The sequence below is a fragment of the Maniola hyperantus genome, chromosome 13, assembly GCF_902806685.2.
Source record: "Maniola hyperantus chromosome 13, iAphHyp1.2, whole genome shotgun sequence".
NCBI lineage: Eukaryota > Metazoa > Arthropoda > Insecta > Lepidoptera > Nymphalidae > Maniola > Maniola hyperantus.
This window is the reverse complement of record NC_048548.1, coordinates 359,333-603,125: the sequence shown is the minus strand read 5'-3', so window position 1 is coordinate 603,125 and position 243,793 is coordinate 359,333. Positions and strand designations below refer to the sequence as shown.

Genomic DNA, 243,793 nt, shown 5'->3' with positions numbered 1-243,793 from the left:
TTCCCGGCAGAGGTTTGGAATTTTAAAATTTCTATAATATTTCTGGTCTGGTCTGAGTGGGAGGCTTCGGCCGTGGCATGTTACCACCCTACCGGCAAAGCCGTGCCGCCAAGCGATTTAGCGTTCTGGCACGATGTCGTGTACTGTAGAAGAAAAGATGGGTTAATAAAACTGGCATACCCCTTCCAGGTTAGTCCGCATCTATCTTAGATTGCATCATCACTTACCACCAAGTGAGATTGGGTTAACTTGTATCTGAATAATAAAAAGGTCATAATCTGCTACGTAAAGAACGCAACTAGGATTCAAATTTCCAAGTCAAAGTCATTTGTTGAAAATAGGCCTGTACCATTGTACACTCTTTAATTGTTAATTGTTTAATTTTTAAGATATTAATAGATGTAATCAAATAGTGATAAATAATTAGGTAAACTTAAAACTAAAACTACAAGGGTTCCAAACGCGCCCAAGTCTGATAAGAAGCCCACAACAAAATTCACTAAATAAGATTCAGTTAAACACGATTTAACAAACTTTATTCTTTAAAAACCTAAATTAATAACACATGGATGTACGAAGTAATTTAAAATAACAAGAGAAAAACAATAAATTAAAACTAGGCAATAACTAACTTTTGAAATTCGAAGTTCAAACTTTCACGTACAAATATGTACGCCGTCCATTATTTGCCTATTGGTGATCCACGTGCGCATTGCATTTCTATTGGTGCAATCTCTAACGGGTTTCCCGTTGCTACGTTCACTCGCGTCATCTCAAACGCTGGAACAGCGCTAAGTTCATTCCGCTCAGTCCGCCGCGGAAAGTCGTGGGGGTTGTACGTGACATCGTCGTTTGAAAATTAGAATTTGAAATTGCATCGGTCCCTACCCGACCCGTAGACTTATTTAAACTATTAAAAGACAATTAAAGACGTTTTAAATAAATAAAATAAGAGTCGAGTGCTAAGTTAATTTATGTTTGTGTAATTATAAGACCTTTTTTAGTCAGTGCAAGTGGTTTTTTCGCGATCTACGCGACTGCACTTTGGTTTGTGTGATTGGTCAAGAGTGAAGAGAGGTGAGTTTTTACGTGGTTTTTATAGTTGATGGTTGTTTTTATGGCGTGGTTGGTGCCGGGTGGTTGCCCCGGGCCCGGCGCGGCGGCAGGGGAGCTCGGGATCGATTGTCCCGGCGAACTCGACATCGACATAACTATAATGTCTACTTACACCCTCGCACTCGCACTGTCTACCTATTTCGTTTTGCAGGGCTTCAATTTGAACATTTGATTCCATTTAAAGTTATTTTATAGGTATGGAAAGGCATCTGCGGTAAGCCATCACCATCTCAGTCGGTGGCTTGGTCGGTGGATTTTTTTAAAGATATCTTTCCACGTAAAATTGTCTGTGGTCCTGTTTTTAGAATTCCTTAGTAGGTATTTCCTCTTAAAATAATATGGGTTATTGTGTAAAAATTAGCACAATGAGGTTTATTAGGTGGGGTACCCGCTATATAATTACTTAGGGACCCTCTTATTATACAATTTATCTTAAAGACTCAAACAAGAGATCTAAGTAGTTAAGTAGGTAGGCACTTGAATGCTCTAAGATAAGTCACGTTTACGAAGATCGTGATCGACCACATAATATGATCACACGAATCGCCTAACTAGTAACTACCTACTTAGGTATACAAAACTGTAAAATGCATTTCGATATTCGATAGGTAGGTGGGTACCTACGTGACCGTAGTTTATCTGACAATCCTACGTGACTTCTCGCATTACTTTAGCATTTTTAGCACAATAAATTTACTCATTTACTTACTTTACTTAGGTACTTATTTTAACTGCCTCACTATCTAGGTAGATTATCACCAAAACCTACAACCACCTACAAACATTCACAAATAAATAAACGTCAATAAATATGCCTATTCTTTTTACTTGGAGGGTATCGAAATATTTTATTGTAAGTACGGTCATTGATTTACAATTAGGGAGATGCGGCACATGACAAACTATTTAAGTATTTAAAAGTAACAAAATTCTGATTCGTATTTCTTTTAATTATGCTAAGTAAGCTAGATTTTTATTTACTTAATTAATTTTCTTATATACATGTTATTATAGAAAAAAATATTGCTAAGATGCTTTCTGAAAAAGTGCAAGTCTACAGATTTACTAAGGGATTTACCTAGCTGGTATTTATAGAAACCTATTTGTCCCTCTTCCACTTCAGTGTGGCGCCATTAGCTATCCTTCTCACGGGGTAGGTAGGACTAGGTAGGTATACGTCTGGAATGTTGGCATTTCGCGCTGGAGGCACGCAGGGGTCGCGGAATCCTGACTTAGAGACCTAACATTCCAACTGCTCACAATTAATGGCTTAAATGGTGTTTTATTGTAAATTGCACCCATTGTGTGATCAACTTGTCGTATTCAAATTCTAGGGCTATTTTTGGCATAACAAGAGGAGTCTTCTTGAGTGAGCCCCATACAAATGCAGTTTGATTCCTATTTGAATATTAATCAACTAAAGTAGGGTTGTAGACACATTTAAAAAACAGAAAGTAGTTTCAAAGTTACACGGAATGAAAGATGAATCAAAGAAGACATTTTAGGAAATCTGACAAATTAAAGACACTTAAATTTTAATTTGTAGTGTGTCTGCAAAACAGCATTGGACCCAACTTATCGACAGCTTGACGGGCTTCTAACTTCACTCTCATCTGTAACTTGTTGGTAACTTTACGAAATGGAGTGAATAAACTAACTTCTGGAATTAAAGTAGATTATATCCGCGACTTAGTTCATATGAATTTAACAATTAGATTTTTTAAACTCGTGGAAACTGGTATATAAGCTATACCGTGACCACAAAAATCACATGTGAATGTTTGCCAGGTCGTGTATGTGAAGAGTCTCATAACCTGTTTTGTTGACTTTGCGTTCGCACTGCAGAAAATCCTGTACATTTTTTACAGATTTCAAACAAAATGCGAAGTGGCAAATAAATGTCATCAACCTGTCTTAACAAGTTAATGTGTCAATTCGATAACGGTTCGATGCATTGCCAGAAAAGGGAGTTTTCAATGTTTTTAAGTAAAGGGCAAAAGATCCATGCCAAACACTTTCGTATTTCTTTTGTAGATCTAAGCGCTTAAAAAATACTTTGTTAAATTCGCAATTACATTAATCAGTCAGTAGCTTAACATGATTAACTACCTAATTCAATTTGCGACAATGAGGAAAACTATTTAGGTTAGAACGTAGAGTACAACTGAATCCGGTTACAATATGACGAACGCCGCATCGTTCCGGCCACGGCAGTTAACCACGATTTATCAAGCCAATGAGCTGAAATGGCCGATCCAGTCGTTAACTCGGATTTAGTGGCGGGTAGCACGCACTGGCTAAGCGATTGAGTTTTTATTTCGGCCCACCAACGTTGGCCAAAAACAGTTACTATTTAAAGCGGAAAAAATATCCCACCTTATTCCCCTCAATGGTTTGCAGGTCAGAGGCATAAAATCACTGCTTATCCTAGTTGAAATGGCCAATATCCATTTTTCTTTATTGCCTGCCATTCAATAGATACCTACCTAACTAATGCTTAGCCTGACTTAGAACTCTGTGCACGCCACACTCATTCCAGTGAGACTTTTAAACTTCGCAAAATCTGATGATGTTCATTGGAAATACAGTACACCTTAATATACAACAGCAAATCACTTGTTATCAGTGGAGTTCTCTCTTCCTCTGCGTCATATTCCTCATTACAGAGGGTCGTGACCCCTTTCCATTAATCAAAACATAATATACCTTACGGTAAATTGGTTGATATCCACTGTCAATCCTCAATCCTGGTTAGTTTTACAATACCTACAATAACTACATATCAATTAAATTGATTGATATTCACTGTCATTCCTCAATTTTATAATATATAGGTATCGATTTAGTTACCTATAAAGGGATAAAAAATTATTCTGATCTCAACTGGTATTACATTGTATTACTTACTTGTATGTATATTGTATTCTCAAGCATAAAAACTTGAATGAGAAATAAAATAAAAGACCCGTTAAGTTTAAAGTAATATAATGCTCAAACGATTAAAACTTGATGAGACAAAAAATATAAAGCGTTACAGTTATTTATATTCGCCCACGAGGCAGAATAATTAAAATATCACCAACGGATTATGATAATGGGATAAAAACAGTCCAGTTGAGACTGAAATAAGACGAAGCGTTCCACAGTGCGAGCTACCAAGCGGTAATTAGTTAAGTGTTAATAATTAAATGCCACTAACTCTTCACAGTTTTCTTATTATAACACAATGTGCGTGAAAGTTTACAGTTTCGGTGTCAAAAGACAAATATTTGTTAAGATATCTTGAGTCTTCCTAACAGTCGTGGCCATTATCTTTTTCTTTCTACCATACCTTTTTCTATTCTTTCTTCATATTCAAGCGAGGTTAAAACCTTTTATTTCGCCAACAATTTTCTCAGGCACTACAAATATATTTTTAAACTTTCTAACGGCCCTTAAGTCAAGGTCCACTTTCTCGCATTTATTTCTGTGCAGAAAGAATGAAAATACATTCATTATGTACTCTTAAACCTTGTGGTTATTTCGGTTTTAACACTATCTTCTCTACAAAAGTTTGGACTCATGATTGAGTATTTTAATTCTAAAAATTACTTGTCAAAACAAAATAAAACTAGAAAATTTCTCTCCACAAAGATCATAATATAAGCTGGTTCTTGAGACCAATACACCTACTATCCTGGGAAAAAACAGACACGATAAAACTTTTTGTGCAAACATTTAGGGCAATATAAGAGCCATCGTGATTCGGACGTGATAACTTATCGCTTGTTGAACTTATCGTCACGCTTATTAGCGTTTGAAGAGGGAATTCGGGATGCTGTTGACATTATAGCACTTATCTGGATGTTATCGCGATTCAATGCTGATAATCTCTCTCTCTGATCTGTGAATGTAATCGCGGTCATATCATTGGAAAGTTGGTATTGGGTGTAGTTATTTGTTTTCATTTTGACTCTTAACTGAATGCAGTTCGTCTTTTTTGGAACTCAACATCGATTAACTGATCTTCAATATGCCGCGCTTGATTTGATATTTGAATTTTTATTCACTTTGGATTAGTTCTGTCGTAAGTAATAGTCAATCTGTTAATATCAGACACTACACACCACCGTTTATGGAGGTTGATTATGAATTTCTGGAATGCAGCTACTGCACATACAATCAATTAAAAATTTACGGAGTAACTAAAACTGCACTTGGCATTGTCATATTATATGCACGAGAATTAAAAATTAATAATTGTTACGCATTTTGACCCAGTATGACGATGCACGTAGTTACTCTCAAATTTCAACCTTCAGTTTTCATTACAACTCTTCATTATCGTAAAAACATTTACTCATAATATTAAAGATACTTTCGTATACAATACTATTCACGCTGCTACAACCGTCTGGGTCTGCATAATATCTAAATAATTATATCACTGACAAATTGACAAAGCATTGAATCTTATCCTACAGACACAGGCGTCATTTTGGAACAGCAAAGCACTAAGTTCATGCATTATTGACACAGGTGATGGTAATGCCATGGTGTAAACAAGAGGGTTCAATAATTTATTAAGTGGAACAGTCAGATCTGTAAATGGAGTTGTATTTATAATTTAAATGTGCTTCACGGTGTGAAAGAACTAAACTGAATACATTACATTGGACAGGGATATGACAGTTTGGACATTTTCGATGTGACATCGTTCAAAAAAGGAATTTAAAATTTACTTCATTCAATTAGGGGTAAACCTAACATTTTGGAGTTACATAATATGTGTTTTTAAGCAATTGAATATCACTTTCTTTAACGGCGAAAGAAAACATTGTTAGGAAACCTGCAAGCCTGAAGGTTCTCCATAGTGTTCTCAAAGGTGTGTAAAGTTATCGCACCAATCATCAATCCACCCTTGGCCAGCGTGTTGGAACTACTATAGCTTAAATTCTTCTCGTTCCCAGAGGAGACCTGTGCTCAGTAGTGGGCTGGCGATGGGTTGGTTATGAGTAAATAGTATAGATAAAATATGCCCGTGAGACTGAATAAACCGTTTCTTCCGATTACATCCAACGTCACGTTGCTCGTGATGCGTACATGAAAATCACCACCACCGAAACTGTGATGTAAATTGTAAACAGTACGGGGGATTTAGATTTAGGATAAGAATATCTATCTTCAAAGATGCCAGATTAAAAAAATAGTCCATTCACCCTCCCGAATCATGAATTATGAATCATCAGCGTAGAATACTGTAGACTTTGCGGTAATGTCAGATTTCCGTATTTAGAAGGTACTGCCTCTGTCGCCGGACTTAATTAGCAATGCAGGAATGTCTTCGGTTTTCTTGAACAGTCCACTATTTGCTCGACAGGAGGTCCTTTGCATAATAACCGCCGGCCTTTGCTAAGCTCAGCTAAATTATGCAATGTTAATTTTCCATTACGCATAATTACTTCAAGTGCAAGCTAAATAAGGAGCGAAGAGTCAGTTTTTATTAGCCACATGCCTTTTAAGTTATGTACGCCTTGCTCATGAATATGAAGGCTTAAAATGCAATGTGTCAATACTATCAGGCAAGAAACTGAAGGAACTGACCTGTTCTTATAAAAAATCGATATTAAGACGATTACCTACACTATTTAAGAATCCTTCTTCTTTCCTTATGCTTATGATAATACAGAACCTAAACATTCTCACACAAGACAAGCACTGAATGGTCTTCCTTCCATACCATCAAAAATTGGTAATCCTTTAACTTTAGTATTGATTCTTGCATTGGTTTGAAATGTTGTAAATCTTGCGTTACCTGAAGAACGATATCATAAAATCAACGGTATAAACAGGTACCAACGGAACAATTTACCACAATTCTCAATAACTGGTAAAAATCTTCGTACCTACTTAGCTATGCAGTACGTAATGTATCTATTTGAGCAGCCTCAGTTGGGCTCAAGCCTAGCACAGCCTCAAATGGATAAGAAATTCTATAGGAATTCCTGTATTTTTATGCCGAAGGTATTCTATGCCTTAAAACTTAACCTTTGCCTCGCATCTTTGAAGTGGTAATAAAAAAAAAGATTTGTCTATGTCACATCCTTTGCGTTGAATGCGTTTCGTTTATTATGCTCACCGCGTCGAACTACACGGCTCCAGCTGCGTCCAGACAATGAAGTACTGAATTAATTACATTGTTGTAAACCATTTCTATTTCTATAGCCGCTTATTGTGTGAAAATCACTGGACGGCTGTGTTGAGAACCTGCGTTGAAAACATAAAGAATTCTGAACGCTATAACCCATCAAAACATGAGTCCAATTCTTTACAGGATATAATTCCATCATCAGACCTCCATTCGATATATTATAATATATGACATCTAAATATACAAAAGTAAAAGCTGACTGACTGATCTATCAACTCACAGCACGCAATTTGGCATACAGATAGCTATTATGACGTAGACATCCGCTAAGAAAGGATTTTTGAAACTTCAACCCCATGCACATGGGCTGATTACACCTACCGAGTAGTGAAGCGAGACAGTAAAATGTCACTCCGCCGAGACCGTGCTGTGCTGAGAATTTGTGGCGAAATTGCAGTCGTTAAAGTGTTTATACCAACCGAGTACTCGGCCGAGGACACTGACTCGCAACTGTACTCGTTAGGTGTAATCGTATCATAAGTACGGACGAAGTCGCGAGCATAAGCTAGTACTTCATATAACAAGACGAAGACATGATGAATGATCCTCATGCCACAAATAGGATGTACATCAAACATCTAATATTTTTGCATCAAGGGCTAGAAACCACTCAATATTTTTTTTTTTAAAAAGAATATTAGCCATATTAAATGACTAATATTCCCCTTTCCTCTCCAATTAAGCGTCAGGCTTGTGCTAGGAGTAGGTACGACAATAGTGCAACGGGCGGGATTTGAACCGTCGACCTTTCGGTTTTCAGTCCACTCCTTTACCGGTTGAGCTATTGAGGCTCTATATATATATGAAAGAACTCGTTACCTCAATTATTAAGCAAAATATGTATTAAAAAAATTCGAAGTTTTCAATTTTGAACGATAATGACGTATCTTTAAATTTGGATGAAGAATTAAAATTTTTGATCAGTATCATGACATGTGCTTGAACTTGGAAATGGAATTTACTTTCCGAGCTGCACGTTTAAATTTGGAAGTGGCTTTCCAGCCAAACATGGCGCGGGCGACAGTGTCAAGGTCACGGTGCAACGGCAGAGCGTTGACTGTTTTTGTTTTTGCTTTTTTCTTAAGCCCTTTTAAACTCAATTGCGTGCAGCTGCATGAGACATGAGTACGTTTTAACGTATGACTCATTAGATTTATTTCGTCGCAAAGCTTTTTATCTTTTCTTTAACGATTTGTTTTTGACTTAGATTGTCATTGACATTGATAAATGTGAGATGCAAGAATTTTAATTTGAGGAAGAGGTTAAAACTGTTTGCTTTTTCTTGAATAGTGGTATTAATGATACAAATCTTGATTTATTTGTTTATTTCACATAAGGAAGCTGTAGAGTGTAGAGGTAAAAGTAGCGGTACTAAACAGCTTTCAAATGTCATTTACATCGTCATACATTCCCTGTTGCCTTGAACAGCTTGTGTGGACATCTTACATCTAGATTCTAGGTATTGACTAATTAGGCATTAAAGTAAATACTTATTTACAAATATTTTAGAACGATAATATCATAAAAGGAAAAACAAATAATTTACCGTGTATTCAGCGGTCACATAAATGTCATGTTACCTTTGCAAATTAGGAGCGTTAATTAAACTTCATCTGACAACCATTGCTTTAATGCTGACAACACGTCAAATTCCACAATTAAACATTATTGGGCGATGCAAAAATCGGCTCTAAAACATTAAACCAAGATTTTATCATCATAAAGCTATCAAAAACATGTCTATCTGTATTTAAATTTACAATTAGTACTAGTTGGTAAATGTTTATCTCCTAGCCTGTCCCGGCGAGAGACGAGCAAGCTGGATAAATCCAAGAGCAAAACAAACAGCAGAGTGCGTTGAATCTCGATGATACCAAAATAGAACTCCGCCGCATAAGGCTAAGCTGTGAACAACTATGTAAAGTACGTGTTAGGCTTGAAACTAATTTGTCAACATAATAACCAACTATTACAAACTTAAAATAAACCATAACAGAACTGAGAAAAATAGCAAATAACATTGAGTGTTTCACAGTTTTTGTATAGGAAATACATCAACTTTATTCCTCAGAAGATAAAAGTTATTTGATGATGGAACAATCAGCCCGAAATCAGTCTTGTCACGATATAGTTTTTTCATTTAAGTAATTAGCCACACAAAACTGTTTTGTGTAAGTGACTTTTAATTATTTTAGTTTAGTTTTGGTTATTAAAGCTAACTACCTAATAATTAATTGAGTAAAATAAATTTAAAATTAAAACATTAGTTTATTTAGTTACTTGGTATCATGACATTTTAAAAGTTTCCTGACATCAAATTTTTTAATTGCCGCATCCATTTAATGTAACATCAACTTGAACATCAATGTCACAAGTACAAACAATTTGTCAAAGTATCTATTAGTAGCGGCGAAGGATTTCTAAGGGCCAGAGTTAAAATTAGATTAATTACTCTCCGTTCGGTTAGTTCAAATAGGGTTTTAATGATAATGGTAGTTATAAATAACGCTCAGATTTCGGTTTGTTTGTTTAGGATGGATGGTATCTGTTGATAAAGAACAGGGTTACTTTTTTGAGAGGCAAGAAGTAATCTTTATCAATGTAACACCAAGATTTTTAAGAAATTCATCATCATCAACCCATTGCCGGCTCACTATTGAGCACGGGTCTCTTCTCAAAATGAGAAGGGGTTGTCTATCACGCTGGCCAAGTGCGGATTGGCAGACTTCAGACACCCTAGGGGAAAATCTGAAAACCGTGAATTTGTGGTTACATCACAAAAAAATAATTAAAATGTTTTCATGAACAAATAATTAGTATTTTCCACTTTTAAAGAAAGATTAGATACTAGGTATACGAAGTTGGGTATCATATGAAAGGGCTTTACCTGTAGGTACATTGTAAAACAAATTTTTATTTATTTTTATGCATAATAGTTTTTGATTTATTTTGCAAAATGTCGAAAAAATACGTCTGTAGTACGGAACTCTCGGTGCGCGAGTCTGAAATATCACATAAATGGTGAGGAAACCTGCATGCCTGAGAGTTCTCGATAATGTTCTCAAAGGTGTGTGAAGTCTACCAATCCCGCACATGGCCAGCGTGGTAGACTATGGCCAAAACCCTTCTCACTCTGAGAGGAGACCCGTGCTCTGTAGTGAGCCGGCGATGGGTTGATCTTGATGATGATGACTGTAATGGTTTCCAATTTTCCATTCTGCAGGTGTGGTTTGCGTTTTAGTCTGTAGATAAGTAAATTGAGCCTCAATAGCTCAACCGGTATAGGAGTGGACTGAAAACCGAAAGGTCGACGGTTCAAACCCCGCCCGTTGCACTATTGTCGTACCTACTCCTAGCACAAGCCTGACGCTTAGTTGGAGAGGAAAGGGGAATATTAGTCATTTAACATGGCTAATATTCTTTTAAAAAAAAAAAAAAAATTATATGTATGTAGGTAGGTAGGTACAGTATGAACATCTGTCTGTGAGTCACGGTCGGCTACCTCCACAACTCTTCTAATGAGTTTTACTTGTTTTCTCGTCCGGCACAAAACCGTATTATATTTGGACGGTGATTGTTCGGCTTTCCGCAAAAAATATGTTGTTTCATTTTATTTTCGAGAAATAATTGCGTTTGTTTGACGCGGACCATGACAAATACGATTTATTATCCGAGATTTACTTACTTAAGTATATTTTTAAGATAATAAATTTATTACATAAAAGTGTTAACCTGCCTAATTAAGCACCTTCCTATTTCTTTTCTATTTTGGTGTGCTAGGCGCTAGCCTGTAGCCATGCGTGTTTTTGTCTAGTAACTGTGTAGTTAAAAACCGGCCAAGCGCGAGTGAGGCTAGCGCAATGAGGGTTCCGTACTACAGTCGTATTTTTTCGAAATTTTGCAGGATAATTCAAAAACTATGATTCCTACATAAAAATAAATCAAAATCTGTTTTAGAATGCACAGGTACACCTTTCATATTATGATACCCCACTTGATAGACTTATATTGCCTAGAAAATTGAAAACACTAATTATTAGTTCATGACCACAATTTAATTTTTTTTGCGTGATGTCACCACAAATTCACGGTTTTCAGATTTTTCCCCGAATGTCTGCTATAAGATCTACCTACCTGAAAAATTTCGTGATTCTAGGTCAACGGGAAGTTCCCTGTAGGTTTCTTGACTGACAGACAGACAGACAACAAAGTGATCCTATAAGGGTTCTGATTTTCCTTTTGAGGTACGGAACCCTAATAAAATGTCAAAATTGAACGAAATCCTAACCCATATTATAAAATGCGAAACTGTTTTTGTTTGTTGGTTTGTCCTTCAATCACGTCGCAACGGAGCAACAGATCGACGTTAGTTTTTGCATGGGTATAGTTAAAGACTTCGAGACTTCGTCCGCGTGAATTTAAATTTTTCAAAATCCCGCGGGAACTCTTTGATTTTCCGGGATAAAAAGTAGCCTATGTGTTAATCCAGGGTATAATCCATCTCCATTCCAAATTTCATCCAAATCCGTTCAGCCGTTTTTGCGTGATTAAACATCCAAATATCTAAACATATTATATTTAGCAACTGCAAATTCAAATTATTTTTTGTAATTTTGGTTTATCATAGGATTTTTTTGTCCAAAACTGGTCGGTCTCCTGTCAGCCTGATCCGCCCAGTAGTTTGAGCTCTGTGTTAACAGATCAGTCAGTCAGCTTTTCCACTTATAGTACCAAAGGTACCTATAATTTAGATAGGTTTAGATGTATAGATCGGCATAATATTTCGCTACTAATAGCAGAGTCAAATAGGTGTTAGATAATTCGCGACGCGGTCTGCGGGCGGTCGGCGGTCGGCGGTCGCGCGGTCCGGCGGTCGGTAGTCTGTGCGAGCAGTAATCCTCGGTCGTTGACCTGTAACGGCACGCCGCTGCCTCCCGCCGCCGCGCCGCAGCACGCGATGCCTCAGGCCTCACGCTGAAGCTCCAGATAACAGGCTAAAATCGTGCTAACTCGTGGGAATGATGGAAACTAGGAGCTTTTAGGACTAACCTGCTAGTAGCTAGTAGATCTTGACGACCTCCCTGGCGTCTAGTAGTGTGTGTGTGTGTGGCGTGTGGCGTGGCTCAGTGGTGAAAAGTAGAGTATTCAACGCAGGGGTAATGCCGACTTCGTCTTGGGTACCCCTAAACCCCGCGCTACACTACACTCTTCCTCGATATGTGTTTCCTACCAGGAGTCAGGCTCGAACAATGAGGGTTCCGTACTACAGTCGTATTTTTTCGACATTTTGCACGATAATTAAAACTATGATGCATAAAAATAAATAAAAATCTGTTTTAGAATGTACAGGTGAAGACCTTTCATATGATACCCCACTTGATATAGTCACTCACTTCGAAAGTTGAAAATACTAATTATTAGTTCATGACCACAATTTAATTTTTTTTGTGTGATCTAACCCTAAATTCGCGGTTTTCAGATTTTTCCCCAAATGTCAGCTACAAGATCTACCTACCTGCCAAATTTCATGATTCTAGGTCAACGGGAAGTACCCTGTAGGTTTCTTGACAGACAGACAGACAGGCAGACAACAAAGTGATCATCCTATAAGGATTCCGTTTTTCCTTTTGAGGTACGGAACCCTAAAAAACACTCCGTAGGTACTCTAGATGCAACACCCTCGCTAGTCGCTTTGCTTGGGAGTTACTTAAAATCCTTCGTAAGACCTTGCATTACCCTCATGCGGAGTAATCTACTCTTTACAAAGAACACATCCTCCAAATTTTATATCTCTAGGACTATATATAAGTCAGTCAGTTAGTCATTACTTTGAATTTTATACGCGATTGGAATACCGTACGATATTTCGGCATCCGGTCCGACTGGTTACCGTAACTCCAACTTTGTTATGGTGTCAGATCTCGACCGCAGATGGTTGTTGAGTGCACTCCATCCATGTCATTATACTGGTTGAGATCGATTACAGTTGAAAAACTCGCTCTGAACATCTCGCCGATTACTTCTTGTTAACATCAGCATTCGGTGGTTCTTAGTAGACCGTAGACTTAAATGCGCTTTGTAATCGGGTAAATATGTAGTAGGTAAACAACAGAATTAGATACAACAGCTAGGTTATTTAAAAGATTAAAACTCTTGATAAGCCTCTACGGGTTGTGATTTATTTCCCCGCGCAAGCTTTATATGAGAGGACATTTTAATAACTTATCAAAAAATTAGTTAAATTATACCTGCTTTTCTGACTTATGCAGTACGTGGCCGAAAGTAATGTACCTTCATTGACCTTTACAAGGAGATATCAGATTTGTAGAGCGTTGTCATTACCGATGTGCATTACTTTCTGTCGCGTACCACGATCTGACAATGAAACCATGATACGTGTGGAAAACCTAACTTCAGAAGGTCTAAAGCGCCGGTCACATCGAGTCGCTTGCGGGTTTCTCCGAGGTTTCTGCGATTTGTTTGTCTTTTAAGGAAACTAAAGAAAGTGCTGTGATGGCGTGCGTCGAACGACGGCAATTTGTTCGACATCATTACCAAGATGACGCGAAATGACGGGAAACTTCCGTCACAGCCGCCACTTAGCCTCTCGCCTCTCAATAATTGCATATAAACAACTTCTTGCCCCCCCCCCCCCCCCCCCCCCCCTGTCCCCCAACACAAATCATTATTCATTATCAGTCTATAGGCTGGACGTCCATAGACTACCTCTTGTATGAAGGTGTACTTAAGACCAGACGTTCAACATTTTGTCCAAAAACGATTTGTGTCTAGATTTTCTCGGGATAAAAAGTAGCTTATGTCACTCTCCAGGTCTTAAACTATACCCATGCAAAAATTCACATCGATCCGATGGACAAACCAACAAACAGACACACTTTCGCATTTATAATATGGGTAGTGATTTTTACTTTAGAGTGTGTATGACCGCGCGTGCGTGTTTAGGTGTGTGTGTGTGTCGTGTGAGTGTTTGAGTGCGTGTGTGTAAAGTGCGTATGCATGTGTGTAAATTTTTTACATGTTTTTCTAAATAATTACACATTATTTTGATTGTCCTAAGTGGCATAGGCCATGAAATTATTGTACGAGTAAATTATTATAATAAGTTGTTACAAATTACACATCCCTTCGCTTCGCACTTGCACTCCTCTGGTGCACAGGCAGCCTTATATTTACCGGTTTAGTGAGTGTTCGGTTCGACAGATACCGATCGGATCGGCGGTAATTAGGTAATTAGCCCTTATTGCTTTCAGTTGCTGAATTTACTGACAACATCTTTATCCCAGTCCGGTTATATCTTGCTTAAATTATTAAAAGTTGTATAGAAGCAGGCGTTACTTTGCGGAAGTCCATGATATACAACGAACCAAAAGCTTGATTTGCTGTAATCCGCTGAAACAAACCTAGTTTCAGCGGATTACAGCAAATTAAAACATAATCCGCTGAAACAAACCTAGTTTCAGCGGATTACAGCAAATTAAGCTTTTGGTTCATTGTATAAGTTACTAAATTAAAGATTTCGCTGGCAACTGTAATCTTATAAGGTCCAATTCAATTCAATTTCTTTATTTTGCAGAAACACATTAATTTACATAAGGTCTTACAGAGTCAGTACCTACTTAGATATGTTTCGCCTAGCAAATGGCATGCAAAAGTTACAAGTAAAAAGAACACAATTCCTAAACTAACTACTCTAGTAAGAATATTAAAGAACATTACAATAATAAATTATTAGAAGGTATAGATTTAAGAATACAGTAAGAAGAATCTAAAACAAGTCTGAAGAAAATTTGCAATTTAAAAAGTTTATTATTTTTATCAAAAAAAAAAAAATAAAAAAAAAATCATCAAAGTACTCGTTTATGGAATAGTAGCATTTTTTTACAAGAAATTCCTTAAGTTTGTGCTTCAACATAGTTTATACTAAGAGATCTATTTGCGAGTTCTCTTGGTAACTTACTATATTATATTCTAGGTGCCATATTTATTATACTTTTCCCAAATTTCGCGGATGAGTGCTGAGAGTGAGACTGCCGAGTGAAACAAATTTTGTTGTTCCTTCTTGCATTCTCATTCCCAGGTACGTATCTACATGATAAGTTAGGGGAAAGGTCACAAGTCAAATCGTCAAATAGTTTAATTTACCATTGGTTCGGAATGAAGTTCCTACCGAGAGAAACCAGCAAGAAACTATGGCTACAGATTCCCTGTGGCGCGCGCGCTAGCTCGGCACTAGGCTCGAGACCGCCTGTTTGTTTACGACCCTCGGCCTCGGCCCAAGAGATTACGCGTTCGAAGACCTTTGAACTGAACGAACCCTGTCTCGATACAATACACACGCGATACACGCTTCACAAGCTTTTATACTTACTCGATAGTCGATGCAATCAATACTTATAATAAAACTGTAACATATAAACTGGAAGATATTTTGAAAATTTTTTTTAGAGGGCACTCTATAATCGATACTGAACCCAAAACTGTAATTTTTTTCATTTTTGTCTGTCTGTCTGTCTGTCTGTCTGTCTGTCTGTCTGTCTGTATCACGGCCGCGCATCACGCTGAAACTACTGAATGGATTCCAATGAAACTTGGTACGATTTGAGGTCATACTATGAGGAAGAATATAGGATACTTTTTATCCCGAAATTCAGCATGGTTCCCGTAGGAGAGGGGATGAAAGTTAAAATGTATACTGAGTTGTAATTCATTAACGCGTAGTCCGATTTCATTCATTCTTTTTTTGTTAGAAAGGGGATATTTTAAAGATTGTTCCGTAAATATTTCAAGGTCATCGGTTTTTAACCGACTGTCAAAAAGGAGGTGGTTCTTTTTTCTACATCGATTTTTTCGAGGTTTCTGGACCGATTTGCAAATTTTTTTTAAATCAACAAAAAAAGTTTACGTCGTGGTCACATAAAAAATTCTGGATTCAACTCCTTAATCCTGATGCTGCAGGGTTACTGCCCGCCTGGGTTATCAAGATTCAGGAAGTGTTCATAGTGAATTCATATTGTAGGTACCAAGCAACGGCAACAATCCCGAAAAATCAAAGAGTTCCCGCGGGATTTTAAAAAACGTTAATCCACGCGGACGAAGTCGCAGGAATCAGCTATACTCAATATATGCGAGCTTTTAAACGGTCCAATAATCAATTGGTGGAGAATTTCAGACAATCGAAATTTCCTAAAAATTTGGCCAAAATTGCCAATACGCTGTTGACCAGCGTGGTAGACTATGGCCTCAAGCATCAAGAGCCATAGGTACAAACTAGCTTATGCTCGCGACTTCGTCCGCGTGGACTATACAAATTTTAAACCCCTATTTCACCCCGTTAGGGGTTTAATTTTCAAAAATCCTTTCTTAGCGGATGGCTTCGTTATAAAAGCTATCTGCATGCCAAATTTCAGCCCGATCCGTCTAGTAGTTTGAGCTATGCGTTGATAGATCAGTCAGTCAGTCACCTTTTCCTTTTATATAATTTAGATTGACAGAAAACGCTAAGTTCAGTGAACAAGTTTTCCAAGCTTTCATTCGAAGCTCTATACATATCAACCCAAACAAGGGTCTGAGTTCTTGACAGAGGTAGGCCTTTGATTCCAAGTTCCCAAGCACATCTAGTGGAACGTGATAAGGGTGTTTATTTATAAGTTATCAGCACCGGCGGACTCCGGCAACTGTGATTCATACATAGGGCTGCCATTATCAGTACCCTTATTATAAATGCGAAAGTGTGTGTGTTTGTTGGTTTTTTGATTTGTTGGTTTGTCCTTCGATCACGGCGCAACAGTGCAACGGATTTACGTGATTTTTGCATGGGTATGAATAAAGACCTGGAGTGTGACATAGGCATAAAAATTTGGTACAGTCGTAGCTTGCGTCCCGGAAATTGACAGAAGCAACTTTTTATCCCGGAAAAACAAAGTGTTCCCACGGGATTTAAAAAAAACCTAATTCCACGCGGACAAAGTCGCGGGCATCAGCTAGTGGTATTATATCCAAATTTGGGACAAGAGTAAAGACCTTCTTTTCCACAAATTCTGAAGATTGTTTTAAGTTATGCGAATCATTAACATTGGACCAAATTTCAGTAAGTATTTACAGCTGTTTTAGGCCGTTTTGCTTGGAAACTAATTTGTATTCAGAAACTTCCAGTGTAATCCACACCATTTTGTTCGCCAGCTTCTTCTCAATTAATCTTCTATATATATAAAAGGAAAAGGTGACTGAATGACTGACTGACTGACTGACTGATCTATCAACGCACAGCTCAAACTACTGGACGGATCGGGCTGAAATTTGGCATGCAGATAGCTATTATGACGTAGGCATCCGCTAAGAAAGGATTTTTGAAAATTCAACTCCTAAGGGGGTGAAATAGGGTTTTGAAATTGTGTAGTCCACGCGGACGAAGTCGCGAGCATAAGCTAGTCTAAATATATAAAAGGAAAAGGTGACTGACTGACTGACTTATCTATCAACGCACAGCTTAAACTACTGAACGGATCGGGCTGAAATTTGGCATGCAAATAGCTATTATGACGTAGGCATCCGCTAAGAAGGGATTTTTGAAAATTCAACCCCTAAGGGGTGAAATAGGGGTTTGAAATATGTATAGCCCACGCGGACGAAGTCGCGGGAATAAGCTAGTATAATAATATAGATATGTCCACCATTTTTTTTTAAATCCTCCTTTACTGCGAAATAGCACAAATCTAGATCAGATTCCATTTTAACTTTTCCGCCTGGCAACCCTGTTCATACGTCACATACAAGTAGATATAGCCATTGTATTGGTTACCTATTCATTGTAACTGGCTATCAATAGACCGTATCGACTATCGGGGTTTATTTGAATAGCTATCTAATGAAGCTATCCATTCCATTACCTACCCGCGGAAATTATAGCACTTTGACTTAGTAGTTAGTACTCAACTAGCTGACCCGCCCCGGCTTCGCTCGGGTGGAATTTAGAAAATCGAGGCGGGAGGTTGAATTTCCAAAAATCCTGAAACACGTACTTCTTCATTTGTGATCGAAACCTCAAATACAAATTTTTATTCAATGAAAAATGACGGACTTTCATACAAACTTTCATCCTCTATTTAACCCCCTCGGGAGTAGAATGTTCAAAAATCGTGAAACTGTATTTTTTATCCCTAACCGAAAGCCTAAATACCAATTTTCATAGATGTAACTTTAAAAATGACAAACTTTCAAACTTCCATACCTAACTAACTTCTTTACCTCCCGTGGGGTGGAATTTCGAAAAATCCTTTCTTAGTGGGATACCTACTCCTTACAAAGAACAGATCCTCCAAATTTCATGTCTCTACTCTAGGACCAGCGGTTTAGGCTGTGCGTTGATATATAAGTCAGTTAGTCAGTCAGGACTTTGAATTTTATACATATAGATTGAGAGGAAGGTATAATATAAGGCGCCTACTGGCACCGATTCCGTTGTCTTTCTCTAAACTAAATTTAGAGTATCTGCATCCTTTTCTTTTTAACAATGCTAAAAAGGGACAGAACATGAACTTTACATTTAAATACCCTAAATTTTAGTGCACGCTATAAATAGTAGGCTCGCGACTGTGCGCTAAAATCACGGGTTTTACCATCTAAAAATTAAATTTAAATTGTCAAACTGCGTCTGTCCTTTTCATATTACATTAGTAACAAGAGGATGCGAATTCTTTAAAATTAGGTTGTGCTCAGAATCAGTACCATGTCTATCCCATCCCGCGTTATCTCGATCGACATCTGCAATGCGCCACGAGTCCCACGACTCGATCCGCTAATTCGGGCGACGGGGAACGACCGCACGCGCGTCGCACTCCCTAGCTAGCCACAATTTATTGTTTTACTCAGAGTTGACAGATTACTAGAGCAAGAATTTTCCGCCAAATGGAAGTTTATTGTTCATCAAATCCATAGAGATATAAAGAGTTGCCTTAATGTCCTATAGAAAATAGCTGATCGGAAACTAGCTCAAGCTTATCGAAATTTTCATAAGTGTGTAAGAGACAACACTACATTTCAACATAACTATAAAACAGGGCTTCGGCATAATCCGCCATTTGCTGTGCCAGTGTAAGTACTTGTTTTTCTTGTAAATAAATAACCTAATCTTTTGTTATGACAGCTGATTAGCTGATACCACACTGATACTATGAACAAGCGCCGCCATTTTCTGTGCCAAAAATACACGGTAAAACCGTAGGTATTTTCTCTCTATTAGTTTAAATACTCTAATTTCAAATCAAATCAAACCAAACGTGTTTTTCTTCAACTGCAGACTTTCAAACTGCAGACGCTGGAAATGCTTTTCCATTCAATGAATCCAATACAATCCTGTTTGCGTCCACTGCTGGACATAGGCCTTTCCAAGAGCGCGCCACCAAACACGGTCCTCCGCCTTCCTCATCCATCCGCCCCCCACCACCTTCTTCAGGTCATCGGTCCAGCGTGCTGGAGGTCGTCCCACACTGCGCTTACCGGTACGCGGTCTCCACTCCAGAACACGTCTGCCCCATCGGCCGTCGGTTCTGCGACAGACATGACCTGCCCATTGCCACTTCAGCTTGCTAATCCTTTCAGCTATGTGGAATGTGACGTCACTACATAATGACGTACTTTTTTAAACGATAATTTAAAATGGTAATTAGTAATTACACTTAAAACTAACAAAGGACGTGGATTTTACGTATTTCAGAAGACCCTCTATTTAAGAATTACTGAGAAATAATTTATTATTGATTTAGTCAAAATACAAAATTAAGCTATGTTATTGCAAAAATGAAAATTTAAAAAAAACTAAATAATTACAAGTTCCGTGCCGCTCGATGGTCTGAACTCAGTGGTATACTTACTTTCAATTTTTGCAAGTAAAGACAGCGAGGATAAAAATACTTCGCGAATCGCGAACTTTAGGCGCCGGTCACTGACCCCAGCCCCCAGCCCCCAGCCCCCCGCCGCGGGTAACATAAACATCGATTTTGTTCAACACGTGCAAAAATAACATAAACAGTTCTGAAATATCGATGTACTTTAACTAACCGAATAAAAATCATCTTTACAACAGGCGTTGCTTCACAACACTTTGTAAATAGGTGTGTACTACAGAATTTTAAAAAAAAAAACCGGCCAAGTGCGAGTCAGGCTCGCGCAGCAAGAGTTCCGTATACAATCGAATTTTTTCGACATTTTGCACGATAATTAAAAAAACTATAATGCATAAAAATAAATAAAAATCTGCTTTATGATGCACAGATGAAGCCCTTTCATATGATGCCCCACTTGATATAGTTATCTATCTAATACTTCGAAAATTGAAAATACTAATTATTAGTTCATGACCACAATTTAATTTTTATTTGTGTGATGTAACTACAAATTCACGGTTTACAGATTCTTCCCCGAATGGCTGCTATAAGACCTATCCACCTGCCAAATTTCATGATTCTAGATTAACGGGAAGTACCCCGTAGGTTTCTTGACAGACAGACAGACAGACAGACAACAAAGTGATCCTATAAGGGTTCCGTTTTTCCTTTTGAGAGACGGAACCCTAAAAAGCTTCCAAAAGCAATCAAAATAATAATATAGTAAATGTGCCTGTATTATTTGCATGGGGTCTTAAAAATTAGGTAATCACATATTTTTTTATTATTTTTTTTTTTTTTTTTTAATAGATATAGCGAGCAAGCGAGCAGGCGGGTCACCTGATGTTAAGTGATTACCGCCGCCCATGAACATTTGCAGCACCAGAGGAGCCGCCGATGCGTTGCCGGCCTTTTAGGAATTTGTTGGTCCGCCCCTTGAATAACCCCATGTTATAATCTAGTGGGAACACCGCCGATGGGAGTTGGTTCCACAGTTTGCACGTGCGTGGAAAGAAGGATCTGGCGCAGCGGACGGTCGAAGTGCACCAGACACCCAGATGGTGAGGGTGAAATTCCTTACGGTGGCGCGCGGTGCGGTATCCTGCCAAGCATGGCGTGCAAAATTAATTGCACCCAGCATCTCATTTCACTTTCTTAAAATATTATTGTCATCATGTAAAAATGATTAATTATTGAAATATCTATGCATTATTTAAAATATTAAGATTTTGCATGTAGGGTTGACCTCAACTAACGAAGGATTTTAAGAAATTTCACCTGAGAAAGAGACTTACAAAAAGTTAAATACTCGTAGATATGGAATAGCTGAGTATTTAAAGTTAACCACTTCTAAACCGCAGATTAGAAGCTTTGCCTTGTAAATGTAAAACCGATCCGTCATCCTCAGTTGAGTTCGTAACGGGACAAGAAAATTACAGTTTACCACGAGACAATTAAGCTCTGGTCACACAAAACGCGTGTAGACATGACGTCACATTAAATACGACACGGCAGCGACCGAAACCGCTTGTTGTACTTGAATAAATTATTATTCTTATTGTCCTGATTTTCACACTTGTCACTAGCTGTTTTTTTTAAGTTTCGCATTCGCATTCAATAATTTTACCACGCTAATATTATAAAGACAACATTGTATGCGATGTGCATGTTTTTACTGTTTCACGCAAATTCTACTAGACGGATTTAGCTCTTTGGAATGGAGATAGATTATAACCTGGATTAACACACATATTATATACTACTTTTTATCCCGGAAAGTCAAAGAGTTCCCACTGGATTTAAAAAAAAAACCTATATCGATGCAAACGAAGTCGCGAACTTCAGCTAGTTATACTTTAGAAATAGGGTGTCAGAAGACCTTTTTGTTGCAAATTTCTTAGTGAAAACGGCGACAAATTACGATGGACGTGAAATTGAATGTAACTGTTGTTTTATCCCGCAGCGTAAAACGACTACTGTGCTAAGGAGGCTCAATAAAGTGCTTAAACCTAGTGCTTCAGAGCCTCAATAGCTCAACCGGTATAGGAGTGGACTGAAAACCGAAAGGTCGACGGTTCAAATCCCGCCCGTTGCACTATTTTCGTACCTACTCCTAGCACAAGCCTGACGCTTAATTGGAGAGGAAAGGGGAATATTAGTCATTTAAAAAATGGCTAATATTCTTTAAAAAAAAAAAAAACTTAACTATATGAAATGACACTGCAAAAATACGCTGTCGCGACTCATCGCTCCTGTGTATTGTTTAACCAGACTTTAATTAACTTTGACCGAAGATATTTTAACACCGCTAAAACGTTATAAAACTTAGCTTACAAAAATAATTAAAGCTTAAATAATTTATTTATTGATTATACTTACCTACTAAAATCCAAAATCATTTTCATAATGATGACATGATATCCTCATAACTAGACACATTTAGGTACAATAGAGTAAACTATTATCGGTTAGTTAACGTACGTAAACATCCTGCATTGTTGCAAGCTATCTGTTAATTTATTTATAACTGTCTGTTACTGCTACGAGCGTTCATTACGCGCTGATTGATAGCTCTCTGTGTTGTCTAAATATTGTGATTTATATACATTAAAGAGGCCTCTGTCTCTCATAACCAAATCTTGGACGATATCAGGCTTGGTTTTTAGGGTTCCGTACCTCAAAAGGAAAAAAGAGCGCTTATAGGATCACTTTGTTGTCTGTCTATCTGTCCGTCTGTCCTTCATGTCTGTCAAGAAACCCGTACTTTCCGTTGACCTAGAATCATGAAATTTGGTAGGTAGGTAGGAACAGATCTGTTCATGATTAGTATTTTTAATTTTCAAAGTTAGATAATTATACCAAGTGGTATCATATTATGAAAAAACTTTACTTGTACATTCTAAAACAATTTTTTATTTATTTTTATGTAAGATAGTTTTTTTTTTCGAAAATTTCGAAAAAGTACCACTGTAGTACGGAACTCTCGGTGCGCGAATCTGACTCGTACTAGGCCGGTTTTATATACAAATATAAGTACATAATATATATACCTAGCATATATTTTATGCTTGGAGATTTATATATCATATCTATGTTTAGAGATTACGTTTAGTTCGAAGGAAAATAATATTAGTCATTCTTATATTAAAAAATAAAAAAAAAGATTCCGACGAATTGAGAACCTCCTCCTTTTTTTGAAGTCGGTTAAAAATGTTCTTAATTAATATTACATTTATTTAGCCCATGTTTAGCATGTTTCGAACTAGATTACTTCCGAGGTAAGGTTAGTCATTCTATAAGGTCTATGCCCTAGAAACAGCGTGCTAAAGGCTAGGGTAGGTACCTATGTTTTGCATTGTAAATTCCTTATGTAGGTATATTAGAAGCAAATAACTGACTTAATTTAATTATGCATCTTTTATTACATTTACTTCTTAGGTCAGGATCTTTATGCGTCCTTTGCCCCTAGTAGGCCTTAATTGCTTTTTCAGTCTATTCCTGAGGTCACATATTTGTATCATCATCATCATCATCATCAGCCTGTGGACATCCACTGTTCGACATAGGCCTTCCCTAAAGAGCGCCACCACACCAGGTCCTCAGCCTTCCTCATCCAGCCACTTCCCGCCAGCCTCTTTATATCGTGCTGGAGGGCGTCCCACACTACGCTTGCTTAAACGCGGTCTCCACTCAAGGACTTTCCGGCTCCAACAGCCATCGCCTCTACGACAGGCATGACTTGCCCACTGCCACTTCAGCTTGCTAATAGTTTGGGCATTTTTGCATATTTAAGGTAATTTGGTTTGACTTAGCTACCACCCTAGTTGTTACATTATAGAGAACTCTCAGGCATGCAGCTTTCCTCACGATGTTTTCCTTCAATTTTTAAAGATAACCTTACACAAGGTAACCTTACACAAGTCTTTGATTGTCAGTTATTGTTGTTTAAATTTTTTTTTTCAATTATTTTACAAATACTTTTGAATCGTCAAATGTCTGGTGGGAGGCTTCGGCCGTGGCTAGTTACCACCCTACCGGCAAAGCTGTGTCGCCAAGCGATTTAGCGTTCCGGTACGATGCCGTGTAGAAACCAAAGGGGTATGGGTTTAATAAAAACTGTCATACCCCTTCCAGGTTAGCCCGCTATCATCTTAGACTGCATCATCACTTACCACCAGGTGAGATTGCAGTCAAGGGCTAACTTGTATCTGAATAAAAAAAAAAAAAAAGCTATCTATTTACATTCTACGTTGAATTTCTAAGATGATTGATGTAGTGCTCAGAAATAATTATGTAAACTTAAAACTAAAAGCTACGAGGATTCCAAACGCAGCTTGATCTGAAACCATTAGAGTTAAGACCAAATCAAAATCAAATCAAATGAAATAATTTATTCAAAATCCATACTAATATTATAAATGCGAAAGTGTCTGTCTGTCTGTCTGCCTGCTAGCTTTTCACTGCTCAACCGTTCAACCGATTTCAACGAAATTTGGTACAGAGATAGTTTGCATCCCGGGAAAGGACACATAGGCTACTTTTTATCCCGGAAAATTGAAGATTTCCCACAGGATTTTCAAAAACCTAAAACCACGCGGTCGTAAGTCGCGGGTTTCATCATAGTAAGTAATAAATTACACTTTTCGATTGTCAGTTGTTGGATTTGTAAAATATAGTGGTGGTTCCTAACGCGCCCAGGTAACATAATTTATCACCGAGACCAAGTTTGATCAAGGTTTGGTGGGTCCAGGCTCTGCCAGTTCCTACTTCACGGGCCGCGGCTCCAGGCAGCAGTGACGTAACCCACCTTCAGGCAACAATGGCAGGGCGGTGGCTTTGACCTCTGGCGCGACCTCGCGGCGGAGCGTGACGCTGCGCCCGCGCATTGTGCGCCACACGCTAATTACGAGTTACCTATAGGACATAGGTACTCCACTTATGTACGCACCTAGGGTTGCCAGGTCTTTAAACCGATCTCAGTCGCATCCGATATCCGGGATCCTGAGACGTCTTATACTTGACGTGGACGGCACCGCTGGGTTTTTTAGTGGGTATGCTGATGGCGGTTAAAAAAAAAAAACCGCGAGTGAGTCCCACATACCCGCCCTTGTGCGGCATGCCTAATAGCATTTTTACCAGCGGAAAAAAAAAATTAAACCGAAAAGCCGGGCCGACCAGCCAGTTTAGCCGGACATTTGGGTAAAAAGGCCGGAGAACCTTAATTTTTTAAGTCTTAGTAGGTACTTATATATCACTTAATACCTTCATACATAGGTATATCATCTACTTAAATTCTAAAAAAGAACAACAAAATTAAATGAATCAGTCTTCTTTTTCAATAATCATTGATTAATCCTACTATTGCAATTTGCAATGGAATACAAAATTAAACGAAACTCAAATGAATGAACCAGTCGTATTTTATTCATCGTTATTCTTTACTTTACTTACTGTTATTGTAAAATGTAAACAATTGTCAAATTTAAGCCTAACAAAAGCCGGACAGGCCGGACACAGACTAATTTGGCCGCACATGCAACAAAAAAGCCTGCTTGTGTCCGGCTTTATCCGGACGCCTGGCAACGCTATACGCACCTCGTTTGTGGTATGGGGAAAACAAACTGGTTTCCCAATGAGACATTATGACTAAATTATTCTATTTATGACGGAGAGGAAGATTTTTTGGGAATGCCCAAAAAGAGTGTACCTACCTACCTAATGTTTTCAGATAAATTCCTGAGCATATTTGGCTGTACATATCTGTATATATAAAATTCAAAGTCCTGACTGACTGACTGACATATATATCAACGCACAGCCTAAACCGCTGGTCCTAGATATATGGAATTTGGAGGGTGTGTTTTTTGTAAAGAGTAGGTATCCACTAAGAAAGGATTTTTCGAAATTCTACCCCTAAGTGGGTTAAATAGGGGATGAAAGTTTGTATGAAAGTCCGTCATTTTTCAAGTTATTTGCATGAAAATTGGTATTTGGGTTTTCGGTCACAAATGAAGAAATATGTGTACCAGGATTTTTGGAAATTCAACCCCCACCTCTATTTTCTAAATTCCACCCCAGCGAAGCCGGGGCGAGTCAGCTAGTCTAAATATATAAAAGGAAAAGGCGACTGACTGACTGACTGATCTATCAACGCACAGCTCAAACCACTGGACGGATCAGGCTGAAATTTGGCATGCAGATAGCTATTATGACGCATTAGCTAAATACCGTATTCGCCAGTTTGAAATGCCAGAACTGAGAACTTAGAACTTTTGACGTAATTCAAGAGCATGCAATGAAAAATATAACTGCTTCGCTGAATACGAGTATGAAGTATGTAATTAATTTGAGTCTAGTATGTAGCCTTTTTCATACCAATGCTGCAAACTGTCTCTTTTACCTCCAGTCAAAGGCTGCATGAAAGCACTACAAGTACGTTTCAACAAGTAATCAAGCATTAACGTGAATTGTATAACGAAATATGTCCCTCTTCAGTATAAAAGAGCCGTCTAGGATTAAAGGTTTGGCCATACATGACGCGCGGCGGCAGCGACGCACGACTGCAGTGTCCAATACAAATCTATTGGGGTAGTATATCTACTAACGCTAGGCATTCACGATCAAGTTTACCGCCAAGTTTGCGGCGGACTTGAAGAGGCGTCCAGTAGACTTGATGGTGTATGGTAATCAGTTTATGGCGTAACCAGGCACAAAAACGTTCTCCTAAGTTTCGGCGATGGCGGTGGTGGTCAATCTCAATGGAGATTAGTCATCCATGTACGAAATATTATACTGCATAATGACACATGTGTGTGCGCTAATATTGGTGCCTAACTATTCCTTCACTTTCATAGTGATAGGACGGCGATCCGACACTTCCGGCGAGAGTTCAGGTGCAGAACCAACTGTTTTATGTGCTCTTTGAGGCTCACGGTGCATCACCTCCAAACATACAAGGTTATTGTGTGAAGGCGTTTACACTGCGTAATGCAGTAGGCGTTGCGCAGGAGTCACTCGCAGTCGCCATTGTGGTCTGCAAACTGGAACGGCTACCACCATAGCCGTCATACTTTGCTATGTGACGGTGACTGACCTGCCGAGAATGTACGGGAGCGATGCTCGAACGTACCAAAGGGAAGATCCTCCACCGAGTGGTTGGTCTTGCTCGGTAGCGCTAGTTGGGCCAAAAGTTGTGTCATGAAACTTCTATATACTATAGCGCAGATTGCAGAAAACTCTGATAGTACGATTCAGATTTGCGTGTTCTACTTTCACTTCCGAAGATGGTATTCGTGCTGCCATCTAGTAAGAGCGACGTGAGACGTGTGTGACGTGCTTGGGTTCGTATCCAATTGATGTAGGTATGATTGCGGATCTATTTTCCTTGTACCTACGAGCTACGAGTGAGGAGCCCCATTGAGGCAACCGCCACAAGATATTCCTTATCATTGCACACACATACGCGCTGTTCAGTTTTAGTACATGTTGCGTGCAGCATCTGTCACGCGTTATGAGTGCCCAGGCCCTAACATCTCCCTCAAGTAAAAGAGCGGTCTGTGTGGAACTTGCAAAGTGCGCCGCCATTTGCTATGCAAAACGCATACTAACATGGCTTTCATGCTAAATGTGTGCGGCAAGTTTACACTGTACAAGACTGGATGGAGAATGGAACAGAATAATTTAAAACCTGGTGCTTGATTAAATTTACTTAGTATCAGTCCCGCAAATTGCTATTGCGCTGGAACCCCGTCTCATTAAAATTGAAATGACGTCATTTGACGTATATTTAAGTAAAAATACACCATCAGCTCGAAATTTAAGTCTAGTGCTGACGTCACTAAAATGGCGGCCACGCGCATTTTACTACGTTATTTGATTTTCTCTAAGTACTCATAACTACGTATTATATCGGTTTGTATTTTCATTAATATAAAACATTGAAAAAAATATTAATTTTAAAGTTACGAGTTTTTTAATATTCCTATTTTACTTGAAAATTAAAATGACAACTTTGGGCGTAAAATAAATAAAATTAGGAGTGTGCAAATTCTAAAACAATTTAACGTTAGACGTAGGTAGTTTATTTATTTATTACTCGAAATATCTTTACTAAAGTTTTAATTTCTAAGAAGAAAGACCCAGAATAATATGTTTAATAATTTTGTTATTTGTCCACAGCCACAATGAACGGTGTGAACGGTCACAGCAACGGTGACATGAACGGCGCCGGGGACATCATCACGCAGAACCAGCAGCGAGGCTGGTGGACCATCGGCCTCATCAACTCGCGCTACCGCTACCTCACCGCCGAGACCTTCGGCTTCAAGATCAACGCCAACGGCACCAGCCTCAAGAAGAAACAGATCTGGACCCTGGAGCCTGCCTCGGGGAACGCCAACGACAGTGAGTCACACTTTATACAACACTAGCTCATAGCTGTTGTCCGCGTTGACAACATGAATTTAAAACCCCTATTTCACCCCCTTATTTGAATTGATGTTGGGTTGAATTTCCAAATATCCTTTCTTAGCGGATGCCTACGTCATAATAGCTATCTGCATGCCAAATTTCAGCTCGATACGTCCAGTAGTTTGAGCTGTGCGTTGATAGATCAGTCAGTCAGTCAGTCAGTCACCTTTTCCTTTTATATATTTAGAAGACTAGCTGTTGTCCATATGCCATTTATAGCCTACTAGCTGATGCCCGCGAATTCGTCAGCGTGGATTTTCATTTTTAAAAATCCCGCGGGAACTCTTTGATTTTCCGGGATAAAAAGTAGCTTATGTCCTTTTCCAGCTCTTAACCTATACCCATGCAAAAAACACGTCGATCCGTTGCTCCATTGCGACGTGATTGAAGGACAAACCAATAAACACACTTTCACATTTATAATAGGGGTAGTGACTAGATGATGCCTGCAACTTCGTCCAGCTATCGGACAGACAGACACACTTCCGCATTTATAATATTAGTATGGATATGGATCACAGATATATGGATGGATTAGAAGTTAGAACCATTAAGATTTCAATCAGTCTCTACCTGTACCGTTAAATGACTGAGGCTGAGTACACTGAACTCATTATTCGTGACGTCACAATAGGTACAGGTTCCACCACCGTGATGATATTGCGGAATGATCAATTCACTGAGATTGGCATTCTGAGAAGGAAGCATTGTAATTTGTAATCAGTGCCCTTATTATAAATGCGAAAGTGTGTTTGTTTGTTGGTTTGTCCTTCAATCACGTCGCAACAGAGCAACGGATCGACGTGATTTTTTGCATGGTTATAGTTTAAGACCTGGAGAGTGACATAGGCTACTTTTTATCCCGGAAAATCAAAGAGTTGCCACGGGATTTTTAAAAACCTAATTCCACGCGTATGAAGTCGCGGGAATCAGCTAGTTTAAAATATTACTATGAATATTGATTAACTAGGTTAGTCAAGTCAAAGTCAAATGATTTATTCAAAAAAGGTAATAAATAACTCTTTTTGGTAGTCAAATGTTGGATTTGTAAGATATAGTGGTGATAATTATTACGCAAACTTAAAACTAAAGCTACGAGGGTTCCAAACGCGCCCAGGTCTGAGAAGAGCCCACAACAAACTCAGCCGGGTATTCTTTTTACTATCACCACTTTAAAAAATTATTTGAACTTGCGCAAATCATTCCCAAGCTTGCTTATCATTTAAATAATCCTTTTACATTCTTAAGATTAGGTTAGAATTTTCCGACAGCTGATTTGTCGGCATATCTGTACTGCGCTTAAATACGTGTGGAAAGTAAATTGGTTACCCCCACCCGGTAGTCTAATTGAGAGGCGAGGGTCGCACCCCATTGCCAAGGTCTCCAGCTGTTCGCCGCCCTCCCGCCCGCGATCGATAGCCCTGGTTCCGCCCGCCCTGCCAGCTAGGATCATTCATAAACGACATTATTGATAACTGTGATTTGCCTAGAATTTTGCTGAGGTGTATATCTACAATCTAAATATATACAAGGAAAAGGTGACTGACTGACTGACTGACTGATCTATCAACGCACAGCTCAAACTACTGGATGGGTCGGGCTGAAATTTGGCATGCAGATAGCTATTATGATGTAGGCATCCGCTAAGAAAGGATTTTTGAAAATTCAATCCCTAAGGGGGTAAAATACGGGTTTGAAATTTGTATGGTCCACGCGGACGAAGTCGCTAGCATAAGCTAGTAATATTTAAAAAAGGAAAGATTTGTATTTTTGTATGTTTGTAACGAATAAACTCAAAAACTACTGGACCGATTTCAAAAACTCTTTCACCATTGGTGGTTCCTCTGGTACTAGTAACTAGACATCGGTTATTTTATTATTCAGATTCTAAATTCCAATAGGTTAGGTCACGCGTGGTCCGAGAAAACCTAGTTTAATTTAGACCCTCAATAGCTCAACAGGTAAAGGAATGGACTGAAAACTGAAAGATCGACGGTTCAAACCCCGCCCGTTGCACTATTGTCGTACCTACTCCTAGCACAAGCTTGACGCTTAGTTGGAGAGTAAAGGGTAATATTAGTCATTTTACATGGTTAATATTCTTTAAAAAAAAAATTGTACCTGACATGAATAAAAGCCAACCGCAAAGTGTTTTAGAAACTATTCAGACACGCAAATTAATGGTTTATACATAAGCGTTATAAAATAAGATGAAATAAGATTTATAGATTTACTAGTCCAAGATAATTGCACCTGTCTAGAAGCTATGTTTTCTATGAAATGAATATAACAGTTAAAGTAATTGCTTGCAGTACGGTAAATAAAGTAAAATATTTTCTTCTCTAAATTGGTTCAGGTCTGGTTATTTTTGACTAGTGAAAAATTACAAAAGTTATAGAGCGGTTAGACATAAGTACCTACCTAACTTTTCATCAATCCTCCTACACCTTTCTACTATCGTACCGCAAGGCATCGCCAAGGTCTGCACCTGAACGTAGTCGAAATTCCACGGATACGTACGAAGCGATTTCCCTCCTCATTTCTAATTCGACCCGTAAAGTTTGGAACACCCTTCCAGCATCAGTTCTCCCCTCCAATTACACTATGTGTACATACCTTCAAGTACAGAGTGAATAGGCATCTTCTGTATAGGCATTAGGCAAGCGCGCTCCATCTTAGGCTGCATCATCACTTACCAGCAGGTCTGATTGTAGCCAAGCGCTGGCATATTAAAACAAGTGCGAGTCAGGCTCGCGCAATGAGGGTTCCGTACTACAGTCGTATTTTTTCGACATTTTGCACGATAATTCAAAAATTATGATGCATAAAGATAAATAAAAATCTGTTTTAGAATGTACAGGTGAAGACCTTTCATATGATACCCCACTTGATATAGTCACTCACTTCGAAAGTTGAAAATACTAATTATTAGTTCATGACTACAATTTTATTTTTTTGTGTGATCTAACTCTAAATTCACGGTTTTCAGATTTTTCCCCAAATGTCAGCTATAAGATCTACCTACCTGCCAAATTTCATGATTCTAGGTCAACGGGAAGTACCCTGTAAGTTTCTTGACAGACAGACAGACAACAAAGTGATCCTATAAGGGTTCCGTTTTTCCTTTTGAGGTACGGAACCCTAAAAAATCTAAGTATCGGAGTCCTAACTCACAAGCTACCTATAAAATCGACCAACGAGTCTTTTTTAACGTGATAAAAACTACCTCTACGAGCTAAATACCCGTGATACGTGGACAGACAGACAGACGGCAGAGTGACATTAATACAGCTCTGTTATTACCATTACGGAACCCTAAAAACGGCACAAAGCAATAACATAGTACATATTATTTATTAATACGAAACTCTTGCTATGATTTTATCCCGAAGTTTTCACGGAAAATCTACAACCGTGGACCCTTGTGGTTTTTTCCTTCTTTTGTAGATAATGTGTTGGTCAATAAAGATTTTATTATTATTATTTACTAACTAATTCCCGTGATTTCCCGTGATGGAGTCTGCGCGGACGGATAAATTTCAAACCTCTATTTTACCCTTTAGGGGTTGAATTTTCAAAAACCCTTTTTTACCGGTTGTGTACGTCATAATAGCTATCTGATGCATGCCAAATTTCAGCCCGATCCGTCCAGTAGTTTGAGCTGTGCGTTGATAGATTAGTCTGACTGTCACGTTACGTCGATCTGTTGCTCCGTTGAGACGTGATTGAAGGACAAACCAAAACAAACCCTTTTTCGCATTTATGTAACGCTAATTATTTAGATAACGCTAGTCAGCTTACAATGTTGCATGTGATTTTACATATTTCTATGTACATAAATGTCAGCAGTGCAAGCTAGAACAAAAACCTGTGTTCGAGTCAGCCCACATAACGCTTCGTATTGTTTACAAGCACTAGATTAGTATTCTCACGTGAAAGCAAACTGCACTGTTGTGGAATTGAAAAGAAACGTGTTGAGTTGTTTACTAAGAGTACTTACCTATTGGACCAAGAGCCCGCGAGGGCCAGACCTTCGTTATTTTATAAAAGTTGAAAGTTTTTAAATGTGTTGCCCCCAACACTGGGAGGAACGGGAGATAACGGGTAATAAAAGTTTAAAAATTTTTACGTCAAAGTATAAAGTCTAATTTTTTTCCTTCGTAGTATGAGAAATCACGTCATGCATTGGAAACCTTAGTTTTTTCGACATACAAATTATCACGTCGTCACCTGTAGGGCGATTGTCTAAATCCTGCATCAATCATTATTACAATCTCAATTGTTCTGATTGGCTGAATTTGTGCAATTTTTGTTGCAACAATGCATTGTAGCCAATAGTGAGCGAGCATTAACCAATCAGAGATGATTGCGATCGTGACATTGTAGCTGTCAAACAACCGCGGTAGGGCCACTGGTTGCCATTGATATCTTTGCGATCTTGAAATGTTCTTTAAAAGAAACCAACAGACTTTCGGCTTTATGTGAGGAATTACAATGTGTACCTATATAAAATGTATGGTAGTGCTGAGTGAACATACATATCACAAACGTCACTGGCAGCGAACTGTGGTCAGCGGTCAGAGCGTCGGGCGCGATCCCAGGAGACACAGGTTCGAATCCTGCCGGTAATTCAAAAATTTCCTTGAAGTGTAGATAAAAACACTACCATATTTTTTTTTTAAATGTATGGTTTTCATGCGACCATTTGTTCCAGGTATGATCTACCTGCGCTCACACTTGGACAAATACCTCGCCGTGGACTCCTTCGGCAACGTCACCTGCGAGTCCGAGGAGAAGGAGCCCGGCAGCAAGTTCCAGATCAGGTGATTATCTTCCTTATCGATAACAGCTCCCTTGACATGATCACCGAGAAACGGTCACTACCAAAGTATTCACTGAGATAAGTCTAAGAAGACCAATTTTAATGGACTTTATCTTCCGGCATCAGTTTTCCCCTCCTCTTTTAATATGGGTACCTTTAATTAAGAAGGAAAAGAAAAAAGAAAGAAGAAATAAAAAAGGTTTATTTTTGAAAGTTGTGCCACAGATTACTAGTTATAACTACCCGAGTCTGGATATCCCGGCGCCACTTATACTTGATTATTACCTAAAGACCTCAAGCAGAAATCAAGCCAGCTCAAGAGTAAATAGACATCTTCTAGGCAAGCGCGCTCCATCTTAGGCTGCATCATTACTTGTCTTATCGGTTTCGTTCACATTCTCCTTCGTTCGTTCGTTCTCAATCTCCGATTCAAATCTTGAAGATCTTCAATTCAAATGGGTTACTCTATATAATAGAAGGAGAAAATTATCACAATCGATATTACTCCGTTAAAATATTTGCGTGGTCCTACATTAGAAAGAGTTGAGACCTTCATACATAAGAAAGAGTTGAGAATTTTTGTCGTCTTTCAAAAATACATGTCTCTAAGCCTTACCTCTCACGGTGGGTGAAATTGCGAACGCACGTGGACCAGCCCGCACCGACGCACCATGGGAAGTTTACAGTCCATGATAGCGCAGACACGTCTGTCGGTAACTTCAAAATGGCTTCGAATCTCAGGACCTACAGGTTTCCTTAATGTAAGGCCAGGACCCACACAGACTGACACCCACAGTTGGAAGGGCCTTGTCAGCGGTTCGTGGATGTTGTTGTCGTCCGGCCGCGCGTGATAATCCGCAGAATCACTCAGTGTGGGAAGCCAGTGTAACTTTAATACCAGTGTAATAACGGTTCACACGTGCGAATCCCAAAATCGGTACCGGCGCTAAATATTCACCGTTGACCGTAAACAGTAAACCGCTTAGCGTTTCCCGTTGCACACAAATCGCCAGTTCTCGTGTCGTCCCCGGATACCAATAAATCTCAGCCGCGGCCCTCGAATACTAATCCGCGGCCCTGACTCACCGGAAACACGACTGGAGACTCCCCAGCTTTTGTGTACAAAGATATAAGATTCTTTGATTCCGCGCAAACCTGTTTCTGATCAAGGCAAGGTAAATATTTGCTTGTTTTGTTCTGACATGTACGCCATCTATCTTGATGAGATTTAAGTTGACAAAAAAAAAGCCTGCCAGGGCCATTGAACAAGCAAATTGGCACCAACTCAATGGTCCTAAAATGTTTATTCAGCACCAATGCAACCTCAGTGACGTCTGGATTTCAAACGAGTCGTTCATTTCGTATCTAAGACGTGGCGTAGTATTCGGTTCCAAAACCGTGAAAAATTTTGTTCGCTTGGGCATATCTTGTCATTTATATCGATACCTGCACAAGATTAATTAATAATCTTAAATTGCAGCGGCTGCAGTTTAAGATTAATAAATTCTACAGGATATATTTCGGAGAGTGTGGCCAAGAATTTTTGCCCTGGTTCCTCCTTCACCTTTCTATAACTATCGTATCGCAAGGTATCGTCCAAGTACACGAAATTCCACGAACACGTACGAAGCGATTTGCTTCCTCGTTTCTAATCCGCAGCCCTGACTCACCGGAAACGCGGCTCGAGACTCCCCAACTGTGTAAAAAGATATAAGATTCATTGATTTCGCGCAAACCTGTTTCAGATCAATGGCAAGGTAAATTTTTTGCTGTTTTTCTCTGACAGGTTTGCCATCTGTCTTTATGAGATTCCACTTGCTTGTAGCAGCTGCAATTTATGATTAGTAAATTCTACAGGATATAATATTTCGGACACATAGATTTTACGTATTTTGGAAAACCCTCTATTTAGTAATCACTGAGAAATAATTTATTTTTGACGAAGTCAAATACCCAATTAATCATGCTTATTAAGAAAGAATATGCAGCACACAGGTATGTCCATTCGAGGAAATTATGATTGCTATCATTAACACGAAGAGGCGATTTGTCGAGATCGCTGGAGGTGCGAAGGGGTACACACAATAATATTTTTTCGAAAGCACCCTCCAACCCTAAGGGCTTTCATTTAATAATCCAATGAGTTATCTGACACGTGCTCATTAAAATTCACCATTCAACCCTTGTTTAGAAAGGGGAACTTTCTAAACAAAATCATAAAGTTAAACTTAACTTTAAAACAATGGCCTACAATTGTTTTTATTTTATTTTTGCGGTTTCCCAAATTTTTATTTAATTTTTCCATTTTCACCGTCTAAATGACAGATTTATGTTACTGTGCTGTAGATTAGTAAAAATAATTCATTTTGATATTATTTCATGGTGTTTTTGTTCACGTGACTCCGTCGTGTAGCAATTTTCAGTATTTTATTTATCAGTATTTACCATCAGTTCATTATGTAAATTTGTTTTTACAGTTTTAAAACTAATTTTATGCGGTTACTTTTATGCGGTGCCATAAAGTGTGAATACATATAAAAACAATACATCAAGATTCAGGATCTAAGTAACAACCCCTGTTATATTTAACCCGTTTAACTAGACACATGAGAAAATGTCTTTAAAATAACATACAAATAACTTCTTTAACATACAAGAAAACACTCTAAACCAATTACATACTCTAAAAGAAAGCAAAGTGTTGTCAAAACACTTGTACAAACTGAGGGATGATTCAGTTAAAGCGTGAGTCACGTGGCTTATTTGTTTATCTTGGAGAAATGCTGTGAACTTGTGACTCACGACGCAGACGATCGATTGTGAAGGAAGCCTGTCGTACGCGGCGGAGTGTTCACTAACAGATTTGCTCATGCGAAGTAGCTTAACGCTTGTAAAAGCTTCCTTTCTCTCTGCGTCGTATTGCTCATTGCTGAGGATGCCTAACCTTTCCATAGTGGTTGAGTTACAAGAGGAGTGAGTTAAGCAACGCGTAGTAGAAGTGCTATAAACTTGTGAGCCAGAACTCGGCCTATCAATTTATTTTATTTTATTATTTTAATTTAATTTGTACCAAAAACATTTACAACAAAGAGCAAAAAGAGATTAAAATTGACATCTCTATGAGAGATCTCTACCAGTGACCCTTGACAGTGCGTATTTTATTTGATTGCGAAGCCTTTTGTACGGCTGGTAGACATTTTGGCCTGTTTACTATAAAAGCTCCCTTTCTCTCTGCATCGTATTGCTCATTGCTGAAGATCGTAACTTTTCCGTCAACCACAAAGTAGTAGTTTTCTTGGAAGAGGTACAAACAAAGAATTATGTCTCACTGAAAATGCGTGTAGCAGTATCAGCAAGATATTTTGGTCGTAGACAATGCAATGATCTATACTTAAAAATGCATAGTATATCAGTAAGATTCGTTTGCATTGGAGCATCGAAGAACGGCTATGAACTTGCGAGTCAGAACTCAAACTGTCGATTGCGAAGCTCGTTCTATGGCGGAGTGTGGAGATTTGCGTCAACATGACGAGATAGTGTTGATGAACAGTGCGAATTGATTTTCCAAACTGTTTGATTTCTTTAGATGATATGACTGTAAGAATATAGACGTTCCAGCGCTAGAGTAGCAAATTTACCAATAAATTAAAGCTAATTTTATTTTAGAGTTTTTAGAATGATAAGATAATGTTAAATCTTAATGGTTCCTCAAGTACAAAAGTGATTTGAAAATGAAGAGTCACTCGGTTCCCCTTCATCTTCACGCTCTTTGACGGCACTCGAAGCGCCTGCATTTTAATTAACTGCCAATCCCGTGTTGTGACGAGGCCTTTCATTTGTTATGACTAGAGACTATATGACGGAGATACGCTCAAGTCTACAGCTACACCATAACATTTAGGGCCGGTTGTTTCAAACCATTGGTCTTCGTAAGATACGTTCGTTAAAATTTAACAGACGTAGACGAATTTTAACATTTGTTAATTTAAGAGCGTTGTTTCATTGCACAAAAAACTGTTCGTCATTGTTATTCTGGTTACGAAACTAACCCTTAAAATTAACTTACTTTTCCGTAACCTTTTTTATTTCATTTTATATTAAATTATATAGTTATTGATATTGCTACTTCGCATTTTAAACACTTTTTCTTTTTTAAAAATTCTCTTTCATCTTCAAAAAAACTACCATTAAAAGCATTGAATTCAATTGATTCCATTATAATTTGTAAATAAAATATTCCGTTTGTAGGAAGTATGAAGTTACGAACTGATTTGACGATCACCAATGGTGTCAGCACTGGTTAACGTAAACGTAACTTTTTAACGAACGTTAGTGCTAATAGTTGCTGAATCAACGCTTTTTCTTTTCTTACGTTCGTTAGCGCCATATTTAAAGGTAACGTGTCCGTCAAAATTTGTTGAAACAACCGGCCCTTATTGTTTCTACAATGTGGGGGTAAAATAGGTGTTTGTTTGTGTAGTTCACGCGATCGAAGTCGCGAGCATAAGCTAGTTATGTCATAAAAGTTGTGCACAAGTTGAATTGTCCTATATTGTTGCAGTGTATCTGACGACGGCACCGGTCGGTGGGCGCTGCGCAACGTGGAGCGAGGCTACTTCCTCGGCTCCAGCTCCGACAAACTCACGTGCACTGCCAAGGTGCCAGGTGACGCGGAACTCTGGCATGTTCATCTCGCAGCACGACCACAGGTAAGACCTACTTCCTTCTTCTCCTTCTATTCCTGGAGAGAGATGGTGATGTCTGAGAAATATCATGCTGGATAGCCAAGGTAGGCTACGAGTTGGTCAGTAATTACTCATTAATTTTCTAGCTTGCTAATATCGTTACAAAAGTTTTCTTACCCAGACCACATTATTTTTTTTTTACAGAAAGAAAACATACAGCATAATCATAAAACTAAAGTTAAAACACAAGATTATTACATGGGCCAGTTAAGTTTTCAACGTTAAGTTACACATTTCTTAAGGTGGGAGTCCATTTCTAGTAGCAGACAATGAGGCGTGTGCCCACCAAGACGAGATGGGCCCAGTCCCTGCTATCAAACCTTGTTTTGTGTGCATTTCTTGATAGCAGAGACGAACCCACCGCACCTATATTGGAATAGGTCCACATTTTGATATTTTTTATTGTGCGTATCACAAGCACGTATTTGAATCTTTAGATTCAGAAAAAATGAGAAAAATTGTAAAAACTAAAAAGTAAGCCAAGTTCCTCTAATCCAATCCAATCCGTCAGCCTGTTTGCGTCCACTGCTGGACTTAGGCCTTTCCAAAAGCGCGCCACCAAACACGGTCCTCCGCCTTCCTCATCCATCTGCTCCCCACCCACCTTCTTCAGGTCATCGATCCAGGTGGGCGTCCCACACTGCGCTTACCGGTACGCGGTCTCCACTCCAGAACACGTCTGCCCCATCGGCCATCGGTTCTGCGATAGACATGACCTGCCCATTGCCACTTCAGCCCGCTAATCCTTTGAGCTATGTCGGTCGCTTTTGTTCTTCTACGAATTTCCTAGTTCCGGATTTTATCCCTGAGAGTGATAAAAAGTTTTCTTTCTTTCTTTCTTTGATACCCAACATAGCTCGCTCCATAGCGCGCTAGGCGACTTTTAGTTTGTGGACACGGCCAACTGTGTGTCCACGTTTCCGCTCCATACGTGATACGTCATCACAGGTAGTCCTACCTTACTGTCTTAAAATTAATAAGAACTAGCTGCCCCGGCGAACTTCGTACCGCCTAACAGTCGATTCATTTTCAGGCAATTTTTAATTTTTTCTCTCCGTAAGAACCATCCCCGTACTTCAAGGAATATTATAAAAAACGAATTAGCGAAGTCGGTTCAGCTGTTCTCGAGATTTGCGATCAGCAACACATTCAGCGATTCTTTTTTTTATATAGTAAAAGAAGATAAAACATCATTCTATGATTAATTAAACGTTTATTTTTAGGTTAACGACTAACATCGGATGGAAGTTAAAGTAATGAAACACTGAGTAATCACTTTCTAACTTGGAAAGTTTACCTATATCTTTATACTTACTAATATACATTTCAAAGCGAAATATTGTCGGTCACGTTTTAGCCAATAAATGTTTATTTTCAAGTGAAACGCTTCCTAATTCGAGAATGATTGCGCACTTATGTAAATGAAAGTCACGCTTGATTCAAACCCATCTCATCTATGTGCATCTTAGGGCTAGATTACACTCCATCCAATCCAATCCATCAGCCTGTTTGCGTCCACTGCTGGACATAGGCCTTTCCAAGAGTGCGCCACCAGGTCATCGGTCCAGCATGCTGGGGGGTCGTCCCCCTGCCCTGCCGTGACCGCGATCGCTACCGTAGTCGGGAATAGCAGGGTAGCAGGGCTGCCGGGAACTGAGGGCCTTTGTCTGTTGGCGCTGCTCATTAGAAGAGTGCCCATACTCCACTGCACTACTTTACAAAGATAGTGGAGTGCTGACGGTCCGCCAGCTATTTATTTTAAAAGCTGCCGTAATGAGACACCGTCAGCTACTTCAATCCTCAAATGTGGACAAAATCTTTAAAAAAAGAGTACTAAAAGTCGATCTTCAAGGAGCGAGAACAGCCTATGCCAGACGATTTTCACCATATGTTGAAGCTAAAATTTACAACTCTGTTGCGAAGTCTTGTCATCTTAAAAACCTTACGATAAAACAGACAACTGACATTATCACAAAATGGTTAAAATCTTTGACATACAAGGACACAGAAGTAATAATTTCGGCAAACAAGCTATAATATAATATGTTATTTAAAACTATACTACTTATGCTTTGTAACCTACCTAAATACCTGATGTGCAATAAATATATATGTATACATATAATATTTTAAATATTTATTTATTTATTTATTACTCCTTTCATTCATCATCATATTATATTTGTTTGTATCTTCGTAACTGTAATTAGTAATATTATATAAAATATTCTAACCGCTAAACTTTCCTAGTCCTCAGTAAAACCCACTAGGAACTCATATATGGCTCCACGTCACAGGTTTAACCTAGTGTGGAGACCACTAGTAACCGACGCCAAAATAACGTGTTTTTGTTAAATAAAGATTTTTTTTTTTTTTTACTGACCACGCTGACCAGGCGGGTTGGTCAGCGCTGGGCTGTAGGCCATTTCGCACCAGTGACGCTGCTGTCTCTGGTCTGTGTTATTTAAAGCCAAACCATACGGAATGGTTATCCCGCCATTCTTCGGTCGTCATATTCTCGTTCGCTGATTCGCAGGCGGCAGGGGGCACCACGTGTAGGTGAGGTTGACATTTGGGGTGCAAAGATGTTAGCGCACCCCCTTACCCCCCATTACACTCCATAGTTTTATCTATATAAGTCCTGCAAATTGCTAATGCGCGTGGCTGCTGTTTTAGTGACATCAGCACTAGACTGAAGTTTCGAGCTGATGGTATATTTTTACTTAAATATACGTCAAATGACGTTAAAATGACGTCATTTCGATGTTAATGAGACATGGTTCCAGCGCAACAGCAATTTGCGGGACTTATACCGCTGATGCTAAAGGATCGAGTGTACTAGTGCTTTTACGTCTCATTTGCGCTCAAGCCGCAATCTTCGAGGCATTAAAATGACGTATCATTTCTGTATATTATATCGTGTTTTCATTTCCGTAGAGGAAATTGAAACGACTAGCGTCTGGGAATTTCTTTACCGGATTCATAACGAAAATTACGTGGTTGAAGTTTATATTTTATATCGCTTTATTGCGATAAACAAACTTTCTACTAGTTAGCTTATGCTCGCGCCTTCGTCCGCGTGGACCACATAAATTTCAAACCCCTATTTCACCCCTTTAGGGGTTGAATTTTCAAAAATCCTTTCTTAGCGGATGCCTACGTCTTAATAGCTATCTGCATGCCAAATTTCAGCCCGATCCGTCCAGTAGTTTGAGCTGTGCGTTGATAGATCAGTTAGTCAGACACCTTTTCCTTTTATATATTTAGAAGATATCTTTAATTGATTAATATTATTATTCATCTATTCGTCTTCTTCTTCTTTTTCTTGTTAGATTAGTCTCAATATTTAGAGTATCCGTTTAGTATTATTATACCAATCAATCAATCACTGTTTGCATCCACTGCTGGACACAGGCCTTTGCGAAAACGTGCCACCACATACGGTCCTCCGCCTTTCTCATCCACCCACTTCCCGCTACCTGCTTAAGGTCGTCAGTCCAGCGGGCTGAGAGGTCGTCCCACACTGCGCTTGCTAGTACGTGGTCTCCACTCCGTTTATTATGCCAAGCTTGAATTCCGAGCACATAATATTTAACAAATTACAAGTTACATAAAGCAACAATTTATTATGGCAATTGATCATTAATATAAACCATTAATAATACAGGTCCCAAAATAGTTCCTTGTCCTAAAAACTAACACTAAAATGTATGTTCCCAGGTCAATCTCCGCTCGATCGGCCGCAAGCGTTTCGCCCACTTGTCCGAGTCCCTGGACGAGATCCACGTGGACGCCAACGTGCCCTGGGGCGAGGACACGCTCTTCACCCTCGAGTTCCGAGCTGACGAAGGAGGCAAATATGCCCTGCACACTTGCAACAACAAGTACCTCAGCGCTGGAGGCAAGGTTAGTAGTTTTAGGGTTTCGTATCTCCCAGAGAAAAAAGGCACACTTATAGGATCACTTCGTTGTCTGTCTGTCTGTCGTGTCTGTCAAGACCCGTCAAGGGATTCAAAACTTATAGGGCACTTTCCGTTGAATTTGGCAGATAGGAGTGTGAGTACAAGTAACGGGAAAAATTATAAAAACGTTATTTTGTGGTTACATCACAAAAAAAAATTATTACCACGCGACGGTACTTGAACCCTTCGTGTGCGAGACAGACTCACATTAGACCGGTTTTTTTTCTCGGTTTACTAAAGTTTTCAGCAATTTTTTACGTGCTTTATCATGTTGGTTACTCTGGTTTTCCTACGGATTTCCTCATTTCTGATTTGATCACGTAGAGAAACTCCAAGCATAGCTCCATCGCCCGCTGAGTGACAAGGCCATACACGACCAAGTATACCGGTCAAGTCTGCAACGGACTTGAAGCGGCGTCCAGTAGCTAGGGTAAACTTGATCGTGTATCGCCAGCGTTAACTCTGAGCTTTGTTATGAGGCCCATATACCTAATTAGCGACCATATTATCTCGGAAATTAACACAAGGTAACTTTCCCCCGCAGCTCCTCGACACGTGCACATCAGAATGTCTGTTCAGCGCGGAGTACCACGCGGGAGCCCTGGCGCTCCGCGACAGCGCTGGCGCCTACCTCGCACCCATCGGCTCCAAGGCCGTGCTGAAGACGCGGTCCACCGCCGTGACGCGCGACGAGCTGTTCTCGCTGGAGGACAGCTTGCCGCAGGCCGCCTTCATCGCCGCCCTGAACGAGAAATACGTCTCCGTCAAGCAAGGTCAGTGTAACTTATTACTAACACAAGTTTAAAAAACCTATTAAAAGTATGCTCCTGAAAAAACCATATTACACAATTGAAGATTATCTAAATGACAAAAGAGCGTGGATTTGACCCGCAGCTCGTTCCAGCAACGCGCGGGAAAAACATGTTACGAGTGTTTTGAAAAAAAAATAGATTAGCAAGAAGAAGCATCTTCACTGTTTACCTACCCATGTTCGCAATAAAGAAATTTGAATTCGGAGTACCACAAAAACTAATTTAGAATTACAACGAACGAGCTTCGTAACTTGAAACCGATTTAAATAGTAAACTCAGAATCTACAAGTAAGTAAAATTATTTCTATCATTATTTATTAACCGTAAAAAAATTGAACTTAAAATTAATACCTCTTCGGGAACACTGATACCTTAACAACCACTTTAAAATAACTACATAATAGAGTGTAATCAAGTCGAACACGCCCCTCCAAGTAGCTCGTATCTAGTATCTTTGATTAGTTACAATTACTATCTTTGATTAGTTACAATTGCTACGAAATAACACAAATGTTATTCAGCACAATCGCAATGAAAGAAGATTGCAGGCTCTCTGTAATTACGCGCCACAGTCGAGAGCAATGGGATCGACGGATGAGAGTTAATTGCTCTTCGAGATGCAGGGTTAGGGCTGGACTACACCGACTCTTGTCTACAGAAACAATTATTAGCGTCCGCTGTTCTTGATAAGGTGTTGACCAATCAGAAGACGTCTCGCACTCCATTGGATGACAAGTGATGTCATGTCATGAACTACCTTCATTTATTCATACCTTCTACCATGTCCAAATTTTACCGACTATCGATTACCGACGGTGGATTAGTATTAGCTTATTCCGTTAGTGCACCCTAAAACATCCACCCTAGGGTGTTTACTTAGAAAGATATATCCGTCTATACACCCTGGGATTCACAGAATTTGTATTATTTTGTAGTCCGGGATTAAAAAATCAGGCGCAAGTAGGACCGTCGCGTCGCTTGCAATTTATTCAGATTATTATTATTGAGTAAGTAAAATTTATTTAAACTAGTTCTATTTAAAGGTACAATAAGCGTTAGGCTGACATCAATGCATACGCCTTTAAATAAAAGAAAAAAAAAATTTTAAGCAAAAGAGAGTTGCTACCCGCAAAAATTTTTGTTCGAAGACTCATCGAATGCATATTACATAGAGACCATTGCTTTTCCCGGTTCTAGTGTCTTAAAGAAAATAGACAAACAGTTTTGAAACCAAAAGTCGCCAGTATGACCCGACTTTCCCATAATAATAGGCCTCAGTAACAATAGCAAAGAGTTTTGCATTCAAGGCTGGCGGCTAAAACAACGAGCTGTCTATGCCGACGCAGGCTCCGGCCAGACAGGAAGCCCTGTCTGCGGTTAGCTTAGGCTGTTTACGCACTTGGGATCATGTTACTTTAAGGGCTAAGTTTTAAGGGTGAAACAAACTATGGGACGCGTCCGTAAGCCGCGGCTGATAGGAGTGCACAGTCATTTGGAATGCGGCTTGCGAGATATCTGTCGGAGACGTCCGAGCGCTCAAGGTTACGTCCGTGACTTAGGTACGTGCGACAGTTTCCACAGTTCAGTGTATAGTCCGTAAAAAATGAGTTCTCACGCGCCATGTCATGTCAAAAGTACGGTTCACCTTTAAATTAAGGACTAAAATAGTACTTTTGACATGACAGTTGACACATAAAGTTAAAATGGCGCGTGAGAACTCATTTTGTGCAGTGCGACAAGGCTCTCTTGGCACTTGAATGACATTGACAGGGGGGCGCTGTTGGAGAACAAAGGCTTTAGAATATTCAAACAAGAACAAAGGGGACACTTGACGACAACGTTAGTTCCTATTTTTGCTACGCGCCAAGATAGACTTGTCGTTGGTACTGTACGCATTTTACTATGTATTATCCAGATATCTATAAGTCCGTCCGATAGCTGCGTCCTATAATTTGTTTCCGCCTTTACTTACAGATTTCAGTAGACATTGGGTATAGATTCGAAAAACTGCACCAAAAAAAATTTGTAAGATTTGAAACCTGCACGCCTAAGAGTTCTCCATAATGTTCTCATAGGTGTGCGAAGTCAGCCAATCCACACTTGGCATCTCTTCCACTCCAAATCCTTCTCATTCTGAGAGGAGAGGCGTTCTCAGTAGTGAGCCGGCGATGGGTTGATTATGACGGTGATAAAAAGGAAATTTCCTTCAAAATATTTTATAGGTATTTTATACGGTGGCGTGTGAAATGCGTGGTCAGATGCATTGTCACGTCCCGCAGTTCGTCTCGAGTCACGGCAACGACCGACCGAACTATAGTACGCGACAGCTCCACATGGCAATCGGGGTGGGGACGCCCCGCACACCCGCACAGCCCCCGCGCTAACCAGGCGCGGGCGAGCGCGGCTGACGTGCGGGTGTGCGGGGCGTCCCCCTGCCTCGTACCCCGATTGCCACCTCGACCTCGACTCGTGTACTTGTACATGGCCCATACTATGTCACGTAGCAGACACAATAAAACAGGCCGTACACCATACATGCTGGCAAATAAAATGAAAATGCATAGACTTTTGCTCGACATTTTATGTTAGCACATTACTTATCACTACCTACCTATTTAAAAAAAAACCGGCCAAGTGCGAGTCAGGCTTGCGCAACGGGGGTTCCGTACTACAGTCGTATTTTTTCGACATTTTGCAGGATAATTCAAAAACTATGATGCATAAAAATAAATAAAAATCTGTTTTAGAATGCACAGGTGAAGTCCTTTCATATGATACCCCACTGGTGGACGCGTGGACTACATACACTTCAAACCTCCATTTAACCCACTTAGGGGTGGAATTTCAAAAATCCTTTCTTAGTGGAAATCTACTCATTACAAAGAACACACCCTCTAAATTTCATGTCTCTAGGACCAGCAGTTCAGGCTGTGCGTTGATAATATATAGGTCACTCAATGAATCAGTCAGGACTTTGAATTTTATAGGTATACCTTTTCTTCATTCTGGGCTGGTTTCCGCACTTAAACGTTTCCGTCTGTTGTGCGTATAGGTATACCTATACAGATATCTGCTTTTCTGAGTGACTCTAGTGAGTATACTGTACAATGCAAGCGAAGTGTGCTAGCAGTCGACAACAGTCTCCGACAATACGTCAAACAATTTCCAAATTCCGTGAACGTGCTGATGGAGGAATTCTCTAGCGAAGCTATGTGTCGCAAAAACCGTCCATTGTGATGTGCGGCGCGCGGCGTGCGGACGCGGGCTTTCTACCGTTTCACTGCACGGATGCCTGCGCGGGCGCACGACGAGCGCCGACCACCACGCTCGCGCTGCCACGACGACTTATTAATTGATACTACAATAAAACTTAAAGCTAGCCTTATCTAATTACTATATAAATCATGACCGCGTGGAATGGTGCCAAGAATACTGGCTGCATTTCCGCGCTGGACAGCCAGGCTGATCCGTTGCGCAAAAAATGAGCCAGCCCTTCTGTCACCAGTTGAGGCTATTAATCGCGGTGAAATGTCTCGTAAAAAATTTTTAGCACTAAGACTCCATGGCCCCAGGGTCTCCACGGCAAACGGCACAAAAATGTAACTCTCTATAAGAGAGGCATACTTGCGCCGCTTGCCGTTGATTGATACTGAAAATTGATCTAAATCGATTAAAAATCCATTATGATCATTAATCGCTGGCTGATCGCTAAATCTTCTTTCTAAAAAACTGAAATGATTGACTAGAACGCAGGAAATGTAATTATCTAATTAATCAAAGAATAATCATGATCCAGGTTTGTCTAGGTAGGTAGTTGCGAATGCACTAAGCACACTTAAAAGCATTGGTCTTAGATTGCCATCATTGTGGTAGGTACGTTAGTACATAGTAGGTAATTCACTGTATTTCCATGGTATTTCCTTCAATGTATTTGTGAAGGAATTCAACCGGACCGACAAAACGTCATATAGAGAGTGACAGAGACAACGCTCTACAAAGAGTGCTAGTACTGTATGGCAATCGCATTATTCAATAATTAATTACCTGACGATCGAGAGAAGCCTTTGACAGTGTTTAAAAATAGACTTTACAAAATATTAATACATAAGAATTACTACGACATTAAGGACTATGATATTTTAAGTTATAAACAATAATTAATTTGGACTTCCATTATGTTGACATTTTATTCATTACTAATATTTTGTTTTGATTGTATGAAGTCTATTATGTTATGTATAACTTGTATTTTAATTCCTACTTATTTTTATGTTTTTAATTTAAGGTAATAATATTCAAACACCAGTTACGGTAAAATGTATAAGGCTCATCAGACATTGTTTCAACCTATTGTACCTGCATTTTATTGAATAAATAATTCATACATTCATTCAAAGCTGAAATGTCATTCAAAAGGCCGATGTACATTACTTTCGGGCGCGTACTGTACCTACCTAACCGCGCTGAAATAACTCTTGTTTTCTTATAAATATAATGAAAGTAAATGTTAAAATAATATTTTTTAATAATATGACTCTGATTTTCCCACAATTTCGCTCAAGGCAACCCGTCGGTGTGACTTGCCTTATCAATTAAAGATTATTCCGACATTAATCCGTGGTTCGTTTCGTTTTCACTTATATATTAAGACGTCGCGTTTTTTGTTAACGATTCGATGACAGTTTACGTTTAACGCGTAGCTGCAAAGCAAAAAAAACCGCGCGCATAGCACGCAGGTATGTATTGAACTGTTAAGAATAAGCTGTGATAGCCTAGTGGTTAGAACGTCCGCCTTCTAAACGGAGGTCGTGATCTCGAAATTTTCGGAGTTATGCGCGTTTCAAGTAATCAAATATCACTTACTTTAACGGTGAGGGAAAACATCGTGAGGAAACCTTGTACCGGGTGTTAAAAAAAATTATTTATGATAGAAATGAGTGAAATGAAACTGCGTAAATAGCACACGGTAGGATTTAATAATATAAAATGTTGGTACAGAAAACTACCGCGGCTTAGCTCGTAGGTCGGCACACAAAATTTGTAGGGTCGTGGTGTTACGTTGATTTCGGCCTTTGCCCTAGCGGCAGTAATGTGTACTCCCCTCGTGTTGTCGGCCTCGTAGATGGTGTGAGGCCGGGAGTTCGGTGTCAGCAGATGTTGCCGTGGGTACCCGACGGTGCTGACTAGATGATGGGGTTTAAACCCGCCTTTAAATCCAAACTTCGCCCCTGGAAATGATAACCAAGGTGGGTTATCCTCTGGCATATAAATTTCCATTCTGGAATCGAACCCGGGTCCGTGTCGAACACAGAAGGTAAGTACTTCGACATGACAGAATTGCCGGTGTGGCGATATCAGAACGGAGATTACAATGATTTGGCTAAATAAACGGCTGAAGGCCCAAAATATTGAAAATAATGAAATTATTCACAAAAATATAAAAAAGAGTGTTGTCAAAATAATTTTACAATGATGATGCAATCTAGATTGAAAATTACTAATGAATTGGCAAAAATAAACTACGCTAATCGATAATGCAATGGTTGAAATTAACTACTAAGGTTATGATTATTAAAATAAGCAAGTAGAATAATCGAAATTTGAAAAATAACTAAGTATGCAACGTGGTGAAAAATAATGACAATGAAACAATTACGATTTACATGTTTGAGTACCATCCAAAACTTACCCGTAAACGGGAGCGTAGGAGCACTGCATAATATATTATTTAAATTAAAGAAAACATTTCAAGAACGCACATTTTAAAGGCGTCGCGTCCACCATAAAAAAGGTGGACGCAACAAAAAAAACTTACACACCCAGCGTCAAGACGCGCCGGGTGCATAATGGCGGTCTGTCAATCAAACCAACTTCAAGTCGTTCTATTCGACCTGAAGTATAAAACAAGCAACAGCAAAGATTGCGTTTGGAAATGGGTGTTGCTATTTGCAACGCCTAAATTTAATAACACAGTGTATATGAATTTAAAAAAATACAAAATTACGTTTAAAAATATGATTTATAATAATAAATTAGATAAAATTATAATATAAATAATAAATTCATGTAACGCTTCGTTACAACCTGCATGCGTGAGAGTTCTCCGTAAGGTTCTCAAAGGTGTGTGAAGTCTACCAATCCGCACATGGCTAGCGTGAGCGTGGTAGACTATGGCCAAAACCCTTCTCACTCTGATAGGAGACCCGTGTTCTGTCGTGAGCCGGCGATAGGTCGATCATGATGATGATGGATGTACTGAACGTGTTCATGTCAGTCAGTCAGTTTCTCCTTTTACTCATATTGTGACTATGAGTATTGATAGGGTAACCAGCCATTACCAAAGCCTCTTGCCCAACCAAACAGTCCCTTAACCCATTAACTAACTACTAATCTCATCAAATGGGTAATCGAACTTGACGATTTCACGTTGTGTAGATTGAAGTGTTGAAATGCTTAGCTTGGTGTACTTATGTTTTTATTACCATAATATATTACTACGGAGGTAATAAGTAGGTAGGTACCGGATTGTGCCGCAAGATTTTGCTTTATAGCAGCAAAAAGTCGTTATAGGAAATGCCACCCGTACCTAATACCTAGGTTTCAACACATTGTGATGAGTTTTAGAATGTCAGTTATTTCAAGCGACCTTATAAGGGTTAATTAGGGTATTACTAATTAATTATTATTTATTAAATTTTCACTATACACACAATCTGAAAACTATAATGACAAGGCTATGTATATTGCTATCCGTTTCATAAGTCTTCTTGCGGATAAAGATAAGGGATGATTTATGCCAACACGTGGCGGACACGGGCCGTGCCTCGTACCTACTAAGCGCGGACGAGGCACGGATTCATAACATCACGAACATTTAATATAAAGCAGTTCATGCTTCATCGTGTTGCATCCAATGACGGCACAACGTGACACGGCACGGCACGCAAATTTTTAGTTAGCAAAATTTTTCAAAATAAAATATTCGTGATGTTTTGAATCCATGCCTCGTCCGCGCCTCGTACGTGGCATGGCTCGAGCCCGCCACGTGTTGGCATAAATCATCCCTAACACTGGATTTAGACTTCCCAATTTATTAAAAAAAAAAAAAAATCCTGAAAAACTGTAAACAGTCTTCGTACTTCTTTTAACCCAATGTTGGCAGTGTGTGGCACAACGTAGTATTGTGTGTAGGCAGCCTTACCACACTGCGCTCTCCTCGACAACTGAGAGGCTGAAAGCAAAAAGCCATTTCACAAATGTAAAAGGCGACAGACAATACTTTGTCTCTGTGTTTGCAGATGAATTTGCGACGACTCATGGCGCCACGAAATTCAGAACACTTATAGAAGTGGTATTACATCATCATGATTAATCTATCGCCCGGCGCACTGCTGATAACGGTTCAATTCAAGAACTGCCACGGGATTTAAAAAAATACAGCTTTACGTATCCACGGAAACGAAGTGTTGGGCATCATTTAGTAAGCTAATAAAGTCCGTCGTCGTTGCACAGATAATAATTATGGAATGAAACATCAGTAGTTATGCCCTTTATTGTAAAAACAAAGTTATGTTTGCATTGCTTTGGATGCTAGAGCCTAGAGGCGTGACTTTTGAATCATTTAGTTCTGTATGTGTTGTAGCTAAAATTTTGTGACACATATAAACACATTATGTATTACCAGATATACTATTTCTATTACCTCAATTATAATTCTGCGGTGCCTACTCTCGAATGCTAATAGAAAATTAGCGCACGTCGGCTATCTGACTGACTGTGTATAAACATGCTCTTTAGTCTTTACTTGAGTCAATACACCACAAAACTAATAAATCATTGCAATATTTGCTTTTATTCGAAGCGTCAATAACGCTCTAACGTTTCATAGAATCATCGATGTCCAGCGATGTGAATTGATGTCTTTGTGGGTGTCATAGAATATTCTAGTTAAAACTGAGGTACCTGTTAACCAACAGACCTACAGCTAAGCTCGTACACGCGGTACCCTGTATTTATTCGAAGGGTTATGGGCATAATCATTAATCATTAATTACCTGACGACATCAAATGTTGCATTTAATCTGTGCGGATATTATGATCGAAGTTTTCGCGCGTTTTGTTCCGCTATTTTGGCTTTTTTAATTGGCTTTGTATTTACAAAGATTCATGGAGATTTTTAGTAATTAAATAGCGTTATTCTGCATTGTTAAATTTTCTTAAAACTCTAAAGTTTTTAAGTCTAATTTGTGCTACATATACAAAATTTATTGTACGTACCCTGCCTTAAAAATTAACTTAAAGTTACTAGTAAACCATATCGTTCTCTACCCTCATTTACTTCTTTTTGTGTAAAATATCCATCCTATTGACTTAATTTCAACAAAATTAAAATGATTTCTTTCCTCGTTTTCAGGAGTGGACGTGACAGCGAACCAGGACGAGATCTCGTCGCATGAAACCTTCCAGCTGGAGTTCGACTGGGGCACCAAGCGCTGGTACATCCGCACCATGCAGGACCGCTACTGGACGCTGGAGACGGGCGGCGGCATCCAGGCCAGCGGGGACAACAAGTAAGCGCCTATAGAGTGTAGACTTACTTTTCTTTCCGAAGACTGTCGTATACTAGAAAGAACAATAGGTACCAGTTTTCCGGCAAAAGTTTCCACTAAATCTTTCCTAGAATGCGCTTGCCTAGAAGATGCCTAGTCACCCTCCCGCACCGCTCCACTACAGCAGGAGCCTCCTCGGTTATGCGCTTTACCTGTACGGGAGCGGTGTCTCTGTGCTCGGCCGTAGCAATAGGGAAATTTCCTTCCAAGCGGTGTTGTGCTCGGGGCGCCAGCTTGGCTGACGGTTGTATCTTGAAACTGCTTAATATAGTGCAGATTGCAGAAAACTCCGTTAGTGCGAGCACTGTCGGCGGTACATTTGTTCGGGACTACGTCATGAAACATTGTCGATTGAATAGCGCCATCTAGTTGCAACCGCCTATAACTTATAGCTTTATTTGTTGTGTGCAATAAAGTAACCCTGTGTTGTCTGTCGGCGCAGATCGTCCAACGCGCTGTTCGAGCTGGACTGGCAGGGCGACGGCGCCGTGGCGTTCCGCGCCAACAACGGCAAGTACCTGATGACCAAGCGCTCCGGACACCTGTACGCCAACGCCGACACCATCGACGACAACTGCAAATACTACTTCTATCTCATCAACAGGTAGCTTTCCATTCTAACAATAGGTATACCTACATATATATCTAGAAAACTTGAATTTTTACTTTAATGCTGAAGTGAATTTTTTAATTTGCTAGTTACCACCCTACCGGCCGCCAAGCGATTTAGCGTTCCGGTACGATGCCGTGTAGAAACCAAAGGAGTATAGGTTTAATAAAAACTGCCATACCGCTTCCAGGTTAGCCCGCTATCATCTTAGACTGCATCATCACTTACCATCAGGTGAGATTGCAGTCAAGGGCTAACTAACTAACTTGTATCTGAATAAAAAAAAAATCTGACATTTTGTAAGTGGCTTTTACAGATAATCTATATGCCAGCCCAAGGCCAGCCCCCTGAAGCGTTTTGACATGGTTTTGACGCTCGAATTCTGTCAATGTTGGTCTGACCCCTGGATTATATGCATATTATGTCCGTGGATGTACGAATTACGATTGTAATTTTTTGTGTCAGGCCGATCCTGGTGCTGAAGTGCGACCAGGGCTTCGTGGGGCCGAAGGGCGTGCGGCTAGAGTGCAACAAGGCCAACTACGAGACCATCCAGGTCATCCGCGGACCCAAGGGCGCCGTCTACTTCAAGGGTTAGTGTGTCTTTTACTCACAACTATCTCTCCATGTACGTTCACAAACACACGTAATATAGTAATATACACTCACGCACACGCACTCACATGATTGTTAATATCATCATCATCATCAACAATCCATCACTGGCTCGCTACTGAGAACAAGTCTCCTCTTAAAATGAGGAGGGTTTAGCCATAGTCTACCACGCTGCGCTGGCCAAATGCAGATCGGCAGACTTAACACACCTTTGAGAACATTATGAAAAACTCTCAGGCATGCCGGTGTCCTCACGATGTATTCCTTCACCGAAAGCAAGTGATATTTAATTGATTAAAACGCTCATATCTCCGAAAAGTTAGAGGTGCCCGGGATCTTTCCGAATAGGACGCGGACGTCCTTATTAGTATCACGGCTCTGAAATCTAGTGAATCATAAATCTTAATTTTTGTGTGTAATTAAGCAGGATACAATGACCCGTCCGTTTCCCTCCAGGTCAGAACGGCAAGTACTGGCACGCGGACAGCGAGAGCGTGACCTGCGACAGCGACAGCCCGCAGCCCTTCCACCTGGAGCTGCGCGAGCCCACGCGCCTCGCCATCCGCGCCGCCTCCCCCAAGCTGTACCTGGCCGCCGCCAAGAACGGCAACTTCCGCCTCGCCTCGCCCGACCTGGCCGGCGCCACGCACTGGGAGTACTAACCTGCCCAGTGTCCGTCGCCCTCAACAATCCCCAACTTTATTTATACAGATCAAAGTGTTTGGGGTCCCCCAAAAGTTTTCCCCAAATAACCCCAACAAATCCGAAATTCACAGCCCGAACTAGCTGGCGCCATAGACTGGGGTCTGAGAATACTTATTACTCCCCATCTCCTTGAACAATCCCCAATTTTACCTATGCCGCGTTCCAGAAAAAAATTTTGAGGCGCCCCAAAAGTTCAACCCAGTTAACTCCAAACCACAAAACTGAGTTATCTCCGCAAAAATTTCGCCGGTTTCCTAAAAACTCCGCAGACTTGGCCCGAACTGGCTAGTATTGCCACGCCCTGCGAGTAGTAATCACCGTGCCCCAAATCTGTTTCCTTTAATAATCTCGTTTTTTATGCCACCTTCCAGAAAAAAGTTAAATGTTGATATTTGACGATAAACTGTCCATTCTTATTGAGAAGATTCTTCTAATTTTTACTGAGCATTTTTCAAATAATAAAAAAAAAACTTTTAAACAATCGGGGACCCTTGTGTTATTTTTATAAAAAAGCTTGCAATTCATCTGGTATCGATTGTCTTTGTGCACTGCCACTTTGTGTTAATCGACACAAATATAACAATTAATTATTGCAATAAGTGCCAAACTTTAAGTTATTTTATTTAACAAAAAAAACTAACTTAAAATTTCATAACACATTAAAACTAGAATAAATGCATTCGATACTTACTGTTTTTGATACATCGATACCAGATTTTGATATTAATATTTAAGATTTACAAAAATCATTTGAGTGATCAGAGGTTGATTAATCTTGTTTTCTCTCATTTTGTAAAAAAGTACCAACTGGAAACTCAAATGAATCTTCACAATACTCTTCCACGTGCAAAGTGAGCCACATCTTCCGGCGAATAACTTAATTTGAATTTATTTTCTCGAATTGATACTTGCGTGCGCGCGTCTCCAGTTGACGCCATTTTAATTCACACAGCAGCCATTTTGAATAAAAAGATGGCGCCCGAACGACCCAAACAGCTGATTCCAGGTTGAATCCGCTGGAAATGGTACATAAATATAAATAAAACAGGAATGTTTGCAATGCAGGAAGCATTGTTTTACTACATTTCACTAAAAAAAAAAGCTACAGCGTGAACTGGAAGCGCGGCGCGATGCAGCATTTAGTATGGTTAAGGTTATTTATCGCGCGCGAGTGCGAATGTGATCGTATAAAATATCGCTTGTCTAATTAATTAGGTATTGTTGTAATCATAGATTATTTTCTTAATATCGGTAGATCTGCGGAAACGATTGCTTAATAACAATTATTTTTATATTTTTCTGTGACAATTTATCGCTTAAAATAATTTATTTTTTAACAGATATCGAAATTTAATTAAGGCATTATCGTAATATTGGAATTTTCGAAGAATATACTTATTTATTGGATATCGTAGCGTCTAGTCGAAGAATTTGTAACAGTTTTGTGTGAATCCGACGTATTATGAGTAGGTTATAGGTAGTGAATCAACACCGTGAGACTGAAACCTACGTAATTTAAATGAACAGTGAATCATTGTACCGTAATTTAAGTTTTTAACTGGGCTATTCGCAATACCAGACGTGCTTCCAAACTGTCTCATAATTTCCTCACAAATTACCATTTAATTCATTCCTTTCACCTAACGTGACGAGAAAATTTCTAAGTTACTGAATCATCCGAGCACGAAGTCTGGCTTAAATAATGAATAAGCTAATTAAGTTAATTGTAAGTAACATCGGTATAGGGTTAAGCTGAGTTTACACCGCTCCCAATAACGTCCATTCCAAGATTATACACTTAGACGAGATTTTTTACAATTTTTAAGACTTTATACACTATCTGGTGCATACCCAGGCTATGGGAGGTGTATACCCAAGCTATGGGAGGTGTATATGCTATCTGTACTTGTGTTTGGGAAGCGAGGTGTCGTAAGTTTAATGATAATGAACAAAACGAACAATGTACTGCGTATAATATAATGCTGATCCTAAATGTTTGTACGATAACGTCTTTGTAAACTATTAATGAATAAATTATAATCATATTGTAAAAACTAGCTGTTTTATTTGTACTCATCACTACCTTCATTAATAAATGCGAGTATTTGTTTGTTGGTTTGTCACAACGGCGCAACAGATCGACGTGAAGTTTTGCATGTGTAAGAGTCCCGGAAAATCTAGTCCCCATGAAATTTTAAAAAACCTCAAGCTACGCTGACGAAGTCACGGTCTGTCTGTCTATCACGTCTATGCAACACATCGTGTGGTTTCATTCTAAATCCGTTCGGCACGTGCAGTTTTTTAGTAGTACGTAGTAACAAGGAACCCTTATAGTTTCGCCATGTCTGTCCGTCCATCCTCGGTTAATCTCTGAGACTATTAGTGCTAGTGAAAAAATTCACAGCAGTAGTATATGTAATCAATTTTAAAGGAAAACTATAATGGCTAACTTGTGACTACGGAACCTTACACTTGGCCGGTTTTTTACTTTTCATAAAAGTTAATACCTATTTCCATTGACAATAGGAATTTAAAGGACGAAAATTAAATGAAAACTCAGTATTGAAAAACTTATATATTTTAATTAAATAGTTACATTAATCTTTACAGTTTCTCCTAGCTACGTGACGTTGGTTTAGCATCGACGCATTTTATTGGTCAAAAAAGTTAATATATTAAAAAATAATTTATCTACAAAATAATTGATAAACAAAATGAATAACCATTGAATCCGCTATGTTAAAATTATATAAAGCAAAAGAAAAACATAGTCGGACGCGTTCGCCAGTGTAAAAACAATCGCATGATTAAAAATTTGATTAAATATTAATATAATAATGATTTAGTGAATAGCGCACGTATATTAAAAAACGTAATTTTTTGCCCTGGCAACCCACCGACGTATAACTAACTTCGAATAGCAGCACTAAAATTTCTAAATCGCATTACTTATTGGCTTGATGAAAGCAAATAAAATGTTGATTTTTCACACATTAATTGCTTTGAGTTCAAGCTCTTTTTTTCAATTCTGGCTTTACAACTCTAGGTGCAGGCACTTTTGAGCCCAATCCAATTTGAAAAATTGTAGTGTTGCCATAACTTATCTTCAACTAACAATTGAGGGTATTTTTTAATTATATCAATACACCACATACACATATAAAATGGAATATTTTGTACGGAACACACACTCACACAAGTTATAAAGCGCGGACCTGTCATATGGACATGTTTAAAGCGTCTATAGACGGGCCAACAAGTTCTGCCGATAAATGTTTCATCCAACAAATAAACAATAAATAAAATTAAGTATTATGACGAAAGACATACGAATAGGCCCATTCACATGAATATGCATAGTACGAAGTTATTTTTTTTAAACCAGCGCGTCCCGGCGGGATGATTTGCTAACTCAGTGTTGAACACTGAACGATAATTTCATTCATTCATTTCATTTTAAATTGGTTAGTTCTACATACCTAGCAGCTTGTGATAAGGACTGGCAATTAATTAAAAATAAATGTCGAATGAGCTCGGTGACTATCATTCAGTGTTGAACACTGCAGAGTTAGCGAATCACCCCGCAAGGCCCATATTCTCATAGAATAGACTAAAGTTGACCGAACCGAGTTGAGGTCATAAGTTGGCGTGTCTATAGAAGCTATACATCAACAATTCGCCTGCGTATCACAAATTTGCATACACATAATTATTTACGATTTTTCAATCGATAAAAAATTCTAAAAAAGTTATACATTCATAATAGCTTTTGAACATTTTGATGTAACTAGTAGCCTCCAACTCAACGCAACTGAAAATCGTGCATCACATACATAATATAAACCAAATACTAGGTAATAATTTATACCTAATTACGATGACTTACTTGCCCAAAAGCAATGAATGGATTTTGAAAATTATGCTTCAGTTTTAAGTTTGCGTAATAATTATCACCACTATATCTTACAAATCCAACATTTGACTATCAAAAAGAGTAATTTATTACCTATTTTGAATAAATCATTTGACTTTGACTATGGCCCGAGAGGTGGTGTTTAGTTTTGTGGAAGCACTTAATAACTGTTAATTTATAATACTTTGTTACAATATGCTATAATATAAACTTTTCGAAATTCGTTTCGATGCGGTCAATGTAAATGGAACCTAACGTTAAAAAATATAGCTTCATAAAGTACCTCCTCAAAACTAAACTCCATAATTATAATGGTACTGATTCTGAGCACAACTTAATTTTAGAGTATTCGCATTCTCTTCTTACTAATGTAATATGAAAAGGATAGACATCGTTTGACAGTTTAAACTTTAATTTAGAGCTGTCAAACCCCGTGTCGTAATCTCGCGAGGCTATAATTTAGCGTTAGCATTTAAATTTAGAGTCTTAAATGTAAAATTCATGTTCTGTCCTTTTTTAGCAATACCTATTAAAAAGAAAAAGATGCACATACTCTAAATTTAGTTCATAGAAAAAAAATAGAATCGGCGCCAATGTCGGTCTATTTGTATGAATTTGATCATGAATACTGGGGCATTAACTATCGTACTATCTACTCAGTCACACGACAACCACACGTATTTGGAACGCCTTAAGGTTTATATTGCTTTGTTATATTGGTGTACACCGTTGAGGCGAGGCAAGTTCGTTTTGTATGGACCATTTGGTTACATTGTGGGCAGATCAAATACCTTCATATATACAGGTTGTAACCAGAACGCTAGCAAAAACTTAGCGTTATTGTTATACTACCTAAACACAGTCCTATACAAGAAACCTCATTTTGTAGTTTAAGTGATTTAGTATTTTTCATACCCGCAATGTATAGCGTGCCAAACTCGGGCCAATGCCCCACCTACGACGTGGTATTGACTCCGAGACGCCGAGTTGTAGTTCGTATTCCCCCGTCAGTCGCGCAACAGTCGCACGTCAGTCGCCACACTACACAAGTGTATCTAAGGCACGATTTGCATTCCTCACGCGCCGATGCCGGACTTGTGGACCGGACCCACTCTCGTGATGCAATTTATCCTAACAGTCCAGCAGCCGCCAAGGGATGCCTCTTCGTCTGTAGGTTCCGTTTCACGAGACGCCCAACTTTTGTTCTGTGAAAATTCTCTATACTGCGCAGGTGCTTAACTTGTCGATTTGGTGGGTAGTTGAAATTGTCTGAATAACAGTATTTTTTTGAACATTGAGATAATTGGATAATAAACTCGGAAAAACAATTGTCCTACAAAATAAATGTATGACTGAGGGTCCTCCACTCCGAATTTATGTCCAAATAACGAGGTCATAAAAATTATGAATAATCAGCTGATTTTTTGTATGCAGCTTAGTAAATATTTATTCAATGAAATGGCAACACAGTCCTACAAATTTAGTGGCATTTTCTCCCAGTCCTACGCTTAGAAGTTGTCCATTTTACGGTAGTAATTTTTTGGATCGGAAAAATCGTATGAGCGCGTAACCGCCGCAAGGGTCATCGCCGACGGCAACTTTTTGTAACGATTACTTATATTTGGAAACCTGTCATTAAATTACTGCATTAAGTGCAACTTGACATCCTGTCAAGAATTTTTTAGATTAGTACTTAAAATCTTTTTTATAGTCAGTTTTCAAGTCTAACAAAAAATAAATACCAAATATGCAGATGACAAAAGGTTTTTATATTGAATAAAAATAAACTTCTATACCAAAGAAAACTTTCTATATATGATTTTTTGCAAACTTTAGAATAAAGAAATCTAAAAGGTTTTTTTTTAAATAATTGCATCGCGAGAGTGTTTGAGTATAATCTAGTTAATTACTTAAACTGCCGACATAAACTCGACCGCTAGGGGGCAACCCTATCGTGTGAACTAACATTAGTACATAGACAATAAATTGGTGTTATAAATAGACGATAGGGTTGTGCGATGCGGTCGATCTAACGCAATACTATTACATTGTTCTATGTTGCCTATGCTATCAGTACCTACCCTTATTATAAATGCGAAAGTGTGTTTGTTTGTTGGTTTGGCCTTCAATCACGTCGCAACGGTGCAACGGATTGACGCGATTTTTTGCATGGGTATAGATAAAGACCTGGAGAGTGACATAGGCTACTTTTTTACCGGAAAATCAGTTCCCACGGGATTTATTAAAAACCTAATTCCCGCGGACGAAGTCGCGGGCATCAGCTAGTTCCACCATAAATATGTGCGTTCAGAAATAGTGAAATATAAGTGAACATAAATAATAAACAGAGTAACCGACATAGCTCAACGGGTTGCGAAGCTGAAGTGGCAATGGGCAGGGCACATAGTTCGTACAACCGATACACGTTGGGGTCCCAAAGTGCTAGAATGGCGACCTCGCACCGGAAAGCGCATCGTTGCCTCACATACATACATACATACATACATACATACATACATGCATGAAAACTCTGAAAACATTATACTCTTTTTTGGGCAGTCGTGCAGCATTATCGCAAATGATAGAGACTTTATTTTGTGTACCATTAGAACTCTACCATGGGTTCGGAAAGCAACTTCTACGGAGAAGAGTACATGGACAGGTTTTTTAAAGAAATACTTTTAAGACAGACTTCATTATGTCATTAATGGTAAAAAAAGTAGACATAAAAACAATCAAATCCTTTTTTTTAGTCAATTAGAATAAATTAAAAGCGATAAGAAAAGCAAAGTAAAATAATTTTAAATATTAAAAAATACATAATCGAATACATAAAGTATTTAATGCAATACATTTTACTACAATGCATAAATTTTAAGTTCTCACGCGCCATTATAACTTTTTGTGTCAACTGTCACGTCAAAAGTACGATTTTAGTCCTTATTACATTGCGACAAGGCTCTCTTGGCACTTGAATGACATTGACAGGGGGGCGCTGTTGGAGAACAAAGGCTTAGAATATTCAAACAAGATCAAAGGGGACACTTGACGGCAACATTAGTTCCGATTTTCGCCACGCGCCAAGACTGAAGACGCGCCTTGTCGCACTGTATAAAGGTAAATCGTACTTTTGACATGACAGTTGACACATGGAGCTAAAATGGCGCGTGAGTTCTCATTTTGTACGGACTGTACTTAGAAAATCTTTCACCTAGTTCTGAACACACACGAACATGACTGGGGCGAAATCCTATACATTTGTGATGTCAAACTTGACATCTCTTCACACAAGAACTGTCAATTTTGACACCAAATGTCTTTGACAGGTGTTTCCATTTTAATGTCATTATTAGTTAAAACACTAGTCACACAGCAATCTGTCTGTCTGTCTGCATTCTTTTTATTTTGTTCTAGGTTTTGCCCGCGATTTGGTGGGATAGACTCAAGGAAAATGATGCTATAATTTCATCGTACCTACTATAATTTCTAAATTTAATTGACTGGTCCTTTTCCGCAGGGAACATTATGGAAGGAGTAAAAACACATTTAGTTTAGTTAATAAAAATACTAATTAAAAAAAAACAACCTCAATAACTAAACCACTACATATTAATTGATTCAAACACTAAAATAAAATAAAACTAAAAAATTTTTTTTACAGAATAGTATGTATACCAGAGTAATTAGTGTAGTTCTATAATATTTTTGGAGCCGGTGCCAATAAGCCGCACGGACTGGTTACTCTTCTTAACTTTTGTGACTCCACATTGGCATGGCACCTAATATAACGCATCTTTTTCTCACCAGTGTAATAAGAAAAGGACAGAGAAACTTAATTTAATTCAGAACTGTCAAACCTTGTGACTCTAAGCGCCACTCGTGAGCCTATTGTTTAAATTTGTATGGTCTATACGTACGTTTGTATGGTGGTACAGTACGCGGCAGAAAGTAATGTACATCCACCTTTAGAATCAGATAACAGATTTGAAGAGCATTGTCTCTGTCGTTGAAACCGACAAAACGGCATAACGGTATGAGTGACAGAGACAACGCTCTACAAAGCCGAAATGTCATTCTAATGGCCGATATACATTATATTATAACTCAACGCACTGCTGAAGGAGTCCCCTCGCTGTGACATATTTGCTGACAAATGGGCTGACCTCATGGGTCAGATCTTGCACTTTTGTGAAAATTTATAATTTTGCTTTTTAAAATTTATAATTTTAAGTTGTTAATTTTTGTAAGTATGTTTATGTTAGTTTGTACTCGTATTTTAATTAGTGTAATTGGCTTTATGGCCGTTCTAATTAAATAATAAATAAATAAATAATAAATAATAATAATAAATTACTTTCTGTCGCGTACTGTATGTGTGTTATAAGTGTTTGTTTTAAAATTTATTTTTCGTCCTTTCTTAGCAATATTAAAAAGAAAAAGATGGTGATACTGTGAAATTTAGTTTAGAGAAAAACTTCAGAATCGGCGCCATTGTATGTGTCATCCAAAATCAGAGCAGGGCATGGAATGCTGTGTGACTAGTGCTTAACGTCCCTAATAGGGTTTTTGACTGTAGAAATAAAATGACGGAATTTTTTGTATAACGGTAGTTCATGGGACTAGAATTAATTTTTAAAGAGAATAATTTAAAAAATCATGATTTTTTATTTATGTTTAACTAATTAATTACTAACTTCACGCTGTACGAAAAGCGATTAATGACGTCACAAGGCGTAAACGACAAATGTTTTTCAATTTTTTAACATAAAAAAAAAATCCCGCAGAAATTACTCTATATTTATGTTAAAAAATTGAAAAATATTTGTCGTTTATTTATTGTGACGTCATTAATCACCTGACATACAGCGTGACGTTCATGGTAAAAATACGAGTAAATAAAAATCATGATTTTTTAACTTAATAATGAATTCTAGCCCCATAAGCAGTGGCGTGCACAGGGTTTGAAGCCAGGGTAGGCATTAGTTAGGTAGGAACCTGTTTACTGGCAGGTCATAATGTAAAATATGCATTGAGCTATTACAACTGGGGTAAGCAGTGCATTTATGCCTCTATGACCTGCACGCCACTGCCATCACTATACCAAAAGTCACATAATTTTGTTACTACAGTACACTATTCGTAGCAGCGTATAAAACGTTCATTTACATTAGGTATTTAGTTACATAGCGTCTAACTCTCTCTATATATATACCTTACCTTAAAATTTAACCTATCACCACAATATAGTTTTTTCTTCTTAGTATCCACGCATATCGATACACCACTCGAAATATTGAAACGAAACAAAATCGATTAAAGCAAAACATCGATTAGGGATAATCTTGTCAAAATACATAAATACTTAAATTTTATTTAATTTAATAATATAAAGAACGCATTTCATTTAATATACAAAATTCTCTTAGAAGCAGAAATAATTATTATTTTTTCTTTATTTTTGAAGTCAGAGCTGAAATGATACTCATATTGCTTTTTGTCCTAAGCACAGACTAATCAGAAAAGATAGACTGAGCATTCGTGAAAGAGCGTTTAAAGTGAAGCGTAATCTTGAAGGCCGATTGACAACTTGTTATATGCAACCTTAGCACGAAAGTTGTCATTATAATATTGCTACAATCTCAAGTGTTGTGATTGGCTGAATTTATGGAATTCGTGCTGTAAAAGTGCATTTTAGCCAATAGTGTCAGTCAATGAAAGTTCGTTACATTAAAGTGACAAGAACAAGAGAGTATAGTGCTATCTCGCTCATAATTCGCACGTACAAAACATGCCGCGTATCCAACAACCAATAGCGGACGGACGCGCGCTATGATTGGCTGAGATATTTCACGCCATTCGAAAATAAGATTTCTGCGCAGGTACATCGGTGTAACTTACAAAAGTACTAGTACTTTAAGCGTCTATCTTTTCGATATAGTCAGAGTTTTTCAGAAAGAACTGAAAGATGCGTGTTATTTAGTCCAATCTCCAACTCCACCTAATTAGAGAGGAGAGATGTCTTCAGTCAACCAATCAGATTCATAATAAATGAAGCGAAAATAGTATCGCGTCATCTTTCAAAAATATGATTGTTTGACTATACACATCCGCTCTCTGCTCCGCTAATAGTCGACGAATTTTAAAATGAGTCGTCGAGTTATCTGTCTGTTTCGCTCGCACTTACCTACTACCTGTAAGTGCGAGCGAAACAGACAGATAGCTCGACGACTCAGTTTAAAATGCGTCGACTATATGTGGACGTCGGGCCTTACAGTGCGAGTTTCGTCTAGCGACATAGTGAGTGTGGTTACAACGAAGTGGCGACACACGCGAGGCGGCGCTGCGGTCGCGCCGGGTCACGGCGCATCTGGAAATACAATAAAAACCCTTAGCAAACTAAAGATAAAAGGGCACTGGGTCGTGGGCACGTCAGTAAAACCATGGGCGCGGGCGCCAAAGCATCAAAGCTCGTGGGCGGATAGTTACTAGTATACAACAGTTACCTGTGGCTAGGAGAGGAAGGGGTTGGGCGTGTGTCGGGTGGCGGGCGGCGACCACGGCGACGAGGCGCGCGCGGGCGCCCACGGGTCGGCGGCCGCGGCGCCCAGGCTCGTGGGCATCGTGGGCGCCATGCCCGCGGGCGGCGCGCTGAAGCCCGGCGTGGGCGAGGGGTACGCCAGCCCCGGGTTGAGCCCCATTTGCTGTTGTTTTATTTCGTTTATTGATAGTTTTGCCTGCGAATAAAAATATATATTTAGTATTACCTGATGACCGCGTTTAGGTTTTTATAAATTCCGTGAGAACTTTTTGATTTTCTGTCCTGCCCAGGATATAAGCTATCTCTGTACAAAATTTCGTTAAAATCCGAAATCCGTGAAAATCTAACAGTCAGACCGACATACACACTTTATAATGCGAATAATCGTCGTCATCTTGTAATATAATAATTAAAAAAAAAATAACCGGCGGTGGCGGCGCAAACAACTGTCTCTGGTCGTTCGTGAAGGGGTTGGGCGCGGTGGGCTCCGGGCCAGAGGGTTGTAGTAACCGCTCCAAGTTGACCAGGGACGAGTTTTCCCCCAGGAACGCCGAGGGGGACTTCTTTACCCCACCCGCTGGGGACGCCGATGATTTAGGGGCAAGGCTGCTATCTGGAAATAAGGTACAAAATGTTAACCATTGAGATTGTTTTGACCATTGCTAACAAGTATAGCTAGCTAGCAGTGGCGTGCAGGTCATAGAGGCATAAATGCACTGCTTACCCCAGTTGTAATAGCTTAATGCAAATTTTACATTATGACCTGCCAGTAAACAGGTTCCTACCTAACTAATGCCTACCCTGGCTTCAAACCCTGTGCACGCCACTGCTAGCTAGTAGTAGTAGTGCTAGCTCTGATAGTCTAGTGACTATCAGAGCTAGCACTACTACTACTAGGTTTAAGACGTCCGCCTTCTAATCGGAGGTCTAGGACGTCCGCCTTCTAATCGGAGGTCTAGGACAACCGCTTTCTAATTGGAGGTCTAGGACGTCCGCCTTCTAATCGGAGGTCGGAAGTTCGATCCCGGGCCACGCACCTCTAACTTTTCGGAGTTATGTGCGTTTTAAGTAATTAAATATCACTTGCTTTAACGGTGAAGGAAAACATCAACATGAGAGCTCACCTAATAAGGAAAGGTCGAAGGGGTCGGGCGCCGAGTCCGCGAGGTCGGGCGCAATGTGGCGCCTCTGCGACAGCGCGTCGAACTGCTCCAGCTCCGACGACGGCGACGACAGCAGCGACGCCGGCGACACTGGCGACACGCCAGACTGGCCCTGCCATACAGAGGAACCGGGTAACATTAGTATAACAGCAGGGGTTAAGTCCCGCAAATTGCTTATGCGCGTGGCCGCCATTTTAGTGACGTCAGCACCAGACTGAAGTTTCGAGCTGATGGTACATTTTTATTTCGGCTGACGTCAAAATGACGTCATTACGATGTTAATGAGACATGGTTCCAGTTTTTTAAATAAAATAAATTGTTTTATTAATTTTAGTGAATGTTTTTAGAGTTCATCTTAATAACCTGAACCATCATTAAGTATTTAAATTTATTGAATATGCTTTTTCCAATAATTTGTACTTTTGTCGAACTTAGGACAAAGGTTTAGTATGGGGAAAAGTGAGTTTAAGTGGTAATCAATTCAATCAATTAAATATGTAATTTAATAATTACTAGGTGATGCCCGCGACTTCATCCACGTGGATTAGGTTCTTAAAAATCCCGTGGGAACTGTTTGATTTCCAGGATACAAAGTAGTTTATGTCCTTCCCTCGGATGCAAGCTGTCTCTGTACCAAATTACATCAAAATCGATTGAACGGATGAGCCGTGAAAGGCTAGCAGACATACAGACACACACACTTTCGCATTTGTTTCGCATTATTATGGATTATTAATATTAAAGTGCAAGTAAAATATGTCGATAACTAACATTAGCTACCAGTGCCAGCGGCGCCCACGGGTCGGCGGGGCCCGCGGCGCCCAGCCCCGAGGCGGCGCCCAGCACGGCGGGCGCCCACGGGTCCTTCACCGGGCTCGCCACCGACGACCATGCGTCCGGTGACGTCTCCTGTACACACGGGGGACGCCCACGTTACACTACTACCAACCACTATTATAAGTTACACCGATGTAGGTACACGTCCGGGTTTGAGGCGGGGGGACGCCCCGCACACCCGCACGTCACCCACGGTCTCCCGCCCGGGTCAGCGCGGGGGCTGTGCGGGTATGCGTGGCGTCCCTACCCCCACTTGTCGCGTACTAAACCTGCGCAAAAATCGTATTTTTTGAATCGCACGGAATGGCGAGAAAATAAGGTCTGTATTTCATTGGTGTACAATGTACATTCGGTTTTAGTTAGCGACATTCTAAAATTTTATATAGCATATTGTCACAGATATGTCCAGATTTGCAACCAGCGTGGCCCCCTCAGTCCCTCTCGCTCAAGCAGATTTTCTTACTTGTGAAATGTCATTCCTTCTACACTTCACGTTGTTTGTCAAATACTCACGTACAAATACATTTTGACAAACCAAAAAAAGTGGCCACGGTGATAAGGACAAAGCATAATCATTTTGTCACGTTCTAACTAGAGCTTCAATGCATTTAGCTATCTCGCTCTAACAGTAAGTGTCACAATAGGGCTACTTCTAACAGTCCTTATTCTGAGCATATTGTGATGGTAATATTAATACTAAGGGGGTCAAACAAGGAATGAAGACAAATCTAATCAGACACATGGTTAGTTAGATAGAAATTACTACGAAACACGTGTTATCTAAAATATATTAAAGGAAAAGGTGACTGACTGACTGATTGATCAACGCACAGCTCAAACTACTGGATGGATCGGGCTCAAATTTGGCATGCAGATAGCTATTATGACGAAGGCATCCGCTAAGAAAGAATTTTTGAAAATTCAACCCCTAAAGGACTGAAATACGGGTTTGAAATTTGTGTAGTGCATAAGGAAGTTTTATACAATTTTGTTCTTTCACTAGCAAAAAATTGCTAAAATATAGGTAGGTAATTAATTTTCTAGCATATGGTGAAAAATATGTTTTCTAAACATACATACATAAAAAGTATGTTTTCTAAACATACTTATATTAATTAGCAAAAGTAACTGTTAAAATGTAAAAACCACATCTAATTAGGTCCGTTATTCCTAGCTTATACATATTTTATAGCCTGACCAGAAAAAAAACTTGCTCTGGGGGCGCCACTAGTATATTATGGTCACTTAGGGTGAGATCTATATAGCGCACTCTGACTTTGCTTAGACTTAAGACAGAGTTAAAACGAGACAGAGCTATATCTCTCACATAAATCTGTCTCGTTTTAACTCAATCTTAAGTCTGAGCAAAGTCAAAGTGCGCTCTATAGATCTCAGCCTAACTGCCGTACTCAGAGTCGCTTAATCGTTACTTAAGTTTAGTAAAAACGAGACAGATTTATGTGAGAGATATAGCTCTGTCTCGTTTTAACAAAACTTAAGTAACGATTGAACGACTTTGAATACGGCAGTCTAAGTCTAAGGTCTTGTATATTTTTTTTATTTTTTTTTATTTTATAAAAAGAATATTAGCCATGTTAAATGACTAATATTCCCCTTTCCTCTCCAACTAAGCGTCAACCTAAAAGGCCGGCAACGCATCGGCGGCTCCTCTGGTGCTGCAAATGTTCATGGGCGGCGGTAATCACTTAACATCAGGTGACCCGCCTGCTCGCTTGCTCGCTATATCTATTAAAAAAAAAAAAAAAAGCTTGTGCTAGGAGTAGGTACGACAATAGTGCAACGGACGGGGTTTGAACCGCCGACCTTTTCGGTTTTCAGTCCACTCCTTTACCCGTTGAGCTATTGAGGCTTAGTTCCACGGGTTTTCCACAATATGGCGAGACATTTTATTTTTCTTGTCAGGCTTTACATTTACCATAGGCTCCATTGCAGGCGGAACAAACTCCAAGTGGAAGGACTAGTCAAATAAACAATAGTAGATTACTGTCCAGGCCAGTTAGTTAGTTAGTTAAGAACAACATGTTTTCTAAAAACATTGGTAACTTATTTTGAACACATAGTATCGTTTGTGATTGGTTGGTGACTCAAAATGGTTAACACCCATTGAGATTTTTTTTCTCTGTCATTTGTATGGGATTACGTAACAGAGAGAGCGCTATACTAACTTCTTACCACGGATAGGGTATAGTAAACATTGGTACTGATTCTGAGCACAACTAAATTATAGAGTATTCGCATCCTCTTCTTACTTAATGTAATATGAAAAGGACAGACACAGTTTGACAGTTTTAAATTTAATTTAGAGCCGTCATATCTCGTGACTATTGTTTAAAATTGTAGCGTGCACTAAAATTTGGATTCTTTAAATGTAAAATTCATGTTCCGTCCTTTTTTAGCAATATTAAAAAGAAAAAGATGCAGAAACTATAAATTTAGTTTAGAAAAACACAATAGAATCGACGCCATTCTTTATCCAATTTATCGCAAGTATAGTTACCTGTCTTCTCGCGACCGGCGCGTGCGCAGGCGGCGAAGGTAGCCCCCAGGGGTCGAGGGGCGCGCCGGGGCCGGGCGGCGGGGCGTGCGCCGGCGGTCCCAGGTTCACATCCAACAGGTCCAGCAGGTGGGACTGCTGATCTGACTTCTTGTCTGACGGAGTTGCTCTGAGAATATCAGTTTAGTTTTAGAAACGTGGTTATGTTAAAGAACTACAACCAAACTCTATTATAATATATGTGTTTTTAGGGTTCCGCACCTCAAAAGGAAAAACGGAACCCTTATAGGATCACTTAGTTGTCTGTCTGTCAAGAAACCTACAGGGTACTTCCCGTTGACCTAGAATCATGAAATGTGGCAGGTAGGTAGATCTTATAGCTGACATTTGGGGAAAAATCTGAAAACCGTGAATTTAGGGTTAAACCACACAAAAATAAATAAACTGTGGTCATGAACTAATAATTAGTATTTTCAATTTTCTAAGTAAGATAGCTATATCAAGTGGGGTATCATATGAAAGGTCTTCACCTGTGCATTCTAAAACAGGTTTTTATTTATTTTTATGCATCATAGGTTTTGAAATATCCTGCAAAATGTCGAAAGAATACGACTGTAGTACGGACTTGCACTTGGCCGGCTTTTTGTTATACAAGTGACCCTATGACTGCTATCTCACCTTACCATCAGTGATGAAGCAGATGGCAAGTGAGAGATATAGCTCTGTCTCGTTTTCGCTCTGTCTTAAGTCTAGGCTAAGTCAGAGTGCGATCTATAGATCTCACCCTAAGAGTCACAATAGGGCTATTTCTACAGGTATTTATTCTGAGGTATAAACGCACTAACTCAATTACATTGGTTGGAAGCACTGGAGACAGCCCAACAGCCAACATCGACTCTGTTCCAACGACATAGAGTCGCTTTCACGGTAAAGGACCTGGGCTTGGAGGTATTGCTCTAATCTGTGGGAAGGGTTAGGAAGGGTAAGGATATTATACTGCAGTGCGACAAGGCTCTCTTGGCACTTGAATGACGTTGGTACTGATTCTGAGCACAACCAAATTTTAGAGTATTCGCATCCTCTTCTTAGTAATGTAATATGAAAGGGACAGACGCAGTTTGACAGTTTTAAATTTAATTTAGAGCTGTCAAACCTCTTGACTTCAGTTGTCAGCCGCGAGCCTACTGTTTAAATTTGTAGCGTGCACTAAAAATTAGTGTTTAAATGTAACGTTCATGTTCTGTCCCTTTTTAGCATTGTTAAAAAGAAAAAATTTTTTACAAAAAAAATAAACCACCGGCACCAAAAAGTATTATTATGGAACTATATTAACTCTTGTATACATAATATATTCGGTAATAAATTAAATTATTTTTCAATTTTTAGTGTTTGTGTATCGTAGTCGGTTTTTATTTTTTTTGTAAAAAAAATTTTTTCACGATTTTTAGTGGCCCCATGGAATTATGCTATGACTGGTTAAAAATCTACTGTTTACTAAACTATTACACTGATCGCGAGCAATTTACTCTTATCCGTTGAGGAGTTCCAGTATCTATCTTCGAAGATGTTCATCAGATCTTCACCAAATTGAAATGGGACCAACTTTGAAGTATACCCTTTCAAACAAAAAAAAGAATTTTCAAAATCGGTCCAGGCGTTTTCGAGTAATCGGGGAACATACAATAAAAAAAAATAAAAATGATTCCGACGAATTGAGAACCTCCTCCTTTTTTTGAAGTCGGTTAAAAAGGATGCAGATACTCTAAATTTAGTTTAGAGAAAGACAACGGAATCGGTGCCATTGACAGGGGGGCAACCCTCCTCCTCCCATGGCCCCACCAACCTCTCGGTTATATGGGCCGAATTGCGGGAGGGCGCCCGTTCAGTACTTGCTCTTGGCGTTTATTGACAGGGGGGCGCTGTTGGAGGACAAAGTCTTAGAATATTCAAACAAGAACAAAGGGGACAGTTGACGGCAACGTTAGTTCCGATTTTCGCCACGCGCCAAGATAGTCATGTCGCAGTGTATTGTTGTATTAACTTACTGGAGGCCGTATTGCGATTGGCTGACGGACAACTGCGGACGAAGGTCGTCGGTTCTGTGAATACAAACACTTTATATTATTACACTAGCTTATGCTCGCGACTTCGTCCGCGTGGACTACACAAATTTTCAAACCCCTATTTCACCCCTTTAGGGGTTGAATTTTCAAAAATCCTTTCTTAGCGGATGCCTACATCATAATATCTATCTGCATGCCAAATTTCAGCCCGATCCGTCCAGTAGATTGAGCTGTGCGTTGATAGATCAGTCAGTCAGTCAGTCACCTTTTCGTTTTATATATTTAGATTTTGTTAAATCTACATCTATGTCTAGGCTCAGGGTCAGATCTCTTTGTGTCAGTCTGTCTGTCTGTCACAGCCAATTTAATAGATTTTACTGTATTACTAGATTGCAACTTCGTCAGCGAGGATTTAGGTTTCTCGAAAATCAGGTGCTGACTTTTAGATTTTCCAGCAAAAAAATTTGAAGTATAGGCCAGCAATTTTTATATTTTATTTTAGACCTTTAAGCTCACCATTCATGTAGGCAATACTTGCTGAACTATAATCTAGTTGCCAGTAATTTAATAGCCGGACAATTTCTATCTTTTTCAGAGACGGCTTAAACCCTCCTGTTTTCGTATGTATTATTTGCTGGGTTATATAGTTGCCAGCAATTTTCCTAGCCAGGCAATTTATATATTTTTAGAGATGCCTTAAACCCTCCTTGCCTAAATAAAAATTAAGGTACTCATTACTCACTGGAAGTCGTTCTGCGATTGGCTAATGGCGAGCTGAAGCCGTACATCGTCGGATCTCCTGCGTCTCTCTTCTCTCTCCGCCTCTTCCCTCGACATGGCGAGCGCCAGTTGTAGCTGCAACTCCTCTTCTCCCGCCGTCAGAGGTCGCGCCAGTTCCGACTCGCGACCCCCTGTCCACTCCGCTGGCTCACTGTTTAGCTGAGGAATAGATAAAAAAGAATTTAAGAGCCATCCATGCTCACATCAAATCGAACGTGAGAGCACGCTTTTGCAACATTTACGGGAGGGACATACAGACATATCACGAGCGAGGTGCATGATGTGTGAACAACGTGAATCAACGTTTGGTAATGTTATTCTACGTTGCCTTAAGAGCCCGCTTCATCGAAGCAACATCTCGTTGGCGGGTGGAGCCTACAATAGTGATGTTTCCATAGATGACGGAAAAAACGTAATCTGCGCGTGCCACCCTTTACCTCTAACCGCACCTCACCCCTAGAGAGGCCGGGCGAATGAATTTTGCTTGAGATACAAGATTTTTTAGTCGAAAACAGAAAGTGAAAAAGAGATTGCCCATTTTCTTAGGAGCTTTGGGCCCCCCCTAATGTAATTGTTATGTCACCATGGTTTTAATTTTATTTTGTAGACAAATAATTAACTCTTTATATTCTGCAAACGATTTCTATTTATTCACCCAGGTTATAAATAAATCTTATTTTTTATATTGCTGATATTGAGGTTATATTTAATTAATACTTCTTCTTCAAAATAAATGCATGTTTACGATTCTAACTGTAATTGTGGATATTTTCAATAATAGAGTGAAAAAAAGTCGTTATAAAACATAATCGTAAAAAAATAACACATTTAAAAAAAATTTAATTTAAGTTTTGACACGACGCCACAAAAGAGGGCCCGTTCACGGGCGATCTCCTTTGGAATTAGACGTTTGGAATTACGCATATTTTTGTGATATCTCGAGGGAGCCACATGTGCGCATGCGCATATCGCGCTGTCGCACTCGCACACCGCGCGGCTCAATGTTTTTTGTACAAAAAACATAGTACCACAAAAGTTAGCTTAGCTGAGCACATCAGCGCAGCACAGCTCAATGTTGATTGGTCACCCCACGTCTGAGACACTCACCGCGGGGTAGCTGGGGCTGGTCGGCGTGTCCAAAGCGCCGTCGCTGCCGAAAGCGCTGGCACTCTGCGCAAAGCGCTGCTTCGCTTTAAGCGCCCGCGCTCGCTCGTTCTTTAGTCGCTCCTCATCCTTCAGCAGGTTCACCAGCTGTTTCGCTTTCTCTCGAACATTTAGTCCTGGAAGTATAAAGTAAAGTTTTTTTAAAGGAATATTAGCCAAGTTTATCATGACAACTAAAATTCCCCTTTTCCCTCCAAGTAAGCGTAAAGCTTGTGCTAGGAGTAGGTACGACAATAGTCCAACGGGTGGGGTTTGAACCGGTGACCTTTCGGATTTCAGCCCGCTTGTTTAACCGTTGTGCTATCGAGAGTTGTAAGGATTTTAACGATACCCCATACTTTGAAATCTGTTCAAGCATTTAGAAATGGTGGAATAAAATAACGTCACATACATGAACCCTGAAACACACCTTTTTTTGGGCAGTTGTGTAACTAATAAACTGAGCTACATGATGGCACATGCCATCATTGCTATATGACGTTCTATTACACAATTTGGTAGGCGTTGTAAATACAATCAGAGATAGATAAGGATAGATAAGAAAACAGACACAATTAACATCGAAGCAGGCATGGTGACAAATGGAATATGTACCCATTCAATACAATTTATACTTCGTAGACAACGTATCGCAGTCGAGTCGTCGAGCTAAGTCGTTGAGCAGATTCTCTGGCTGTCATCACGCTAATGAAGTGTTCACACCTTAAGCCTTAACCTAAGCCTAAACCTTAAGCAAACTGCTCTACCTGTTCCTGCTCTCAGCTATTTTTAAAAAAGCGAAAATTTTAAAACCTGTAAAAATCAAGGGCTACACTGAAAAACAACTAACCTTGGTCCTTTCCCTCCTCCATATACTGGAAGTCCTTGAGCGTGTGTATAGCGAATATGTTCTCCTTGCATTGCATGGCGACCTTTTCACTACCAGTCTTTATCAGGTACTCCATCAACACCAACGCCTTGTACACATGCCGCCAGTTCTTGCCGTGGTCGTTCAGCCGCTTCCATATCATCTGCATGATCTCCGTGAACGCCATGACGTTGTACGTGAGGTCGGCGATCTCCGCCATGAGCGTGCTGGATGGGCCCCATGGGTCATTTGAAGTTGCCTCGCGCACTTTGACCTGGAATGAGAAAAACAATCTGGGTTATGCTTTATGCCTTTCACCTTTGATGGGTTCAAATAAATCGTAAAACTTTCGAGGCGAGTTTCCATCCTTATGTCGTCGACATCCTATCTACACGCACGAAACGTTTTGCGTCATCATTCCTCATACGCATGGCAAAGGTTTGGAATAAGTACTCTTCCACCATCTGTGATAGAGGCATCTTCTAGGTGAACGCCCATCTTAGGCCACATCATCACTTTCCATCAGGTGTGATTGTGGTCAAGCGTTTGCCTATTCTCTATACATATTTTTTTAAAAAACCGACGAGTTGAGAACCTCCTCCTTTTTTGTAGTCGGTTAAAAATGAATCGCTGAATGTGTTGCTGATCACAAATCTCGGGAACAGCTGAACCGATTTCGCTAATTCTTTTTTATAATATTTCTTGAAGTACGAGGATGGTTCTTACGGGGAGAAAAAATTAAAAATTCCTGAAAAATGTTAGGCGGTACGAAGTTCACCGGCTCAGCTAGTAATGAATAAAAAAAACGGTTAGGTATTATAACATGGACCAATTGATTAGTTTACTTCCGGGTCTGACACATGATTCTTGGGAAGAATCGTTCAAAGTTCAGTTTGGAGTTAGTCATACTAAAGAACATCAGCTGTATATCGCCGAAATTTCCAAATTCCGGCGATAACCGAAGTTTGTACAACATGTGAACATGGTGACTCATAACAAATTCGCATGAAAACGGCTGATAGTGGTCGAGGAAAGGAAAAAACTTAATCAATTGATCTAAGATATTGTCAAAGAAAGAATTAATTGGTCGATTTCGTAAAACCTGCATCAATCATTACAATCTCAATTGTTCTGATTGGTTGAATTGGTGCAAATCTTGTTGCAACGGTGTTTGCAACATCTTGTTGCAAGTGCTTGGTTGACGCTTGCTCACTATTGTGAGCGAGCGTCAACCAATCAGAGGTGATTGAGATCGTGACATTGTAGCTGTCATTCTACCGCAATCGAGCAGCTGTAGGGCGATTTCGTAAAACCTGCATCAATCATTATTACAATTTCAATTGTTGTGATTGGCTGAATTTGTGCGATTCTTGTTGCAACAATGCATTGTAGCCAATAGTGAGCGAGCGTCAACCAATCAGAGGTGATTGCGATCGTGACATTGGAGCTGTCATTCTCCCGCAATCGCCCAGCAGGTCATGAGGAAGGAAATGAGCTACAATCCATAGTCAGGATACTATCCATACAGCATACTTTCCACGCTAATAAGCTGAACGGATAATAGGGAAGCTGGAAGAAATCTCTGTTTAGAGCTAAGCATTTCCAATGTAACTTAAATTATTATTACTTTGTAACTACAATTTTTGGTACATGAATAATAAAAATAAAATAAATAATATTATAAATGCGAATGTCTGCTAGCTTTTCACGGCCCAACAGTTAAACCGATTTTGATGTAATTTGGTACAAAGTTAGTTTACATCCCGGGGAAGGACATAGGCTACTTTTATCCCGGAAATTCAAAGAGTTCCCACGGAATTTTAAAAAAAACCTAATCCACGCGGACAAAGTTGCATGCATCATCTAGTCGGACATAAATTAAGCATTTTACAAAATACAAATACACACCAATTAAGACAGTTCATGCACCAAAATATCAACTGATCGCGTATATTTAGATTGGTGTACCACAGCTGAATGTTAATTAACATCCTAGGATGACCAGCGCGTGTTTTGGTTAACAAGTTTCGTGGAATATGTATTTTTTTGATTGGTATGCTCCATGCTGGTCCGTCGGGAAGGAAATGAGATGGCTACTATAAGAATTTTTCCTTTTGAGGTATGGAACCCTACAAAACTGTCCCAGATATGAATAAACACCAATTAAGGCAGTCCATACACCAAAATATCAAGTGATCGCGTATATTTAGATTGGTGTGATGTATTTGTTGATAGGCATACTGGTCGTGAGGAAGGAAATGAGATGCTTCCTCTTTGGCTATTATCCATATTATAAATGCGAAAGTGTGTCTGTCTGTCTGCTAGCTTTTCATGGCCCAACAGTTTAGCCGATTTGGATGTTATTTGGATGTTATTTGTTATTTACAGAGTTAATATATACATCTCGGGGAAGGACATAGGCCACTTTTTAACCGACTTTAAAAAAAGGAGGAGGTTCTCAATTCGTCGGAATCTTTTTTTTATTTTTTATTTTTTATTTTTTATGTATGTTACCTGATTACTCGAAGACGCCTGGACCGATTTTGAAAATTCTTTTTTTGTTTGAAAGGGTATACTTCAAAGTTGGTGAAGATCTGATGAACATCTTCGAAGATAGATAATGGAACTCCTCAACGGATAAGAGTAAATTGCTCGCGATCAGTGTAATAGCTTAGTAGGTAAACAGTAGATTTTTAACCAGGCATAGCATATTTTAATACCATGGAGCCACTAAAAATTGTGAAATAATTTTTTTTTACAAAAAAAAAAACCGACTTCGATACACAAACACTAAAAATTGAAAAATAATTTAATTTATTACCGAATATATTCTCATATAACGAACGAATATATTCATAATATATTCGGTAATAAATTAAGTTATTTTTCCATAATAATATTTTTTGGGGTCGGTGCCAATTAGGTGCCATTGTGGAGTCTCATAAAATATGAAGTCTAGACGATTCGCGCAGCTAAAGCTAATTGGCACCGGCACCAAAAAGTATTATTATGGAACTATATTAACTCTAATTAAATTATTTTTCAATTTTTAGTGTTTGTGTATCGAAGTCGGTTTTTATTTTTTTTGTAAAAAAAATTTTTGTGTTCCGCTAATTCGTGTGTGTGTATTTACGAGTAACGCCGTCGATTACGTGATAAGAATTGCGGGTTCGATCTAGGTTTAACGCTGGTCTAATGTAGGTCAGGCGGCAAGACCGGCAGCTAGTTATCATAAAGCCTAGCTTTCGTAGTCGTAGCTTTATGGTAATTCAGTAATTACCATAAAGCTACGATGTTAATCGGACTGGTTGGCTAACGCGGCCGAGGCACGGACGTCGTAAACCAACATACGTCATCAAGAGTCATCATCATCATCATGATCAACCCATTGCCGACTCACTGCAGAGCACGGGTCTCCTCTCAGAGTGAGAAGGGTTCGAACATAGTCTACCACGCTGGCCATCTGCGGATTGGTTAGACTTCACACACCTTTGAGAACATTAGGAGAATTCTCAGGCATGCAGGTTTCCTCACGATGTTTTCCTTCACCGTTAAAGCAAGTGATATTTAATTACTTAAAACGCACATAACTCTGAAAAGGTAGAGGTCCGTGCCCGGGATCGATCCCCCGACCTCCGATTAGAAGGCGGACGTCCTACCCACTAGGCTATCACAGCTTTTTTACCTACAGTACGTGGCAGAAAATAATGTACATCGACCTTTAGAAGGAAATAGAGGATTTACATAGAGAATTGCCTCTGTCCTTGAGACCGATAAAACGTTATAGGTATCAGTGACAGAGACTTCGAGTGCGAGTCCGACTTGCACTTACCGATTTTTAGGGTTCCGTACCTCAAAAGGAAAAACGGAACCCTTATAGGATCACTTTGTTGTCTGTCTGTCTGTCCGTCTATCTGTCAAGAAACCTACAAGGTACTTCCCGTTGACCTGGAATCATGAAATTTAGCAGGTAGGTAGATCTTATAGCTGACATTTGGGGAAAAATCTGAAAACCGTGGTCATGAACTAATAATTAGTATTTTCAACTTTCGAAGTGAGATAACTAAATCAAGTGGGGTATCATATGAAAGGTCTTCACCTGTACATTCTAAAACAGATTTTTATTTATTTTTATGCATCATAGTTTTTGAATTATCGTGCAAAATGTCGAAAAAATACGACTGTAGTACGGAACCCTCATTGCGCGAGCCTGACTCGCACTTGGCCGGTTTTTACAAAGTTAACACTATTATGACAATAGAGTTAGTTTGTATACGTGTGACCACAATCGGTTTAGAGGAACATTATCTTTTTAAAATGGAGAAATGTGTCATGTCTGTTCGTTTCCTTATAAGATTCACCATGATTATACAATAGGTATGTCCAAATGAAACCATCATGACTAAAGATGATTGTATATAGCTATCTTATCTCGCATCGATTCCTCGTTCACATTCTACGTAATTTGGCTTGAATCATGATTAATACAGGCTGATGGAATGGAATTATTAATGTAGGTAATTAAAATAATAATGAAAAAAACAATTTACTCTCAAAAGCTTGACGACCTCCCTGGCGCAGTGGTGAGCGCTGTGGTCTTAATAGTGGGAGGTCCCGGGTTCGATTCCTGGCAGGGATTTGGAATTTTATAATTTCTAAATTTCTGGTCTGGTCCGGTGGGAGGCTTCGGCCGTGGCTAGTTACCACCCTACCAGCAAAGCCGTGCCGCCAAGCGATTTAGCGTTCCGGTACGATGCCGTGTAGAAACCAAAGGGGTATGGGTTTAATAAAAACTGCCATACCCCTTCCAGGTTAGCCCGCTATCATCTTAGACTGCATCATCACTTACCACCAGGTGAGAATGCAGGCAAGGGCTAACTTGTATCCGAGTAAAAAAAAAAAAAGCTATATTTTGTCATTTTAATTTCAATATTTTGGTTTTATTAACCGACTTTGATGAAAGGTACAGAGTTAGCGTACCTACATTCCGAGGATGGACATATTATAATATAAAGAAAAAAAAAATAGTCAAGTGCGAGTCAGGCTCGCGCACCGAGGGCAAAAATACAAATGTAGTACAGAAGTCCTTTTAGAGCCTCAATAGCTCAACCGGTATAGGAGTGGACTGAAAACCGAAAGGTCGACGGTTCAAACCCCGCCCGTTGCACTATTGTCGTACCTACTCCTAGCACAAGCCTGACTCATTTAATATGGCTAATATTCTTTTTAAAAAAAAGAAAGAAGAAAGAAAGAAAGAAGTCCCACACGAGTAGATAAGTTGTATTTTTTCGACATTTTGCACGATAATTTTTTTTTTTTAAATTCAGATACAAGTTAGCCCTTGACTGCAATATCACCTGGTGGTAAGTGATGATGCAGTCTAAGATGATAGCGGGCTAACCTGGAAGGGGTATGGCAGTTTTTATTAAACCCATACCCCTTTGGTTTCTACACGGCATCGTACCGGAACGCTAAATCGCTTGGCGGCACGGCTTTAAAAACTATTATGCATATAAATATATTTACCTGGGCATCTGAGTAGTTGTGCGCGAGGTTTTTAATATTTCTCCTTAGGCCCGCCACGTTTACTTGCATATCGTCCCGGGAGCGGGGCATCTGCAACAACAAAAAACACAACTAAACAAAATGCAGTAACTTTGAAAGAGAACTTTATCTATCAGTAGAAGTTATACAGTAGGGCGATTGTCTAAAACCTACATCAATCATTATTACAATCTCAATTGTTCTGATTGGCTGAATTTGTGCCATTCTTGTTGCAACAATGCATTGTGGCCAATAGTGAACGAGCATTAACCAATCAGAGATGATTGCGATTGTGACATTGTAGCTGTCAAACAACCGCGGTAGGGCCACAGCTGCGCGATTGCGGCAGAATGACAGCTACAATGTCACGATCGCATTCACCTCTGATTGGTTGACGCTCGCTCACTATTGGCTACAATGCATTGTTGTAACAAGAATAGCACAAATCCAGCCAATCACAACAATTGAGATAATAAGAGCCTCAATAGCTCAACCGGTATAGGAGTGGACTGAAAACCGAAAGGTCGACGGTTCAAACTCAAACCCCGCCCGTTGCACTATTGTCGTACCTACTCCTAGCACAAGCTTGACGCTTAATTGGAGAGGAAAGGGGAATATTAATCATTTAGCATGGCTAATATTCTTTTTTTAAAAAAAAAAAACAAAACAAAAAAAACAATGATAAAATATACAGGTTTTACGAAATCGCCCAGGTTCAAGGTGAGCCCGCGGCCCAGGTCCTGGTCCTGCGGGGCGGCCAGCAGGCGCGATGACTTGCTCTCCAACCAGCTCTCGATTAGGACACTCGATTAGACACGCGCCTTCCTTCCAATTTCTTGTAAATATTAAGAGACTAGCTTATGCTCGCGACTTCGTCCGCGTGGACTAAACAAATTTCAAACCCCTATTTCATCCCTTTAGGGGTTGGATTTTCAAAAATCCTTTCTTAGTGGATGCCTACGTCATAATAGCTATCTGCATGCCAAATTTCAGCCCGATCCGTCCAGTAGTTTGAGCTGTGCGTTGGCAGATCAGTCAGTGGCATATTTAGAAGTGTAGCTGGCCGCCCCGCAGGACGCACCCGCTCGCAGCTGGGCCGCAGATTAAGATATCCTATAAGCTATCAATTGCCACTAGGTCTAATTGCAACCAAGCGCTAGTCAATAAATTTTAAAAAAAACCTGACGTAAACCAAACAAATGTACAACCACAAAGACAAGATCGTGATAGCGCGCATGTTTTCGAGTTATTTTGGTGCGGCGTAAACAAAGCGCCGCACGCACACGCACGCGCGTCACGAGCGAATGACACGTAGGCCAATATCTCACTAAGACACCATGGCGCTGGAGGGCAATGGGCTGTTCGACTTGTGGACGATCCCAAACTAACCGGCTCGTTGGAAAGCCTGGAGCACCGCAGAGACGTTAGCTCTCTATGCGTGTTCTATCGCTTTTATAATGGAGAGTGCTCTGAAGAGCTTTTTGACCTCATTGCACCCTCATTTTTCTACAACCGCACCGCGCGCCACCGTAAGGAATTTCACCCTTACCACCTGGGTGTCTGGTGCACTTCGACCGTCCGCTGTGCCAGATCCTGCTTTCCACGCACATGCAAACTGTGGAACTCCCATCGGCGGTGTTCCCATTAGATTACAACATGGGGTTATTCAAGCGGCGGACCAACAAATTCCTAAAAGGCGGGCAACGTAACGGCGGTTCCTCTGGTGCTGCAAATGTTCATGGGCGGCGGTAATCACTTAACATCAGATGACCCGCCTGCTCGTTTGCTCGCTATCTCTATTTTAAAAAAAACCAGTAATGTTCAAGAAGGAGGCCGCGGAGTCAAAGTCCTATCACCTAGTCTCCTATCAGTGACATGTTTAGTTATCTCGTATATCTACGCAGGTCAATAAGCTTTCTGGGTATAAATAAAAGTGCGACTAGGTAGAAGACGGGCGTGCGGCGTGCTTTGTTTACCTGCACCAAATAACCTGCCGGCAATCACGATCTTGCCTTTGTACAATACCTCCTCTACACGTTTCCTGCTAGCCCAGTAGACTTTGGCCACCTATTCGGGGGTTCGATCCCGGGAAGGGTTTGGCCATAGTCTACAATGCTGTACTGCTGGCCAAGTGCGGAATGGCAGTCTTCACACACCTTTGAGAACATTATGGGGAACACCCAGGCTTGCAGGTTTCCTCACGATGTTTTCCTTCACCGTTTATGTAAGTGATATTTTATTAAAACGCACATATCTATAGTACGCAAGGTTGAATTCTCTGTGGGCTGGATTAAAGAAGAAGTCGGGGGTAAAAGCTTGTCTGCTCGTAACTTAATGTTTACAATGTAGGTATGTACTATGCAGATAGCTTATCGCTTGAATGTAAAGGTCATGCGTGATAAAAATAATAAAGGACAATTTTAATAGAGTACATTGTCCTGAGCAATTTCTGGTAATTTGATTACTTAACTTATGGGAATTACAATAAACTAAATGTAGGTATACACATTTAGGGTGCCTGTAATATGAAGCGGACTAGAGAAGTGGTTAGCGGACCAATAAGATTATCAATAGAGTATGTGATAACGCTGTGATAGCCTAGTCGTTAGGATGTCCACCTTCTAATCGGAGGTCGGGGGTTTGATCTCTAACCTCTACCTTTTCAGAGTTATGTGCGTTTTAAGTAATTAAATATCACTTGCTTTAACGGTGAAGGAAAACATCGTGAGGAAACCTGCAGTAGACTAATGTAGCCCTATTTTTCTTTGATTTCACGTTACTATCATTACGGCATTACCCATATTATAAATGCGAAAGTGTGTTGGTTTGTTGGTTTGTCCTTCAATCACGCCGCAACGAAGCAACGGATTGACCTGATTTTTTGCACGGATATAGTTGAAGACCTGGAGAGTGAGATAGGCTACTTTTTATCCCGAAAAATCATAGGGTTCCCACGGGATTTTTGTAAATCTAAATTCACGCGTACGAAGTCACGGGCACCAGCTAATAGCCTAATATTTGACACTAGCTTATGCCCGCGACTTCGTCCGCGTGGAATTAAGTTTTTTAAAAATCCCGTGGGAACTTTTTGATTTTCCGGGATAAAAAGTAGTCTATGTCACTCTCCAGGTCTTTATCTATACCCGAGCAAAAAATCACGTCAATCCGTTGCACCGTTGCGACGTGATTGAAGGACAAACCAATAAACCAACAAACTAACACTTTCGCATTTATAATAAGGTTACTGATATCGTAGCTCTAGTTCACTCTGTGAACAGACTGAACACGTGCAACAGATCTGTGTCCGTCAAGTGTTTAGGCCAAGGTAGGGCTAGACAGTAGGTAGGTACCTACAATGCAATTAAGGGGGTTTTAATCTGAAATCGATACCGTGGAAGCCCGCAATGTTACTGTTAGGTTTCTATTGTTTACAGCCGACTTAATATTTGGACACATATGGTTCTTTTATTTGGTTTCTTGCCTAGTGGTTAAGACGTCTGTCTAATCGGGAGATAGGGGGTTCGATCCCGGGCACGCACCTCTAGCTTTTCGGAGTTATGGTTTAAGGCGATATGCGTCCCAAAAGCGGTGTTGTGACACATTTCGGATGTTCAAAGAATCAAGTTTTGGCCTCAAAAACTACAAAATTGTTTTTTTATTTTTTAACTAGATGATGCCCGCGACTGCGTCCGCGTGGATTTAGGTTTTTAAAATCCCGTGGGAACTCTTTGATTTTCTGAGATAAAAAGCCTATGTCCTTCCCCGGGATGCAAGCTATCTCTATACCAAATTGGGTCAAAATCGGTTGAACGGATGGGCCGTGAAAGGCTAGCAGATAGACAGACACACTTTCGCATCAGTACCCTTATTATAAATGCGAAAGTGTGTTTGATTGTTGGTTTGTCCTTCAATCACGTCGCAACGGTGCAACGGATTGACGTGATTTTTTGCATGGGTATAGATAAAAACCTGAAGAGTGACATAGGCTACTTTTTATCCCAGAAAATCAAAGAGTTCCTATGGGATTTAAAAAAAACCTAATTCCACGCGGACGAAGTCGCGGGCATCAGCTAGTTTATAATATTAGTATGGATTGCATCATAAATTTATGGTTTTTACGCTGAGTAATAAAGGGTTATTTCAAAGAATACTTATTCCCGGAAAATGCATGTGTGCGAAAAGTTAGGGAAAATACTGTGACGCGAGCGATGCTATGACTGAGAAAAACTGATGTAGTTAATTAGTAGCAATTTTGAGGGTTCCGTACGTCTAAAAAGAAAAAAGGAGCCCTAATAGGAATCACTTCGTTTTCAGTCTGTCTGTCTATCGTGTATGTCATGAAACCTACAGGGTACTTCCCGTTGACCTGGAATCATGAAATTTGGCAGGTTGGTACCTAGGTTTTATAGCACACGTAAGGGGAAAAATCTGAAAACCGTGAATTTGTGGTTACATCACAAAAACCCTTTACCTGCATGTTCTAAAACAGATTTTTATTTATTTGTATGCATAATAGTTTTTGATTTATCGTGCGAAATGTCGAAAAAATACGAATGTAGCACGGAACCCTCGATGTCCTCGAGTCCGACTCGCACTTGGCCGGTTTGTCCTTCAATCACGCCGCAACGGAGCAACGGATTGAACTGATTATTTACATCCATGTGAATAAGTGACATCTACAGACTATTTTTTATCCCGGAAAGTTAAAGAGTTCCCACGGGATTAAAAAAATAACAATCTACGTCTCGGGCATTATTCTATGACTAAATTCATTTATTCATAAAATACGTTTAAGTTTCGTGTAATTAGAATTACTAACACCAATATGATTCTTTTGTTGGTCGAAATAAAAACATTTTTTTAAAATGATAAAATAAAGATAAAAATAAAATTAGCAAAAACAAAAAAAAGACTAATTAGATACTCACAAAAGCGACATTTTTATTCCTTTTATTTTCCCTAGCAACTAAACAATCACGCACATTTCAATGTCACTGCCACTACATACACCAAAGTACTTGACTACACTGACTACAAGTTACAACTACAACTATAGCAATAACGAGATGTGTCACACTAGTCTGCCCTTTGTCGTAAAGGGGCTGCTACACTGTAGGCACGATGTTTGCAAGCTATGATTCACATAGGGGGTGTCCGTTAAGGAGCTGTTACACTGAAAAAACCGGCCAAGTGGGTGTCAGACTCCCGCACCGAGGGTTCCGTACTACAAGTCGTATTTCTTCGACATTTTTTGCAGGATAAATCAAAAACTATTATGCATAAAAATAAATAAAAATCTATTTAATAATGTACAGGTAAAGCCCTTTCATATGATATCCCACTTGATATAGTAATTTTACTTCAAAAGTTGAAAATACTAATTATTTGTTCATGAACTCATATAAATTTTTTTTAGTGATGTAACCACAAATTCACGGGTTTCAAATTTTTTCCCCTTATGTCTGCTATAAGACCTACCTACCTGACAAATTTCATGATTCTAGGTCACCGGGAAGTACCCTAGGTTTCTTGACAGACACACAGACAGACAACGAAGTGATCCTATAAGGGTTCCGTTTTTCCTTTTGAGGTACGGAGCCCTAAAGATCGGCAAAGTGGGAGTGAGACTCCCGCACCGAGGGTTCCGTACTGCAGTCGTATATTTCGACATTTTGCACGATAAATCAAAAACTTTTACGCGCAAAAATAAAATTAATAAAAATAAATTAAAGTTTATTCGTCTCACAAAACAAGAAAATATATAATCAATTACAAAATTAAAAGTATATATTTTTTATATCCGTATTTTTACGGATTCGGATCGGATGAGTTCGTGATCGCTGTAAGGGGTGAAATATGGGTTTGAAATTTGTGTAGTCCACGCGGACGTAGTCGCGAGCATAAGTTAGTCTTTCATAAGTCACAACAATTGGTTATAAATTATCTAGCAAAGACTCATGCGAAAATCCTGAACGAAACAAAGACTAACCTTGAGTTATGGGAAATGAAAACAAAAGGATTATACAATTAGGTAAAATTATGCGCTGCAATGCGTTAAAATGCATGGTAGCATACAAGTACATACATATAAAATGCATGGTAGCATACAAGTACATACATATAAAATGCATGGTGTGACGTTGTAAATTTTGAACTACTAATTAGCGTTTCGCTTTTAAGTAAAATCTATTTTGTTCAAAGTATGTTGGTGCCACCTAGCATCAAGGTGCAGAACTACGCGTGGGTCGATGTTCAGAGTTCATTCGAGCCACAATAGATGGCGTTTGCTTCGTTGTCAATTGTCGTAAAAATAAAACAAAATAATTAAATAAAACTATAATATCATTTGTTTATTGTTAAGTCATTAACAAAACGGTTCTTATAATATATCCTTAGGTTCAGCAAATATTCAAAAATGAATTGGCTTTATGATCAAACTAACTGAGAGGGACACACTCGGGTTGCGTCTGGCAACACCGATTGGTGAGATTTAGAATTTTCCTGGAGTCAACATGTGAAGACGAATTTTTTTCGTTCCAGGAAAATCTCACTTCTTTTCGCCCATGGCTTCGCCTGGAAAAATACAATAGTCATAAATTTTAGTCATCCTAACGTATTTTCAATGTTTCATCAGTTATGGTGAGTGAAAAATCAAGTAATGTGGATTCGACAAAATGGCGGTTTGGTTAGAGAAAATCCTAATCTCATGATTTCTTTCAGTTCCAGTTATTTTAACTTCCCAAATAAATGAGGATAATGGGTTGTGGGTGGACTTCTGAAAACCATTGGTGGCCAGGAGTTCAATAGGTGAGTTGTGTTTGATCGGGAAAATTCCACGTGTCGAAATTTTCACACAGCACAAATTATAATCTTGTTTTTTCTTTGTTACAGGGTTTACGTTTACGTTTTTTAATTTTACGTTTACGTTTTACGTTTAGCTTCAGTTTTCCGTTTTAGTTTTCCGTTTGCGTTTTCGGTTTTCGTATTTATTTCTTTTGCACATTCACGTTGACAACTTAATTGCTATGGATAAGACTTGGTGAAAAATCTTTGTAATGAAACATTTCGGTTGTGAAGAATCAAATAAATTGAGTTTTGGATCTTGGCCGATGCCGTCCAGCTACCTTGCAGTCTTCGCACCTACAAGTAAGCAAATGTTTGTATCCTGCAACAGTTTAGTGAACCTTCTTAGTGTATGTGTACAGTAAGAACCCTGTCTTTACTACTGAGCTTTTATTTTGAAACAATTTTATGAATTTTACTGTGTCATTGTCTATTCCATGCCAATGGCATCTTAAATTTAAAACATAGATCTTTTGTACTATCTACCTAAGTCATTCTAATGTATCTAAATTAAGTCTTGGCATTAAGCTAGAATAACTAAGCATTATTAGCCATCATTCTGTATTAAGCGACCCCGGTAAAAGTTACATTAAAAACAATTTTGCCTAACATCTAGCAAATTTCATTTATAACACCTCATATGCATTACAAGGGAGTCGACGGCTAGCTTCTATTCTTTACTAGGTAGATAGATCAAGTAAAGTAAATTAAAATTATTTTTTTTTTCCTCTAATCTTTGTAAGGTGGTAGATTATTCCGTATCCGGGTATATTTCTATTCCGCCCAATTTACCACCCTTACAAATGGCGCCCGAACAGGGACACACACAGGGTTCCTGACACAGTTCTGTATTCAGTGGATAAACGAGACTTTAGGCCACATTTAAAGGTTTTTGTTGACGGTTTTGAGATTACAGGTTTACTAGATTCCGGTGCTTGCGCGTCAATTTTGGGTAACCAGGCGCACAAGGTTTTTTTGAGATTCGGTTATAAACTGCATAGCAGTATTGATACCACATTTTCAGTGGCAAATGGAGACAAACTTGATTGCATGGGTTATATGTTTATTCCGATTACTTATAATTCCGTAACTCACATAATAAAATTTTTTGTAGTACCCTCTATAATAGCGGATGTTATTTTTGGCTGTGACTTTTGGAAAACATTTCAGTTAGCCCCTGGCATTTTTGATAATTTAGAATTAATTAAGGCACCTTCTCAATTTTACAATATTTGTGCGATTGATAATAAACAAATTCATACCATCACTTCTTTTGAAAACTTATCATCTCAACAGAAAGAATTAGCCCAGTCTGTAGTAAATAAATTTTTAGATATTTCTTCAACGAAAATTGGATTGGGTAGAACAAAATTAATTGAACATGTTATTGACACCGGTGATGCCTTGCCAATAAAAATAAAACAATATCCACTTTCTCCCGAAAAGAAGGAAGCTTTAAGTAAAGAGTTAGATAAGATGCTGGAAATGGACGTAGTTACTCCGAGTGAAAGCCCTTGGAATAACCCAGCAATTTTAGTGAAAAAGGCAAATGGAGACTGGAGATTTTGCCTAGATTGCAGGAAATTAAATTCAGTGACAAAGGGGGATTCATACTCAATACCGTACATTCCACAAATTCTAGATAGCTTGAAAGAGGCAAGGTTTTTATCATCGATTGATTTAAGTTCAAGTTTCTGGCAAATTCCGTTAGCTAACGACTCTCAGGAAAAAACCAGTTTTACAGTTCCTGGTAGAGGGTTATTCAAATTTAAAGTCATGCCGTTTGGCCTATGCGGTGCACCAGCACGACAGCAGAGGTTAATGGACCAGTTATTTAATCAAAATTTTTGTAGTGATATTGAAAATGGAATAGTATTTTGTTATATAGATGATATTGTTATTTGTTCTGCTGATTTTGAAACCCATTTAATTTTATTAAACAGAGTTCTGGATAAACTAAAAATGGCTCAACTATCCATAAATTTTGATAAATGTAATTTTTTTCGAAACTCTTTGAAATATTTAGGGTATATAGTGGATGAATTTGGTTTACGCACAGATCCTGGAAAAGTTGCCGCAGTTTTGAACTTTCCGACCCCAAAAACTGCACAGGAGGTAAAGATTTTCCTAGGCACTTGTTCTTGGTACAGGCGCTTTATTAGGAATTTTTCAACCATCGCTGCACCACTCAATAGACTAACGAGTAAAGGAAAGAACGCACCTAAATTTGAGTGGAGCGAACAGGCAGAGGTAGCATTTAATACATTGAAGAATGCGTTGGTAACCGCACCTGTTCTTGCGGTACCGAATTTTGAAAAACCATTCAAAATACATTGTGATGCTTCTGCATATGGTGTTGGCGGTATGCTAACGCAAGAAACCGATGGTTGCGATCATCCCATTGCGTATGTCAGTAGGAGCCTAAATAAAAACGAAAGGAATTACAGCGCGACGGAACGCGAGGCTCTAGCTGTGATTTTTGCAGTGGAGAAATTTCAGGCTTATTTTGGTTCCAAGCCAGTCACAATTATCACAGACCATGCATCCCTAAAGTGGTTCTTAAATTTAGAAAATCCCTCAGGACGACTCGCCAGATGGGGTTGTAGATTATCACAGTATAATTTTGTTATCGAACATAGGAAGGGTTGTGATAATGTAGTTCCGGATACCTTGTCGAGACTCATACACGTAGATGTAGTTGGTGATCGTAATGATAACTCTAGTCAACAAGTTTTGGTAGATGACTGGTATGACAAAACATTTAATGGCTGTAAAATCAATCCAGCAAATTTTCCGAATTTTTGTATTTTGAACGATAAACTATATCGTTACAGTAAATGTAAATACCAGCTTCTCAGTGAGTTCGACTGGAAAGAGGTAGTCCACAAGAACGACATCATTAGAATTATGCAACAAAACCATGCAGATGCAACTGCAGGTCATTTTGGTGTGTTCAAAACTCATCGCAGATTATCCCTCAGATATTTTTGGCGTGGTATGTATAAGGACGTGGTTGAGTACGTTAAGAATTGTGATACTTGCTCTGCGTATAAACACACGACATCAGCCACTCCAGGTCTGCTAGGGAAGCCTAAAGTCTGCGAGAGACCTTTTCAGGTCATTTCGGCTGATTTAGTCGGACCTTTGCCTAGGTCTAAATCAGGATTTACATTTCTTTTTGTGGTGACGTGTTGTTTTTCGAAATATACAATGTTGTTTCCGTTACGGCGTGCCACAGGTGCCGCTGTTGTTAAAGCGCTAGAGAATTTTGTATTTTTGAACCATAGTGTTCCAGAGACTGTGATTGTGGACAATGGGTCCCAATTTACAGGATCTGAATTCCGTAATCTCATTAAGCGTTATAATATTCCGAAATTACACTACACACCACTGTACACTCCGCAAGTTAACCTTGTTGAGAGGTACAATAAGGTTGTTATGACTGCTGTAGCCGCTTTTGTGAAAGATAACCACAGGTCCTGGGACGAAAACCTGTACAAGGTCCAGTTCGCCATAAACAGTGCGGTTAATGAATCCACTGGATTCTCCCCGTTCTTCCTTGTCCACGCTAGAGAACCGGTCTTAAATGGTTCCTTCTATAAGGACACGGATAAGGAGTACGAGGCCGGAATTCCAAGGGAGGAATACGCAGGAAAGTTTGGAACTTTGGAGGACATATTTGGTCAGGTTAGGAGAAATTTGTTTCAGGCTCATGCAGAGTATGCAACGCATTACAACTTAAGGCGTAGGTCTGCAAGCTATTCTGTTGGGGACATAGTGTGGAAAAAGACCTATCCACAAAGCGACGCTACAAATTTTTTCGCAGCTAAGCTGGCACCTAAGTATGAAAAGTGCAGGGTTGTCAAGGTTTTGTCACCTTTGGTTTATGAACTAGTTAGAGTAGCTGACAACCACCCAATAGGCACTTGGCATATTAAGGATATTAAGAAGTAGATATTTGCCATTACTTAGTTTGGTCTAAACTGTTTGAATATTTAAGTTATCAATATTCAATTAGGAATTTGTATGAGTGTAGTGATGTTCTGAGTTAACAGTTACATTACCATGGTTCAGTTGAAGATGAATGTAGTGGATGTATGTAGGGATGAATATGTGATGATTGGAATGCTTGTGGTAGACCAACCGGTTGAGAAAGTAAAAATGCAAATATCGTACTTTGGGGATAACGAAAAGGGGGGGTTTTGTGTTTTGTTTTCGTTTTCCTTCTAGATAATGGATCATTTCTGTTATTTTTCCGATTCTGTTCCGAGATCTATTTTCTAGGAGAGTTATTTCGTTTTTTTTCTCATAATCCGATTTTGATTCGGTTTTATTTTTCCGAATGGGATAGAGAACGGTTGCCATATCAGATGGACCCGTTCACAACCAGATTTTCCGTATTTGTTGAGTAACAAATATTACGATGGTAGTTTAAAAGAGTGAACCACCGTAGGCCTAGACGCATTCTATCAGTCAGCTGAAGAATGATGCCAAGATGTTTCCACTCAAGTGTCTTAGACACCATGAAGTTTTTTTGTATATATTCTTTTTAGAAGTTAGGGTTGTGTAGTTAAGTATAATGTATAAAACCTTACACTGTTTTCAGTATATTTATTTTGTTAGACAATTTTCCTTGTTAGTAGTAGATGTGCGTTCACGCGTAACTTCTGTGTTTTTTTTGTTTGTTTGTTTCAGGCAAATTGTTAGTAGTTGTTGGATGACGCTGAGGGCAGCGTGGTTCAACCTGTTGAACCTTTTCGTAGGAGGGGAAGTATTGTGACGTTGTAAATTTTGAACTACTAATTAGCGTTTCGCTTTTAAGTAAAATCTATTTTGTTCAAAGTATGTTGGTGCCACCTAGCATCAAGGTGCAGAACTACGCGTGGGTCGATGTTCAGAGTTCATTCGAGCCACAATAGATGGCGTTTGCTTCGTTGTCAATTGTCGTAAAAATAAAACAAAATAATTAAATAAAACTATAATATCATTTGTTTATTGTTAAGTCATTAACAAAACGGTTCTTATAATATATCCTTAGGTTCAGCAAATATTCAAAAATGAATTGGCTTTATGATCAAACTAACTGAGAGGGACACACTCGGGTTGCGTCTGGCAACACCGATTGGTGAGATTTAGAATTTTCCTGGAGTCAACATGTGAAGACGAATTTTTTCGTTCCAGGAAAATCTCACTTCTTTTCGCCCATGGCTTCGCCTGGAAAAATACAATAGTCATAAATTTTAGTCATCCTAACGTATTTTCAATGTTTCATCAGTTATGGTGAGTGAAAAATCAAGTAATGTGGATTCGACAAAATGGCGGTTTGGTTAGAGAAAATCCTAATCTCATGATTTCTTTCAGTTCCAGTTATTTTAACTTCCCAAATAAATGAGGATAATGGGTTGTGGGTGGACTTCTGAAAACCATTGGTGGCCAGGAGTTCAATAGGTGAGTTGTGTTTGATCGGGAAAATTCCACGTGTCGAAATTTTCACACAGCACAAATTATAATCTTGTTTTTTCTTTGTTACAGGGTTTACGTTTACGTTTTTTAATTTTACGTTTACGTTTTACGTTTAGCTTCAGTTTTCCGTTTTAGTTTTCCGTTTGCGTTTTCGGTTTTCGTATTTATTTCTTTTGCACATTCACGTTGACAACTTAATTGCTATGGATAAGACTTGGTGAAAAATCTTTGTAATGAAACATTTCGGTTGTGAAGAATCAAATAAATTGAGTTTTGGATCTTGGCCGATGCCGTCCAGCTACCTTGCAGTCTTCGCACCTACAAGTAAGCAAATGTTTGTATCCTGCAACAGTTTAGTGAACCTTCTTAGTGTATGTGTACAGTAAGAACCCTGTCTTTACTACTGAGCTTTTATTTTGAAACAATTTTATGAATTTTACTGTGTCATTGTCTATTCCATGCCAATGGCATCTTAAATTTAAAACATAGATCTTTTGTACTATCTACCTAAGTCATTCTAATGTATCTAAATTAAGTCTTGGCATTAAGCTAGAATAACTAAGCATTATTAGCCATCATTCTGTATTAAGCGACCCCGGTAAAAGTTACATTAAAAACAATTTTGCCTAACATCTAGCAAATTTCATTTATAACACCTCATATGCATTACAAGGGAGTCGACGGCTAGCTTCTATTCTTTACTAGGTAGATAGATCAAGTAAAGTAAATTAAAATTATTTTTTTTTTCCTCTAATCTTTGTAAGGTGGTAGATTATTCCGTATCCGGGTATATTTCTATTCCGCCCAATTTACCACCCTTACAATGGTAGCATACAAGTACATACATATAAAATGCATGGTAGCATACAAGTACATACATATAAAATACATGGTAGCATACAAGTACATACATATAAAATGCACGGTAGCATACAAGTACATACATATAAAATGCATGGTAGCATACAAGTACATACATATAAAAAAAATTAATTTATTACGCCTATTGAATGTTAGTACAGTACGCGGCAGAAAATAATGTACGTCGACCTTTAGAAGGAGATAGCGGATTTGTAGAGCATTGTCTCTGTCATTGAGACCGACAAAACGTCACATAGGTATGAGTGACAGAGACGACGCTCTACAAAAGTCGAAATGTCATTGTAAAGGCCGATGTACATTATTTTCTGTATATTATTTTTTGGGGGTAAAATAGAGGTCCGAAATTTGTGTAGTCCACGCGGACGAAGTCGCGGGCATAAGCTAGTACATTTTAATGCTATAAAAAGTGAATCCCCAAGTAAAGTAATTAATGGACGAAATCTACTTCAATTTGGAATCAAAATGTCACAATTCCAATCGAAAGTGCCGTCAAAATCGGAAAGTGTGTGGGCGCCTTAACAGGGCTGTTGCTTGTTAGGTAATGAGTGGGTGGAAGCACTATTTTTTTATTTTTTTATTTATTGACACTTTATTGCACACAACACAAAGTAAACATTGAAAAAACACAATACAGGATCTTATTCTAATAGATGTAGCATGCAAAGGCGGCCTTATCGCTATGTCGGGTCGGGGGCTCGGCTAGGCCTTGATAAAAAAACTCCTAGACTAACACATATAGTACGCAGCCGAAAGTGATGAACATTGGCCTTTAGAATGACATCTCATATTTGTAGAGCATTATTGTCTCTGTCACTCATACCCATATGACGCTTTGTCGGTCTCAACGACCGAGACAGTGCTCTACAAATCTGCTGCTAAAGATCGATGTTCATCACTTTTGGCCGCGACTTCGTCCGCGTGGACTACACAAATTTCAAACCCCAATTTTACTCCCTTAGGGGTTGAATTTCCTTTCTAAGCGGATGTCTAAGTCATAATACGCTGCGGAAATTTTTTTATACGCTGCGGAGACGTGGACTTTGCGACTGGTCGAGAAGAAGAAGATTGATGCTCTGGAGATGTGGTGCTGGAGGCGCATGCTAGGAGTCTCATGGACCGAATTTCGTACCAACATCTCTATACTCCAAGAACTCGGCATTAAAAAACGACTTTCGTCGATAGTACAGAGTCGCATATTAAAATTCTTCGGACACGTCTCCCGGCGTGAGAGTGACTCCATCGAGCGTCTTGTCGTGCAGGGCAAGGTGGAGGGCACCAGAGGACGAGGAAGGTCACCCATACGATGGACCGACCAAATTAAGTCTCCTGTGGGCGGTCCTTTGCACGAGTGTACCAGGCTGTCGACCAGCAGGTAGAAATGGCGAATGCTCGTGAGACGTATAACATCTGCCCTCAAAGACGTTGCTTCGTGATGACCACGACCGCTCTGCCAAGAGTGATACGACAAAGAAGAAGAAGAAGTCATAATAGCTATCTGCATGCCTAGCCCGATCAGTCCAGTAGTTTGATCTGTGCGTTGATAGATCAGTCACAGATTAACGAATTTGCGGGGCAGTTGCCGAATGTGCGGAATGGTAGTGATTCGTGGAACGATTGGCAGCACCACAGCGTCCGCACCGCGTATGATCTACCTGAAGGTCGTGCACTGTTGTACGCGAGACGATCGGAGCGGATGTGTCAAGCCGAGCGCGTGTCAATAGTCTCGCATCTCAGCGTGATCACATGCCGCGGGTCAACGGCCGCCGAACTGCGGCGAAACGGTATACCTACCATACATATTATGATACACCTGCAGTATGTAAATTCGTGATTTCGGTAGGTACAAATACGCATGCATAAAAAAAATCGCGCCTGCCTAATGTATGTAAAGGAGATCGCCCGTGAACGGGCCCCCTATTAACTTAAACTTAAATTAAATTTTTTTTAAATGTGTTATTTTTTTACGATTATGTTTTATAACGACTTTTTATCACTCTATTATTGAAAATATCCACAATTACAGTTAGAATCGTAAACATGCATTTATTTTGAAGAAGTATTAATTAAATATAGCCTCAATATCAGCAATATAAAAAATAAGATTTCTTTATAACCAGGGTGAATAAATAGAAATCGTTTGCAGAATATAAAGAGTTAATTATTTGTCTACAAAATAAAATTAAAACCATGGTGACACAACAATTATATTAGGGGGGGCCCAAAGCTCCTAAGAAAATGGGCAATCTCTTTTCTATCATTTTTTAGGGTTCCGTAACTCAAAAGGAACAACGAAACCTTTACAGGATAACTTCGTTGCCTGTCTGTCAAGAAACTCTCTATAAAGAAACAACTTTTTGATTTTCCGGGATAAAAAGTAGCCTATGTCCTTACTCGGGATGCAAGTCTGGTGGGAGGCTTCGGCCGTGGCTAGTTACCACCTTACCGGCAAAGCCGTGCCGCCAAGCGATTCAGTGTTCCGGTACGTTGCCGAAAGGCATGGGTTTATTAAAAACTGCCATACCCCTTCCAGGTTAGCCCGCATCCATCTTAGACTGCATCGTCACTTACCACCAGGTGAGATCGCAGTCATGGCTAACTTGTATCTGAATACCCCAATTTTACTCCCTTAGGGGTTGAATTTCCTTTCTAAGCGGATGTCTAAGTCATAATACGCTGCGGAAATTTTTTTATACGCTGCGGAGACGTGGACTTTGCGACTGGTCGAGAAGAAGAAGATTGATGCTCTGGAGATGTGGTGCTGGAGGCGCATGCTAGGAGTCTCATGGACCGAATTTCGTACCAACATCTCTATACTCCAAGAACTCGGCATTAAAAAACGACTTTCGTCGATAGTACAGAGTCGCATATTAAAATTCTTCGGACACGTCTCCCGGCGTGAGAGTGACTCCATCGAGCGTCTTGTCGTGCAGGGCAAGGTGGAGGGCACCAGAGGACGAGGAAGGTCACCCATACGATGGACCGACCAAATTAAGTCTCCTGTGGGCGGTCCTTTGCACGAGTGTACCAGGCTGTCGACCAGCAGGTAGAAATGGCGAATGCTCGTGAGACGTATAACATCTGCCCTCAAAGACGTTGCTTCGTGATGACCACGACCGCTCTGCCAAGAGTGATACGACAAAGAAGAAGAAGAAGTCATAATAGCTATCTGCATGCCTAGCCCGATCAGTCCAGTAGTTTGATCTGTGCGTTGATAGATCAGTCACAGATTAACGAATTTGCGGGGCAGTTGCCGAATGTGCGGAATGGTAGTGATTCGTGGAACGATTGGCAGCACCACAGCGTCCGCACCGCGTATGATCTACCTGAAGGTCGTGCACTGTTGTGTTATTTTTTTACGATTATGTTTTATAACGACTTTTTATCACTCTATTATTGAAAATATCCACAATTACAGTTAGAATCGTAAACATGCATTTATTTTGAAGAAGTATTAATTAAATATAGCCTCAATATCAGCAATATAAAAAATAAGATTTCTTTATAACCAGGGTGAATAAATAGAAATCGTTTGCAGAATATAAAGAGTTAATTATTTGTCTACAAAATAAAATTAAAACCATGGTGACACAACAATTATATTAGGGGGGGCCCAAAGCTCCTAAGAAAATGGGCAATCTCTTTTCTATCATTTTTTAGGGTTCCGTAACTCAAAAGGAACAACGAAACCTTTACAGGATAACTTCGTTGCCTGTCTGTCAAGAAACTCTCTATAAAGAAACAACTTTTTGATTTTCCGGGATAAAAAGTAGCCTATGTCCTTACTCGGGATGCAAGTCTGGTGGGAGGCTTCGGCCGTGGCTAGTTACCACCTTACCGGCAAAGCCGTGCCGCCAAGCGATTCAGTGTTCCGGTACGTTGCCGAAAGGCATGGGTTTATTAAAAACTGCCATACCCCTTCCAGGTTAGCCCGCATCCATCTTAGACTGCATCGTCACTTACCACCAGGTGAGATCGCAGTCATGGCTAACTTGTATCTGAATAAAATAAGATAATTAATAATAAGCTATCTCCATACCAAATTACATCAAAATCGATGGGTGGGCCGTGAAAAGCTAGCAGACATACAGACAGACAGACGGTTTGCGATGTATTTGACCGGGCGAGTTCAACGCACGTCTCGCTAGCACCGATTCGCGCAGCATTATCATTTTACACGCCGTATTATCTATTGCTAGTTATTGTTTAATTCATAACCTGCGCCTTATGTCTCAGGTGATAAGAGCTACATCTGCAGCTGATAACCTGATAAGGCTAGGTACAGTTAGGTTGTAGACTGATGTTGTGACGATTAGATCAACGGTATACAATTGTCATTATAGAACGTAACTTTTGCGTTTGAAAAACCATCATCATCTCGACCCACTACCAAGCACCGGTCAAGCCCTTGACTGCAATCTCACCTGGTGGTAAGTGATGATGCTATCTAAGATGAAGCGGGCTAACATAGTTATCTTACGTTGAAAATTGAATATTCTAATTATTTGTTCATGAACACATTTTAATATTTTTTTTGTGATGTAACATGTTTAACACAAATTCACAGTTTTCGGATTTATTCCTTTACTTGTGTTATAAGACCTACCTAGGTACGTATCTAGGTCAACGGGAAGTACCCTATAGGTTTCTTGACAGACAGACAACGAAGTGATCTTATAAGGGTTCCATTTTTCCTTTTGAGGTACGGAAACCTAAAAATTAGAGGTATGTGCCTGGGATCGAACCCTCTACCTCCTGATATTTTAACCACTAGGCTATCACGGTTTGCTAGTGGGCGCCCACGGCCCACGGCCCACCTAGCGCTAATTATCTCAGTAGTGTGAAGACCGATGAGTGTATAACAAATCAAATTAACCGCAGACTGCAGCAAGGTTCACCCGCTTACGACGACAGGGGGTTATGTAACTGTCTACCGAAGGAGTACATACGCAACACTAGACCCCTTATATGCGTGACATTTATAACGTAAGTAACATAACCACGTGTTACCTATTTTTTTTTTTTTTTTTTTTTTTAACGTGGGGAAATCCTCATGGATACCACCGCGCTCGGGGAGGTGCAGAGGTTATGTCGGACTCTTGCCGACTAAAACCCCACGGTGCTCTGTCTCATCCGTTGTTGCTAGGCACAGGGACACGAGTGTATTCGACTGCAACCTAGCTAACGGCTAATTATACGACCTCCTGGCGCAGCGCTGTACTCTACTAAGTGTGAGGTCCCGTATATGATTCCCGACTGGGTCAATTCCATCATCAACCCGTCACTCCAGTACTGAGCTCGGATCTCCTCTCAATTTTTTTTTTTTTTTTTTAAAGAATATTTGTTTGTTTGTTTAATATTCTTTATTGTACACCAAAAAATAAAAAAATAAAAAGACACAAAAAGAAACATGTAAAAGAAGAACATACAATCAGCGGCCTTATCGCTGTGAAGCGATCTCTACCAGGCAACTAGGTTGAAGAGGATTTAAGGGCTAGTGAAAACTGGGTTTAAGGTGTACGTAAGTTGTTAGGGAACATAAAGATAATAATTATAATATAAGTAATATGTATATTAATAGGCACAGAAATGCCTTAATAATAATATATAGATAAAGATATACACAGGTACATATATAATACATAATATATATACATATATTAATATATAATATAGTGATAGATGAATAATAAATATACAACAATAATAATTATTATGAGTAATATTGATGTAATATAGTAATATTGATGATATTAGCCATGTTAAATGACTAATATTCCTCTTTCCCCTCCAATTAAGCGTCAGGCTTGTGCTAGGAGTAGGTACGACAATTAAGTGCAACGGGCGGGGTTTGAACCGTCGACCTTTCGGTTTTCAGTCCACTCCTATACTGGTTGAGCTATTGAGGCTTGCTTGTTGTATTTTATTTATTTTATATCTTATTAGAACGGCAGTGCCACTTACACTAACTAGATGATTAATAATAAATTTAAATACAAATACAAGAAAAAAGACATAAAATACAAAACGATAAAAGATTAAAGGATTTTGAATATGTACGCTGAGAACATTGAATGACATATTCATGTAATGCTCTCAGCGTACTTCAGTAACTCCCGAACCAGTATTATAGACCCATCATTAAATGGGTCCCATTGAGCATTATTGTCCAAAAGCGCGTTGAACGATGCTAATGAACGGGGTATAGGTGACATAGATCTAGCAACAGTGCGATGATGTGGGACCACGAAAAGTATATTTTTTCGTGAACGAAGATTACTATTGGATTCAGGGACACGTATGCGACACAGTTGGTCATGAAGTTCTGGAGCATTAACATCTCCTCGCAAAAGACACATAATTTTGAGTTGATCGCAAATGCGTCTGACCTCCAGGGAGTTGAAACCTAAGCAACCTAACAGAAATTTGGTTGGATATAAGAATATGAGAAGGGTTTGGTCATAGTCCACCACGCTGTAAGACTGGCGATCAAATCAATTAACTACAGACTGCAGCAAGATTCACCCGCTTACGACAAAAGGGGGCTATGCAACTGTGTAGAGGTCTAAGTTCCGCAAATTGCTATTGCGCTGGAACCATGTCTCATTAACATCGAAATGAAGTCATTTTGACGTCAGCCGAAATAAAAATATACCATCAGCTCGAAACTTCCGTCTAGTGCTGATGATATCGACTTGATAAATCCTTTTTGCAGTTTACCGAGTACGCGATAGGTTGAGATGGCATTCGGGGTATGAGGCGGGGGGACGTCACCCGCGTTATCCCGCACAGGGTTAGCGCGGAGACGGTGAGGGTGTGCGGGGCATTCCCTCACCGATTGCCATCCCAACCAGTCGCTGACTATAGGTCTGATTGAAAGGGTTCGTGACGTAGGCACCAAAACCTAAAAATCGATAGTGGGTTAAACGCTCATATATTATTCAGTTATATGTCTTTCAAGGTCTCATACCTACAATAGGCGTACATGGCAAGAAATGTATTGCCTCCTACAAAAGTCTTAAAGAAAGTAATACATCGGGTATTTGACAACTAGTCAAATCAGTAACTTTTTATCAAACGTCAAAACGCGCGCTTAGTATGCGAGATTCTATGGAATACCGGTGTGTGACGTCACAATCATTTGACGTGCTTTTTTTAGTTTAATCCGGCAAAGCCGTGCCGCCAAGCGATTTAGCGTTCCGGTACGATGCCATGTAGAAACCAAAGGGGTATGGGTTTAATAAAAACTGCCATACCCCTTCCAGGTTAGCCCGCTATCATCTTAGACTGCATCATCACTTACCATCAGGTGAGATTGCAGTCAAGGGCTAACTTGTATCTGAATAAAAATAAAACAAAAAAATCGATAATTAAAAATGGTTATTACACTTTAAACCAACAAAACTGAAGACAGATATAAAACCTACGAGCAGACATAAAAATAAAATTTGTTTACCAGCTCAAAGATTGGCTTTATATACCAAGAATGTGTACTGTACGGCAATACGTATTTATAACCATTTACCGTCGCACAGCTATGGAATGAACCTCAGATCTTTTAGAAGTTATTTATTTAATTTTCTACTAAATAAAACTTATTATAGTGTTAATGACTTTTTTAATGACAAATTTTAAATAATGCATGAATATAAATAGACATTTGAATTATTAAAAACATTTACATGATGAGTATGAGTACACGATGACATTGCAATATTAATGAAATTAGATAATTTAGAAATAATTTTGCACGCCATGTTTGGCAGGATATGTAACTGATTACCTAACTTTTAAGACCCCATGTAAATAATATACATGTACCTACCATATCTGAGCAAAATAAATAAATGATTATGATTATGATTATGATTATAAGGACCTGGATTTTACGTATTTTGGAAGACCCTCTATTAAATAATCACTGAGAAATAATTTATTTTTGATGTAGTCAAATACCCAATTGCTTTTAAACGTAGGTGCATCATTATCATCAACTCATCGCTCGGCTCACTACTGAGCCCGGCGGGGTGATTACGTATCTCGCGACAGGCTTGCAACAGGCGTCAATCTCGCGTTCATTGCTGTCAAACGTCACACGTAACAGCGGCTAGAGAGACAGCAATAGCCACAAAGCAAAATAAGAAGAAGAGAGACAGCAAATGAACTATCGCATTGCTACTGCTGTCGCGTTGCTGTCGCTACTGCAACGTTTTACGCAATCACCCCGCGGGTCTCCTCTCAGAATGAGAAGGGTTTGGCCATAGTCCACCATGCTTGCCAAGTGCGGATTGGCAGACTTCACACGCTTTTGAGAACATTATGGAGAACTCTCAGCCATGCAAATCTATGTAAATAAATAAATGAAATGAAATGCAGGTTTCGTTAATTTTTTCCTTCACTTAATTGCTTATAGTCCGAAAAGTAAGAGGTGCGTGCCCGGGATCGAACCCCTGACCTTCAGCATAGAAGGCCGACGTCTCAACTACAGCGTTTATCGAAGCCTAAGGTGATAAAATGTAGCTAAATAACTAACATAGTTAAGTGCGGAAGGAAATGACATTGTAGATGTCATCATGGTCAACTTCCCTGCAATGACCTTTGTATTGTAACTAGCAACTCTTTACACAGTTTAGCAACCAGCCAGTGGGGTAACGAATGTGGCGAACGCGAAACGAGTACCTGTCACTACCAGTGGCGTGCAGCTCATAGAGGCATAAACGCACTGCTTACCTATAATTTTAGTATAATATTAGATATAATATATTAAGTCCTTAGTTTTTAAAAAACTTGTAACTGCCTTCTGCAATACAGGGTTTTCCTAGTGCAGAGGGCAGAAAACTTGTTTCTCGTGTCTAAATTCTAAATTCTAAATTCTAAATTCAAAATAAATTATTCTTATTCTTATTCTTACCCTCATTGTAATAAATAAATCATTGGCCCCGATTCTCTAGTCTCTCTCTAAACTAAATTTAGAGTATCTGCATCCTTTTCTTTTTACTAATGCTAAAAAAGGAACGGAACATACTTTCACATTTAAAGACAAATTTAAACAGTAGGTTGGCGAGTGCGTGCTAAAATCACGGGTTTTACCATCTAAAAATTAAATTTAGAAATGTCAAACTGCTTCTGTCCTTTTCATATTACAATAGTAAGAAGAGGGTGCGAATACTCTAAAATTAGGTTGTGCTTAGAATCGGTGCCAATGCTTATTTTTAATTTTAACCTGCCGTAAAATAAGTTCATACCTAAATTGCATACCCTGGCTTGAACTCCTGTGCACGCCACTGGTCACTACCCATATTGCAAATGCGAAAGTGTGTTTGTTTGTTGGTTTATTGGTTCGTTGATTTGTTGGTTTGTATTTAATTACGCTGCAACCGAGCAATGCAACGGATCAACGTTATTTTTTGCATGGATATAGTTGAAGCAGATTTTTGAATCTGCTTCTTTTTGGACGCCCCAGAATCATCAACGCCAGCGTGGTCGGCCGAGGCGACGTTGGCGTGATGAATTAGATAAATTTACAGTTACGTGGCCTGAAGAGGCACGAAATAGAAAATTGTGGAAGGATCGGAGGGAGGCTTTTGCCCAGACGTGGGACAGCACAGGCTGATTTAGATTAGATTTAGATATAGTTGAAGACCTGGAGAGTGACATAGGCTACTTTTTATACCGGAAAATAAAATAAAAGAGTTCCCGCAGGATTTAAAAAACTAAATGCCACGATGAAGTCGCGGGCATCAGCTAGTATTCGATATTCCACTAAAATCAAATAAAATAAAAGTAAAGTAGGTTTAAAACTGTAGGTTTCTTGACAGACAGACAGACAACAAAGTGATCCTATAAGGGTTCCGTTTTTCCTTTTGAGGTACGGAACCCTAAAAAATAATAATTAAGGTACATACAATACGCGGCCGAAAGTAATGTACACCAGCCTTTAGATTGACATTTCGGCTTTGTAGAGCGTCATCTCTGTCACTCATACCTATATGACGTTTTGTCGGTCTCCACAACAGAGACAGTGCTCTTCAAATTTGCTATCTCCTTTTTAAGGTTGATGTGCATCACTTTCGGCTGCTCTGTACATACATATTATGTATATGATGACAACAGTACAGAATTGATCAATATAAATTAATTATGAGCTGTTATCATGTGACTTACAAAACAGCTATCATTCAATCATCATTAAATTTTGTTTCAAAAATGCTGAACTTTTCAATAGTAATGTATGTAGATAAATATAGAAGTAAATATCAATAATTTTTGCTTATCAATAACCAGAAATGATAGCACGATGACTCAATACCTAAGTAACATTTTGATTTTTTTGATTTGCATTATTAATACTCTTATTTAACTCCCTTAGTGATCGATCAGGCACTCATCCGATCCGAATCTGTGGAAATACGAATATAAAAAATATCTACGACATATGTCATAAGCTACCATACAGAACAAAAAGGAACATATTTGGCATTCAGATCAGATGAGTGCATAAGCCCTCGGCAACCTGGGCAGTCTACTCGGCTTCTGGAGCGAGCTTGGATGGCTGGAGTGAAGACTTCGGCGGGGAGGGGCGATGCACGCACAACAGACGGAAACGTTTAAGTGCGGAAACCAGCCCAGAATGAAGAAGAACGGCCGAAAGGGTTATTCTTTCTTAGTAAATTTCAAACCCCTATTTACCCTCTTAGGGGTTGTATTTTCAAAAATCCTTTCTTAGATGCTTACGTCATAATAGCTATCTGTATGCCAAATTTTAGCCCGGTCCAGTAGTTTGAGCTGTGCGTTGATAGATCAGTCAGTCAGCTTATCCTTTTTTATATTTAGACAAAGGGTCATTTATCTATTCCACTAATATTTAAAAAAATGTAACGCTTCTAGTGATAAGGCAGCCCTTTGTTTTTAAGTATATCCTGTATTTTTTTATTTTGTCATAGTATTAAGCAATAAAGATGTTTAAATTTAATTAAAAATTAGTAAGTTTGGATGTAAGGGGTAATCTCTGGAACGAATGCTCCGATTCTGAAAATTCTTTCACTGATAGATTAACTCTGAGTGCTGTAGCCTATAAGTTAAGTGAATAATTTAGTACATTATAAACTTTCAATTAAATATTTTAAGAAACATCACATGACCTGATTGTAATACCTGTATTGTCGCATTATTGTCGCTAACCTTTAGTGTATTAGTAACTAAAATCAATTACAATATACTCACTCAAGAATTGAAGTTACTGATATGATATACATAGAGACACACTAATATTTTCTTGAAAACCAAACTTTTTTTGTCATGACTGAACATTGGCTATCTAAATCATTGCACTTATCAAATTGTTGATAAACTTTTATCATATCATCTACTATAACATGAACACAAAGATTCTTTACCTTGTACACAAGTGACGTCACAAACACACATCCAAGTTGCAAATACACAAACAAATAGACACCACAAATAGCTGATCACGGCCTAAATTTAATTTCCTTCACAAGTTTACAGCTACGTCAGGCGACGTGTTTTTATCATCTAACATCTTTCGTTAGCACACAGTTCCGTCGCAGCGACTCGTCCCGAGGTGAAGGCTTGCCGAATAGCGCGTGAAACCGTGTCGCGGTCGAAGCACTCATTAAAAACAACTGAGTATTACAAAACTTACCAAATATGAGTAGCGGTCCTTAAAAAATAAATTCCCTCTTTCAGACTTATCGACGTAAACAAATACCACACATTATTAATGTCACGTTTCACAACACGTTGAAACTGGTTTTACTGTTAATTTTGGAAGAAATTTTATCTAAACAAAATTAACGAAACACTTTTTGAGGATTTGGACAAAAATCGCCTCATTCCATTCATGACAAATCAACATGTCCTCCAACTCTATATCCGGTCAAATAACATTTAAAATATTTAAAAAAGTTTTGTCTTAGAATTAATAGAGAAAAAGTATTGCGAAAATTTATTAAACTAATTAATTATCCAAAGAAAGTAGATTATAACTATAAATTAAAGATCAAAAATATGCTATTTTTCTATTGTTTTTCTTATTTTTAACTAACAAACTTTCACTTCCTTTTTTGTATTTTTACTTTTTTCTTGTTTATCTGTGAAATTTTGACAGTTCACAGATTCAAAAATATATTCAATGCTACAGATTATAGAGAGTTAGTGTAACCTTGGATAAATAATACCATAATACATACCCTTTAACCATAAATAAGTCGTGTGTTACTCTGTGGATTTTGACAGTAAATTACTTTTGACCGGTGCTTTTGACAGATGTCAAAATTTAAAGTGAGCGGCGAGCGCGGTTAAAAATATTATTTATTGAAAGTTTTTGTTTTGTTAATCAGATTTCAATTCCAAGAGTTATTAATTTCTTAATTATAAACCATGGACGACGTGCAGCTGGTTAAACGTGTGAAAACATTTGTATGTTAAGTTCTTAATAAACTTTGTTAAGGTTATGTTTGTCTATTTCGTTAACACTTATAACTATTTCAGGTATTACCGGACAAATGTTTCGACAAACGTACCGCCTGTGCGTGGCGACGTGGGAACAAGTTCTCTATTTACCCACGCTCGCAAGCAGTTAATGCAGCAACCCCAGAATCGGCGAGCAAAACCGACGACAAAATACTACTATTACGTCAAGAAGTTATACTATTTACCCCAGTTTTACGCAAACTAGTCAACGAAGCGAATGGGACCTTTTTATCTTTACAAAAAGTGGCTGAAACATCCAAAAATTCGGATAATCAAGTTGAATTTTTGAAACTGTCCCGTCAATACCGATCTATTATTCGAGTGTGCATGGAAGGCCTCCAAGAAGCCGGGGAGAAAGAAAACGATGGAGTCGCAAGAAACACACTACACTCCTACTTAACTATAATTTACTCAATTGAATGTATTTGGCACCTGTGTGAGATTTTGTTCATAAACGTAATCCCAGGAGACGTTGTGTTACCATTTTTGCTAGAATGGACAAGTTTCCACTTTCCTTGTCATGAGCAAGCAGCCACACAGCTTCTGGACTCATGTGAGATAGGTACGGTAACAAAACTATTATTCGTATCTTCTTGAATCAAAAGTATAGTCTATGTCCTTCCCCGAGATGTAAGCTAACTCTGTACCAAATTTTATCAAAATCAATCAGACAGTCAATTTTTAATGACAAAAAAGTAGATTTCGTCGATTTTCTTTCATATATTTAAACTAGGTAATCACTGCTTACATGAATCGGTAAATGATATTCCTTCAGGTTCGGAGGAGCACCCAGACTACTGGGACACAGTGGTAGGCATGGTGGTCCAGGGCAGGGTGGATGTTGCCCGCTGCCTCCTGAAGTTGCATTCTGCGATAGCCACCAATGAATTCAAACTGGTTGATAACTCGTTGAGGACTATGCCTGCTTATAGTGTAAGTATGATTATTTAATACTAGCCACCCACCCCGGCTTCGCTTATTACAATTTTCATAGGGATCTCTAATATTTTTTTTTCTCTAATAGGCTACTTGACAATTTTTTTAAGTTGGTCTTAAATGGTTAATATTTGTCCTATTATATCAAAAAAATTAACACTATATTTTTTTGCGCCCTAAAAACCGTAAAACTTTAATTTAAAAAAATATTTTTCTTAGACAGGTGAAAACACTGTCGGCCATGTTTGGCCGATAGATTATCTGTGCTCTGACGTCATGCATTTGTAAACAACAGTATAACCACAGTACTGTTGTTTACAAATGCATGACGTCAGAGCACAGATAATCTATCGGCCAAACATGGCCGACAGTGTTTTCACCTGTCTAAGAAAAATATTTTTTTAAATTAAAGTTTTACGGTTTTTAGGGCGCAAAAAAATATAGTGTTAATTTTTTTGATATAATAGGACAAATATTAACCATTTAAGACCAACTTAAAAAAATTGTCAAGTAGCCTATTAATTTCCTGAGTGACAGGTATTAACCTGTCACTCAGGAATAATGTAGCTTTCTAGTGGTGAAAGAATTTTCAAAATCGGTGGTTCCAGAGATTCACCCTACAAACAAACTTACAAACTTTACCTCTTTTTAATATTATTATATTACAGTGGAAACTCGATTAACCAGACTAATTGTTGTCCTTAGGGATTCAGATAGAAAAGCGGGTTTTGTGCATATTATGTAGTTCACTATAATAGTATTTTCAATTTTCAAAGTAAGATAACTATAGAAAGTGGGATATCACATGCAAGGGCTTTGCCTGTACATTCTAAAACAGATTTTTATTTATTTTTATGCATAACAGTTTGTAATTTATCGTACAAAATGGCGGAAAAAACACCCGAGTATGGAACCCTCGCTGCGCGAGTCTGACTAGCACTTGGCCGAACAATTTTCGGTTGGTAGTCCGGATAATCGCAAATCCGTATAACTGAGGGCCGGATAATCGAGTTTCTACTGCATAATATTATTTAACACTAGATAAAGCCAGCAACGTAATTTGTGTTGATTTAAGTTTATAACAACAACATAATATAAACAAGAGTGAATAGGCACCTTCTAGGCAAAAGCATCCCATCTTAGGCCACATCATCACTTCTCATCAGGTGTGATTGTGGTCATCGTGCACCTATAATAAATAATTTAAAAAAAAATCCTTTTGACATAAGAATGTCCATCCCTGAGATGTAATCTAACTCCGTACCAAATTTCATCAAAATTAGACTGTTGGGCTGTGAAAGGCTTTGTGAAAGGGATTGGCAGACTTCACACACCTTTGAGAACATGAAGAACTCTCAGGCATGCAGGTTTCCTCACAATGTTTTCTTTCATAGTTAAAAAGTGCAAGTGATATTTTAATTACTTAAAGTTACTAGCTTAATCACGGCTCACATAATAGCATTGCTGTCATCTTGTAGGTATATGGTGGAATATCCACGGGGGAGTTCACCATATCCTGGAAGCACTGGCAGGCGGAGTGCCGCTCCAAGCTCAGCAGCCGCGTGCTGACGCAGCATCCACAACTGGAGCTCATCATGAGGGTGAGAATATGCTATTAGTTGATGACAACAACTCTGTCCTGCGTGGATTTAGATTTAAAGAATCCTGTGCCATTATAAAAAAAAAAAACACAACTGCCCTGTCATATTAAAATCTTTTCAAAAAATTTATAACTAGTGTCACTTTAGATAATTTAAGGATTCTAAGGATACCATATTATATACGTCCCGCAAATTGATAATACGCGTGGCCGCCATTTTAGTGATGTCAGCACTAGACTGAAGTTTCGAGCTGATTCAAATTGCAGGACTTACATCGTAATCTGTTTAGGCATTGAGAAGTGGTGGAATAAAGAAACTCATACATACAATGCGACAAGGTTCTTTTGACGCGTGGCGAAAATCGGAACTAACGTTGCCGTCAAGTGTTCCCTTTGTTTTTGTTTTAAATAGTCTAAGACTATGCTCCAACAGCGCCCCCTTGTCAATGTCATTCAAGTGCCAAAAGAGCCTTGTCGCACTGTACATGAACCCCGAAAAAAACCCTGTCTTTTTAAACAGGTGTGTACAAAAAAAACAAATATGTTTATAATACGTTTTCTTAAAAATAAGAGTAGAAAAAAAAAGCAAAAAAGATTAGTTAGCAGAGCGTGGTTTCGATCCACGGACCTCTGGGTTATGGGCCCAGCACGCTTCCACTGCGCCACTCTGCTACGGGAGCGAGTCGCGAAAATAACGATCTGTTTGCTAATTGCAAGAAACATATTACACTTCTTACGCGCTTTTAAGGGTTCCGTAGCCGAATTGCAAAAAACGGAACCCTTATAGATTCGTCATGTCTGTCCGTCCGTCCGTATGTCACAGCCACTTTTTTCCGAAACTATAAAGAAAAAAATATATATATTGGAATTGAATATATAATGAATATAATATATTCAATACTTAGAATTGAAACTCAAAAATTTTTTTTCATCAAACCCATACGTGGGTAGGTAGGGTAGGATAGGTTTTCAAAAATGATGTTGAAGTTTCTAATATCGTTTTTTTTCTAAACTGAATTGTTTGCGCAAGAGAATGATAAAACTAAAAAAAATATATGATGTACATTACCATGCAAACTTCCACCGAAAATTGGTTTGAACTAGATCTAGTAAGTAGTTTTTGATTTATCGTGCAAAATGTCGATAAAATACGATTGTAGTACGGAACCCTCAGTGCGCGAGTCTGATTCGCACTTGGCCGGTTTTTAGTTAATCCGGTGTGGGTGAGCGCGGGGGCGCTGTGCGGTGCGTCCCCCCGCCTCATACCCCGGTTGCCGTCTCGACCTGTCGCGATTCAGCGAATATTTTCGCTGACATTTTCTTTTATAATTTTTTATTTTTCATCTAATAGTTTTTTTTTAAATTTATAGACTAGCGCTTGGCTGCTATCAGACCTGGTGGCAAGTGATGATGCAGCCTAAGATGGAGCGCGCTTGCCTAGAAGATGGCTATTCACTCTTGACTTGTTTTTCAATGTTTTTCACATCATTCATTCATTCATTCACAGTTAGTTGATTTCATTTACAGCTAATAACGGGTGAATATGCGGCCTTCGAATCGATATGTAGCAAGTATTCGTCATGGTTCGACGTGCTGGGGGGTTGGGTTCTGTACACCACCCCCTGGGCGAAGAAGTATGAGCTGGGCTCCGCAGTGGCCGCTTGCGCGGGGCTGTTCCCTGGCACCAGGTCGCCTCTAGATGCCATAGCGCGCGCCGCGCTAGAGGGGGATATGCATCAGGTAAGAAAGAAAGAAACAGCAGAACAGGTAAGAAAGTAGTTTCGATAACTTTTTTTTTAAAGAATATTAGCCAGGGTAATTGGTGACTAATATTCCCCTTTCCCCGCCAATTAAGCGTAAAGATTGTGCTAGGAGTGGGTACGACAATAGTGCAACGGGTGGGATTTGAACCGGCGACCTTTCGGTTTTTCAGTGAGGCTCTGAGTGCTGCTAAGTGCTAAGTGTCGCTACTAGATGGCATTAAAAGTCGCTTCTTGGACTTGCGCTATAAGATATTGCTACTTGCCAAACATGATTCTAGGTCAATGTGAAGTATTCTATAGGTTTTGATTCCCTTGAATTGACAGACACGACAGACAAACAGACAGACAACGAAGTGATCCTATAAATAAATAAATAAACGTTTATTTCAGACGTTTCCATCCATAGATTGTTAGTATGTTAGTTATAATTTTTCCTTAATTAGTAAGTTAGTATTAGGTTTTTTTTTTTTTTTTTTATTCAGATACAAGTTAGCCCTTGACTGCAATCTCACCTGGTGGTAAGTGATGATGCAGTCTAAGATGATAGCGGGCTAACCTGGAAGGGGTATGGCAATTTTTATTAAACCCATACCCCTTTGGTTTCTACACGGCATCGTACCGGAACGCTAAATCGCTTGGCGGCACGGCTTTGCCGGTAGGGTGGTAACTAGCCACGGCCGAAGCCTCCCACCAGACCAGACCAGAAATTTAGAAATTATAAAATTCCAAACCCCTGCCAGGAATCGAACCCGGGACCTCCCACTATTATGACCACAGGGCTCACCACTGCGTCAGGGAGGTACAGTTAATTTTATTATACTGACCCAATGGGTACCTCGGCTACCTCCACACAGTGGTGTAGTAGGGGGCAGTCGGGCCTGGCCGCAATTACCTTTAGGATGCCGTTGTCGCTGATACGTAAACGCTGCAGAAGAGGTGCCGCTTTTTTACGCATTATGGCAAAAAGACGTTTGTATGAGCGTCTGTAAACATTTTAGATGCGCTACAGCGCGCCACGGCTATAAAGGGCAAAGGCCCCTCTTTTCTTTTAGGTTAGGTTTAAAGACGTTTATTCTCATAAAGACAAAGTCACTTACATGAGAACTTAATTCTAAGAATAAAGTTTACAAATATTCGCCATTTAGGTACTCATTCAATGCATTTGTCGAAGTGTTTCGCATTACTCATAATGTGAGCCTTAACTTAATTTTGAGGTATGGAACCTTACCTCAAAAGGAAAATCTTGTGTTTATATTTGTAGGGGGCCATCCATAAATTACGTGAGGTGTTTTTTTGAATTTTCTGTCCCTCCCTCCCCCCCCCCCCCCCCCTGGTGAGATGTCGTGATTTTTTTTTCAAAATGTGGGTTTCTTACGGAAACGCGTTGGATTGTTATTGTAAAAAGAAAAAAAAATTGCTTCGTGCTTTTATTTACGACTAGTTAAGACTTAAGACTAGGAATCAATATTATAAGAGTAATAAAAATTTTACAATAGCAAAAATTTAACAACTTAAATCATAACAACTGTGATAATAATCTTATTACGATAACGCTTAAGATTAAATCTTAAGCATGTACAATCTGGATTAAATGGACCAAAATAGTATATATTTTTTTGTTTCAATCAGAAAAAAAATTGCGTGATATTTGCCGAGACCCCCCCCCCCCCCCCCTCTCTCTCCAACGTAAGATTAGATGAGATTTGACTCGACCCCCTCCCCCCATTAAACATCTCACGTAATTTATGGACGCCCCCCAGTTGTTGCACGAAATCCAGCAAGTCTCCGACAACGGTTGGCTGGCGACGCACCTCACCGACATGCTCTACCGTTGCGGCAAACTGCATATTTTGGACAAACACCAGAACGAGTGAGTTGCTGATTATAATATAACTAGCTTATGCTCGCGACTTCGTCCGCGTAGACTGCACAAATTTCAAAACTCTGTTTTACCAATTTAGGGATTGAATTTTCTAAAATTCTTTCTTAGCGGATGTGTACGTCATTATAGCTATCTGCATGCCAAATTTCAATCCGATCCGTCCAGTAGTTTGAGCTGTGCGTTGATACATCAGTCAATCAGTCAGTCAGTCACCTTCTCCTTTTATATATTTTATTTGTAAAATTGTGGGTACATAACTGGGTGGTAATTGTAGGTGGTTTGTTTTTACAAGCTAAGAAACCATTACAAACATACTTTAAAAACTCTAAAAGGCTTTTTTTTTTTTTAATCTGTTATTTTGTAAGGGGCTTTTACAGATAATCTATATGCCAGCCCCATCGTTACAAACTAAATTAATATCAAACTACATAATTAAACCTAAAACTATATCAATTTGAGAGAATCACTAACAAATTTATACACTTTCATTGTCGAAATGCTCGAAGGTTTGTTCAAAATACAGTTAAAAACCTAACTAGTATATGAAAACCTCGATGGGAGCTTCGTATTCGTGCCTTTTGGTGTGGAGACCTTGGGGCCGTGAGGCCCGGGGGCTCGAGCTCTTTTTGAAGAAATTGCGAAAAGAGTTATCAAGTCAACCGGGGACCCGAGAGCTGGCAGCTACCTTGGTCAAAGAATTAGTTTAGCCATCCAAAGGGGTAATGCTGCCAGCATCTTGGGTACAATGCCTCGCTGCGGTGGTCTCGATGAGGTTTTAGATTTAATTTAATTTATTTTAGTTTTAATTTAATGTTGTTTTTTTTAGATTTAAGTTTGTTAAAAATACCAATATTCATACAATTTAAATTTAGTCCACACGTTAGTGTTTCTCTCAAATTATGATTACGAACACATGCCAATAGTAAATGCGAGACATCTTCTACCTTACCACATACTTCGCAATTGGGCGAATCCCTTTTCCTCATTAAGTGTTTAAACTTGCCTAATGGCATGTGTCCGTATCTAAGTCTAAATGCTATAACTAACTTATTTCTATTAATTTTACTATTTACAAACCAAGGTATACGAGGAGGCTCTTATTGAATTGTTCTATACCATATCCCTTTATCGAGTGATCTCTCATTAAAATATTCATTCCAAATATTAAAACAAATAGTTTTGAATTTTGAAAACACTTCGGTATAGTGAGGTTTTATGTTATAATTTCTAAAAGGCTTCAAAAATAATATAATTCGAATGTACAGGGTGTAACCAGAACGCTAGCAAAAACTTAGCGTTATTGCTATTCTACCTAAACATAATCCTATACCAATAACAAACTTGCCTCATTTTGTAGTTTTAGTAATTTAGTATCTTTCAAACTCGCAATGTATGGTGCGCAAAACTCAGGTCAATGCCTCGCCTACGACGTGGCATTGACTCTGAGTGGCCTACTTACGCAACGTTCGTTGACCTGTAGCGTCAGTCAGATGTTATATTTGCAACTAGCTGCCCCGGCAAACTTCGTACCGCCTAACAGTCGATTCTCATTTTTCTCTCCGTAAGAACCATCCTCGTACTTCAAGGAATATTATAAAAAAGAATTAGCGAAATCGGTTCAGCTGTTCTCGAGATTTGCGACGAGCAACACATTTAGTGATTCATTTTTATATTTGCAATGTATCGTGAACTTTTACAAAATATAGGATTTTTTATATTTTTTTCGCGGTTTTTTGTGGTATCATATCAGTAATCATCAGTACCTTCACTAGAGTAGATATATATGTGTTTTTTCAGCGTCACAAGTCGCGTAAGAGACAGTCTAATCCTGGAATATGGCTCGTTACTGCTGGAACACAAATCCTTCTGGTCCGTCGGTCTGTCGTACCTCGCCTCGTGCCCTCCCGAGGGACTGAAGAGAGCAGAACTGCTGCTGGAAAGGATGCCAATAGACTCTGAGGCCAAGGCCATGCGCGTTATAGCCGAGGCCAAGAAATATGGTCTGCTTGGAGTTGGTGAGTTTATTCAGTTAATTTTGTGTAAATTAATTAACTTCCCAAAATTATGATAGATGGCGCTGTTTATTTTAATCTCACGCTCTTGTCATTTTTTTTTTTGGGCGGAATCTTCTTATATATATATAAAAGGAAAAGGTGACTGACTGACTGAATGACTGAATGACTGAATGACTGAATGACTGACTGACTGACTGACTGACTGACTGACTGACTGACTGACTGACTGACTGACTGACTGACTGATCTATCAACGCACAGCTCAAACTACTGGACGGATCGGGCTGAAATTTGGCGTGCAGATAGCTATTATGAACTAGGCATCCGCTAAGAAAGGATTTTTGAAAATTCAACTCCTAAGGGGGTGAAATAGGGTTTTGAAATTTTGTAGTCCACGCGGACGAAGTCGCGAGCATAAGCTAGTTATACATATATATGGTTTATTGAAGTGAATGTTTTTTTTTTCAATGTTTTTGTGTTCATAATCTGAGTATTGGTTGTCCTCAGCGCAGTCGGTGTGTTCGTGCGTGAGCGCGCGCGCGTTGTCGCGCGGCCGCGCGGGCGCAGCGCTGGCGTGGGGAGCGCGCGCGCGCAGCGGGCCGCTGTGCGCGCGCGCCGCGCACCACGCGCTGCGGGCCTACTGCGCCGGGCAGCCGCTGCCCGCTGCTGATCTGCTGCTCACCGCGGGCGCCACGCTGTTCATTGATAACACGCTGCTGCTGCTCGGTAACAATAAAAGACGCCCCAAGCACGTCCTTAACGATCCCGACGATCATATCATGACCGATAATGCTCCCTATCTCGTAGGGCTACACAAGTCAACCTTACAACGCCTTCGCCGGCGAAGACGAGGTCCCCGATTTCTAACGTCACCCGGACGTGGACTCCACGGCCACGGCCTCGGGGGCGTACGGACTAACCAGTAGTCCAACAACTCCACCCATCCCAACGTCATCCTAAGCCGTGGTCCGAGCCTCACAGGAGGCGCCCTTAGGAGGACGTTGCCCCCCGACCTCACAAATCATTTCTTCGAGCCCTAGGGCACACCCCCAGGCGGAGCTTCGCGCTCGCCACTCTCCCCGGTGACGCTGTAGCGGCCAGTAGGGGCTACGCAGCATAGTCAATCCGAAACAACACACACACAAAATCGGTAACAATTTCATCATCATCATCATTTATTTTATTTTTATTTATTAGGAACACACACAATACATTAATTTAACACAAACTACGACACTTATAGACAAACACAGGCTGATAAATGTATCTATAAAATGTGTACACAGCATTTGCAAAATATCTAGACAAATAAAAAGAACTTAACTAACTACTTAACTAAACAATTAATAATTAAGTTACTTAGGAGATGAACCCACCGTAAAATGATAAGAGCTTTTTTTTGAATGCAGTAGCTGAGTCATGAAATATATCGATGCCAGGTATCTTTTTTGATATTTCGTTAAATTTTGCACATATACGCATAATTGGGGCTTGATTTCCTAGATGAGATTTGGTGAAAGGTATATGGAAGATTTTTGGGGATATAAAACTGCGGGATATAAATCATCATCACCACACCGAACACTAAGGTACTGGGAATGGTCCACAAAGACAGAACTCATGTCCACTATCACGCGAAGGAAGCTCGCTTTCTTTGGAAAGATCATTCATACTTTCACAATTACTGTAACATTTAGAGCCTCAATAGCTCAACCCGTAAAGGAGTGGACTAACAACCGAAAGGTCGACGGTTCAAACCCCGCCCGTTGAAACTTGCACTATTGTCGTACCTACTCCTAGCACAAGCTTGACGCTTAGTTGGAGAGGAAAGGGGAATATTAGTCATTTAACATGGCTAATATACTTTATATATATATTTAAAAAAAAAACATCTGTTACAACCCACATTTGCAAATAAAGAATTTTGATTTGATTTGATTTGAAAACGTACCAAAATTTTAAAGTGCCGGCCGAAAAATATCAAGTCACTAGCTTAAGCCCGCGACTTCGTTCGCGTGGATTTACATTTTTCAAAATCCCGCGAGAACTCTTTCATTTTCCGGGATAAAAAGTATAATCTATCTCCATTCCAAATTTCATCCAAATCCGTTCAGCCGGTTTTGCGTGACTGAGTAACAAACATCCAAACATCCACACTTTCACATTTATAATATTAGTAGGATTATTTTAAAGATGATTAATTATTGTTTTTTTTTTAATTACAGGCAAATACTGCGATTTCCATAGACTATACAAGAACCGAGAATTCAAAAAGGCAGCAAAACTGCTCGTGTCTCTGATCACATCGAATATTGCGCCTGATTAGTAAGTATTCAGTATTCATATTATATATAACTAGCTTATGCTCGCGACTTCGTCCGCGTGGACTACACAAATTTCAAAACCCTGTTTTACCCATGTAGGGATTGAATTTTCAAAAATCCTTTCTTAGCGGATGTCTACGTCATAATAGCTATCTGCATGCCAAATTTCAGCCCAATCCGTCCAGTAGTTTGAGCTGTGCGTTGATAGATCAGTCAGTCAGTCAGTCAGTCATCTTTTCCTATATACTTAGACTAGATTATGCTCGCGAGTTCGTCCGCGTGGACTATAAAAATTTCAAACCCCTATTTCACCTCCTTAGGGGTTAAATTTTCAAAAATCCTTTTTAAGCGGATGCCTACGTCATAATAGCTATCTGCATGACTTTCATCCCGATCCATCCAGTAGTTTGAGCTGTGCGTTGATAGATCAGTCAGTCAGTCAATCCTTTTATATATTTAGAAAATAAACGTTTTCAAAAACATTAGAAATTGAATTAGAAAACAGTTTCATTTGTAATTGGTTGGTGACTCAAAATGGTCCACTGATATTTTTGTCTCTATCATTTGTATGGGATTACGTAACCGAGAAAGCGCTATACTAGCTTCTTTCCGCGGATACGGTATAGTTTGGAACTTTTTGGTGTTTTTAGTTTCTGGCCCACACTCCTGCTGGACACTCTGCCTCTGCTGGAGACGGAGGAGGCGGTGGTGTCGGCGGACGCCACGTGCGAGATCATGCTGTGCCTCGAGCTGAGGCAGGACTGCCTCGCGCGCGAGCGCGCCGAGCTGCTGCGCCTCGCGCTCGCCCGCAATCTTGCGCGCACCGCGCTGCGCGACGTGGCCGACGACTAGCGAACAGTGGCACCAATTCCATAGAGTATCTGCATCCTTTTCTTCTTAGCAATGCTAAAAAGGGACAGAACATAAACTTTACATTTAAAGACTCTAAATTTTTTTATTTTTTTATTTTTTATATTTTAGTACACAATACAAATTTAAACAGTAGGCTCGCGACTGCGCGCTAAAATCACGGGTTTTACCATCTAAAAATTAAATTTAAAACTGTCAAACTGCGTCTGTGATTTTCATATTACATTAGTAAGAAGAGTAATAATACTCTAAAATTAGGTTGTGCTCAGAATTAGTACCACTATTGGACCATATTACGTGTAGTTTCAACTTTCGTGACGCGTTGCGAATATTGTTTTTTTTATTAAAACTTCTTTTTTTTTTTTGTTCAGATACAAGTTAGCCCTTGACTGCAATCTCACCTGGTGGTAAGTGATGATGCAGTCTAAGATGATAGCGGGCTAACCTGGAAGCGGTATGGCAGTTTTTATTAAACCCATGCCCCTTTGGTTTCTACACGGCATCGTACCGGAACGCTAAATCGCTTGGCGGCACGGCTTTGCCCGTAGGGTGGTAACCAGCCACGGCCGAAGCCTCCCACCAGACGGGAGTGGGAGCAACTCAATTTTTCGTATCAATGGCCGCCAAACAGAGCAATTGTCTTATGACCGCCATCTTTTTTCGAGGTGTCAGTTAAGCCATACATAAGTAATTAAGAGTTCTAATTTTTACTTCCTGCATGATAAGTTACAAAAACCTTTTGCAAACTCATTTTGGGAAACGAATTTTTTTTTTTCTTTACTGTTGTAAGAATTCACTTTTTTTCTTGTTGACGTATGAACTGTGAAGTGTAAAGTTGGCGTTAAATAAAAATACCTTTGATATTGAACCTGTGCAGTATTTATCGATCTATTTGATAATACTAAGTGAGGCGCGGCGCTATTAGTTTGAGTTTGTTGACCAAACTCGTAAAAAGTTAAAAAAAAAAAAAATATTAGCCTTGTTAATTACTAATATTCCCCTTTCCCCTCAAACTAAGCGAAAAGCTTGTGCTAGGAGTACGTACAACAATAGCGCCACGAGTGAGGTTGAACCGGCAACCTTTCGGAATTCAGTCCGCTCCTCAACCGTTGAGCTATTGAGGCTCATCAAATTGCATTAATTTGATTTAGAATTTAAGTAATCATTGTGGCTAATTCCGTTGTACACAATCTCTAAACTAAACTAAAATGGCACGTCTAAATCTATTGCTATCCGTTTCATAATGTTGCTTGCGGAAAAGGATAGCACTAGATTTAGACCTGTTAATTTAGTTTAGTATAGAGATAGTGTATAAGAGAATCAGCCACATTGTCATAAACATTCAAAAAAGCTGTGGTAGCCTAATGGTTAGGATGCCTGCCTTCCAATCGGAGGTTGGGATTCTATCCCGGGCACGCACCTCTAACTTTTCGGAGTTATGTATGAGTAATTAAAATATCACTTGCTTTAACGGTGAAGGAAAACATCGTGAGGAAACCTGCATGCCTGATAGTTCTCCATAATGTTCTCAAAGGTGTGTGAAGTCTTCCAATCCGCACTTGGCCAGCATGGTAGACTATGGCCAAAACCCTTCTCACTCTGAGAGGAGACCAGTGCTCTGTAGTGAGCCGGCGATGGGTTGATCATGACGATGTCATAATCGATTTTTTGGACGCGATTATCTATTTTCTTAGCATGATTTTCTATATTTATTTAATGTAAGATTAAGAAATAGAATAATTGAAAGTAAGCAATTCATAAGTCTCGAGAACTAAAGCATTAAAAATGCTTCAAGACCTCATTACTTATAATGTACAATAATCGTTTCAGATTTGAATTCTGTGAACATTCATTTCTAAAGGCGGAAACAAATTATAGGACGCGGCTGACAGACTTATAGTACGCGGCCGAAAGTAATGTACATGGGCCTTTCGAATGACATTTCGGCTTTGTAGAGCGTTCTCTGTCACTCATACCTTTATGACGTTTTGTCGGTCTCAACGACAGAGACAGTGCTCTACAAATTTGTTATCACCTTCTAAAGGTCGATGTACATTACTTTCGGCCGCGGACTGTGCAAACTGTCGGACGTAAGTCGCGTAACCTTGAGCGATCGGACGTCCGAGAGATTTTTTTATTCAGATACAAGTTAGCCCTTGACTGCAATCCTGGTGGTAAGTGATGATACAGACTAAGATGGAAGCAAGCTAACCTGCAAGGGGTATGGCAGATTTTATTAAACCCATGCCCCTTTTGGTTTCTACACGGTATAGTGCCGGAAAGCTTGAGGGTGGTAAGTAGCCAAGGCCGAAGCCTCCCACCATTTAGAAATTATACAATTCCAAACCCCTGCCAGGAATCGAACCCAGGACCTCCCACTAATAAGACCACAGTGCTTACCACAGCACCAGGGAGGTCGTTAAATATCACACCTATCAGTTGCCGCTGTCAGCCGCAGCTTACGGACGCGTCCCATAGTTTGTTTCACGCTTTAATAGGTAATATTATTTTGTTATTATTTATGTAAATGCCAAAATTATTAAGTTTCGTTAAGATTTAATTATTAAAATATAAAAAAAAACAACATTGTCAAATCTTGAAGTAAGGAATAGGTTCGCTAGTTATAAGATAAAAATTAATGTAGCCATGTAGTTTTCCCGAAAAAACGCGTAAGCGACGCGATTAGCCCGGCGCTTTAGACCTTCTGGAGTTATTTCACTCCTATCGTAATTTCAGCCACAAGGTTGTATGAAATGAAATTTATTTATTTTCTAAATTTGGGTACACTATGTGACAGAAAATAATGTACATCGGCCTTTAGAATGACATTTCGGCTTTGTAGAGAGTTGTCTCTGTCACTCATACCTATATGACGTTTTGTCGGTCCCAACAACAGAGACAAATCCGCTATCTCCTTCTAAAGGTACATTAATGTTGTACTCAATAATATAACTGATAAGTTAACTTTTTGTTGAATTAAATTGTGTAAGAAAACAGCTGAGTTTATGTTAAACTTGTAATAAAAATAATGATTTGTACGATAGATTTTTGTCTTATTTTTTTACATTCCTTCCTTTTTTTTAATCGATTAAATATTCATTCGATTCCATTTTAATCTATTTTCTCCATTTTTTCAATTGATAGTTTGCAAAATGAGCTAGTTTTTTGTATATTACATCAGATAAATATACCCTTTTTTTAAGTATATTTAAAACTTGTTGACATCAGGCCTATAAGTCCCATTCTCCTTTGTTTTTTAAAAAAAATATTAGCCATATTAATCATGACTAAAACTCCTCTTTCCCCTCCAACAAAGCATAAAGCTTCTGCTAGGAGTAGGTACGATTTCAGATTTCAGTCTGCTCTTTTGATCACTAAGCTGTTGAGGCTATGTATTACTTCCAAATTTATCTAGATAGGTGTCAACTCTGACTTCCTGCAGGAAGGATTCTTAAAACAAGCAACCGTCGGCTACACCCAGATACTTGTAGTGATCAGCTGATAAATCCGTACTAATATTATAAATGCGAAAGTGTGTCTACCTGTCTGCTAGCTTTTTACGGCCCATCCGTTCAACCGATTTTGACGAAATTTGGTACAAAGATACAGGGATAGACATAGGCTACTTTTTATTCCGGAAAATTGAAGAGTTCCCACAGGATATTAAAAAACATTTTTTAAATGAAACATTCAAAACGAAAATATATCATACTTTATTTAAGTATAAAAATTGAAAACAAAGAAGCCCAGAAACAAATTATTATCATCTAACACTTAAATCTATTATTCACAGCACATAATTGAAGATTCATAAAGTTGTACTTAAGAAGGTACTTATAAAATTATAATACTTGACAAATAAATCATGTTTAACATGCCTTAGTCTTTAAGAAAATCTTTTACACAAAGTAAAACCTATTTATTTCTTTCACGATAAAATTCTTCCATAGATTCAAGCTCCTGTAGATCATAATTTAGTATGGTATCATACCCTTTATAATGAAACTTGCCAAAGAATAGTTTATCTTTCAGCATGGAGGGGAACCATATGGCATCGTCCGGCCACATATCTTGGAATGGAATCTCTGTGTAGGCAAACCATTTCGGCGACATCTCGTCAGTTTCAGTGGGAGTACCTTCGAATATAGATGTGGAGAAAACCCTTACATCCATCATAGTGGAGTCACCTTCAAAGATATTAAAGATATTTTAGTGACGCAACAAGTCATGAGCCAAGTTAATACGCCTATATGCAGTGACCAGTGTCTGTCTATTGGTTACTTTTAAATGCTAAACAAAGTTAAAGTCAAATAATTTATTTAAAATAGGTAATAAAGTACAGTTTTTGATGGTCAGTTGTTGGATTTGTAAGATATTAGTGGTGGTAATTTTTACGTGAACTTAAATCTAAAGCTACGAGGGTTCCAAATGCGCCCAGGTCTGAGAATAGCCCACAACAAACTCGAGCGGGTATTCTTTTTTATTATCAACAAAATCTTACAAAATCACTTAAACTTATTAGAACTATCATAAAGCTGTAAGGCAACTTATTCCCAAGCTTTCTTATCATTTAATCCTTTACATTGTAATAGGATTTTTCAATAAGTTTTATCAAAACTTTTAACTTATTGAGAGACTGCTGAACCTATAATGGAAAAATATTATCTTATAGCTCATGGGAAAAGTTATACTTATTTTATCTAATGAGAGGAGCAGATATCAGTTCTAGGGAGACAAGGTTGCAGGAAACAGAAAACAGAAATAGAAGGAATTATTTTTTACATTTTGCTAGCCATAAAACCAAATTCGAAAAATTCACAAAGTAGAGTAGGTAGCAGTAAGAAGTAGGCGGTAGGATGGCGTGGAAATATTTAATCAAGAACTAAGAAGAATCAATTTTGTAGCGAGAATTCAATGAAAGGTCTAGTTTCCAATAGGTGATCTAGGTAGGTAGGTACCATAAAGTTACATATCTAGCTCACCTTCAAAAGTAAACTCCAAATGGCCGATATTCTTTAAATTACACTTTTTTACAATCACACAGCATTCCTCCTTCAATTCCCGGATCGCAGCTTCGATAATTGTTTCATTTTGTTCGACTTTGCCGCCAAAACCGTTCCATTTGTCTACGCCGAAGCCGCGTTTTTTGAGCCCTAATAAAATGTGCGTGTCGTTGCGGAGAAAGACTAGCGTATACAGTTTTCGAAAATACATTTTTAACGATTTAATAAGGGGGCATTCAGCGCAGTGCAGTCATATTTTAATTCAATATTTCAAAGTTATTTTTTGGTTGTTGTGTTACTTGACCAAAACAAAACACGAAATAATTAATCTTATCAATGTCATTTTGACTGCTTTTGACTTTGACGCATTTTCGACAGTTTGACAGCTACAGTGTGACGATCGCAATCACCTCCGATTGGTTGACGCTCGCTCACTATTGGCTACAATGCATTGTGGCCAATAGTGAGCGAGCATTAACCAATCAGAAATGATTGCGATCGTGACATTGTAGCTGTCAAACAACCGCGGTAGGGCCACGAATGTAAATCGGAGAGAATCTTTTATTTTTTTCAAAACATCGAGACAACAAGGCGTAAATGACGTCACCAAAGAATTTATTATTGAATTTTGTGTACTAATAAAATAATAGAATTCTGTGATTATGTGATATAATTTCGTAGGACTTTATAAACCTGTACAAATAATAACTTTTGTAACCAGTAACTAAAAATAAAATAATAGCTAGTTACTTAGTTACTTACAATTTACGAATACTTAGGTATTATTAATTTACCTGCCTAGTACGTACTTTGTAGCTAATTAGCCCTACCCTTATTATAAATGCGAAAGTGCGTTTGTTTGTTGTTTTATTGGTTTATTGGTTTATTGGTGTGTTGATTTGTTGGTTTGTTGGTTTATTGGTTTGTTGGTTTGCCCTTCAATCACGTCGCAACGGAGCAACGGATCGACGTGATTTTTTGCATGGGTATAGGTTAAAGACCTGGAGAGTGACATAGGCTACTTTTTATCCCGGAAAATCAACGAGTTCCCACAGGATGTTTAAAAACCTAAATCCACGCAAAATCGTGGGTATCAGTTAGTAGTTAGGTACTATAATAATTTATGACTATAGCGATTAAATACCCACTGGATAAATACCTAATAACATTGCTTATGTTAATAACAGCTTAATAATAAAGTTGTTATCACAGGTTGTTATAAAATCGATGTTTACTTATCAGTTGCGAGCAGGCAGTTGAGGCGAAGAACGTCTATAAAATAATCACAAGGCCTAACTATCCACTTAGTGCTCGAAACATTAATTACCTATTCGTTACACGTAAGTAGATCTTTTATTCATTTTTAGGTGTTTGTTTCTCCAGAGAAAAAGGAACCCTTGTATTATGATCACTTAGTTGTCTGTCTGTTTGTCTGTCTGTCGTGTCTGTCAAGAACAGGGTAGCTAGCTGCTAGCTTTTCACAGCCCAACACTTCAACCGATTTTGATGAAATTTGGTACAGAGTCAGCTTACATGCCGAGAAAGGCCATAGGCTACTTTTTATCCCGGAAAATTAAAGAGTTCCCACGGGATTTTTAAGAAACCTAAATCCATGCGGACGAAATCGTGGGCATCATCTGGTAGTATTATATAGTAAAATAGTAAAAATATAGTAACAATATGGATTAACCATACATACTTAAACAACACATTAATAGGTATTAATATGTTAACTTGCATAAAAGTAAATTGCCTTAGGTATATTATATTAGACGTATTATTATTCAATGTACCTACTCTGTGACCTGTGTTATTAGGTAGGTCTGTTTACAATTCATTAACATTATTGCCTTTTATCTTTTATGCACTTTAATAAAAATATATGTTTCTAGGGTTGCCTTTGGCGTTCTATTCGTATTTATAAGTACCTATTCATTCTATTTAGGTAGGTGCTTCTGGCACTTCTAGACTTAGAGTCGTAATAATCTAGACGTCCGCCTCCTACTCGTGAGGTCGGGGGTTCGATCCGAGCACGTACCTACCTTTAACATATTTTTGGAGTAATGTGTGTATTAAGCAATTAATTAATATCACTTGCTTTAACGATGAAGGAAAACTTCATGGGGAAACCTGCATGCCTGAGAGTTCTCCATAATGTCCTCAAAGGTGTGTCTGTGACATTTATCTTGGATAGACAACGTAGAAATAATTAGTAAATAAGTAGTAGGTAGTTAGATGTAGTTTTAAGTGTTTGAATGACTTACGAGAGCTACATAGTCACACTAATGAGTCAGCTCTTTAAATGAGAATAAAAAATAAAAAAGTTTGCCAATCGTACTTGGTCAACGTGGTAGACCATATCCTAAATCCTTCTCTTTCAGAGAGGAGATCTGTGCTCGTAGGCCGGCGATAGTTGATCATGATAGAAGATATTAGTAGTTGTAAGAGTCATTCAACTCTCTACCAATAGGTACATGAGATACAGCCTGCTGACAGACAGACAGACGGGACGGATAGCGGAAGCTTATTAATTAGGTCTCGTTGGTATCCCAAAAAGTGCTAACCCTAACATTCAACAACAACAAATTGGTCCCATCTTTCAGTTGCGAACAGCTAGAGTCGAATTCACCAGTTACAGTCAGTCCAAGTTACTTCATCATCAGCACGCCATGTCGTGTCTGAGCAGCCCATGCCCGATGAGCCAGGGTCCAGCTGGAAGCACCTTCGCGAGTCTGGTGACGCACATGCTCGCTGCGCAGGGCCTTATCACTGAACCCTGGCCTGATGATCACAGTCACCGAGTTAAAGGTAACTTGACAAAACAAACAACTAAGTAAATTACCTATTCGTTACACATAAGTAGATCTTTAATGTCATTTTTAGGGGTCCGTATCTCTAGAGAAAAAGGAACCCTTGTATTATGATCACTTCGCTGTCTGTCTGTTTGTCTGTCTGTCGTGTCTGTCAAGAAAAGAGAATCAAAACCTTTAAGATACCTATTTCCCGTTGACCTAGAATCATGAATTTTGCCGACAGCAATGTTTTATATTTAACTAGCTGATGCCTGCGACTACGTCCGCGTTGGTAAAAATCCTGTGGGAAGTCTTTGATTTTCCGGGATTTTCTCGCTGCGCAGAATAGAATAGAATAGACTGTTTTTTTATTCATGTAAACTTTTTAAAAGTGCTTATGAATAGTCAGGTAGTTTTAATTTACCACTGGTTCGGAATGCCGTTCCTACCGAGAAGAACCAGCAAGAAACTCGGCGGTTGCTCTTTTTAATTTTTCAATTTACAATGTTGTGTCAAACAGTGTCTTAAAACAGTGTCTTATCACTGAACCCTGTTCTGATGATCACGGCCACCGTGCTGAATATAACTCCATTGTAGAAAACCCCGTAGGGACTGTTTGATCTTTCAGCACCTCGATTGCGGTAGAATGACGACTACGTCACGATCGCAATCACCTCTGATTGGTTGATGCTCGCTCACTATTGGCTACATTGTATTGATGCAATGAAGATGTGTGTGAAGTCTGCTAATCCGCACTTGGCCAGCGTAGTAGACTATGGCCAGACCATTCTTACTCTGAGAGGAGACCCGTGCTTAGTAGTACTAGTAGATAAAACGGCGATTAATGTAATGTTTATTTTAAATAAATAAATGGGCTTGCGATTGACTGCAACCAAACCAAGCAGGAAATGAAATGAAATGAAGATTTATTTATAAAAACTACTAGTTGATGCCCGCAACTTCGTCCGCGTGGCATTAGATTTTTAAATATCCCGTGAGAACGCTTTGATTTTCCGGGATAAAAAGTAGCATATGCCCTTTCCCGGGATGCTAGATACCAAAATTCACCAAAATTGTACGAAATTTTGTCAACATCGGTTGAACGGGTGGGCCGTGAAAGGCTAGCAGACAGACAGACACACTTTCGCATTTATAATATTAGTATGGATGAGGAGATCCGTAGGAGAACTAGAGTAACCGACATAGCTCAACGGGTTGCGAAGCTGAAGTGGCAATGGGCAGGGCACATAGTTCGTACAACCGATAGACGTTGGGGTCCCAAGGTGCTGGAATGGCGACCTCCCACCGGAAGACGCAGCGTTGGAAGACCCCCCACTAGGTGGACGGATGACATCAGACGAGTCGCAGGGAGCCGCTGGATGGCGGCGGCGCAAGACCGTGGCGTGTGGAAGTCCCTACAAGAGACCTATGTCCAGCAGTGGACGTCTATTGGTTGATGATGATGATGATGGATGTCGGTATACAATTTTGTGTCGGGAACCCTGAAGTAAGTTTAATAAACCTGTGTCTCAGGGTCCCCGCTCCTCCTCCTCAGTCTCAAACATAGATGATGCAGTCTAAGGTGGACAGCATGAAATACAATGGCTTTCAGATGGAGATACGTTTGACTTTATCATCGTGGGTGCCGGGACTGCTGGCTCGCTCCTCGCGAGTCGACTCACAGAAGTCCCAGACTGGAACGTGCTGCTGATTGAAGCTGGTGGTGACCCTCCAGTGGAAAGCATTGTGAGTGAGTTTGACATAGAGCAACCGGAAGGAAGAAAGAAAAGGAAGGAAGAAAGAGAGAAGAAAGAACGGAATTTAGACTCGAATCTTGGACGAATCGTCCAAGAATTCAAAATATTTTTAGATGTCAGTGAAAATAATTCGTGACTGAGTTGCGGGCTTATCTTGCTCTACAGTTTACACGAGTCAGGATCGAGAAGACGAATGATTTCGCATTCAATTATACATATAATTGAGTCAGCTTTGATTACCCAGCACAATCGATTGATGTGCGCTTTTGGGCTATACGTCTAACCGATCGAAATAAAAAAATCCTATTTTTTCAATTACAGATTCCAAATTTCTCTGGAGCCACACACAGAAGTGACCAAGTGTGGCAGTATTTCACGGAAAGGGATGATTTAACAAATAGAGGCTGCACTGATGGGAAATCATTCTGGCCAAGAGGAAGAATGCTGGGAGGCACTGGTTCTATCAACGGACTTCTTCATATGAAGGGAAGTCCTGGGGATTACGAAACTTGGCATTTCACTGATGGTGACGGATGGGACTGGTCATCGATCCACAACTCGTTTATGAAAAGTGAAAAAATGATTGATCCTTTCATCCTGAACAATCCAGACCTGAGAAAAAATCACGGTACCAACGGAGAATTTATGATTGACAAATTAAACTTTACATATACTGAAATTGTTGATAAGCTTTTAGAGGCTTATTCTGAAATGGGTCTCCTATATTTGGAAGATTTAAATGGACCCACACAGATGGGCGTTGGAAAGATAAGAGGCAGTAACCATAAAGGTAGACGAGTAAGCACTGCAACTAGCTTTTTAAATTCTGCAAAAGATCGCGAAAATTTATACCTTTTAAAGAATACATTTGCTAATAAAATTGTATTTGAGAATTTACAAGCTGTAGGTGTTGAAGTTAAAAGACCTAATGATGCTATAAATACATTTTATGCATCAAAAGAAGTGATTGTAAGTGCTGGTTCAGTGAATTCTCCTGTTGTACTAATGCTATCAGGTATAGGGCCGAAGAAACATTTAGAAGAATTAGATATCGATGTCATAGCAGATTTACCTGTAGGTGAAAACTTACAAGATCACGTACGAATCCCAGTTCCAGTAACGTTGAATATAGGAGCGGCGCAAGAAACTGAAGATTACTGGCACAAAGCAGCGGCGCAATATTTGCTCGAACAGACAGGACCACATAGCACTAATTACAACCAACCTAACATTAACGCTTTTATGTCAGTACCAGGTGGTAAAACACTTCCTGATGTACAAATAGATCACAACTATTTTGTTCCAAATACCTCATATGTTTATTCAACTTGTAGAGACATTATGTCGTTTACAGATGAAATTTGTACACAATTTGTACAAATGAACTCGGATAGTGAAATGATAATATTATTTGTATCATTATGTAGACCAATTTCAAGAGGAAAAATATTATTACGTTCAAAAAATCCTACTGATCATCCAAAAATCTTTTCAAAATATTTCAGTGATGAGCGTGATATGGATATATTTATTAAAAACCTTAAACGTATTACACGAATAGTAGATACAGGTGTATTTAGAAATGCAAAAGCGAAACTTGAAAGAGTTAAATTTAAAGATTGTGACGGACTTAGCTTTGCTAGTGATAGTTATTGGGAATGTATGGCAAGGACGTTGACTTATAATGTATACCATCCGGTAGGTAAAGCTAAGATGGGAAAAGCAGATGATCCGGCAAGTGTAGTAGATAGTGAGCTAAAGGTGCTAGGTTTGAAAGGTGTAAGAGTAGTGGATGCGAGTGTTATGCCTACAATAACGAGTGTTAATACGAACGCACCTACAATGATGATTGCTGAACGTGGTGCTGATTTTATTAAATCAGAATACAAAGTATCAGTAAGGGATGAATTTTAAAAGATAATCTACGGGTTTTTTCATAGGTTTTTTGCTGTGATAACTTTGATAGACTATAATATGGACCTTGGTGTATAACTATCTCTATGCTATGGACTTTTTAGACTTTTTATAATATGTTAAGTGTCACTTATGCCTTTGACAATGTCATGTCCTATAAATTCATTTTCTACTATTTGTTGATTAAAATTTCAATTCTTCAAGTTTTCGCCATAATATCTGTTGTTGATAAAGGTATTTCGCCACTTGAGAAGAATTCTGTTGGAATTAAGTTTTTCGTAGATATTGTAAATGAAAATCGTACTGGAACTTGTAAAGTGTATTCAAGAGTTAAGAAGTGCTGTTTGACTGATTTAAACAGGGAAGATTGTGGTATTATGCAGGCAATCGGTGAAACTATCGATGTGATTAAACCTAGAGACAGGAAGACGCTTGAATACATTTTTCCAACTCTATATCCGCACGATCTTGTAGGTTACTGTGAAGTTCTGCTAAATTATCGCTGTCTTAAAAATAGAGATAGATTACACGTTAATATTCCATTTGATACCAAAATCATTAATGCTAGACGTTCTTATCCATTGCTGAAATACTATCTTAGCAATACCAACAGTGTGGCCTGTGAAACATTGGATCAAAATTCTTTGAGTGATTGTTTCCCAATCGATTGTGATGTCAAATATGCTGGTCAAAGGTCTTTCTATGATGAAGATATCAACAGGTGTACTAAAATACCACTTTGCATTGGAGATATTGATAAAAAACTTCCGAATGTAGTGTACGTGCCTTCTATAAACGTCTGTAAAAACTTAGAAAATCCACTGACAGCACAAGATATTTATGCGATCACCACAGGCTTAGGGACCGTCGTTCAATCAACAAAGAAAGAAGATAATCTCAAAGTTGAATTAAAATCTAATTGTTCAACTATTTCACAAAATTTGCATTTACTGAAAGATCTTATGTACGGGAAACTATGTCCCTGTGATAAATCTGACATAAATTTTGAGGATGGGTGTAAATCTGCAATTTTATCTATAGTTTTTTGTGTGATAAGCATATGCGCTCTATTACTTACTTTTATAGTTTGTGTTAACACGACCGTCTGGGTCTATATCCAGTGGTCAAAAGGAAATATAAATGATTTCATAGTACGAATGAGGAGTAAGTTTAAAAGGACAGAAAAGAAAGGTCACTTACATGCTAGAAAATCCTGCGTTAATAACGAAGTAAGGAACACTTTGTTACGTGAAGTTATGGTCCGAGATATTCCTCTGGAGTTAAGGGGTAGTGTGGTAAGCCTTTGTGCGAGAATGGAGAAGGAGGTGAGAAAGAAAAGAAGATATCGTAACGAAGATATCGGTAGTCAGATAAGTCTGCAGAAGGAGAGCGTGCTTACAAGTTCCTCTTCAACGGATACTTTGTGTACGGAGAAAGATGCGTTAATTAAATAAATGTGATTTCTTGTTTTCTGAAGTTTCATTCTATTCCTACTTAGGTAATAGAAACAGAATACGACATCCACATTTTTTTGGCCTCAGTGCTGCTAGCATTATTTTTATTTTCGGGACTGCGAAATGCTTGTGTTTGGCTCATACATTCTTGTATAAGTGTGTGTCTCTATGTAATTATATTAATACACTATTTTACAGATATAATACCTATGAGTATGTTCCTAATCCACTTAAAAACTTTAAAAGGTAGGGTTACAATAAAGGTTAAAATAAAAATAAAAATAAGTTTGTTTCAGTGTTTAATTCATTGTGCCACATCGAGAATAATAAAAATTGCTCCATTAACTTTATTGTAGAAACTAAATATGTGAGTATAGCCGTAACAATCTATACTCATAATTTTGCTCTAAGTATTAACTTGCAGTGCTGAGTATTTTGTAGCATTTCTAATTTTTAAGGTGTTTTTTTAAGATCGCAAAAGTGTATACATCGAATATGCTGTTTGTAGAATCTGAAAATAAATCAGAGTATAATTTATTACTAACACGAAACTATAGTATTTTTAATAAATATGTTGCTCTGTTTTGTCAGCAGCAGAACCAGAACAATCAGGTTGACGACCTCCCTGGCGCAGTGGTGAGCGCTGTGGTCTTATTAGTGGGAGGTCCTGGGTTCGATTCCTGGCAGGGGTTTGGAATTTTATAATTTCTAAATTTCTGGTCTGGTCTGGTGGGAGGCTTCGGCCCTGGCTAGTTACCACCCTACCGGCAAAGCCGTGCCGCCAAGCGATTTAGCGTTCCGGTACGATGCCGTGTAGAAACCAAAGGGGTATGGGTTTAATAAAAACTGCCATACCCCTTCCAGGTTAGCCCGCTATCATCTTAGACTGCATCATCACTTACCATCAGGTGAGATTGCAGTCAAGGGCTAACTTGTATCTGAATAAAAAAAAAAAATCAGATCAGATCACATTTTATGACGTCATTTCACAAAAATCTGGAATTCTGCAGTGGGTTCTATATATTTTGCAATAATATGATGAATACTTACAGATACAAAGAGTTCCATATTAAAAGTCAGCATGCCTAGAGCTTCGAAGTTGATAGGGATCTGAGCCCTCGCGATGATGATAGCGATTGACCTCTTGATGCCTGTATCCTGTACCGACTCCCAGGGAATGCGGTATGCCACTGTCGCTACCTCCACAGCCTGCAAACACAAAAATAAAATAATAACCGGTCAAGTACAAGTCCCGCAAATTGCTAATGCGCGTGGTTGCAATTTTAGTGAAGTCAGCACTAGACTGAAGTTTCGAGCTGATGGTATATTTTTATTTCAGCTAACGTCAAAATGACGTCATTTCGATGTTAATGAGACATGGTTCCAGCACAATAGCAATTTGCGGGACTTTACGACACACTCATTCGATGGAGAAATCTCCCAGGAATGAACCACTTCAGAGCGCTAGTCAGAGCCTTCAAGAGGCTGTCTCAGAAGTACTAGCGCTTAGCAGGAACAATTACGCATTCTAGTGCGGACATTGACATGTGTGTGGCATTGTGGATTGAACATGCACATGTACAACCTAAAACTCCAAGACACGGATGTGTGAACGCTCTGTCAAGAGGATGCAGAAAGAGACGGATGTGTGTACGCTCTGTCAAGAGGATGCAGAAAGAGACGGATGTGTGAACGCTCTGTCAAGAGGATGCAGAAAGAGACGGATGTGTGTACGCTCTGTCAAGAGGATGCAGAAAGAGACGGATGTGTGAACGCTCTGTCAAGAGGATGCAGAAAGAGACGGATGTGTGTACGCTCTGTCAAGAGGATGCAGAAAGAGACGGATGTGTGAACGCTCTGTCAAGAGGATGCAGAAAGAGACGGATGTGTGAACGCTCTGTCAAGAGGATGCAGAAAGAGACGGATGTGTGTACGGTCTGTCAAGAGGATGCAGAAAGAGACGGATGTGTGAACGCTCTGTCAAGAGGATGCAGAAAGAGACGGATGTGTGTACGCTCTGTCAAGAGGATGCAGAAAGAGACGGATGTGTGTACGCTCTGTCAAGAGGATGCAGAAAGAGACGGATGTGTGAACGCTCTGTCAAGAGGATGCAGAAAGAGACGGATGTGTGAACGCTCTGTCAAGAGGATGCAGAAAGAGACGGATGTGTGTACGCTCTGTCAAGAGGATGCAGAAAGAGACGGATGTGTGAACGCTCTGTCAAGAGGATGCAGAAAGAGACGGATGTGTGTACGCTCTGTCAAGAGGATGCAGAAAGAGACGGATGTGTGTACGCTCTGTCAAGAGGATGCAGAAAGAGACGGATGTGTGTACGCTCTGTCAAGAGGATGCAGAAAGAGACGGATGTGTGAACGCTCTGTCAAGAGGATGCAGAAAGAGACGGATGTGTGTACGCTCTGTCAAGAGGATGCAGAAAGAGACGGATGTGTGAACGCTCTGTCAAGAGGATGCAGAAAGAGACGGATGTGTGAACGCTCTGTCAAGAGGATGCAGAAAGAGACGGATGTGTGTACGGTCTGTCAAGAGGATGCAGAAAGAGACGGATGTGTGAACGCTCTGTCAAGAGGATGCAGAAAGAGACGGATGTGTGTACGCTCTGTCAAGAGGATGCAGAAAGAGACGGATGTGTGTACGCTCTGTCAAGAGGATGCAGAAAGAGACGGATGTGTGAACGCTCTGTCAAGAGGATGCAGAAAGAGACGGATGTGTGAACGCTCTGTCAAGAGGATGCAGAAAGAGACGGATGTGTGTACGCTCTGTCAAGAGGATGCAGAAAGAGACGGATGTGTGAACGCTCTGTCAAGAGGATGCAGAAAGAGACGGATGTGTGAACGCTCTGTCAAGAGGATGCAGAAAGAGACGGATGTGTGAACGCTCTGTCAAGAGGATGCAGAAAGAGACGGATGTGTGAACGCTCTGTCAAGAGGATGCAGAAAGAGACGGATGTGTGAACGCTCTGTCAAGAGGATGCAGAAAGAGACGGATGTGTGTACGCTCTGTCAAGAGGATGCAGAAAGAGACGGATGTGTGAACGCTCTGTTAAGAGGATGCAGAAAGAGACGGATGTGTGTACGCTCTGTCAAGAGGATGCAGAAAGAGACGGATGTGTGTACGCTCTGTCAAGAGGATGCAGAAAGAGACGGATGTGTGTACGCTCTGTCAAGAGGATGCAGAAAGAGACGGATGTGTGAATGCTCTGTCAAGAGGATGCAGAAAGCGACGGATGTGTGAACGCTCTGTCAAGAGGATGCAGAAAGAGACGGATGTGTGTACGCTCTGTCAAGAGGATGCAGAAAGAGACGGATGTGTGAACGCTCTGTCAAGAGGATGCAGAAAGAGACGGATGTGTGTACGCTCTGTCAAGAGGATGCAGAAAGAGACGGATGTGTGAACGCTCTGTCAAGAGGATGCAGAAAGAGACGGATGTGTGAACGCTCTGTCAAGAGGATGCAGAAAGAGACGGATGTGTGTACGCTCTGTCAAGAGGATGCAGAAAGAGACGGATGTGTGAACGCTCTGTCAAGAGGATGCAGAAAGAGACGGATGTGTGTACGCTCTGTCAAGAGGATGCAGAAAGAGACGGATGTGTGAACGCTCTGTCAAGAGGATGCAGAAAGAGACGGATGTGTGTACGCTCTGTCAAGAGGATGCAGAAAGAGACGGATGTGTGAACGCTCTGTCAAGAGGATGCAGAAAGAGACGGATGTGTGTACGCTCTGTCAAGAGGATGCAGAAAGAGACGGATGTGTGAACGCTCTGTCAAGAGGATGCAGAAAGAGACGGATGTGTGTACGCTCTGTCAAGAGGATGCAGAAAGAGACGGATGTGTGAACGCTCTGTCAAGAGGATGCAGAAAGAGACGGATGTGTGTACGCTCTGTCAAGAGGATGCAGAAAGAGACGGATGTGTGAACGCTCTGTCAAGAGGATGCAGAAAGAGACGGATGTGTGAACGCTCTGTCAAGAGGATGCAGAAAGAGACGGATGTGTGAACGCTCTGTCAAGAGGATGCAGAAAGAGACGGATGTGTGAACGCTCTGTCAAGAGGATGCAGAAAGAGACGGATGTGTGAACGCTCTGTCAAGAGGATGCAGAAAGAGACGGATGTGTGAACGCTCTGTCAAGAGGATGCAGAAAGAGACGGATGTGTGTACGGTCTGTCAAGAGGATGCAGAAAGAGACGGATGTGTGAACGCTCTGTCAAGAGGATGCAGAAAGAGACGGATGTGTGTACGCTCTGTCAAGAGGATGCAGAAAGAGACGGATGTGTGAACGCTCTGTCAAGAGGATGCAGAAAGAGACGGATGTGTGAACGCTCTGTCAAGAGGATGCAGAAAGAGACGGATGTGTGTACGCTCTGTCAAGAGGATGCAGAAAGAGACGGATGTGTGTACGCTCTGTCAAGAGGATGCAGAAAGCGACGGATGTGTGAACGCTCTGTCAAGAGGATGCAGAAAGAGACGGATGTGTGTACGCTCTGTCAAGAGGATGCAGAAAGAGACGGATGTGTGAACGCTCTGTCAAGAGGATGCAGAAAGAGACGGATGTGTGTACGCTCTGTCAAGAGGATGCAGAAAGAGACGGATGTGTGAACGCTCTGTCAAGAGGATGCAGAAGAGACGGATGTGTGTACGCTCTGTCAAGAGGATGCAGAAAGAGACGGATGTGTGTACGCTCTGTCAAGAGGATGCAGAAAGAGACGGATGTGTGAACGCTCTGTCAAGAGGATGCAGAAAGAGACGGATGTGTGTACGCTCTGTCAAGAGGATGCAGAAAGAGACGGATGTGTGAACGCTCTGTCAAGAGGATGCAGAAAGAGACGGATGTGTGTACGCTCTGTCAAGAGGATGCAGAAAGAGACGGATGTGTGAACGCTCTGTCAAGAGGATGCAGAAAGAGACGGATGTGTGAACGCTCTGTCAAGAGGATGCAGAAAGAGACGGATGTGTGAACGCTCTGTCAAGAGGATGCAGAAAGAGACGGATGTGTGTACGCTCTGTCAAGAGGATGCAGAAAGAGACGGATGTGTGAACGCTCTGTCAAGAGGATGCAGAAAGAGACGGATGTGTGTACGCTCTGTCAAGAGGATGCAGAAAGAGACGGATGTGTGAACGCTCTGTCAAGAGGATGCAGAAAGAGACGGATGTGTGAACGCTCTGTCAAGAGGATGCAGAAAGAGACGGATGTGTGAACGCTCTGTCAAGAGGATGCAGAAAGAGACGGATGTGTGTACGCTCTGTCAAGAGGATGCAGAAGAGACGGATGTGTGAACGCTCTGTCAAGAGGATGCAGAAAGAGACGGATGTGTGTACGCTCTGTCAAGAGGATGCAGAAAGAGACGGATGTGTGTACGCTCTGTCAAGAGGATGCAGAAAGAGACGGATGTGTGTACGCTCTGTCAAGAGGATGCAGAAAGAGACGGATGTGTGAACGCTCTGTCAAGAGGATGCAGAAAGAGACGGATGTGTGTACGCTCTGTCAAGAGGATGCAGAAAGAGACGGATGTGTGAACGCTCTGTCAAGAGGATGCAGAAAGAGACGGATGTGTGTACGCTCTGTCAAGAGGATGCAGAAAGAGACGGATGTGTGAACGCTCTGTCAAGAGGATGCAGAAAGAGACGGATGTGTGTACGCTCTGTCAAGAGGATGCAGAAAGAGACGGATGTGTGAACGCTCTGTCAAGAGGATGCAGAAAGAGACGGATGTGTGAACGCTCTGTCAAGAGGATGCAGAAAGAGACGGATGTGTGAACGCTCTGTCAAGAGGATGCAGAAAGAGACGGATGTGTGAACGCTCTGTCAAGAGGATGCAGAAAGAGACGGATGTGTGAACGCTCTGTCAAGAGGATGCAGAAAGAGACGGATGTGTGAACGCTCTGTCAAGAGGATGCAGAAAGAGACGGATGTGTGAACGCTCTGTCAAGAGGATGCAGAAAGAGACGGATGTGTGAACGCTCTGTCAAGAGGATGCAGAAAGAGACGGATGTGTGAACGCTCTGTCAAGAGGATGCAGAAAGAGACGGATGTGTGAACGCTCTGTCAAGAGGATGCAGAAAGAGACGGATGTGTGAACGCTCTGTCAAGAGGATGCAGAAAGAGACGGATGTGTGAACGCTCTGTCAAGAGGATGCAGAAAGAGACGGATGTGTGAACGCTCTGTCTGTGTAGTGGAAATAGGTTTTTGTATGCAGAATCCAATGGCTTTACGTGCTCTCCGAGACACCGGGGCGTAACATGATGCTGATGATGGAACTTACATGATGAGTGACGTCAGAAGCCAGGTAGCAGGGCACATAGATGTGCACCGCCGTGGCCACAGCGTAGAAGTAGTACATTGCGTTTATATCCGCTTCCTGCAAAGTTTTCAATACAAGTAAGCCCATAACTGCGATCTCACCTGGTGGCAAGTGCTGATGCAGTCTAAGATTGGGAAGGGGTACCTCATCGATTACTACGCGACATCGTAGGTACCAGAAAATCAGGGGGTACCAGTAGGGAGGGGGGGGGGGGGGGGGGGGCACAAACGAAGTGACCCACCAGACGAGACCAAACAGACAAAAATTTGTAATTAATTTTTAGTTTGTGTGTTTAACATATTGTGTTGGATCAACAAATACATATTCTATCCTATTCTAAATTGCCGAGTCCAAGTCCCACGGACTCATACCAAGTAATTTGCTTCCTCGTTTTAATGCGCACTGTTCAAATATGGAATGTCCTGCAACAACATAAACATCCTGTCAGTAGGTTCAGCTGTATCTTTGAAAGTTTTCGTTAGACTTTGAGTCCAGTTGGAAATCCATGAAATTTCTGAAGCAGCGTAATCTAAACTCCGAGTTTCTATTGAAGAGGAAGTTCCTAACGCTCAATCAAAAAGTTTTACTTAGAGTGTACTTACAGCGTTACTCGTTATTTGAATCAGAGCCATTCCGATTTGCACGACCGCGTTGATGAATATTCCGACGAGCCAAACTTCGAAACACTTTTGGATTTTTGCGATCAATCTAAAAAGTTGACATCCGTTAATTTTATCAGCCCTAATAGCCTAGTTGTTAAGATGTCCGTTTCCTACTCGGGAGGTTGGGGGAATCCCGGGCATGCAACTTTTAACTTCAACGCAATTGAATAGGGCAATTTTGCACTTGGTTTAATAAATCAACTAAGTTCACATGATAGAAATATAGAGCATCACTCGAAGGTTATGTAAATAAACTGCTGACGCCCGCGACTTCGTCCGTGTGGAATAAGGTTTTCAAAAATCCCATGAAAACGCTTTAATTTTCCGGGATAAAGAGTAGCATATGTCACTCTCCAGGTCTTTATCTATACCCATACAAAAAAATCACGTCAATCCGTTGCACTGTTGGGACGTGATTGAAGGACAACCCAACAAAGAAACACACTTTTGCATTTATAATAAGGGTATACTGATTCTATATCCACGGGAAACCAGGTTAGATAATAATTACCTCATAACTGCACAATGCTCGTCCACAAAGTGGGCTATATTGGCCTTTATTGTAGGTACATCATCCAGGTCGTCTAGAATGTTCTGTAGGTTGTGCCTGAATAGTTTAATTCTGAGGGACACATGCAATATGCACACTGAGAACATGCCATCATAACCTTAAAAAAATATACATACCCAATTTTTTAAAAATACTTCAGTACTCTCTCTCTCTCTGTCTCTCTTTTTATTATTTCATAATATTATATAATACTTACGTGATTATCTAAATATATAAAAGGAAAAGGTGACTGATTGATCTATCAACACACAACTCAAACTACTGGACGGATCGGGCTGAAATTTGGCATACAGATAGCTGTTATGACGTAGGTATCTCTTGAAAAGAGCAACCGCCGAGTTTCTTGCTGGTTTTTCTCAGTAGGAACGGCATTCCGAACCAGTGGTAAATTAAACTAGTAGACGATTCAAAAGCACTTGTAAAAGTTTACTTGAATAAAAACCTGTTCTAAGTATTCTAATCCGCTAAGAAAGGATTTTTGAAAATTCAACCCCTAAGGGGGTGAAATAGGGGTTTGAAATTTGTGTAGTCGAAGTCGCGAGCATAAGCTAGTTAATAACTAAAAGGATTTACGTTTCGAAAGGTAAGAGGTGAGTTTACCCGAAAATCCAAGAAAGACAACCCAAACTATATACAGCGAGTAAATCGATACCGCTTCGAAGTAAGGCGTCTCGTACTTCTGCTCTTCGGTCAGGAAGATCATGGCCGTCTCATGCACCATGAAGCGCTTGGGCTCATCCGACAGCATCTGTGAGTAGATGGTGCACGCACAGGCCAGCACCGGGTAAGAGGACGCAGTCACCGCCAAAATAACTACAATAAAATAAGTAGGTACAGGTAGGTACAAAATATCGACAAGATATTATGGTCAACAAAAATTTTCACGGTTTTGGAACCAAATAAATCAGCGCCACCTCTTAATAGATTACTAATGAACGACCCGTAGGGCGATTGTCTAAAACATGCATCAATCATTATTACAATCTCAATTGTTCTGATTGGCTGAATTTGTGCGATTCTTGTTGCAACAAAGCATTGAAGCCAATAGTGAGCGGGTGTTAACCAATCAGAGATGATTGCGATCGTGACATTGTAGCTGTCATTCTCCCGCAATCGCGCAGCTGGATTTCAAACGGCTGCGCGATTGCGGGAGAATGACAGCTACAATGTCACGATCGCAATCATCTCTGATTGGTTAACGTTCGCTCACTATTGGCTACAATGCATTGTTGCAACAAGAATCGCACAAATTCAGCCAATCAGAACAATTGAGATTGTAATAATGATTGATGCAGGTTTTAGACAATCGCCCTACAGACGTCACTGAGGTTGCATTGATGCTAAAGCACCACTGAGTCGGTGCCATTTTGTATGTTCAATAGCCCTGTCCATACGAAGTAATATATATAAGTCAATGGTAAGTACCTAATACTAGCTCCTATTCGGGAGGTCGGGGGTTTGAACTCGGGCAAGCACTTCTAACTTTTCGGAGTGTTTAATGTGCGTTTTACACAATTGAAATTTATAATTTCAAAATTTTCTCTGATCTGGTCTGTCTGGTGGGGGGCTTCGGCCCTGGCTAGTTACCACTCTATCGAAGTCACGGGTATCAGCATAAGTTAATTTACGCTATACCATATAAATTCGAAAGTGTGATTTATATAATTTTTGGGATGGGTAACAAATCACCCATATTTTAAAAAAAAGCCGTGCCACCAAGCGGTATAGCGTTCCGGTACGGCTTCCAGGTTAGCCCACTTCTATCTTACACTGCATCATCACTTACCACCAGGTGAGATTGCAGTCAAGGGCTAACTTGTATATGATAAAACTTGCATGCCTGAGAGTTCATAATGTTCTCAAAGGTGCGTGAAGTCTGTCAACCCGCACTGAACCAGCGTGGCGGACTGTGATCTAACCCGTCCACATTCTGAGAGGAGCCCCGTACTCAGTAGTGGTCCGGTGAAGGGTTGATCATTATGATAATAAAAATCGTATTATACTTTACCAATCCATATTTTCTCGAGGGTCTTCGTAGTTTTGATGGTGTCTGTCACAATGTGTTGGCAGTCTGTTGGTAAGTCGTTGAAGGTTTCGTAGTCTTCGTTTATCTCATCGATTATCTCTCGCAGCTCCTTCTTTCGGATTATCGTCAGGATGAGCTGCGGAGGATCAGGAAAATTTATTCCATCTAATAATCTCGAGAAAAGCTGAACCGATTTCGCTAATTCTTTTTTCATGATATTCCTTGAAGTACGGGGTTGGTTCTTTCGTTGGTTGGTTGGTTCGGAGAGAAAAATTTAAAAAAAAATCTGAAAAAGAATCGACTGTTAGGCGGTACGAAGTTCGCCGGGGCAGCTAGTCTAAATATAATTAAAGGAAAAGGTGGCTGACTGACTGACTGATCTATCAACGCACAGCTCAAACTACTTGACAGATCGGGCTGAAATTTGGCATGCAGATAACTATTATGATGTAGGCATCTGCTAAGAAAGGATTTTTGAAACTTCAACCTCTAAGGGAGTGAAATAGGGGTTTGAAATTTGCGTAGTCCACGCGGACGAAGTCGCGAGCATAAGCTAGTACATAATAAACACCAATTGTTGGATAGATCAAGCGATACTTTGTGTAAACGAGGAAATACTTCATCGTCATTCAACAACCGATAGACGTCCACTGCTGGACATAGGTCTCTTGTAGGGACTTCCACACGCCAGTATCTTGCGCCGCCTGAATGCAGCGGCTCCCTGCGACTCACCTGATGTCGACCGTCCACCTAGTGGGGGATTTTCCAGCGCTGCGCTTTCGGGTACATGGTCGCCATTCCAGAAAAATAATTTCGAAATTCCTCAGTGCTTGAAGACCAAAGTCTTCGGACAGTGCGTGTTGCCAGTGATGACATATGGATCCGAGACATGGTCGCTAACTATGGGCCTCATAAGAAAGCTCAGAGTCACTCAGCGGGCGATGGAGAGAGCTAATGCTTGGAGTTTCTCTACGTGATCAAATCAGAAATGAGGAGGTCCGTAGAAGAACCAGATTAACAACAAGCTTAATCCATACTAATATTATAAATGCGAAAGTGTGTCTGTCTGTCTGCTAGCTTTTCACGGCCAATTTTGGTGAAATTTGGTACCGAGTTAGCTTAGGTATCCCGGGAAAGGACATAGGCTACTTTTTATCCCGAAAAAGCTAAGAGTTCCCACGGGATTTTAAAAAAACCCTCAATCCACGCGGGCGAAGTCGCGGGCATCATCTAGTTGCACCTGCCTGGGCATGCACCGCCCGCCCTCCCTATGGCTTAAAGGCCACAATGTCATCCATTTTTTTTTTTAAAGAATATTAGCCATGTTAAATGACTAATATTCCCCTTTCCTCTCCAACTAAGCGTCAGGCTTGTGCTAGGAGTAGGTACGACAATAGTGCAACGGGCGGGGTTTGAACCGTCGATCTTTCGGTTTTCAGTCCACTCCTTTACCGGTTGAGCTATTGAGGCTCGAAATAATAAAAAATATGACGAGCAATATACAATAGAGTGGGTACCTTAATGATGGTAAAGACGAGGGATACCATGATGATGGACTGGCGCACCAAGTTGGCCATGTCGCCGCGCAGGATGCGCGAGCGCATGTCGGCGCTCACGATCACCAGCGATGGCACTGTGCTCAGGATAAATACAGCTGGATGGATGGAAGAAATCCTTATTAAGTTTAACAAGTTGTATTTAAAAAGAAATAGCGAGCAAAGATAATAAGTATTTATTTGTGAATGACGGAGGAGCAAGACCAGGGACCCTGAGATACAGGTTTTGCAAACTTACTTCAGGGTCCCTGTCACATTTTTTTTAAAAGTGTTTACGCTGCCTAAGGACATTTGCAGCACCAGAGGAACGCCAATGCGTGGCTGACATTCCAAGAATTTGACGAATGATGCAGCAGCGGTCTCCACGTTAATGGACCCAATGCCACAGGCATTACAGCATTCGATGGAATTGAGTATAGACAACATACGAATACGAACTAGCCAAACTAATAAGACTTAACTGTTGAGCGAAATAAGCACCAGCTCTAGGGTCACCAGATGCGTGGATCAGCTTTTGGGACACGACGCAGTTTATAAAAGCTTTCGTGTCTGATGCCATGCCATGATGCCATGGGCCCAGAGTCTCAAACGCAAGCGCCGCGAATACATAGTCCTTACTAATGACTGAGTATGAACAGACTCGGCTGATGCAGCCGCTTTTCGGCACGAGGTATTAGCGCCGGTGCATTGGGCACAATGCCCATAAATGACCATTTGGACGGCGTATACTTTTTGTAAATATAAAGGAGATCGCCCGTAAACGGGCCCTCTTTTGTGGCGTCGTGTCAAAACTTAAATTTTTTTTTTAAATGTGTTATTTTTTTACGATTATGTTTTATAACGACTTTTTTTCACTCTATTATTGAAAATATCCACAATTACAGTTAGAATCGTAAACATGCATTTATTTTGAAGAAGTATTGATTAAATATAACCTCAATATCAGCAATATAAAAAATAAGATTTCTTTATAACCAGGGTGAATAAATAGAAATCGTTTGCAGAATATGAAGAGTTAATTATTTGTCTACAAAATAAAATTAAAACCATGGTGACATAACAATTATATTAGGGGCTAGCTAGCTAGGGCCAAAGCTCCTAAGAAAATGGGCAATCTCTTTTTTTAGTGATAAGTTTTCTTTTGTATTTAAGTTATGATATCAAATTTATAACTAATAACCTAAATAACTCACCGATAAACCTCTTCCTCTTCCGGTCAGTGCGCGGGTTGGGATACATCATAGACAGCGTGAGGAAAAACATATACATAGTGTATGTTTCCATCAGGCTCTTGAATCTCTTGCCATTTTCACCTGAGACATAGAGCACAGAAAGAAAAGCTTTTATTCAAACGAACTTTGGAAAAGGGGCTTTCTAGGTACCACTGCACTGGTTTGGAATACCTTCCTGCTGAGAACAACCGGCAAGCGACATTTTAATAATTGATAGTTGACTGAGATAGTTGATAATAATCTGTTAATGATAATAATAATCTGTCTTGACCCGTGCTCAGTAGTTGACTGGCAATCGTGAATCATCATGATAATGTTCATATATTTTACCCACCAGTTTGCAGATCGACTCAAAAGAGTTATTAATAAAAATGTAATTAAAGGTATGAAAAATCATACTTATTGGCGGCGTAGTAATTTTCCGTTTAAAACAAAACATTTATTTCTGAATCCGGTAGAGGTAATGCCTCGTAGACAACCGTTGAAGACCTTTTTAATTTCTTCGACTGCAAATTTCTTCATGTCGTCATTTCAGGTTTAGATAATATTTTTTTAATAGAAAATGTTTTTTCCAAAGTACAATCAGTTACAAATAAGTTTAAAAATGTAGTAACATTTTTTTAACTAAGTAGCCTATGTCCTCTCCAGGTCTTTATCTCCGTCTGATCCGTTGCGACGTGATTAAAGGATCAAACCAATAAACCATCAAACAAACACACGTTCGTATTTATAATAAGGGGATTGATACAGGAATTTTTTAGAATAAATATGAAAACCTCAATTTTTATTCATTTTTGTCTGCCTCTATTAGCTATTATCTATTTTGAAGTTTAATTTTGTATATTCGGTCCTCAGCCATTATTTTATTTTAAACTATTTATACCCGAATGAAAGGGTCCCTATATTTACATAATTATTTAGTACAAAGCATGTACTACTTATATTGTACACGTAGGTATAATCACAAAACGGAATCCGTTATCTGTGGGTATATTTGTATTTTATGTCTTTTTTCTTGTACCTTTATTTGTATTTAAATTTATTATTAATCATCTAGTTAGTGTAAGTGGCACTGCCGTTCTAATTAGATATAAAATAAATAAAATAAATAAATAAATAAATAAATAACCAATTGAAGTTGGTTAATTTTTTTATTATTTTATTTTTAACTTATAGTCTGGTTTTTAATTCCGTGGAATTCTGACGTTTCTTAATGTTACCAGAGATAAAACAATTCCCACAAAGAAGAAAAATTTAAATGTTGTACATAGGTAAATTTAAGTACATAAATCAATTGCCGCATTTATGTCAGATCATCACTTAAGAACAAATCAACCGATTTTTTGTTGTTTTCGTAAAGAACAAGGTTTTTGTGAAAGAATTTCTTAAAAAATCCTGAATCATAATCTAAGCGTGTACTTTTAGGCATATCAAGTTGATTAAAATTAAAAGGAACTTAAAATAAACTTAGAAATGTTCAACATATAAGTCAAGATTACATCCTCAAATCAACTGATCCCATTGCTGCCAGTTTCCACTTTCCACTGTTAAAGATTGCCTCTGATCCCTATTTTAGTGCGAAGTTATGTCTTAGGGCTTTTTATATTGATAGGGATTTAATGTAATTTGGGGTAAAATCGAACTTCAGGTGGTGGTCACACTGTTTTTCATACAAATAACTACCCCTGATGTATAAAAATGACAACGTCAGAATTCCACCGAATTAAAAATCAGAGTAGGATAGATAAAATGTCGACACATGTACCAGCAGGTCGCAAAATTCTCTTTGAATCGCTTTTAAACGTACATCACGTCAATCAAAATAGATTATAAAGAACTAGGACTCCGTCCTTTTGTCTTACATGACTTTGTATTAAACATTCAGTTAAAATACTTTTCTGTACAGCTGGCACATACCTACTTATAACTGCATTCTTGATAAATTCGAATGCGAATTGCGAATTAAATTTAAACAATCCAAACTAATATTATAAATGCGAAAGTGTGTCTGTCTGTCTGCTTGCTTTTCACGGCCCAACAGTTTAACCGATTTTGATGAAATTTGGTACAGAGTTAGCTTACATCCCAGGGAAGGAAATAGGTAATTTTTATCCCGGAAAATCCCAGTTCCCACGGGATTTTTAAAAACCTAAATCCACGCTGACGAAGTCGCGGGCATCCTCTACTTTGAAAATAAATAAATAAATAATAAATAAATAAACATATAAACGTTACTCTCCTCTTTTTACTACAATCCACAATAATCAATATTGTGATAAATGATAAATTCAGTATTGTAGTAAAAAAAGGATATATGGAATTACTTATCACTCAGGAAATGTAAAATATAAAATTGGCACATATTATACATATATTATTACTTATCTTTTTATAATCCCGAAAAACCGGCTAAGTGCGAGTCAGACTCGAGCACCGAGGGTTCCGTACTACAGTCGTACTTTTCCGTCATTTTGCCCGATAAATCAAAAAATATTGAGCATAAAATAAATCTGTTATGTACAGGTAAAGCCTTTTCATATGATACCCCACTTAGTGTATTAATCTGACTTGAAAATACTAATTTGTTTGTTCATGAACACTTTTTTGTGATGTAAACACAAATTTATAGTTTTCAGATTTTTCCCTTACGTGTGCTATAAGACCTACCTACCTGCCAAATTTCATGATTCTAGATCAACAGGAAGTACTATATGTTTCTTGACAGACACGACAGATAGACAGACAGACAACGAAGTGATTCTATAAGGGTACCTTTTTTTTTCTTTTGAGGTACGGATTACGGAACCCTAAAATAGTTTTTATCTGTAACTTTAAAATAAACCCATGAAATATAGAAATCTATAAATAATACGTTCAAACATTATTAGTGTTAGTCGATTAGAGTAGTAAGTAGTCATTTTAGTAGTTGACTACTTGACAAGTGGTACGTAGGGAGGGATCATGTTTTCCATACAACATTTAGTTTTGTTATTAACATTTTATGGGATGATAGGTAAGAGTTGTTATCTTTTTGTGTTTATATTATTAAAAAACCGGCCAATTGCGAGTCAGGCTCGCGCAACGAGGTTTCCGTACTACACTTACAGTCGTATTTTTTCGACATTTTGCACGATAATTCAAAAACTATGATGCATAAAAATAAATAAAAATCCGTTTTAGAATGCACAAGTTAAGCCCTTTCATACGAGTATGATACTCCACTTGATATAATATATAATATAGTTATTTAAAGTACTTCGAAAATTGAAAATACTAATTATTAGTTCATGACCACAATTTCATTTTTTTGTGTGATCTAACCACAAATTAAGTTCACAAAGTTCCCAAATTCGCCCTGCGAAATCGAACCCGGGACCTCCCACTTATAAGACCACAGCGCTTACCACTGCGCCAGGGAGGTCATCAAAAAGGAAGGTCATTACTTGCTAAAAATGTTTCGAAATATATACCTAAATGAACTACTGTTCTTCGCCTAACAGAATTTTGGCCACGTTTCTAGACTACAAAGTACGCAGGATATGTTACAGTGTACAAGTGTGAGTGTAAAATATAATTATAGGTGCACTCTACTTGCCTTACTCTCATAGTCGGATTGGACTTCAATCGGACATGACCGCACAGAGGTCAGGAGTAGGATCAATGGCTTTACGTACACTCCTGGGAACAGGGCTGAAGCATCGCCAACTTCCAAATTCTGAGCTGCTGTTTTTGCCATAAACTTTTGAGTAGTAGGCACATATAAGTGACTTCTTTTATCTATGGTAGTAGGTATTAATCTTCGTTTCTCTTTTTCATCACCATCATCATCATCATCAACGGATAGACATCCACTGCTGGACATAGGTCTCTTATAGGGACTTCCACACGCCACGGTCTTGCGCCGCCTAGATCCAGCGGCTCCCTGCGACTCGTCTGATGTCGTCCGTCCACCTAGAGGGGGTCTTCCGCCGCTGCTTCTTCCGGTGCGAGGCATTCCAGCATCTAGAGACACCAACGTGTATCAGTTTAACGAACTATGTGCCATGCCCATTGCCACTTCAGCTTCGCAACCCGTTAAGCTATGTCGGTTACTCTAGTTCTCCTACGGATCTCCTCATTTCGGATTTGATCACGTAGAGAAACTCCAAGTATAGCTCTCTCCATCGCCCGCTGAGTGACTCTGAGCTCTCTTATGAGGCCCATAGTAAGCGACCATGTCTCGGTTTCATATGTCATCACTGGCAACACACACTGTTTGAAGACTTTCTTTTTCTTTTTACAGAGAGTAAACTGTTCCGTTCAGACTACAGGTATCACCGGGAAGTCGACGGATGGCTGAAGCTCCACGATGTACCCGGCACGTGGCACGATGCCCGACAGAGGTGTTATATGGAAGGTCATAGCTAATTTGTATTTGGTACTAGCATCTGCGACTTGGTTGGTGCCGGGATAAAAACTAGTCTAGAACTTTTAAAACACTTCTTGCATAAATCTTAATATTCTACCGGCCTATGAAAGTCCTGAAGATTATCCCAGGTAAACAGAAAGACAGAACGACAAACAATTTTAAACATTCGTTGCCAAAAGTTTGAAACTATGTAATTACGTCTTATTTCCGTATCCTCCAAAATAATTAACACGAGTCAACGTGTCGAAAAGCTGAAGTGTGTAGTTTATGACCACAATTTAATTTTTTTTGTGTGATGTAACCACAAATTCACGGTTTTCAGATTTTTCTCCAAATTTCAGCTATAAGATCTACCTACATGCCAAATTTCATGATTCTAGGTCAACGGGAAGTACCCTGTAGGTTTCTTGACAGACAGACAGACAGACAACAAAGTGATTCTATAAGGGTTCCGTTTTTCTTTTTAAGGTACGGAACCCTACATACATACAGGCAGGCAGGCAGGTGGGAGGCATATAGTTCGAAGAACCGATAGACGTTGGGACCGACAGGTGCTAGGCTAGATTGGCAATCTCGCATCAGAAAACACAGTGTTACAAGACTCCTCGCTAGGTTTATTGCCAACATCAAACGAATCGCAAGGAGCCACTGAAATCAGCCGGTGCACGACTGTGGCGTGTGGAAGTCCCTACAAGAGACCTATGTTCAGCAGTAGACGTCTATCGGTTGACGACAATTGCTATCCATCGGCCAATATGGCTACGTCGTATAGCCTCAGTCTGTTTTATAGAATTCAGAACAAACATCGTCATTACAGGTGCAGCGCTAGCTTCACCGGTAGATGCAGACATGCAGTATGCTCTTCGTTCTGAAATGAATAAGTCATTGACAGAATGTGCGGGCATCTATGTCGGAGTGCATTCGCTCTACTCTAAAGGATATTTTTATTCTCTTGAAGGTCAGCTTTTTATCATGCTTTTGCAGGATTACTTCACTCATAAGAAAGCTTACAGTCAGTCAGCGGGCGATCAATGGAGAGAGCTACGTGTATGTTCGGAATATCTCTACTTGTATCGATTTGTAGAAGAACTGCAGCAGAATGTTTCTATCAATGAGCGGGACGCACATAGCTCGAAGAAGCGATACAAGTTGGGGTTCCAGGTTAGTTGAATGGCGACCCTGTACGGAAAATGCAACGTTGAAAGATCATTCACTAGGTAGATGGGTGATCTCGTACGAGTAGTGCTGAGCTGCTGGACACAAGCGATACCATTTTCTGTGGAGATTTTCGCAGGAGATCTTCGTCCAGCTGTAGCAATCTGTTAGTTGAGACTTCGTTCTATTAGAATCAAGGCATTCTTGGCAGTGTCAAGTTTCTGACATGAAATCAATGTCAAAATCATTTACTTCATATCTAAGACGACTAGTGTCTCTTCTACTAGCTACGTCTGTGACTATCGCTGGTTCGGAATGCAAAGAACAAAGGCGAGCTTCAAACAAAATTTTACCTTGAATGCGTCTATGTAGGAAAAAATATTAATACCACAGGGGGTCCATTACTTAAACATAATCACCAAGATTTTTCATTTCAGGATCCACCAAAAAAAAGATATTAATATTTTTATATTTTGAGATTATGAAAGTAACGTAGTGGTTACATACTCTTTGGTTGGTAGTATATGCAAGATTGATGCATTAATATTATCAAGTAAAAACACTTACACTAGCGGCACGCTATGATGGCCGGTTTGACACATTACAATAGTGATGTGGAATGTCAATTTATTCTCGAACAAAAAACAATTAAGTTTTGTTTTTGTACCTGATTAAATAGGTTTAATAAAACAAAAATGTATATGTTTATTTAATTTATTTGAACGAACTGAATATTTGAACGAAAATGAATATACATACTTTATATGCACACAAGAAACATATGAATACAAAAGATACCGAAAAAGGTGCCACAAAAGGCCATAATTAATCAGATTCGTCCATACTACTATTTTCACTGTCGTCACTGCTATCATCACATACATTAATAATTATATGTTCGTTTTCTATAATATTATCTATTTTCACATCTCTTTCATAATCTTCCCTTATTAATTTAACAGTTCTATTCACAACCTTTTCCCAGTCTCCTTTAGTCACATGTTCACAAGCTTCTTCTAATAATTTTAGCATTTTTTTTGTGGTAAATGGGGGTTCTGTATTGTGTCTTGCAGCATATCCCTTAATTTGAGCCCACACCAACTCAATCGCATTATACTCACAATGGTAAGGCGGTAACCGTATAACTCTGTGCCCATGTTCTAATGCTATTTCGTCAATGACGTATCGGATCTTGGTTGGTTTGTTTTCTTTTAAAAGACGTACTAATTCCGCTTTTAACATATTCATGTTTGCATCTACGCCATTTTTACGAAGCCATGCGACGATATCAGCTTTCTTTTGGGATTGGGCAGGTGGCTTGTCAATTTGCATCGAGTGGTATGGGGCGTTGTCCATAATTATAATAGATGGTTCAGGGAGGCTACACAACATTGAGGTAAACCATTCAGTAAACTTTTCTCCATTCATGTCTTCATGATAGTCTCCAGTGGTTTTTGACGCAAAAGCCATGAGAGAACCTTCGACAAACCCGTTGATGGTTCCGGCGTGACAAATTATAAGTCGCGATCCTTTTCCTACATGAACTTTGGAAGTAGATGCTGCTGTGTCATCGTTCCAAGAACGGCCTACAGTATGGTTAGCATTAAGCCATGTTTCATCCAAGAACACAACATTTTGCCAATTTTTGATTTCTTTCACTTGCCGTAAAAAAGTATACCTTGCCATCGCTATATCAAATCTTTCCATCAATATTTTGCGTTTGTTACATTTTTTGTATCGAAATCCAATGGTCTTCAAAATCTTCGTTAAAGAACTTTCCCCACCGAAGAATAATCCAGCTTCCTTCAGTGAATGCACCAACTTTTTTCTTGTTGGATACTCCTTCTGTAAATAGTAGCCGTAAACATGTCTTCGGATAGCATCGGCATCAAAGCTATCGATGCCTACGACTGGTTTTGCTCGTTTTCTCTTTTTTGGTGTGTGAAGTTTATTTTCTTCTGTGCCAGTCTCGCCATATTTTTTTTTAGTTATCCGTCTAACAGTTCGTTGTCCAATATTAAGCGCATCAGCTACGCGTTCAACCACTGACGTTATAGGTAAAATTGGCCCTCCATTTTGAGCTTCACGATCGAAATAGTTACGAAGGCGTATTAGGAACTCACGTGTCTGACTATTTAGAACAGTTCTCTGCGTACGTTCGGTCATATCGACGAAATCCACAACAAAGGGCTTGAACAGAGTCCAAATTAACGAGCAAGGGTCAACAGTAATGCAGTATCAATATTTGAAATCCAAAGCCAGGTCAAAACTATATCACAATCGCATTGCACTGACAGTTTATACTTTTCGAAGCAACGTCAATTCGAAACTGCTTTGTTTTGCATTGAGCATTGACGCGAGTTTGCCGGAGGTAGTAGTTGTGCTAGCCAGCGATCCTATGTGACGATCGTATTAGATTCCATTTTTAAAAATTTATTGATATTTTTTTGCGATTTCAGAGGTTTGTCCACATAGTGAAAATTGTTCATATTCACAAGTACATTCACCCCTTAAATGGTGCAAACTGATTTTTCTACACTTGTATACATTTAAGAAATCAATTTAATAAATAAATTTTGAGTCCTAAACCTAAAACTACATTCGATAAAATTTATGAATCTCTGCACATCACTATCGTCAATAAAGTAATACAATTATTTCCTTCAAAGTCGTTATCAATTAATACGGAACTTCATGAGCGGACAAACGTCAAACCGGCCATCATAGCGTGCCGCTAGTTTAAGAGTTGTGTGCCCAACTCGTGAGTCAGAGACTCTGACAAGTGACATTTGCAACTGCAAATAAACGAATCACGCGCATGCGCACATAGAGTAGCAAACGAGCACAGCTAAGATAGTTACCTACTAAACAATGGTCCTTCACATGCCATTGGCATTAGCATTGTCTATAAAAGATCTTTTTCAGTATTTAGCATGATGTACTAGTCTGTGATTATAGTTTAGTTGTTATGCACGTAAACAGTTCCGATTTGACAATGGAACCAAGATCCCTATTAATTACGGATAGTTGATAACTACCTCTTTCTTCTAGAAAGGCAATATGATCCGGAGCAAGGCTCTCATATTTTGATAGAGCCAAAACACACGATATAATCAGAGAGGAAGCTTGTGATTAACTAACGATAAACTAGAAACTGGAAAAAAACTGCGAATACAACTGAAATACAAGTCTTGAAGTTGTTATTTAATTTGTAGGTATTTAAATTCCTTTTAACCCAATTTTTACCATATTTTATCCTGTAAGGTTTTATCTTATTCAGATGCATATGCTATCTCTATGTTCAGATGACATTCCAATAATCTATTAAAAATCAAAAGTTTTTATTCTTCTATTAAAAATCAGATATAAAACCTTTTTCATTTATTCTGCTTTTAATATAAACCCTCATTTAAAACAACAGCGATTATAAATACTTGTCAAGACTTTGTCAAGATGGCAATGGCAATAAGTGTTGCCATTAATTTTATTTTAATTACGACTTACAATATATAAGTTGTTTAATAGCTCTTGGATAATGCTCTATAAGTATAAAGAAAAGAAAATATTCAAGTTTTTAGACGTCCAGTAAACTCAACACTAATATACAGTACCTACGCGGCAGAAAATAATTTACATCGACCTTTAGAAAGAGGTAGCGGTTTTGTAGAGCATCGCCTCTGTCGTTAAGACTGACAAAACGTCACATAGGTATGAGTGACAGAAACAACGCTCTACAAAACCGAAATCTCATTCTAAAGGTTGATGTACATTATTTTCTGCAGCGTACCTACTGTAAATAAGCGCGGATGTAAGTGCGATGGTTTGGTATCTAACAAGTCTAGGTATGCACTATAGTTTTGTATCGGACATTGTGTAGAGATGTTCTGGTAAAATTAAGTTGATGCATTTACGGAATATACCTAACCATAATATTATAAATGCGAAACGGATTGATGTAATTTTTTGCATGATTATAGTTACACTAGAGCCTAGAGCCGTAAAGCAAGTTTAAGCGCAGACAAATAAACTGTTCCTATTAACCAACCATTACAAACCAACAGCTATTACATCAAAAATTGTTGTAACAAACCCTCAATAATTATTCTTTCCTTGAGCCACGTGGGGGCGAAGCTGCGGGTAATAGTTAGCACAATAATAAATATAGTTTGTAAGCATTGATTTATAAACAGTTTTATTTATTACTTAATAATAACGAAATACCTATTTTAAAGGTAACTTTTTCTAGAGTGGCAACTCTGGTAATGTTTTGTCATTATAACCAACACCGGATATGAATTTAATCAAATAATAATTTATTAATTTAATAATTTAATCTAAGATAAAGTCTTACAAAACTAATTTTGTATAAAAACTAACCAATTAAATTACTAAGTTTTGCATAGGTCACATTTCTAGACGCTTCCTAAAACATTCAGGTAATCCCACGCCGATGTTCTTTGAGGAGAACCGGCAAGAAACTCAGCAGTTGCTATTTTCAAATCATCAAGTTATGTAACTAATACACTACAGTGACTACACCATCTTGCCGACCAAGCCACTTGCTTTCACGCAATTTCGTCACTAAGAAATTCATCAAATTGTATAATAGCCACAAAGTATGTTTTTGGTTTTTACACAATGTTTTTTTTTTTCAGATACAAGCTAGGCCTTGACTGCAATCTCACGGTAAGTGATGATGCAGCTTAAGATGGAAGCGGGCTAATCTGGAAGGAGTATAGCAGTTATTACCCATACACCTTTGGTTTCTACACGGCATCGTACTGGAACGCTAAATCGCTTGGCGGCACAGCTTTGCCGGTAGGGTGGTAACTAGCCACGGCCGTAGCCTCCCACCAGACAAAAATTGTTTAAATTTGTGTAATGGCCAATCTAAAATTTTTTGCGGATCATAATATTTTCGCCTAATACCCTGGACTCATTTAGGAGTGCCTTTGTCCCAAATGCGCGTGCAATGGATGCCAGGGGAGCCTGACAATGCTGACAGTAACGAGGATTGCGTCGCCTACGTGGACGGCAAAGTGGCAGACGTGAACTGCTCGGAATTGCTCCCGTTCGTGTGCTACAAGAAGAAGACTGAGAACATGTCTGTTATGCCGTGTGGAACTATCGACAGAGGTAAATTCACTGACAGACCGAATTATCAATACCATTCTTCTTTTCAGCCCTTGACTTTTTGACATTCTTATTAAACAGAGGTTTCTGGCTCGATTCTAGACAGGCAATTCGGAAAATATTTATAATTTATAAATTATCTTGGTCTGGTTTCGTGAAAAACTTCAGCAGCAGGGCTATTCCGTATCTTTGAAATTTTTGTTCCTGCTCCTGGTGAAATAATATTTTAAATGCCGAGCATAGACTTTATTATTGAATTCCAAATCTCAACTCTTTAATCCTGATGCTTCAAGGTATTGAACTCCTAAGCCGTGTGAATTTGGAAAGTTTTGCTGGTGAATTGATATTTTAGGCACCAAGCAGTAACTACTTAATCTAAAAAGCTTAAAATAAAATAAAAATATTAAATAAAACCGACTTCCAAAACACTACGAAGTAAAAAATAACTTTAAATAAAAGTAACTTAAAAATAACATACATACACGTGTAGAAACAAAAGTCATTTTTTACTTCGTAGTGTTTTTGGAAGTCCGTTTATTACATATTTTCACCAACCACTGGGTGAAATCTCAATCAAGGGCTACACTTTGTAATCAAATCAATTTGGTGGTGTTATTACTTTGCATAATCTTTGTTTTTTATTTTAGGGTACGAGTTTAGTGCGAGGACTGGTAGCTGCTACAAGCTTCATAAGACCCCGCAAGCATGGGCCCAGGCTTTCAAGGTGTGCTCGGCTGAAGGAGGCTATCTGGCTATAATTAACAGCAGCGATGAGGCTTCTGCTTTAAAGAATATTTACAGTCGTCGCTATCCAAACGCTTCAAGATCTGATGTCACATACATTGGTTTGATTAGTTGGAGCAAAGATCTTGTGTGGAGAACTGTACACGGTAAGTGAAAACATTTTGAGCACTCCAGCTATTACCACCAAATGGTAGGTACTGTGATGACGTATGGAGCGGAAACGTGGACACTGACAGTTGGCCTCGTCCACAAACTAAAAGTCGCTTAGCGCGCTATGGGACGAGCTATGTTGGGTATCACTCTCAGGGATAAAATCCGGAACGAGAAAATTCGCAGAAGAACAAAAGCGACCGACATAGCTCAAAGGATTAGCGCGCTGAAGTGGCAATGGGCAGGTCATGTCTGTCGCAGAACCGACGGCCGATGGGGCAGACGTGTTCTGGAATGGAGACCGCTTACCGGTAAGCGCAGTGTGGGACGACTTCCAGCCCGCTGGACCGATGATCTGAAGAAGGTGGAGGGGAGCTGATGGATGAGGAAAGCGGAGGACCGTGTTTGGTGGCGCGCTCTTGGAAAGGCCTATGTCCAGCAGTGGACGCAAACAGGCTGATGGATTGGATTGGTAGGTACAGTACTAGAGTCTGGCTAACGAAAGATGAAACTGGAAAAGCGCGGTAAATTAAAAAAAGTATGGCAGCTCTGAAATTAGTATGACAGACCTGGAATAACCTAATTTGATACTTCAGAATTACTTATTTTTGTTTCTGTTCTATCAAATTAGGTTATAGCAGGTCAGTTATACCACTTTTAGAGCTGCGACACTTATATTTTTTTAATCTGCCGCGCTTTTCCATTCTCATCTTTCGTTAGCCAGACTCTACCACGTTTATAAGTTACGCCGATGTACCTGCGCAGAATTCTTAATTTTGAATGCCGCAAAAATATTGCAGCCAATCATGGCGCGCGTCTGTTCGCTGTTGGTTGTCGTGCCATATTGTTTCGTATGTGCGAATCATGAGCGAGATAGCATGACTTTCTGTTGTTCTTGTGTTTAAAATCTTAACGTCTAGCAATAAGGTCTGTATTACATTGGTGTACATTCGGTTTTAGTCTCTCACTCTTATGTCTGATGAGATGGCAATTTACATGCTTGGAGAGAGATCAGGTGCGAGACCAACAGCTTATCTGCTTTCCGAGGCAAAAGCGTCAACTTTTCAATTCCGGTCTGCAACTCAGATTCACAAAATTTTTGGCGCGACGTGGGAACTTGGGACTCATGATATGCAGCCGAATATTCAAGCCACTAGACCAACGAGGAAATCAATTGGTCAACTGAACTATACTCGATGTCTTGAAATTATTATACTACTTGGTAGTAGTTAGTAGTTTATGACTCCACGGCGTCACCCGGTTCAGGGTACCAGCTGAAAATCAGCGCTGTATGTTCTTGTGCAACAAGGCATACAGCATAATGCTGAGCTGGGACCCTTTTTCGAGTAGTGCCACACATGACAATTTGTTAAAGCGCTTCTTTTGCTTGTAGCACGTAACCAGCTCTTAGTTATATATAAGACTAGCTTATGCTGGCGACTTCGTCCGCGTGGACTACACAAATTTAAACCACCATTTCACCCCCTTAGGGGTTGAATTTTCAAAAATCCTTTCTTAGCGGATGCCTACGCTACGTCATAATAGCTCTATCTACATGCTAAATTTGCGTTGATGGATCAGTCAGTCAGTCAGTCAGGACTTTGAATTTTATATACTATATAGATGTGATGTGTGGCACTGTATGCAAAATAAACGTCTTTTCTTTCTTTCTTATCTAATGTCTTTGCGCCTATTGGGTACACTTAAAATAAAGTTAAGTAGGTAGGTACAAGAAACAATAATTAATTTTTATTAAATGGTTTGTTTCTAGGACAAGTTTTAGAAGAAGTAGGATACGCCGATTGGGAGAAAGGACAACCGGACACTGCCGATCCGGGCGAACATTGCGGTGCTATGTCGCCTAATGCCAAGCTGGCCGACCTCTGGTGCGGCCGGTTTGCGAAGTTTCTGTGCGAGAAAGATCCAGACAGTTTACAGGATTAATCACCATCATCATCATCTTACCTTACATCATCATCGTCAACCGATAGACTCGCTTGATGTCATCTGCCCACCTAGTGGAAGTCGCCATTTTAGCTTTTATCCAACGTTTATCGATCGGTTACATTATAATTATCAGTAAAAGATTTTTTTTGGCAATTTAAAATGCTATGTTAAATTTTTGCTAAAAAGTTAAAACTTGCTTGATAATAAAATTAAGGTAGTTATGGTATGTAAGGTAGGGATGGTGTAAGTTTAATTAGTAATTTATTTTTATCTATTTTTAAGTGAAATAATAATTATAATAATTATAAGCTTTTATATGTATCTATTTTGTACACGGGCGTGAGAGCAACTTGCAACCTTTGGCAGCAATATAATATGTGCATGATTTCCTTAATACTGTATTTGACTATGTTAAAAATAAATTCTTTCTCAGTGATTATTATTTATTAATTAAAATAAAACCCCAGTACAAAGAGCCATAGATAGAAAAGAAGAAGATTATTTATTAAATAGAAGGGTATTCCAAAGTACATAAATGTCCTTTGTTAGTTTTATGTGTGATACATTTTAAACTATCGATTAAACTTAAAGCTGTACCACACATTACCAGTTAGGTTATCCCGGCGCCTTTAATACTTGAGCAGTAAAGTCAAAAGACCTCAAGTAGAAGAAGCGCCGGAATAAACTATGTCATGTGTGGCACAACCCGAAAAAAGGTCCCTACTCAGCATAAATGCCATATGTCTTGAACAAGTACAAAAACATACAGCGCTGGTTTTCAGTAGGAACCCTGATTCGGGTGGCGCCACGGAATTATTTAAGAGCTATCACTTCTGGAGGTTCTTTGTTTGTGGTAGTCACAGTAAGTAGGGACGCACCGAGTGTACATAATACCGTTTTAATCCTAACACTAAACGTAACACCTAGTGTACCTAATACCGTTTTAATCCTAACACTAAACGGACTATTTTTCAATATTTTAATTAAGTTAATTAATGTAATTTCTTAAAAATATTAATGTGGAGGTACGCGTTAAATAGATTAAGTACCTACCTACTAGCACCTAGTACCATATGTCACAAATAAAATGATCGTTGTAAAAAACAAGGTCATTCAATTTTTTTTTAATAATAAATTAACTTAAATTAATAACAATTTTTTTTTAAACATATTGAATGAAATATCATATTTTCGCAAAATACATAGTTTGGGAATTATTATACTCTCTCTCTTCGTCGTTTTCCTCATTGCTGAGGGTTGCGACTTCTTTCCATTAATCACACATTTTTCTTAAAATTTCGGTATTTTCCAAATAATATCCAGTAGATATTTGGGCTCTCAGTTGAAAATTAAAAATACTTATATACAGGTGTTTCGGGATTTCCAGATATTCCATCTCCGCACAGATTATCAAAACTTCTACGGGAGCGAAAGTGCGGTGGCGGAACCACCGCACGATATGATATAGTATGATAATAATTATATTCCTTTTAACTTTAGCACTTAGTAGATGAGTAAAAAGAGCATTTTATATGCGAGAAATTTTAACGGTTTTAATAACGCCATTCATAATTAACATGCGGCGAGGATCACTCCCATGCGGCTTTGTACTCGTTATTGAATGCTCAATTTAATTGCATTCCATTCGGCATGCAAGCGTCGACGTGAGCGGTGTGAATGATGCGTGCGGCTGGGGGCTGGGCTGACGGCTGATTTACATAAGTAGTCATTTTAACGCTGCTATTCGACAATTTAGTGTCATAATAACGTTATTGTATTCCCAAATAGGCTTTTTGTGGTCGTGTACTGTGACATGATTGCAGATAAGTAGAATAAAATCACACGGAAGCGGTATATGTATATGTATGTATGTATGTATATGTATATATATGTACACACACACACACACACGCATACTTGCTTTTTTCTTACGTCACTTAAAAGATAAACAAATCGCAGAAACATTCTCGAAAAAACGCGTACCTAAGCGATGCTTTTTCCCCGGCGCTTTAGACCTTTTGGAGTTAGAGGTTTCATTGGTATTATGTCAAAGTCATATGGGCCGTGTATAATCCCCGCAGACCTCAAACTTTTTATCAGCCGATAGTTTGGTCGGTTTCTTAATCAGTATGAAGATATATAAGTGCGCAAATTATAACGATTACATCTTCATACTGATTAAGAAACCGACCAAACTATCGGCCGATAAAAAGTTTGTGGTCTGCGGGGACTCTAAATGCTCAATTTAATCAAATTCCAGTCTTACGCATGCGGTTGGATGGTAAATGGATGACGACCTTCAGTAATGAAAGAGCCTTAAAAATTTCTAGCCATCCGGTATAGGGAATATGCAATGTCCTCCAGGGTAGGTAATTGCCGGGTAGGTACGTAAGTATAGGTGTAATGAAACTGCCATACCCCTTCTATGTTAGCCCGCTTCCATCTCAGACTATATCACCACTTACCATCATGTGAGATTGCAGTCAAGGGCCAAATTGTGTCAGAAAAATAAAATTACTTACTAATGCAATCTTGATATACCTTTTTTTTTCGCTAAGGTGGGGAAAATTCTCATGGACATAGTGCCGGACTCCTGCCGACTAAGAACTCCTCCTATCTCTAAGCAGTAATGTCCCCGCCTTGTTAGCCTACCATTACTGCCGCGTTCTAACTCAACTTCCTTCTTTTTCATCTTTCTCCTTACTTTCCATTATGGCTTCCATATATTTCTGGATTATCAGCCACTTCCTTTTCTTGATATACCTGCATGAGCACGAATGAAATAAACAATTTTTTAAATAAAGATAGCAAACGAACAGGTAGGCGGGTCACCTGATGTTAAGTGATTAACGCCACCCATGAACATTTGCAGCACCAGAGGAACCGCTAATGCGCTACCAGCCTTTCAGGAATTTGTTGTTCCGCCCCTTGAATAACCTAAATCTAGTGGGAACTCCGCCGAAAGGAGTTGGTTCCACAGTTTGCATGTGTGTGAAAAAAATGATCTGGCACATCGAGAGGTCGAAGTGCACGAGGTACCTAGGTGGTGAGGGTGCGGTGCGTTCGTAGAAAAAGCAGGGGTGAAATGAAGTCAAACAGCCTCTCAGAGCACTCCGTATTATAAAGGCGATAGAACACGCAAAGAAAGCTTACGTCTTTGCAGTGCTTCCAACTAGCTGGTTACCAAAAGTCGAACAGCCCGCGTTTGGATCCGATCAAATGGAAGGAGTTGTTATTAGGGTGCTCCTGCCCAAAGGAAGGAGCAATATCTACCCCATAATATTATGTAGGCGAACTCGCGCTTTAAGAAGCAGCCTGTACTTGGGCGCAAAGTACCGCTATGCTCTGTCCACCCCAAGCTTTTTCACGTAGTAGTCAACCTATGGACTCTGACGAGTCAAAATTCTATCACCCCGGTTCCCACAGACCTAGCAAAAGACAGTAGTTAGTAAATTACCGTTTTCAAAAAGCAAGATAACTTAGACTGCATATTATGCACAATCTTAAGTAACCACGGAATCTTTTTTTATTCAGATACAAGTTAAAGTTAAAGTAATAAAACATTCTCCCATAAAAATACGCCTAGATAATTAACTAGTGCTAATTAATGCAACAATGAGATTTTATAAACAAACTAGCTGATGCGTGCATCTCTTTGATTTTGCGGGATAAAAAGTAGCCTATGTCACTCTCCAGGTCTTTATCTATACCCATTCAAAAAATCACGTCAATCCGTTGTACCGTTGCGACGTGATTGAAGGACAAACCAACAAACCAAAGAAACCAACAAACCAACAAACAACCACACTTTCGCATTTATAATAATTAGGGTACTGCTTGATCATTAGGAACAAACAGGAAGGTAAGTAGAGATGGAATACCTACAGATTAGAACGCTTAGTTTCTTGCCGGCTCTTCTCAGTAGAATTTGCTTTCCGAACCAATGGTAGAGTCTTGACATACAACTTTATTATGCTGACGCCATACTAATATCATATATGCGAAAGTGTGTCTGTCTGTCTGTCTGCTAGCCTTTCAGGGCCCATCCATTCAACCGATTTTGACGAAATTTGGTACAGATATAGCTTGCATTCCGGGGAAGGAGATAGGCTACTTTTTATTCCGGATAATCAAAGATTTCTCCACGGGATTTTTAAAAATCTAAATCCACGCGGGCGAAGTCGCGGGCATCATCTAGTTAAGTAGTTAAGTATGTATAAAAAAGGAAAAGCTGACTGACTGACTGATCTGTCAACGTACAGCTCAAACTTCCCGTGACTTCGTCCGCGTGGACTACACACATTTCAAAATTCTTTTTTACCCCCTTAGGAATTGAATTTGCAAAAATCCTTTCTTAGTGGAGGTCTACGTCATGCAAAATTTCAGCCCGAGCCGTCTAGTAGTTTGAGCTGTTCGTTGATAGATCAGTCAGTCAGTCAGTCAGTCACCTTTTCCTTTTATATATTTAAGATAATGGATCTTAGAGAAGAGAAGAGAAGAACTGTATTTATTGATGTACCTAAGCATAGTCTGTACTCTGTACACTATCTGAAGACACCGCCGCTATCGAAACTAAGTTTGTTCAAGTTAATTGGGTCCATAATTAAATCTGTTCACAAAATTAAGGCTTGGCCAGATGCAGCGCGTGACGGCAGTATACAAAAAATATAATACAAATACTAGGTAATACAAAAAACTGTATGTAAGGCTGACAAAGCGTTGCAAAAGTCGCGAAGAAGAATGATGTCTAATATTCTAAATCAAAATTTGTCTTTCCATCACAAATCCCCCGTCTAAATGTAGAGTGTCTGTCCACTCTGTCCACTGTAGGAATATGTAAAATTCAAAGTTCTGACTGACGACTTATATACGTACAGCCTAAACCGCTGGTCCTAGAGAGTGAAGACATGAAATTTGGAGGGTGTGTGTGTGATTAAGAAAGGACTTTTCGAAATTCCACCCCTAAGTGGGTTAAATGGGGGGTTCTAATTTATATACCTAGTCCACGCGGGCGAAGTCGCGAGCATAAGCTAGTTAAAGTACTTACCTACTGAGAATTTCTATTAAGCTGTAAATGCAGAGGATAATATGCTCTGAGAAAACCTGTCACTTGTATGTATAAATTATCATCAAATCAAAAGTACTTAGTCGATGCTCAAAACACACACTCACAGACCTGGGTGGTCGCTGTCGCACCAGGCGTCTCACGTACAATGAACGGCTACCGGAAGAAAGGAGAAGAACGCTGCAGTCCCCCACCGTCACCTCTCCGTAAAAGGAGAGAACGCGCGTCGCGCAGAGCGCTCCGAGACGCGACATTAGACGCGCCGCGCAACGCCCCGCGTTTCCCTGAGAAAGCTAGTCGCTGATAGAGCGGTTTGTATGGGCTTTAATGCAGCGGGAATATGGTTCGCGGCGATACCGCCAATTTCCTACAATATTAGCGAGCGCGGGAAACGAAGTTTACGATCACCGCCGCTGGCGCTACTGCCGCGGAAATCTCATTTGTCTTCCAAGTTCAAACGCCAACGGGTACCTATAGAGTAGAATAGACAGATGCTTGATTACGGTAAAATAACAGCTACAATGTCACGATCGCAATCACCTCTGATTGGTTGACGCTCACTCACTATTGGCTACAATGCATTGTTGCAACAAGAATACCATAAATTTAGCCAATCACAACAATAATTGAGATTGTAATAATGATTGATGCATTACGTGTTATTTAACACTAGCTGGACTTCGTCCGCGTGTAATTAGGTTTTTTAAAATCCCGTGGGAACTTTGATTTTTCGGGATAAAAGTAGCCTATGTTGCTCTCCAGTTCTTTATCTATATCCATGCAAAAAATCACGTCAATCCGTTGCACCGTTGCGACGTGATTGAAGGACAAACCAACAAACAAACACACTTTCGCATTTATAATAAGGGTACCTACTGATAATATTATCGGGGATGGTTTAAAAATGTTTTACAAAAAGTTCGCTGTTGATAGAATTGTATTTTTTTTTAATATTGCTCTTTCCTCTCCAACTAAGCGTCAGGCTTTTGCTAGGAGTAGGTACGACAAATTAATAGTGGAACGGGCGGGGTTTGAACCGTCGACCTTTCGGTTTTCAGTCTATTCCTTTAACGGTTGAGCTATTGAGGCTCTGATAATATTATTTATAATATTATTATATATAATTATTATTATATATAATATTATCAGAGCCTCAATATATATATATTGGAGGGTCGATATTGAAAGAGTTCTTACTGTCTGTAGACACCGTGAAAAGAAACGTATGAGCTTTACTCTACGGAAGGTAGCCATCTTTATTTTAGTTGTCAGAGTTGGACTTTGACACGCACGAATTTTGTTGTCGTTCACAATTTTCTCTCGCGTTAAATTAATTAAGTATCAGATTATAGCTTAGCTAATTATTGTTCTTTGAGATAGGTAGGTAGTTTCTTAATCGTGATATTTAATTCGGTGATTGTGATAGAGTTAGAACAGTAATTGTTCGATGCTAATGTACATTGTGTTAAATCGTAACATCTAGTGCCATCCGGTGACTTTGTCTGCAAAGCACTATTAATAATGTTCGCGTAGTTGTTTGACGAATATGGAATACTAATTATTGGTGAATATTAGAGTAATTCGTGAGTTAACGTTTGGCTCAGTGGATAGATTATTATAAGGACATCCGTCAAGGTTATTTCTGCAGACGCTAGTGATTTAGAGTGTAATTGGAGATATACCGGCAGTTGAGATAATGATTAGTTTGAAGTGATAGTTTAGTGTGATAGTAACTTGAAGTTAACTTTGATAGTAGGTACCCGCTTTAGAATCGTATAACCCGGTTGGTAAAGAATCATTGATGACTCTCGTGTAATGTTGAAATGGATTAGACAATGAGTTGCCCATGAGATCGAATAGCTTACATTCTACCTGGTTTCTGTTGTGATCGCTTATTTGGGTGGATAGTAGTCGTGGCGCGTGTGGCGCACGATGCTATGGTGTTCTGTATGCAGACGTGCACAGAGTGGAGAAGGTAGAGCTATTGCGATATTCTGAATTAGTAATGAGAAATCAATTATAAGATCTGGTTTAGATCGTAAGAGAGTCGATGCAATGATCCTTTTAAGAGCGTTCATGAAGTTGTGATTGATTACCTTGAGATGATTAGATAACGGAGTAGGTCGTGACTTGATTGAGAGGTTGCAATAGCAATTGCGCCCTAATCACACGATGTAGTGTTTAGCTTAGGTTAGCTAGTTTAGAGTGAGGTGAGGGGTCGCTGTGAGGGGTGGTTGGAGGCGACCATAGGTAGGGTTAGGTTAGGGTGATCTGGTTGTGTTACGTTGATGGTTTCCATGTGCGATACGTTACTGAGAACTATTTGTAAAGAACATGGATTAAAGTACCTACTTATTAATTACTACCTTCTGATGTCGGCTAAAGATGAATAATAATTATCAGCCATCCTCTTGTTCTCCGACATCAGAAGTGGGATAATTAACTAACCAAATACGCATGAGAGAGAGATAGCATAAGTGTGGGTCAAACACAAGTGCAATTTCTATTCCCTCACTCTCATAGCCCGCAGCGAATGGCACTCCGGTATGGTCAACCCATCGCTGCACCAGCCCACTGCTGAGTACGGTTCTCTCCACAGACTGAGAATGGTTTAGTCTTCTTCAGTCACTTTCAGTTTAGTCACTTTCAACTCCAGTCTGGCAAAACCCTAAAAAATATTTTTGTCTTTGCGCCTTTATGCTCAGTTGAAAGTTATGATAAAAGAAAGAAAGACACAATTTCTATTCAATGGTTTTATTCTAGGACAAACTTTAGAAGAAGCAGGATACGCTGATTGGGAGAAAGGACAACCGGACAACTCAAGTCCGGGCCAGCGCTGCGGCGGCATGTTCACTAATGCCAAGCTGGACGACTACTGGTGCGACCGGGTGGCGAAGTTCCTGTGCGAAAAGGAACCGGACAGTTTACAGGATTGATCACCATCACCATCTGTCGTCATCATCATCTTCAATTAGATCATCATTATCATTTTCGTCAACCGATATACGTCCACGCTGGACACAACAGCTCGATTGCGGTAAATTCGCTCATTATTGGCTACAATGCATTGTTGCAACAAGAATACCATAACTTCAGCCAATCACAACAATTGAGATTGTAATAAATTACTTATTAATTATTATTTACAGAGAAGCACAATCGACTATTGTATCGCCATTCCAAGCGTCATCCAATGGCATCTTGACATTGTAATTTGTATAGCTACTCTGCAGAGCCAGAGTAGAACAAACACCAAACAGTTTCAACAGTTTCAACCCATGCGGCTCTGTTCACGTTAATTGAATGTTCAATTTAATTGCATTCCATTCTGCATGCAAGCGTCGACGTGAGCGGTGTGAATGATGCGTGCGGCTGTGCTGACGGATGATTTACGTAATAGTCATTTTTAACCGACTTCAAAAAAAGGAGGAGGTTCTCAATTCGTCGGAATCTTTTTTTTTTTAATTATTATTATTATTAATTTTTTTTTTGTTATGTATGTTCCCCGATTACTCGAAGACGCCTGGACCGATTTTGAAAATTCTTTTTTTGTTTGAAAGGGTATACTTCAAAGTTGGTCCCATTTAAATTTGGTGAAGATCTGATGAACATCTTCGAAGATAGATACTGGAACTCCTCAACGGATAAGAGTAAATTGCTCGCGATCAGTGTAATAGCTTAGTAAACAGTAGATTTTTAACCAGTCATAGCATAATTCCATGGGACCACTAAAAATTGTGAAATAAATTTTTTTTACAAAAAAAATAAAAACCGACTTCGATACACAAACACTAAAAATTGAAAAATAATTTAATTTATTACCGAATATATTATGTATAAAAGAATTAATATAGTTCCATAATAATATTTTTTGGGGTCGGTGCCAATGAGGTGCCATTGTGGAGTCTCATAAAAATATGAAGTCTAGACGATTCGCGCAGCTAAAGCTAATTGGCACCGGCACCAAAAAGTATTATTATGGAACTATATTAATTCTTGTATACATAATATATTCGGTAATAAATTAAATTATTTTTCAATTTTTAGTGTTTGTGTATCGAAGTCGGTTTTTATTTTTTTTGGTAAAATTTTTTTATAACACTTCTATTCGACATTTTGGGACCATAATAACGTTATTGTAGCGGAGCGAGACCAATAATTAATCTATGGTTATTGTATTGACAAATAGGCTGCAATACCAATGCAACCTCGGTGACGTCTGGATTTCAAACGGGTCATTCATTAGTATCTAAGAGGTAGCGCTGATTTATTTAGTTTCTAAACCTTGAAAAATTTTGTTCCCTTGACCATATCTTGTCATTTATATCGATGCTCGCGGGCATTTTAATTAGGTACCTACTTACTCGGTATTGAATGCACAATTTAATAATTTAATCGAATTCCAATCATAATTATATTATTATGTGATTAATTAACAAAAATGTATCACGACTTTCATCAAAGAGACTAACGACGCAGTGAAAGAGCTTAATAACAAACATGATTAAAGCCATCGATATAATATAAGTAAACTAGCTTATGCTCGCGACTTCGTCCGCGGCGTGGCCTACACAAATTTCAAACCCCTATTTCACCCTCTTAGGAATTGAATTTTCAAAAATCCGTTCTTAGCGGATGCCTACGTCATAATAGCTATCTGCATTCCAAATTTCAGCCCGAGCCGTCCAGTAGTGTGAGCTGTTTTTTGATAAATCAGTCAGTCAGTCAGTCACCTTTCCTTTCATATATTTAGATGATTAAAGCGATATAAAAAATTCCAGTCACCGGTATATTCACTATAGAGAGAGCCAGCGCGTGCCAGACCTTTGTTATTTTATATCAAGCTGAAAGTTTATCACTGTATTGTCTGCAATACGGGGAGGAACGATCCGTGACTATGAAGTTTGTATCATCGCGGCTTTGGGAGATAACAGATAAGAAAGATGTAAAAAATCTTACGTCAAAGTGTATCTCCCAAAGCGACTACGATCCACACTTATTTTTTAATAGGATAAAAATTAAAGATATTTTTAGTGAATTACGAGAATTTGGCTCGATACAAAAATCGCGAAGTGTCCCCAAATTATTAATTATTAGAATTCCCCATTTTTTAACACGACCGTTAGGAGAAAAACCAGTTTTATTCGATTAATATTAAACCAATTTCAATAAAATTTAGTATTTACGTTCAACGTTTAATACACTAAGGGATTACGGTATTATCCTATGGTAACAGAGCACATAGAATATATATATATATAAATATATAAATATTTATAAAAAGCGTGCAACAAATTTGCGCTCGGGCGGCCCAGACTACCTACCGCTCCCGTAGGCCGTACCCCGTCAATCGCCCGCAACGCGTCTTAGATCCCATTTTGCCTTAAAAAGAAACGAATACAACTCATAAATCTAGGAAACCAATCATTTCCTCGACAGAACGAGATTTGGCTATTGGGTATTGATCCATAAAACTTTATTACGCACACACTCAATACAATATTTGGTTTAGCTGAAGAAGGAATCTATTGAATACGTGCCCGGAATTGTTGACGGTACTTGAATAGAGGCAATGATGAGATCAAAGCGCCAAAATCAGGAAGCTGTGACGCATCTCGATAGATAAAAAACCGACCAAGTGCGAGTCAGGCTCGCGCAACGAGCGTTCCGTGCTACAGTCGTATTTTTTCAACATTTAGCACAATAATTCAAAAACTATGATGCATAAAAATAAATAAAATCTGTTTTAGAATGTACAGGTGAAGACCTTTCATATCATACCCCACTTGATATAGTTATCTTACTTAGAAAATTTAAAATACTAATTATTAGTTCATGACCACAATTTTTTTGTGTGATGTAACCACAAATTCACGGTTTTCAGATTTTTCCCCAAATGTCAGCTATAAGACCTACCTACTGTTGGTTAACTAGTGTAAACTAAGCCTAACATGTTTTTGGCTGTAAAAGGCTTGTAGCCAGAGCCGCAAAACGGTGTTTGGCAATCTGTTGTCCTCTCTCTCTCTAGCGATCTCTTATCTCGCTCTCTTAACTTCACTAGCCGCTCTCCGTTGTACTCACTAAAATGTTCCTTACAAATTAAATCTCTTTCGATCAATATATTCCCTTTTTATTTCTGTATAACCCTTCAGGTTATCGGTCCCAGTGACGCGAGTGCTGCTGAAAATTAACTTTATTTGTGGCGGCGCACGGCTGCGCATACGACGAAAAAATGGCATCATCCATGCACATTTCCATAGAAAAATTAAAAGGAATAGAAAACTACAATTCCTGGAAATTCCACATGAGGATGTTGCTTATCCATGAGGAATTATGGGATTGCATCGAAAGAGACGATGGGGAAAAGGACAAGAAAAGACAACTCAAGGCGTTGGCACGGATTTCGTTATCAGTACAGCCGGCAGCAATTCCACATATTCGAAATGCAACAACGGCGTACGAGGCGTGGCGTAATCTTCAAAAGGCCTATGAAGATAAAGGTTTGTGTCGTAGATTAGGATTATTACGCACACTATTTGCTGTAAAATTAAACGAGAGCCAAAGCATGGAGGCGTACGTCAACAAAATTACCGAGATCTCTCAACAATTAACGGAGATCGGATCGGGGCTTGAAGACGACTTCGTAGCTGTCATCATGCTGAGTGGACTTTCAACAGACTATGATCCTCTCATAATGGCATTAGAAAACTCAAACGTCAAACTTTGCAGTGACATAGTCAAAGGAAAATTGCTTCAAGAAAATCTGCGTAGGGATGAAAATAGTGGTGGGTCAGCTGCTGCATTAGTTACTAAGAAGGTATTTAAATGTTTCCGTTGTAAAAAGCCGAACCATTTTTCCCGGGATTGTCCATTAAATAAGAAGAAAACAGAGACAGGCAAGCGTAAGGAAGCGGAAAAGAGCACAGATAAGTCTCTTGTCACAGCACTCTCCGTGAAACTTCAAAGTGATGTTTGGTGCGTAGATAGTGGATGCACTAATCATATGTGCAATAATCAATCAGTGATGTCAGATTATGTGTCTAAGAGTCCAATCGAAGTGTGTGTTGCGAATGGTGAAAAAGTGTTTGCGTCGGGGTATGGCAATGTCAAAGTACAGATGCAAAATTGTATTAAGCAAATAGAAAATGTATTCTTTGTACCTAAATTGTCAACTAACCTATTATCTGTTAGCGCAATGACCAAGAAAGGATTTGAGGTACATTTTAATGAAAAAATCTGCAAAATTGTTCATAAAAATAACGTAGTTGCAACTGCAACACAAACTAATGGTATTTATGTACTCGATACCTTAATTAAGAAAAATGTATGTAATGTTGCATCAGATAACGCTGTTATGTCACCTCTAGGGGTAGATAGGGAGAATTTTGTAGACTGTTCACAGATAAAGGACCCATTTAACGCTGGCAACGTGGCACTAAGTGGAACTGGAACTGATGGTTTGGATAGCCAACTTTCAGCGTCCAGCGTCTCACAAGAGACCTGGCACAAGCGTCTCGGACACTTAAATTCTCGCAGCATGAATTTAATGAAAAAAGGTATGGTAATTGGCATTAATTATAATGATAGCAATTATAAAACTTGTGTTGCATGTATAGAAGGCAAGCAAACAAGGACACCCTTTCCGTCAAAATCGTATAGTAGCAGGGCAAAGGAGGTCCTAGGGCTCATACACACTGACTTGTGTGGACCCTTGCAGAAGTCCTTCGGTGGAGCCAAGTACTTTATGGTGCTGATTGATGACTTTTCAAGAAAAACTTTTGTTTATTTCCTACAATATAAAAATGAAGCTTTTCAGTATTTCAAAGATTTCAAAGCTCTTGTAGAAAATCAGACTGGCGCTAAGATTAAAGTTTTAAGAAGTGACGGAGGAGGTGAATATGTGAATAATGAATTTCAGAGGTTCCTGAAAGCTAGTGGAATACAGCATCAAACTACTGTACCCTATTCTCCACAGCAGAACGGTGTGGCCGAGCGAGCAAACCGAACCATAATGGAGAAGGCTCGGTGTATGCTCTTAGATGCTGGCTTGGACCAGAGATATTGGGCGGAGGCTGTCAATACGGCAGTATACCTAAAGAACAGAAGTCCAACCAAGGCCGTGATGGGAGCGACTCCTGAAGAAAAGTGGAGCAACAAGAAAGTAAATGTAAGTCATCTACGTGTTTTTGGCTGTCAAGCTTTTAATCATATAGTAAACTGTAAAAAGCTTGATAAGAGATGCAAGAAACTAATTTTTGTAGGATACTGTGAAGATAGTAAAGGATATAGGCTAATTGATCCTGCGAACCCTACAAAAATTATAAAAGCAAGAAATGTGAGGTTCATAGAGGAAAATTTTCAAAATGACTTGTCAAATGATGAAAATTTTGAACAACAAAATTTTGTTATTTATCCTCAGAATGATGTCAATTCCAATTTGTCAGAATCATCTAATGAAAATGAGGAGAGTAGGAAGCCTGATGACAGGTCGGAGGTATCCAAGGGGGTTTATTCCCAAAACAGTCATCGTAGACAAACTGTGTTTTCATTGGCAGATTCTGATCAAAGTCTCTCTGAAACATCCATGGAAACAGATGACCCGTCCGATCCAACATATGTTCCAGGAAGCTCAACGCTCGAGATGGCAGAGTCTGACAGCTATGATTCAGATATGCCCGAGCTCGCCAACTTGAGCTGCGCGAGACAGGGCGTCGACAGCGACGAGCCTGCCACCGTGCACGACGCGCTGAGTGGCGATGAAGCTGAGCAATGGAAGAAGGCTATGGCAGATGAGTATCAATCTTTTTGTAAAAACAAATGTTGGACACTGGTCGAGAAACCAAAGAACCAGAAAGCAGTTCAATGCAAGTGGGTCTTTAAGAAGAAAAAGGGACTGAATGGAGAGGTTCTGCGTTACAAGGCTCGTCTGGTGGCAAAAGGTTACACACAGAAGTATGGAATCGACTATCACGAAACGTTTTCGCCTGTGGTAAGATATTCTACCATAAGGATGCTTTTAGCACTTGCAGCTGAGTATAATATGGATATAGACCATATGGACGTGACCACAGCTTTCTTGAATGGCGACTTACAAGAAAATGTGTTCATGGAACAACCAGAGAATTTTAAAATAAAAGGTAAAGAAAATATGGTATATAAATTAAATAAAGCAATATACGGACTTAAGCAAGCCGCTAAGTCGTGGTATGAGAAGATAAACAATGTTCTAACACAAAAATTGAACTTCAAGAAACTAAGTTCTGAACCTTGTGTTTATGTCAAGAGTATCAGAGGTAATTTGATAATAATAACATTGTATGTTGATGATATTTTGATCTTTTCATCCTGTTCTAAGGAAGACAAAGACAGTTTAAAACAAGAACTCATGGAAGAATTTGAAATGAAAGATTTTGGTCCCATTAATCACATACTAGGTATGCATATTTGTAAACAAGATGGAACAATAACTATCGATCAGAGTTCTTACATAAAGAATATTTTAGAAAAATTCAAAATGGAAAACTGTAAACCTGTCAAGACACCAATGGAAACCGGATTAAAGCTTGACAAAATTGAGGGAGAGTCAGGTAAATATGACTATAGAAATTTAATTGGTTGCTTGATGTATGTTGCAGTATGCACGCGCCCTGATATAGCGCATGTGGTCAGCGTGCTGAGCCAGTTCAACAACTGTCACGGTGAGGTACACTGGAAGGCAGCCAAGCGTGTCTTACGCTATTTGAAAGGTACGCTTGACTATTGCCTAATTTTCAAAAAGAGTGGTTTAAAGGTCACTTCTTTTGTGGATGCAGACTGGGCAGGTAATACGATTGATAGAAGATCTTATACGGGGTACGTATTTAAAATTGGTTCTAATGTTGTTTCCTGGGAAAGCCGTAAACAAAGAACTGTTGCTCTCAGTAGCACAGAGGCGGAATATATGGCCTTATCTGATGCTTGCAAAGAATCATTGTTTGTTCGTACTTTTCTAACTGAATGTCTTGGTAGTAAAGTTATTGATATTGTGATGTATAATGATAATCAATCAGCTCAGAAATTGTGTAATAATTCGCTATTTCATTCTAGAACTAAGCATATAGATGTGCGACACCACTTTATACGACAAGTTGTGAACGAAGGTATCTTAAGTATAAAGTATTGTCCCACTGATGATATGATAGCAGACATATTAACTAAAGGTCTTTGTATATCTAAATTTACTAAATTTGTTAGTAGTCTTAGTTTGATGGAATGTAATTAGGTTTAGTTTAAGGGAGAGTGTTGGTTAACTAGTGTAAACTAAGCCTAACATGTTTTTGGCTGTAAAAGGCTTGTAGCCAGAGCCGCAAAACGGTGTTTGGCAATCTGTTGTCCTCTCTCTCTCTAGCGATCTCTTATCTCGCTCTCTTAACTTCACTAGCCGCTCTCCGTTGTACTCACTAAAATGTTCCTTACAAATTAAATCTCTTTCGATCAATATATTCCCTTTTTATTTCTGTATAACCCTTCACCTACCTGCCAAATTTCATAATTCTAGGTCAACGGGAAGTACCCTGTAGGTTTCTTGACAGACAGAGACAGACAGACAACAAAGTAATCCTATAAGGGTTCCGTTTTTCCTTTTGAGGTACGGAACCCTAAAAATACGATATTAATAATAATATTATGTTCCTTTGACCGTATTTCAGGACGTGACTGGTACTTATCTAAATATATTAAAGGAAAAGCTGACTGACTGACTGATCTTTCCACGAATAGTTCAAACTATACTGGACGGATCGGGCTGCAAATAGCTATTATGGCGTTAAACACCCGCTAAGAAATATTTTTTGAAAAATCAAACGCTAAAATAGGGGTTTAAAATTTGTGTCGTCCACGCGAAGTTGCGGGCATCATCTTCATCATCATCTTATTCAGCTCATCGCCGGGCCACTACTGAGTATGACTCACGAGTCTACTCTCAGAATGCGAAGGGTTAGGCTGGCTCCCACGCTGCGCCGCCCAAATGCGGCTTGGCAGACTTCACACACCAAGCCAAGAACATAATGAAGAACTCTCAGGCATGCTAGTTTCCTAACGTGTTGTCCTTCATCAAGAGCAACCGCCGAGTTTCTTGCTGGTTCTTCTCGGTAGGAACGGCATTCCGAACCAGTGGTAAATTAAAACTACCTGACTATTCATAAATAAAAAAACATTCTATTCTATTCTATTCTATTCATCATTAAACCAAGTGATATGTAGTTTGCGACAGGTCGAAATGGCAATCGGGGTATGAGGCGGGGGGACTCCAGCACACCCGCACGTCCCCAACCCGATTGCCATCTCGACCTGTCGCGTACTATTTACTAACATAATATTTTAATTGAATAAAAGTTAAAACACACATTAACTCTGAAAAATTAGAGATGCATGTCCGAGATCGAACCCCCGACCTCCGATTAGAAGACGGACGTCCTAACCACTAGGCTATCACAGCTTCCGTGGTCATAATTATTCGTAATTGAACTATACCGAACTATTTAGAATATACTATAGTTTTATTACGTTTGATAGAGCTGTTACTATCTTTATCTGTAGGACAAGGCTTTGACAATTAATTAGAGTCTTTAATCACAATAAAAAGCTAATAAAACATTCTCCCATAAAAATACGCCTAGATAATTAACTAGTGCTAATTAATGCAATAATGAGATTTTATAAACAAACTAGCTGACGCCCGCGACTTCGTACGCGTGGAATTAGGTTTTTTATAATCCCGTGCATCTCTTTGATTTTCCGGGATAAAAAGTAGCGTATGTCACTCTCCAGGTCTTTATCTATACCCATGCAAAAAATGACGTCAATCCGTTGTACCGTTGCGACGTGATTGAAGGACAAACCAACAAACCAAAGAAACCAACAAACCAACAAACAACCACACTTTCGCATTTATAATAATTAGGGTACTGCTTGATCATTAGGAACAAACAGGAAGGTAAGTAGAGATGGAATACCTACAGATTAGAACGCTTAGTTTCTTGCCGGCTCTTCTCAGTAGAATTTGCTTTCCGAACCAATGGTAGAGTCTTGACATACAACTTTATTATGCTGACGCCATACTAATATCATATATGCGAAAGTGTGTCTGTCTGTCTGTCTGCTAGCCTTTCAGGGCCCATCCATTCAACCGATTTTGACGAAATTTGGTACAGATATAGCTTGCATTCCGGGGAAGGAGATAGGCTACTTTTTATTCCGGATAATCAAAGATTTCTCCACGGGATTTTTAAAAATCTAAATCCACGCGGGCGAAGTCGCGGGCATCATCTAGTTAAGTAGTTAAGTATGTATAAAAAAGGAAAAGCTGACTGACTGACTGATCTGTCAACGTACAGCTCAAACTTCCCGTGACTTGGTCCGCGTGGACTACACACATTTCAAAATTCTTTTTTACCCCCTTAGGAATTGAATTTGCAAAAATCCTTTCTTAGTGGAGGTCTACGTCATGCAAAATTTCAGCCCGAGCCGTCTAGTAGTTTGAGCTGTTCGTTGATAGATCAGTCAGTCAGTCAGTCAGTCACCTTTTCCTTTTATATATTTAAGATAATGGATCTTAGAGAAGAGAAGAGAAGAACTGTATTTATTGATGTACCTAAGCATAGTCTGTACTCTGTACACTATCTGAAGACACCGCCGCTATCGAAACTAAGTTTGTTCAAGTTAATTGGGTCCATAATTAAATCTGTTCACAAAATTAAGGCTTGGCCAGATGCAGCGCGTGACGGCAGTATACAAAAAATATAATACAAATACTAGGTAATACAAAAAACTGTATGTAAGGCTGACAAAGCGTTGCAAAAGTCGCGAAGAAGAATGATGTCTAATATTCTAAATCAAAATTTGTCTTTCCATCACAAATCCCCCGTCTAAATGTAGAGTGTCTGTCCACTCTGTCCACTGTAGGAATATGTAAAATTCAAAGTTCTGACTGACGACTTATATACGTACAGCCTAAACCGCTGGTCCTAGAGAGTGAAGACATGAAATTTGGAGGGTGTGTGTGTGATTAAGAAAGGACTTTTCGAAATTCCACCCCTAAGTGGGTTAAATGGGGGGTTCTAATTTATATACCTAGTCCACGCGGGCGAAGTCGCGAGCATAAGCTAGTTAAAGTACTTACCTACTGAGAATTTCTATTAAGCTGTAAATGCAGAGGATAATATGCTCTGAGAAAACCTGTCACTTGTATGTATAAATTATCATCAAATCAAAAGTACTTAGTCGATGCTCAAAACACACACTCACAGACCTGGGTGGTCGCTGTCGCACCAGGCGTCTCACGTACAATGAACGGCTACCGGAAGAAAGGAGAAGAACGCTGCAGTCCCCCACCGTCACCTCTCCGTAAAAGGAGAGAACGCGCGTCGCGCAGAGCGCTCCGAGACGCGACATTAGACGCGCCGCGCAACGCCCCGCGTTTCCCTGAGAAAGCTAGTCGCTGATAGAGCGGTTTGTATGGGCTTTAATGCAGCGGGAATATGGTTCGCGGCGATACCGCCAATTTCCTACAATATTAGCGAGCGCGGGAAACGAAGTTTACGATCACCGCCGCTGGCGCTACTGCCGCGGAAATCTCATTTGTCTTCCAAGTTCAAACGCCAACGGGTACCTATAGAGTAGAATAGACAGATGCTTGATTACGGTAAAATAACAGCTACAATGTCACGATCGCAATCACCTCTGATTGGTTGACGCTCACTCACTATTGGCTACAATGCATTGTTGCAACAAGAATACCATAAATTTAGCCAATCACAACAATAATTGAGATTGTAATAATGATTGATGCATTACGTGTTATTTAACACTAGCTGGACTTCGTCCGCGTGTAATTAGGTTTTTTAAAATCCCGTGGGAACTTTGATTTTTCGCGATAATAGTAGCCTATGTTGCTCTCCAGTTCTTTATCTATACCCATGCAAAAATCACGTCAATCCGTTGCACCGTTGCGACTTGGTTGAAGGACAAACCAACAAACAAACACACATTTATAATAAGGGTACCTACTGATAATATTATTGGGGATGATTTAAAAATGTTTTACAAAAAGTTCGCTGTTGATAGTTGATAGAATTGTAATTATAATATTATTTATAAGTTTATGTTTATAGTAAACAGGGAAATAATATTATGTTTTATCAAGCACATAACTAAGTTATTTTCGGAATGTATATTCAATTTTATTGTGGTGTAGTCATTGTTATTGTATTTAATATCTCAATAATTCTCAGTCTTTATTTATTTATATCAAAGAGATTTAATTTAAAAGTACAGCGCCTAAAGATCCAATATTTAGAAATCAGTAAGAACCCTTATTATAAATGCGAAAGTGTATTTGTTTGTTGGTTTGTTGGTTTGTCCTTCAATCAGGTCGCAACGGAGCAACGGATCGACATGATTTTTTGCATGGATATAGTTAAAGACCTGGAGAGTGACATATTTTAGTGTGTGAGATATTTTATCCCGGAAAATCAAAGAGTTCCCCCAGGATTTTAAAACCTAAATCCACACGAACGAAGTCGCGAGCATCAGCTAGTGGACAATATTTGTAGCAAGGTTGGCAGCCATTCAAAATTATATAGGTACTTATAACTACTTACTCCGTATACTCGTACTGTTTATTTGATGAAAATCAATGTTTTGAACGCGATATAAATAAAATGATTCCTCAACGAAGAATTAATTATAAACAAAGTATTTATGTAATAAAACCTACTTACTTGGAAATGATCGTTCTCGTTACATAATATCACATCAGTACTCGTAGTACAAGATTTTACGTCTCACCAAATCAAACCAAATTCGAGAGTCGAAATACTTCCGCGTTACAGTAAACTGGATCTTAAGTGCCTTGTTTTAAAGCTCAAGTTTGTCTACACTTCTACAGCCAGCGCTCCAAGCGGAAACATTGCGAAATTAAAATCAGTGGCATTGAATATTTGACTTTAATTCAAGGCTCTTTAGGTCCATTTTACTGTAACGCGGAAGTATTTCGTCTCTCGAATTTGGTTTGGTTTGGTGAGACGTAAAATCTTGTACTACGGGTACAGCATTAATTATTATTGTTTTTTTTTTTACAAAATTAAAAGGTTTGTATCCTCGTGATTTGTCCGCATGGAATTAGGTTTTTGAAAACTCGTTGGTTTTCCGCGATAAAAATTAGTCAATGTCCCATCTACAGGACGCAAGCTATCTTTTTATCCCTCTTTTTATCTTTCATCAAGAAATAATTCAAGTAAAATAAAAAGTTTCTCATTATTATAACGGAACCAAATTAAGCGTGGTCTGAAGCTGAACCCACTACTTTAATTTTGAATCATCATCATTAACAACCGATAGACGTCCACTGCTGGACATAAGTTTCTTGTAAGGTCTTCCACACGCCGCGGCCTTGCAGTGCCTGAATCCTGCGGCTCCTTGAGACTCACCCGATGTCGCCCGTCCACCTAGTGGGGGGTCTTCCAACGCTGCGCTTTCCGGTGTGAGGTCGCCGTTCCAGCACCTTGGGACCCCAATCACGGTTCGGTTTTTCGAACTATGTGCCATGCCCATTGCCACTTCAGCTTCGCCACCCGTTGAGCTATGTCGGTCACCCTAGTTCTCCTACGGATCTCCTCACTTCTGATTTGATCACGTAGAGTAACTCCAAGCAAAGCTAGCTTTCTATTGCTCGCTAAGTTACTCTGAGCTTTCTTATGAGTCCCATAGTTGGCGATCATGTCTCCAATCATCATCAGTGTAAAATTGACTGCGTTCATTTTTGTTTTCGTCTTAGTATAAATAACACTTTCAAAGTAAAACAAGGCTTTTTTTAACTTAAATTCTAATAAAAGAACTATAAAATTAAATGAATCAATCTTCTTTTTCAATAATCACTCATTAGTACTGTTTCAATTAAACAAAATTAAACAAACCTAATGAATGAACCAGTCCTATTTAAATAATTATCATTATTTACTTACCATTATTGGACCAAGTAAAAAATGTCAAATTTAAAAAGCCTAACAAAAGCCGGACAGGCCGGACACCGTCTTATTTGGTCGCACATGCAACCAAAAAGACTGACTGTGTCCGGCTTTATCCGGACGCCTGGCAACGCTAGCTGAGCATAGCTCTCCATCGCTCGCTGAGTGACTCTGAAATTTGAATACACTAATAATGAAATATTTTAATAACCCTGGTTAATAACCATACCAACCTGTTTTAGTTAGGCACGTGAATAAACCCGATCGCAAAAAATCCCATACCAAAACTATTTTCCTCGTTCAAAAGTACCTACTTACTTGAGAATAACATAATATCTTACTCAAGACATTTTAGTTCTGTTGGTACTCGAGCAACCTCGCGTTTTAATAATTATAATAAATAAATTAAATACATTATATTTAATATTAAAAGTATATAATTATAATGAGTAGATTGTTATATTATTGTTGTGTTTTCGGAGCTTTACTCTACACAACAGGTGAGCACGTACGTTTTTTAATTTGTTAAAAGGGAAGTAGCTTTTTTTAGGGTTCCGTACCTCAAAAGGAAAAATGGAACCCTTATAGGATCACTTTGTTGTCTGTCGGTCTGTCAAGAAACCTACAGGGTCCTTCCCGTTGACCTAGAATCATGAAATTTGGCAGGTAGGTAGGTATTATAGCAGACATTCGGGGAAAAATCTGAAAACCGTGAATTTGTGGTCACATCACACAAAACAAATTTAATTGTGGTCATGAACTAATTAGTATTTTCAATTTTCGAAGTAAGATAACTATATCAAGTGGGGTATCATATTATGAAAGGTCTTCACCTGTGCATTCTAAACATTTTTTTTATGCACCATAGTTTTTGATTTATCGTGCAAAATGTTGAAAAAATACGACTGTAGTACGGAACCCTCGTTGCGGGAGCCTGACTCGCACTTGGCCGGTTTTTTTCGTGACAATTCCCACTTCGCCTATTTCTATTTCCCAAAAAATCATGTTCTGAAATATTCGAAAAATAATATACTTTATACTTACTTACCTGTCTAGTTGAATTAATAATTTAAATGCAATTAGTAATGGAGCCTTTTCCATGAAATAATTTAACTTCAAAGGCTTGTCTGAAAATCGTATTCCCTAGCGACAAAATTGCTATTTTGTATTTAGTATTTTTCTTCTTATTATATTTTATTTATGCTACGCTTTCTCGCACATCACGAATTTTACAGAAAAAGTTGCAAAATCCATTATCCTAAGTAGTTTAGTTTTTTAAGGGATCCAATTGGGTCCCATTTTGGGACCCCAACGCCCAGTTTTCACATTTCAGTAGGAACTAAGCAGTTTTCCAAATCAGTAGGTAAATAAGAAAAAGGAAAAGAAAATGAGTAGGCATATTTTCTTGCTAATTTTTAGGGTTCCGTACCTCAAAAGGAAAAACGGAACCCTTATAAGATCGCTTTGTTGTCTGTCTGTCTGTCTGTCGGTCTGTCAAGAAACCTACAGGGTACTTCCCGCTGACCTAGAATCATGAAATTTGGCAGGTAGGTAGGTATTATAGCAGACATTCGGGGAAAAATCTGAAAACCGTGAATTTGTGGTCACATCACACAAAAAAATTAAATTGTGGTCATGAACTAATAAATAGTAGTACGGAGACCTCATTGCGCGAGCCTGACTTGCACTTGGCCGGTTTTTTCTTAGTAGATTCTGCGTGCCAAGCCAATGATAGAGTCCCTAGTCCTGACTTAGAATAGGTATAAGATACCTATAAGACCCACAAGTTGGCTTTTGAGAAATAAAATGTGTGGCTAATTCCGCTGTACACAATCTCTAAACTAAACTAAAATGGCACATCTAAATTTATTGCTTTTCCTTTCATATTGTTGCTTGCGGAAAAGGATAGCACTAGATTTCGACCTGTTCATTTAGTTTAATTTAGAGATTGTGTACAAGAGAATCGGGAATTGGCCCCATTAATTGACTTTAAGTAAGATATAGCTTTCTTCATCGCCCATTTAGGTGTGGTAAGAAACAGCTGTGATAGCCTAGTGGTTAGGATGTTCCGCCTTCTAATCGAAGGTCGGGGGTTCTATCCCGGGCACGCACCTCTAACTTTTCCGAGTTATGTGCGTTTTAAGTAATTAAATGTCACTTGCTTGAACGATGAAGGAAAACATCGTGAGGAAACCTGCATGCCTTAGAGTTCTCCATAATGTTCTCAAAGGTGTGTGAAGTCTACCAATCCGCACATGGCCAGCATGGTAGACTGTGGCCAAAACCTTCTCACTCTGAGAGGAGACCCGTGCTCTGTAGTGAGCCGGCGATCGGTTGATCATGATGATGTTGATGAAGTAATATTTCAAATTTTCAGAATGTAAGCAGTACAGATACGACTACTCGTACGACTGTGAAGTGAACGGGTGGTTCAAACTGCACCGCATTCCAGCCACCTGGCACGACGCCTGGCTACGATGCCAGCTCGAAGGTAAGCTGAACAGTACAGATATCACTCCTCATAATTATAACTGAGATGAATGGGTGCAAAACTACATCTGCACCACATTCCGACACTGGCTAAGAAGAAGGAAGAAGGCCAATTCGACAGTAAACTTTTAGTTTTTCTCTTACATATTGTATCTACTACAAGTAGCAGCCGAGATACAGTTTTATGGACAATCACGGATAAAAATTCAATTGTAAAGCAAAGGATTACTTATACAACGTTAGTTTTAGTATACGCAAAACCTGAAAGTATGTTCAGAATCAGTAACAGAATCGATTGCAATCATTTTTAGTACGGGTTATATTTTGTCCAAAAATACTTTAAAATCCTGCAAGTTTGAACACCGAGTTGAATGACCGCATGCACCAGCTGATTCGAGCCGCACGAGCGGGAGCGCGCACGGTCGACGCTAGACGTCCCGCTCGCTCACAGCCGCTCGCTTGGGGTGACCATGTTTTTGCGGGACAACGACTCAACACAACAAGTTTATAACTTCGTAAATTTTCAGTAAATATTTTTGAAGTTTTGTACATAATATGTTCTTAATGTAAAAATATTTGACACGTGATTCGGTTTTTGCGTCAACTAAAACTAACGTTGTATACCACAGTGAACTAGGTACTTATTATAGAATCAATTTATAGAATCAATTTATTGATTCGCTGAACTTACACCTAGAAACATTAAAAAACTATAAAACTATTATAATAACAGGAGACATCAACATAAATCTAATAGCCAAGGAAACAGAACAAACTCATGAGCGTAATAATAGACTTAACTATCTTAACATGTTATCAATACACAGTCTCTTGCCAGGTCATACTTTACCAACTAGAGAAAGTAATTGTTTAGACCATTTTATGATTAAACTTAACAAAAACACATCAACCATACAAATGGCTGTTTTAAACACAACCATTACTGACCACTCTATGATTTTTCTTTGTCTAACCTTACAAAATCCTAAATTTAAAGTAAATCATAAAGTTAAAACCATTACCGACTTTAATGCAGCACTTGCAAGCTTAGCACAAAAAAATTTACCGGAGTTATTATTTTGTTATGACCCACACTTTGTAACTGATAAATTAATAAACAGTATAACTGAATCACTGACTGAAAATTCCAGTACAGTGAAGGTCCCTAAAAGTAAACGGGTGATCAAACCATGGATTACACCCGGGATTTTGAGGTGTATAAAAAACAGAAACAAAATGCAAAAAAAAGTACGATTAGAACCTCACAATGAAATATTAAAAATAAGTTATAAAAGATATCGCAATTTCTGTAATAATTTAATTAAAAAGTTAAAACGTGACTACGACAGGAAACAGCTGGGAGCATCACTTAAAAATTCTAAAATGCTATGGTACAATATAAAATCAGTTACTAACATGAATACTAAAAAATCCGATAATACACAATTGTTAAATATAAAGTCTTCTCCTATTGAGTCAGCGAATTATGTCAATAAATATTTTGCCAGTATAGGGAAAAAGTTAGCAGAAGACATTGTTTCAAGTGGAAGTTATCTGGAGTCAGGTGAGACTCATAAGTCTCAGTTAAACTCTTTTGGGTTGTTAGATACAGACAATAAGGAAGTGAATGATGTGCTTATGAGTCTCAAGGCGAAAAGTGCCCCTGGATGGGATAACATACCTTCTTCGTTCCTTAAGCTTGCTAAGGACCATGTAGTTCCCATTATTTGTCATTTAATAAATCTCTGTTTTAATAAAGGTATTTTTCCCTCACTACTTAAACGATCTAATATAACACCTATTCACAAGAGTGGAGACAGAGTGGATGTTAATAATTATCGGCCAATTTCCGTTTTACCTTCGATCTCAAAAATAATAGAAAAGATAATGAACATACGTTTATTGAGTTATCTAAACAAATACCAGCTTCTCTCAGACTCGCAGTTCGGTTTCAGACATGGAAAATCTACAGAAGATGCTGTTATCGCACTTACCTCGTTTATAGATCTACAACTCGATAGCGGTAAAAAATGTGTTGCTTTATTTCTCGATTTAAAGAAAGCATTTGATACTGTCTCTGTCCCCATTCTTGTGAAAAAGTTAGAAAATATTGGGATAAGAGATGTCCCTCTGTCTCTTTTCAAGGACTACCTTACTGGACGCACCCAGAGAGTTAAGATCGGGCAACATATAAGTCAAGATCTTGATATCTCTTACGGGGTGCCACAAGGTAGTGTTTTAGGACCAACATTGTTCTTAATTTATATAAATGCACTCTGTAATTTAAAAATCAATAATGCAAAAATTTTTTCTTACGCAGATGATACTGCAATAGTTTTTTCAGAAACCACTTGGGAAAAAGTTAAAAATATAACAGAACTGGGACTTGCTAAAATCGATCGCTGGCTGAAGAATAATTTACTAACATTAAATACTGAAAAAACTAATTTTATATGTTTCTCCATCTCCAATAAAACTCAGCCGGAGGCCGATTATAGCATGATATTGCACGCTCCTAACTGTAATAGTAACTGTAATAATTGCTCCAGTATCAACAGGGTAAACTCCACTAAATATTTGGGCGTTGTAATAGATCATAGACTATCATGGCAGAGACAAATAGAAGTAATTAGTGGTAGAATACGAAAACTAATTTGGATTTTTAAAATGCTTAGGCATATAGCCTCTAAAGTCCTGTTAAATAAAATTTACATAGCTTTAGCTCAATCTTTACTAGGTTATTGCATCCCCGTTTGGGGTGGCGCAGTTAAAACTAAATTCATCGATATAGAGAGAGCACAAAGATCTTTACTAAAGGTCATGTATCAGAAACCCTATAGATTTCCTACACACAAGCTTTACTCAACCTGTCAGGTATTAACTGTGAGACAATTATATATTTTGCAAACGATTCTGAAAGTACATAAATCCACAAAATTTGAACCTTTAATTGTACGAAGGAGAAGGAAACTTAATGTCATTAATATAGCTGCAGCAAAAACGTCTTTTTCTCGCAATCAGTACACCAGAAAATCTGCACATCTCTACAATAAAATCAACAAAATTCTCAATTTCCACACTAGTAAACAGTTTGATATTAAAAAAACATTGTCTAAGTGGTTACAAGAAAAAACGTACGACGAAACAGAATTACTTGTAGGAATATAAATAGGTAGGTTAAATTTGAAATTTGTTATTTGTTATTAAAAATATACACATGTACACACTCACACACACATACACTCACTCACACTCACATACAATACACACTGATACACATATGTACACACACACACTCATACACACACACACACACACACACACACATATTTTTAAGTTTCATATTCATATCATATCACTAAATTTAGTTTTGTATAAGTGTTTATTTGTTAATGATGGAGGAGGGAGAGCGGGGACCCTGAGATACAGGTTTTGCAAACTTACTTCAGGGTCCCTGGCACAATTGTAAAAAGACCTTTTAAAACAAATAAATCATTTCATTTCAAATCATTTCATTTCATTTCATTTCATTTCATTTTGATTGAGGACCACCTCCTTTTTCGAAGTCGGTTAAATAAATCTATCTCATAGGCGCACTTTACTAAGTTTTATCCACTAACTATCGAATTTTGACCCAGATTTCATGCAAGAGAAGTCAAGTGCAATACATAGCTTCTTCCTTTTTTGTTCTGTACCTCAAAAGGAAAACGGAACCCTATAAGGGTTTTCCTTTGATCGCTTTGTTGTCTGTCTGTCTGTCTGTCAAGAAACCTATAGGGTACTTCCCGTTAACTTAGAATTATGAAATTTGGCAGGTAGGTAGGTCTTATAGCAGACATAAGGGGAAAAATCTGAAAACCGCGAATTTAGGGTTACATCACACAAAAAAATTAAATTGTGGTCATAAACTAATAATTACTGTTTTCAATTTTCAAAGTAAGATAATCATATCAAGTGGGGTATCATATGAAAGGGCTTTACCTGTGCCTTCTAAAACAGATTTTTATGCATCATACCTTTTGAATTATCGTGCAAAATGTCAAAAAATACGCCTGTTGTACGGAACCCTCGGTGCGACCGAGCCTGACTCGTACTTGGCCGATTTTTTGTAGTTGGCTTTCAAGATGTGATCATAGTTCATAGATTAAGGAAAAGTAGTTGCGGTCATTCATCTTTGAACTTAAACGGTAGTTGGAATTTCCTCATGACGTTGGTCGTGGACGTGGAAAATGCTACGGGGAAAGAAAAGACACACTAGGTGTGTTGGACAGTACTTACACGCAATACAGTACCCGAAGTACAAGATTTTACGTCTCACCAAACGAAACCAAATTCGAGAGTCGAAATACTTCCGCGTTACAGTAAAATGAACCTAAACAGCCTTGAATTGAAGTCAAATATTTAATGCCACTGATTTTAATTTCGCAATGTTTCCGCTTGGAGCGCTGGCTGTAGAAGTGTAGACAAACTTGAGCTTTAAAACAAGGCATTTAAGATCCAGTTTACTGTAACGCGGAAGTATTTCGACTCTCGAATTTGGTTTGGTTTGGTGATACGTAAAATCTTGTACTACGGGTACAGATCTACTATCAAAATACTATCAAGCCTCAAATAATAGGTAGGTATAATGCATGCCTGCGAGCTTGGAGATTTGGTTACCCCTCGAATTTATAGCTTCTTGTATTTTCTTCAAAGTCATAAGTTATGGCAGTATGACGCACCTGACCAGTTTTTCCTTGTTTCTCGTTGTAGGGGCGGTGCTGGCGTCCCCCGAGAACATCTACATGAACCTGGCGATAAGGAACGTGATGAAGAACAAGCAGGCCCCCTGGAGCGGCGTGCACACGGGGATCCACGCCACCTTCTCTAAAGGGGACTTCTTCTCCGTCGAAGGTAGGTACACCTCAGTACCAACTCCTTCCATTTGATCGGATTCAAAAGCTGTTCGACTTGTGGACGATCTCAAACTAACCGGCTCGTTGGAAAGCCTGGAGCACCGCAGAGACGTTAGCTCTATATTCGTGTTCTATCGCCTTTATAATGGGGAGTGCTCTGTAGAGCTTTTTGACCTCATTCCACCCTCATTTTTCTACAACCGCACCGCGCGCTACCGTAAGGAATTTCACCCTCACCACCTGGGTGTCTGGTGCACTTCGACCGTCCACTGCGCCAGATCCTTCTTTCCACGCACATGCAAACTGTGGAATCAACTCCCGTCGGCGGTGTTCCCACTAGATTACAACATGAGGTTATTCAAGGAGCGGACCAACGAATTCCTTAAAGGCCGGCAACGCATCGGCAGTTCCTCTGTTGCTGCAAATGTTCATGTGCGGCGGTAATCACTTAGCATTAGGTGACCCGCCTGCTCGTTTGCTCGCTATCTCTATTTAAAAAAAAATGGTTTGCGTTCAGTTTATGAGAATCCAAAGGACTTTATTCTTTTCAGTTGATACAACGAAGCGACGACGTCTTTGAGTCTACAACGGTGTTTTTTACAGGATATATTTCGAAGAGTGTGCTCAGGAGCTGTTCGATCTTGTCCCCCCCTCACCTTTCTACCACCGTACCGCAAGACACCGGGCGAGTTTCCACCCCTATGTCGTCAACATTTCATCTACGCGTACAAAACGCTTTGCGTCATCATTCCTTATACGCATGGCTAGGGTCTGGAATACTCTTCCGAGATCAGTGTTTCCTGCCAATTATAATCCGGATATCTGTAAAACAAGAGTGAATGGGCACCTTCTAGGCAAACGCGTCCCATCTTAGGCCACATCATCACTTACCATCAGGTGTGATCGTGGTCAAGCGTGCGCCTATGATAAATTAAAAAAACCTAACAAATTCACAAATAATATGCAAATCAACACACTGACATAGCCCAAACTATTAGCAAGCTGAAGTGGCAGTGGGCAGTTCATGCCTGTCGTAGAGGCGATGGCCGTTGGAGCCGGAAAGTCCTTGAGTGGAGACCGCGTTGGGACCCGAGGCTGGCAGGAAGTGGCTGGATGGGGCAGGCTGAGGACCGGGCTCTTTAGGTTAGGCCTATGTCCATCAGTGGACGTCCACAGGCTGATGATGATGATGATGCAAATCAAAGTCGAAAATTACATAAAAAGTTACAAAAACTGTATATAGTCCCCCACGCTGGCCAAATGCAACGATTAGCAATTAGCAGGCGACTTTACGACCAAAAAATAAAACTTGTTTTTCAGGTGTCCCATTGTCCAGGATGCAGGTGGACTGGATGCCTGCAGAACCGGACAACAAGGACAACGACGAGGACTGCATCCTGATGGCCGCCAACGGCACCATCGCTGACATCAACTGCAACCAAGTCCACCCCTACATATGTTTCAGGAAGAAGACCAAGAACATGGTGCTTAATGGATGCGGGACCTTCGATCAAGGTACCCAACTCTTTGGAACTACTATCATCATCATAACTTATGATTTTAATTTAATCCATTCTAATATTATAAATGCGAAAGTGTGTCTGTCTGTCTGTTAGCCTTTCACGGCCGGTTCAACCGATTATGACGAAATTTGGTACCCATCGCCGGTTCACTACAAAGCACGGGTCTCCCATCAGAGTAAGAAGGGTTTGGGTCATAGTCTACCGCGCTGGCCAAGTGCGGATTGGCAGACTTCACACACCTTTGAGAACATTATGGAGATCTCTCAGGCATGCAGGTTTCCTCACGCTGTTTTCCTTCACCGTTAATGCAAGTGATATTTAATTACTTAAAACGCACATAACTCCGAAAAGTTAGAGATGAGTGGTATCGAACCTCCAACCTCCGAATTAGGAGGCGAACGTCCTAACCAATTAGCTACAGCTTTTTCGTATTAAACGGAGAATATGAAATGAAATATGAAATGAAATGAAATCTTTAATATCTTAACAAACATGTAGAATGTCTTTAATATTGCCTTTTCTTTTCAGAATACAACTTAGATCCGAGAACAGGTAGCTGCTACAAGTTCCACCGGGTCCCGAGGAACTGGACCCGCGCGTACATGACCTGCGCCGCTGAGGGAGGTCACCTGGCGGTGGTGAACAGCGAGACGGAAGCCAACGTCCTCAGAGAGCTGTTCGAGAAGACTCCTGCCAACTCCATCATCTCCGCCATTCCTGGTATCATGCGGGACATCATGCACGTTGGGTTTCACGATTGGAGCGAGCGTGGTGTTTGGACTACGATACACGGTAGCCTTTTTTTTAACGCTGGGAAATGCGTTTATGCATCCCCCTTATTGTACGACGAAAGTTCTTCCTTGAGATGCAAATTATCTCTGTAGGAACGAATTACTGAATACGGTATTTGACAACTAGTCAAATCAGTGACTTTTCATCACACGTCTAGTATGCGAGATGAAGCTATGAAGTACTGGAATGTGACGTCACATCATAATGACGTACTTCCTTAGTTTAATCGACAATTTAAAATGGTTATTGCACTTAAAACTAACAAAGGACGTGGATTTTATTTATTTTGGAAGATTCTCTATTTAATAATCACTGAGAAATAATTTATTTTTGATATAGTCAAATACCCAATTATGAGGACGACCTTTCACAAGTTTTTGTCAACTCTTGTTTCAGGCATGTCACTCATCGAGACAGGTTTCAACCTGTGGGCGGAAGGGCAGCCGGACAACGCGCCGCCCGGCGAGTACTGCGGCGGCATGTTCCGCAACGGACGCCTCGACGACGTGTGGTGCCACGAGAGGGGGACCTTCGTGTGTGAGAAGACCCCCCACAGCCTCATGCAAGAGGAGGACCTCTGAACATTGCCACATCACTACCCCAAGTTCTCCCCTTCTTCTTAATCAGTACCTTATTATAAATGCGAAAGTGTGTTTGTTTGTTGGTTTATTGGTTTGTTGGTTTGTTGGTTGTAATAAGGGTACTGATACAAGAGTTAATATTATAGTTCTATAATAATACTTTTTTGTTTCGGTGCCAATTAGCTTATTAGCTGCGCGAATCGTCTATACTTCATATTTTTATGAGACTCCATAATGGCACCTCATTGGCACCGACCCCAAAAATATTATTATAGAACTACTTATATTAACTTTTTTTGAAGTCGGTTAAAAATGACGCAACATCGTGAAGAAAGGGATATCCTCAAAACTGAGGAATCGATACGAGAAAATGATGTAATAAGACTTGTTAGTCAAAATTCAAGTTTAGTAAATTTTGTAAGTTATACTAGGGCTTCTGGCCGGCCCATAAGTTAGAAGCAGTTTGTAATCGGAACAGCGCGTGGACGTAATAAATAGGTACTTTTCAAACTCAGCTGTTGCCTTTATTGATCGACATACATTATTATTGTTCTAGGCTCCTGCCCGATGCTAAATTGGCAACAATGGGGCCGATTCTCTTGTACACAATCTCTAAACTAAATTAAATTTTCAGGTCTAAATCTAGTGCCTAGTGAAATCAGTATCCCTTATGAAAGGGATAGCCATAGATTTAGACGTGCCATTTTGAAAAATGGCACGTCTAAATCGATGGCTTGTATTCTCTTGTGTACAAGGCTCTTGATTGTGTACAAGGGAATTAGCCACAATATACCATTATACTTGTACAACTTGTTATCTATTACAAGTGACATGATAGCGCTAATCAGTCGTACGTTGGTAAGTAAAGATGACCCAAGTCGGTAACTGGGTAGGTGACTTTAGAAGACTGAATTTAGCGTTTTCGTGTCTGTCGTGTCACGACACCTATAGGGTACTTCCCGTTGACCTAGAATCATAAAATTTGGTAGGTAGGTAGGTCTTACAGCAAACGTAAGGGGAAAAATCTGAAAAATGTGAATTTGTGAGAAATATTTTAGTGTTTAAACTACCGTGAGTGATTTCCATTCTAAACCGGGCAGCGGCACGCGCGTCCCGCAGTCAAAACCGCGGCACGTGCGCGAACGGACTCCCTTGAAAAAGGACCCCGTATGGGTTCGAAACTAGTCGGGCTAACGTGAGTAAAGCCGGGATAGATATTATTTAGAATTGTGAGAAATAATTATTAGTATTGAACAAATAATTACTAATTTCAAGGAGGAGGATTTATATTTTCGCCGAACGAAACCACTAGGTGGTCCCTACTCCCTAGTGAATAAAAAACTTAAAACTTGTTTTGCGAAAACAGATTTTCAGGCTGTTTGCCAAAATCTTTCTGTAGACTTTACCGAATGAACGAAGCCTGGATAATGGATTTTAAATAAAAGGTCGTCCATTTGTTTACTTTGTAGGCGATCTGTTATTCAGTCAGACTGAAAGTTCGACGTTGTAAAAAAAAACAGGCCAAGTGCGAGTCAGGCTCGCGCACCGAGGGACCGTACTACAGTCGTATTTTTTCGAAATTTTACACGATAAATAAAAAACTATTATGCCTAAAAATATATGAAAATCTGTTTTAGATTGTACAAGTACAGCCCTTTCATATGAAACCCCACTTGGTATAGTAATCTTACTTTTGAAAGTCGAAAATAGCAATATTATGTTCATGAACACATTTTAATTTTTTTCTTGTGATGTAACCACAAATTCACGGTTTTCAGATTTTTCACCTCAGGTCTGAGCTAAGACCTGACAAATTTCATTCATTCTAGGTCAACATGACAACTGTAGGTGTCTTGACAGACAGACTACAAAGTGATCCTATAAGGGTTCCGTTTTTCCTTTTGAGGTACGAAACCCTAAAAATAGGTATTGTGACGCATTAATTTATATATTTCGTACAATGCTTGTGGGTACGACAGACTGTCTAGGGAAGGGTTCGGATAACGGATGACCTCACAAACAGCATTAATCTAGCCCTTGAAATGGTTTGATAAGGGCTAACGGCCTTTATGGACTACTAGCTGACGGCCGCGACTTCGTCCGCGTGGAATTAGGTTTTTAAAAATCCCGTGGGAACTCTTTGATTTTCCGGGTTAAAAAGGAGCCTATGTCACTCTCCAGGTCTTTATCTATACCCAAGCAAAAAATCACGTCAATCCGTTGGCGTTGCACCGTTGCGACGTGATTGAAGGACAAACCAATAAACCAACAAACAAACACACTTTCGCATTTATAATAAGGGTACTGATGGCTTAGACGGGTCATTCCGAACTTTTGCTGCCTGCACGCTTATTATTTAACTAGCTTATGCTCGCGACTTCGTCCGCGTGGACTACACACAAACCCCTATTTCACCCCCTTAGGGGTTGAATTTTCAAAAATCCTTTCTTAGCGAAAGCCTACGTCATAGCTATCTGCATCATCATCCTATGAAAACCTCTACCATCACTACCCCTTCACTACCCCTATTATAAATGCGAAAGTGTGTTTGTTTGTTGGTTTATTGGTTTGTTGGTTTGTTGATTTGTTGGTTTGTCCTTCAATCACGTCGCAACGGAGCAACTGATCGACGTGATTTTTTGCATGGGTATAGTTAAAGACCTGGAGAGTAACATAGGCTACTTTTTACCCCGGAAAATCAGAGTTCCCCCGGGATTTTAAAAACCTAAATCCACGCGTACGAAGTCGCGGGCATCAGCTAGTTATGATAAGTGGAAGGGGTAATCAATGAGGAATATGACGCAGAGAAAAAAAATCGTATCCGATATTCGTTCTTCGATATTTTGAAGAATCGAAAGTATTTTGTAAGGAATATTGTTCACATCCTGTACGCTTAGTACAAGATTTTATGTCTCACCAACTTTGATAGTATTCGAGTGTCGAAACACTTCCGCGTTATAGTAAACTGGATCTTAACTGCCTTGTTTTAAAGCTCAAGTTTGTCTACATATCTACAGCTAGCGTTCAAAGCGGAAACGTTGCGAAATTAAAATCAGTGGCATTGAATTTTCGACTTCAGTACAAGACAATTTAGGTCAATTTGACTTTGACGTTATTGTGTTTCGACTCTCGAATTCTAGCAACGTTTAGTGAGACGTAAAATCTTATACTAATCGTACTGACATATTTATCTTTTTCCGATAGGGGAGGATCAGCCAGGGCGCTTTAGAGAGTATTGCGTTGGCATGATAAACAGCTTTCAGATCCGCATCTCTCCGCATACTTCTACTATATCTATAGTACGCGACAGGTCGAGATGACAATCGGGGAGGGAACACCCCGCACACCCGCACCGCCCCCGCGCTAACGCAGTGCGAGCGAGCGCGGGTGACGTGCGGTTGTGCGGGGTGTCCCCTTGCCTCATACCCCGATTGCCATCTCAACTTGTCGCACACTATGTATACGTGAACCCTGAAATGAAAATATAATATTACACTCCTTTTTGGGTAATCGTGAAAAAGTTATTTATTTGATATTTGACACTCATGCTATCGAATTGGGGATTGCCTATGTCAAAAATAAATTATTTCTCAGTGTTTTTGGAAGTTGGTTTTTTAATCTATCTATATATTTTATTTTAAGCTTCTTAGTCACTTCTTGGTACCTAAAATATCAATAGGAGGGAGGAGTTCAGTACCTTATAACATGATGACAGTTGACCCATAGAGTAAAAACCGGCCAAGTGCGAGTCAGGCTCGCCCAATGAGGGTTCCGTACTACAGTCGTATTTTTTCGACATTTTGCACGATAATTCAAAAACTATGATGCATAAAAATAAATAAAAATCTGTTTTAGAATGTACAGATGAAAACCTTTCATAATATGATACCCCACTTGATATAGTTATCTCACTTCGAAAGTTGAAAATACTAATTATTAGTTCACGACCACAATTTTTTTTTGTGTGATCTAACCCTAAATTCACGGTTTTGAGATTTTTCCCCAAATGTCAGCTATAAGATCTACCTACCTGCCAAATTTCATGATTCTAGGTCAACGGGAAGTACCCTGTAGGTTTCTTGACTGACAGACCGACAGCCAGACAGACAGACAACAAAGTGATCCTATTAGGGTTCCGTTTTTCCTTTTGAGGTACGGAACCCTAAAAATGGCGCGTGAGGAGTCATTTTGTACGGACCGTGCCGTGGGTCTACTCTACAGTTATATAAATCCACTCTGGCTTTTGTTTTATGACTAATTTTCCTCTACAACTAAGCGTCAAGCTTGTGCTAGGAGTAGGTACGACAATAGTGCAACGGGCGGGGTTCGAACCGTCGATCTTTCAGTTTTCAGTCCACTCCTTTACCCGTTGAGCTATTGAGGCTCTGTCTCTCCGTTCCGTGGGTCTACTCTACAGTAATAAATCGCGCATTGTGAACGTGATGGAGTGTGCCTATAATTTGTCATTCGTATCGTTTTGTCATTTCTACGAGGACGTGCCTTTGGGGAAACCCTTTCCGATGCTCTTTATCCTCACAAAGCTTTTTGTTGGGTATTGTTACAACGACAAAAGATAAAGGGTGTGTGACTTTTGCTGTAATTTGTTTTTATGTCAGTTATTTTGACAGCCCCTATCGCATGTCAAAAGTTGCCGCATTACTGAAGTATAATGCGTAAAAAATGACTTCTCCATTTTAACTTTATGTGTCAAACTTGACGCCAAAAGTACAACTTTTTGTCCTTATTTTAAAGGCGAACGTCTACTTATCGATTTTTCGAACTATGTGCCCTGCCCAATGCAAATGTTTTGCCACCAGCTGAATTTTGTTGGTTACGTTGGTTCTCATACGGATCTCCTCATTTCTGATTTGATCGCGAAGAGAAACTCCAAGCATAGCTTTCTTATGAGGCCCATAGTTAGCAACCAAGTTGGAGCAGATCCATTATGTCATCACTGGCAACATGCACTATTCAAAGACTTTCGTCTTCAAGCGCTGAGGAATCTCGGACGAGAAGACCTTTCGAAGCTTTCGGCGGCTGACCTTTTTCTCGAAATTATATCTACCCTACCAATTTTTTTTTAAATGAATATTAGCCATGTTAAATGTCTAATATTCCCCATTCCTCTCCAATTAAGCGTCAAGCTTGTGCTAGGAGTAGGTACAACAATAGAGCAACGGGCGGGGTTCGAACCCTTCGGTTTTCAGTAATGGATTGTGTGTCCTAGTATATAGTACCTATACATTCAATCAGTCAGCCTGTCTGCGTCCACTGCTGGCCATAGGCCTTCCCAAGCCACCACACACGATCCTCTGCCTTCCCTATCCACCCACTTCTCGCTACCTTCTTAAGGTCATCAGTGTAATGTATCAAAGAAAACACCGAGTCGCCACAACGGTTTATTCCGGACTGCTCAATACAACAAATGACAGATTGCAATTTATTACTGAAATACCCACATTTAATATTTATAATATACTACACTATCCCCCCTTTAATATAGGTACCTTTTAATTACAGTATTAGGTCCTAGTACACTTATAACTAAACAATCCGTAGGCCACACTAAAAGATAATCATTGACACTGCTTAACTTACTTACATAACTATTTTAAATACTAAGGTTAATACTTATACAATTATTTTAAATATTAATTTTAATTTCAAACCTTATCGTAACCGAAACGAGCTGGCCGTCTTCGGTTCCGTTTATTTAGTACCGGGGATGTTCCAGTACGAGACTCGCCCCCATCGTCGTCAGCCTCATCACTAGGACAGCTATTAAAGTCAGCTAACGCTGCCTGGGCAGATACCGCAGGATGACCACGACTGTTACTTGACGTCGAATCTCGACTGGTCTCTGCTGAACTAGAACGCAATTGATCTGCATGCCGCGTCCATCGCAAACCATCCTCAGTCTCGACCTCGTACATATTTCGTCCCCTTTTACTCTTAATTATCGCTGTACACCACCTTTTATTCTTACGAAAGTCTTTAGCCCATACTTTATCCCCTTCTATCCAACCCCTTTCCGTTCCGCCTTTTGCGAGCGCTCTTTTTTGCAACCGATCCGAAACCGATTCCACGACTCCCGATTTTAATAGGTCTAGCCGCGATCTAAGGTGACGCCCGAACATCAATCTCGCAGGTGCTTCCCCGGTAGTACTATGAATACTATTACGATAGTCGAGAAGGAATCTTTGCAAAAAAATATTTATGTTGATTTTTTCAACTTCCGCTTTTTTAAGAGCCCTCTTAACCGTTCGAACGGCGTTTTCCGCTTCCCCGTTGGAAGAAGGGTGATATGGCGCCGACGTAATATGTCTAATGCCGTTATTCTTCAAAAACGAAGAGAATTCTTCGCTAGACAGCTGCGGACCGTTGTCACTTACCAGGATCCTGCAAAGTCCAAAACGAGAAAATATCTCCTTTAATTTCACGATAGTATTCGATGCAGTCGTAGTGGACATAGGTACAACTTCTAACCATTTAGAATATGCGTCAACTAAAATTAAGTAGGAAACATTTTTAAATTCAAAAAAATCTATATGAACCCGCTCAAATGGACTTGACGGCCACGACCACGGCACCAATGGGACTTTTGGTGGCAAATCCGCTACGTCCCCACACGTCCGACACGCTGAACACATCCGTTCCAGATCGCCATCTAGACCGGGCCAGAATACAAAGCTTCGAGCGAGCCCTTTGCATTTAACCATACCTAAATGTGAGCCATGCAGCTCGGCCAACACCGCGGGCCGCAGCGCGAGGGGCACGACCACGCGACAGCCCCACATCAAACACCCGTTCTCGACATATAGCTCGTCGCGACGCCGCCAATATGCGATCATTTCTCGGTCCGCTTCTTTAAAACCCGATTTGGGCCAACCCGTCTTCACAAACTCTAACACTCTGGATATATATTTATCTTTTGCTGATTCTATCTTAATCTGATTCGAATTAATTGGAAATTTATTTTCAATTTTAATAAACGTGTCCGCGTCGTTATTACCTTCTGGTGCGTGTATAGGTAATCTAGATAAGGCATCGGCGTTATTCGCCTTGGATTGAACATACTCAATATCGTACTGGTAACCTGACAGTAAAATAGCCCATCGAATTAACCGCCCCGACGCCATGTGCGGAATATCTTTTTTCGACCCGAAAATTGCTATCAAAGGTTGGTGGTCAGTACGCAAGATAAACTTACGACCGTAAAGGTATGTATGGAATTTTTTTACCGCAAATACTATCGCCAGTGCTTCACGTTGGATCTGACTATAGTTAGCCTCCGCCGAACTAAGCGTGCGAGACGCGTATGAGACGGGCCGTTCGCCGTCCTCCCCGCGCTGCGACAGCACCGCGCCCACCCCCCGCGCGCTCGCGTCGCACGACAAGATAAGTGGTAATTTCTCGTCGTAATGCATTAAAACTGGACAACTAGTTAATGCCACCTTAATATCCTGGAACGCTTCATCTTGTTCCTCCCTCCACTTCCATTCGACACCCTTTTTTAACAATGAGTAAAGAGGGGCTAATAAAATAGATATATTTTTAATGAATTTAGAATAAAAATTAACCATTCCGAGAAACGATTTTAACTCAGACACGTTATTCGGTTTCGGTGCCCTGACTACAGCTTCGGTCTTTTTATCGTCCGTCCTAACCCCGTGCTCCGATATAATAAACCCCAAATAGCTAACTTCTTTTTCGAAGAAAAAACATTTTTCTTGTCGAACTGTAAGACCCTCGTCCGCCAACCTTTTAAACACAGCATTCAAGTTTTTTACATGTTCTTCTTCCGTTTTACCAGTGATAAGAATGTCATCTAAAAATACTGAAACGTTGGGAATTCCCGCTACCACTTGCTCCATAATACGCTGAAAAATCGACGGAGCTGACGACAATCCGTAAACTAGTCTATTGTAAACATATAAACCCCGGTGGGTGTTAACGACGGTATATTTCTTTGAATCATCTAAGGTCACCTGGCTATAAGCTTCCGATAAATCGATTTTAGTGAACCTTTTCCCCCCGTTTAAATTATTAAACAATACCTCGGACCTAGGTAGCGGATATTTGTCTATTTCTAGCATGGGATTTACTGTGCTTTTGTAATCCCCACAAATCCTTAGGGAGCCATTGCTCTTTAAAACGACTACCAAACACGAGGCCCAGTCTGAGGACGGTACGGGTTCTATAATACCTGCAGATTCCATGCGCTGTAGCTCCGCGTCGACGTCCCCGCGCAGCGCGAGCGGCAGCGGGCGCGCGCGACGGTATACCGGCCGCGCCCCCTCTCGCACGCGCAGCGTGGCGCGCTGGCTGCGCAGCCGGCCCAGCTTGCCACTGAACACTCCCGGGTACTTACTTATGAACTCATTTTTATCAAATCTGGCACCTTTTTCTTTACCGATAGCGAGGACTGATTTAGGCACCGTAATACTCATACGCAACTTAATTAACCACTCCCTGCCTAACAACGGCACCGCGCCTTTATGAATTATATATAATTTTAGATTTTCACTGATAAGACCATACTTAACGGGCACTATAATATAACCGACACATTTAATATCACTTCCATCGTAGCCTTTTAGCTTATAACTATTATTATATAATTTGTATTTTTACGAAAACATTTCCTCATATATTCTGTCACTGATACACGATATAGGCGAACCGGTATCTATATGCATGGCCAGCCGTCTGTCCGCCACGGTTACCTCGGCCACTACCGGTTCGGATCCCGTCAGTCGTACCATGTAAAGCCCGCTGGGCCCTCCGACTCCTCCGTCGTCATAATACCCAGCCGTGCTGCCCCGTTCGTCGTCACTGTCATCGTTTCGTTCTGTCCCTTCCGCTCGATGTGCTGTATCCAGCCGGAGGACTTGACTCTCCGCTTTCCTCCCCACACTAGGGCATACCCGCTGCAGGTGTCCAGGCCTCAAGCAGACCCTGCAAGTATAATTCTGATAGCGGCAGTCCAGCCTTGTGTGGTCTCTGCTTCCACAACAGAAACAAGCTCCGGTCTTCTGTCGATTATTTAAGCCACCTGCATGACTGCCCCGCCTTCCAGAACCTTCGTACCGCCGCCGCCGCGACTCCGTGCGCTCCGCAGCGCTGGCCGCTCGGCGCGCCCCCTGCGCGTGCACCGCATGCACCGCGCCGTCCGTAGTCCGTTGTTCGACTGCCGCAGCGTCATTCGCGGCTGCTTCCAACGCTACGGCCTTTTTGAAGGCCGACGCGAAGGTCACGCTGTCCTCGCAGAATAATCTTTGTCGCGTAGTTTCGCTGTGTAGACCACAAACAAACTGGTCTCTCAAGTTCTCCTCTAGGTTATCCTTGAAATCGCAATCCCTTGCTAAGTGTTTCAAAGCTGCCGCAAACTGAGCCACCGATTCACTCTGAGCCTGTACTCGTTTCCGAAATTTATATCTCTCTGCGAGAATCGATGGCGTTGGCTGTATGTGTTTTTTCACTAGGTGGACCAATTCACCGAATGCCATCTCCCCAAGCTTCTTTGGAGAGCACAAATCCACCATCAGTTCATATGTTGCGTCACCTACACACGCGAGCAACGTAGGCACTTGTAGGTTAGGCTTAACGTCGTTGGCAAGAAAATATTGTTCTATTCGATCGATATAGGTACTCCACGTACCCGAACTGAGATTAAACTCGCCTAATTTGCCAACCGACATCTTGCCCGACATTTAAAACCACTTTAAACCAAAGAAAACTTATTTATTAGACTGCGCCACTGTAATGTATCAAAGAAAACACCGAGTCGCCACAACGGTTTATTCCGGACTGCTCAATACAACAAATGACAGATTGCAATTTATTACTGAAATACCCACATTTAATATTTATAATATACTACAATCAGTCCAGCGGGTTGTCGCCCACTGCGCTTGCCGATACGCGGTTTCCACTCCAGAACACGTCTGCCCCAGCGGCCATCGGTTCTGCGGCAGACGTGGCCTGCCCACTGCCATTTCAGCTAGTATACATTACTTTGTCTACAATTTCGAGTGCAGAGGCAGCAGAGCTCTTAACGATTACTGGTAAGTTAGTCAGTATAAACTGGCAGACACGTCACGTCGCCGGTATCGCGAGCGCCACGTCTTACATTAATATTTACCTACGTAGGTAGTTTCCGCCCTAGGAACACGCCGAGCGGAAATTGAGCTAATAATGTTTGACACGATACGTTTTCCCGATTCCCCGTGGTTTGGCGCCCCCGCGGCCCCGTCCACAAACATATCGATACGTAACCTTTATGAATACACTATAGGTACAGCTTTAGATCATGTTCTTTTTCTTCTTGGGTGTTCTTGCAGCCCCTATTTTTTTCAGAACAATCATGGTAAATCTGACGTCTCAAAAGCACTTGAATAAAAAAAATTCTATTTCTATTTCATTAACATAATATTATTATCTCTAAATACACAAAAGGAAAAGGTGACTGATTGATCTATCAACGCACAGCTCAAACTACTGGACGGATCGAGCTGAAATCTATTATGACGTAGGCATCCGCTAAGAAAGGATTTTTGAAAATTCAACCCCTAATGGGGTGAAATAGGGATTTGGTGTAGTTCACGCAGACGCGAGTATAAGCTAGTTTTAAAACAGAAATACATAGAACCTACGCGAGTAGAAAAACCCACTTTCCGAGTGAAAAACTTCACCTTTGCGTAATTATTCAATTCTAGAGTGACTTGGAATATAAATTAGGAATTCAATGGAACCTCAAAGGAGCAGAGACTGGCACAAAAAGCGGCATCGCTTCGTATGCAGCTCTGCGTGGCTCCGCCCTTTGCCAGTGATCTCTGGAAACTTGGGACTTGGAACTCTTAATAATTAGAAGGATAAGATAATTATTTTACATGCTAGGAAATTTGAGCATTATTTTGACTCGCTTTATTAGTTTTGTCGCTGAGCGACGAGCTTTCAAAAATAAACTCGCTCAGCAATGCTCGCTCGCTTGAACACGTGTAACTGACTGAGCGTCGAGCGACCGTGGGCGAATGGCGCGAGTAATCGCTCGTCGCACTTGCACACTCGCTGCCCGGCGACAAAACTATCGAAACTACAAACTCGTTTCCCGCTGATCGCCAACTCGGCGGTCAGACCACTGCATAAGGTAAAGCTCAATTCTTTGCTAATCATCATCATCATCATCATCAACCGATAGACGTCCATTGCTGGACATAGGTCTCTTGTAGGGACTTCCACACACCACGGTCTTGCGCCACCGACATCCAGCGGCTCCCTGCGACTTGTCTGATGTCGTCCGTCCACCTAGGGGGAGGTCGCCATTCTAGCACTTTGGGACCCCAACGTGTATCGGTTGTACGAACTATGTGCCCTGCCCATTGCCACTTCAGCTTCGCAACCCGTTGAGCTATGTGGGTTACTCTAGTTCTCCTACGGATCTCCTATTGCTAATGTAGTGTCATAAAGGTGTAATAACGTACATATGCAGAAGCTCACCAACATCGACTTCGCCATCATGTTAATTTGGAGGCTGTGAAGCTTCTAGATAACATGGACATCAAAAGGAGGCTCAAAAGAACCAAGCCGTTCGAATTAGTGTTAAAAAGTACATAAGTGCAGCGTTTGTGTAATAGTGCTTGTGCTACTTTATTTTTCTAGGTCACAAGAACATAGTGAACTGTAAGTACGTGTTAGAATAAACTAAGGACAGTTACTGGACTGTAAATTAGATTTAAAAATTAATCATAAGTAGAAGTTTAAGCTAGAATAATATTACTTATTAGCCCATATGCTAGATGGTAGTAGTAATAAAGCTGCCATTTTATAATGGTGCTTTATGGTAGAAAAAAATAAAATAAAAAAATAAATAAAGGTGTAATAATTGAGCAGTCGCAATCGTGGCGCAAACTGCCCCCGGGAGAAATCCCCGGGCTAGCGCGCTCAATGCAATTACGACAGTCATCATTCATAGCGACCGCGCCGCACGACTTGGTGACAGTCACTGAGCTCAGCATTTTGTTGATTGCTTTTATTTTACTTCATTCATTCATTCATCCACTACTGAGCACGGGTCTGCTCTTAGAATGAGAAGAGTTTAGGCTATCGGCAACAGCGGGCTGATTCACTAACACTGAATAATAGCTATCGAGCTCATTTGACATGGTTGGTTCTACATGGCTGCTTCATTGAGTGAAAGTGAAATATTGTTTCATAGAAAACCTTCAAAAATAAATCTCAAATGAACTCGGTGGCTATTATTCAGTGTTAGACACTGAGTTAGTGAATCACGCGGCAGGACTTCGACGGAAAATCTGCTTCCTGAGAGTTCTCACAATGTTCTCAAAGGTGTGTGAAGTCTGCTAATCCGCACTGGGCCAGCGTTGCAGACCATGGCCTAAATTTATCTCATTTTGAGAGGAGACCCGTGTCAGTAGTGGCCTGGCGATGGGACAGTTATGATGACGATGACACTAAAATACGGTATTTTACACCAAGAAACTGGGAGAAAAAAACTAAAAATGTATAAACAAGATTAGATTAGAGATTAAATGCTAGCAATAAGCAATCTAAAAATGCTAATTTCGGTTTATAAAATTTTATATAGCTATAATGAATTTTATAATAAGTAACTAGATGATGCCCGCGACTTCATCCGCGTAGATTGAGGTTTTTTAAAAATCCCGTGGGAACTCTTTGATTTTCCAGGATAAAAAGTAGCCTATGTCCTTCCCCTGGATATAAGCTACCACTGTACCATATTTCATCAAAATCGGTTAAACCGTAAAAGTTAGCAGACAGACGGACAGACAGACAGACAGACAGACACACTTTCGCATTTATAATATTAGTATGGATTTTAAAGATTTCACTTTTTTCATCAGTCTGTTCTACAAATATCCAAAACCACAGAATATAAAAAGCATGATACGTAGCTGCCATGTTAATTCCGACTGTGACGTCACATAAATTGAAGTTGTGATGTATTTCACGAAGAAAACACCGTTGCTTACCAATCCGTGTGACGTCATGACAGCTCATGAACCTGTAAAGATGGCGGTAGCGTTTTCGCGGCAAATTTGAAATACATTTTGATTGCGTTCTTATCGATCAAATAAAATTTTTGTTAATTTTTAAGTATTTTGTTATCAGTTTAGGATCAAATTAAGACGCTTTTCAAAAAAGGGGTAAAATACCCTATTGCGTTGTAAATTCGGTGGGTGCAGCCTCAGTAACTACCGCTATAAGTGTGCGCTAAGCTTTATTCAACTAATTAGAACATCAATCAAAGTCACGGATTAAATCTAATTAGCGGCGTCATCTAATTAAGACTTGGCTCTTTACTTGTAAGATTTCGGTTTAACTTTAACACGTCTTTGAGGGCGCTATTGGTTTTCTTTAATGGTGTTCGGATATTAACGCTTAATCTTATGAAAGTAGGTGTTAAGGAATTTGTGTCAGCAATTTATTCTCGTAGCTATATAATCGATCGATAACAGACGTCAATACGGATTTGTTACAAAGCTGCCAAAGAAAAAGTCTAAAAACATAAGAGTAAAGCAAGTCAAAAGTACATTGGCCATTTTCCTACCATGCTTGGACTATTAAAATCGAATAAAACGTAACTGGATGAAACATAATGGTTTTTTTAATTTTTTTATTTATATTTATATAAAACGACATGTCGTTTTATTTGCCTGTAAGTATATAAGTAAAAATGGCATTCAAAATATTTTTAAAGCACGGAGAATTAAGTAATTGAGTAAAATGTTTTTTGAGGTTATGTGGTATATTGCCCGGCAAACAACTTGGGCATGAAGCAGTGTAGTGAGAGAAAGTTGGCGAATCCGGGAAGCGAATGTCGACATATCAACCAATCGCGTGCACTCGCGCCGACTGATGAACTAATCGCGTGGAGCCACCATTCGCCAGCCAATCGCGTCAATACTCAAGTTGTTTGCTGGACACTGTACTTATATTATTAATCTGTAGCATTTTTAACCGACTTCCAAAAAGGAGGTGGTTCTCAATTCGGCCCGTTTTTTTTTCGACCTTTTTTAAATGTATGTACCTACATCGATTTTTTCCAGGTTTTTTTTTGTTCTTCTGGCTTTACACAGATTAGCCAATGTCAGGTTTTTTCCAGGTTTCTGGACCGATTTGCAATTTTTTTTAAATCAACAGAGGATGTTAAGGTAGTGCTCCCATTTAAATTTCTGGATCCAACTCCTCAATCCTGACGCTGCAGGATCTAAGTTATCAAGATTCAGGAAGTGTTCATAGTGAATTAATGTTGTAGGTACCAAGCAACGACTTTATGCTTCTCCCAACTCCCAACTCTTCAACCCTGATGATGTAGGGTACAGCACTCCTCAACTATAGTGATTCAGGAACTGCGGATGATGCAATATTATTTTGCGTGCCAAGCATAGACTACACCATTGAACTTCGGATCCCAACTCCTCAATGCTGATGCTGCAAGGTACTGAACTCCTAAGCCGTAGGGATTCGGGAATTTCTGATGGGAATTGATATTTTAGGTATCAAGCAATGACTACTTACACTAAAAAGCTTAAAATAAAAAAAAAAATATTAAAAAAACTGACTTCCAAAACCACTACAGTACAAAGTAAAAAATAACTTTTGTTACAAGTTTCTACACGTGTAGGTATGTATGAAGTCGGGCTAGCGTAAAATAATCTAGAAATCAAAGCGTGTAGGTACTCGCCCGAATTCAACATACATACCTACACTTGTAGAAACAAGTTTTATTTTTTACCTTGTAGTGGTTTTGGAAGTAGTTTTTTTTTTTGATGTAATCTTTAAAAAAAAATTAAACAAGATTGTCACTTTCGAATTGGTGTCTTTCAGGATGCTTTCAGGCTGTAGGTATATGGTTTATAAATAAAGTTTGTTATTGTTTCAGTCGACGCACTCAAGTAAGTAGGTAACAAAACTGTATATGTACGAATTGTCAGTTTAAACGTAGCATGTTCATATTAGCTGTAACATAAAAATGCAACTCCTCAATATATCGAAGTACGTTGCCTGCACATCGGATTGAAAGAGCGGTGATGCAAAATTATGTAGGTTAAGTAGTTAAGCAATACGATTAAAACAATACCTAGTATGTAAGATTTATTTATTGATATTGTTAGTCCGTAAGGGAGAGTAGATCATAAGCCGGCTCTGAATAAACATCTTTCACCGTTCCCGCATTTAATTATTACCTACGGCCACAACATATCTCAAAACCAGCACTTTTGTTGCGTCGAAGTTTCTAATACACATTGATTTTGGAATATGATCCGCCGAAGAGTACAGTAGCAGTAGACTTCTCCATTATAAAGAAAATAAAAGGCTCTCTTACTGGAACTTGCTTGATTGGCGTTCTTCCTTCGAGCGGGATAAACGCCGGAGACGCCGGTGTAGTGGTCGATACGATCGTGCCGTATTCCCTTATATAGACGGACACTGTCTGCGCAATGTCACCAACATATATTTTGTCTTCCGCAAAATTGTTGAAATCGGCGAAATTCTGATCGAAAACATCCGAAAGTCCCATATTGGACAATGGCGTGTTTAAAATAAGTCGTGAATTGATCGCGAGCCGCGGCAACTTCACCTCCACCTCTCCCAGACCGAGTGAGACGGCGACCTCTTGCATCTTGTTGAGGATATCCAACAAGGAGACTTCTCGGAGGCGTTCGAGAACCCGTCCGACGTCGTGCCCGCTGTCAGGTCGCACCAGCAGCATGCAGTATCTGCCGTCGTCGCCGAGCGGCAACTGCGTGAAGGAGGCGTGCAGCGACTCGGACTTCCAGAATTGAAGCTGCGCTTTCACATACATCATCATCTCGCTCCCACGCGCGTTGCCATCTCGATAGTAATCTCGTGACGAGTTCGACACGTTAAAGGGCTTCGACCATGCCGCAATAAATGATAAACAATTGGACATAACCATCGTTGCATTTAAGAAATCTTCTTCTTTTAATCGTAATATATTGCTGGCGACCTCGTGGTGCGAGCGCATGAACTCGAACGCCGAGTCCGCCGCCCGCTGCGGCGCCTCGAAATTAAGACGCGTAGCTATGAAGTTAAAATCGTTCTCTAGTCTTCTTATACCATCTGAATGAACATTCAACTGTTCATCATAAAATAAGAAATTTGTCAAACTTACATTCATGGCTCTGTTCACGACCACCGATGTTCTTTGTTTCCTGAACTCTTCTACGATTTTGCTTCTGTCCTCGGTCAGCAAAAACACTTTCGAGAATTGCTCCCAGGTCCTTCCCGTTGTCTCGTACGCCAAGCTTATAAGCAAAGACCAAACGGTATAAGGTGATATCGCCACATCTCGATCTGAACCTTGCAGGGTGTGATAGAAAAGTTCGACACTGAAATTTCTAGTCTTCGAATTAAAATCTAAATCGCCGAACGACGCAGAAATGAAAAATATTAGAAATATGATCACACGCATCGTGCACCGTCCCACTCCACGACAAGCAAGATACCGACTGACCTTTCGTTATCGAGAGTAATATGAAGTAAAATGTCAATAATACCTATCGCTAAACGTAATAATAAAGTAATAGTAGCGCTTTTCTCGAATGTGTCTACTTTCGATGAGTTCGATTGGCAACGAACACGTCAACAGAGTATTATTCAAATTATAGCCAAACTACGTTCGTTGTATGGAGCAAGTGACGGAGAGAGAGTTCCAAACGCGCCCAGGTCTGAGAAGAGCCCACAACAATTCAGACGTCCAAATCGGACGATGCACCATATCCTCTCCTAGACGAGTCGCTGAATGGTCCTAAGCATCTGTGTCACCGAGATGCAAATTAAGATGCAAACTGTGCCACTATCTGCAAACTTCAGAGGTATGTTGATTTGTTGCCTTATTAGTTTCGGTACCAGCGTTCCCGAACCTCCCGCCTTTACGCGAGAGCTACTGATTTCCCGTCCCATCTCCCATCTCCCATCTCCCATCTCCCATCTCCCGCGGGCTGATTTCGTATCTCGCGACAGGCGTGAATCTCGCGATAATTGCTGTCAAACGTCACACGTAACTAGAGAGAGACAGCTATAGCCACAAAGCAAAATAAGAAGAAGAAGAGAGACTGCAAATGAACTGTCGCATTGCTACTGCTGTCGCGTTGCTGTCGCTACTGCAACGTTTTACATAATCACCCCGCCGATTCTTCCGATTTTTAGTGTTCCGAATTCGACAAGGAACTTTCTATGTGTCTATCTGTCCGTCCGCAGCTTAGCTCAGAGACTATTATATAAAAAGCTGTAAGTTAACATGGGTAGATACATATGAATCACGCCGACAAATTCAATACTTGTAAACTCTCGCGACAAAATAACAACTTTGCAGCCTTGCATAACAAAAAACTATTTTCTCGTCGGTCCCTTGGAGTGGTGTGTCGTTGGATGAGTTCAAAAATATTGAGGGGTATAAGAAAATAATTTTTCGTTGGAAGAATAGGCATCTTCTAGGCAAGCGCGCTCCATCTTGCAAACTGTGGAATCAACTCCCTTCGACGGTGTTCCCTTTAGATTACAACATGGGGTTATTCAAAGAGCGGACCAACAAAACCAACAAACGCATCGGCAGTTCCTCTGGCGCTGCAAATGTTCATGGGCGGTCGTAATCACTTATCATCAGGTGACCCGCCTGCTCGTTTGCTCGCTATCTCTATTTTAAAAAAAATCTTAAGCGCAGGCCACACTGGGAGCAAAGCGAAACGAAAATCCGCTTCGCTTCGCGTCATCACTTGCCAGCAGATCTGATTGCAGTCAAGCGCTAGTCTATAAATAAATAAAAAATCTGTTGAAATATAATGTGTCTATTTAATTTTTATATAAAAATATAATTATTAAGATGATGGCGATGGTGGGTAGTCCTGTAAGCTGTCCGGCTCCTTCTCGCACAGGAACTTCGCAGTCCGGTCGCACCAGTAGTCGTCCAGCATCCCTTCGGGGAACAGAGCGCCGCAGTACTCGCCCGGACTGGCGTTGTCCGGTTGTCCTTTCGGCCAACCAGCATATCCCGCTTCCTCTAAAGTTTGTCCTACAATAAAACCATTAAATATATTACCTGGCGGAAATATCTGAGCACCTCGCTGGAAAAATTCCCCTGCTAAAATTGCTGTGCCCCAACGGGGTTTCAAAATTGTAATTATAAAAATAATTGTTTAATCTAAATATATAAAAGGAAAAGGCGACTGACTCACTGACTGACTGATCTATCAACGCACAGCTCAAACTACTGGACGGATCGGGCTGAAATTTGGCATGCACATAGCTATAATGACGTAGGCATCCGCTAAGAAAGGAGTTTTGAAAATTCAACCCCTAAGGGGGTAAAATACGGGCTTGAAATTTGTGTAGTCCACGCGGACAACGTCGCGAGCTTAAGCTAGTAATTTATATAATCAATATTGGAATGCATGAATAATAAAATGAAAACATGAATGCGCTTCCCCTCGCGCTTTCCCGCAGCTCGCCTATTTTCACCTATCCAGTACCCAAAGAGTATATAAACAATAGGTACATTCTACCAGTACCGCTAACTGTACCAGTGCCAGTACCGTTGCCAACATCAAGCACGTTGCATAACGTCATTAAGCCAGGTTCTCAGATATTTCCGCCAGGTTACAGAATTACCAGCTGATTCCCACAACTACGTCCGCGTGGACTAAGGTTTTTAAAAATCCCGTGGGAACTCTTTGATTTTGCGGGATAAAAAGTAGCCTATGTCACTCTCCAGGTCTTTAACTATACGGTATACCCATGCAAAAACACGTCAATCTGTTGCTCCGTTGCGACGTGATTGAAGGACAAACCAGAAAATCAACAAACCAATAAACCAACAGACAAACACACTTTCGCATTCATAATATGGAGTAATTTATTATGATATTATAATTAATAATAATCTTAGTATTTATAGACTTTCTTTTTATTACAAGCTTTTTGATCAGTACTATAGTTGAACTTAGTTACTTACCATGAACAGTCCTCCATATGCCATTCTTGTCCCAATCATGGAAACCAACGGCCGTCACAAAGTATTGCGAAGCATTTGGGTAATGTTCTCTGTACATTTCCCTGAAGACAGCAGCCTCTTCGTTGCTATTGATGATGGCCAGGTAGCCACCCTCCGCCGAACACACCTTGAAAGCTTCCGACCAAATTAGTTCTCTATCATGAAACTTGTAGCAACTGCCAGTTCTCGCGACAAACTCGTATTCTGAAAAGAAAAACCAATATACAATAGGACGCACGTCTAAACCTCACTCGATACAAAGTGTTTTTATTTATTAAATAGCTGAGGCCCGCGACTTCGTCCGCGTAGATTTATGTTTTTAAAAATCCCGTGAGTAATCTTTGATTTTCCGGCAAAAAAGTAGCCTTTTTCACTCTCCAGTATGCAAAAAATCACGTCAATCCGTCGCACCGTTGCGACCTTATTGAATGACAATCCAACAAACCAGCAAACAAACACACTTTCGTATTTATACAATTTATAATAAGGGTACTGATATGGATTAGACTACATTATCACTTGGCATCAGATGAGGCTTACACATCTTTATTTTTCTTTTCAAAATCCTTTTTACCCCGGAAAATCAAAGAGTCCTCACGGGATTTAAAAAAAATCTAATTCCAAGCGGACGAAGTCGCGGGCATCAGCTAGTTAATATTATAAATGCGAAAGTGTGTTTGTCTGTCTGTCTGTCTGTCCGTCTGTAGTCTGTCTGCTAGCCTTTCACGGCCCATCCGTTCAACCGGTTTTGACAAAATTTGGTGTAGCATTAGCTTGCATCCCGGGAAAGGACATTTTATCTCGAAAAAACATCGAAAAAATCAAAGAGTTCCACCGGGATTTTTAAAAACCTAAACCCACGCGAACGAATTCGTGGGCATCATCTAGTCTGTGATATACTTAGTAGAAATTATAAATTTTCAAATCGCCTGCCTAGAATCGAACCTGGGATCTCTCACTAATAAGACCACAGCACTTACCACTGCGCTAAGTGGGTTGTCAATGAAGTTTTTTTTTAATATATAAAAATGGCAAGCAAACGAGCAGGTGGGTCACCTGATGTTAAGTGATTACCGCCGCCCATGAACATTTTCAGTACCAGAGGAACCACCAATGCGTTGCCGGCCTTTCAGGAGTTTGTTGGTCCGCCCCTTGAATAACCCCATGCTGTAATCTAAAGGGAACACCGCCGAAGGGAGTTAACTCCACAGTTTGCATGTGAGTGGAAAAAAGGATCTGGCACAACGGGTGGTCTAAGTGCTCCAGAAACCCAGGTTGGAAGTTAGGTTCCGAAAAGAAGAAAAGGTATTGCATACTCGCATCTGTCAGAGCATTTACCTCTATCGGTAGTTCCACACGGCATGACAGACATATCCTCTGTTCTCTTCTTGTAGCACACGAACGGGAGCACCTCGGAACAGTTCACGTCTGCCAGTCTGCCGTCCAAGTAGCCGATGCAGTCCTCGTTATTGCCAGCATTGTCAGGCTCCCCTGCCATCCATTGCACGGGCATTTTGGACAAAGGCACTCCTAAAACATACCAAGATATTAGACAAGAATATGTCCAGTTTCAGAAAACTAGACAGAATCGAGAATAATCTTAGAGAAGGATTTAGGCCATAGTCCACCACGCTGCCCAAGTGCAGATTGGCAGACTTCACACACCTTTGAGAACATTACGAAGAACTCTCAGTCAGACATGCAGGTTACCTCACGATGTTTTTCTTTACAGTTAAAGAAATTTAGAGGTACGAGCTCGAGATCGAACTCCCGACCTCCTGAATAGAAGGTGGTTGTCTTAATCACTAGGCTATCACCGCCTCGAGGATAATAATGTCCTTGAAAAAATAGAATGCAATATCGCCGTCTCTTGGACAACTCTTGAAAAATCTCAACAGAATCTCCAGCGGCTCCCAGCTATCGCTTGATATCTTTCGTCTACCTAGTGGAGGGTTCCCAAAACCTGCGTTTTCCGATGCGAGGTCGCCATTCCAGCAACTTGGGGTCCCGTCGTATATGACTTCTTTGAACTATGTGCCCTGCTCATTGCCAATTGAGTTCGCAACACGTTGACCTATAACCCCAACTTCTATCGGTTCTCCGAGCTATGCGCCCGCCCATTGCTACTAACATTATGATACATTTCGTCTACAAATCCCTTCATTAACCGACTTCCAAAAAGGAGGTGGTCCTCAATTCGGCCCGTTTCCTCTCTTTTTTTAGGGTTCCTTACCTCAAAAGGAAAAACGGAACCCTTATAGGATCACTTTGTTGTCTGTTTGTCTGTCTGTCTGTCTGTCCGTCTGTCTGTCAAGAAACCTACAGGGTACTTCCCGTTGACCTAGAATCATGAAATTTGGCAGGTAGGTAGATCTTATAGCTGACATTTGGGGAAAAATCTGAAAACCGCAAATTCAGGGTTAGATCACACAAAAAAAAATTAAATTGTGGTCATGAACTAATAATTAGTATTTTCAACTTTCCAAGTGAGTGACTATATCAAGTGGGGTATCATATGAAAGGTCTTTACATGTACATTCTAAAACAGATTTTATTTTATTTTTATGCATCACAGTTTTTGAATTATCGTGCAAAATGGCGAAAAAATACGACTGTAGTAGGGAACCCTCATTGCGCGAGACTGACTCGCACTTGGCCGGTTTAAATCTTAGAATAAAAAAAATATAAGTATTAAAAAAACCGACTTTCTAAACCACTACAATGTAAAAAATAACTTTTGTTTCTACATGTGTATGTATGTATGAAGTCAGGCGAGCATAATAAACGCAACTAGAAATCAAAGCGTGAAGTTCGCCGGACTTCAACATACACATTCGTGTAGAAACAAAAGTTATTTTTTACTTTGTAGTGCTTTTAGAAGTCGGTTTTTTTAAAAATTCCGAACATAGCTCTATCGATCGATCGCCCGCTGAGTGACTATATGAGCTTTTTTATTAGTAGTCCTGTAAAAGCATGTTGAAAATGCCTACCTTCAAGAGAATAGAAATATCCTTTAGAGAAGAGTGAATGCACTCCGACGTAGATGCCCGCACAATCTGTCGATGACTTGTTCATCTCAGAACGGAGAGCATTCTGCATGACTGCATTTACAGGTGAAGCTAGCGCTGCACCTGTAATTATGAAGCGTGTTCTGAATTGGGTATTTGACTACAATTTTTTTATTACTTTATTATAAACTAGGATAAAAATAATGACGTTAACTGAAAAAAACTAATTATTAGCTTCTAGTTATTTAATTTTTAAGATTATAATAGGTTAATATAAGCTATTGGTTTTCCAAATAAAATAAAATAAAAATAATGACGTAAACTGAAAAAAACTAATTAAATCGATCAAATAACAAAAAAGTTATAAGCATTTAAATATTTCTGATTAGACAGAGATAGCGATATAGAATTTTGACGTCACACCGACCGTATTAATGCCATAGTAGCTTCGTGCGGTTTCATACAAATTTTATATATATAAATTTAAATTTTATGATATAGAAATAAGTAAGACCTTCCATGTAACACCTCTGTCGGGCATCGTGCCACGTGCCGGGCACCGCGTGGAGCTTAAGCCATCCGTCCACATCCTGGTGGTACGTGTAGTCCGAACGGAACTGTTTGCTCTCTGTAAAGATCAAGGATTAATACTACTCTAAAGTTATGGCAAAAACATAGAAGCAGCTCCTAGGAGAGCACGTATAGTGATATGGAATGGGCTCTATGAGTGTTTGGTTTATTACCCCTATTGTTTACGTGGCATGGCGAATGTAATCCTATTGTTAAGTGGAAACACGCTAGTTAATATTGAATGCACTATACCTAGACCTATTGATCCTATACCTGATCTCCCGCTTATTATGTAGAACTCTCAGTTTGCAGTTTTCCTCGCGCCGTTTTCTTTCACCGTTAAAGCAACGCACATAACTCCAAAAAGTTACAGGTGCGTGTCTGGGATCGAACTCCCGACCCCCTGATTGGAGGCCGACGTCTTAACCACAACATCGCTTAAATACACTTAGGGCGTTTGTGCACTCATCCGTCATTTTACGGATCTGTCAAAAATACGAATCGAATGTACGTATTTGTATGAGGACCATTTCGAAGAATCACGGATACGAACCGAATACGCATGAGTGCACAAACGCCCTTACAATACAGTAGCCGGCAAGAAATATTGCCTTCTCTAATCTGCCTAATCTACCTTTAGAATGAGATTTCGGCTTTGTAGAGCGCTGTCTCTGTCACTCATACCTATGTGGCGTTTTGTCGGTCTCAACGACAGAGACAACGCTCTATGAAACCGCTATCTCTTTCTATAGGTCGATGTACAATATTTTCTGCCACGTATATATTTATAATGAATTTTATCACTCACGATAGTTTAAACCACTTTAGGCGATGATTGCGTCCCAAAAGACACATTTCGGATGTTCAAAGAATCAAGTTTTGACATCAAAACCTACTAGTTTTTTTTTATATTATAAAAATTAAAGATATTCTTTAGTGAATTACGAGAGCCAAAACACGCGATTGGCACAATCTGGCTCGATACAAAAAAATCGCGAAGTTTCCGCACCACACGTTTTATTAGTGCTCGGACGGGCTCGGGCGGCCCAGACTTTTCCATACTTTTCGCCTTAAATGTTAAATTATGTAGGTTTTTATAAGTTAGTTAAAAGCAGAAGAGAATAGTTGTGATACAGACACTACTTATTAGAATAAAAAAATTAACTTACCTATCACACCATAAAATGTTAATGACATAACTAAATGTTTTATGGACAACATGATTTCTCACGGATGGTACGTACCAAGATGGTACGTACTCATTTTCTGAAGTATATATATAGGATCGATATTTTCCTGGTTTTGCCCATAGATAACAGAATTAGTGGTTTTGCCATAATAATAAACTACATAATTTTGTTATCAATTCGGGTCACTTATTTATATTTTTATATTTAGTTGGAGCCGGAAAGTCCTTGAGTGGAGACCGCGTTTAAGCAAGCGTAGTGTGGGACGCCCTCCAGCACGATGGACCGACGATATAAAGAGGCTGGCGGGAAGTGGCTGGATGAGGAAGGCTGAGGACCGGGTGTGGTGGCGCTCTTTAGGGAAGGCCTATGTCCAACAGTGGACGTTCACAGGCTGATGATGATGATGATGATGATTTATATTTAGGTAAGGCGACTTGGGGTAATTTGTAATTTCTATAAGATGATCTAATGTCTTTATTTCGGTTAATTACCTACATTTTTTTTTCTAATTAGGGCCGCTTATGATTTATCATTCTGTACATAGAACCTACTGAAAGATATTTTGAGAAACACTATGAGACAGACAGATAGGTAGAACGCTAGCAAAAACGAAGACAGCTGATAGTACCTACTGATGATTACTGATATGATACCACGAAAAAAAGTGACAAAAACATAAAAAAATTCTATAATTTTGTACAAGTTTACAGCAAATAAAACATCTGACTGACGCTAGAGGTCAACGAACGTTGCGAAAGTAGGTCACTCGGAGTCAATACCGCGTCGTCGCGCGTAGGCATTGACCCGAGTTTTGCACGCTGTAAATTGCGGGTTTGAAAAATTCAAAATCACTAAAAATACAAAAAGTGGCAAATGGTTGTTGTTATAAGATTGTGTTTAGGTAGTATAACAATAACGCTAAGTATTTGCTAGCGTTCTGGTTACATCCTGTATGAGATACTCACAAAGCAGATAGTTTTTTTTTAATATTTTGAAAATTGGGTTATTTTTTCTTTGAATTGGGGTAATTGTGATCTGTCTAAATTTTTTTGAAAATATCACAATAAAAATTTAAGGCTAGCCTTATATAATTACTATACAAATCATGCTCGCGTGGAATGGTGCCAAGAATACTGGCTGCATTTGCGCGCCGGACAGCCAGGCTGATCCGTTGTGCAAAAAATGAACCAGCCCTTCTGTCACCAGATGAGGCTATTAATCGCGGTGAAATATCTAGTAATTTTTCTAGCACTAAGCTAAATGGCCCCAGGGTCTCCACGGCAAAATCTGTCTTGGGGTATTTCTAAATTTTATCAAAAGTGGTTTTTCACTTTCGCTAGTTGATAGTTTAGCTAAACTCTTCTTTGGTAATTCGGTATTACCCCACATCTCATTTATTATGAAGATAATATCATAGATGTACAATAGTGATGAACGTCGATCTTTAGAAGGAGACAGCAGATTTGTAGATCTCTGTCTCGGTCATTGAGACCGACAAAGCGTCATATAAAGGTCACACGTGACACTTTATTTAGAACATTTTTTACCTATAATGTAGTTAATTAAAGGAGTGCTCATTGTGATCAAATAAAAACAGCTTTCTTTCTTCTTTCTTTCTTTCATATGGGTATGAGTGACAGAGATAACGCTCTACAAAGATGAAATGTCATTCTAAAGGCCGATGTTCATCACTTCGGCCGCGTACCTACTGTATCTGAATTACCCCTCGCGTTGTGACTCTTTACCGAATGTGATAATAATCTATAGTTAAAGCAAACATTTGTTCAATTATCTTAGCAAGATTACAAGAAAATGAACTTCATAGGGGTTATCTTGTGGCGGCAGCGACGGAAAATCCTACACTGCTCATTTGACCGGTTTTTTATAGTTTCAATAATTAAAATCAGAATCAGAATCAAATATTTTATTCAAAGTAAGTACATAATATTATACACTTTTTGAACGTTATATCATTAAAATTAGAAAACATAACGATAAAACATATTATTTTCGATCTGTAATTTTTACGTTCAATTGTTTAGATTCGTTTTAGTAGTAGGTAATTAAAAAAGAAAATAATTTGGACTTAAAATGTGTGCAGGAACAAAATATATTAATATACACAATTGATTTTCAAAAAAAAAACGATAAAACAGATTAATTTTATAGTTTTTAAGGTTCCGTACCTCAAAAGGAAAAACGGAACCCTTATAGGACTTTCAACTTTCAACTTCACTTTGTTGTCTGTCTGTCTGTCTGTCTGTGTGTCAAAAACCTACAGGGTACTTCTCGTTGATCTAGAATCATGAAATTTGGCAGGTAGGTAGGTCTTATGGCAGGCATTCGGGGAAAAATCAGAAAACCGTGAATTTGTGGTTATATCACACACAAAAAAAACATTTTGTGGCCCTGAACTATTAATTAGTATTTTCAATTTTCGAAGTAAGATAACTATATCTAGTGGGGTATCATATGAAAGGTCTTTGTGCATTCTAAAACAGATTTTTATTTATTTTTATGCATCACAGTTTCATCGTGCAAAATGTCGAAAAAATACGACTGTATTACGGAACCCTCGTTGCGCAAGCCTGACTCTCACTTGGCCGGTTTTTTAGTAAGTAGCTATACCCAATACGCAAGTTCCAATAGCAAGCGACATAAATTCCTGAACGCAATCTCGCACATCTGGTCCCCTCTGTAAACCAAGCTCTCAATCGCCGAAATAAAAACTCCTTAAGGGTTGGAACGCCTGAGCTGAACTGTAAAAGTCGTCATTTCAAGTTTACAGCTCTTAAATATTACAATGTCTCAACTCTCAAGTGAGGTGTTTCACTTCTAAGCAGCAAAGCACCAGCAAAGGAGACTGCCCATCTCCCATACATCGTTTACCTACTTTTTAAGATTTCTTTTTTGTAACCCGTCATTTGTGTTTTGTGGTGCAAGAAAGAATATACATACATACAGGGTGGAACCAATACGCTGGCGAAAACGAGGACAGGTGATAGTACTGATGATCAGTGATATGATACAGTTCTTGCAATTCACGAAGGCGAGTGAACTTTACTTGTGTTTACGTCGTTTACATGGGCATTGCGTAAGTGTGCGTGCATGTCGGACCAATCAGTCGCGAGCAAGCGCTCGCAAACGCACACATATTTTAGTGTACCTTACTATTATACCGATGAGCCACTCGCCATTGTAAATTGCAAGAACTATACCACAAAAAATTGCGAAAAAAGCGCGAAAAAATTATCCTATATTTTGTAAAATTTCACGATATATTGCAAATAAAACATCTGACTGACGCTAGAGTTATTGGTATTGGATTGTGTTTAGGTAGTATAACAATAACGCTAAGCTGTTTTTGCTAGCGTTCTGGTTACACCCTGTATTATGTCCGTGTTTGGGACATTCCAATCAGACATTTGACTTAAACTAGCGGCACGCTATGATGGCCGGTTTGACGTTTGTCCGCTCATGAAGTTCCGTATTAATTGATAACGACTTTGAAGGAAATAATTGTATTACTTTATTGACGATAGTGATGTGCAGAGATTCATAAATTTTATCGAATGTAGTTTTAGGTTTAGGACTCAAAATTTATTTATTAAATTGATTTCTTAAATGTATACAAGTGTAGAAAAATCAGTTTGCACCATTTAAGGGGTGAATGTACTTGTGAATATGAACAATTTTCACTATGTGGACAAACCTCTGAAATCGCAAAAAAATATCAATAAATTTTTAAAAATGGAATCTAATACGATCGTCACATAGGATCGCTGGCTAGCACAACTACTACCTCCGGCAAACTCGCGTCAATGCTCAATGCAAAACAAAGCAGTTTCGAATTGACGTTGCTTCGAAAAGTATAAACTGTCAGTGCAATGCGATTGTGATATAGTTTTGACCTGGCTTTGGATTTCAAATATTGATACTGCATTACTGTTGACCCTTGCTCGTTAATTTGGACTCTGTTCAAGCCCTTTGTTGTGGATTTCGTCGATATGACCGAACGTACGCAGAGAACTGTTCTAAATAGTCAGACACGTGAGTTCCTAATACGCCTTCGTAACTATTTCGATCGTGAAGCTCAAAATGGAGGGCCAATTTTACCTATAACGTCAGTGGTTGAACGCGTAGCTGATGCGCTTAATATTGGACAACGAACTGTTAGACGGATAACTAAAAAAAAATATGGCGAGACTGGCACAGAAGAAAATAAACTTCACACACCAAAAAAGAGAAAACGAGCAAAACCAGTCGTAGGCATCGATAGCTTTGATGCCGATGCTATCCGAAGACATGTTTACGGCTACTATTTACAGAAGGAGTATCCAACAAGAAAAAAGTTGGTGCATTCACTGAAGGAAGCTGGATTATTCTTCGGTGGGGAAAGTTCTTTAACGAAGATTTTGAAGACCATTGGATTTCGATACAAAAAATGTAACAAACGCAAAATATTGATGGAAAGATTTGATATAGCGATGGCAAGGTATACTTTTTTACGGCAAGTGAAAGAAATCAAAAATTGGCAAAATGTTGTGTTCTTGGATGAAACATGGCTTAATGCTAACCATACTGTAGGCCGTTCTTGGAACGATGACACAGCAGCATCTACTTCCAAAGTTCCTGTAGGAAAAGGATCGCGACTTATAATTTGTCACGCCGGAACCATCAACGGGTTTGTCGAAGGTTCTCTCATGGCTTTTGCGTCAAAAACCACTGGAGACTATCATGAAGACATGAATGGAGAAAAGTTTACTGAATGGTTTACCTCAATGTTGTGTAGCCTCCCTGAACCATCTATTATAATTATGGACAACGCCCCATACCACTCGATGCAAATTGACAAGCCACCTGCCCAATCCCAAAAGAAAGCTGATATCGTCGCATGGCTTCGTAAAAATGGCGTAGATGCAAACATGAATATGTTAAAAGCGGAATTAGTACGTCTTTTAAAAGAAAACAAACCAACCAAGATCCGATACGTCATTGACGAAATAGCATTAGAACATGGGCACAGAGTTATACGGTTACCGCCTTACCATTGTGAGTATAATGCGATTGAGTTGGTGTGGGCTCAAATTAAGGGATATGCTGCAAGACACAATACAGAACCCCCATTTACCACAAAAAAAATGCTAAAATTATTAGAAGAAGCTTGTGAACATGTGACTAAAGGAGACTGGGAAAAGGTTGTGAATAGAACTGTTAAATTAATAAGGGAAGATTATGAAAGAGATGTGAAAATAGATAATATTATAGAAAACGAACATATAATTATTAATGTATGTGATGATAGCAGTGACGACAGTGAAAATAGTAGTATGGACGAATCTGATTAATTATGGCCTTTTGTGGCACCTTTTTCGGTATCTTTTGTATTCATATGTTTCTTGTGTGCATATAAAGTATGTATATTCATTTTCGTTCAAATATTCAGTTCGTTCAAATAAATTAAATAAACATATACATTTTTGTTTTATTAAACCTATTTAATCAGGTACAAAAACAAAACTTAATTGTTTTTTGTTCGAGAATAAATTGACATTCCACATCACTATTGTAATGTGTCAAACCGGCCATCATAGCGTGCCGCTAGTGTAATGATCAAATTGATTGAAAACACACGCTCCCGATTCGCTTCGCTTCAGTGGAAACACACCCTAACTATTACAGTTTCAAAAGGTGTGTTACTTAGAAGACACGTTTGATAGATTTACGCTATTAAGGCTGTATAATGGCTCCCACGCCCAATTGTGGCGTGAATTACCTAAAACCTTTATTGTCCCGCCCATAATCCCTAACGACTCCGCTATCCCGGTAATGTGACGGTAATAGCACAATTTAGCCCGGGACAAGGCCGTTAATACAGATTCGAAAACAATTTTCATCAAAATGGCGTCAGGTTTTTGGGCATAATTACTTTACCTAAATGTGGTTTACTTAAATCACAGAGATGAGAAAAAAGCTTGACCTTTATTACACGACCGCCAAAAAAAGGAGTGTAGTGTTTTTAGGAATCATGTAGGTATATTGTATTTTTTTTTAATTTTTGTTATATTTGATATTTTTTACTCTTTTTTTTTTACTTTTTTTTCATAAATTTTTTTCATAATTTTTTAAATTATTTTCTACTATTTTTTACTAGTACATATTTATATGTAGTATACAATAAATTTATTTATATTATTACATTTCCTTATCTCCCCGTATCTTATTATATTTATTTAAAAAAAATTATCTTTAATAACATAATGTACATTACAAACTAATTAATAATTTAAACTAAAACTAAAACCTTAAAAAATATAATATTATAACTAAAATATATTATTAAAAGGTATACAATATACATTTACATATGAATTGAAACTTTGGGCACACAGGCTAAAGTAGGTATGTCGGGCCTAGGAGACCTAAATCATTCTCGAATCGTCCCCCACAAAACCCAGACAGGGATGAAGGTGAATAGTTAATGTCGCGGCAACGTAATGGCTCAGCCTGCGAGGCGCTGGGCTGGAAAGTGTCGGGTTCGAACCCGCGCGTGATTTGTGACACCAGTCCCGAGCATAAATCTCATTTATTTCACAGATAAAATGTATTGTTGTAGGTTTTTAGGGTTTAGTACCTCAAAAGGAAAAACGGAATCCTTATAGGATCACTTTGTTGTCTGTCTGTTTGTCAAGGAACCAACAGGGTACTTTCTGTTGACCTAAAATTATGAAATTTGTCAGGTATGTAGGTCTTATAGCAGACATACGGGAAAAAATCGGAAAACCGTGAATTTGTGGTTACATCCCAAAAAAAAAATTAAATTGTGGTCAATTAGTGTTTTCAATTTTCAAAGTAAGTCTCGTCAAAATAGGTTCAGCCGTTCCGAAGATCAAAAGCCCGTTCAAACAGAAAGACAGACAGATAGACATACAAAAATTAAAAAAATGTGTGATTTAGTTATGGTACAGTTCAAATAACCATATATTATGAGGTAGTTATTTTGAAATTACAGACAGCCACTTCAACTTATTTATTAGTACAGATTTCATAGATTTTCCTATACTCACAAACTATGCACGTTTTAAATTCTTTAAAAAAATCTAGGAGCCGATACAAGGGTCTTACCGCTTCAAAGATCCAACAGATACAAGCCATGCATAATGCATGCTGTAGCAAGTTTATGAAACTAGCAAAGTTATGAAAGTCTCGACTCCCCAGCAAATATTATTTAGTACGCAACCCATAACCGACGTTCTTAGATTGAATTTTGTTCAATTATTTTTATCGTATTAATATTATCTATATCAGGTAACAGACCTTTTTCAGATAGGTAATTTAGTTTATGTTATAAAGGTGTCGACCATCAATTTTAAATACAAAATATATTTTATTTATGATATAATGTTTTTCAATTTTTTAACACAAAAATAGAGTAATAAAATAAAATAGAGCCTGCTGGAAAACATTTTGTTAAAAAATTTAAAAATAACTGTCGTTTACGTATTGTGACGTCACTATTCGGTTTCGTACAGCGTGACGTAATTATATTAATAACTAGATGATGCACGCGACTTTGTTCGCGTGGATTTACGTTTTTTAAAATCCTGTGGGAACTCTTTGATTTTGCGAGATAAAAAGTAGTCGTTGTACCAAATTTCGTCAAAATCGGTTGAACGGTTGGGCCGTGAAAGGCTAGCAGACAGACAGACAGACACATTTCGCATTTATAATATTAAGTATGGTTAACGATAATTTGGCACACATTTTACCATTTTAGAAGTGTCTCTCGCGCAAACTACCTATTCAGTTAAAAAAAAAATGATATTAGAAACCTCAATATCATTTTTGAAGACCTATCCATAAATATCCCACACGTATGGGTTTGATGAAAAATTTTGTTTTGAGTTTCAGTTCTAAGTATGGGGACCCCCAAAATTTATTGTTTTTATCATATTTTTGTATGAAAATCTTAATGCGGTTCACAGAGTACAATATCTAAGTACTTACCAAGTTTCAACTGTATAGTTCTTATAGTTTCGGTGTGCTGTGTGTGCAAAAGTGGCTGCGACATACGGACGGACAGACAGACAGACATGACGAATCTATAAGGGTTCCGTTTTTGCCATTTGGCTACGGCGCCCTAAAAATATCATCATTTTATTACTACAGTCCAAGTCTCGCGCATTGCTAAAGCGAGCTGCAGGTCAAGTCCACGCTCTCATTGCATAGACTATTATAATATATTCTGTGATAGCGATTACAATAATCGATCTCAATATGATAAACAGCTGGACTTGCTGGCTAATTTGCATCCGCAAGACATCGCTCGAGCTACAATAGCTATTAGTTAGTGACTGATAGTAAATAGGGATTGCATTGTAATTAACGCCCGGCATCTATTACTGAATAGTCAATTACACAGACTGATCTGCATATTGTACCTATGCTATATTCAAAGTGGTACATTCATTAGACAATTCAAGACAAAGGAGGATGACAAAAATTCATTCATTTTAAAAAGTTTTTTTTTTAATGTCTGAAATCGCTTTCAAGATGTATGATTAGTTTTAATAAAGTAACTGAAATTATGTGTTAAGTTTTTTCGATGACATTTACATAAGGTTAGGTTCTGTAAAATGTAAACCACAAAAAAAAACTGGAACGCTAGACGCAAATATGTCATTTATATATTCCGGGAATGCACCTCTAACTTAGTCTTGCTTTAACGATGAAGGAAAACATTAGAGGAAATCTGGAACAACTGAGAATTTGCCATGTTTTCAAAGGTGTGTAAAGTCTGCCAACTACAGCCAAACCATTCTCATTCTAAGAGGAGACTCGTGCGCAGTAGTGAGCCAGCGATGGGTCGATGATGTTGATTAGTCGATGCTGGTGCTAACGTGGCTTCTAATTACGTTTTTTACGGCTCTCTTGAGCTTCTTGCGGCTATTGCGCCCGTGAGCGATGACCTTTAATCTGATAAAATCCGCAACGATATCCGCAAGTGCGAAAAAGAGTATAAAGCCATTGTCTGCGATCGTAATTTACGAAAACCCGATTTTGGGATTCCTTTTCGTACGTAATATACCTTTGATTATGGATTATTCAATGTTTACGGACTCTTTAGATTGCTCTCAATACATTGCGTAATTTACAATCGTATTTATTATTAGTTTGTATCTTGTAGCGACTTCGTCCGCGTGGACTACACAAATTTCCAACCCCTATTTCACCCCCTTAGGGGTTGAATTTTCAAAAATCCTTTCTTAGCGGATGCTTACGCCATACAAGCTATCTGCATGTCAAAACTCAAATATCAGCCCGATCCGTTCAGTAGTTTGACCTTTTCCTTTTATATATTTTGATTAATTTATTTGTTGTGAACACAGAATGCATCCAGCCATTTCTAGCATAAGTACACTACCAGCCACTAACAGCCGTACCTACTCAGAGTCGCTAAATCGTTACTTAAGATTGAGTTAAACGAGACAGAGCTGTATCTCTCACATAAATCTGTCTCGTTTTAACTCAATCTGAAGTAACTCCGCATTAGCCGAAATCAGCATTAGTCGTGTTAAACTAGATGGGTTCACATGACTTTGTGAAGTTCACAAAGTCAGCAATGGATTATGACATCCTGATTTGTATCGGCATCATTGTCTCAATCCCGTAGTTAGGGGTGGTTAGGGCCGGCCGCGCCCCTTCGCAGATCACCCTCGGCCACATACTTACTGTCATGGGATTAGGTACACTAAACTCCATAAACTGTTGTGTGCCGGATGGGAATAAACGGAAATCTTCACTTTGAACCAATTGTGATTCGTAAGCTTTTCCCTAAACTAAGAAAAGCTTCGGGCGAGTGTTTGATAGTAATGGGCTTCATAAGAAAGTTCAGAGTCACTCAGCGGGCGATGGAGAGAGCTATGTGCGGAGTTTCTCTACGTGATCAAATCAGAAATGAGAAGATCCGTAGGAGAACTAGAGTAACCGACCAGGTTCGCAACCCATTGAGCTCAATGGGTTGCGAAGCTGAAGTGGCAATGCGCAGGGCACATAGTTCGGAAAACCGATAAGGGCCCAAGGTGCTGGAATAGCGACCTCGCACCGGAAGGCGCAGCGTTGGAAGACCCCCCCACTAGGTGGATGGACGACATCAGATGAGTCGCAGGGAGCTGCTGTATTTAGGCGGCGCAAGACCGTGGCGTGTGGAAGTCCCTACAAGAGACCTATGACCAACAATGAGTATCTATCGGTTGATGATGATGATGATAAGAGTTCAAATGTTGATGTTTGGATTTGACGATGTTTCTGGTAAAATACTTATCAATTATTCATGGTTTTGACTGCTGAGTTTTTAGGGTTCCGTACTCGAAGGATGCGAGCGGTACCCTATTACCTATTACTATATCAAATCCTCCGCTGACTGACTAAACTGACGCGATGCCGCTTGTTTCCAAATCATGCTAACATTCCTTATTTGCAATGGGCTTTGAAATCGGTATGTAACTTGTCAGTGGGACAGGAGTGGAGAAGGCGGGTAGAGCGGCGCGAGGGTTGCAACGGATGGACGTGAATTTTTGCATGAGTAGGTATACTTAAAGATCTGGAGAGTGGCATTGGCTACTTTTTATCCCAGAAAATCAGAGTTCCCACGGGGTTTTTAAACACCTAAATCGCGTACAAAGTCACGGGCGTCAGATAGTTAAGTTATAAATATACCGCAATAATAAAGAAATGTAATTTACTTTGGCACCTTCGGCTCCGGAAGTGGGAACAACTATTATTTCAGTGATTGAGTGTTCATTTCACGCGACCAGGTGCGCTCTATTGTTCTACGGAATATTTACCTTGTTTCACGGACATTTGTTAACTTTACGGTTAAGGAATATTCCAGAAACGCTTAAAAATGCGTATTAATTATTCATGACAGTACTTACTTACCTAAATAGGCTGACTATAAATCTTCTAGAGATCTCGAGTTTATATTCTGATAGTATATACAACGTTAGTTTTAGTATACCTACGCAAAACCTGAAAGTAGTTTGTTCAGAATCTGTAACAGAATCGATTGCAATCATTTTTATAACTTTACATTTCAATGACCAAAAAACACTTTAAAATCCTGCAAGTTTAGACACCTAATTTGTAGTTGAATGACCGCATATCATGCACCAGCTGATTCGAGCCGCGCGAGCGGGAGCGCGCACGATCGACGCTAGCCGTCCCGCTCGCTCACAGCCGCTCGCTTGGGGTGACCATGTTTTTGCGAGGACAACAACTCAACACAACAAGCTTATATAATTGCAACATTTACCTATATTATAATTGCGTATTTTTGACGTTTATACATATATTCTTTATGCAAAAATATTCGACACGAGTTTCGGTTTTTGCGTTAACTAAAACTAACGTTAGTACGTGACAGTTCAAGATTGAAATCGGGAAGGGGACGCCCCGCACACCTGCACAGCCCCCGCGCTAACCCCGTGCGGGCGAGCGCACGTGACGTGCTCGGAGTGTGCGGGCGCGTCCCCCCGCCTCATACCCCGAATGCCATCTGGTCCTGTCACAGCCTATACGTTGATAATTTGATATCAGTGAGTATTTTCCTCCTTTTATGTTTACCTACTCAGTACTCATTTACAGACTGGTTGGTTACATGAACTGAAACATAAAGTCACATGTATAATGTGGGTAGATAGGACGTGTAAAAGCACTTAGCAAGCGGATGTGGCGTATAAGCGTCGCGGGCTTCCGCTGCGGCCTTTTTACGCAATGGCGCTTACGTCCGATATCGCGTCCCCTTTGTTACGACTGCTGGCTGTTTAAGTGCATTGGGCGGCGCGCCCTTCGAGTCTTCTTAAATTTTTTTTCATTAAACCAATTTCAACTATATGTCAAAGTAGATAAAGTTGAGTTCAAGTTGTTATAAAAAGATTCGGCTCCACTCTTACACAAAAAAACCGGTCAAGTGCGAGTCAGGCTCGCGCAATGAGGGTTCCGTACTACAGTCGTATTTTTTCGACATTTTGCACGATAATTCAAAAACCATAATGCATAAAAATAAATAAAAATCTGTTTTAGAATGTACAGGTGAAGACCTTTCATATGAAAGATGAAAATACTAATTATTAGTTCATGACCACAATTTAATTTTTTTTTGTGTGATCTACACGGTTTTCAGATTTTTCCCCAATTGTCAGCTATAAGATCTACCTACCTGCCAAATTTCATGATTCTACGTCAACGGGAAGTACCCTGTAGGTTTCTTGACAGACAGACAGACAACTAAGCGATCCTATAAGGGTTCTAAAAATTGATGCACTTTCTCTGGAGTGTGCCGGCGATGAATTGATCATGATGATAGGATAACAGTACTAGTAATATGGGTGTTAAGAACTAGTAAAAAAGTAGATCGTAAGGCAATTTTATGCCGTACAAAGTAAGTAGGTGGGGTGGGGTCGATTGTATACGCCTTATTTATGTACGAGGTCTGATACTCTATGGTAGCTATAGCTCGATGGTTTTCCGACCGAGCAAATGATATTTAGATTGCACCAATGTGCATGAGTGCAATTTGCATTAAACTGTTGCAAAAGAGAAATGCGTTTAGAACGTCTTTGGAATAATGGCTTTCAATTCCAGCTCCGAGTTGCCACAAAGATTAACGGGAGAAATATTTAAATTAGTTTGGAGAACGATCCTATTGTTAGGCGCGACACACACCGGCAGAATGCAGCTGAGATAAATACGTTTTTTGGATAGCAATTTACCTTTATTTGTTTATGACAAACAAACTGTATAACGGCAGTTTATGTTATTATTTAGAATTTTATTATTAAACAATTAGTTAAAAAATTGAAAAATATTTGTCGTTTACGCCTTGTGATGTCATTAATCGCTTTCCGTACAACTTGACGTTAATAAGCTGAAGTGGCAGTGGGCAAGTCATGCCTGTCGTAGTGGCGATGGCCGTTGGAGCCGGAAAGTCCTTGAGTGGAGACCGCGTTTAAGCAAGCGTAGTGTGGGACGCCCTCCAGTACGATGGACCGACGATATAAAGAGGCTGGCGGGAAGTGGCTGGATGAGGAAGGCTGAGGACCGGGTGTGGTGGCGCTCTTTAGGGAAGGCCTATGTCCAACTGTGGACGTCCGCAGGATGATGATGATGACGTAAATAATTGATTGAATAAAAATAATATCCTTATCTGTTCCACATAGACACTCCCGCAGTTTTATATCCCCAAAAATCTTCCATATACCTTTCACCAAATCTCATCTAGGAAATCAAGCCCCAATTATGCGTATATGTGCAAAATTTAACGAAATATCAAAAAAGATACCTGGCATCGACATATTTCATGACTCAGCTACTGCATTCAAAAAAAAAGCTCTTATCATTTTACGGTGGGTTCATCTCCTAAGTAACTTAATTATTAATTGTTTAGTTAAGTAGTTAGTTAAGTTCTTTTTATTTGTCTAGATATTTTGCAAATGCTGTGTACACATTTTATAGATACATTTATCAGCCTGTGTTTGTCTATAAGTGTCGTAGTTTGTGTTAAATTAATGTATTGTGTGTGTTCCTAATAAATAAAATAAAAATAAAAATAAAATAAAATGATCTTTATCGAAAACAGCATTCTTCGATATCGGCAAGCGCTGTTTCCTATTTAGCACAGTTTTCTATGTCAGTTTCCTATTTCCACCTTTCCCCAGATTCACACCTACATCCATTTGAAGTGTACGTAAGTTGGAAACAGAGTCGATAACAAGTGTTAGAAGCGAGTGGTATCGGTTATCGCGACTGTTTATCTGTTTCCAATACACCCGCGACGTGCGGCGAATACGACACGTTAGCGAGATAATGGACACACTCGAACAGCTATTTGAACACCTATAAAGGCGCATTTACATTAGGTCGGTGGCCGAATTCGTCGACCAATGTTTAACGTGCAATACGTGCGTGCAACTTTAAGATCTCTAAACTAACCCCAACTCGCAATAAAAGAAGTTGAATTGAACTGTTAAACATCGGTTGACGACATATTTTAATGTAGATAACGGGTACAGTGAACGGAACAAGAAAGAGGGTAGTTCGCTACTGTCCTTGACAGCTCGAAATTCATCTCTCGCAGCACTGCAGACCACGACTCGTGAAATATCGACAAATAAAACCATCAAATTAATCGTGGTATGTACCCGTTATCGTAATAAAAATCTGTTAAATATTGCACAGTACATTGCATAGAACAACATTAAAAACACGTTGACGAATTCGGCTACCGACTTAACGTGCATGAACTGTTAAACATCAGTTGACGAATTCGGCTACCGAATTTATGTAAATGTACCCTAACTGCAACTATTCGAGTAAAGAGTTGCAACTGTGAAACATAATATCTTTTCGGAGCTAGGTACTTATAGTTACTTATAGTCTTCATAAAGTATTTCCCGGATTCCTTGAATCGTGTTCCTCGTTTTTGAGGGGCGTGACCTCTAGTTCTAGTGGAATAATTCCACTTGAGTTACCCGTGTGAAGCCGGGGCGAGTAGCTAGTGCCACTTGTCTCTGGGATAAGCTGACTAAAAAATATCAACGCACATCTTAGACATTTGAGATTTCACCTAGGTTTTTTATATCGTAGACTCCCTAGTTAAGTTTTGTAAGAGATTCCATCTGAGTGAAGTCTAGGAGGAGTTTTTATTTAATCTTGGGATGTTCTCGTTAATACCTACTTGTTTAAGATGAACCAGGGAAACTTCAAAGGATCGCGATCTCTATGGACGGGAATATTCAACGAGTTGGAGCCATTACCCCGAATCTCCCTCCCACGCCGTCGTCGCCCCATACATGACCGATTTACTATGATTTATTCATGACGCTGCTATTTGTGAAACATTCTAACGCAACGACGTGGCTATGAAAATTTATATTGAACAAAAAAACATTATTTAAGAAAGTAAAGTCTACATTCTACAAGGAACTATTGACAAAAAAAAAACCGGCCAAGTGCGAATCTAATCTTATCGAAAAACTATCATGCCTAAAAATAAATGAAAATCTTCTTTAGATTGTACAAGTAAAGCCCTTTCATATCATATTCATACTTGGTATAGTAATCTTACTTTGAAAGTTCAAAATAGCAATATTTGTTCATGACCACAATTTAATTTTTTTTGTGTGATGTAACCACAAATTCACGTTTTTCAGATTTTTTTCCGAATGTCTGCTATATCATGAAATTTTGCTAAATTTCATGATTCTAGGTCAACGGGAAGTACGTACCCCGTAGGTTTCTTGACAGACCGACAGACAGACAGACAACAAAGTGATGCTATAAGGGTTTTCATTTTGAGGTGCGGAACCCTAAAAAATCTAAATTCACGCGTTTGATGTCGCGGGCGACATCTAGTATCAAAATAATTACTTTCTTATTAAATTCATCGTACCTACCATGTATTATATTCAAATTTCAAGTCAGTAATAACTTTACAAAGTTAGATGGTTAATTTGATATGAAACATCTTGTGCCACGTATTTAAGTTTAACTATTCGTAGTAATAATCACGAGAACACGCTGAACATGAATTTCACCCACGCTTTCTCTGCGTGCTTAGTATGAGATGTTACATCACACCCATCGTTGATAGAATTCGAGATCGAAACACAATAACGTCAAAGTAAAATGGACCTACAAGTCCTTGTTTTTAAGTGAAAAATTTCGACGATGACGCGATGGGGTCTTCTCCGGTTAGACGAAGGCTAAGCGCGGGTAGGCTAGGCCCGAAGCCCTCATCTAATTATATGTATAAAAGGAAAAGGTGACTGACTGACTGACTGACTGATCTATCAACGGACAGCTCAAACTAATGGTCGGATCGGGATGAAATTTGACATGCAGATAGCTATTATGACGTAGGCATCCGCTAAGAAAGGATTTTTGAAAATCCAACCCCTAAGGGGGTGAAATAGGGGTTTGAAATTTGTGTAGTCCACGCGGACGAAGTCGCAAGCATAAGCTAGTAGCACATATATACACTCATAGAAGCATAGTCTCTTTATCCGGTTACAGTGTTGGAGTAATCCTGTTACCCCGATATTGTTCTTCTAGCAGAGTTCCGCCGGCTAGGGCCCGCGATCTAAGCTTTTTTAATTTTTATTTTATGATCCTGGATACCAGTCCTTTAAGGCCCCATATAAGCTTGGAGTCCTGTGGTAGAGATGGGAGTTATTGGCTATTTCTGGCTACGGTTATCCAACAGTTATTTAGTTTCAATACCGATATTGATAACCGTTGCCGAATATTGGTATCAGAGGTTTCCGTTGTAGTACCTAAGCTAGCTGCCGTATCAATACCGTCTGTATAGCTAGCGCGCGCATATTTCACTAAAATAAAACCAATTTTACTTACATGAATAGCGTGAAGTAATCACAACCTTAAGTTCATAACAGCAAAGTTTAATTATAATGATCATTGACATAGGTCAAACTATAGTGGACGCCTGCACGGATAGTTTGCCACAGTCTAGTTAACCAAAAACATTTCACGACGATTGATAAACCAAAGAGGACCTTATCTCTATTACTCTAAGGCTAACTATAATAAAATTGATAGATCAAAGTGTAATGGACAAGTACTTGTACAGTTAAGCCTTAGCGTAATAGAGATAAGGTCGGCTTTGGTTTATCAAGTTCTTAGTTACTAAGCCGGTAGCCAATAACCGCTCCTTCTCAGCTTTCAGTGAAAGAAAGAAAGAGAAGGCAAAATTAATGCGTTTTTAGCTACCAAAAAACCAAACAAGGCTGTCAGTTGCCGGTTGGCAGCGTTGCGTTGTCAGGTGGTTCGTCATAGATGATAGCTGATAACCTTTGCTAGCTACGACAATAACGTTACGGTACGCTATAGGCACGGCAGCGGTTTTCAGTTACATTAAGCTATAGCGGACACATGTCTATCCTGTGGCACGCTGTGGCTAGTAGTAAGTCATATAAAGACTTCGCGCTGCAGGCGATAGATTCGCCCCGTTCGTCGCGCGGCGTAGGCAATGCCGATTTCAATTTCACAACATTTCGCTTGGACCGCTGTCTGCTGATGTATGGACTAAAAACTAGGTGATTAAGCCGCATTTTGATTAAACACGAGTGATTTGATCTTCGAATTCTATCAACGTTGGTGAGATGTAAAATCTTGTACTAAGCTTCTGAAGACTTTGCGAAGACTCGAATTTCGTTATTGTTATATGAACATTTTCTAATTAGTTATATCAAAATATCTAGATAGTCTTTGAGCTACCTACGCGACGATCTAGAATCTAGATCGACGCGCGACAGCGACATGCAACACTTGCGCATTGCTCTGTATAAAATGTTTTCTTAGAGTTCCGTACCCAAAGGGTAAAACGGGACCCTATTATTAGTAACAGGGTCAGACAGAAGGACGGACAGCGGAGTCTCAGCTGTCCACTCATCTGTCTGTCTGTCACCAGGTCTGTATCTCTTTGACCGCGATAGTTAGACAGTTGAAATTTTCACAGATGTATTTCTGCTGCCGCAATAACAACACATACTAAAATAACAGAATAAAATTATAAATAATGGTACGGAACCCTTTCTGCGCGAATCTGACTCGCACTTAGCCGGTTTTTTTAAATAAGAAGCTAAAAGCTTATTGGCGTTAAACTCTGTAACTCGAACAACTAATTTACAACAGCAACAACTAATTTTGTCGTTTCATTTTATTTGACTGTTTATAGTTTTAAAGAACACAACTAAAAAATATGAGAATACTTCATCTGAAATTATCCAAAAATATGAGAATACTTCATCTAAAATTATTGAAATATATATGAATACCTACTATTCATCAAAAATTTATATTATATAAAATTCAAAGTCCTGACTGACTGACTGACATAGATATCAACGCACAGCCTAAGCCGCTGGTCCTAAAGACATGAAATTTGGAGGGTCTATACTTTGTGAAGAGTAGGTATCCACTAAGAAAGGATTTTTCGAAATTCCACCCCTAAGTGGGTTAAATGGGGGATGGAAGTTTGTATGAAAGTCGGTCATTTTTCAAGTTATTTGCATGAAAATTGGTATTTGGGTTTTCGGTCACAAATGAAGAAATACGTGTTTCAGGATTTATGGAAAATTTGTCCATAAGGGTGGTAAAATAGGGGATGTAAGTTTGTATGGGAAAGTTTTAATTATTGTTGATATTATAATTGACTTGAAATTTGGAAAGTAGGTTTTTTCTTGAGGTTAGGTGTCAGCTAAGAAACGACTATGAGAAAATACCCCCCAAAGGAGTGAAATGGGGGTTGGAAGTTATATGTGTTATTCGGTGCTGTTCAGAGTGCGTGTCCTGATGTTATAATGTTTGTTTCTGAAAAAAATGCCATTTGTTTCCTGTAGGCCACGCGGGTGAAGCCGCGGGCAGAAGCTAGTTATTTAGAAATTTAGATAGTCATGCTACTAAAACTATTCGTTCAGAATAATAATAATTTGGTACTTAATTCTTTTATTTTAACCAATATTTTATTTGTTGGCTCTTCTCAGTAGATTGTACATTCCGAACCGACGATGGTAGAGTTTTAACTCTTAATCAATCAAGAGCTCCTGCCTCCTACATGATATGAGATATTCGATAGAAAGCTGTAGGTATATTATTCGAAAGGCTCAAGCCAATAACAAAGAAAATAATATGTTTCTCCACTCGGTTCAGGCGACAAGAAAGTAAAATGCAGACACGTTGCGGGAATGAGAAATGTTGGCAATAAATAACTGGCAAGAAACAGCGTCTGTACCTACCTACCTAGTACCTAGTACCTACCCATATCGCGACAGGTTGAGATGGCAATCGGAGTATGAGGCGGGACACCCCGCACACCCGCACGTGCTAGCGCGGGAGCCGTGCGGGTGTGCGGGGCGTTTCACTGATCACACTCACTCATTACTCATGATTAGATCATGACCAAAGAATCAGTATAAATGCGAAAGTGTGTTTGTTTCTTGGTTTGTTGGTTTGTCCATTAATCACCACGCAACGGAGCAACTGATTGACGTGATTTTTGCATGGGTATAGCTTAAGACCCGGAAAGTGACATAGGCTACTTTGTATCATTTCATCAATCATTCATCATTCATGATTAGATCATGATTGACGGATTTGACTGATACAGCTCCTATCATTTGATGAACTAGAGGATTACTGAAAAACTGAATTTTTATTGAAAACATTTACTTCCAATTTTAGTACATTAAGCGTAAACAATATTTTGTTATTAATTAATTAATTCTATTTCATAACAAACAATAATATAATTAGTGTAACAAGTTCGCAGGTATTACATTTATAGATTTGTTTGACGCTAATTAATAAACAATAAACATTAATTGTTGTAACATTCAAAAGCCTGAATTTTCTCCCTTGCCTCACTCAAGATATAAATAAAAAGTTAAAGAATGGACACGCATTATTTTAGGGTTCCGTACCCGAAGGTTGCCAGCGGGACCCTATCTGTCCGCTCGACTGTCCGTCCGCCCGCTATCAGCGGGCTGTACCTCATAAACCCTAAATAGGTAGAGAGTTGAAATATTCACAGAGTGAAAAATTTCTAGAGGGCCGGCCATCACGCAACGCAAATCAAATAAATAAAATAAAAAGTACATATAGTGTTATATCTTGTACGATGGTACGGAACCCTTCGTGTGCGGGTCCGACTCGCACTTGTCTGTTTTATTAATTTAGTACATGATTAATGAATGACTGAATGAATGAAATATGCTTTATTGTACACTATCATAATAAATAAATAAATACACCGATGAATTTAGAATCTCTTCCTTTTTTGAAGTTGGTTAAAAAGAAACACAAAAGCAAAACATTACACAACAAAAATAGTAGTACAATTTGGCGGCCTTATCGCTTTGAAGCGATCTTTGTAGATGTCTGCATTCTCCACATGTCCGCCACTGACAATAAAATTATTAGTCTAATAGCATTTTATGCCACATCCAATATTTCTACACATACCTAAGTGTCCATTTAATAATTCTATATTACGAAATAAAGAACTTTCTACGCCTACATTAATATTCTAATTTTTTTTTATAAAATCTACAATTTCCCTACATAAAGCGATGTTTTAATAACTAAAAATAAATCCCTATTTATTTAATATAGTTCGATGTTATACCGCATATTTCATACTAAAAAATATACAGTATATACCTACTAACCCGTATATATTATCATAATCATTAATTTCATGTAGGTACTTTTTATATACAATATTAATATTTGCACACATTTCCATATTTGGGCTCAATAAATATGGGAATATGTGAGACTAAAAACAATTATACATTACGTTTGATTGTACATTACATTTGTTTATAATTACAATCACATTTTTAGTTGCTTATATTACAATAAAATTAGGAAGTTATTTTTTACAAATTGTACTATATTTTGTCAAGTTTTGTAATACTTAACAGTTTTACTGAATATTCAAAAATAAATATATAGTTCTAAATATTTTTCTACACAGAAACATCTATTGTACACTATAATTGTTTACACGTAATTTTTTCTACAACTCTACCCCGTAATAGGTTCACAAATTTTATTTATCAGATTACAATTGATTTTTGTAATAAGGTAAGTTAATTTAAAACAAGTAATTCGGAAAACAAATATACTGTATAGCTGAATTATACACTGTATTTCTAAACATTAAAACTGTCATAGATAAACAGTATTTCATGAATTTACTATATACAAACTTACGTGTCGATTAAAAACGTTCAAGTAATGTCAGTTAATCACACAATATACAAGCGATTTCGAGCCGCACGCATGGGTTATACACTTATACAATAGTAGCTTGCTCCGGTGCGATGTGCGTACGACTGCGCAACGATTCTCAGACGATGTCGTGACAAGAGTTACCATTGCCCGTGCGTGTCGTTTTCGTAGGCTGCGGTCGACCAGACATGCCATCGTTGTACGGTGGTGGGCAGTACATTACCTGGGAAACACAAAATATATTTGAGAAATATAATGTATAAATGTAGTGGAACGAATAGCGCCAATGCAATGCATCGAAGATTTTTCCACGGTAAATAGCTTTTGTCTGTTTCCAGAAAGAGAAAAAGTTGTATGTAGACAAATAACAGACGGACAGATATAACATCCCTACTAAAGGACGCAGTATCCTTTGTTTTAGTTTTCAAGATATTACATTTCATATTTTATTTATTAAATCATGATAGCGCAATGGTTAAAATGTGAGCCTCCTATTTGGGAGGGTCGCGGGTTTTATAACGAGCACGCACCTCTAACATTTTCAGTTATGTGCGTTTTAAGCAATTTAATATCACTTGTTTTAATGGTGAAAGAAAACATCCAACCTAATTATTTATAACAAAATTACGCAATCAATTTTGAACTTTCCTTTACACAACTTTAAAAATCTATGTTAAGTAAATTTCACGATTCTAGGTCAACGGGAAGTACCCTATAGGTTTCCCGACAGACACGACAGACAACGAAGCGATCCTATAAGGGTTTCCTTTTTTCTTTTTCAGGTACGGAACCCTAATAATAATTAAGCAAAATATCTCGAATTTTAAGTTTGACATTAAAGTAGCGTGGGCTCTGCTCTTCTTAGTTGAAACTCATACGATTCTACTCAAAGTCTTTAGAATAAAACTACCCAACCTTTCCGTTTATGTAGCGTAACTAATTTGCCGACTGTTGGCAAACCTTGACATGTCAAAGGGTTTCACGGGTAACCTGCGTTGTTGGTATGAAACCTATCAAACATATTTAAGGGTCGCAAAAAGGCCAAGAAGGGCCCTACCTTCATCCCTCGTCAAAACGAAGTTTAATTGACAATGGAACTCGTCAAAGGGTTGTGTATTGAAAATAGCATTTTGATAGATTAACCCACATACATGGACGTATTTCAATACCTATCCGTACCCACATAGTACAAGTTAGGTTTACCTATTGTCGTATTGTAACTTTGGCCCAGGGTCAAACAGCAGCGTATAGTCCATACAGAATGACTCCTCACGCGCCATTTTAACTCTGTAGATCAACTGTCATGTCAAAAATGCGGTTCACCTTTAAAATAAGGACTAAATCGTACTTTTGACATGAAATTTGAAACAAAAGTTAAAATAGCGCGTGAGGAGTTAAATTTTACGCGTTATACTTATCGATTGACAAGATTCACACCAAGAAGTTTATAGGATCACTTCGTTGGCTGTCTGTCTGTCTGTCTGTCAAGAAATCTTAGCGTACATCTCGTTGACCTAGAATCATGAAATTTGGTTCCCGCCTCGTCTCGATGGTTGCAAGTCCGGTGCGGCGCCGAAGCGCATCGTGTGACGTGCCACAGATATTTCTATGTAAGACGACGCAGCGACACCGCTTCGGCGCCGCACCGCCGCGCCGCCGCAACGCATCGTGTGCCCCCGCTCTTAGGGGAAACGTAATTCTGACTCGCACTTGACCGGTTTTTTTATTTTTGACTATGTACATGCATGGTGGTGGTGGTATTTGCATGGTGTATGACTATGATTGATTTTAGAACAATGTCAAAACACAGCTAGGGAAATTCCGGTGGCCTCGTACTTTGTGCGTTTACACAAATATACGTACTACTCATAAACCGGACGGAGTCGGAATCCATCATTAGTTGACGTAAATAAATCCGCCCGCATGTTTCATCTGTCGGCGAGATATTTTCCTTTGAACTTTTTATAATATGCCCACATCATAAATAATACTCATTCGCTAATCCATTGTTTTCTTTGTCGAAAAATATGTACTTTTACGTCAGATTTTAAGCTATTTTTTAGGGGAACCGTTTCGAGGAATTGAAATACAATACAAAACAAGTTATAAGCCTTAAAGAACTGATATCTAGAGCCGTCAAATAAATTAACAAAAAAGAAACGAGTAGTAATATTTTTTGGAGTCGGTGCCAATGTGGAGTCGCAAAACACTATGAAGAGTAGATAGACGGTTCGTGCGGCTAATTGGCACCGGCTCCAAAAAATATTACTATAGAACTACAATAACTCTTGTATACATAATATACGGGTAATAAATTAAATTATTTTTTACTTTTTAGTGTTGGTGGTTATTGAAGTCGGTTTTTATTTATTTTTTGAATTTTGCAGCATCATGCTGAGCCAGTAGTCCTTTAGCTCACACAAGACATCTTTTCTGTTTTTAATATTTTATAGCTCGTAGTTTTACGTTCAGTTTTGTAGTTTTCTGTATATATTTTTTTCTTGTATTGTTCTGTGAGCTAAATAAACTTTTATTTATTTATAGTTTAAATCGTGAAGTTTTATTTTTAGAAAGTTAGAGTTCCATACAGTGGGTATCAGAGGATTTGGTCTGCTAATTAGCAATTTATCACGTTCCCCCACCATCCCCCGGGGCTAGGGGGGAAGGAGTAATTGAAAGTATTCCTCGGGGTACCTAAGCTACAAGAATTACAAGGAAATTGGAAAAAACGAGAATGTATTTTGTGAATGAACAAGGCCGGGGCTTTCTTATATTTGTCCGCCAGATATGAACTGAAATGGAAATTAATTTCGGGTTTCGGTTATTTTCGAGTCAACAAGGGAAGTTATATAGACGTAGATGTTCCATTTCCAAATTGATTTCGAGATGTTTTGGTTCATCATCATCATCATGATGATCAACTACTATGCCCACTGAGCACGGGTGTCCTGTCAGAATAAGAACGGTTTAGGCATACGAGTAGTCCGCCATGTATGAAGGTTTCCTCACGATATTTTCCTTCGCTGTTAAAGCAAGTGATATTTAATTGCTTAAAACGCACATACTCGTAGCTCCGAAAAGTTAGAGAAATCGAATCACCTACCTCTCAAATAGGAGACTGAGTTGTTAACCACTAGACTATAACCGCTCTTGTGGCTGTGACGTGACTTAGATATGCTATAAAAATTTAAAGTATTACATTTAGCGTCATTATTATCATTTTACTTCATATTACTCTCGATAACGAAAGGTCAGTCAGTATCTTGCTAATCGTGGAGTCGGACGGTGCACGATGCGTGTGATCATATTTCTAATATTTTTCATTTCTGTGTCGTTCGGCGATTCAGATTTTAATTCGAAGACTAGAAATTTCAGTGTCGAACTTTTCTATCACACCCTGCAAGGTTCAGATCGAAATGTGGCGATATCACCGTATACCGTTTGGTCTTTGCTTATAAGCTTGGCGTACGAGACAACGGGAAGGACCTGGGAGCAATTCTCGAAAGTGTGTTTACTGACGGAGGACAGAAGCAAAATCGTAGAAGAGTTCCGGAAACAAACAACATCGGTGCTCACGAACGGATCCTTGAATGCAACTTGGTCAAATTACTTATTTTATGATGAACAGTTGAATGTTCATTCAGATAATATAAGAAGTATGGAGAACGATTTTGGCTTTATAGCTCAGCGTCTTAATTTCGAGGCGCCGCAGCGGGCGGCGGACTCGGCATTTTACTTCATGCACTCGCACTACCATGTCCACCATCCCCACTTTATACTACCATTAAAAGAAGAAGATTTCTTAGATGCAACGATGGTTATGACCAATTATTTATCATTTGGTGCGGGATGGTCGAAGCCCTTCAACATTTCGAACACGTCACGAGATTCCTATCGAGATGGCACCGCGCAAGGAGGTGTTTACATGATGTATGTGAAAGCGCAGCTTCAATTCTGGAAGTCCGAGTCGCTGCACGCCTCCTTCACGCAGTTGCCGCTCGGCGACGACGGCAGATACTGCATGCTGCTGGTGCGACCTGACAGTGGGCATGACATCGGACGGGTTCTCGAACGCCTCCGAGAAGTCTCCTTCTTGGATATCCTCAACAAGATGCAAGAGGTAGCTGACTCACTCGGTCTGGGAGAGGTGGAGGTGAAGTTGCCGCGGTTTTCGATCACTTCACGACTTATTTTAAACACGCCATTGTCCAATATGGGGCTTTCGGATGTTTTCGATCAGAATTTCGCCGATTTCAACAATTTTGCGGAAGACAAAATATATATTGGCGAAATTACGCAGACAGTGACCGTCTTAGTTAGGGAACACGGGACGACAGTATCGACTAGTATACCGACGAGAACGTCACTGATGAAAAGCGAGTTCGAAAAAAAATTTTCAATCAAGTCAATTCCAGTAAGAGAGCCTTTTATTTTCTTTATAATGGAGAAGTCTACTGCTACTGTACTCTTCGCCGGATCATATTCCAAAATCTATCTGTATTAGAAACCTAGTCGCAACAAAAGTGCTAGTTTTTAACCGACTTCAAAAAAAGGAGGAGGTTCTCAATTCGTCGGTTTTTTTTAAAATGTTTTATGTATGTTCCCCGATTGCTCGAAGACGCCTGGACCGATTTTGAAAATTATTTTTTGTTTGAAAGGGTATTTGAAGGGTTTTTTGTTTCAAAGTTAGTCCCATATAAAATTGGTGAAGATCTGATGAACATCTTCGAAGATAGATAATTCGGTGCGAGGTCGCCATTCCAGCACCTTGACCAGCCTCATAAGAAAGCTCAGAGTCACTCAGCGGGCGATGGAGAGAGCTATGCTTGGGGTTTCTCTACGTGATCAAAAGGAGGAGATCCGTAGGAGAACTAGAGTAACCGACATAGCTCAACGTGTTGCGAAGCTGAATAGTGGCAATGGACAGGGCACATAGTTCGTACAACCAATAGACGTTGGGGTCCCAAGGTTTAAAAATTACATCAAATTAAAATAAATGGATAAATTTATTACTCTACTAACATTTTTATTTTAGCTGACTTTAATTTTGTTAATTTTATATAGAGCACTCACGAATGTAGGTATATATTTGTCGGAGAACAAGGGGATGGCCGACATCAGAAGGTAGTAATTTCAATTACAATCATTGTAATACTCACTTATCACACGTGAAAACCACTAGCGTAACGTAACGTAGGTAAACCTAACCCTACCTAACGACCGGCTCCACCATGTCCCCATACCGGTCCCAGACCAACCAGCTAACCTAGCACATCACAATTAGTTCAATTAACATCAACTACAACGATCACGTTTGTCTAATACAAATTGGAATACACAGCTAGTGAACACGCACTACACAGCCACAAACACATTCACAGCACCTTTCACAACCTAGTACTATAACCTCAACGTCTTAAATCACATTAGGTCACAACAACAATTATAATAACCTACAGTACGACACACATAGTGTCTACTGAGAAGTGCCCTCGGCAAGAGCCACACGAATAATGTGTCGTGACACACTGCGCATCCGCTTTTATAATCTCATAATGACGGTGGGGACGATGACGCGATGTTCAATGAGCAAAGTCTTTACAATTAAATGGCGGCGAGCCTACATATTCAAGTATAGGTTCAGTATTAGGTATAGTATAGGTTCGTGAGACCACTATTTCGTAGTCGAGTCGTGACACCACGGCTCGGCCTGAGCATCAGCGCGTGACTGCAGTAGTCAAATACTCAACTGCAGCATTACACCTACTGCGCACAGAACTGAGCAAGCCCCTTTAGCTCACACAAAACAACATTTTTGTTTTTAATATTTTGTAGCTCGTAGTTTTAAGTTAGTTTTAAATATTATGTAGTTTTTAGCATCTTCTGTGTTATTTATATTTTCCGAGTATTGTTCTGTGAGCTAAATAAACTTTTATTTATTAACTAGCTGACCCGCCCCGGCTTCGCTCGGGTGGAGTATTTCGGACTGGGAGTGTCATCGTGAAGCCGTTGCTTGATACCTAAAATATCAATTCACTATCAGAAATTCTAAAATCCCCACGATTTAGGACTTTAGTACTTTGCAGCATCAGGATTGGGGAGTTAGGATCCGAAGTTCAATGATGTAGCCTATGCTTGGTACCTAAATTAATTTTGCATCATCCGCAGTTCCTGAAACATTATAGTTTAGGAGTGCTGTACCCTACATCATCAGGGTTGAGGAGTTGAGACTTGAAGTCTGAGAATAAAGTCGTTGCTTGGTACCTACAATATGAATTCACTATGAACACTTCCTGAATCTTGATAACTCAGGCGGGCAGTAACCCTGCAGCATCAGGATTAAAGAGTTGAATCCAGAATTTTTTATGTGACCACCACGAAAACTTTTTTTGTTGATTTTAAAAAAAAATTTGCAAATCGGTCCAGAAACCTCGAAAAAATCGATGTAGAAAAAAGAACCACCTCCTTTTTGACAGTCGGTTAAAAACCGATGACCTTGAAATATTTACGGAACAATCTTTAAAATATCCCCTTTCTAACAAAAAAAAGAATGAATGAAATCGGACTACGCGTTAATGAATTACAACTCAGTATATATTTTAACTTTCATCCCCTCTCCTACGGGAACCATGCTGAATTTCGGGGTAAAAAGTATCCTATATTCTTCCTCATAGTATGACCTCAAATCGTACCAAGTTTCATTGGAATCCATTCAGTAGTTTCAGCGTGATGCGCGGCCGTGATACAGACAGACAGACAGATAGACAGACAGACAGACAGACAGACAGACAAAAATGAAAAAAATTACAGTTTTGGGTTCAGTATCGATTATAGAGTGCCCTCGAAAAAAAAATTTCAAAATATCTTCAATGTACAGAATTTGACCTGTTACAGTTTTATTATAAGTATTGATAATTTAAATCGTGAAGTTTTATTATTAGAAAGTTAGAGTTCCATACGGTAGGTATAAGAACACAAGGTACAAGAATTACAAGGAAATTGGGAAAAAACGAGAATATATTTTGTGAATGAACAAGGCCGGGGCTTTCTTATATTTGTCCGCCAGATATGAACTGAATTGGAAATTAATTTCGGGTTTCGGTTATTTTCGAGTCAACAAGGGAAGTTATATAGACGTAGATGTTCTATTTCCAAATTAATTTCGAGATGTTTTGGTTCATCATCATCATCATGATGATCAACTACTGAGCACTGGCCTCCTGTCAGAATAAGAAAGGTTTAGGCCTTAGTCCGCCATGCATGCAGGTTTCCTTCACCGTTAAAGCAAGTGATATTTAATTTATTAATACGCACATATTCTTCGAAAAGTTGGAGGTGCTTGCCCGGGATCGAACCCCCGACCTCCCGAACAGTAGGCCGACGTGTTAACCACTAGACTATCACCGCTCTTGTGACTGTGACGTGACTTATATGCTTCGTCAATGGTTATGGATATAAGTAGGCGCTTCTAGATTCCGTTTTTCCCTTCCACAGTTTACAATAATTATACAAAAAACAACAACACCAAACAAACGTACAGAAAAAAAAAAACCAAAAAAACACAACAAAGAACAAGACAAAAAGATCACAAATACTAACTAATAAGAAGTACTTCAAATCAAGAGTGAACAGGCAAGAAGCGCATTCTACTTTTTGTCGGCTCATCATTTATATGCAAACTAGCTTATGCATTTTTTTAACACGCACACGCGTGCACGCGGCACACGCTTGACCACGATCACACCTGACGGGAAGTGATGACGCAAAGCGTTTCGTACGCGTAGATGGAATGTTGACGACATAGGGGTGGAAACTAGCCCGGTGTCTTGCGGTACGCTGGTAGAAAAGTGAGAGGGATGGTGGGGGGAGATCGAACAGCTCCTGAGCACATTCCCATAGGCCGGCAACTTTTTGTCCGCGTGGACTACACAAATTTCAAACCCCTATTTCACCCCCTTTAGGGATGGAATTTTGAAATATCCTTTCTTAGCGGATGTCTAAGTCATAATAGCTATCTGCATGCCAAACTTCAGCCCGATCCAGTAGTTTGAGCTGTGTGTTGATTGATCAGTCAGTCAGTCAGCTCGGTCAGCTTTTCCTTTTATATATTTAGATGTGACTGCAACCAAATGGTGATCTATTACGGTAGACGTCACCTTCCTGAAGGCGATCCTGAAGTTCTCGGACAGGAACGCGTACAGCACGGGGTTGACGCAGCTGTTCATGTACGCGAGCACGTGCGACACGATCTGCGCTGTCACTGTGAAGTAAGTTATGTTGTACGCCTGTAACGCCTTCACCAGTAGAATTATCTGGAACAACGAGAAAACAATTAATGGAATATTCTTGTCGGATAGAAGCACACGTTCTTTGTGGGATTCCATTACTATATACAACGTGAGTTTTAGTCTAATACGCAAAACCTAAAAGTAGTTTGTTCAGAATCGATTGCAATCATTTTTGCAACGGGTTATATTTTGACCAAAAATTACATTAAAATCCAGGAAGTTTGGACACCTAGTTGAATGACCTCATGCACCAGCTGATTCGAGCCGCGCGAGCGAGAGCGCGCACGATCGACGCCAGCCGTCCCGCTCGCTCACAGCCGCTCGCTTGGGGTGACCATGTTTTTGCGAGGACAACGACTCAACACAACAAGCTTATAGCTTCGTAAATTTTCATTAAATATTTTTGAAATGTTGTATACAATTTCTTTATGTAAAAATATTATATTAGCCGAGCAGCGCAGCGTAAGTGCGTTTGGACTTTGTTTAGACAGTTATAGATAGTTCAATCCACGAAGACGCGCCTCACTATGTTTCGTGCGGGGAAACTACGGGGTGTGGGGAGTAATTTTTACCCAATTTATATTCGTCTGTGTGTGTGTGTGTGTGCCCACGTTGTTATCGGTGCATTATGATAAAAATTGCTCTAACAGTACATAGCACACTTGCACTGTAAACTATTGGGACAAAGAGTGGGGCGCGTCATTATGGATTGAACTATCTATAGGTTTGGACCACAATACAGTACGCGGCCGAAAGTGATGAACATCGGCCTTAAAAATGACATTTCAGGTTTGTAGAGCGATGTCTCTGTCACTCATACCCATATGACGCATATGACGTTTGAGCCAGTGCTCTACTCAGTGACTTAGTTTCTCCTATCCTTTCTCCCTACTTTTAAAGACTTCCATTCAAGAGTTTCTATCATCAGATATGATAATAACATGGAACGATGAGTTTAACGTGATTTTCAAAGCATTAAAACGGTCAAAAAACGTGTCCTATCTCTCAGGTTATAAAGTTCGATCTTGCATTCTTAGCTGTAGGTCAAGTATGACTTTCAACAAGTTGATTCTATTTTTTGACGACCTGTGATCTGTGACCTGACCTGACCTGACCTTGACGAAGGTTAGACCTGCAAAAAAAACGACCTCCCTGGCGCAGTGGTAAGCGCTGTGGTCTTATTAGTGGGAAGGCCCGAGTTCGATTTCTAGCAGGGATTTGGAATTTTATAATTTCTAAATTTCTGTTCTAGTCAAGTGGGAGGCTTCGGCCGTGGCTAGTTACCACTCTACCGGCAAAGCCGTGCCGCCAAGCGATTTTGCGTTCCGGTACGATGCCGTGTAAAAACCAAAGGGCCATGGGTTTTTAAAAAACTGCCATACCCAGGTTAGCTCGCTTCCATCTTAGGCTGTGTCATAAGTTACCACCAGGTGTCATTGCAGTCATAAGTTACCACCAGGTGTCATTGCAGTCATAGGCTAACCAATATAAAAAAAGAACATCGAAACACTATATAAATCAGAGTAAAATGCGCCTTAAATTGTTTTACTAGCTAAATATGCTCGCGACTTCGTCCGCGTGGACTACACGAATTCCAAACCCCTATTTTACCACCTAAGGGTTTGAAGTTTCAAAAATCCTTTCTTAGCGGATGTCTACGTCATAATAACTATCTGCATGCCAAATTTCATCCCCGTCCGTCAAGAAGTTTGAGCTGTGCATTGATAGACCAGTGGTAGATGCATCCGACTATTCGAAAGTACTTGTAAAAGTTTATTTGAATAAAAAAAAGATTTTGATTTTTGATTTTAGATCAGTCAGTCAGTCAGTTTTTCCATAGAAGACTAGCTGATGCCCGCGACTTCGTACACGTGGATTTAGATTTGTATAGGAACTCTTTGATTTCCCGGGATCAAAAGTAGCCTATGTCACTCTCCAGGTCTTATCTATACCCATGCAAAAAATCACGTCGATCCGTTACACAGTTGTGACGTGATTGAAGGACAAACCATCAAACAAATACATTTTCGCATTTATAATATGGGTACTAATTAATTAATAGTTATTAATAGGTTTCGTACACGAAGGGTGGCAAGGGGCTCCAATTTCTAAGCCGGCGCTGTCCGTCCGTCTGTCAGTCTGTCAGCGGGCTTTATCTCATGAACCGTAATAGGTAGAGAGTAGGTATGTATTTCTAATGCCGCTGTAACAACAAATAATAAAAATCAGTAGGTACCCTTATTATAAATATGAAAGTGTGTTTGTTTGTTTGTTGGTTTGTCCTTCAATCACGTCGCAACGGAGCAACGGAGGATCGACGGAATTTTTTCGCCTGGTGCCCTGGTGCCCTGGTGCCCTGGGCCACCAGTCTGTTTCGAGGCAAATTATATACTTTTAAAAAAAAAAGTAGATATAGCGAGCAAACGAGCATGCGGGTCACCTGATGTTAAGTGATTACCGCTGCCCATGAACATTTGCAGCACCAGGACCTTGCTACCTTGCTAGAATAATATTTCTTTCATTATACCAATGTGAGTGTGGCACAAGCGCATAAGAATAGCGATTTCAGGGATCAGGTTGTATTGAATTAGAAGCTTGTAATTTGTTTCATATTCTTCGGATGAATCCAATCAATCGATCAGTCATCGTCAATCGATAGACGTTTGTTGGACATGGGCCTCTTGTAGCGACTTCTATAGGTACATACTGAATCCAGCGGCTCCCTGCGACTCGTTAAATGTCATCTGTCGACCTAGTGGGAGGGTCTTCTATTATTGCGTTTTCCAGTGCAAGGTTGCTAGAACCTTGGGACTCTAATGGCTATCGAGTTTTCGAACTATGTGCCGTGTTCATTGTCACTTTAGCTCCGCAACCCGTTGAGCTATGACGGTAACTCTGGTTCTCTTACGGATCTTCTCATTTCTGATATGATTACGTAGATAAACTCCAAGCATAGCTCTCCTTATCGCCCGCTGAATGACTCTGAGCTTTCTTATCAGGCCCATAGTTCCAGGTCTCGGATCCTTATGTAAAATTTTATTTATTTTGAAAGTTGTAACCCTTGAAAAATATCTCTCTTTTAAGCTAAATTTTGAGTCAACTTTGTGCGTAAATAAACCATGTAAGAAACTACAAAATGAATGTTAAACACTACTTAATTTGCAAAAAATTAAAGTAGGTTTGATTTGATTCGCATTGTTCACACATCACGCATCTCGCTCTTGAGCATGTCCCGCCCTTAAATGTTGGTTGCAATAGCATGCTCTCGCCCTCGACTTGAAGTGACTATGCCCCGCAAATTGCTAATGCTCGTGGCCGCCATTTTAGTGACGTCAGCACTAGACTGAAATTTCGAGCTGATGGTATATTTTAACATCGATGTTAATGAGACATGGTTTCAGCGCAATCTTTTGGCTTGTACCACAGGATCGGGCACGCACTGCCCTAGTTCTGGAGTCATTAATTCCCTTTTATTTATTGACTGCACGTTGCTATAACTCTTCGTTTTAATCAACTCAAATTCATTACATTAGCCCGTTTTATTTTTATTGTATGAACTTATTTTCGAAATTAGGACTCATATTAATTGTTTTCATAGCTTTTAGAGGCTCTTTTGAAATGAATATTATAAGTACCTACTGAAAGTATTTTTTTATAGAATATTAGCCATGCAGCATGCTAATCATGACTAATATTCCCCTTTCCCCTCCAACTAAGGGTAAAGCTTGTGCTAGGAGTAGGTACCACAATAGCGCAACGGGTGGGGTTTGAACCGGTGACCTTTCGGAATTCAGTCCGCTCCTCAACTGTTGAGCTATTGAGGCTATGTACTAGATCCACGCGTTGTGCCATATCTTTTTACCAGGCACATGCCAACTGCTTGATCGTTGAAGAAAAACATCGTGAGGAAACCTGCATGCCTGAGAGTTCTCCACAATAATAAATACCAATCCACGCATGGCCAGCGTGGTAGACTATGGCCAAAAACCCTTCTCACTCTGAGAGGAAACCCGTGCTCTGTAGTGAGCCGGCGATGGGCTAATCATGATGATAATGATGATTACATAATTCGTCACGTTTACTCTCAATGTCTTTACTCTCTACATACCGAGGGGGCCACCCTAACTAATAATATTATGATCTATCTTTCTATTTCATGAAAAAATAATGGTGTATTTCTTGTCTTACTAAACATTGCTATTTCAAGAAAACTCCTATCATTGGGTATGTTGTGATTATTACGGGCTCCCGTTAGTAGGGTTGGGATTTGGGAAGTTTATCTTTCGTTCTCTCAAGCAGCCGCGTGAAGTTAGGTGCAAGTAGAACGGTTCCTAATAATATGCAGTGAGAGAAGACCTCAAAATAATCAATTTAAGTGCTCCTCTAATTCAGTTAGGAGCAACGGAAGTTACTTTAACTCTATTACGGCGAAATTACAGTTGTTTGATTAAAATAATTCTCGGATACTCTTGTTGAGAGTTCAGTGTTTATCTAAGGGTTCCCCTGTAATCTTTGTTTGTAATACTTGTAATCGCGCCTGTAATATTGTAATTTGTTATGATAAAGTGTGTAAGTTTGTAATAATGTACCTAATGTGAATTTAAGTACACTTAGGTAAACACTTCTTAAATATCTATTCTTTCTTAAATCCACGGAATCTGTATTATATTATAGGTATATAAAAGCAAAAGCTGATTGACAGACAG

General features: G+C 39.5%; 12 protein-coding genes and 1 non-coding gene across 20 annotated transcripts in view; 6 read left to right on the top strand and 7 right to left on the bottom strand.

Moving 5' to 3' along the window:
- The first annotated feature begins 810 nt into the window (after positions 1-810).
- sn (fascin domain-containing protein singed) lies at positions 811-55,611 on the top strand. The gene is made up of 10 exons (XM_034974657.2): positions 811-1,077; positions 28,387-28,611; positions 33,392-33,500; positions 38,061-38,208; positions 41,965-42,150; positions 42,751-42,979; positions 51,432-51,588; positions 52,070-52,231; positions 52,703-52,830; positions 53,309-55,611. The coding sequence occupies exons 2-10, from the start codon at positions 28,392-28,394 to the stop codon at positions 53,512-53,514; spliced, it is 1,545 nt and encodes a 514-aa protein (XP_034830548.1). The 5' UTR covers positions 811-1,077; positions 28,387-28,391; the 3' UTR covers positions 53,515-55,611.
- Positions 55,612-60,592: 4,981 nt separating this feature from the next.
- On the bottom strand, positions 60,593-104,009 carry lqf (epsin homolog lqf). 6 transcript variants are annotated; one of them, XM_069502410.1, is made up of 14 exons: positions 103,772-104,009; positions 78,904-78,993; positions 73,360-73,651; positions 72,474-72,646; positions 71,329-71,525; positions 70,569-70,622; positions 68,527-68,692; positions 67,945-67,986; positions 65,952-66,080; positions 65,133-65,283; positions 64,434-64,621; positions 63,974-64,204; positions 63,681-63,837; positions 60,593-63,587 (listed from the first exon to the last, which is right to left on the bottom strand). In XM_069502410.1, the coding sequence occupies exons 2-12, from the start codon at positions 78,991-78,993 to the stop codon at positions 63,980-63,982; spliced, it is 1,707 nt and encodes a 568-aa protein (XP_069358511.1). In that variant the 5' UTR covers positions 103,772-104,009; the 3' UTR covers positions 60,593-63,587; positions 63,681-63,837; positions 63,974-63,979. The 6 variants fall into 6 exon arrangements, with proteins under 6 accessions (XP_069358511.1, XP_069358507.1, XP_069358509.1 ...); XM_069502406.1 differs by having other exon boundaries at positions 65,943-66,080; positions 103,772-104,007; XM_069502408.1 differs by lacking the exon at positions 103,772-104,009 and adding an exon at positions 103,503-103,692 and having other exon boundaries at positions 65,943-66,080.
- Positions 104,010-104,408: 399 nt separating this feature from the next.
- On the top strand, positions 104,409-116,341 carry Nup75 (nuclear pore complex protein Nup75). Its single transcript, XM_034974546.2, has 10 exons — positions 104,409-104,547; positions 104,620-105,163; positions 105,377-105,534; positions 107,016-107,138; positions 108,665-108,877; positions 110,661-110,770; positions 112,580-112,797; positions 113,305-113,523; positions 115,023-115,122; positions 115,772-116,341. The coding sequence occupies exons 1-10, from the start codon at positions 104,509-104,511 to the stop codon at positions 115,971-115,973; spliced, it is 1,926 nt and encodes a 641-aa protein (XP_034830437.1). The 5' UTR covers positions 104,409-104,508; the 3' UTR covers positions 115,974-116,341.
- Positions 107,738-107,809, bottom strand: TRNAM-CAU (transfer RNA methionine (anticodon CAU)). The gene has a single exon. It is a non-coding gene; the product is annotated as a tRNA-Met (tRNA).
- A 3,345-nt stretch (positions 116,342-119,686) lies between the features above and the next one.
- Positions 119,687-121,316, bottom strand: LOC117987519 (oxidized purine nucleoside triphosphate hydrolase-like). Its single transcript, XM_034974545.2, has 2 exons — positions 120,974-121,316; positions 119,687-120,178 (listed from the first exon to the last, which is right to left on the bottom strand). Exons 1-2 carry the CDS (start codon positions 121,203-121,205, stop codon positions 119,907-119,909), a joined length of 504 nt encoding a protein of 167 aa, XP_034830436.1. The 5' UTR covers positions 121,206-121,316; the 3' UTR covers positions 119,687-119,906.
- A 925-nt stretch (positions 121,317-122,241) lies between these two features.
- LOC117987373 (ecdysone oxidase-like) lies at positions 122,242-127,478 on the top strand. The gene is made up of 4 exons (XM_034974371.2): positions 122,242-122,334; positions 123,598-123,802; positions 125,399-125,532; positions 125,865-127,478. The coding sequence occupies exons 2-4, from the start codon at positions 123,664-123,666 to the stop codon at positions 127,455-127,457; spliced, it is 1,866 nt and encodes a 621-aa protein (XP_034830262.1). The 5' UTR covers positions 122,242-122,334; positions 123,598-123,663; the 3' UTR covers positions 127,458-127,478.
- A 95-nt stretch (positions 127,479-127,573) lies between these two features.
- Positions 127,574-128,926, top strand: LOC138403220 (uncharacterized). The gene has a single exon (XM_069502825.1). The coding sequence runs from the start codon at positions 127,574-127,576 to the stop codon at positions 128,909-128,911; it is 1,338 nt and encodes a 445-aa protein (XP_069358926.1). The 3' UTR covers positions 128,912-128,926.
- A 399-nt stretch (positions 128,927-129,325) lies between these two features.
- Positions 129,326-141,352, bottom strand: LOC117987807 (odorant receptor 10-like). The gene is made up of 9 exons (XM_034974872.2): positions 141,235-141,352; positions 140,003-140,139; positions 138,468-138,621; positions 137,060-137,272; positions 136,400-136,556; positions 135,829-135,934; positions 135,188-135,283; positions 129,962-130,120; positions 129,326-129,422 (listed from the first exon to the last, which is right to left on the bottom strand). The coding sequence occupies exons 1-9, from the start codon at positions 141,323-141,325 to the stop codon at positions 129,378-129,380; spliced, it is 1,158 nt and encodes a 385-aa protein (XP_034830763.2). The 5' UTR covers positions 141,326-141,352; the 3' UTR covers positions 129,326-129,377.
- Positions 141,353-144,229: 2,877 nt separating this feature from the next.
- LOC117987806 (hemolymph lipopolysaccharide-binding protein-like) lies at positions 144,230-163,276 on the top strand. Of its 3 annotated transcripts, none has more exons than XM_069502414.1 (6): positions 144,230-144,286; positions 145,556-145,669; positions 146,499-146,639; positions 151,781-151,972; positions 152,617-152,859; positions 162,639-163,276. In XM_069502414.1, the coding sequence occupies exons 1-6, from the start codon at positions 144,235-144,237 to the stop codon at positions 162,809-162,811; spliced, it is 915 nt and encodes a 304-aa protein (XP_069358515.1). In that variant the 5' UTR covers positions 144,230-144,234; the 3' UTR covers positions 162,812-163,276. The 3 variants fall into 3 exon arrangements, with proteins under 3 accessions (XP_069358515.1, XP_034830762.1, XP_069358516.1); XM_034974871.2 differs by lacking the exon at positions 162,639-163,276 and adding an exon at positions 154,635-154,839; XM_069502415.1 differs by lacking the exons at positions 146,499-146,639; positions 162,639-163,276 and adding an exon at positions 154,635-154,837.
- A 12,812-nt stretch (positions 163,277-176,088) lies between these two features.
- Positions 176,089-186,652, top strand: LOC117987374 (C-type mannose receptor 2-like). The gene is made up of 6 exons (XM_034974372.2): positions 176,089-176,379; positions 178,257-178,370; positions 183,122-183,262; positions 184,585-184,779; positions 185,316-185,579; positions 185,976-186,652. Exons 1-6 carry the CDS (start codon positions 176,325-176,327, stop codon positions 186,158-186,160), a joined length of 954 nt encoding a protein of 317 aa, XP_034830263.1. The 5' UTR covers positions 176,089-176,324; the 3' UTR covers positions 186,161-186,652.
- Positions 186,653-201,440: 14,788 nt separating this feature from the next.
- On the bottom strand, positions 201,441-202,649 carry LOC117987805 (plasminogen activator inhibitor 1-like). Its single transcript, XM_034974870.2, has one exon. It carries the CDS (start codon positions 202,638-202,640, stop codon positions 201,441-201,443), a length of 1,200 nt encoding a protein of 399 aa, XP_034830761.1. The 5' UTR covers positions 202,641-202,649.
- A 1,350-nt stretch (positions 202,650-203,999) lies between these two features.
- LOC117987804 (macrophage mannose receptor 1-like) lies at positions 204,000-210,034 on the bottom strand. Its single transcript, XM_034974869.2, has 6 exons — positions 209,965-210,034; positions 208,740-208,853; positions 208,208-208,348; positions 206,556-206,747; positions 205,179-205,421; positions 204,000-204,239 (listed from the first exon to the last, which is right to left on the bottom strand). Exons 1-6 carry the CDS (start codon positions 210,014-210,016, stop codon positions 204,046-204,048), a joined length of 936 nt encoding a protein of 311 aa, XP_034830760.1. The 5' UTR covers positions 210,017-210,034; the 3' UTR covers positions 204,000-204,045.
- Positions 210,035-229,219: 19,185 nt separating this feature from the next.
- The window catches only part of AstA-R1 (allatostatin A receptor 1), a 15,730-nt gene continuing 1,156 nt past the window's right edge, over positions 229,220-243,793 (bottom strand). The window contains exons 2-3 of the mRNA XM_034974723.2: positions 238,956-239,111; positions 229,220-231,022 (exon numbers count right to left, since the gene is read on the bottom strand). Coding sequence (XP_034830614.1) covers positions 230,918-231,022; positions 238,956-239,111 — 261 coding nt within the window. The 3' untranslated portion in view covers positions 229,220-230,917. The remainder of the gene's footprint in view (positions 231,023-238,955; positions 239,112-243,793) is intronic.

Bases quoted from the DNA above. Each gene is read 5' to 3' on its own strand.
- lqf (XM_069502406.1), bottom strand. From the start codon at position 78,993: ATGCCCCGCTCCCGGGACGATATGCAAGTAAACGTGGCGGGCCTAAGG. The intron at 71,526-72,473 runs GTGAGTGTCTCA...TCTATTCCTCAG, and splicing joins CCAGCCCCAGCTACCCCGCG to CTAAACAGTGAGCCAGCGGA. The intron at 66,081-67,944 runs GTAAATGTAAAG...CCGTGTGTACAG, and splicing joins CGCCTGCAATGGAGCCTATG to GAGACGTCACCGGACGCATG.
- LOC117987805 (XM_034974870.2), bottom strand. From the start codon at position 202,640: ATGCGTGTGATCATATTTCTAATATTTTTCATTTCTGCGTCGTTCGGC.
- sn (XM_034974657.2), top strand. From the start codon at position 28,392: ATGAACGGTGTGAACGGTCACAGCAACGGTGACATGAACGGCGCCGGG. The intron at 38,209-41,964 runs GTAAGACCTACT...GTATGTTCCCAG, and splicing joins ATCTCGCAGCACGACCACAG to GTCAATCTCCGCTCGATCGG. The intron at 52,232-52,702 runs GTAGCTTTCCAT...TTTTTGTGTCAG, and splicing joins TACTTCTATCTCATCAACAG to GCCGATCCTGGTGCTGAAGT.
- Nup75 (XM_034974546.2), top strand. From the start codon at position 104,509: ATGGACGACGTGCAGCTGGTTAAACGTGTGAAAACATTT. The intron at 105,164-105,376 runs GTACGGTAACAA...ATATTCCTTCAG, and splicing joins TCTGGACTCATGTGAGATAG to GTTCGGAGGAGCACCCAGAC. The intron at 112,798-113,304 runs GTGAGTTTATTC...GGTTGTCCTCAG, and splicing joins ATATGGTCTGCTTGGAGTTG to CGCAGTCGGTGTGTTCGTGC.
- LOC138403220 (XM_069502825.1), top strand. From the start codon at position 127,574: ATGTTAAGTGTCACTTATGCCTTTGACAATGTCATGTCCTATAAATTC.
- LOC117987804 (XM_034974869.2), bottom strand. From the start codon at position 210,016: ATGTTGTCCATAAAACATTTAGTTATGTCATTAACATTTTATGGTGTG. The intron at 208,854-209,964 runs GTAAGTTAATTT...TGATCTTTACAG, and splicing joins AACATTTTATGGTGTGATAG to AGAGCAAACAGTTCCGTTCG. The intron at 204,240-205,178 runs GTAAGTAACTAA...GTTTTATTGTAG, and splicing joins CATATGGAGGACTGTTCATG to GACAAACTTTAGAGGAAGCG.
- LOC117987519 (XM_034974545.2), bottom strand. From the start codon at position 121,205: ATGTATTTTCGAAAACTGTATACGCTAGTCTTTCTCCGCAACGACACG. The intron at 120,179-120,973 runs GTGAGCTAGATA...ATATCTTTGAAG, and splicing joins TTTGGAGTTTACTTTTGAAG to GTGACTCCACTATGATGGAT.
- LOC117987374 (XM_034974372.2), top strand. From the start codon at position 176,325: ATGAGTAGATTGTTATATTATTGTTGTGTTTTCGGAGCTTTACTCTAC. The intron at 176,380-178,256 runs GTGAGCACGTAC...TCAAATTTTCAG, and splicing joins AGCTTTACTCTACACAACAG to AATGTAAGCAGTACAGATAC. The intron at 178,371-183,121 runs GTAAGCTGAACA...TTCTCGTTGTAG, and splicing joins GCTACGATGCCAGCTCGAAG to GGGCGGTGCTGGCGTCCCCC.
- LOC117987806 (XM_069502414.1), top strand. From the start codon at position 144,235: ATGTTTTCCATACAACATTTAGTTTTGTTATTAACATTTTATGGGATG. The intron at 145,670-146,498 runs GTCATAGCTAAT...TCGTCATTACAG, and splicing joins ACAGAGGTGTTATATGGAAG to GTGCAGCGCTAGCTTCACCG. The intron at 151,973-152,616 runs GTAAATTCACTG...TTTTTATTTTAG, and splicing joins GTGTGGAACTATCGACAGAG to GGTACGAGTTTAGTGCGAGG.
- LOC117987807 (XM_034974872.2), bottom strand. From the start codon at position 141,325: ATGGAAACATACACTATGTATATGTTTTTCCTCACGCTGTCTATGATG. The intron at 135,935-136,399 runs GTAATTATTATC...TCAACTTTTTAG, and splicing joins GAGCATTGTGCAGTTATGAG to ATTGATCGCAAAAATCCAAA. The intron at 129,423-129,961 runs GTAAGTATTCAT...ATTTATTTTCAG, and splicing joins ATATGGAACTCTTTGTATCT to ATTCTACAAACAGCATATTC.
- LOC117987373 (XM_034974371.2), top strand. From the start codon at position 123,664: ATGTCGTGTCTGAGCAGCCCATGCCCGATGAGCCAGGGTCCAGCTGGA. The intron at 123,803-125,398 runs GTAACTTGACAA...AATGGCTTTCAG, and splicing joins TCACAGTCACCGAGTTAAAG to ATGGAGATACGTTTGACTTT. The intron at 125,533-125,864 runs GTGAGTGAGTTT...TTTCAATTACAG, and splicing joins ACCCTCCAGTGGAAAGCATT to ATTCCAAATTTCTCTGGAGC.